At 38.5% G+C, this 288,358-nt stretch overlaps 6 protein-coding genes and 1 non-coding gene across 24 annotated transcripts in view; 6 read left to right on the top strand and 1 right to left on the bottom strand.

Moving 5' to 3' along the window:
• The window catches only part of LOC131364875 (hepatic triacylglycerol lipase), an 8,608-nt gene extending 2,260 nt beyond the window's left edge, over positions 1-6,348 (top strand). Inside the window, exons 4-9 of the mRNA XM_058408308.1 lie at positions 331-448; positions 1,574-1,807; positions 1,896-2,141; positions 3,495-3,609; positions 5,306-5,524; positions 5,752-6,348. Coding sequence (XP_058264291.1) covers positions 331-448; positions 1,574-1,807; positions 1,896-2,141; positions 3,495-3,609; positions 5,306-5,524; positions 5,752-5,938 — 1,119 coding nt within the window. The 3' untranslated portion in view covers positions 5,939-6,348. The remainder of the gene's footprint in view (positions 1-330; positions 449-1,573; positions 1,808-1,895; positions 2,142-3,494; positions 3,610-5,305; positions 5,525-5,751) is intronic.
• A 1,512-nt stretch (positions 6,349-7,860) lies between these two features.
• Positions 7,861-22,651, bottom strand: LOC131364874 (disintegrin and metalloproteinase domain-containing protein 10-like). 2 transcript variants are annotated; one of them, XR_009206537.1, is made up of 17 exons: positions 22,489-22,651; positions 17,367-17,517; positions 16,709-16,827; positions 16,335-16,493; positions 16,147-16,247; positions 15,688-15,846; positions 14,681-14,773; positions 14,350-14,533; positions 13,887-14,050; positions 11,919-12,102; positions 11,332-11,482; positions 10,970-11,153; positions 10,747-10,855; positions 10,289-10,509; positions 9,890-10,016; positions 8,104-9,445; positions 7,861-7,906 (listed from the first exon to the last, which is right to left on the bottom strand). XR_009206537.1 is itself a non-coding variant. In XM_058408306.1 (16 exons), exons 1-16 carry the CDS (start codon positions 22,553-22,555, stop codon positions 9,246-9,248), a joined length of 2,373 nt encoding a protein of 790 aa, XP_058264289.1. In that variant the 5' UTR covers positions 22,556-22,651; the 3' UTR covers positions 7,861-9,245. The 2 variants fall into 2 exon arrangements, 1 of the variants encoding a protein (XP_058264289.1); XM_058408306.1 differs by having other exon boundaries at positions 7,861-9,445.
• A 4,707-nt stretch (positions 22,652-27,358) lies between these two features.
• LOC131365100 (galectin-2-like) lies at positions 27,359-28,781 on the top strand. Its single transcript, XM_058408721.1, has 4 exons — positions 27,359-27,364; positions 27,483-27,562; positions 28,081-28,252; positions 28,635-28,781. The coding sequence occupies exons 1-4, from the start codon at positions 27,359-27,361 to the stop codon at positions 28,779-28,781; spliced, it is 405 nt and encodes a 134-aa protein (XP_058264704.1).
• Positions 28,782-31,874: 3,093 nt separating this feature from the next.
• pnpla8 (patatin-like phospholipase domain containing 8) lies at positions 31,875-57,477 on the top strand. 3 transcript variants are annotated; one of them, XM_058408327.1, is made up of 11 exons: positions 31,875-32,004; positions 32,437-32,587; positions 33,093-34,334; positions 36,470-36,619; positions 38,770-38,921; positions 39,888-39,982; positions 40,983-41,154; positions 41,504-41,561; positions 41,657-41,851; positions 53,281-53,476; positions 55,156-57,477. In XM_058408327.1, the coding sequence occupies exons 3-11, from the start codon at positions 33,150-33,152 to the stop codon at positions 55,428-55,430; spliced, it is 2,478 nt and encodes an 825-aa protein (XP_058264310.1). In that variant the 5' UTR covers positions 31,875-32,004; positions 32,437-32,587; positions 33,093-33,149; the 3' UTR covers positions 55,431-57,477. The 3 variants fall into 3 exon arrangements, with proteins under 3 accessions (XP_058264310.1, XP_058264311.1, XP_058264312.1); XM_058408328.1 differs by having other exon boundaries at positions 31,900-32,004; positions 32,441-32,587; XM_058408329.1 differs by lacking the exon at positions 32,437-32,587 and having other exon boundaries at positions 31,912-32,004.
• Positions 57,478-63,490: 6,013 nt separating this feature from the next.
• nrcama (neuronal cell adhesion molecule a) lies at positions 63,491-147,726 on the top strand. 13 transcript variants are annotated; one of them, XM_058407919.1, is made up of 32 exons: positions 63,491-63,649; positions 97,405-97,444; positions 115,469-115,607; positions 117,454-117,471; positions 117,925-118,030; positions 119,431-119,627; positions 120,001-120,123; positions 121,393-121,563; positions 122,006-122,062; positions 122,953-123,064; positions 123,346-123,530; positions 123,960-124,091; positions 125,082-125,225; positions 128,749-128,860; positions 130,108-130,274; positions 131,021-131,168; positions 132,143-132,267; positions 132,476-132,505; positions 133,603-133,704; positions 134,522-134,719; positions 134,832-134,902; positions 135,510-135,732; positions 136,766-136,881; positions 137,665-137,881; positions 138,544-138,666; positions 138,846-139,022; positions 140,021-140,086; positions 140,434-140,556; positions 141,948-142,103; positions 142,651-142,782; positions 142,863-142,941; positions 145,400-147,726. In XM_058407919.1, exons 3-32 carry the CDS (start codon positions 115,514-115,516, stop codon positions 145,632-145,634), a joined length of 3,939 nt encoding a protein of 1,312 aa, XP_058263902.1. In that variant the 5' UTR covers positions 63,491-63,649; positions 97,405-97,444; positions 115,469-115,513; the 3' UTR covers positions 145,635-147,726. The 13 variants fall into 13 exon arrangements, with proteins under 13 accessions (XP_058263902.1, XP_058263904.1, XP_058263907.1 ...); XM_058407920.1 differs by lacking the exon at positions 63,491-63,649 and adding an exon at positions 95,027-95,173; XM_058407921.1 differs by lacking the exon at positions 117,454-117,471.
• A 4,787-nt stretch (positions 147,727-152,513) lies between these two features.
• On the top strand, positions 152,514-223,814 carry cntn1a (contactin 1a). Of its 3 annotated transcripts, none has more exons than XM_058408676.1 (24): positions 152,514-152,665; positions 188,417-188,546; positions 190,135-190,164; positions 199,704-199,830; positions 200,670-200,851; positions 201,282-201,377; positions 201,491-201,697; positions 203,532-203,634; positions 203,755-203,936; positions 204,954-205,078; positions 205,596-205,713; positions 206,398-206,548; positions 208,105-208,232; positions 209,084-209,256; positions 209,938-210,070; positions 215,521-215,682; positions 215,931-216,080; positions 217,032-217,102; positions 217,226-217,460; positions 219,105-219,208; positions 219,395-219,578; positions 220,075-220,193; positions 220,353-220,509; positions 221,496-223,814. In XM_058408676.1, the coding sequence occupies exons 2-24, from the start codon at positions 188,492-188,494 to the stop codon at positions 221,570-221,572; spliced, it is 3,069 nt and encodes a 1,022-aa protein (XP_058264659.1). In that variant the 5' UTR covers positions 152,514-152,665; positions 188,417-188,491; the 3' UTR covers positions 221,573-223,814. The 3 variants fall into 3 exon arrangements, with proteins under 3 accessions (XP_058264659.1, XP_058264660.1, XP_058264661.1); XM_058408677.1 differs by lacking the exon at positions 152,514-152,665 and adding an exon at positions 155,466-155,607; XM_058408678.1 differs by lacking the exon at positions 152,514-152,665 and adding an exon at positions 174,945-175,087.
• A 39,666-nt stretch (positions 223,815-263,480) lies between these two features.
• On the top strand, positions 263,481-263,645 carry LOC131365356 (U1 spliceosomal RNA). The gene has a single exon (XR_009206656.1). It is a non-coding gene; the product is annotated as a U1 spliceosomal RNA (small nuclear RNA).
• Positions 263,646-288,358: the final 24,713 nt, after the last annotated feature.

Genomic DNA, 288,358 nt, shown 5'->3' with positions numbered 1-288,358 from the left:
AAAAAAGAAAGATTTTGAGTAATCACATTCCTCTTTAATAAGGCAAATGAAATATCAGTATCTCTTTGTCAAGTACAAAATAAGTTTAATCGATATACAAAGAATAAAAAGAACAATTCTTAGCTACTGTGTCATATTTGGAGTTATTTATTAAATATTCAGTGGCATTAAAACCTTCGTCTCAGTGATGCAAGTCTATAGCATTAATCAGTCTCGTACTGCCCACACTGAAAAAGCATCTCCATAAAGAACACACACACACACACACATTAAATGACTGATACATCACAGTACTACCCTTAAGCAAGACTTCCCTTCTCTTCTCAACAGGAAACCATGCAGCTCTCCATGGATAAGGTGCACCTGATTGGTTACAGTTTAGGAGCACATGCGGCTGGATTTGCAGGAAGCCATTTTCCAAAAGCTAAAAAGCTGGGCCGCATAACAGGTAGCGTTCTTTTTTTCAGCTTAGGCTGCTTTCATTTCGGATCACAGACGAGGAAGCTTCATTTAAATGTAAGCGAAAAAACGGTGTGGAGTAATCTAGGTTAGTGAGGTATCAACGTGGAACTATTATTTCCACATGAAAGCTCTACCAAATCCAGACAAGTCTGTAAACCACATGATGGCAGGCAGTGCATGAGAAGAGTATCTCCACCCTGAATGTACAGATTTCCTTCACAAATGAAAGCTCCTGAATAATGGTCATGCATTTCGGCCTTTTTCTTTTTTTTGGCAAGAAATTACTATGACGTTCCTAAATTGTCTTGAGGTTGAGGAAACAAGGCTCCCAGATGCTCCTCTTTAAACACTGTCCAACATTATGGAGGACAACAATGGTCTTATTAAAAAAAAAAAAAAAAAAAAGGAAGAAAGAAAGAACGAATGAAAGAGAACCTCCCCCCACTTTCCCACACACGAGTGAAGCAGCTGAATAAAGGAGCTGAATAAAGACGGGGGTGAAAAGCAAACTGAAAACACATTACCTTCAATCATTTACAAAAGAGATGGCAGAATCGTCTCTTTGGGAACATGTAGTACTGTATGTTTACAAAGCGCACTTGGATGAAAAAGCACAAATTACACTTGTCTTTTTTTTTATTGTGGGATGTGTATGAGTGACTAATTAAAGGTTTCACTGAATTAGATTCATGTGCAGAGAGAGAAGCTTTTTCTATAATTGTTTAGTGTCCAGACTGCTCAGAGAATGACAGAAGATTCAACCGAGACATCATGTTCTCTCCTGCTAATTATATCAAAAGAAAGGGAACAAATGTTATGACTCACCTTTGCTATAAACATGTTGTTTATAAAAGCTAAAACATCGTATATTTAAAGCGTTCAGCGTAGCAGAGGCCTTGCATCTACCATTTATACAACTGAACAGTTAAGGGTTAAAGGTCTTGCTCAAGAGGGGAAAGCATTGGCAGCCCTGGGATTTAACTCGCATCCTTTCAGTTACTAGTCTAATGTCTCGACCACTGAGTGTCCACTGCTCTGGCTTTAATTACGAAAACTGATATCACTGTGACCTGATAAAGCCTGTACTATCTAACTGCGTCCTTTTGTGCAGGTCTGGATCCTGCAGGTCCCAATTTTGAGGGAGTTCCTGCGCCTGACAGGTTGTCTCCTGACGATGCCAAGTTTGTAGATGCCATCCACACCTTTGCGAAGTCCAGCATTGGGATAGCAGTGGGAATCCGGCAGACTGTTGGACATGCCGACTTCTATCCAAACGGAGGCTACTTCCAGCCTGGCTGTCACATGACAGATATATATAACAATGTTTACCAGTATGGCCTGGAAGGTACAGCAGATCACTGGGTCATGCATACAGTTAGTAGAGGATGTACAACAGTGTATTGGATTTTAACTGTATTATCTCTTTTCATCAGGTGTACCGAAGACTATCAAATGTGCTCACCAGCGAGCTATCCACCTCTTCATTGACTCACTGTTGAAACAGGACCAAGAGATGATAGCTTATCGCTGTCGAGATGACCGTGCATTTGACCAAGGCTTGTGTCTGGACTGCAGAAAGGATCGATGTAATACTTTGGGCTATGATGTTAGAAAGGTGCACACTGGAGGGAATAGCAAAGGCCTTTATCTGAAGACTGGTCCTCAAACACCATTTAAGGGTCAGTGTGTTAAGTCAATATTATTTTTGCTCTAGATTTCTTCCTGTTAATGATTTAGTCTTGGGCAAGGTTCAGAAATTTTCACAGTAATCTCTACTCTCTCAAAAATAAATAGTTTTAAACTATAAAGTACCTTTACCTGTCAGTGGGGTATAACCCTTAAGTGTACATCTTTTGTACCTTTACTGTCTATGTTAAACTTTTCAAATCCATCAATTCATTCTCTACATCCTATGGGATCATGAGAACCTGGAGCCAATCCCAGGAGACTCAGGGCACAAGACAGGATACACCCTAGACAGAATGCCAGTCTATCACAGGGCACACACACTCACTACAAACTATTTAGAAATTTACATTTCTGGCATTTGGCAGACGCTCTAATCCAGAGCGATATACAAAAGTGCTTTAAGTCTCTGTCACTGAAAACATTAACACTGGTTCAATCGGTTACAGACTTAGGATACCATTAGCCTAAAATTGGATGTTTTTTTATTTTTTATTTTTTATTAAACATATAACAAAACATAAACAGGGAAAGATAAGAGCTAGTTTAAGTGCTTCAGGAAAAGGTAGGTCTTAAGACACCGTTTGAAGATAGTCAGAGACTCTGCTGTACGGACATCTAGGGAAAGTTCATTCCACCACCTCGGTGCCAGAACAGAGAAGAGTCTAGATGAATACCTACCTTTTGCCCTGAGAGATGGTGGGACCAGTCGGGCAGTGCTAGCCTTTTAGTCACCATAAAATGCATGTCTGGAAAGAAAGAGAACCTGAAGGAAACCCTGAGGCATAGAGAGAACCCTCAACACAGGTGGTGTGAGGCAAATGTGCTGAACACCAAACAAACTTTCCCCTTACCTTAAAAATATTACTGTAAAACACAATTAAAGGTCCAAAAAGGGTCAGTTATGTAACAGTACACTATATACACGCTAAATGTATAAAAATTGTTGATGGTACGACCCCAGTGATAAAAAGTAAAGTACAATTTAGTGCTTCTTTTTTGAGAGTATCTACATCTGCATTTGTGGTGCACACCTAGTTACCATTATGATTTCTAACATGTTTTAACACGATACTCACAACTCACTTTTTGTTTTGGAAGCCAGAGGGCTGTAGTTAAACCTTCTTAATAAACACTTACATCAAAAGCCTTTTTTTTGTGGAACATCTCTGAAAAACCTTAAGCCTCAGTTATCAGTCCTATAATTGGTTTCAGTTTAATTTTCATGTTTGAAGATAAAACTAAAACGAGCAAGCCTTCCATAAAGCCGGGTTGGTTGGTATTTTAGGTTTTTCCCCCGTGTTTTTGCATTTATGACACCTTTCTGCTTTTCTTCCACCCCACAGTCTATCACTACCAGATTAAGATCCTGGTGATGAACCTGATCGAGCGAGTCAAAGACTCCGTCTCCATCGCTCTTACTGGAAGTGAAGGAGAGAGTCAGTATTTCCCTATTACTCTGTAAGTACATTTCAAGTCACCTTCTGTAACCTGTACATTTGATTCGAATTGGTTGATTGAAAGATTCACTTAATGTCTAGCCTGGTCATGTATTTTGTATGATCGTCCAGTCAGATCAACACCTACTGAATTGCAGTATTTCACTGGTCACTATTCTCAAATGAGTCAACATGCTTCGCTTCAGGCAGCCTGCATTCCTGACTCCAGCTCCACAACTTATAACACAAGACACATCAAACTCATTTATAGAGTTTATATAAGACACAGTTATATAACATAAGACACATCAAACTCATCCACACTGACCGGAGCAATGAGACTGGATTACAGATCTGTGGCATGTGTCAGTACTGCCTTTCATATGAAGGAGCGTCTGCACGTGTCGGGGCATGTGGATATGCTGCCTGACTGATTTGATTCTTCACAAAGATATATATCATTTATTGAAAGTAGTACATTCATTTAAAGCAGTAATAACTCTACATCTGATTAACTATCTACTCTCACTGGCCACTTTATGATGAACCTCTGCACCCCTTCATTCACGTAACATCAGCACAGTGCATAAAATCTTGCAGCTACAGGTCAGAACGGAGGAAAGATGTGGAAAAGATGTGATTTCAGTGAGTTTGACCGTGCCATGATTGTAAATGCCAGGCTGGTATTTCCGAGTATTTGAAAACAGGAAATAGCTTGTTGACAGAGGTCAGAGGAGAACGGCCAGACAGAGTCGAACTGACAGGAAGGATAAAGAATCTCTATTTTCTCCCTTCCTACTGCGATGAGGGGAAAAAAAGTATGAGGCAAAGGGGATACAACAACAACAGATGATCTCATCAGGTTCCTCTCCTCCAGCCAGGAACAGGAATCCGATGCTATAGTAGGCGCAGGCTCATCCATACTGATCTCAGTTACTGCTGTAACATGCAGATGTTAGGGTGATATCTTGGCATCAATAGCACAAATCCACGGAAAGTTGCCATGTGTCAGCAGCCTAGGCTTGTGGTGGGGGTGTAATGGTGTGGCAAATGATTTCTCTGCCCACTTTAGGCACCATAATACCAATCGTATATCATTTGAATGCCATACCTCTTTAAGTAATACTATTGGCCTCTCTTTATGGCCACAGTTTACCATCCTATAATAGGTACTTCCTAGCAGGATAATGCGAGTTCACTGGCGTCTCGAGTCACAAGATCTGCATCCAAAAGGACACCTTTGCGATGTGGTTGAAAGGAAGATCGCTGTGCGAACGTAGAGCTCGTGGCAATCATGTCAATAAATTCCAACACTAAGAATTGAGGCTGAGAGTAAATAAAGATGTGGAGTCATAACCTGTATTAATGTTGTGTTCCTAATAATGTGGCTGATAATATTTAATTATCAGGGTATACAATACCTTCTTTATTGCACCACTATAATCATTTGCACTCATTGCATTTACCTCCCACTGTATACTGTTTATATATGCAAATTATTTATATATTTTTGTATATTGTTTATATATTCACAAATTATTTATTGTTATATACTTATTATATATGCTAATTATTTGCACTGCGAAAATGCACTTCTGGTTAGATGCTAACTGTATTTTCGTTGCCTTGCACCCACATGTGCAGTGACAAGGTTGAATCTAATCTAGTGCATATACATGGTATATGGAGTATTTTGAATTTTTGATACTTGTGCACAGGTCTCTGGAGCATCCTGAGAACAAGACGTATTCATCTTTGGTTGCAGTTGGCTCAATGCTGGGGGAGCTGCGAGCAGTGCGTCTGCGCTGGACAGGAAAGGAGGACTGGAGCAGCTGGTGGAGACGAGTCACGACCATGATGAGCCGCGGCGGTGGCGCTAACGAAACGGAGCTCATCGTGTCCAAAATACGACTCAAATGCGGCGAGAGCCAAGAGAAGTGAGTGAAATGTTGTCGGAGTGCGAAAAAGGATGAATCACAAGTTGCACACCTTTTTCTGTCTGCCCTGAAAAAGATACGTGTTATGTTACTCCCCCTAGTGGCATGTTGTGCTCACTACAATGTTTAAATCTGCTGCTTTTAAGATTCGAAGCACCGGCTTGGAAAGAAAAATGTTCAGGAATTGTTACTACAGATTTCATACTACACCTTTATTCTAATTTCAGGAAATGGTTCTGTGGTCAGACAGCAGCGGTCACACACCTCAAACCCTCACAAGAGCACGAGTTTGCCCGTTGTCAGCATGCTAGCAAAAAGAAGAGGAGCAGCAGGCATCTTCAAGAGACCATACGTGGACAGCAACTCGCCAAGCCTTCACACCGAATTAAAACAGATCAATTTGAAACAGATTAAAAAGAAATGCTTGCATGTTACATGTCGTCATTTCGATTGACCATTTTTATTAATGCATTTCAAGTACTCAAAATTACATCTCTTTGCACAATACGTTTTGAAATGTTAAGTAAAAATGTTCAAAGTGAACAAAAATTTAGGTACTGTATAAAACACAGTTAACATTAACAGACAGTAGTATTTTTTTTTTGTTTGCTTCTAACTTTTGTGATCTTTCTGCCTATACCACCTACAAATAATTTTTCGACTCGATTCAGACAATTTCAGTGCATTTTTTTTTCCCTATAAAGTTTCACCAAGACTACACAAAATAAAAAAACCAGTAAAAGAAATGTCAGACACAGGCAGATAATTCCTCCTCTATCCAATGTCACACCACATGAGAAACAGACAAAAAAAAAAAAAAAGAAGGAAGATAAACTATGCACTTCATTGTATTTTAAATATTCCGATCGCTGCCATAAAGAAAAAGTAGTGTTCTAATATGCAAGCCTATTTTGATGAATGTAGTGAAAAAATTAAAGAAAAGAAAAAAGGAATCAAGAGAAAATAATCACTTATATTGTCACATTTAAATTTTCGAAAAGGAAAATAAAAAGGAGGGGAAAATAGACAGACAAGTATCAAAATCTCATATTTATCTTCAAATTTTAAAAGAAATGCTCCAGGAACTGTACATAGTATACACAACAGTTTACAATGTTGTCCACAGAACAGCTTTGCTGATGGCATCCAAGCTGCTCTGTGACCCTTTAAAAGACAGAGGTCTCACATCGGCGGCTCTCACAAGATGCAGCCCGGTCACTCCATGTAGCACAATTTCTGTTTAATGCATTTAAAAAGACGAAGGAAAAAAAAAAAGAAAAAAAAAAGGGTGACCTAAGGTGAGGTGTGGACCTTCGTATACCTATAAAAAAAAAAAAAAATCCTTACTGATGGAAGCAAACACAATGAATGAGCAACTCAAACGATTCTGTTTGGATGAGACTCTCATTGTGAAAGTGAGAGGTGACCTGAGGTCAAACGTCGCCATCTCTGCGATCGATCGGTCTCTGAAACTCCCTGGTCCACTTTACAGCATGGCTTCAGAAACGCGGTGCACCTTTATGTCGGGGTGACGGAGGCCCTGACATCTCACCTCACCGTTGGCATTTCAGAACTAAATCATTTAGTTTGGGTTAATCAGAAATGCTACAGTATAAACTAGAGTCAGATTGAATAGTAAAGGGAAAATGTTTGCTTGATTAATTTAAACCGTCTTTATTTCGTTGCACAACTTGAAGTTAAAAGTATAACACGTATAAACCAATTACGGCAAGGCGAACATTTCCCACAAACAATTTCATTAGACTAAAAAACAAAACTTACAGTATAAGTAAATTGTGCTATGAACATCAGTGTTAGCTCTAGACTTTTGAATAATGCTTATATATATATCATATAGTTAGACAATCGGATCATCAAATTGATGCTGATTTAAGCACTCGTCTAATAAGTACAGACAATTTGGAATGTTTTCATCTTGTTTGTTTCTTGTAGACTAAAGTACTGAGTTCCTGCTTCTTCAATTGTAATACTAACAGTGGATATGCTTTAATCTGGCAAGTGAAATGTAGCATGGTTTAAGCAAGGCTAATGGCAATTGCAAGTTCAACATGACTACCTGTCGCTGCTGGTATTTCATAAAGACACTGGTTAATCCAGAGGCTTGACGAGTGTCTTCATTAGCAAAAGATTTGACCACCTGTAAACGCAGTTGTCCTTCCTAATGAATGAGCTATTTGTGGTCCTTACATGTAAACGGTAAACGGATAATAAAATCCTAACCACATACCTTTCATGTCACCGTACACATTTAGCTTAGATGGATCGAGGTCTCTCCTCGAGCATTTGCAGCATGCACGTTCAAATACGCATAATCACTAGCTGTGTAGATTCATCTTCTGGAACATGACACCAAGTGGAAATCTGAGGTGACGAGAGGCGAGAAAATAGTGGAACCGTGAGGATGAGGATGAAGTTTCTTCACACTAGAGTTTCGTTGTGGATATGTGTACCGCTTCACCGAACACACCCGGGATAAATGAATTAAACGGGAAAAAAAAAAGAAAAAAAAAAAAAAAGTACAAAGCCAAATAGAACCATCAGCTCAACTCCATGTGTACCTGCTCTTATCCTCCTTCAAATGGCAATTCCCTCCATCCTCAATCATCTGTACAGTCCCTTTATTTCTGTCCAAGTCCTGAGAAATATTGATCAAAGCGACAAACGTATTTCTGTTCTGAGAAGTAGAAGAAATATTTCTCACATATAATACAAATCTCTTTTCTCTATACAGTTGTAATCTGTACAACGGTTGCAGTATGTATTTTGCTGCATGGAGAAAATAACAGCCTTGATCTTTTGCTTGATAAGAATAAATAGATGCTTTCATCTCAAACCATGTTATCTGAGGGTTTGAAACAGAAACACAACTGAAAGGACCGAAAGTGGATGCTGAATCTACGCCTGGTCTCTTAAACCTTGGCACTCCTTCGATTTACCAACTGAGAAGGGAATGGGGAAAAGGGAGAAAAAGAGAGAAAAATATATATAATATATAACTTCCAAACTGAAAAGTCTTGATTTTTGTCTGCTGTTTATGGTACTCTTTCAAGGGAATGAAGCAAACGTTCGAGATGATTTTCATTGTCTTCCTGTGCTGTGATTGGACAAAGAGAGACCCGAAATGTCCATGCGGTTTGAGCTCGCTTCTGCTAAACGGAGCAGAGATGTTCTCCACCATGTTCGAGTGGCTCAGTTATAAAGACTGGAATGAACGGAAGCATAATGGACTAGCCCAGATATCCTTTATGGAGAGCTGGACGCATTATTGTAAACGATTCCTGTTTTAGTGTATGACTTTTGACAAAGGCTGCTTTAAAAAACCTGCTCATGTTGTCACATACTGCACATTTTATAGTGTAGCTGTTAAAATTGGTCCTGTTTGATGCAGTGAAAAACTGGGCGGTGGTATGAGGATTTCATGTGCTGGTCCAGTCGGACTCTTTGGAGTAATGCCTTGTTCTACGGACACACAAGTCCTGATTAAACCAAACTGGAGTTGGAGAACAGCACATGGTTAAGAATTTTTGAATTCTTGACAGCTGGAAATTATTTAAGTGTTTTCCAGGTAAGCTGAGATTAGAATCCTCTGCATCTGGCTGTGAAGCAGTGTGTAGTGTAGTGGCTGTAGTGACCGTTATCCCAATGTAGGCAGGCACTGGCAGGGTGTGGTAGTGGTGCTTATGGGGGGACGTCGGGGCTCTCAGCGTCTCATCTGACCCATCTGGTAATTCTCGCGCGGCTGGCGGTGGTGGCGTGGGGGCTGAGGTTGGCGCTGGGATGGACGCTGGTTCTGATGGCCATGTGCATGAGGGTGCTGGTTCTGGTTGTGGTGGTGATGGTGATGATGCTGATGTTGCTGCTGCTGGTTAGCATGTTGGGCTCGTCTTCTCTTTAGAGTACCTGTGGATAGAGGACGCAGAGAGCTGGTATTCAATAAGGAATAGGAGTTCCTTATAGGTTACATTTGAAGTTTTGGGTGATAATGGCGCTTTAAGGAATAAACTTTTCGTAGACCCATGCAACCAGAAAAATTCCATCGACCCCTCTGAAAATAATCCATTTAAATACTATATTTGTATTTTATATACTCATTATATAAATGCGCACAGTAACATACTGACAATTTCCTGGAGTTGTACATTTATTTAGTTAAGATGATGTTTTTTTGTTGTTGTTTACTCTTTGAGCCCACCATTTACAGTTTACATGCAAGGACCTTAAAAGAGTAGGTTGGCAGCATATTTGTAAACAATAAAGAAAGATAGTTTATTATACATTTATAGAACTTAACATACGCAATCATTAAAGTGTACACAGGCGCTAGAAAGTGATTGCAGCTTTTACCTGGAAGAGGTTTAGGTGGTGGTAGTTTGGGGTTACTACTGGGTGTGTGCACACTGCAAATCTTGATGAACCCAGCCATGAGCATAATCAAAGCAATACCCATCAGCAGCACTGCCCACCAGTAAACCTGGGGATATAGAAATATATACACATTAACACAAAGCCATACATAAAACATGAAAATCTTTATTAATATAGTGCATATTAAATGCACTGATATTTCTTTTATAGCTTATAACATTGCGTCTGCGTTTTTGTTATTATTTGCAGGCTAATTTAATAATTATAGTAAAACTTTGAGCTGAAAGAGATGTACAGTATTACTACTACATTGAGTAGAATGCTAGTTCTGGTTGGTTTTTAAAGAAAGACACATCTGGATAAAGTCAAGACACTTGCCACTATCCATTCAGCAATGTTCTCATAGAGTTTGGGGTTGAAGATGGCTTTCTTCAGTCTGGCCAGTGGCCCATCGGCATCCACCAGCCTGCACTTCATGAACACGTCACAGTAGCCTTTGAAGTCGTTGCAGGGAGAGCCAGCCTGCAGCGTGGTCACCTTCCTATTGAAGAACTGGGCCAAGCGCTCAGACCCGGTACTGCTGCATGTGCTGGGGTTCACTGTGGGAGGACACGAGAACATGGAGCAATTCCCAGGATGATGGCACTACATTATCTACTCTCGAGCATGGCATCACATGACTACCGCTGAGCTATGTTAGAACACTGTGTGGGTGGGTTGCAATTAACATGGTAGAAAACCCACTCCAGGGAAAAAGGAAGATTTAACACCAAAGATACACTGCATTGTCAAAACAGATTTAAAAAAAATAAAATGAACACATTCAGTGTACTGACTTTTCTCCATGCAGCAAACATGACAGAGCTCAGTCTCATCCTTGCCATCCCCGCTAGCACAGGTACACACCTCCAGCCCGTACTTCTCACAGATGGAGCCAGAACAGCCCTGTGAAAATATCAGTTAGAAGCTATTCTTCTTTCTGAAAATGACAAATTCCACATTGATTCTTGAAACTCAGTGTTTAGCTTTTATAATCCACAGCTTGCTACATGCCATTACCCCGTTAAGGCAGACTTGAGTTTCTCCATGGCAGGCAGTGAAGTTGGCTTTGGGCTCAGAGGTGGGGCACTGGGCTGACGCTCCATTACACATGCCCTGATGGGCGCACTCTGACTCCTCACGACACTTCTCGTTTCGGCTCTTATATGTGCACTCGGAGGTGCAACACGGACCTTGGCTAGGACTGCAGACACGACATGAGGTTCAGAGTGAAGTGTAGGATTGTTACAGGCACATACACACAAAACACCCTTAGTACAGTCTCAAGGCTCGCTCTTTGATATATTATGTCGTAAGGTGACGTTAAATTACAAGTATGCACATTCCTAATCTTAAAAGAAATACAAAAACGCAGAGTGTACCTGCAGACTTTGTTAGGTTTGAGTTTGCACTTCTTATTGTCTGGCTGGTTAGCATCATAGCAGCACTGATCTCTGCATTGATCATTATATCCACAGTCACACTCCTCTCCCGGCTCTACCAAGCCGTTACCACAGATTGGTTGGCCAGACTCTGTTGTAGTGTACGTGACACACACACAGACACAAACGTACACACACGAGGAGAACAGACAATCTGTTCAATCACAATTGCATATTTTTTTGGGTCTTGAATGTTCTGCAATTGAAAATCTTATTGGAAGTTTGGTTGATGTGACAAAAATCTCAGCATTACAAATGGCATCAAGTGGTCTGTAAAAATAAATTCGATGTTGCTAGGTAATAGAAAACGGCAAATTCCCAACACATCTTGCTGAACTGAAGACTTTTTTGAATACTGATCCTGTCACACTGTCAATGACAACAGATTTATTAAACGCTGCCTATGACATCTGACATTTGAGTATAACAAAGTGTGAAAGCTGGTCGCCCTGTCCACCAAAATCTGAAACCTTGTTGAAGGACTCAATCTGTAACAGTGATAAAGTAATAATACGCTCAAGACCTACCCACAAAGCAGTTGCCCCTTTTCTTCTCCAGCACTTGGCTGATGTTGCGAATACTGCACACTGAGAACTTGTTGTTGTTAAGCTTGTCTCCTGATGTGGCTCTAGCATACATTATGTAGTTGCCTTTCTCCTTCTTATCCTGGCTCTTTGACTCGCCTGGTGTGCATTCAGAGCCTGAATCATGCTAATAATAAAAATGAAATAAATGTGAATCAGTCACGGTCTTTGATTTACATGTTTCCATTTTTACATACAGTTGTGTTCAAAACAATAGCAGTCCAACATCACTAACCAGATCAATGACTGTTTTTGATATGAGGTGTTTCAACAAGACGATGACCCCAAACACACCAGTAAGCGAGCAGCATCATGGTTCCGGACCAACAAGATTAACATTATGGATTGGCCAGCCCAATCCCTGGACCTAAATCCGATAGAAAACTTGTGGGGTGGCCTCAAAAATGCTGTTTCTGAGGCAAAACCAAGAAATGCAGAGGAATTGTGGTCCGTAATGCAGTCGCCCTGGGCTGGAATACCTGTGCCAGAAGTTGGTCGACTCCATGCAACATGGACGTGAAGCAGTTCTCAGACATCACGGTCATACAACTAAATATCAGTTCAGTGATTCACAAGAAAGCTAAATCTTCAAGCATTTTTCAGATTATACAGTAAATGTTTGACTTTGTAAAGAAACATGCAGACGCTGCTATTTTTTTGAACAGCCTAATATTTTTTTCTTTAGTTACTGTAAAGTAATAAATTTGATGAATTTTTCATGTTTTGATTTAGAATTGAATGTGCAGTGTTCCCAATGCATTTGCGTGTAGTGAAATAAAAAGTTATTATAAGGATTTTGAGCTTTACTCAATAACACACTGCTATTATTTTGAACACAACTGTATGTACCAGAATACAACACTTTACAAACTAGTAGAACTGGTTAACAGAATACTGTTTCAAGCTCAAATAGCATCGTGTACATGTACAGAATGTGCTGTCAGCACAGGCAGCATCCCAAGTCACCATGCTATTTCCACCCGCAATGTAGCAGAAATAAGGTCAGGTGGTTTTGATGGTTAAAACTGTAAGCTGGATTAAAAATTAGAAACCCTGGCACCCTTGAAGCCTTTAGCTTAAGTGCTTTGCTTCCTTAGTACAGTGCATGTGTACATACTCTTGAACTACACAAGCCATACTGTGCATACACATTATTTAGCCTTAGACTGCTTGTGTGTAAAATCAGCTGTTTATGACTATTTGACTATTTTTTTTCCTTCACCATAGAATTTTATGTAATTAACTACGTTTGAATATAAGCTGTCAGCTGAGTGGATGGACGGAGCAAACGTATATATATATATAAATTCATTAATAGAGAATTAATTATGCTTATGATATAAAAATATACACTTTTCAGGCATAACATTATGACCACCTGCCTAATATTGTGGTTGTCCCCCTTTTGCTGCCAAAACAGCCCTGAACCCATCGAGGCATGGACTCCACTAGATGCCTGAAGGTGTGCTGAGGTATCTGGCACCAAGATGTTAGTAGCAGATCTTTAAGATCCTCCATGGGCCCCAGATCACAACTTAAAGGATACTTTTGATAGTAACTGACCACTGCAGACCGGCAATTTGGCCCTTGCTCAAATCCTTACACTTGCCCATTTTTCCTGATTCTAACACATCAACTTTGACGACAAAATGTTCATTTGCTGCCTAATATATCCCACCCACTAACAGGTGCCATGATGAGATCAGTCTAGATCATGTTATGCCTGATCCGTGAATCTGCAAACTAAATAAACAATGTTGCTTTAATGTGTTTGCATCAATGTGTGAAATCTTGTTAATGGAGATATAAAAGATGATCACAGTGACTTTGTTTGAAAAGTGAAATCAACGCGGCATGAAAGTCTCCCCAAACTGGTTTGCTTATCTAAACCCAGGTGCAGGTGAAACTTACTGGAGAGCCGAAGTTGTGTCCGACTTCATGAGCGAAGGTGATATGGGAGACCTTCGGAGGCACGTGGGATGCATAGTTCTGCACTGTTATAATCCCAGTGTTCAGTGACTTCCTTTTCCCATCAGAATACAGCTTGCTCTTTTCACAGATACCACCAGAGCTCCCTGAGAGAATGACCAGAATACTTGTTAAACAACATGCAATGCAACTGGGAAAAAGACATTAACATACACGCGCACACACACACATTATAAAAGGTCAAGGAGCTTGTATTATTCACTAATAAAGAATTATTGCTTAGTTAGTTAGTCAATAAAAACCTCTATTCCATTACAATATTGTGTATTATAAAAATGGCTTTGAGAATCATATATTTTTGTCATACGGCCCACCCGTAGCACCATTATATTATTAGAATCTGTGGACTGGTTTTTTAAAGTTGAACAGATTTGCACACGTGTACCTGAGGGTGCTCCGACCCAGGCCAGTCCCAATACACCGTCATCAAAATCTCTATCGGTGAAGACATAGGCTAGACAATAATCATCATGGTTCTGCTCAGAGTTTAGCTCCAGAAACTTCTCCACACCGATGTTAGCAAAACGGAAAGGGTTGGATCTGTCCCGCTCATCACTTGTCGTGTTGATCTAAGAAAAATCCATATAACAACATCCATAATGCTGTGCATGTTAAGAATACATGGTATGCACATGGAATTAAATTTCAATAACCTGGATATTAAAACTAATTGGAGTAGAGAAAAGGGTTTCTTTTTCAAACTACATTGTACTCACCCTAATTCTCTTCACCATGAAACTAATGTTGCGGATACCCAGGAAATCGGTGCCCTGGTAAATTGCATCAATCGCCTTAACATGGCTTGAGATCTGAGAAATAAATAGAATTTTAGAACGACATTAAAAATATTAATCTACATAGATTTCAGACTTACAGTCAGGTTTACAAAATTCAAAATGAGGCAATCAAATACATGACTGACTTTTCAGTCAAGGGGTATATAATATAATAATAATGCATTATCTGTTTAGGACTTATAGCCATTTTTACATAGTCATGGGGTCAAACGAAACTGGATAGGCTAACAAAATTCTAAATATAAGCATTACTGTTAGTAACTGGCTACAAATACTTTTCAAAGAACAAATGTCTGAAGTCTAGACCGCATGGACATGACCAAATGCTGACTGCACCTTTGATTTGCTGTTCTTTCTGCTTTCAGTTTTGTCTTCAGTAAGGGTTGAGGTCAGATGACTAACTTGACCATTTTAAGGACATTCCATTTCTTTGTCTTAAGAAGCTCTTGGGTTGCTTTCGCTGTATGTTCACATCATTTATCCGTCTCTACTGTAAGGGCCACACTAGCAGTTTTGTAGCATTTCACTGAATCTGAGCAGAAAGCATGCTTCTATACATGTGTACTCAACGTAGCAACCGCAAGCCAATATTCATGGTGTTAATTAAAATTTCTGTGCTTGCTGGTAAGACAAGAAGCTCTGCCTACGCTCAGCTGAGTGGGAGATGGCAGTCCTTAATCCAGCCTGAGAGGTCTACGAGCCAAGTAAACATGTGACTGGATGAATGAGCCCAGTGGTGTACAATGGGGAAAGGAACAAATACATGGACAACCTGGACGACTTGTCCCTCCATGACTGAATAAAAAGACTCTTAAGACATAAAACTCAAACTATCTATTAATACCTGCACATTACATATGAAAAAAATTTATATGCATTTATATTGCATGCACAGGAATAGTGTCTTGAACCTTAACAGTTCTTACCTGAGCAATGACAGCCTCTCTTGATTTGTAGTATTTGAAGAAGAGGTGATCAGTCTGGATGAAGAGCTGGCAGGTATTTTTTTCCACTTGTGCCATCCTCTTTTTCCTTTGTAACACAGTATCATCAGGAGACTCCTTCTCAGGTCCCACTTTATCATCCTGTAAGGGGAAAAAAAACCTTGATACCTTGACTAGTATTATGTTAAATATTCAAACAACCAAAGCGTTATGAAAAACAAGAAACATAAAAAACAGAGAAACAAAAATGCCTATATAACTTGATAGAAGCTATAAAAAAAAAACAGTCAAACATTGTAATTAGGACATTGAGTTTCAGCTCATTTAGTAGTTAAACGAGGCAGTCTTTTCTAAGCATTTTTGTGTGCTTTCCACACAAGTTTCGAGCTCAAAAACTGGACTGTGCGAAGATGTACCAAGAGATACGAGAGCTTAACTGACCTTGACGACCTCTTCCACAGCAGAAGCCTGATATTTCTTCATCCTCTCAAACACTGAGTGGTCTGCACAGCCACCCTGAGGCCCATACTTATGAGGATAATCTAAAAAGTAAAAATGGGAAATATATATAGCCACTCTGACTCATTCTGAATTTAGTGTTCTTATGAAAACAGCCAAATAATGCTCACCAATGTCATCTCCGTGGTAGATGACGGAGTGGAACGGCACATTTTTGTCCCCCAAGTAGCGCTCAACAGGCTCGACATAATAAGTCCCGTGGTGCGTATTAATAAAGCCCTCAAACTTACCATCGATGACAGAACCGTGAGTTAGGCTGCCCTGCTCGCCTGAAGGTGAGAAGAGATTAACAGACTGCCGGATTAGAAACTGCAAACTATAAAGATGTAAATGAGTAAAACACCTTGTAAAAAAATCCTTCACTCAATCGATTTGCTCTTAATGTCTCACAATTTTATTAGGATACTCACACAAGTTTAACCACCATAAAATGCTGCAATGTATAAAAAAAAAAGGGGGGGGGGCAGGCCCTAATGTCTCTCACCATAGAGCTCTCCAGTATAGATATGTGAGGTGTCATAGTCCATTTCCTCTCCAGACACGTCCAGCTTAAAATCCTCAGAGAAAAGTTTTGTATCCCTTCTCATCCTTAAGTTAAAATGCCTGTAAGGGAAGTGGCAAAAGATAGATTAGTGTTTGTAATCTTTCACAAAAATCATCATCCAGCATCATGCCGATTTCCTTGTTAAAGAAGAGACGGTTATTTACAATATCTCCTTCTCCTGTGCTGTCCTGAGATGAGCATTTACGATCATATTGTGGCTCAAGACAGGTGAAAGAAGGACCTGACATATGATCTCTGAGACAGTGCTTTCAGAAGACACTCTTACTGGTTAACCGGTTTGGGTGACAGGTTTGTAAGATTTCAGGAACATTGTAGGAGACTAAGAGATCATTACTTACATTAGGCACTAAATGATTATATATTTTCTGCAAGGTGATTAAATGCTTGCTAAAGATGTTATTCTTCTCAGGAGTACCTGAACTCTAAAATCCCAGTTTTGCAAAACACTACTGTTATGCAGAGGAAATGTGCATGTGACTTCAGAGGAGAATCATCTGTAGGGTACAGGGTGCTTGCATGGATCTAAGCTGTATTACGTTACCTAGCTATGGAATGTGGCACATAAAGGAAAACGAACCTTCCGTGAGCGTGGAACTCCAGGTGAAGGAAGCGGTCCTCGTGCGAGATCGCTCGCTTAGCTCTCTGATGTCTGTGGTGCACCAAGTCTGTGTCATAGGACAGTCCTTCATAGTGCCTGATGTATTTGTTCAGAGGGTTGCCATAGTAACCTGTGTAAGGCACAATGTTGGATTGGGTGTCAGCATTTGACCCAAAAAGCATTACACAAAGTACTGCAGAAGAATTGGAAGTGTATTTAGCTGATAGTGAGATGATCAGTGCAGAGCCTATGCAACATATAACACCTTATCTTGCAAGGGTTGAAATTTGGCATGTGACGACCGAGTGATTTTAAAGGAATCAAATGAAATGAATCGTTGGAACACACATAAGTCGACTGTTAGATTATAACCGCTTTATAAAGGAGCTAGTGTGGTAATTTTGCCTATAACTAAACGAGAAGCTTGAGGTTTTACAACCCTAATTGAAATATTGGTCTCGACAAGGCTTTGTGAAGAAAAATACTGTAGGTTTTCAGCACACAAACTATACTGATGCACACAGCAAACAATGTAGTATGTTGCTGTGCATGTTCGATGCGCTGGTCAAATTAAATTAGATGACTTTCCATGAATAAATAAAAAGCTCATTTATTATATTGAGGCAAATCACATCCAGAGGAAGGGGGGAAAGACAACCAACATGGCCACCACAATGACTCTATTCAACTGCGTACATGCGTCAGAAATGCCCCTTGACATTTCTTTTCACGTCCATGTAAATCCTAAATTAAATCCTAAACACAGCTTCCCAGATCAGATGAGTAAACATCTGATCTGGGAAGCTGTGTTTAGGATTTAATATCTCCAAAAATAATAATCCCAGCCTCATAATATTTGCCAAAGACAAAATGCTTTTTTTTTTTTTTTTTTTTTTTTAACACCACACTTTTACTATAAGTCACAGTTTGTGCGTAAACTACTAGCCTACACCTATCAGGCATAACATTATCATCTCCTCCCGGTTAGTGGCTAGACCACTGGATCATCTCCAAAACTGCAGCTCTTGTGGGGTGTTCCCGGTCTGCAGTGGTCAGTATCTATCAAAAGTGGTCCAAGGAAGAAACAGTGGTGAACCGGGGACAGGATCATGGGCGGTCAAGGTTCACTGATGCACGTGGGGAGCGAAGGCTGACCCGTGTGATCCGATCCGACAGACGAGCTACTGTTGCTCAGATTGCTGAAGATGTTAATGCTGGTTCTGACAGAAAGGTGTCAGAATACACAGTGCATGACGGGTCAGGGCTGTGAAAGGGGAACCAACGCAATATTAGGCAGGTGGTCATAATGTTATGCCTGCTCAGTGTATATTCCTCTGACTTTGTGTCAAAATCTGAGGTCTGAACAACCAACCAAATGTCATTCCGCATTGTCTTCATATTCAAACTCATCCAGATATCAGCCCGTGTTTTGCATAGAGTCGACTGTACCCATTTCCATTCGACGAGACAGAATACGCCCGACTTCATCAAGTGTTACACAAATTAAATCAACACATTTACATGGGTTACATGTCAGTGAGCTTCCTTTATTTGAATTTCTAAGAACTCAGCCATGTAGACAGACAGAGACAAACTTGCTTTCTATGTCGGCCTCATTTTATGTGGCTGCGAACAATATTTCTGAAGATAACAAATCCTAAAATAGCTTCCCAAACGTGACTTTTTAAATTTAGAAAATATTACATTTTCAGGGGAGTGAAAATAATGTGATGTTGGAATTTATCCAAGCTACAACAAAAAGGTACACAAAATCCGAGACGTGTAGCGGCGAACCTATATGAATAGACAAAGAATAACAATACGCTTAATCTATTGTACTATTACTAAACAAGGTCAACACTTTCTCAATCACAAGCAGCTTATAGATCAGGTGTGTGTTAATAGGTCTCTGCTGCCGAGTTCTGTAAGGATTAACATTTTAATTCAATTATTAGCATGGGCTTGAGACACAGCCACCAACAGTGTACCTATAAGAGTTTTGTTAGACTACTGACCATACATTTTTTTCAACCCTTTCCCCTCTCATACAGGCTGTTGTAGACCGAACTGTGCTACAGGATGTTTGTTAAGAGCCGAGGATGAGTGGACGAGTCTCAAAATATAAACAACTTTCATCAGACGCAGATGCTGTGCGAGACATGCCAAAAGTCATGAGGCAAAACCGCAAACATCTACAAACCTCTAAAAGAGCCAAGACATATCTATGATGAGCGCAGGCCTAAATGGTCTACCGATGAAGCCACACATCAGTCTAATTCCTAATGTAAAAAGCCGGCCAAGCCTCAGTTACTTAGAAATATATCAGCACGCGTGAGATGCAACAGACGCTAGGGGTTGTTGAATGTTTTCCAAATCCCAAACATACTCTGTGTGCATGAATCACTCACATATTATTTCAGAGATATATAAATCAGATATTCCAAATGATATTCAGTGTTGCGTAGTAACAGACTACATGCAATCTGGATTATGTAATATGATTACAAAAATGAGGTAGTGGTCAGAATAGGATACCTTCCAGTGGAATCCAGATAATCAGTCAACAGTTACATTTCATGGATTAGCTACAACGGGAATGAATCGGTCAGTTCTTAATTTACAGAGTGTCCATCAACTGCTTTAGGCTACGTCTACACTAATCCGGATAAATCCGAAAACGACATTTTCTTCCAAAAACACTCCGCATCCACATTATCGTTTTCAATCGTTTCCCGAAAGTCGGTCATCTGCACCGAAACCTCTGAAAAGGCTTACGTCTCTGTACTGCGCATGAGTGACGCGTAAAACGCTTCGACCTGCGCCATTTCCGACTGCCGTTTTTTACTTTCTGGCTCTTTGAAACGTCGCCACGATATGTCATGGAAATTACCTGACGTGTTGTGGGAAAATTAATTCATGTATACTTCAAGATATAATATAATACACCGATCAGGCATAACATTATGATCACTGACAGGTGACGTGAATAACACTGATGATCTCATCATGGCACCTGTTAGTGGGTGGGATATATTAGGCAGCAAGTGAACATTTTGTCCTCAAAGTTGATGTGTTAGAAGCAGGAAAAATGGGCAAGAGTAAGGATTTGAGTAAGTTTGACAAAAGGGCCAAATTGTGATGGCTAGACCACTGGATCTGAGCATCTCCAAAACTGCAGCTCTTGTGGGGTGTTCCCGGTCTGCAGTGGTCAGTATCTATCAAAAGTTGTCCAAGGAAGGAACAGTGGTTTACCGTTTACAGGGTCATAGGCGGTCAAGGCCAATGATGGCCCGTGTGGTCCGATCCAACAGACGAGCTACTGTTGCTCAAATTGCTGAAGAAGTTAATGCAGGTTCTGATAAAAAGGTGTCAGAATAAACAGTGCATGATGGGTCAGGGTAGCAAAAGTGGGACCAACACAATGATAGGCAGGTGGTCATAATGTTATGTCTGGTCGGTGTATATACAGATATTTCTTCTTCTTTTTCCTTAATCATGCTAAAGAAAAGCCAAGGTTTAAGTCTTGTGTCCAACAGACACAAAGCCTGGTGTCTAGGGCAAAAAGCAATGAATATACAATCAAACCGGATCAAAACGCCAAACTGTGTGGGATTTCGAACCCAGATGGTGCATAGATGTTCGTAGAAAATTCACCAAAGCACAGCGTCTGCCACACAGACGAGTAGAAATCTTACAGAGAATCCAATTCATGTGTGTCTGATTACTGAACCCTTTGAAACGGGTTGAATAATCATGAAATTATCCGTCCACACTTTTTTTTTGTTTTTAATCTTTGTCTATAAAGCCAGAACGTTTGTCACTATTGACTAACAAATCTTGATAATGCTTCTGACCAAACATACTCCTGAGCAGCAATAATAATAACAGGAATTTTGAACAAAATCTCATGCTTTATGGACCAAACCTGAATTTCTGTAGCAGCAAAAAAAAAAAAAATTGATTTTAGATGTCAATAATTCATAGAAAAAAAACAAGCTTTTGAATCAAGCCCATATGGTCATTCATTATTTAACATCCCAACAGAGCAGCAGAGAAAAGACAGCAAGTGATGATTATTTTCTTCTTCTTCCAAAGGCGAGGCTGTTATTTAAAGCCTGCTGGCGGAATGATTCATTACGCTTACAAAACTGACATGTCGATTTCTACACATTGTAAAACCTGTAAAATGTTAACTCTCGGCGCATTTAATAGAAAACAATAGAAATGTTTTGCCTTGAAAGACAGACCGGTTGCTCACACCGCACTTCTTCAGCCTTTAGCCGAAACAAACAATAAAATAACGGAACGGCGTTAGCTTTTAGCGTCCGGGAAAAATAAACAAGCCCCAAAATAATCGCGACGTGTTTTATGACATCGATTATGAATCAATGCATAATAAACACTCGAAGTGCAAAGGTCTTGATATTGGAGGTCATAAAAAGAAAGGATTGTGTTGTTGTTGTTTTTTTGTCTGTGTCTAAACCCTACATTATGGAACCGATTTCTAAGATCCGCTACATTAGCTAGCTCGGTAATATCGTCTTATTTTGCCAACAATACTCTTCATTCTAGACAGTATATTCATTCCTTAACTTTAGAACAGTAATTACAGTCTCGATTGACATTAGTGACTAGTGTTATTTTATATTTTTATAACACCAACCCCCGTAACACCGACATTACAGTGACGGCTCTAGCGGCCAAGCTTGTCATGTATGTAATTGACTAGCCGTAGCCGGCTACCTCTTCTGTTTCCATCTTGGACAATGCTAGCAAGCGGCTAATAATGCGCCTCAGTTGAGGTGCCGTTAGCTTGTCAGGGAGGCAGGCTGCGCTTGATGAAGCATTAACAGTCTATTTCTTTTTAATCCTAGACTAGTTTCCATGTCTGTTTCTGTTGCACAATGGCGAAAGCGGACATGTTGTAGCTCTAAAAAAAAAAACCTTTAACTTTACGACAAAGGGCCTGTGTTTTTCGGCATTTAGCAGTTAGCAACGCTGCGCGCGCTAGCCGTGTCCCCTCATTTGCCCCTGTTTTATTTCGTGCAACAAAAAATAATAAAAAAGGTTCGTCCTGAGACACTGCGCTGTTCACACTCACCTTGACTGGATTTCAGGGCGCACAATAGGCAAAGCAGTTTTATCACAGTCATATCGCGTAAGTTCATGTTTAGTGCATTGATACAGAAAGCGCTTTTATTGTCCCAGTCGAACGTAAGACGCCCCCTGTGTTTACAGCTCGCTCGCTCGCTCGCTCTCTCTCTCTCTCTCTCTTTCCCTCTTTCCCTCTTTCTCCCTCCCTTCACACGTTCACTCTCTGAACGTCATGACGTCAGACGCAGGGGGGGAAGGGAAAAGTTATCTTGGCCCCGCCCCTCATGAAAACAGGCCTCCATGGGTGAAAATATTTTTTTTCCAACCACTGAAAAGCAATTTTATTTTTTCTTTTATTGGACCAAATACTCAAAAGGTATTTAGAAATACAAATTAGTAATACAGTTATGAACAGCAGAAGGAAGAAATACGTTTTTTTTTTTTTTAAGAAAAAGAAGACACTAACACAACCCACAGATAAAAAAATATAAATAAATAAATAAATGAATAAGAATTTCCCTCATGGGATCAATAAAGTCTATCTATCTATCTATCTATCTATCTATCTATCTATCTATCTATCTATCTATCTATCTGTCTGTCTGTCTGTCTGTCTGTCTGTCTGTCTGTCTATCTATCTATCTATCTATCTATCTATCTATCTATCTGTCTGTCTGTCTGTCTGTCTGTCTGTCTGTCTCTTTGTCTATCTATCTATCTATCTATCTATCTATCTATCTATCTATCTATCTATCTATCTATCTATCTATCTATCTATCTGTCTGTCTGTCTGTCTGTCTCTTTGTCTATCTATCTATCTATCTATCTATCTATCTATCTATCTATCTATCTATCTATCTATCTATCTGTCTGTCTGTCTGTCTGTCTGTCTATCTGTCTGTCTGTCTGTCTCTTTGTCTGCCTATCTATCTATCTATCTATCTATCTATCTATCTATCTATCTATCTATCTATCTATCTATCTATCTATCTGTCTGTCTGTCTGTCTGTCTGTCTGTCTGTCTGTCTATCTATCTATCTATCTATCTATCTATCTATCTATCTATCTGTCTGTCTCTTTGTCTATCTATCTATCTATCTATCTATCTATCTATCTATCTATCTATCTATCTATCTATCTATCTATCTATCTATCTATCTGTCTGTCTGTCTGTCTGTCTGTCTGTCTGTCTGTCTGTCTCTTTGTCTATCTATCTATCTATCTATCTATCTATCTATCTATCTATCTATCTATCTATCTATCTAGAAATAAATAGACAAGCGTCCAAAAAAACAAGAAAGAAGTAAAAGATGCGAAAAGGATATAGATTATTAAATTCACACCAGGCCAAGATTGATTAAGAAAATTTGCCCTTCAATAATTAACAAAGATAACTACTGAGGTTACACAACACTTACCAACAGACAAGTATATAACATATGTAGCTATAACTAGCTATAACTATAACCGATGAACACCATCAACATAGCTGTAATGTGAATCGTACTGATTCACACAATAATGAATTTATGTCACTAGTACCAATCCAGACTGTCACAAAATTCACGAAAACGAAAGATGCCAACCCTATGTGGACTTTAAGGATGACAACAACCTCCAAATTAATACACACAACATTCTACATACGGTGTATCAGCATCACACAACTCCACCTGACTGTATAAGGACATTGTACATAATCACACTCTCCGGTGTTTAGAATAATTTATAATCACACTCTCCGGTGTTTAGAATAATTTATAATCACACTCTCCCAAATGCCCAAAATTTGTAATTGTAATTTGATTAGCTTCGACTTTACAGCTGGATCATCCGATAGACTTTATAGTCATGTGGGCATTTGAGCCAAATTTATTAAAACTCTTTTGAAAAGTGTAGTCGTTTGGTTCTTCTTCTTCTGCTTTCAGCTTTTTCCTTCAGGCCTGGCCACAGTGAATCATCTCTCTCCCCCTATCCCTATCTTCTGCATCCTCAACACTTGCACCCACTAGCTTCATATCCTCATTTATTACATCCATATACCTCCTCTTTGGCCTTCCTCTTTGCTTCCTGCCTGGCAGTTCCATGTCCAACATTCTCCTACCAATATACTCACTCTGACGATTCACATGTTTAAATTTGACAATGTTTTATGCCGGATGCCCTTCCTGATGCAACCCTCTATTTATCCTGGCTTGGGACCGTCACAGAAGTCACTGGACTGTGACCCCCATGGCTAGACAAAAAAGTTTTTCTGTTAATTGTAAAAAGTTACCCTTTTTGTTATACAATAAGCTAATAAATTGCTATAGCTGTGGGGAGATACAACCATTTGAAAGTGTATCTACCGACATTTTGTGAATCATGACAGAGCAAGCATACAGTTAGTCCTGGCTCCAATACCGACGTGATATAAAACGTTTTCAGAAGAATGATGCAAACGAGGAAAATGGATATGGTTCAGGTCTTATATACGGTATATTTAAAGCAATGGGGTGACAGCAATTTGATATCAGTGCTGCTGTAACTGGATGCATTTGTGCGAGATGTTGGTGTAGGCTGCTAAATCCTCAGCAGGGAGGAGATTGGAACTGCTGTAAAAATAGGCTACAGGAGGTATAAAAATAGCCCTTGTGATACCAGTTAGTATGTAATCATGGTTTCACTTGGATGCCTTTGCATTCGGTTTGAAAAATTTAATCCTCTTTGCTCATGCAGCACTCGTGAATGAGAGTATTTTTTTTATTGCAGTTTATTTAAATATACTATATACCAGACCGATCATTTTCTTACAGGGAACTGCATTCTGGTAAAGAAGAACAATGTAATAGTGCTGCTGCTATATTTTAGATAAAATCGATTCAACATTACCCCTTTTAAGATACTTGTACTGCAGTCAAATAGGAATTTCTATCATATTTTCTTCAAGATTCCTATAGGAACTGATTTAATATAAATATTGTATAGAAGCACTTCTTTTCTTATTTATTAAGGGATCCATTCGGGTTCCTATTCAGGTCTATATGGGAATTCAATGTGATAATTTTAAGACTCCTAAAGTTGTACTGTCATTTTTTAACTAAACAAATAGCTGTTTTTTTTTTTTACTTTGTCTTATAAATTCATCTATCTCACCTCAGTGTAGAGAATAGTTCTGTTGTTTTAGGTGTTGATAGGAAAACATATAAGAAAAAGCCAGCAAAAACCAAGCTATGTAATTACATATGTTATGTTATCACAGAACTACTCTTAACATTTACTTTCATACACTATATTGGCAAACATTTTGGGACACCCCTCCAAATCATTGAATTCAGGTGTTGTCTTTTGAGGGTTAGGCCTTAGCCTTTTCCAGTGAAAGGAACTCTTAATGCTTCAGAATACCAAGACTTTTTGGACAATGTCTTGCTTCCAACTTTATGGGAACAGTTTGGGGATGACCCCTTCCTGTTCCAATATGACTGCGCACCAGTGCATAAAGCAAGGTCCATAAAGACACGAATGACTGAGTTTAGTGTGGAGGAACTTGACTGGCCTGCACAGAGTCCTGACCTCAACCTGATAAAACATCTTTGGGATGAATTCGAGCGGAGACTGTGAGCCAGGCCTTCTCGTCCAACATCAGTGCCTGACCTCACAAATGTGCTTCTAGAGGAATGGTCAAAGATTCCCATAAACACACTCCTAAACCTTGTGGAAAGCCTTCCCCAGAGGAGTTTGGAGCTGTTATAGCTGCAAAGGGTGGGCCAACTTCATATTACATTCATATGCATGTAAAGGCAGACATCCCAGTTTTGGCCTAGCTCTCAGTCTCTGCTTTAATTCATCCCAAGATGTTCCCCTACACCAAACCCACTCATCCATGTCTTTATGATCCTTGCTTTGTGCACTGGTGTGCCGTCATGTTGGAACAGGAAGGGGTCATCCCCAAACTGTTCCACAAAGTTGGGAGCATGAAATTGTCCAAAATGTCTTGGTATGCTGAAGCATTAAGAGTTCCTTTCACTGGAACTAAGAGGTCGAGCCCAACCCCTGAAAAACAAATATTTTGTGAGAAAATTGAATCACATGTTTGTTCTTGCTCATCATCTATTCATCCATCCATTTTTTATACCCGCTTTATTCCTAATTAGGGTCACGGGGGTCTGCTGGAGCCTATCCCAGCACACATTGGGCGAAAGGCAGGGGTACACCCTGGACAGGTCACCAGTCCATCGCAGGGCCACATTTAGACAGACAACCACACACACTCACACACACACTCCTATGGGCCATTTAGAATTACCAATCAACCTAATGTTCATGTTTTTGGACAGTGGGAGGAAACCGGAGTACCCGGAGTAAACCCATGCAGGCATAGGGAGAACATGCAAACTCCACACAGAAAGGCCTCTGCCTGTTCGAAACCAGGATTCGAACTCAGGACCTTCTTGCTGTGAGGTAACAATGCTAACCACTAAGCTTATATGTGTATATAAAAACAATGTACTCAAGACCTTGTTACTGGGCCATCCACTATTCTTACAGCAATGTTAAAACTAATGTGTAAGTAGAAAACTACGAAAATAGGATTAATGCCCTTGTTTGAATAGAATGGATTAACATTTGAGTAATAGATTAGTTTAACTGAGTGCAGCAAGGACAATAGAATGATTAAAAATCAATGAATCCACACCTTTAGTTCGGTTTGAATCAGTTTCATTGTGTGCATTAATTTGCATTTAATGTTGAGTACTGATACTGAGTGCTGATTGTACCAAAGGACCCAAGGATTCAGTGCTATATAAATGTATTAAGCTTATAGTTGTAGTTATATAGTGAAAGAGGTTCTGCTCACTTGCACAGACGCCCAAACAGTGGATCAGTGGATTTAGAAAATGGTAGTAGGTGCTATAATACGTGATGCTGTTTTCCTTCACACTTCAAGCTGGGGCTGCAGTGAGAACATGACACGTATTTTTAAATAACCTGACTAATTAACCGTAATTATTTTCTTTGCAGGAGGCTGAGCTGAACAATGTTCTTTTCAGAGCTGGAGATCGGTTGAAAGTCCAAGGGAGGATTCATTTGGATGCTAAAAGGTAAGCTAAGACTAAAAGCCTGCTTACAAAGTTTAAACACTTTAACCTTAATAGTATCTACTTAATAATAACATAATCATAAATGGTGTATTGTACATACTGTGCTAAAAATAAAGTAGAAGTACAGCAATGTGGGATTTTTATCACAAAATGTTTAACAGAAACTAGGTGACCGTCATTGAATTAGCTGAAACTGTTTAGTAATAAGTACTGCCTTTATAAATTTCATAAATTATAATCTAACACTTTTATCACTTTTAATAATGCTCATATTAATTGACCTATTTTATAGATTAAAATAAAATTTCCTACTATACCCCTGGCTGTATTCTAAAAAAACGTTGGCTAAATATGAAACTACTTTATGGAGAAAGCTGTGCTGCCCGCTAGCTAGAAATGAAAGCATGTAAACTAGCATGGCTTATAACATTTATACACTATAGATACATACTGTAGTTACAGATAGTATAATCACATCTCTATTAATCATATCCCTATTTATTTATGTTTTTCGGAAGATTCCAAGTTGACCTCGGCTCCGGGTCCAGTGAACTAGCTCTACACTTTAATCCTCGTTTTCATGACGGTGATGACAAGAAGCCAGTGTTGGTGTGTAATTCAAAGTGGGATGGCATCTGGAACCAGGAGCAAAGAGAAACACACACTTTCCAGCCAGGCTCCACTTTTAAGGTACAGCAGTGGTCAGTGGACCAGATAGTACATATGATTATTCACAAAAAATCAACGGGCTGAATGAAATGCTGATGATTTGTAACAGACACGTTTAAACCAGTGCACTATTCTATCATATATGTTTTAATTTGTTATATTTAATACTATAATTATCCTGTATTGCATACATTCATTCAGCATCCTTATGAGATTCCAGAATGTATCTGGTTTACGTCATTACTATCGTTCAGTCTAGTCCGAAGGCTTATAAGCAAAGAAATGTAGACTATATTATCTTTTTTTCTTTACACCAGTCACTACTGATATATTTCACACAAAGGCAGCTACATGTCTTAATGAAGCAGTTTTAATCTTCCCAGCATTCCTCTCTCCTTCCCAGGTTGTAGTGAAGCACGCAGGAGGACAGTTTGAGGTGATGCTACCGGATGGGCATATGATCGAGTTCCCAAATCGGCATGGGGTGGATGACATCACTTATATTTGTGTCAAGGGTGACATTAGCCTCACTTCTTTTAAGATGAAGTGAGAAAAGGGTTCTACTGAGAAAAGCCGGCCCTCTGCTGTTTACAATGTAAAGTGCTGCCCAAAAAAAAGTGTTGTGCTTCTGGATAATTGTGAAACTAACAAACAAATATATACAATATGTACAGTGGAGGCTTGTATCAATGGGATGTCAACAATAAAAAGGTCTCTTTTTTGACATCCAAATTTTCTTAATTACATTAAACATACATTTAAAACAAAATGAAAATGTTCACCCTGTTTGCTATTTCTTTTCCCATATCTGTGCACAAAGATGGTGACAATATGAAAGTGAAATGAAATAATGTCATATGAAATTAAATGATCTATGCTTAACTGAACAGATCTATATTTAACTGAACAGAAGGCTTGAGTTTTGTCACATATACTGTACATTACAGCACAGTGAAATTCTTTCTTCACATATCCCAGCTTTGGGGTCAGAGTGTAGGGTTAGCCATGATACTGCACCCATGGAGCAGAGAGGGTTAAGGGCTTGGCAGGGCTGGACCTTTAACCCCAATCTTCTAATCAATAACCCAGAGCCAGTGTGGATACAGGTCAAGAGCTTCAGTTAATGTTCACATCAACCATCAGAATTTAGAAACAAATGTGATCAAGTGTTTTTAATCGTGCCATGGATCTTGGTATCAGATAGGCTGCTTAGAAATGGCTGTTCTCCTGGGATTTTCACACACATCAGTCTATAGTTGTTTAAACAGAATTGATTCTAAAATGGATGGTGAGTGAATATGGTTGCCTATCCTTTGCCTTTTGTGTATGATTCAGGGATAAAATAAAATAGGAATAAAATAATTTTACAATTTAATTTAATAATTTTTATTTATTTATTTATTTATTTATTTATTTATTTATTTATTTATTTATTTATTTATTTATTTATTATTTTTCCTCTCCTTTCTCTGTTTCTCTTCTTTTGTAAAGCTACTTTGATACAATGTCCATTGTAAAAGGCGCTATACAAATAAATTCAATTGAATTGAATTGAAAATTCAATTTATGAAAGCCTAGTATGATGGTATTTTACTGTCCTCACACCAACTCGGTTAACACACCCAGGTTTGTTATACCACAAAGCAGGAGACATGGATTCAATAAATGGGGGTAATCATTTCTTGAAAATATCTGTCAAAACTGTAGGCAGACAAAGGGCATCAAAAGAGGCATGAAACATAAAATAGACACTGATAAGGCTAAAATAGAATCAAACACAAGCCAATACTCAAATACAATCACACTGAGGAAAACAAATTACTTTTTAACACATAACCATACTCACCAGAATGAACTTTTCAGCTCAGAAACACCCTCTAATTGACATTTAAGTGTGTTTGTCAGAACAGTAAAAATGTGCCCTGAGGGTCTACAGAAACGGGACTGAGAGGCGCTGAGGACTGAAATGGAACTCAATTTATTCACCAAGGTTTGCTAATCAGAGCTGACCTCAATCATCTGTGCACACAAATGACCTCGCATGTCAGCATCACAATCCTGCTGGGGAAAATAATCAGTTCTGTGTATAAAGCAAATATGTACCTGTTGAATGGCGTGTAATGAGAAAGTATTTATTTAGCCTGAAAATGAGTTTTGTTTCTGTCTGGTGTTTTGAAGAAACCTGACCTTACATTCCAAAATATTAAAAAATCTAGAATATCAAGTCTGGTGCATAAAGCAGATCTGTCAGTGGGTTTGAAAGCTACATAAAAAACTTTAAATTTAAACACTAACTGTAATAGCTCATTTTTTTATTACTATGACAGTGCAGCATGTCAGGGTCACAGTGACTGTATCTCTATCTATCTATCTATCTATCTATCTATCTATCTATCTATCTATCTATCTATCTATCTATCTATCTATCTATCTATCTATCTATCTATCTATCTAGCTATCTATCTATCTATCTATCTATCTATCTATCTAGCTATCTATCTATCTATCTATCTATCTATCTATCTATCTATCTAGCTATCTATCTATCTGCACCATAGAGAGCATCCTGACAGGAAACATCACAATCTGGTTCGGGAACAGCACCATGCAGGACAGACGAGCTCTTCAGAGGGTGGTGCAATCAGCTGAGCGCATCAAACGTACCAAGCTCCCTGACCTGCACTCAATCTACAACAAGCGGTGCTGGACCAAGGCCAGGAAGATCGTGAAGGACCTCAGCCACCCCAACAATGGACTTTTCTCATTGTTGAGGTCAGGGAAGCGCTTCCGCTCAGGCCAACACAGAGAGACTGAGGAGAAGCTTCTTCCCGCAGGCTATACGGTCTCTCAACCAGAACTCCACATAGGACTCGACTGATTGGACTTGCAATGCTTCCTACACACGTGTTGGAAAACACCAAACCGTACTGTACATTTGCACATTACAGGACTGTGACACACAACATAAACATATATGGCACATATATGGGACATTCTGGTCCCGTTTATACACAAAGAGGACTTGTGCATATCTGCGCTTTAAGATGGACAATACCACTGCTCTCATCATCTCATCACCTTATATCACTAAATGACCACGCCGTACTGCTGCTGTATCTATCTACACACACACATACACACACGTGTGTGTGTGTGTGTGTGTCTCCATATTTTAATAGTAAATGGACTTCAGCCTCGTCTAACTAACTATGCATAAATTTGCATATATTATAACATTATAAAACAAAAAAAGGCTTTGGAAATGTTAGAATTAAAACTCACTTCTAAGGGAAAGCCATTTACAAAGCATTTGCTGAAAAATCATTTATTATTATGGGCATTCCCATTACAGACAGAGAGAGAGAGAGAGAGAGAGAGAGAGGTACTTCTATATAATATACAGTATGGTTTCTATTCTATATGCTATTTAAATATGTATATATATATACTATATATACTATATACTATATACTATATACTATATATACTTCTATATAATATACAGTATGCTTTCAGTTCGTGTACACAATTGGTCCAGCCCGTGTAGAATGACATGTATATAGGTGTATTTATTGTAGCCAATCAGCGTTCGATCCTGAAGTCAGGCTCCGCCATGAGCCAATCACATTCGCGATAACGAATCACATGATCAATGTTTTCCCCCCTCTCTCTCCCCTAGATGTTATTTTTCCGCAGAGAAACTGTCAGCTCGAATGACCTCAATACAGCAAAGTTCGCTTTTTAACGCTTTCTGATCGCAGTTACTTACACAGGTATTTATCTTCAGATTGTTCTTCAGTTATTTTATATAGAGATCATTGCGATTAATACACATATTTAAACAGAAACTAGTGTCCTGTTCTCTTTAGCTTAGCAACGTTGTCAGTGTTAGCCAGTTAGAATCTGACCGGATTGCTAATTTAGTTAAATGAACCCAGATTTCATATTATTTTAGGCGAACTACTTTGTAGATAATATAGATCTGGTGACTAACTAAGTCAGTAGTGTGCTATTTAACTAGCTTTCTATCTACAATGTGTCTAGTCAATAATACAATGCTGCTGTATAACATTATGTTACTTAATGGTCCACAATGTACAAAGTTAATGCCTGCCTAGTGATGGTTAAGGGAAAACACATGCAACATGTCCATGCTGAACTATTTGAGATAATGTCTTTGTGTGTTTTGTTATTCCTTTTTAAAGTTAGGTTGTGAGGCACCACATAGTTACATCCACTTTATACTGGTGGACCCAGAGCCTGTACTGGAAAAACTGGACTTGAGACGAGAATACACCCTGTACGAGACGTCGGTCTGTCGAAGGGCATCGTGCGCACACATTTCCACACCTAGAGGTAATTTTAACATGGCCAGAAGTAGGAAGAACCTGAGAAGCCGGTCAAGCCAGGTATCCTTGAAGTTATCCTGAGGTCAAGATCAAACCTGGGATAGTAGATTTGGGTTCTTGTGCATTTAGGGATAGGGATAATGGTCAGAATTTGCTGTTCAAGAACAAAAGAGTAAGAGCTTCTTTTCACACTGATCATTTCCCAGCGAGGTTCATGGCCCGGACTAAAGTGCTGCTGTATCACCCTCTTTAGGTAGAGATCAGAGTTGATTCACCTTCACGCAAATTATCAGGATCCCAGAATTCGTTTACAAAATAAAAGCTAATAAGCAAGTCATAGTACTGAATTTCTAAGCTGAACAAAATTTTAAAATCTCATGAAACACTCGTTTTTTAATTTCAGCTCCTTCTAGAGACTTACTGATCGTATCAGTATGAAATGAAGACATGCTGCATACTTATGTCTGTATGATCAGGGTTAAGAACTGAAAAAGTATTTCTTTTCCTCACAGGTATCTCGGCAACATAAGGATGTGTTACCTGATTGTTAACTTCACTGAACTGAAGGCATGACTATTATATGGGTTTCAGATTCATATTTGCTGTCTCTGAATAAGGCAATACATTTGTGGTACACACGAAGCCAGAGGTTTGTGACTCTCTCGGTCTCACCTTTGTCTCAAAATCCGTCTGGTCATCTTCATTTCAAGAGACATCTGAGCTACCGAATCAGAGATATCCATCATAACTGGAAGCACAGTATCCGGAGATTATGTCCCTGCCGAGTTAATTCCCTCAAGAACAAGGTTTTGCTGTACACCAGCGTTTCCAGTTTCAGCACCTCAAGCTGCCTTGGTTCCAGCGACCAGAGCTATCGCATGTCACGCCTCAAGAACACGTTGGAATCTGTATCAAAAGCTGTGAGTGGGACCCAAGCAGAGATTTTCTCCAAGATAGCACGGCTCAAACCCAGTGCCAGAGACAGCGGTGTCCGTGCTGAGACAGCACCTCTTCAAGATCAGAGGAATGGATCAGCTTTGGCTACATCTACGCCAGCACTTGTATCTCATCCTCCATCATCGCCTGCAACCACAACACAAAGCCCAAGCCTTCCTGAAACCTCCTCTGCCCCAGTTCAGTATTTCCAAGCGGAAGTAAAATCCAAAAAATCTCAATCTCAGACCTCTAAAACAAACGGACCAGGTACATTCACAGCATCGACATCAGCTACATCAACTCCGCTCGCCGGCTTCACATCCTCCAGATCGACTACACATCTCTTTCACCCAGGTTCTTTCAGTGTCAACTTAGATGAGACTTATAATTCCCTGGCGCACCACGTAAACTCTTATTTTAGCAGCTACACTATGGATCAGGAAAAAAAGAAAGATTGTTCTGACCAATCGTCTAATTCCAGCCACCAGAGCTCTGAAACCACTCCCAGTGATGTGCGTGTAAAGGAACAGACACCAACTGAAGTACCTGCTCCTGTATCAGACCCTGGTTCTGCCTTATCACCCAAAAAAGGCCTGGGACATTACCTGACATACAAGCCTACCGTCCAGGCATTTGTAGGGAACTACATTGCCCCATTAGTTCCAAGGTTTAGGACAGAACCAAAGCGTGCGCTACCAGAAACGGATAAATCTCTACCTCCTGAAGACACTGCTCCAAAACCGAAGGATATGATCGAGAGTAAAGAGCAGAAAGCAGCCGAGGAAAAGGCCAGGAGACTACTGCTTCAAAGAGAGAAGGTACTCAATGGCACAATAATAATAATAATAATAATAACAATAATAATAATATTTTCTGATAAGAATAGTGTTTTAGCAGTTTTAAAGTTATGGAACAACACGTCCTACTTTTAATTTGTTTATAATTTACATTTAATGTTGTTGAACTGGTTTAATGTCGTCAGTACCAGTTAGTTCCTCTTCCTGTAATCACTTTCCCTCACCACCTATTCTATTTCCTCTCTCATGAAGTTATTACGCAGCTTGTCTTTGTTGTTGCAAAAAAAGCTCTCTGTCCTGAAAACTATTGTGCATTGGAAAATTTGAAGTTCCAGCCTTATCTCTGACTGTTACCGAGCGCTGACACAGGAGACTCCTTCCAAATAACTTTAAATATAAGAAAGCTGCACCGGATCATTCTTTTGATATCATGAGATTTAAAACTTCATGTTTAAGAGGTTAGTGTAAAAAGGGCAACGTGAAACAAACACATTAATGGAAACCTTGCAGCTGGAACTATTGTCAGAGCCGTTAATGGAATAAAAATTCATTTAAAACTAACCAATCAGATTTGAATATATTCTTCTTATTATTATTTGTTGTCATTATTACCTTTAGTTCCTAGAGTAAATAGGATAGTAGGTTATATTCTGGTGTTTATAACCCACTGGTTCCTGATTGTATCTGAACGTTCACACCAGTCGCTGTACTTTAAAATCACCAGTAGGTGTTTCTACTAATAGTTGCCATAGTAACAGTGTTTGTCAGTGGGTTTTCTTGCCACTAAAGTGAAACATTCTGGACAGAGAGTGTTTGTATATAAAACTGACCAGTGTGTACATATATACATCATATCATACGAGATGAAAGAGAGACGCAGTGTGTGCTCTTTGCTATTGTGTTTTGTCTATCTGTCTGCTGCGAATGTTTAAGTGCTGGACCATCTGGGTCAATGAAACAGTTCGGACTCACGGACAGCATGGCTATTTTTTATTTCATACATGGTCAACATGGCTATTATGTCGCTGGACACGTATACATCTAGTCACCAACGGTCTCTGACGTTCATGTCGCCCGAATTCGCCAGCTCTGGTTGAAAATGACAGACTCCGGTGTCTTTGTTGCTGTGATGCTGTATGTGTGAACACACCTTAAGCCAGCTTTTAATACTTGATAAAGGAATACACACACCTAGACTGTGATATCTTCTGAGAAGCAGAACAAATGTTGGTGTATTTTGGTGTTGGAGTTAAAAAGCCTTGTGCTTTTCCTTTGTTTAATCCTTTCTTTAGTAGAAAATGCAGTATTATAATTCAGCATGAAGTGTTTATCTATAAACAGACATGCTCTTATTCAAATACATAAAAAGTCCCGAGTCACGGCCATAAATAAAAATGATCTCTGTTCTTTTTGACCATGTGACCTCTATAAATATCAGTGCGTTGTGAAATATTTGGATTTGGTTGAATGAAGTACAGAGGTGAAACCTCATAACACGAAGCACCTCAACAACATGTAGCTTTTCATTCCAGTGCTCAATATAGACTTAGCAATGTGTGTATATCAGCACACGAGAGTCGTAAAGATTATGCTTCACATATAGCTTTATAATGGATGACGGTTTAAATGTGATGTGATGTTTAAAAGAAAGACAGGAAGATTTCCTTAGCTATTAAAGTAGAAGCTAAACATGAATGTTTGGTAGTGGCTCAGCGGTCAGTGTGCTGGGTCAGCAATCAGAAGATCAGGGTTCAAACCTCCAAACTGCCAAGCACCACACCATGGCTTGACCCTGTGCTCTGACGCCAGCTTATATGCAAAAACCCAGGGCAGTTGTTAATGCTCTGGGTTGTTGACTGGAGGATTGGGGTTCAAGCCCCAGCACCACCAAGCCCTGCTGTTGGGCAATTAAGCAAGGCCCTTAACCCTCCCTGCTCTGGGTGTGCTGTATCATAGCTGCCCCTGCGCTCTGATCCCAACTTCCTTAGCTGGGATATGCAAAGAAAAGAATTCCACTCTGCTGTAACGAATGTGTGGCGATAATATAGGCTTTGTGCCGTCATTTCTCCTAATCCAGCAACGCATTAAAGAAACTATAATTTGACTGTAATTGATTTCTCTCGCTCTCTCTTTCTCTCTCTCTCACTCTATCTCAGATCATTGCCAGAGTGAGTGTGGATAATCGGACCCGAGCGCTGGTCCAGGCTCTGCGCAGAGCATCAGATGTGAGGCTTTATATCAGCAGGGTGGAGGAGCTGAGCTACCATCTGCTGGAGTTCCCTGAAACCACGGTAGCAGCTGTCAAGGTAAAACAATGAAAAAGAATGAAATTACTGCATGGAAAACTTTTTTGTTGTTGTGTGTAACTGTTTTCATAAGCAAAACTTCCACATATGCTGATGTGTGCCAGTTACCCATAAAATGCAATTATTATATTACTTTAACTATTTAGTTCCGCCCACTAAACTCCAATAAGGTAAAGCTCAAAGAAACTGAAAGCACAACATGACAATTCAGTGGTTAAAGTAAAGGAATGTCTCGGAGGCAGAAGGACGTTATGAACTCTAAAGTGTTACACAGTATTAAAATGAAGATTAAATAAAATGCTAGATATTTTTTTTATTAGCTTTCTTTTTTTTTTTGTTATGAATACATTTGTTTGTATTCAGCTTGATAAATGAGGGACATTATTATCATTAAGTATTAGCTAGTCTGATATACTACTTTTTTTTTTTTTTTTTTTTATCTGTAATGAGCTTGCTTTAATTAAAGGTCTATACACATACCCAGTCCAGTAAAATGTGTAGAATGCATGTGTGTATAACTTTAACTACATCACTGTTCTGCTAGCTGCTATTATTGTTACCTGCAATAATATTAGCTAAACAGAAACGTAGCTTTGACTATTGTAACTAGTTTGTTAACATCCTCTGTATTTTAAACATATTTAAAAATGCTTCACTAGAAATGGAAAATGTTTATACTGTCATCTTAATGAAAATGTAGCCACATACGCTATATTGCCAGAAGTTTTGGGATGCCCCTTCAAATCATTGAATTCAGGGGTTGGGCTCGACCCCTTAGTTCCGGTGAAAGGAACTCTTAATGCTTCAGCTTCATACCAAGACATTTTGGACAATTTCATGCTCCAAACTTTGTGGGAACAGTTTGGGGATGACCGCTTCCTGTTCCAACATGACTGCACACCAGTGCGCAAAGCAAGGTCCATAAAGACATGGATGAGCGAGTTTGGTGTGGAGGAACTTCACAGACTCCTGACTTCAACCTGATAGAACACCTTTGGGATGAATTAGAGCGGAGACTGCGAGCCAGGCCTTCTCGTCCAACATCAGTGGCTGACCTCACAAATGTGCTTCTAGAATAATGGTCAAAAATTCCCATAAACACACTCCTAAACCTTGTGGAAAGCCTTCTGAGAAGATTGAAGCTGGTATAACTGCAAAGGGTGGGACAACTCCATATTACATTCATGTGCATGTAAAGGCAGACGTCCCAAAACTTTTGGCAATATAGAGTAGGTGTACAGTTTTCATTCAATTCCTGTATCGTGTACCAACTCAAGTAGTGGACTAATATACTGATATACTATACATCCTTTCCAAAGTCATTACTGTGCAAAAACAACCTTCTAGCTGGTGCTGTATTTTGTGAAAGTGAAAACTACCTAGAATGACTAAAGCCTCACTAAGACTAATCTCATTGGCTGCTTTATGTAGATGTCAGCATGTGTTCTGTCAAAAGATCACACTGGTACATGTTTCAGCAGAGTGAAATGAATGCTAGTTCTGAGTAGTGTTAGCCCTTGTGAATGTGGCCTAAAGTTCATGTGGTTGTTGAGATAATTCTCTTGTCAGTTCAGTTGAGTTACTAATTTAAATACATTTTGTATTGTTTAGGTTTGTGTTGCTTATACATAATAATGTATGAGTGTCCCCCGGTGGTATCCCAAGCTCTCATTGCCGTGGCCCGGTCAGGGAGCTAACCCAGCCACTTAAGAGTTAATTCTGTGCCGGTCCCAAGTCTGGATAAAAAATTGGAGGGTTGTGTCAGGAAGCGCATCCGGCATAAATCCTGTGCCAAATCAGATATGCAGACCAGATGATCCGCTGTGGCGGTCCAGACAGGGAGCAGCTGAAAAAACAACATACATACATACATAACAATGTATGAGTAGTTGTTCAATAGGTGCTAAGACCTTACCTCACCTGACTTTGAATAAAGTTGTAGATCAAAAGTAAAATGCTTGTCTTCATTGTCTAGAAATTTGTATGAAGCATGGTGGTGGCAGTATCATAGTAAGGTGCAGGCACTATAAGTCTAGTCATTCCATTATCCATTTGTTTTGGCACAAAAAGATGTACCTTCTGGTATGAAATTTGCATTACCTTTGAATACATTGCCTCTGACATGTTTGAGATGTATTTGTTCTCACTAGGAGAAGGTGATTCCATGCTTGCTGCGCCTGAGGCAGGCTAATGATCCATCTCTAAAGGCAGCAGTCAGAGAGGCCCTCACTCTGGTGGGCTACGTTGACCCGGTGAAGGGCAGAGGGATTCGCATTCTATCTATCGATGGTGGAGGCACAAGGTATGCCCCTGAACCTCACCAGTTAACTCGCAACAACTGTTCAAATAAACTACACTATATTGCCAAAAGTTTTTGGACACCCCTCCAAGTCATTGAATTCAGGTTTTTCAGGGATTGGGCTCAGCCCCTAAGTTCCCCTCTTAATGCTTCAGCATACCAAGACATTTTGGACAATTTCATGCTCCCAACTTTGTGGGAACAGTTTGGGGATGACCCCTTCCTGTTCCAACATGACTGCACACCAGTGCACAAAGCAAGGTTCATAAAGACATGGATAAGTGAGTTGTAGAGGAACTTGACTGGCCTGCACAAAGTCCTGTCCTCAACCCAATACAACACCTTTGGGATGAATTAGAGCGGAGACTGCGAGCCAGGCCAAAACTGGGACGTCTGCATGTACATGAATGTAATATGGAGTTGGCCTGCCCTTTGCAGCTATAACAGCTTCAACTCTTCTGGGAAGGCTTTCCACAAGGTTTAGGAGTGTGTTTAAAAGGAATTTTTGACCATTCCTCTAGAAGCACATTTGTGAGGTCAGGCAATGATGTTGGACATGAAGGCCTGGCTCACAGTCTTCACTCTGATTCATCCCAAATATTTTATATTGGGTTGAGGTCAGGAGTCTGTGAAGTTCCTCCACACCAAACTCGCTCGTCCATGTCTTTATGGACCTTGCTTTGTGCACTGGTGCGTAGTCATGTTGCAACAGTAAGGGATCATCCCAAACTGTTCCCACAAAGTTGGGAGCATGAAATTGTCCAAAATGTCTTGGTATGCTGAAGTATTAAGAGTTCACTGGAACTAAGGGGCCGAGCCCAACCTTTGAAAAACAACACCTGAATTCAATGATTGCTATGGCTGTCCCAAAACTTTTGGCATTATAGTTTAGACCAAAATACAGCATCAAGATCTGCTCTGCACTGCATTTTAACAGTACAATTTGTGTGTGTGTGTTTTTTCTTTTAGAGGACTAGTGGCCCTTCAGACTTTACAAAAGCTGGAAGAGATGTCAGGAAAACCAATTTACCAGCTTTTTGATTACATCTGTGGTGTGAGCACGGGTGAAGAGAGCATCTTCTTGCATCTCTGTATCAGTGTGAAAACGCCCCTGTGAATGATAATAATGCACAGTGTTTAATATTTGAGCACATTGTACTTACAAGAGAAAGCGACTCCCCCTTATCTGAAAAATAACAAACACTGTATAATGGGGGTAGCAGTTTCATAACCTTTCATTCTTTCCTAAGAGATCGGTCGCAGTTCATCTTCTGAACACCAGGCGGAGCTCTTAGCATTATTCAGGTCATATTCGGCTTTCCCAGATGATCCTGTCTCTATCCTCCGAAGTGAAATGTGCAATATCCAGATCTCAAGTGTATTTTGTAGTGCATTCAGCATCTATTTTAATACTCTGTTCATCCGTTTTCGAAATCATGGATGCTTCCAAATCCTGTATAATCTCCTGTGAAAGTACAGGATGCAGACATATTAGGGATTTTCTGTGCACATTCAACCACACTGGCAGAGCACCAGTACCATGATGTGTGTGTGTGTGTGTGTGTGTGTGTGTGGGTGGGTGCTTAAGATGTACATACACTTAATGCTGCACAAAGTCTGCTTCTCATGAAAGCTACTCCTCCAGGGGTGCTGGCATCATGCCTCAGGGAAGCAGCTGGTCACATGAGGGGTTTATTTGGCTCAAAAGACAACCTGGTGTGTTTAAATTACTTAAAACCTACTGGATACAAGCAAGCAGCTCCATTCGGTTCACAGCCTGGACCCATTTTTTCCATTAACAAGTATTTCAGAATCATGCTTTATGGACAGATTAAACTAGCGTATAAAGGAATTTTGACTAGGTTGTTGAGCTGTCAATGTGCTTAGATATTACAGCTTAGAATAAAATCGAAAGGACATAGACAACAATGGGAATATGTTATATTCTTCATATGCTAGTTTCTGTCCAGACAATGTATTTTTTTGCCATAGTGATTCATTTAGAAATGATTCAGTTTTCTAGATCAGGTATGGACACTGATGCTTGTGTGTGTTTCTCTTTAGGTGCAATATTAGGCTTCATGCTGGGTGTATATCATATTTCCCTGAGTGAGTGTGAGGAGTTGTACAGAAAGCTGGGCTCTGATGTCTTCAGGCAGAATGTCATTGTGGGTACCGTGAAGATGGGCTGGAATCACGCCTTCTATGACAGTGAAGTCTGGGAGAAAGTTCTGAAGTGAGTGGGGAAAAAAATGAAAAAACTCTAGTGACTGGGACAGACATTCATGTTTGCAAAATATTGATTTTTAATTTAGCGGACATTGATCCTCTGGTTTTAATTTGGATATTTGGGGTCATTGTGTTTGTTGAAAGATCATAGATGGTCATGTGTTAACTTCCTGACGCAAAATTCTTAACAAAATGTGAAATAAAACAAATTATTTTCATGCCCAAAAAGCAGGGATATGGATGGATAGAGAGATATGGATAGATAGATGAAGGATATAATTCCAATTATAGTTCAAGTGATGCTTGACGTGTGGACTGCTGTTTGCTTTAGTGAGCAATTTTTCATCATCATACAGGGAAAGAATGGGCTCCGACCTTTTGGTTGAAACCTCAAGAAACCCTGATTGTCCTAAGGTTAGTATACGAAAGCTGAATTATCGGGTTACAGTGATTTAATGATTCAGATTTGTTTTGTTTGTGACATGATGTTATTGTATCCTCTCTAACAGGTGGCAGCAGTGAGTACGGTAGTAAATAAGGGCACGCCGTTAAAGGCATACGTGTTCAGGAACTACAACTTGCCAGTAGGCGTGCGCTCCCACTACAGAGGCGGCTGCCAGCACAAGCTCTGGGAGGCCATCCGAGCTTCATCAGCTGCTCCTGGATACTTCCAGGAGTTTGCACTGGGCACAGATTTGCACCAGGTATGATCCAGCATCTCATTTAAGATTCCTAACCCCCTATTTCTTTATATTATTGTCATTGTTCTTATTTTTGCCTTATGAATATATAATTTTTTTCATTTAAATTTTCTTTTGGCCCACTCAGTTTTCTTTTGGCAGCACCTAGTGCAATGAAATGTCGTGTTTTCTTTGAGAGTACATCAAGCTCACCCAGGATTCATCCAAAAACATAATATTAGAGGCAACAAATCCCAAATTGAGTCATTCCTCCTTACTAAGAAGCGTCTTAGGTGTCAGGTGTTAGACCCATGAATAAATCTTACAGCATTTTAATAGAGATAAATCCTAGAGATAAATAGATCACATCAGTAAAGTTTATTACATTGCCCTGCCCATCCACTGTGACTACAGTCTACAGTCACTCACTGTACAATGTCTCATTAAAACGAGTGACCAACACCTGCTTTGTTTTATCGGTGGTCCAGTCCCGAATGCTTTACCATCAGCTTGGTAAATTTATAGGTTGTGGATTATTAGGTGATTTTACACTTCTGGCATATCCAGAGCAACATTTACATTTTATCTCATTTTATTCAACTGCAGTTGAGGGTTAAGGGCCTTGCTCAGGGGTCCAGCAGCGACAGCTTCGTGGACCAGGGGATTTCAACTCACAACCTTCTGATCAGTAGTCCAACACCTTCGGTTGTGTATTTCCGGTTGTAGTGACATTTACATTGTCAGTCGTAGCAAGCTAGTGGAATTGTGTTGTTACAGAATGTACAGTGTGCTGATGTATGTATGTTATATACCCTACATATACACCGATCAGGCATAACATTATGAGCACTGAAAGGTGAAGTGAATAACACTGATGATCTCCTCATCGTGGCACCTGTTAGTGGGTGGGATATATTAGGCAGCAAGTGAACATTTTGTCCTCAATGTTGATGTGTTAGAAACAGGAAAAATGGACAAGCGTAAGTATTTGAGTGAGTTTGACAAGGGCTGAATTGTGATGGCTGGACCACTGGATCAGAGCATCTCCAAAACTGCAGCTCTTGTGGGGTGTTCCCGGTCTGCAGTGGTCAGTATCTATCAAAAGTGGACCAAGGAAGGAACAACCAGTGACAGGGTCATGGGCGGCCAAGTCTCACTGATGCACATGGGGAGCAAAGGCTGGTCGATGAGCTACTGTTGGTCAAATTGCTGAAGAAGTTAATGCTGGTTCTAAGAAAATGGTATCAGAATACACAGTGCAGGACAGATCAGGGCTGTTTTGGCAGCAAAAGGGGGACCAACACTATATTAGGCAGGTGGTCAATGTATATACACAATATATTGCCATTTTCATTTTCAGTGAATATTATCTCACACCAGATTTCATACCATCTGCAATTTTTGGTTTAGCTAAAAACATTCTCTCTGCAGCTTTGTGATGAGTAAAATTCGGACGAATGTTTTTATATAAAATTGGAGGGCAAATGTCCCCTGTGTTATTGATACATGGCGCTGATATTCATAATAAATGCCACCAGTTTTACTGTCCAGGGCATCTCTGGATTAATGGGAGAGCTGTAAATGAAATTCTGTGGTAAAGTTTCTGTAATAACTAATAGAATAACACTAAATTGTGTATCCAGTCAGTGTAGTATTGTACAATTAACAACACAACAAATAAAATCAATTGCACGTCCCAGCCATGCTTTAAATTAAACTGCTATTATTGTTATTTATTACTTTTTCTCAATGGATTAATTTATGTTTACCTTAAAATCTAAAACTTTCAGTAATGAAAATTGTTGGTGTGGAAGCATTAATGATGCTAATGCGTTATAACTTGTGACAAAAGTCCTCCACTGTGTCCTAAGATGACTACTTGTTGTTGTTGTTGTTGTTCTTTCGGCTGCTCCCTGTTCGGGGTCGCCACATCGGATCATCTGGTCCGCATATTTGATTTGGCACAGATTTTACCCCGGATGCCTTTCCTGACGCAACCCTTCCGGCACTGAGATTTAACCCCCTCAGTAACTGGGAGTTGAATCACACTACATGTAAGGAAATAAATGAATGTTAACAAGCATTACTGGCAATGCTATAAATGTTCTACCCTCAAGAGACCCTCCTGAAAGCCATACCAGTACTCACTCATCATATATGATGAACATGGCTTGTGTTTACTGTTACAGCTGCCCTTTACTAATGTGCATCATTTGGTGCTGGTCATAATTGCACTGTTTGCACCTACAGGGAATGGTTAAGACATGACCGTGTAAGGGTGATAGATAGATAGAGAGAAAGATACTCACAGACATGACGTCCGTCATGAATTAACCAAAACAGCGGACCACTTAAGCACCGTTACTAGCACTACTTTAAGTCCATTAGGAGTTAAGATAAAACTGACTGGACAGAAAAGCTCCCTGGGCTTGTTTTAAGACATGTGCTGGCACTGACAAGCAGAATTTTAGTGTGAGCTTGGCTTACAGGACACGATCTATGTGTTTATGTAGAAACTCTATTACTCCAACTTACTCTTTTTTATATTCACCATCCGATTTTTACTCCTCTGTCTGCTCTTGGAGGAACTCGTCACAGAGCAGGTGTTAAAGCTGAGCACTGTGTGTCTAATTGGAACATGTGGGACTTATGAGGAGGAATGAAAGAGAATTGCTGATGGGTCCCTGCAGAGCAGGGGTTTCCTCCGTACATGATATAGATATATGACCTTATTATGCACAAATACACACACTGACTTTGAGAAAGTGGAGCATGTTGTGTTTTTTTTACCCCCCTGTACCTGACATTTATCCAAGCTGAGCTTGAGCCACAGAGCAAACCAAGATTTATTAAAGTGGCAGTTAACGCAAGAAGTATTTTTGGTCAAGGTTTCTACTATAGATGTTGTTCTTTCGCCTGCTCCCAGTTTTTTGGGGTCACCACAGCAGATCGTTTGGTCCGCATGTATCAGACTTGTTTATTTATTATTCAGAGCTGCATTAAACATGCATAATGTGGATTTGATATTAAAATTGTGCACACCGATGTTCAGATCTCTGGTGTGTAGAAGCTGAGGCTGGGGCGGAGTTTGAGTAAACCAGAAACATGTCTCATTTATGTGTGATTCTGTATTTAAACTTTAATGTAGACTCGGATGAGAAGTCCTGGTCCACTGTTTGACACTTTGATATAAGCACAGTATGTCACAATGAAATTTATTATTTATTTTCTTCTGTGGATACTATAAAAATAACCCATGGTTATAATGACTGGTTTTGTAGGTAATATTCAACATAAACATGATGCTGTTAATTAATTACATTTTTCCCCCCAACACAGAGCACAGTGGACTTTATTTATTTATTTTTAATTAGAAATTATTATTTTATTCTTTTTTTATTATTATTTTTAAATTAAAAAAAAAAAAAAAAAAAAATATATATATATATATATAGTGTGTGTATATATATATATATATATATATATATATATATATATATATATATATATATATATATATATATATATATATATATATATATATAGTGTATATATAAGTGTAGCTTGGTCAGCTTATCCTTTATCCTTAAACCATGCATGTTTTCAATTAACAAAATTAATTCTAAAAAGTGACTTTTATGTGTGCTGAATTAGATTATATCCGTGTACACATTACAATTTCATGGTCTCTATTTAATACATCATTTGCCTCAGTTCATTTCATTTAACAGTGATCTAATATTATACATTATTATGCATGATAAAAGTGGCAGCCATATGCTTAAATTAAACCAAACGTGTTGTGATTAACGTGATCATTATAACTAGGACCACTCATGAATCAGTATATAGGAATATATAAGATTTATTTTATTATTTATTTTAATGTTGCATTGTATTACATTTGACTGCAAAGGAGAAAAAAACCCTCTTGTTTCCTTATTCCATCTGAATTTTCTGTGCCTTTTTTCCTATGCTGAAATACAAGCCATTGTGTTACAAGCCAGAGGCAGCACTCTGTCTCAAAATCTGGCAACCCAAGAGGCATGAAATCCATGTAAGTGCTTTGCATAATCTTAAAGCGGCGCTCAGACAATCGACTCAAACGTGCGAGAATGTGTAACTTTCTCCTGGTAAATATTCTGCCAAACTTTCAGACTTAAGTCAACAATTCTGAACACAGCCCTAGCAGATTAATAAATAAATGATTAAATGAATATCTGTTTGGATTACAGTGCATATTTTTTGGGTTAAAAAAAAATCTAATCCTGACAGTACAAAAACAGACAGAATCTTTATAGGTTTGCTATTGATGAGCCATGCTTAATAATTATCCACCAAACCACGTGTTTTAAATGCCACCATCCCATAATTCCCAGAATACGTGCGTACACACAATGCTCCTTTTTGCTCTTGCTAGTATTGCTGGTGCCAGGGCCCTCCCAAGCTGCTTTAGATGGTAAGTCAGATGGTATTGAGTGCCCTATTATTCCAATGACGGCCTACTTCTTAAACCAGAAGTTTAGCTCCGAGGTGCAGACACTGTCGAACCCTGCTGTTCTCAGTTTGCTGCTTTTAGAAAGCATCCGACTGGTTTTCAGCTCGGCGAAAGCTCTGAGGTAACGCTGTGTTTCTTACACGGTGTCCTCTTTATTTTTTCCACTCACGCCCACAGAGCGGTCAGCTTCCTTCCAGTCAGGTCACAATAAGACATTTGTGTTGCCATTACTGCCCATGTTATATGTACATGTGGAGTTTTATTTTATTATTTTATATTTGTTATGTTATGCAGGTTTATTTACACCACAGTCTAAATCGAAATAGATAGAAACCTACTGTTTATTATTAATGCACTTATTATTGTTGCTATGGTAATACGTCATAAACAGGAAGAAGTTGTGAGTGCGAACAGTCTTTCCCAGCACAAGAATGTCTTCAGAACAGAGGAGTTTCTCTGTAAAAGAGAGAGACAGAGAGAGAGAGACAGAGAGTAAAGGGCATGATAGTGATGGAACGACTGTTTATCACAGCTATTATGTAAGTGATGACATGATCAAACTTAATTAACCATTAAACTATAACCAATTGCAAATTGTTGTGTTAAAAGTGTAATAAAACACTTTAGATCGTGTGATTTATATGGAAATAATTGTCTCTATGGTTGTAACAGCACTCTGCTTTGCATCTTGCCATATCACACCACCCCAGCACGTATTATTATTATTATAATAATAATAATAATAATAACAGCACAATCTATCATGTGTTATTCCTTACACAGTTAAGCATCTTGCAATGACAGTTGCAATGTAATGGAGTTAACACTGAGCCCACTTCCTTGTAAGCTGTCCTAGAAATCAAAGAATGAAAGACTCATCACCTTTCAAGCAGACTGACACTGGCAAGCTGTCATCGTCCCCAACAATTCTGCATCATTTACATATGCAAGCTTTACACCATGGCAGACCCAGAGGCAGGAAGTCGGTTCTGAATGCCCAAGCATGGCATCTTTTCAGCAGTTGCCATGGACTCTGCCATGGCGGCATCCAGGCATGAAGGCTGTTAGCTTGTTTGTGAGCAGCCTCGCACAGCTGAAAGACAGAATTTGGAGAGCAGAAGCACCCAGGCGATGCGGAAATTGAGTCTTACCTCTGTTTTCAAAACCTGTGACTTATAGACTAAAAGGAGGTCGAAGGAATGGAAGACTCTGTCCCAGTTCAACTGTTTTTTGAGTGATTATCTGCTTAGCTGTTAAAGCGTGTGCATCATGTGATTGCTCTTCCTTTAGATACTCATTGAACACCGAATGCTGGAAGGCTCATGGCTGCCATGTGATTGTTTACTAGGCTAAAACACACCCACGGTGCAGCTTGATTGCTCTGGTACGAGGCCCGTAGAGATTAGACGTGTTTGTTGATTATATTGACTGCCTAAGGGCATCGTGAAAACTTATAACCCAGCTGGTTCCTTTCACACACAAAATGATTTATTCAAGACAGCTGTATTTTTTTTACATGTCTCATGTATTCTTGTTCTTGATGCTTCCTTCATCCACATTTATTAGTGCATGAATCTCGAAGGAAGGTCTGCTTCACAGTTTATTTTGGGTTGTGGTTTATGGTGTGCAGTTATACATATAGAGAGAGTTAATGGGTTATTTGCAATTTGATGTGTGAAATGAATCTTTTCTTTAATCTAAATGCATTTTATAGCATCATTTACAAATTTACAAATTAAATCAAGCTTAGCTTAAGCATGTATACAGGTTTATGTCTTCCATAGTGTAGCTTTATTTCCTGGTGTGGTCTTTAGCCTGAGGATAAGGTCTTGTCTTGGCCAGATGGGACCTTCTGGTCTGACGTTTTTGACGACAACTTGAACCTCATTTGAAGCGTCCGCCTCCTCAAGTCAAAGGTCACTATAGAGAACTAGTCAGAGTAATTGCATAATGTTGCGTGGAATGACCTTTGGCTCCAAGCAATCAAGTGAGAGTCATGGCTGTCCATCATTGTAAAGCATTAGTGCTTTATTTGCTAGTGGCGATGGAAGCTGGAAGGCGATGATGTTGACCCTTCGCCTAAATTTCGAGCAAACATATACCAATTTGTGTCATATCTCATTACTGAACCATTCTAGATTCTACACTAGAGGAGCAGGGGAATGAAGATGACTTTTATAACCCATCAGTAATGGATTTGTTTATATAATTTGTGTTTAATGGTAAGGAATCCTAGGAATGTAAGGTCACCCGGATATAGAGGAGCATTTCTATTGTAATAGGCCTGAGGTCTCTTTCTTTAGCTTGAAGAAATGTCTTTTGGTCTATAGACTTTAAAGAAAGCAAAAATCTGCATCTAATCTTCCTTCTGCTTGACTCTTTTATAAAAGTAAACTACTTTTACTTAAATCTATAGCTATGGATCATCAGAGAATAGCAGCATTTCGCTTAGTGTTTCTGCCAAGTCACTAGGAGATCTTTTGTTAATTCCTGTTGTTGTTGACAGAGAGGGTATAAATTTATGCCTGGTGCTCTGTGCTGGTGTGGGTGAAGAGAGGACATCTGCATTTGTTTTGCTCTCCTTCAAAGAGCCTTCTGTGTATATAGAAGAGACAGAACTCAATCAGACACTGGTCCTGGAGGAACGTTGTTTTATTTTGCTGTGTACTGAACCTACTGGTTATGGTTGAAAGCTTCCTGACTTCAAAATAGAAGCATGTTTAAGAATGTTTGATTATTTACTTTTAAAGTAGGATAGACAGCAAATCGGTGTTAAAATCTAGCAGAGGTCAAGAGAAATTATCGAGAAGTGGAAGTAGCTAGAAAAGAGGAGTGTTTTTAGGGGAAGTGATGATAGACATGCATAGTTTAAAGTGTGCTTGCATTTGTTGTATTGTCTGAGAAAACATCTCATAGGCATCATAATAGCTGGAGCAATAAAATATACATTAAAGAATATAAAACTGCCGCTTACAGCACCACAGCAGGGTAGAACACAACGTTCTACACAATGATATAATGCAGTGATTCAGTAGTGAATCGTTATCATTCAATGCGATTCGATTTAGTTTACCTCCATTCAGTCGAGATTTATGACTTGATTCCTTTTTCGATCGTCTTAAATTGTCTGATCGTTACACCCCTACGACCCAAACACACATCATTAAATGCTAATCCAACTATTATTACATGCTTTCAGGTAAATCACTGACCACATACCATCCTGCTCAGTATACATTCAACGTTCTTGGTTTATTTAATGTTAGCTGTTTTATGACGTAGCTTCCTATCTATTTATTTATTTATTTAAACCTTTTATTAAACATCAAGATGATAAACGAATAATATTGTTAAATCCCCAGTTGTGTAAAATTACAATTAATTATTGCAATTTATAAAAAAAATAAAACAAATAAATAAATATCCAGCATTAGGTTTTCAATTTAAACCAAGAGTTTTTGTTTTGGTGCCTCCTGAAATACTAAATGCTTGAATTTAATGCTTTTGCTACTAAAACATTCCCAAAATTAATAAGCTTCCACGGTAATAGTTAGAATCAAGCAGTAAATAAAATGTGGATATAATTTTGTAATGAAATCTCTTCAATTAATATGTGGCCCATTATCGAACATTTAGTCCTGTCCACTAATCTGATGGGTTCGAGCAAATTTCCAATAGTGTTTATATTCCCTAAACATGCACCGGCACTTTTTTTTTTTTATTGTGAAGTCACACATAGTGTCTAGTAAAACTTCCTGCCACTTCCAAATGAAACTCCACTTCCTAGTTCAAAATCATCTTCTCACTATCAAGTGATCTGATGCTGGAAGTAGTTCTTTGTAGGTTCTTGTGTTGTGTCAAATTATTATTGCATCAAATGAAGTCGCCCACCCAGGTTTGTGTATGTTGTGTAACAAATTAGCTCCAAAGCCCATCAGAGAATTAGGAATGTAACCTGACCTCTCACTCGGCTTGATTTAAGAAAGAGTAAAATTAGTCGTCCAATTCCTGAAAGTGAAAACCGACCTTTCCCCTGCCACATGCTGGCTCTTTGACCGACAGCCTTGTTTTGTTTTTTTTTGTGCAGTGATTTAGTCCAGCATTCAGAGTGCATAGTGCCCTTAAGCACACTATTGTTTCAAACCTCAGTCCACTTGGATTTAAATATACCTCCATTAGAGTGAGAACATGGCGCGGGTCCAGATATGGATCTCTAAAGGCGAAAAAGCTTCAAAGGAAACAAGAAGCTCTAATGCCCATTGCCAGCAAGTGTGACAACCTTGTTTATCTCTCACTCTGTCTGTCTCTCTGTCTGTTTCTCTTCATCTCCTTCACCGCTCTGCTCTCTCTCAAGTCTCTGTTAACACATAGATCAATTTGTTCTCCAATTGTCTTCTGTCCTGGGCACGCATTTGTGAATTTCTCGCAGTACTTTTGTAAATTAACTATTGATTCTTTCAGAGGTGTAACCCACCTTACAGGGATTAAACTTCTATGGAGAGGCTTGCGTGTTCCAGACAGCCTGGCCAAATATTAAAACAAGCCTAGTTTTTTATTAGATGTGAAAACATTGGACCCACATGAATTAAACTAATAAGTAGTTCTGACAAAGTAATTACTGTGCTAATGATCTGATATTGTTCGAAGCAGTAGCTTTATAGTAGGGAAAGAAAACAGGAACAAAGCATACACAGATCAGGCATAACATCATGAGCACTGATATGTGAGGTGAATAAATCTGATGATCTCCTCATCATGGCACCTGTTAGTGGGTGGGATATATTAGGCAACAAGTGAACATTTTGTCCTCAAAGTTGATGTGTTAGAAGCAGGAAGAATGGGCAAGTGTAAGGATTGTGCGAGTTTGATGAAGGGCCAAACTGTGATGGATCAGAGCATCTCCAAAACTGCAGCTCCTGTGGGGTGTTCCCGGTCTGCAGTGGTCAGTATCTATCAAAAGTGGTCTAAGGAAGGAGCAGTGATGACAGGGTCATGGCCGGAAAGCCTTCCCATAAGCTGTTATAGCTGCAAAGGGCAGGGAACTCCATATTACATTCATGTGCGTGTGAGGGCAGGCGTCCCAATGCTTTTGGAAATATAGTGTACAGACCAGTATAGTATACCAGTATAAAATACCAGTATTATATGGTTCTAAACATTGTTAGTCGGTGTTGACTCACAGCTCCTTGGTTTAATCCTGAGCTGGAATCATGATCGGTGCATGCTCTCCTTGTGTTTACATGGACTTTCTCCTTGCTCTCTGGTTTCCTCCCACATCCCTGAAACATGACAGTAGGTGGATTGGCTGTGATAAATTGCCCCCATTTGTGAATGAGCAAGCGCGTGTGTGTGTTTGGTGCCAGCTGTGATGGACTGGATTTCCATCTATGGTGTGTTTCTGCATCACTGCCTCAGTGTTCCCAGGACAGGCTCCAGACCCTGTGACCAGGATAAATCTCTTACTCAAGATGCATAAATAATGAATTCATAAACATTATAAATAAAAAAAGAGATCAAGTCTGTTGGTCTTTGCTTTGTCTCACCACTTTCAGTTGGTTGTCCAGTTCACGGCACCTTTGCTGTCAGATTGTTCTTTTTGCTTTCGGAGATCACTGGGCTTTCTCCAGTTTTTATTGCCTAGCCCTGAACCCCATCCCTCGTCCGTTTTCAATTCTGCCGGCCAATTTACTTTCTCTGAAAAACCTTGTAGCACTGACACATTTTCCCAGTTCTTGGGATGAAAGATGCCGTTGTCTTGTGTGCACTCTTCATATTGAGTGCCAAACCCCCTTCCAGGGGAACATTGATCTTAGCTTGGCGAGCAAACTCATTATGCCCAGCCTGGAGTGGCAGGGGTAAAAGACAGCAGCGAGACTCCAGAGGCCCAAAACTTCTCTAAAACAGATGCCTCAAGAAAGCACCAAGACTCAGGAGGCTGTGTGTCTGACCTTCAGTCCACTAATGAGGGACCTTGCCTTGCCATTTGAAGCTGTCCCTAAACTCCTCGTTTTATGTTCTCCTGGCTGCCATGTGGGATTCTACAAAAACCTGCTGGTGGATTAGCTACTCAGAGTTGCCCTTAGGGGTGAATGAGTTTACAAAAATGTGTGTGCATGTTGGCCTCAGAGGGATGGATGGATGAATAGGAAGGAAGGAAGAAGAATGGAAGATAGAACAAAAGGAAGAACAAAAGGAGGAAAGAACGCACTAAGAAAGGAAGAAAGAAAGAACGAATTAAGAAAAGGAGAAAGAAAGAACAAATTACGAAAGGAAGAACGAAAGGAGGAAAGAAAAAATTAACTAAGAACGAAAGAACGGACTAAGAAAGAAAGGAAGAACGAAAAGAAGAAAGAAAGAACGAACTAAGAAAAGGAAAAAGAAAGAACGAACTAAGAAAGGAAGAATGAAAGGAAGAATAAACTAAAAGGAAGAACGAAAGGAAGAAAGAAAGAATGAACTAAGAAAGGAAGAATGAAAGAATGAAACTAAGAAAGCAAGAATGAACTAAGAAAGAAAGAATGAACTAAGATAGGAAGAATGAAAGGAAGATCAAAAGAACGAACAACGAAAGGAAAGAAGGAAGGAAGGAAGGATGGAGAAAAGAAAGAATGACCTAAAGAATGGGCACAAGCGAATGAAAGAACTAGTGAACGAATGAAGAAAGGGGTGAAGAAAGAACAAACGAACTAAAGAACGGAAGAAAGAAAGGATGAATAAACAAATGAAAGAACGAACAAATGAAAGAACAATTGAATAAATGAAGGAATGAATGAATGATATTGGAGTTGTTTTAAAAAGCCAAACCATTTGGTTTTGTCACTTTACCTGTCGGTAAACGTTTTGTAAATCCGTGTACAGTATTGGATTTTATGGAGAAAAGTTGTGTTAAGATGTCAGTAGCTGGTAATAAGACTCACCTGTCTCTCTCTCTCTCTCTCTCTCTCTCTTTTTGTAGGATGGTGGTTTGCTAATAAACAATCCGACAGCTTTGGCCATCCATGAGTGCCAGTGTCTGTGGCCGGGCACCCCTCTGCAGTGTGTGGTTTCTTTGGGCACAGGACGCTTCGAATCGTCCAGCAAGAACACTGCCACTTATACAAGCCTGAAAACCAAACTGACCCACGTCATCAGCAGTGCAACGGATACAGAGGGTGGGTGTGAATAAGTTTTACTGTATGTTTGTTTTGTTTTTTTTAAAAAGGTTAGGATTGTGGGTGATCTGATCTTTTTTTAGTTTTGCTTTTTGAACCGTGACTTGGGAGAAACTAAGCAGCTAGAACAGTTGCTTTTCAGTGCAGAATAGTCTACATACTGTACTACAGAGTTATTAATGATAGAATGTGTTTGAGTTGTAAAGATTTGATGACTGATGATATACACCAATTGGTCCAAGGAAGGAACAGTGGTGAACCGGTGACAGGGTCATGGGCGACCTAGGCTCATTTATGCAAGGCTGGGCCGTGTGATCCGATCCAACGGACGAGCTACTGTTGCTCAAATTGCTGAAGAAGTTAATGTTGGTTCAAATAGAAAGGTGTCAGAATACACAGTGCATCACAGTTTGTTGCGTATGAGGATACATAGCCGCATATGCTCACCTCTGTGCACCAACGAAAGCGGCAACAATGGGCACATGAGCATCAGAACTGGACCACACAGCAATGGAAGAAGGTGGCCTGGTCTGATGAATCACGTTTTCTTTTACATCACGTGGATAGACAGGTGCGTGTGGGTTGCTTCCCTGGGGAACACGTAGCACCAGGATGCACTATGGGAAGAAGACAAGCCGGCGGAGGCAGTGTCATGCTTTAGGCAATGTTCCGGTGGGAATCCTTGGGTCCTGCCGTCCATGTGGATGTTACTTTGACACGTACCACCTACCTAAGCACTGTTGCAGACCATGTACACCCTTTCATGGAAATGGTATTCCTTGATAGCTGTAGCCTCTTTCAGCAGGATAATGCGCCATGCCACAAAGTACAAATGGTCCGGGAATGGTTTGATGAGCACAACAGGTTTAAGGTGTTGACTTGGCCTCCAAATTCCCCAGATCTCGGTCCAACCGAGCATCTGTGGGATGTGCTGGACAAACAAGTCTGATCTATTGAGGCCCCACCTCGCAACTTAGAGGACTTAAAGGAACTGCTGCTAACCTCTTGATGCCAGCGAGAGAGGGACAAGCACAATATTAGGCAGGTCATAATGTTATGCCTGGTCAGTGTATAACCACTGGTCATTTATTATACCTTTAAATCATGCACCAGTTTTGCTTAACCGAGCACATGACTGAGCAGTAATGCCTTTTAGACAGCGCTGCTGGTTCACAAGTTAAGTCATCGCCCTGTCATGCTCGGCCTGTCTGTAAGGAGATCGCTGATCCCAAATGTAAAGTGAGAAAGGTTGAGAAGGCTATTTAACTTGGGATGACTTTCCGGACTGTTATGCTGAAAATAACATTAATGCTGTGGTGAAAAAACCTATTTGGTATGCTGGACCATGAGGGTAGTGAATCTAGTGTGTCAGCATTCAGGGGTATGTCTAAGTACTGGCTATTAGACAGGGATGCTATTATTATTTAATATGATTTAGACCAGTTTGAGATGGATGGCTGTCAGGAGAGAATGCCAACTGAAAACTGACAGAACAGGCTTGAATAAGATGATGTATAAATCATGAAATAGGGTAAGGAATGAAGATTGGACGATTGATTGTCCGGTTTATTTCAATTTGTCGATCATGTTATTTTGAAATGGGTTGACTCCATTTCTCTAACCATTTTTTCCCTCTTTTGTCTCTTATGTCTCTCTCTCTCTCTCTCTCTCTCTCTCAGAGGTGCACACCATGCTGGATGCCCTCCTGCCTCCCAACACCTATTTCCGATTTAACCCGTACATGACCGAGGACGTCGCTCTGGACGAGAGCCGCAGCGAGAAACTGAACCAGCTGCAGGCCGAGGGAGTGAGATACCTGGAGCGCAACGAGGAGAAGTTAAAGCAAGCCGTGCGCACGCTCACGCAGGAGAAGAGCTCGGCTCAGGGGCTGCTCGAATGGCTCCGGCTCAAATCGCACATGTACGGCGACCTTCCGGTCATTTCAAAACTTTAGATGTCACCGATTAACTCGATACCACTTCCCGTGTATAAATTTAGCGCAGGATTATGGGCACAAATGCTGAAATTACTTTGAAACTTCTAGTATGAAAAACACATTTGCTAAAAATGATGGCAGTATATCTAAACATATGCATTATGTATAATGATAAAAGCGCTTACTGAGAAGATGTGCTGATATTTTCCAAAAAAAAAAAAATCTGTAGCACAGCTGCTATATAACAGGTTTGTCATAATTCAGAGAATATTGTATACTAAACAAACAAATTATACATTTACTTTCAAATCTAGAAATATATCAATAATTCAGTTCATATAGTTGGCAACGGGTAGGAATTTAACATAAATGTGCTATATTTGCAAATTGAAGTTTTTGCACAGATCTGGTTTATGTTCTATATAAACGTACATAATGCTTTAAATATTTTAATCAGATAGCATTGATACTCGTGCTGTATAGTTAAATCCGGGGAATTCAGTCTCCATGGACTGAGCCTAGCCAATTTTATCCTTTTACACAACCAGAACAACCTCATACACTAACATTTGTATTTCTTCATAAAGAGGTTAACGAGTCGTGGTGTTTTTGTTGTTGTTTTTTTAACTGATCACTGTGTCATTTTGTGCCTCAGCAACTGTTGTAATCCGTACATGTGTTCTCACAAGCATTTAAAGTATTCTGTTCTTTCACCTCACTGAGTCTTATTATGAGTTTTATTGTATAGTTACTTCTTGTACTTCACTAAAAGGCAATTGTGCAATTGGGATGTTAGATATCTTCCACCAGGACTAATGGAGTTGATGAGTATTATGTTTTAAAATGATTATCGACGTTTCAATGGAAATTTCTTGTTATAATTTTGTTAGCATTATGGCATATGGTGGCTTAGTGCCTCACACCTCTGGGGTTGGGGGTTAGAGTTCCACCTGTGCAGGTTGCATGTTCTTTATGTGTTTTGGGGTTTCCTCTAGGTACTCCAGTCCACAGCAAGTGTTGTAGGCTGATCGTGTAGGCTAAAGTGTCTGGGGTGTGTGTGTGTGTGTGTGTGTGTGTGTGTGTGTGTGTGTGTGATTGAACCCTGTGATGAGTTTCTACTTTCCACTGCCTGAATACCCTGGGATAGTCTCCAGGTTCCTAGTGACCCTGTGTAGGATAAAAGTCACAGATGTTGTTGACCGTAACTTAATTATTCCACTGGTTTGTAAGTTAAAGTGTGTGTAATCTGATCTCATGGATAAACCGAATGATGGCATGACTGACGGCTGATAATAGTGCTAAATGTTAAAGCTAACGGAAGGAACAAGAAAGTGTGCAGTGTTCAGTGTGAAATTTGAAAGCATTGAAACAAAACCTAACCCGCTTGGTTATTACAAATCATTTACAGCGACGACGATATTTATTTGCACCAAAAGCGTCTTGAGATTTCTCAGTTTGGGGGAACAAATTAAAGACTTGAGTACCTGATAAAGGAATATACCTTACCATACCATACATGAAGGACTGTACCCGTGGATTGTAAAACCTCACTGTATGTCTTGTTTAAAGTAATAACGCTCACTCATCGAATCACGCTTCTGTAAATCCTTGCTAAAATCTCCTTTGTTGTTAAGCCTCAACCTTTCTGAACACTTTTCCACTTCTCTTGTGTGCCATAGTTCTTGTCATGTGCCCTGATGTGTGCAAGTTGTGCTGTATATGTTAGTTATAGAGCCTGACTGAAGAAGATCAAAACCCGCTACACAGCTCCGACTGCAGCCGTGTTGACTGACAGGTTATTCCTTCTGACCATACTGACCCAGTGATGCTTGTACCTGTGCTTGTACCCATAAACCCCGAGTTGCCATGTAAATAACATTCAGTGGTTAAATCAAGGAATTAAAATAGATGAAAAGTGCACTCTGTTATGCAAGTGATCTCACGGGGTCTAAAGGGAAGTGATGAATATGGAAGAAAAAATTTTTTTCGATGTAACTTGATTGCCTATGTTGTTTATCCTGCATCCTTTTGCTCACAAGGAATGAATGATGTAATAAAAAATAACAGTACAAAACTACCCTCTGCTTTGCATTTTCATGTCAAAATATTAGCTACTGAACAGTTCAATAACAGAAAAATGTTTTCTTTCATCCGAAGATCGAATGCTAAGAAATGGGTGTTAATCATATTATGTAATCTTGTAATTGAGTGTGCGTATGTGAGAGAGAGAGAGAGAGAGAGAGAGGCAGAAAAAAAAGATACAAACAGAGGAGAGGCTAGTCAAGAGAGAAATGCAGAGAGAGTTATAGAGACAGTGAAAGGTTTTCAGTGAGAATGACAGACAGAAAGACAGAGATGTAGAGAGAAAGACACGTTGTGAGAGAAACTAATAAAAAGAGAAAGGTAGCGGCAGGCAGACGGATATATAGCTATACCTAGAGAGAGAGATACCTATATGAAGAGAGAAAATGATGGACAGACCAGGCAGATGGTAGAGAGATGTAAAGATGGAGTGATATTTAATTTAACGAGAGAGAAAGAGACAGTGAGATATAGACAGAAAGAGAGAGAGAAGGATAGGGGAAATTTGAGACAGACATACAGCAAGGTTTCTCTATATTGGTTTTTTGCTCCGCTTCGAAATGTGAGGTTCCCATGTTCCTAGGATAGCTTGCATCACGAGTGCAAACACAGCTGTCTGCACTGTAATCCTGCAAGCAACTCTATTTGCCTTGTGGCAATTGTCCTCCATCACTGCAATTTGGCTTCAATATCCTGTGAGAAGATGAGTGGAGCTTTCTGTAATTAAACAGTGTGACACTGGTTTTATTTACCTTTACCTCAGCTCTTCAGCTTGTACCACTTTCTTGGAGCACAGTCATGGCGACGTTTATTGTCTCAGCAAGAAAATGATGAGTGTCACAGGTACCGTTATAGTCCAGGAGAAAACAGCACCAAGCAGCAGGACAAACCGTAATTGATAACACTAACGTTAATAAATGTCCTCAGGGAGCTGTGTGTCTATCAGGTAACATAGACACAACAAAACCTGAAACTCTAGCAGGTACTTACTTGTAATTGCTGCATCTGAAATCTGAGAGCTGTTAAACTATCAGACTTTCCTAAATTAAATGGGAGTTTAATCACATTCATGTTAAACCATTTTGTATGGAATAGCAGTATAAAATTACTTGGGGTTGGTACAGACACAGCTCCAGAGTCTCCCATTTCAACTGGAGCTCAGGTTACTGTGTTGCACATGTTCCCACCGTGTCCGCATTGGTGTCCTGGGCTCCACCTCCCAAAAACATGCCGAAAAACGTCGGCTAAGAACTCAGAGATCGGTGTTGTGTCCAGGGTGGTGTTTATGAGATCCACCAGAAACCTACCAGTGATAAAGTGGGCACTATATAATCACTCCACACACCAAAAGGCACTTAAGGGTTCTAATTTCCTAAAATTAATTCAGTTAAACTTTTCTCCTACAAACATTTGCAGATACAGTTGCACCTACTTCAAGCCAAGCCTATTTCCTTCTATTGTAATTTTGCTGACTGTCATTTAATATATTTCTGTGCATTAATGCTCTAGTGTTAGTTGAACTAATGGAAAACTAATTTCTTAAAACCTAAGGCAAAATTTAATAGAGAATTCCAGACAAGAAATCATTAGAGTTTCTTGATCCCTAATAAGGAATGTATAGGGGTTTGAGGAAGTGACAGAACAAGCTATTGATGGAAAATAATAAGTTCTGTCTGCTTCCAATTTGCTTCATGTTAGTTCACATAGTGTTTAATTCAGCGCACATCACTGCAATTTGCTAACATTAATGTAAGGCATTTATTAGAGAGTGACATTACATTTTTATTCAATTGTAATGTTGTAGAAGGTTTGCAAAGCAAGTTACTTCTTGTTATCATTCAGCAGGCTCTCTTTCTGTCTCTCTCTAGAAGGTAATCAGGCAAAAAAAAGAAAAAGAAATCATGCAATCTGCCATTTTACAACTGGAGAGCACACTGTACATCATCGTGAAGACTTTCACATGGCGGAAAACAGCTTTGCATATAACTGTTACAAAGCACTGACACTTTTTCGTCCTGTAATGAATACATTTTGCCTTACAGAAAACATCTCTGTAGGAATTATTTGGGTAAATAACAGTACATTTTACTAAAAGAATCTGTTTATCATTAGGCTTAGATTACATGGAACCCCCACCACATGAACTAGTATCTACAATAGAAATTCTGACATAATAAATCAAGTGCATTAATATAAACCTGTGATCGCTATGTCAAGCTACTTTAATGAAATTTAACAAGCAATTTTATCAAAATGATCAGAATGAAGAATTTAACAACACTGTGGTCCTCATTAGAATGTCTTCCAAGGACATAATTTGCAGCTTCAGGAGAGACAGACAGAAGCTCATTCAGCATGCATAAAGTGTGAGGTGTGAGGGAGATTGAACGAGATTGAAAGATAGCTCAGATGATGATAAGAGAAAAACGACTGGAAAGTTCTTATAAACAGTCTTAAATATTGACCTTATTTAGCTCTAAGATGAAATGATTAAAAATATGTCATTCATTTTTTGTTAATTCTGATATTCTCCTATCTTTCTTGTCTTTAAAATGCTTGGTGCGCCATCAGCAAATGTGATTATATTCACTCAGAACATAGGGCTAAATCCATGCGTTGGTTGGATGTAGATAGCATGAAGACATATATGTATGTAAGAAGTGTGACATGAAAGGCAGGAATAATTAGAATACTTTCTTTTGTCAGCAGTGGTGCTGGTATAGGCACACGTCCCATGAGCCCTTGCAGCTGATAATGAGAGGTGCCTGAGGGGTTGGTGGTGAAAATAAGACAGAGTGAAAGAGGGGGAATAAGGATTTTTATGAAATATTGGAGAGGTGGTGATTTGGGCCATGTGAACAGTGAGATCCTTTTAGTTGTTGAATACTCTGCCGTTTTGGATGATTATTTCTCCTTTTGTCCTGGTCTCGGCTGTCACTGGTGGTGGTAGATTTGAGAGAAAGATTTCATTTTGGTAAAAAAAAAAAAAGTATCTGTATCACTGTAAAAGGCCTGAGGCGGGACACATGAAAATCCCCAGTGCAAAAAAAAAATGACCAGTTTTGCATTGGTAATTTAACTCTTTTTACCAGTACAGTGGTGTTTCATTCCGCCAATGTAATGGAAATCAACTCATCAGACTATTTCAAACTGTATAAACAAATGAATTATTTTATCAACATAGAGTCTGATATAATCTCAGTCAATACAATGTTGGCTTTCAGTGTGAGATGTTTTCTCCTCTGTTTGGATAACCTTATACAGAATTTTAGTGGTTGAACATAAACATCTTCAAATTTTAGCAGCTTATGAACAAGCACTTGGCGCATCTCAGAGAGCAGAAATGGATTTGATATCAACATTTACTTTGAAGACATTTGTGTGGATAAAAACCAACATCAAACCATTTGGGGGGTTTTTATTGGGAACTTTTTGCCCCTAGTAAACTACAGACTTTTTTTTTAACCCTGAGTGTTTACTTTAATATGAGCCATTAACCTCCACTTTGGAGTGTGACATGGCAAAGAAATTCAATGCCGAACCTGGACCCCAAAAACCATGTTCTGTTTATTGGCCTCTGGTATAAAGAGTTAAATTAAAGTAAATTGTTGCCATGAAGGGTCAGCAACAATACTCAAATGGGCTGTGACATTCAAGGGAATATTGATTGACGTTAACAGGCTGCCAAGAAAACATTCCCCACACCATTACACCACCTCCACCAGCCTGGACTGCTGACACAAGGCAGATTGAGTCCATGGATTCATGCAGGTGGCACCAAATTCTGACCTTACCATCTACGTTCCTCAGCAGAAACCAAGATTATGAGACCAGACCATTTTTCCAGTCTTTAACTATCCAGTTTTGGTGAGTCTGTGCCCACTACAGCCTCAGCTTTCTGTTCTTGGTTGAGAGAAGTGGAAACCGAGCTGGTCTTCTGCTGTTGAAATCCATCTGCCTCAAGGGTTCAGCATTCTGAGATGCTTTTCTGCTCACCACAGTTGTACAAAGTACTTATCAGAGTTGCTTTAGCCTTTCTGTCAGCTGGAATCAGGCTGGCCATTCTCATACACAGAACTGCTGCTAACTGGATGTTTTTTCTTTATTGCCCCATTCTTAGTAAACTCAAGAGTCTTGTGTGTAAAAATCCCAGGAGATCAGCAGTTACATTATACACTCAAACCAGCCTGTCTGGCATGAACAAGCATGCTGCAGTTTAAATCACTGTGATCACATTTTCCCCATTCTGATGGTTGATGTACATGATTTTATGCATTGAACTGCTGCCACATGATCGGCTGATTAGATCACTGCATGAATAATAGATGCATAGGTGCTCCTAATAAAGTGCTTATGGAGTGTAGATCACTAAAAGGCAGAGATCTGGAGTGACTTACTGTTTCCTGCATCTGAAGTACAAAAATATAGATAATACACACCAAGCTGACCATGAGCTAAAACTAATTGAGTAATAAAACAGAGTTCCACAACTTGGATAAGACAGATGACTAGCCAGCCACCATACAACAAAATATTTAAAAAAACCTTGAAATTTATTTTTCCTAGTATTATTGTATTTGCTTGATCCCATCCTCACTCTCCTGTTTGAATCTGAATATACGTGCTGTCTGTCACCTCTGGGACTGTGAAGCCAGAGATTTTTTCATGCCTAAAGTAGATGTGATATAATATGACATATCTGAGATAGCGTATGTGTCTTTGGCCAAATCCAACCTGACAGCTCTGACTGAATTACTGTTACTACAGGCTTCATACGGATGAGTCTTAGCAACTCCGGAACACTATGTTCTATAGTAAATTCTACTTTAACTCAAAAATTATTATTTCTTTTTAAATATTTTTTTATTTTTAATGAGGGTGGTATAGTGGAGCAGGTAGCTTTGTCTCTTTCCAGCTTCAGGCTCTGTTCCATCCTGATCTCAGGTTACTGTCTCGGTGGAGTTTCTGGCAAATGTTTCTTATTGTGTCCATGTGGGATTCCTCTGGTTTCTCGCACTATCCAAAAACATTCCATAAGTGGATTGGCTGGCACTGAAATGCCCAAGGTATGAGGAATTGTGTGAAAATCTTGTATGTATGAAGCCTTGCAATTTGACAGCCTCCCTTCCAGGATGTTTTTGCGCCTTGGGCCCAGTGTTCCTGAGATCAACCACAAGTGAATAAAATGTATGAATGAATATACACAGATCAGGCATACTACCTGCCTAATATTGTGTTGGTCCCCCTTTTGTTGCCAAAACATCCCTGACCCGTCATGCACTGTGTATTCTGACGCCTTTCTATCAGAACCAGCATTAACTTCTTCAGCAATCTTCAGCAACAGTAGCTCGTCTGTCGGATCGGATCACACGGGCCAGCCTTCGCTCCCCACGTGCATCAGTGAGCCTTGGCCTCCCATGACCGTGTCGCTGGTTCACCACTGTTCCTTCTTTGGACAACTTTTAATAGATACTGACCACTGCAGACCGGGAACACCCCACAAGAGCTGCAGTTTTGGAGATGCTCTGATCCAGTCGTCTAGCCATCACAATTTGGCCCTTTCGTCAAACTCGCTCAAATCCTTACGCTTGTCCATTTTTCCTGCTTCTAACACATCAACTTTGAGGACAAAATGTTCACTTGCTGCCTAATATATCCCACCCACTAACAGGTGCCATGATGAGGAGATCATCAGTGTATGTTGTGCCTGACCGGTGTAAATAACATCTTAAATTACTGTATTTGTTTCAACAGAGTGAGCATCACTTTTGTTTCAGGAGAGAACCTACAGCACCTAGGGCAGAGTGTGTGTGTGTGTATGAGAGAGAGAGAGAGAGAGAGAGAGAGAGAGAGAAAGAGAGAGAGAGATAGATAGATAAAGAAATAGAGATGCACAATTTCTGGTCAGCGTGCGGCATCCTTTTAATATGCGGAATCCTTTCGGCAAGGCAGCCGGCTCTAATTTGAGTCTGTGGTCTGAGACACATCTCATCAACATCGCTGCAGTCGGGCGGTGAAGTGCGCATGCGCGTAGAAACGCCGCTTGGTGTTGGAATCGTTAACGGTGATCCAGGAGAAGCAGGATCAGACATCCAAGCTCAGCTATAGCGGGAACATATAGGAGCAGGAGCAAAGGACAACGAACGTGCTTTGTGGTAGGCAGCGTGTGTTTGCTCTTATTGTTTATATTAGTACTGTGCGCAGATATTTCCGTTATGTTGTTATTACAGAGCAGGTGGCAACAGCGTTAATGCGCAGGCCAGTAGTAAGCGGAGCTGTCGCTGCGTAGCTATTTAACCACAAATATATGGTTATATGTATATATTTTATATACACTTAATGCTATATGATAGTTTTGTTTTAATCAACGCTTTAACGGGGATCTATCTCTGCACTGAGTAACCATTCGTTTTTATTTATTTGTTTGGTTTTTTCTCATCCATACTCATCCGCTTTGTCGGTGTCAGCCCTGACCTGTCATGATAAACGGCCCACAATTAGACCATTAGTCTTAGTATGTCAAAAATGTAGCCCATTATATATTTTTTTGCAACAATAGGACTATTAAAATAATAATAATGGTTATATTGCACAAATCGTGCTTTACATATATGATAAGCTCTGGGCTGCTGAATACTGAATACAGGTGCACGCGGATGTGTAGCGCGCGCCACCGCTCTTTATTATTATGGTCTTTAAAAATGTCCCATTATTAACCAGCATAACTGCAGTGTTTATTTATTACGATTACAAATCTCTGTGGCTTTTTATTCCTTACAGTCTACAAATATCCAAGAAGGATTAAAATCAAATGAGTGGATTAAGCCCAGGCCTCAGATATAGCAAATGTGAATTAAGTCACTGAGAAAAAAAAAAAAAAACGTTTCCGGGCCGGAAAGCTTGTTTGTGTTTGGATGTGCATCCTGTCAGTCATTTTATAGTGTTTTCTGTTACTCACAATAGTGGATAGGTCACCAAGTTGCAGCAGAATAAGACAGCAGAGTGAGACCTGCAACGTGGTTAGTATTCCTCAGGTGTTGATTTGTTTACGATTCCCCATAGATTTCATCAAGATCGTTATTGGTCTCTGTTAAATACAGGTAATATATTATATGCACACCTTGTGGCCCACTACAAAAACAGACAAACAAAGCATGTCAGCCCACCTGAAAGAAGAAAAAAAAAGAGATAACAAGGTGTCATTAATAAGGAAGCAATGAATCTACTTGTTACAATAGATATTATACTGTACTGGTCCTTATATTTCCTGTGGGCGGAGCTTTGTTAACATAGGCGAGAACATTTCAAATGTCAAACCCACCTCAGAAAAAACAAAAACTATTTGCACTTTTAGTTATTACACTCCACATGTTTTACAAGCTCGTGATTTATTATGACTCATTGGTCAATATTGATTGGGTTTAATATCGGAGCGAATGCATCTTTGTCCCTAGATCTTGAAACACTGCTTGACCAACACTGAGGAAAAATCCTTGGACACGAACATCAAATAAAATTCATAGAAAATTATCTATATAAAATATTTCATGTGAAGTAGGTTATTTTATTTTTTTATGTTTTAGATAGATAGATAGATAGATACTTTATTCATCCCAGTGGGAAATTTACAACTTTCAGAAGTATCCACAAACATAGGTAATAAGGTAATAAATAAAAAAATTATTTAAATAATAATTAAATTTATAAAATTATTTAAAAGCTCAATATATAAAAACACCTTTAGTCTAGAGAGATGTAGAAAGGTAGGACATGTACCAGCTTTATGCATGTATCCTAAATAATACCAGCTCTAAACACAAAATCTATGCATTAAAGCCATATTATATACCCTAGCTGTTTTTAATTCTTGAATTCGATTAGCCACATCTTGTTCTTGTTCTTATTTATGTTATTTATATTATATTATTTATAATTATATAAATTATTTTGAGCATTATTATATTATTTATGATCTTATTTATGCTTGTTCTTATTTATTTGTCAATGTTTCTAAAGACATGATCATTATGGGAGTCTGGGTTGTCAGGGCATTGTAATGGTCTGCCAACATGGGAGAGTTTTCAGGGACAGGATTGTTATCTATCTATCTATCTATCTATCTATCTATCTATCTATCTATCTATCTATCTATCTATCTGTCTATCTGTCTATCTATCTTGTAAACAAAGTCTTAAACAATAACGACAGGTGTCATAAATATCTCGTGCTTCATTGGCTTTTTTACGCTAAGCGGTTCACGTCAAAGCCTTGGTATTTTTCTCAGACGATAATTCTTCAGCCGAACAATCACTACTCTGAAAAAAAACCTTCTTCCCCTCCTCCTATTTGTCTTCTTGAGTCAGTTTTTTATTCACAGAGGGACCCCTGAGACACACTCTGCCCACCCAAACACACTCCACACACTCACCACACTGCATTCCATGACTGGGTCAAATCATCCAATTAATACAGTGTAAATGATGAGCGACATGCTTTTGTGGCTTCTGGCTTTCAGCAGAGACACAGGGCTTTTTCATCAGCTGCTTTTTAAATGTTTTGGACAAGTGTGACTTCGGTTAACTTCAGCTGTCGCAAAAATGAAGAAAGACTTGCTTAGATGTAAATGTTTTTCGTGCGAAAGAATTGTGAGTGTGAATTGATTTGTTGAATTTGTATGTCACTGATATCCTTAAAGACCTTCAATAGACTGTAGGATAGACTAAATGGATAAAGATGTGTAAGGATGTGTAAGTTTAGTAAGGAATGCACTAATCGTTTGCAGTTCTTCACTCAGAGATGCTGATGGCAAAGGCAACACTGTCTGAAGGGTGTGAGATCTTGCAGATCCACCCTGAACATGGCTCAGAGCCCATGGGAAAGAACCATGGCGTAGGAGGAAGAGCCACTGTGCTAGCTAGATCTGAATGTCACTTATTCCACTCTGTGGGCTGGCGAGGCATGCTGGTTATTCTGCCGCCAAGCAGAGCGAATCATCAGCGCCTTGTGCCGTCTGCCAGTCACCGGCTGTAGAGTGTCTGCTCCTCGAAAGAGAACAATGCACCTCATACAAACCGCACACCATAAAGCATAGTCTGTTGGCTTGAGTGATATCATAATGAAGTCCTCTGAGGAATTAAACAAATTGCGTCATATTACTTCTTAACGGCCTCTCTCACTTTGACTCACTGAAGCAGAATTTGTCATGATGCTGTAGAGAGACTTGTTTTTTAACAAAAAAAGGTTTTTTTAGGACATGAATCATGTCTAATCAATTAGGACAACTGTAGCACTGATGGACAATAGAGAGAAAATAATTCTCCAAACCCCCAGTGTTACAGTAATGACAATAAAGACAATAACGACAATATGACAAGAGGTCAGGGCCAGGATCAGGGTGGATGTGGGAACACTGGGCGTGAGGCAGGAATACATACATACACACACATTTACACACCCATCACATCTCGGGGAATTTTAGCATGGATACCTGCTGCTGTATTTTTTGGGAGACTGGCAGAAACCCTTGCAGACAGATAGACAGACAAACACACACACACACAACCTGGATGTCTATATAAAATAATAAAGAAAGAATTAACAGCTCCCTGTTTATCTTGGTAAAAATCTGAGATAAGTTTTGAGACTCTCAGGTGATATTGCCTCATATGTTAGTTAACAAATCCTTTTTGTCCCTCAACTTGAATTCCCACATTGCTGCTTTTCACAGGAGTTTTGCATTGCTCTACAACAAACAGAGGCTTGTTCTCCTCCCTAAGAGTTCTCTTAAAAGGTCTGCAAAGGAAGCTCTTCACTTGAAGTGAGACATGTGGTGCTAAAGTGTACAAGACACATGGATATCTTGCTCTTTCCCACTTTTTTACAGCTATAAAAGTTAACTCTTGATTCCTGGGTTTATAAGCAATGGGCCCTCTGAAAGTCATTCATTTCTGTGCTCCTAATTTCAGAAAAGGAAATTCAGAGAAACTCAAATCTTGCACTATGAACTCAAATCTATGTCCATTAAAATTTCTATCTCTCTATTATTTCTATTGAAATATTCAATGGCTCAGATAATGGTGAAGGCCAAAAAGCTGAACTCACAGTTTTCTCCATAGGCTCATTGCATGGTTTCATGTAATTTTAAAGAGTTTTCATCTTGTGCTTTTAATTACACTTGTTTCTCAACTAGTCCTGTCTTTGCCGTGCCCTTGTCTAGTCATAGGTTGATTAACCCAATGCGTAACCTTGTTCTGTGCCTCACCTTTGCTAAGTTTGCTTATTTCTGCCTTGTTATTTCTGTTACTTTTTGTCTCTCCATGCATTTATTGTCTGAATCCTCTGTCCATAATGCCTTATTTTGTAGTTTTGTGTTTTATGCTTAGGACCAAGGATTATCCTAGTTTGCCCTGCTATGGACTCTGATTATCAGATTCACCTTAATAAAGCAAGCGCTGAGTTACCACCCATCCTGCTATTCACTAATCGGACATTATGTGAGATATTGGTTTTTAAGGTGAAGGATGCTGTGTTGGTTGTGCCCTAAGTAAGTCACTCTGCCACCCAGAGAAAGCAGATTTTAAGTCTTTAGGGTGTCGATTTGAGGATGGGGGTGATCAGCAGTGGAGAAAAGTGTAAGGATCATGTACCTCAATAGGACATTGAAAAGGGCAAAAGGGAAGCCATGGACAAAGGAGTTCTGTTTTCTCAGGCTCCTCTGGCAGGCCTCTTGTTCTTGCCTCTTTCTTGTAAAGAGGGGCTAATAAGGGAGGGGGGAAGAGTGGACTGAGGCACATCACAAAACCACTCCTGAGCTTCCCAGGCTGCCTGGCTGCACTCTAGACAACCTCTGGGTGACAGATGTTTGAGAAAAGCTGACCAGTGTTGGAGGTCAGGGAGGCGAAGGTGTTCTTTACTTACTTTACAACAGCGAATGGAGGAAGAATGGATAAGGATGAAGAGAAAAAAAACCCCACAGTGACATGGTTCGGGTTAATGTCAGGCAACATTTTTTTTGTTCACATTATCAAATGCACAGCATGGAATCTTGCTGTTTTGAAGGTAGAGAGAGAGAGAGAGAGAGAGAGAGACAAATGACTACCTGAGGGCCATTCTCATACATCTTCCCATTTGCATAATCTTAAGTACATCCACCACTTTTTACTCAAGCACATCTCTCTCTCTCTCTCTCTCTCTCTCTCTCTCTCTCTCTCTCACACACACACACACACACACACACAAACACAATATCCCTTTGCCAATGTTGAAGCCTGACCCACTTGGGTTGTTTAATTGCTCAGCAAATACTGCAGCTCACTTTTTATGCTGCTTTTTAAACAGGAGATTTAAACAGCAGCTCTATTTAAGTCTCAGACGGAAAAAACCCCAGCCTCATTAAACACAACGGCTCTAAATGCTTAAGGACTACAACAGCACTTCCTGCAGGGTTGATTCTTTTGTTATATATATTGTTATACTTTATAGACATTTAACTCAACAAGCTTATAAAGATTTGGCTCAGGATCAGCTCTAAAAGTAGGAGACCTGTTTCTGGGTCAAGTTTTAAGGGTGTGGTTTATTCATGGTTTGTCCTTTATGGTTGTGCATTTCTTTTAGGGTCTGATGTATGCATTACGTGCACCTATGCTGTCAGATATGAAATAATAACGTGGCTTTAAAGCACTCATGCTGTGCACAGATTGAAGCAGGAGGGAGGTTCGCATATTACAGATGGTACGAGATGGCATGGGGTGATGTCCTGGAGTCCTGTCTGTTAGTGAGAGTTGTACATTTACATGCTGTATGTAATCTATGTATGTCTGTGTATGTGTCTGGGGGCATGTTTGAAATATTGATGCGGATTTAATCCATCTTGAATTACAGTTTGGATTGTAAATTATAGTCGGGATGCACTCTAGCCTACCAGCACTATCAAGGGAGTATAGCGGCACAGACTAAGCAATAAACATAGCATAGATTTCTTTTGCCATCAGAGATTAAAGTTTAGTAGAAATATGCCTCTTGTTAGGTAACGGAAGACAGTACAGATTCCGGCTGACCTACTGATGCCACTGAACTGTATGTTGTTTAAAAGCATAATCCACATCCCCATAATCTTTCTCTCAGCTTACAAATGATTAGAAAAGATTGAGGTCAAAAACCTATTAGAATCATATAATTAACACAGCACAAAAAAAATTCTCTCTGTTTATCCATCACCCTTAAGGGGTAGAGGGAGTATGTCACGTGGGAAGAGACATTCAAACGGTCCAATCAGTGAGCGTGTCAGGACAATAAAGCCTCGGAATGTAAGCTGGATCCTAATTCAGGCTGGCAGCTATGACAATTGCAGCTTTTTTTGTCAGCAAGTGTTTGAGACCCATATTTGTGGTATTGGAAGAGGCTTCCATTTTCACCGGGCTGCATTTATCCTAATTCCAATTGTGTATGCTGTAAGGGTCAATACAATAACAAAGGACACTTTAAAAAACAAAGGACAACCGTTAAGAATTCCTCATTATCTAAAACAATACTGAAAGTTTCTTTCTTTCTAAGCTTTTCTACAATTGGGGCATGAGGAGCAAAGACTGTAAAATATTTTGACCCCCATTTAATATATACATACTTATATACATACAGTCACAGCTTTTAATAAAATGGAGAACAAAGATCCATTTGAAGTTGGCCCAGTCTTTCGTTATTTATAGCTATTTGGCAACCATGGCTCTACTGCTACTCAGTATACTCCCCTAAGATGCAGGCATCACTGTTGATACCTCCTTTCTTTCTTTCTTTCTTTCTTTCTTTCTTTCTTTCTTTCTTTCTTTCTTTCTTTCTTTCTTTCTTTCTTTCTTTCTTTCTTTCTTTCTTTCTCTCTCTCTCTCTCTCTCTCTCTCTCTCTCTCTCTCTCTCTCTCTTTCCTTTCCTTTCCTTTCCTTTCCTTCCCTTCTCTTCCCTTCCATTACAGTGTTATATAGAGACTATAGTATCACAAAGAGACGCTATATTCACTTTATGTATTTTCTGTACATTTGTGATATTAACAGATTAATCAGTACACCTGGAAGTTTAATTATTCATCATAACGTTTGCAACTGAGTAATGAATCAGATAAAAAAAAAAAAAAAATCTTCATAGCAAGTGTTTACTGTTGATCTTTGAGTAAAATAACTCATCTCACCCTGCCATAGCTTTCTGTCAGTTAAAGAGTTCATCGATTGTTGTAAGAGTGAGTGATTTAATACACTATAATAACTTAGCCTTTTTAGATTTTGACATCAAATGGATTCAGATTGTTTCCAGTTTGTTCCATAAGCTAGGTTTTAATGTGTATTTAGAGGCTTGGCTAAAGGCTAAAAATCCTCAGCAAGGTCAGCTTAGTCTCAGGGGGCTTTCTCTTAGCTCTTTTTTATTACAGCTCATAAAGGATTATTTATTGTATCTAGGCCAACAGGTATTAGCATATATTATTCAGATTTTTCTGTTAGTATTTTCTTTAACTTCACTCCTAAACATTGAACTGGTTGAACTATACAGGCAAAACAAATCTCAGGTCATCAACTGAGCTAACAGCTATTTTTATCAACACCGCTTGGTGCTCCACAGACTGGTGTACGCTTTATTACAGAAGACACTTAAAGTTAGTTCTGTGAACATTTCTGGCAAAGTGAGCCTCATGGGAAAGGAGGATGTTGTAATTGTAATTTAAGGTTCATTTATTTATGGAATATCTGATTTTGACTCTGAAATGGATTTGGAGGTTTGAAGATTTGAGCTATAGATGGCGCTTCTTATTGTCTGAATTAACCATAACAGCTTGCTCATTATTACACAGAGGTATCAGCTTCTATCAAAAACATTAGCCTGTATGATTTGTCATGGACCAGTTGGATCATATATTAGAAAATATTGGCTTGGCAGGTAGGATGTTACACTCTGTAGGGATAAAAGTTTGTGGATACTTGACCATCACACCTATGTACATGGTTCTTCCTAATGTTTGAAGCACACACGTGTTTTAATAGAATTTATTTATATAATATAGTGCAACAGTTTTCCCTCACTGGATTAAAGAGGCCCCACTGAACACCATTGCCTGTGTTGAATTGGAATGGTGACTGTGCCTCAGGCCTGCCTAACATCAGTGCCTGACCTCGCTAATGCTCTTGTGGTTGAATGATCACAAATCCCTACAGCCACGCTCCACAGTCTAGTGAAAAGCCTTCACAGATGGGTGGAGGATATTATGACAGCAAATGGGGAATAAATCTGCAATGGGATGTTCAACAAGACCATATCTGTGTTATGGCTAAGAGTCTACGTTGTTACTGTACTTTAGCATAGTTTCTACTTGTTTTTATTTGACCTAAAGGTTAAGACCTTCACATGATACACTGTACAAAATATTTCTTTAGTTTTTGCTCAATACATTTCATTTCTGATTGCTTACTTTTTGATTTTTATAAATCATAAGGGGACTTTTTTTTTTTTAACAAGACAGCTTTAAGCAGTTAGTTAAAGTTCCTAATCTAATAGATGTGACATTGAAAAATCCCATAATGCAGTGAAATTTGTGAAATTGTTTAACTTTGTATTAATTGATAGATTGTATATGTTCTACAAATTTGAGGGGCCCAGCTACTAGATTTTAACATTTTTAGCCTATTATAGTAAAACTAGTATTGTAATGCTTTTAGTTCTCATGCTAATGTTTAAACTATAAGGGGTTTCAGCTGTCAGCTAGTTTTAGTTAGCATATGTTCCTTGGGACAGGAGATAAGGACATGTGTGATTCTTATTTATACTGTATTTTTTATATTTTTATATCCAATTACTTTCATACTTTTGTGGTTTAACTAAACGGAAAAACTTGAAGCTACTTTCACTTAGGTAGAGTATTTGCATTTTCACTCATGGAAAACATTTGTGCATTTCTACCTGCCTTATCATGTTGTTCAAGTAAAATTACACCAAATTACATCAAACTCATGATGGCTCATGATGCCAGACCAAAATGTTGTGGTTAAAATCAAAGGCTGTTTATACCATTTGCAAACGAGAACTATCTTCAAGTTATTATCTGACTTCTCTTCAGATTTAATGACCACTATGTGTGTAAATAACCTCAGTTAATTGCAGAAAATGATGAGGAGCTAATTAAAATAATAGAAAATATACAGCAGCTTGAATAATGTTTTTAATTGCGGAGACATAATGTGATGTGCTTTGCTTGTTAACTAAACTCCAAAACTGAATCCTAAATTTAGTCAACGAGTCACAATTCAGCATAACGCAATATAATTATTTCTAAATGCTTTGTGCACATTCCCCCAATGATGTTAGTTTATTACGGATGATTAAAGTGCTGCTTTCTAATATCTAAGTCACAGCTTGAGGACAGAGCCGGTATACAGTGGAGGACACTATGTTATGTGTCTCTGGGAAATGGAAAGGACATTTGTCTTCCAGCATACTGATTATCCACATTTCAGCTCCCGTCTCCTGAATAAAAATAGTCTCTCTGCCTCTAGGGAAACAGCCCTGGTCAGTGCACTAGTGTGTTGTTAGATTGCACTTTTGCTTTCAGACTGGAAATCATTCACAATATCGATCAAATTTCCATTAAGCTAGTGTCTGGATCCTTTATAGACTATGGGATTTTGCTGAAAGGTTTTTACAATACAGATAAAATAAAGAGTTCGTATAAGGTTATTACTTGAAATGGCTGCAATCCACTGGTCCAGAAAACTATCAGAAAACAGAAAGAGGGATGCAGATGCGGACGCTTTATCAGAGAGAACAGGGCAAAAAGCCGGCTGTGGTCAGTCAAGACACGAACAGAGCAACAAAGGCTAGGCAAAGACAAAATACTAAACAGGTTGACTTACAAAACAGAAAAGCTCAGACATGAAAGCAAAAACTTTTACCATACAGTAGTAAATGAAAGCAGGTGAACATAATCAAATTGACGGTCAGCGTAGGAGTGCAGGTTGTGGTGTTTGAGTCTGGTGGCCATGCATTAAAGCCACGGTGCACTGTGGGAAGTGGAGTCTGTGATGATAGCATATTTATTCACAAGAGGATTTTTACAAGAAATGTGGTATTAAATATTTGTAAAGTTTCATTTGTGCTCAGGAAATTAGTGAAGATGTAATGAGACTTGTTTCATTTTAATGAAGTGATGGAAAGCAATCCAAAATCAATCCATAAACAAAGACAAACAAGACTAACCATTCAACTAGGACAAAAGAATTGGCACCCTATAAATAGGAAGAAGATTTATTGTGTCTTGCCGGTTCCGACACGCTGCAGTGGCTGAGCTGCATTACTGCACCATCCGTTATCAGGTCCCCTTTCACTGTTTTACTCATCATTTTGTCATTCTCAAGCTCCCTGTGAGCTTTGCTTTCTATGGAGTTTTGCAAATGCAAATTAACTGTGCCGTGGGTGATTTATAGCATTTATCTACATATGCATATGAGTAGAAATCTGGCATGAGCTTTTAGCATGGTTTGACCTACAGAAACATTTAAACACAACTTTAGTAAAAGATTAATCAATGAGGCCCACTGATTGCTAAGTTTAGTCTAAGTTTAGTCTTCTTGTGCAAATTCTGCGTGTTCTTTTAGACTCGTAGCATAAAGCGGCTCACTCTAGCTTTGTATCTGTTCTGAATGAATTTCTCTGATAACCATTAATGTGGAAAATGACTCATCAAGCCAAGAACAGACACCGCACATAGGAGGGTTCCTTTCTGGTTTTGCTCACAAAATGTTCTCCAGCTGGATGGTTTAAAAGAAAAGACATTTTGAAACGTCTCTCTCTTGTCAGGCCTGAATACACAGTAATAGGGGCTCAGCGACATGTGAGCTATATGCTCAATGATCCACAACTCTTAGCTTTCTTCTCCACTCTCTTTTCCATCTGCAGTGAGGGAACTCGAAATACAACTAACATGTCTGAGACCTTCCTTTATTTATTATTAAAACGTCCCGGATCAGATAACCTCCGTACGTTTAAGACGGGTTGTGGAGAAGAAATACAAATATGATTAGGAGATGAATAAAAAGATGTATGGGCAGTTTTCTGTTTTTTTTGTGCATATTGTTTTATTAGTTTTATAACAAGAAAATACCAAAATAAGTAAATACATTTAAAAAAAATAAATAAATAAGTGCATAAAGAAAGTACAAAAGAGAAGGATTAATCAAAAAGAGGAGGATAGAAATCAGCATAGAAATCATAGTATCACAAATATGTCGAAATCTTTCAATTCTAATGTCATGTAAATGTTGGAGGTATAAGTTATATTTTCTCAAAATGTAAGACAGAACTAGCCATCTCAGTGAACCGTCTATGAAAACATGGAGGAGCAGCAGATTTCCACTCCCTCACTATAATTCTCTTGGCTCACATGATGTAATTTATTTTAAAACCCATAAAACACAGTGTAACAATATTGCAATACATGAATTTATTTACTTGGATGCTAAAATTTATTGGCGATTTTATCAGCTCCAGCTGCTCCAGACAACTAGCAAATTCCTTTCCATCCAAGCAGGTGGCTAAAACGTTTGCCATTGTACAACAAAATAATTCCTCTCCAGCTAGGACCCGATAATAAAAATCTCCAAACTTCTCAAACGGCCATCACAGCTCTTTTGACCCTAAGTGCATTAGTAAAGACAAATCTGGCATTTTGAACAGCAGCATTGCCACTAAGACCTCTTGATAGAATTGATCAGCTGCTGAGAAGAAAGAGGAACTCATCCAGGCCAGACTGACCCCACATCCTGTTTCAGACGAAAAGTCAAACATGGAGAGGGCTCGTGCAGTCAAACCGACTGGCCTAAAAGCTCTGTAGCCTCCAGCTAGACTTTAGAAGATAATGAAAGAACAAGGGGGCCCAAGCCTTTGGGTAAACTAATTTAGGTGGTAAGCAGTTGTTCTTGAATGAAAGTTGTTCTTGAGTTTGGGCTTTGCTAAAGAGAAAGAAGGTTAATCAGTACACGCTCAACCCTTACCCCGGTTTGACTGGTGATAAGTACTGCTACAAGGGTGCTTGTGTACCGACTTGCTTAAACCATTTAACTATTCAAACGTCCGAATTATGTGATTTGTGCATCAGTCATTCCGTTGCCGCTTTTTATTCTAATAATCCAAATGTTTTCTTGTTAAGCTGAACCACATAAACATAAGGCACTAAATTGTCTGCTGCTTCAGTATATTAAATTTGAATTCTCTCGATTTAATAAGACCTACATTTTATAAATTTATTATGAACAAGCTTTTCTCCTTCTTTGAATACATTGAAGCATGGAATTTAGCTTCAGGTAGTGGTGAATTTCATGTAATGTTACGTGTTCATTTCATTGTTGGTCTTTATGACAGGCTCTTGTTGGACGTTCTTTCGTACCGGATTTTCAGCATTCAGACAAGTCTGAGCGATTCTTTGTGGAGCAGCTGCGCTTCTTTAGAAATACAGTAGACCTTAAGTAAGAACAAACAAACCATTTATCGCTTTTATGTTTTCAATAGTTGCACTTTCTTTCCTCAACTTTGATAGAGGAAAAAGGAAGTGTCTTGTCCTCAACATCATCTGCCGGCAACATTCAAGGCTGTAAGAATTCCAGTGTTGATTACTTTACAGTAATCTCTCAGGCTGCTTTCAGAGAAAACTTTCCCCACTTCACAGTAAATCCCAACTTCCTTTTATTCACAATACCTGTCTATGTTGATCACTCATCAAAAGGGAGCACAATAACTTTTAAATTGAGCCAGCTATTGAGGGGGAGGAAAACAGTGCATTTCCAAGCCCCTGCAATCGAGAGGTCAAAACACTTGTGTGAGAGTTGTGGGAAGGCCCACACAGCGTCAGGCATGCACAGGCCTAGCACCTTTTCTTATGGTAAATTTTTCATTGACATGCCCTTATGCTGAGGTGCCATGAGGAAGTCTGATTTATGGCATGGTAGAGCTGCATTGTGCTTTGGAGCAGTGAAAATAAAAGAGAAGGGGGATGTGAAGGCAAGACTTTGGCCATGACATGCAACCCTGAACCACACTTGGGACCTACAGGCCACATATACTTCTTTTTACTTGGAGGTTTATACAATAGGGCCACAGTCTTCTGACCACAGCATGACGCCTATTCAAGAGTCACAGCTAAGTTAGTTTACTATAATAGTATACTAAACTATTTACTTTTATCGTTATGTTATAGTAACAGGGCTCATACTGGTGGTATTTTATTTATATATATATATGTACGTTATTTAAGTATTTATTTACTCGACAAAAGATATACCGTAATTCATATGTAAAGAAATTGTACAGTGTGTTTTCAGTAAATTTATAATCAGTCTAATTACCTTCCCCTATCAAATAAATAAATAAATAAATAAATAAATAAATAAATAAATAAATAAATAAATAAATGACCCAGTAATGGAACGAATACTGCAATTAAAGGGTTATTTTTATTGCCTGTATTAGGTCTTATGCTGAGTGATGTGTTTTATTTTGGTAGTGGATGGCAGTAATGGGCATGAGAGGAATAAACAGGATCAGACATTAAGCCACTTAACTTTATCCTCGGTCCTCTGCTTAACAAAACTAATGTACTCAATCTGCCCCATGTTGTCTCAAGTGATGACCTCCACAAAGAACCAAAGAACAAACACAATAAAACTCTGGATAAACAGTCCAATTATTCTACACAGACTCCTCAGGCCTATTGTTATAAGTCTGATTATTATACCGTAGCACTTGATGATAATTAATGACAATTGTGTATACACAGTGTTTATTTAACAGATAGTAGACATACTATACATCAACTTTAAGGTAATGCTGTTACTTGAAGTTTTACGCTAGGAAGAGGGCTTTTCTGGTTTATCAGTTAACATAACACTAACATTACTACACTGTCTGCCTTATTAACTTTAAACGATAGAGAGAAAAAAGAGAGGCAGATGAAGGAACGATAGTTGTGGGATAGCAGCCTTCTGTACGCTATATTAGCATTTTCGTCAGATCAGTACGTATTATGAGAATACATTATTTGTTTGTGATGGTTGGTTAGGCTAAATCTAATTAACAGTTAAGCTGAAAGATCTTTATAACCCAAGGGTGTCTAATCTTATCCGGAAAGTGCCAATGTGACCCAGGTTTTCATTCCAACCGAGAAGGCCACATCTGAATATAGTGAAAGCCAAGATCAGTTGATTAAACAGGTTGGACTCAGATGTGGCTCCTGCTTGATTGGTATGAAAACCTGCACCTTTGCGAATAAGATTGGACACCCCTATTGTAACTTAAGTTATAGCACTATAAACACATGAAATTTGACTTACGGGGATGGTCAAGAGTGCTTTCACTGTTCTTCTAGAAAGTTCAGCTGCACCACAATTGAGTCAAATAAAGCAAAGCTGTACAGTAACTGCATTTATATACCTATATCTAGGAGCAACAAAGCTAATTCTGCATCCAGCTTTCTTGGGTGTCACCCAAATGAGGATGAGGTGTCAACTTTTGAGTCTGGTTCCTCTCAAGGTTTCTCCTTATACCAACTAAGGGAGTTTTTCCTTGCCACAGTCACCTCAGGCTTGCTCATTAGGGAGGATTTTGTTTAACATTTAGGACTTTTTTGTTTCTTATGTTCTGTAAAGCTACTTTGAGACAATGTCCATTGTTAAAACCGCTATACAAATAAAATTGAATTGATATGAATTTAATTGAATTTCACCAGTAAATCCTCCAACTTGGAAAGCCAATGTTGGCTGCAGTTTTTATTGACTTGCTGGGATCTTAGTGTGATTTTTTAAATAGTCTGAATTATCCGGCTGTGCTGAGTGGTTGCCGATTGCAAAATGACTTACAGAAATGACTTAAAGAAACAGTTTTCCAAACTGGTATCCTCAGCTGCATATAACACATGATCTGAGGTCATGTCTAAAGCCATTATTTTTATTTTGTCATACATTTTTCTAGGTCATTTGTAGTGGTAAAAAAAATATTGCACCATTTTCTGAAGAAAATAGGGGAAATAGCATCAGAATAATGTATTCCTAGGACCTCAGTTTAATATCCAACTAAACGTTTCAAATCAATTTCATATTAGTAATGAATTTTGTGGTCATTTGAATTAATAAACCACTGTTTCTCACAAACCACGGAAGCCATTGTTATTAATGAGGCTCTTGTTATTCAATAAATATACCACAATCAAGACTGGCTGTTTTGCAGATGGGGAAAGATAAGATCGTTCTGAAGATGCTTCAGTGGTATACTGAATTACTTTATGTTTTAAAGAAATTCCAAGACAGTCATCACTACATGAAGCATTCGACAGCAAAGAAATGTACTAGCTGTACACTTCAAAAGTTGTAATATAAATAAAAGTGTCAGCATGTCAATCACACAGTTACTTCCATACAATCTCTATGAAGAAGAAAGACATTCCTTATTTTGTGCACTGTATTTTACACGCCTTATGAATCAATACTTTTAGAAAAGGCCAACCAGACTATTGGTACTAGGAGAACAATCTTTTAAGATATGCTTAGCACAAATATTTATCCAAGACTATAGAATTCCATATTCCAGGCTATCATGCACTCTGTGATGCTCTACTTTTCTCCTGGAGCTGTTAATCCTCCACGTGAATATGTAAAGATTTGTAATTTAGCACATGGTCAGATCTATGTGACTTGAGCCAATATGACGTAAATAAAAATGTGTTGCAGTGGATACAGAAGTCTAATTGCAATAAGTCCAATGAACATCTTAGAGAATGGGAAAATCTTAATATTAAAGCTGCACTCTTAAAAAACGTTCCTGGGGTTCTATATAGAAACCTCGGATTCGTTACTTGACCAAAAAAAACTTTTCCCCCACAAAAACTATTCTATGTGGAATTCTTTGAGATCAGTGAAGCTTTTTACTTCTTGGAATGTTATCTGTATGTCAATAATGCCAGATATTTTCAAATAACATGTTTGGGAATGACAAATTTTAGAAAATATCAGTTTGTTAAATTTGCAGAATAATTAAAACTGATAGAAATGATATGAAAAATAGAAGCACATATAAGAGGTAGGAGTTTTGCTGTTATCAGTATTGTATCAATTAGATTTTTTTAAGTAACAAATGTTTTTAAAATAGATTTTTAATACTGAATTTGATTTGCATTTGCTAAGTTTAATTATTGTATTTGTTTATTTATTAATTATATAATATTGTATAATAATAAATAATCAATTTATTATTATTATTATTATTATTATTATTATTATTATTATTTGAAACATCAAATTTAGATTCAGTTAACCCCATCTGCCTCTCTTCTATAAGATCTATAAAATTGTATAGAAAATTGTTTCTGAATAAAACTGGTTCTTTATAAAGAACCATTTTGGGATTCCATGCATGAAGTGACAAACATTTTAGGTTCTTTATACAACCATTTGTGCAGAACATACAACCTGCATTGAAAATCCTGAAACAAACAAAAGATGAGGAGCAAGATTTCAAATCTTTAATCTTTTCAAAGCTTAAGTGCATGCTCATGAAAAACAATTTTTGAGTACAGCAGTGCTTTCACTGGGACAAGGCAGACTGCAGCTATAAGGCGTCTGAATTAAAGATCAGTATCTAAATATTTTATTTGCAGATGACGAGAGATTTGGCTTATGGATATTTTGGATATTAAAACAGGATACTTGAAGGTGCTTAGCTTTAGAACGTGTTTATATGTATAGCTATGGCTCAAAGATTAGTGTTTAGGTTAGGGTCAACAGGAACCATCATCCACATGTGTCATGTCTATTGTCACATTTTATGGGTTTTTACACATTTTACAACAATAGTATGACAAAACTTGCTCTCAGCCTTTTGTTGTTGTTGTAGTCTTGCTTGCATCATTAAAGAGAGAGCCATATTTCACTGTCAGCAGGCCAAGTGTGGCTCAGCATGTCTCCCTAAGACTAAAGGCATAGCTTTTCTTCAACTCTAACCTGAACCTTTGTCTACATATTAGATTAACAGCACCATTAAACTGTGGCTAAAGGCTACATCATAGGGAGCCAGGATCTCAGAAGAAAGACAGAAAAGGAAAACAAATGCCTGCATGTGCACTTCCATTTATTGTTCCTAGGATTAAAGTTTCTCGCAGGGTATGCGGTGTACAAAGCCAAAAGTCATTAAAAGGCTGTTTAATAAAACATGTTCTTTTAATGGTATATTTTAAAGTCTTCAAAATAAATGATATTCATATTGAATTTCATTATTGAACCAAAATTTACTGCTTAAATGTAGGCAGTAAATTTTGTTTTGCTAATACAGACCTGAAAACCTTAATCTCTGGGTCTGGGGCTCTGGGTCGTTGACCGGAAGATCGGGGTTCAAGCCCCAGCACTGCCAAGCTGCCTCCATTGGGCCCTTGACATCACGTCCCCCAACCCACCCTGCTCCAGGGGCGGTGTATGATAGCTGACTCTGTGCTCTGACCCCAACCCTCAAGGATGTGATATGCGAAGAAAGAATTTCACAATGCAGTAATGTATATGTGACAAATAAAGACAACTTAATCTCAGCAGAACTCTTTAATCTCAGTTGAAATAAAAAATTATGCAAGAAGAGCAGTCTTCTTTTTCCGCCAGTAAAAACAGCAGATTAGCAGATCGACATGTGAATCTGGAGCAGATTAACTGACCTCCTGGAAGCCCCACTTTCCCTTCCTCCATCTCACATTAGTGATGTCCTGTGTGGAATTTACCCACAAGTCCTCGCTTTCTGTCAATATAAATGTAACATGGAAATCTATCAATATGTGCTTGATTTACTGCAGTCAGTATCAGTTAACTTTATTAGGGATGTCACTGAAAAATATCAGCCAAAAATTAAAAAAAAAAAAAATAAATAGATATGGCACTTTCCTGGCTGAAGGGAAAATACACTTAAACAGGCCTGCAATGAAGAGTCATATCTGATACTTTACAAGTCATTTTAATGGTACTGATAAATAGAAAGCCATAGTTAGAAAGTTTGCTTTACAATTAAAATGTTTGGGTTTTTTTTTTTTTGTTTTCCATAAAAAATCCAGAACATACGGTGGCTGAGACGTGCAAAGCAAAATAACAAATCCCAAAACACAACAACAATTTAGACGGAAGAGACATCTGTCACTCAGGATATACAGGAAGTCCAGCAAGCTGCGACAGCAGAAATTTGATTTGGGTGTTTATGAACACATCTCTGCTCTTAAAACGCCCCTTACATCCTGTAATCTGGAATAGTTTTGTTTTCAAAGCATACCTGCGTTCTTTAGGTATGTTTTTAGAGATCGTAAACTAACCTTTATGGCATGATACACTATCAGTATATACAAAATCGCGGCATATGAACGTCCCTCCTCGAAAGTAGCGTCGAATGAATTCCATTTTCTTTTAAATACACACACACACACACATATATATATATATATATATATATATATATATATATATATATATATATGTATATATATATGTATATATATATATATATATATATATATATATATATATATGTATATGTATATGTTTGTTATTTTCTTCAAAAGATTTAAGGTTGCACTATTGAAAATGATTTAAAGTGAATGTAGAACTCCACACATGTACAAGAAATAAAGTTAGATACACAATTTCCTACTTCTTGTATATCCTGAGTGACAGGTGTCTTGTCCAATCAGAGGCAAGAATTCCATTCGCAAACTATAGCTACCTTTTCCAGTTTGTCTGAATTGTCTTTGTGTTTTTGGATTTATTATTTTGTTTTAGGTTTTGTTTTTGGATTTGTTATTTTATTTTATGATTTGTTATTTTGTTTTCTGATTTGTTATTGTGTTTTTGGATTTGTTTTTTTATTTTCTGATTTGTAATTTTGTTTTTGGATTTATTATTTTGTTTGTGGATTTGTTATTTTGTTTTGCACTTCTCGGGCTCCCGTAAGTAAGAACATGTACACACACTACAGTTTTTATTTTAGGCAAGGCCAGTGATTTGTCAAATCCCTTCTAGTACTGTACTGTTTCTTTCAGGGGTCGGGTTGGCCTGCTAATGCTTATGTGTGTAATGTATAGATTATTTTCAGAAATGGCCCATTTCATTTTACAACAGCAATCACGTCCCAGTGTACTTCTCTCAAAAATTGTGCAGAATGTCAAGTATACTGCATTGTTCACACATACAAATCATCTTTGTTCACATTTTACAAATATTCATTAGTGTGAGCTTTACTGACACCAGCAATAAACTACTGCCCTCATTGATCTCAATGTGTTGCCCTTTTCTATTCCACTCAAAGTCACATCAGAGAGACTGCAGCATTAATCTCCAGCTTGTCTGAAGCCTCTTGATGTAGAAGCTTTGAAATATTCGTAGGTAGCAGAAGCAGGAGCCAGAGAATAGTGGGCTGAGGTTAATATCAGAGGTCTAGACTGTGGGAGAATGTTCCGTCTTGATCAAAGGGAAGTATATCCCAAACCTAAACCCTATTCACAGTACAAGACAGTCATTTCAGTCACCTCTTATAAAAAGGAAGTGAGCAGTATGTGACTCCTGTGGGTAGGAAGCAAGACGGGTGAATCTATAGTGTTTCACAATTCACAGTATTCAGTCCTCAAGTGAAAGGGTTCAAATGACAATAGAAAAATCATCACAAACACCAAACTGGTCTAACATGCCAAGTATTAGCCTCAAAAACATGTTTTGACTATGGGAGCAGTTCTAGACCAGGATTTAAGCCAAATATGACTGAACAGAATGGTTTTATACCTTTTAGGGTGTTTCTAGTCTATACATGGTAAATTAGGTTATCACACTAAAAAATTTCACTCAAAATGTGAAATTAGCTGTGCAGGTCCACAACCAACTCCTAAGGACAATTAGCACCGAACCCATCCACCAGTTTGGCATTTAAGTAATAAAGGCAGCAGGTAAAGAAAACAGCCATATTTGTATCACTAATAATATTTATCTTGCTCTTGCAGCTCAGACTTTAGAATTTTGGGGGGATGTGTAATCCTAATGAGTCTGACTCAAGGCGCCAAACTCCTAATTGGATTTATTTTTGCCATGGAGAATCCAATAAGTGTCAGCTCCTTTTGGTTTAACCAAACTGTTTTTCAAAACATGCTAAGGTGCTTGAATGATTTATTGACAGTGTTTTCTAGTTTCCCATCAGATCTCCATTTTATTGTTACACATCCTTTTCATAGGCAGATCAAAAGTTTTCAGGACTATCAGAACTATCGACAAATACATGAAATAACATGAAGGTAAAAATGACAAGTTTTAGTGTGAAAAAGTATTTAAGTATTAAGTATTTAACTCATTTGGCATAATTTGATGTAGGGTTCATTGTTTATTTTTAAATGTATTTCCTTTTTCATTTTGGTTTGTTGGACAAATTGCACAGCTAATATTTGATGTACGAAATCTTACCTAATGTACCTAATCTTCATTCATTGTGTGATGAACTTTTAACCTCCCAGGGCTTATACTTGAGGGCCTACACTTACAGTCTTTCTACACACGTCTGTAGAATTGTAGAATAACTGTAAAATATTTCAAAATACTAAATGGCCTCCTGGTGGCCCAGCGGCAAGATCTTGCACTCTCATTGCCATGGCATGGGTTCGAGCTAACTCAGCCACCGAAAAGTTAACTCTCAGTGCCAGTCCCAAACTTGGATAAAATGGGAGGGTTGTGTCAGGAAGGGCATCTGGTGTAAAACCTGTGGACCAAATGATCCACTGTGGATGGAGCAGCTGAAAGAGCAATATTCCAAAATACTAAATAATAAGGTGGGAAGGAGACTGCATACTTCTTTTTCCCTGATTTTCCACAGAATTCTTTAGAGCAGAATTGTGGACACTTCTGATCATGATATCTGATAAAGCTTTCTTATTGGACAGTAGTTACTGACTGATCTACATTCTAAATGCTGTTTAACTGAAAGTCTAACAGGTCCTAGCATCCAGAACATCAGCCATCATTACCTGAAATCATCTTACTGTGTTCCTGCTGAAACAACTCTTCTTCTGAATGATTGAGAACCCTGGTGTGTGTTGGATATGTTCACAGAAACACAGAGACATACATAACTAGCAATGTAATGAGGGAACCAATTGGCTGGCTAGAAAGGTGTTTACAATTCACTCTTACCACTGGGAGTGGTGAAGCTCTAGGGTCTGGAGGATGTGCATGGTGACGCCAAGGTTGCAGCAACCTAGGCATCCTGAAATGAGGCACATTTTGGTGTTGTCCATATGGAGAATACAGTCCTTATAGAGCGGTGTGTCACAGTATTGGCTGGACACTCAGCTAACCTATGGGCCATGGTGATGACGTGCATCTCCCAGTGGCCCAGCCAGTGTCCAGATAGCGGACCTCCCTGGGTTTTTTTTCCTCCATGAAAGATGAACAGTTCCTTTGAGAATTGAATAGACACCATTCAGTTCCATAAAGTGCTACAATACTGTATGCTATAAGAAAATGTCTGCAGGTTCACCTTCTTGGAAGTGCAGCAAGGTCAATTGATTGGCTACAAAAGCAGGTGATATGACCTTGAGCATCAACCCTGGGTTTATGTTTGTAGAGATAGATAACAAAACTATTGAGGGGATTCTTAAAAGAAGGATGAAAGGTACACTGGCTAGAAAAAAATGACAGGGAAGGAAAGAACTCTCTCACCAGCTTTGAAAAACAGAGAACCATCACTAAAAGCTGTATGTGCACGTGCTAATTGCAAATACTGTTGTATGTACACTATCTCTTTGTGATTTTTTTTTTAAGGAAGGGCTTGATATGAAGGTATGTATGCATAGAAAGGTGATATTCACTGCCCCTGGAAGTAGAACAATTTAGAGCTGTTGTCTGCCACTGCATGGGTGCTAATATTTGCTCGCATTCTACTCTTAAAAGCATGCCACACCTCCTTGCATTATTCAACACGCATTACAACCTAGAGCTCCAGCTCTCCAGCTTTCTTTTGACCCATTCCCGTTTCCCATCGAAATGTATTCCTTACTACACACATCATTTTTATTTTTATCTCGTTACTTTTATTGTTTATGCCTCTACAGACAAGAAGTGGTGAAAAGCCTAGCCAGAACAGGACATGTACTGCATAATACATCAGCTCTGGACCTAAACATTCATTCCCACCCACTCAAGCACTTTCAGAGAAGTATAAGACAGATGAAAAGTTTCTTTTCCAAATCATAGTTCCAGGATATAGTACTTTTCATTTTAAACCATGTTTTTTATATATATTTAGAATGAACCTATTACATCTGAGGGGGGAATAGGCATGACATTATCGTTTCTATTATTATTCCATTGAATACAGCAATAAAAGGTGAGACCAATGATAGAGACCAACTCTATCATTATGTGAGCCGGAACAGGGATGTGTATACTGCTTATTATGTCCTTATATGTCATCCTTGGCTCAGAGGTGTGTTGCCAAGGAGGCTGCCAGGGAAATAGTTGGTATGAGAGTTAAACTCTTGACCTGGTTGTAGAATGTGGCGCATGGAGCCTCATACTGATGAATGTGTGTATTTGTATTCTTATGTGTGCACTTAAATGTGTTAAACATACTAATGAAATGCATCAAATGCATTAGATTTACATATCTAAACAATTAACAGCAATTGTATGTAGGTTTTTGGGTCTGCTTAGCAAGTGTCATTCAGCCTAGTAGATTTCTGTCATGGATTGTTCAACATGCTATTGCTACATGCTATACATTTTGTTTGCTTCATTCCACCTGCAAAAATTTTTATGTACATTGCAGTGTGCAGGTACAGGACATACGTACTTGCTTAAAGCTCATATCTATAGTTCATGTTTGAATTCACATGGTTATAACTCCAGCCATCTATAATGTATCAATGATCAGCATCCTCAGTGGTCCCCTAACTTGTGGATCTCAAAGTTGCACAAACAAAATGGAGCCAGTACTTGCAGTGATATTGCATAGCTTAAGGCAAGGATTACACTAGGCTCCAGAGTAGGCCTTAGGAGAAAAAAGAGATTGGGAAGGTGAATTTAAACCAAGGCAGACAAGACCAAGGGCAGAGATGAGGACAAACACAGAAGACGGAAGCTAGGCTGACGCAGAGACTGGGGATGGTCAAGATAAAGAGAAAACATGGAATAGAGACAGAGATAATGGACTGAACAGAGGCCAAAATTTAGTCGTGAATAGACAGACTAGATGCCTGAACAGATTACAGGCAGAGTCAGTGTTATAGGGGGAGAGTCAATAACAGAAGCCATAGTGTGTGCTGAGGCATTTAAAACAGTGAGTCCCAGCTAATAGCATTCACTGTGTCTGGGTCTATAACCAGACAAAGGTTAGTAGGTCTGTGAAGTTAGGAGACATGTGCATAAGTAGATCTAAAGCCTCCACCAAGTTTGCCTTGGTGTTCATTAGCCAAGTATACCGCAAACATGTCTGATTAGCAGAGTGAGCGAAGTTGGTCCAGGGCTTTACTGCATGTAGGAAGACCCTGGATCTGTTCTGCTTCAGAAAAGTCACAAGTTGCTGTTCAGGAAGAAGTGTTTATTTAAGAATATTTCAGGAATAATCCATGAATAGGGTTCGAATCTAAACAGACTGATCAGAATCAGACATAGATTTCAAAAACAGGAACAAAACACAAGAGTAAGAACTATACCAGACATCTTGGAAGTAGAAAACAGAAATGAAATCTAAGAACAAGCTGTTACACCTTACATGATGCCAAATAGACAGGACAACCAAGAAGAATAGAATAGTTAAACTAGTGAGAAAAGATATTGTGACCATGTATGAATAATGATATCCAGCTGTATGTAGTGTATAAAAGGCTTCTTCTTCTTCTCCTTCTTCTTCTTCTTCTTTTTACATTTCCCAGCCTACATACTACTCCTGAGAATTCTGAGTCTTCTCCTAGACTTTTGTAAGCTAGACTTTTGTGACTAGTTTAGGGGTCTTTAGATATATCTACAAAAGGCTGCAGGTTTTCATTCTAATCAAACAGGAGACACACCTAATAGCTGTTTGAAGATCAAAATTAGTTAAACCAAGTTAAATCAATTGTTCTGGTTTGTTCTGGGTTGACAACCTGCAGCCACAACAGGCCTTTTGTAGATAAGATTGAAGACCGCTTCGCTTGTAAAGAATCAGCTCATCTACTTGTGGGAGCTGTGCAGGAACTCAGGCTCACAGGAATAATGAACAGTGTGGGTGAAAACCAGCTGGCATTGAGCTCAAAGAAAGAGAAAAGAAAGGTGAGAGGAATGTTTATATTAAGGCTCTGGGTGTGTTTGAAATTGCTGTGAGCCTGCAGGTGTGCTTTCTGTCTCTGTGTCCGTGTATGGGTTTGTGTGTGTGTGTTTTATGTCTGTGCTTTTGTATAAGCCATATTATTTGCTGTGAATAGATCCGTTGCACTGTGATTTTTTGCTACACCAACAAAAGCTGACCCAGTCACAGTTTTCCTGCAGCTAGAGCATCTGTGCTATTGAGATTATTCTTTGGTGGAAAAACAACTTACAGTACTTCTGAATTGCGCTTGTGCTCAATGTGTGTGTGTGTGTGTGGGAAGCTACAGAAATGACCAGACAGTCACCGGTCCACAGCTCTGACCGAGCACGAGATGGAATGTAATGCCCATAATCACGAGATCCACAGATCGCCCCTTCTCACACTCTCGTTAGATTTGACGTTGAGTGAGTGTAACTGGGTCGTTAATGATTCAGAGTCTCCCACTTGATGACATTTTGTTCTCTCTCTGCTGCTGCCATGGTAATGATGTGTTAGCAGCTACAAACACCTCGTTATGAATGTACTTTCCAGGTCACCAACAAGTGTGTTGTATCCGCAAATCACATTTTTGCCCCTCTTTACAATTTAATGTAAGGGTTTATTTATTATTTTTATGCAATTGTCAACACCGGGTTGTTACTTGAATTGAATCACAATCAAATCCACAGTAAAATTCTTTGTCTTTGTGGACAAAAAAGCCCTAAATTTTAGAGCGATTTGTCAAATGTGCATGCTTACATGCGATCTGTGGACTGCTGTCCTACTCAGATAACACTGCCTAAAGCAGTCACATGTAACTCAATGCCATTGTTTTATATTTTTATTTGAAAGAATTAATAAGGGTGTAGAGATCAAGAAAAGTGCATGCTGTTTGTCTCAGCTTCGTTAATCTGACTAATGCAGCTTCTCCAAAGTGTTTTTTTCCTCTCCTCTGTAAGGCCTCCTGGCTCTTCCCAGTGTGCCTCGAGTCGTCTCTGTTTGCCTGCACACGGCTTGTCCGTGGTGAGGCTTATTAAATCACTGTTCTTGTCAGACAGGTCTTTCAAGGGCTGAGGAGAATTGTGCTGTGTGTTTGCCCCTTCACGTAAATCCAATAAAGATCATTCTGTTTGTACTAATCTTTGACGTTCAATTCATGCACATGCATAAATGAGCGTCTGCCTTGTGGCACAGAGAAAAAACACTTTATTTAAAAAAGCTCAAGCTTGGGCATGGAAGATATCCTAGTTGTCTTTTTTCTTTTAATACAAGGAAGCAATTAATGCACCGATTTGTTCTGAATGGTGTTTGAAAGGAATATCACATTTCACCTCCTGCATTCTTTTCAATATATTTTCCTGATACCACGTCTGTCCCCGCCCCGTCCCATCCCACTTCTCCTCCCGTTTACTAAGCAGTTCATAGAGAAAGAGAATTCAGAGCCTGCAGCTACTCTTAACAAACAATGTTTTTTGATAATAATAAGAAGAAGAATCTATAAAAATTTAACTTCCTGTTGAAGAATGCAGGGCCGTCTGACCTTTTGGCAAAAGGTTGTAATATAATATAATAAAATAAAAGGCTGCATTTTGTTAATGGTATTTTCGGAGGCGCAAACAGTGATCCTAAATGATAATTTTGTAACGTATTAAAAAAATCATATAATGGATATGCTCATACTTTCACATAAAATCAAATGTAGCGCATAGCGAATTAAGTTAAATGTACTGTGGTAAATATGCTGTAATAAGTTATATGTACTATGATGCTGTGATACATCACAATATACAGTATGTTTTGCTTACATTTCACTTACCAGAGTATCACACTACATTGAAATCCACACTGTGATACACTCTTACTTAAGTACGTACTTAAGCTAAGATATTTTAGTAGACTGACGCACCAAAACACTGAGAAGAATCTTTAACACGTACATATTCAGCATTACATAAGTGCTGACGGTGAACAAAAAAAACCCCATAAAAGCAGCAGGACAATCAGTATCAGCACCGTATGCCTTATTTCAGATAAATAAACACTAAATACAACTTATGAAACTAGCTAGCTGCTGTTTTGTTGCTCCCAATCCGTTAGCATGTTCATAGACGATTTCCTCAGGCTGAGCTGAACCATGTTTATCGTGCACATGTACAAATAACATTCCTGGCATTAATTTACACATTTATTATTTGTTATTATATTTATATAAGTTATTATTTAGCAGGAGTTTTGTTTATCCGTAGGCTAAAAGCAGTTTGAAGAAAATAGCAAAGGCTAGAAGACTTTAAACTTCTTCTTCTTCTTCTTCTTTGAAGTTTTCAAAGCTAGAAAATGAATTTTAGAGTAATGTAGAATAATTCATGCACCAGGACCTTTTGCTATCGTAATGCTAATGAAAAGAAGAGTCTGCGAAGGGAACCGAAGACAAAATGGCAGACGCATGGTACAAAAAGAGTAGAATATGTATATATTTGTTATTAAGATAAAAAAAAAAAAATAGTGTCTTTGTGTAGTAGACTCCCACACACTGTGCTTTTACAGCCAATGTTTTGGACCACTTGTCCAATTATGCCTTTAGCACATAAATTAGTAGAGAATAAAATTCTCACTCTACAGCAGGGACAGATCAAAGAGCATGACTTAGGCCCTGAAGAGGCTCCTCATGCCATTGAATTGTCCCATTGCATTACCATTTGAATACACATCTGACATTTTCTGGAATGGCACCAAGTTTCTGTGGCATTGGGCTGTTTGTAAACCACATAAAAGCCCTTGGAACCTACTCACTGATGTGGTGGTATGTATGTATAGATGTATATATGTATGTTACAGATCTAGTGAGAGTGCATATGTGCATATTCTCCTGTCCTTATCAAATCAACTAATAGATCGTTTAATTTTCATTTATTTTTAACATGCCATACACCTGTTAAAGATAAACAAGAATAGCATTTTCTAGGTGATTTCTTAATTCCTTTGGGTTTTGTGTGAAATATAATACAGCTTAACCCTATGAAAGACTATACTGTGGGTGGTAAAGCAGAGGACATACAATCTATGGTAAAACTATGCCCCCTCTTTCTCACTCTGTCACTTAAATCCTCAGATTTGGTAAATGACCCACTCATAGTCATGGAAACCAGTTCTTCTTCTTCTTCTTCTTCTTCTTCTTCTTCTTCTTGTGTGTCTTACATTGATGTGTGTTAGCGAAGCAAAGAGGAGAAGAGGGTGGGTAAAATCTAGTGTTTACACTTAAAGGGCAAAATGAGCTGGGATGACCTCTCTGTCCTTTCTGTGAGATTTGGGTAGTAATTCCCTTAAGAACTCTTCACCTGGTTTTGTATACTAGGTGGTCTGGATAAATACCATGTTTGTACCATGAGATGTAATATAAAATGTGTCACTATTTCTCCACTGTGCCAAAAGCTGCTCTAGTTTATTATAACATGTTTGAACTAGAATTATCATGAACAGGGGAGTGTTTGATATGATCTCCCAAAATCCCTTTTAAATTAACCTACATTATTCAGCTTGCAGCCAATTTTCATAGGCGGTTTGTGAGCTGAAACATTTGTATGAAATACTGCCATGTGACACCAATAATGTTGGTGTGATATGGTTTAAAATGGTTAACAGATAGGTGTTAGATGTGTAAACAGTCAGCACACTCAAATTAATAAGACATCAATAACACATACATTACAAGGTATACCGAAAGACTTTAACTGACGCTGAGGAAATAATTAACAGACTTCTTTTGAGCTGACATAGGAAGAGCAATGAGCAGTGGAAATTAAATAGATATTAGCCATGTTTGCTCAATCCATGGGCTGTTTGTATGCTGTGACAACCAGATTAAAAAACTGTGCTGTTGTGACCAGAGCTGCTTTTGTAGGCAACGAAGGCTGGGAGTAAAGCTTGTGAGAGATATGGCCCCCTTCCATAAACCACTCCAGCACACTTGAGAGCATTCAGAGTCTTGTTCTGTCTCTCAGCCAATCAACAGCCTGGTCTATTTAGAAGGCTGAATAGGAACCAACTATCAGAGCAGCACCTCTGAACCAGAAAAAAATGTAGCATACTCAAACACACACAAACAAGGCAAGGACACATCAATTCAGCCCAACACTCTCCATCAATCTCACATAGTCCTGTCCTCACACACAACACACACAAACACACACTGTAACTGCATGTCATCCAGCCTTGTGTCTTTCTCAGTGTGTGTGTGTCACAGGAGGAGGAATGAACCTCAGCAGATCTTTGTGCCGCAATAATGACTTCAGGCATGCTCAATCATACCAACTCTGTCCGTGCTCACACTGTTCAATACTGCATCCACAGCTCACACACACACTATCAATCATCTCACCACCATGGCTGTCAAAAACGCTTTTACTGAATTATTGTTTCACAAATAAAAAGCGCCCATGAAGTTTAATGAGGCGTGAGCTAAAGCCTTGAGTGGAATCATTGTTACCTGATTTAATCTGGTTTATTTGTTTGTTTTGTTTGGGTAATTGTGTTCACTGAACTGGTTTTGTATCACTGAACTGCAATCTGATAAATGCAATCAGTGGTCCAGAGTTAGACAACACAGCTGCTTAGCTTTGCTGCCATTGTGATGTGGTCTAGTGTCTGTGTAGCTGAAGGGAAGTGTGAGGGTATGTAGTTTACTGGCATTTGTTATCCGTCTGTGCTGTTCTGACATCAGCTTTTAAAGATACTTACAGATTAAGAAAACAAGTCCACCTAGGACAGCAATGACACTGCGAAGCTAAACCATCAGACATTTTGGTGTAACCATTACAGACCCGGGATGAAAGCCGGAAAAGACTGAAAAAAACCCATCTTTACAGGATCTGGTTATTTAGAGCTTTGCTCATTGTGCTAGACCATGTACACTGTGCTTTGAACAGGATTATGTTTCAGGTTTGTGCGCATTTGTAAAGGGCAGTATTATCCTGGGCCAGGCGGGAAGAATAGAGACACTTTCAAAGGGAAATCGCCCACCATTGTTGCTCCGTGCAACCATAGCTAACGGACGTCAAAAGCCTTTTTCAAATCAGTCCTCTTAACGGCGGCAATAATACCGCAGAGGAATCAGGCTTCCCATAAAGCCTTCCTGACCAGCTAATCAGTAGGGCAGGATTCCCCACAACATCTGCTGTGTGCTCAGATATGGGCGGGGTCTGCTTGTGGTGGCAAGTGGCAACCCCAGTGGGAAAGGAAGTCTAGATCCGAGCCCAAGGCATTTTTTCTCACACTAACAGCAAGTGTCCTGTTGGTGACTTTCACTGGCTTGTTACAGTGATGATGGTCACTGGATGTAATGGTATTTAAAGTGGGCTCATTTGCATTTAAATAAATGGAATGCTTGCACCTTGTACCTTCAGCTTTTGTACCTGCTTTTCTTGGGTTATTATAAGAATCCATCAGAATGGTTCTATTCTTGGTTAGTCTTAGCAATCTGAAATAACCACTACTACTAATATTACTATTATGAAAATTACTACTACTTCTAATAATAACAACAACAAGGCAGCTATCAGCTCCAGAGTTCCCAGTTTGATTGAGTTACTGTTTATGTGGAGTAAATATAAACTATTTATTCATAAAAATATACAAATCATCACATAATGATCTTAAAGATAAGATAATCTAAAATCTGTGTCTAACACACTGAGGAAAGCACCACGGTCTCAGACAAATAAAGAAAGAACCTACAAAATCATCAGATGTAACTGTAAATGTTGTTCATTTCTAGAAATTAAACTAGATACAGTTAAATTTTTAGGCAGTCATTAAATATAATATATAATTAATATATAATAATATAATATAAATATAATAAATATAATAATATAATAATATAATATAATAAATATAATAAATTTAGATAGCTGATAAGATGTTTGGAAAATAACTCTAAGCAACCTTCTGGGAAAAGCCAAGTGTCTGGTCATTTGTCAGTCAAAAAGGCCTGTTTCTGTGCAAGTGAACATACACTATATTGCCAAAAGTTTTGGGACATCTGCCTTTACCTGCACATGAATGTTAAATAGAGGTGACCAGCTTTTTGCAGCTATAACAGCTTCAACTCTTCTGGGAAGGCTTTCCACAAGGTTTAGGTGTGTGTTTATGACCGTTCCTCTAGAAGCACATTTGTGAGGTCAGGCACTGATGTTGGACAAGAAGGCCTGCCTCGGCCTGCCTCTAATTCATCACAAAGGTGTTCTGTCAGGTTGAGGTCAGGCCAATCAAGTTCCTTCACACCAAACTCACTCATTCATGTCTTTATGGACGTTGCTTTGTGCACTGGTGTGCAGTCATGTTGGAACAGGAATCCCCAAACTGTTCCCACAAAGTTGGGAGCATGAAATTGTCCAAAATCTCTTGGTATGCTTTCACTGGAACTAATGTGCCAATTCAGAGATTTGGAGGGGTGTCCAAACACTTTTTGTAATATAGTGTATCTTGGCAAGATTTTGTCATAATAATAGAAATATAGTATAGTTTGTGAGACTCTTATGCCATTCACAGGTTCATAATTGTGTTCTTCCTGCTTTAACACACACACTTCAGCTCAGGAAAGGGCTGTTAATCAGGCAATTACATAAATATTAAAATGAGCAGGACATGGTGTACTCTTTGGGATTGGGAAATTTGTGAAATAAACATGCTATTTAGCTTGTACTGGTCTTGAAGCGCTGCTAGCTAATCCCTGACTGTCGACTTCGCCAAAAAAAAAAAAAAAAAAGCCATGGGAATTATAGTTATAAAAGGAAGTGAAACACACATTTTTTCTCTCTCAAATGTACAATACATAATGATTTATGTTTTAAAATGAACGAAAAACACTAATTTAATAGGTTTTCTCACACTCCCAACTCTCTACTTTCACCGTTACGTCTTAATGCATTTTTGCGCACGAGATACATAAACCTGTAACGGAGCGAGTGTTAAAAAATAGCTTAGAAAATTAAATATTTTCTTGGTTATCCAAAATACTGTGTAGATTGAGAGATAATTAAGTATATAACACGGAAAATAACATGGTATTTCAGAGTATTTTGTTTAATACGGCTGGATTTAGGATGTAGTCGGATTTAGTGAGAAAAAGGGAGGGTCCGGGTGGCGCACGGGCTGAATGGGGAATGTGTGTGTGTGTGTGTGTGAGTGAGTGTGTGTGTGTGTGAGTGAGTGTGTGTGTGTGTGTGTGTGTGTGAGTGAGTGAGTGAGACACTGCTCACACGCACTGAGGAAAGGGCAGAGCAGGACGCACATTTAAACCAGTGGATTAATTATGCGCAGTTTGTCGCGACGACGCTAAAATAAAGGTCAGTATAACATCACGGGATTTTTTTCTTATTCATTTTGATGTAGAAAAGAAGCCGTAATACTTTTCAGTGCACTTTCTGGATACACTTTCTGACGCGCCACACAACTTCTACCGCGTACAGGTTTATTATGGCTTTCTGATAATCACTGTAGGATGCTGATGCGGATGCGTGCGCGCGCACCTTTCACCGATGGAAATGACCAGCGCTGAGATTGCTCACTCTTGTGCCGCACTGTAGTTACCTGTAGTAACTTTATCCTGTTGAAATCAGCAGAAGTGATACTGATTGCTCAGGTGACGGTCTGCATTTTCATGACGACAAAAAAAAAAAAGCAGTGTTGTGAAAATGTTTGCCTTCCTCCTGTATCCACTTCCCCACCTTCTATTCAGTTATGTTTGTATGGCACAAAAGAAGCTGTGCTTGTGTGTAGTTTTATTCGTGTGACACAATAGACTGTTTTATTTGTATGGCACGAATGAAGTTGTGTGTTTGTATATAGATTTATTTGTTTGGAAGAGTAGAAGGTGTGTTTGTCTGTAGTTCCGTTTGTGCGGTACAAGAGAGTTGTGTTTGTCTGTAGTTTTGTTTGTGTATAGATTTATTTGTTTGGAAGAGCAGAAGTTGTGTTTGTGTAGAAGTTGTGTTAGTTTTGTATGTACGGCACAAAAGAGTTGTGTTTGTATGTAGTTCTTTTTGTATGGTGCACTAGAGTTGTGTTTGTCTGTAGTTTTGTTTGTATGGAAGAGTAAAGTTGTGTTTGTCTGTAGTTCTGTTTGGATATAAATTTATTTGTATGGCACAATAGAGTTGTGTTTGTCTGTAGTTTTGTTTGTATGGTACAAAAGAGTTGTGTTTGTATGGAAGAGTTGAAATTGTATTTGTCTGTAGTTTTATTCATATGACAGTCAAAGTTGTGTTTGTCTGTAGTTTTGTTTGTACAGAGGAGTAGAAGTTGTGTTTGTCTGTAGTTTTGTTTGTATAGAGGAGTAGAAGTTGTGTTTGTCTGTAGTTTTGTTTGTATAGAGGAGTAGAAGTTGTGTTTGTCTGTAGTTTTGTTTGTATAGAGGAGTAGAAGTTGTGTTTGTCTGTAGTTTTGTTTGTACAGAGGAGTAGAAGTTGTGTTTGTCTGTAGTTTTGTTTGTATAGAGGATTAGAAGTTGTGTTTGTCTGTAGTTTTGTTTGGATGGTATAACAGTGTTGTGTTTGTTTGTATGGAAGAGTTGAAATTGTATTTGTAGTTTTATTCGTATCACACGGTCAGAGTTGTGTTTGTCTGTAGTTTTGTTTGTATGGCACAATCACAATAGAGTTGTGTTTGTCTGTACCTCAGTTTCCTCCTCTAGTCAAAAAACAGTTTTGTTGTAGGCTGATTGGAAGTGTGTGTGTGTGTGTGTGTTTGTGCGAGAGAGTGTGCCCTGTGATAGACAGGCACCCTATCCAGGGTGTCCCCTTCCTCGAACCCTGCGCCTAATGAGATAGGCCTCAGGCCTATAATAACCCTGCGTATAATAAAGATCATTATGTTTCTACCTTTGTATATTATGAAGCCACTCATTATTAACTAGGGCTGTTTCTCAACATCTTGGAATCTTAAGCAACAACTTCACTGCTTCATTATATCAAGAAATCACCCTGGTGTTAAATTTGTTGAATCGATGTACAGTCTGAGTCCTTCGATGAGCAAAGGTCAAAGGCAACAATTCTTGAGCCCAAAGCTCTTGTATTCAGGCAAGATTATTAATAAAGAAATGGTGAGAGTTTGGCATAAACTGGCTTTGAGAAGTGCAATTTTTTAGGGTATCCATGTGGAACAATCCCCAGAAGTCTTCAGGATATCCATATGGGACCATCCCCAAGAGCAGAGACATCACATCAGGGAGCAGGATAGAGACAGCGAGAGCTCTTTTCTTACAATGGTTTACAGCTAGGCTTCTAGGATGCTTCATCTCTGGTCTCTACATCTTGCGTGATTTAGACAGGATTGTATGCTTCAATCATCTTCTGTATTGCTCTGGGTGTTTCATGCTAAGGCACAGTTCGCACATTTTCATAATGGATAGCTGAGTGTGAACCATAACAGGGAATGAAACCTCTCTGCTGCTGTTCATCCATTTCACATTGTCACCAGGCCAGCATCTCTGTCATGGAGCTCATTATTATTACAGCTGTCTTCTAACAAGTTCATCAGAGTCAACATTTATTCAGAATGTCTTTTCCTGTGATTTCAGGTTGGCTTCAAGCTCTGAAAACGAGGAGAAGAGGAGAGAGGTGAGTTATTTGGGATTGTGTCACATCCATTTGCTTTGACGTTGACTTACATCATGGCTGATGTGTGAGACTGTCGTTTCGGAAAAAATGTCGGCTACTTGGCGTGTTTGAGACGTCTTATCATCTCATACTTGGCACAAATTCTTTCCGGGTCCTGAATGGGCTTCACTGTCTGTCCGTTTAAGTGCGTGCGGAAGCAAGAACGTGGCAACATCCACACTATATATTTGTGTTAATTATAATTTTCCAAGAGCCACAGTGTAGGCTATATGTCTGGGGTTTTGTGATTCTGCTAGCATAATTTTCTTTATATAACATATTGATTAGCCGTACCTTTTATCTGCTCAGTGACCTTCTCTTGCTCTGACTGTTTTTAAGCAGGAGAGTCAATAGTCACGCTGCATTCGAATTAAAGACTCATTTCGTTCATCAGTAAAGTCAACAAAACATAGAAAAGAGACAGTGAATGTCTGTATCCGTGTCTGTATCTATATTCAGTAGTTTCCTACCCCTAGGGCTACTGGCTTTGTTTAGTCCAGCGTTCAGAATAAAAGCTTCTGAAGTTTCTGTTTGTCTAGTGTCTTACTTTTTCTGACGTCTTTTCAGTTGTGGTTTTCTCTTTGTGTGCATCGCTAACAACAGGGGGCGAGAATAAGAGAGCGCTGTTTACTCTGATGTCAAATATACGTGACTGCTTAGCATTTTAATTAGTAATTGTGTCATTGAGGAGCACGGAAGAGTATACTTGTTACTATTAGAAGTCTCACGGTGGTAGATGTTGCCAGCAAAGAGTCGAACGTGACTTGACAGCCTTTGCTGAAAATCAGTAATTCATATTCTTTGGTAGATGTTATGATGCTATTCATATGCCAATCGACTGGCTGGACTGGACATGCAGTGATGCATTTTAATCTGAAACGTGTGTGGTTAATGTCGAAGAAGCCCGCGTTAACGTTGTCCTGCAAGTACAGGTTATAGGTGAGGCGACAGATTGGTCTCTGCAGGTGGAAAGCCAATACGATTAACCAGCAGGATCAAGATCTGTCATGAGCACAGAGCGTGAGGAGTAGACTGAGAGGAGTCAGGAGCCAGCTGGGTGCTGTGTGGAGTTATCAAATCTCAGTGAAAAGCGTTAAATAGAGTTAGAAGGGGGAAAAAGCTCTCACAGAGAGAGAAGGCCAGACCTATGCAGACAGAGGGATAAAGAGAGACACAGAACCAGAGAGGTTGAGACATATATAGAAACAGCTTCATCTTCTTTATATGCTTACTTAGCAGTTTATTAGGAACACCTGTACACCTACTCATGCATGCAATCAGCCAATCGTGTGGCAGCAGTACAGTGCATTAAACCATGCAGAAAAAATTCAGTAGGCTTTACATCAACTATCAGAATGATTTAAGGTAATTTATTCATGAACAACAGTTTTTAGAGTTTACTTTGGTTGAATAAAGTGAAAACCAGAGAAAAAGGTCAACAGAGGATGACCCACTTTGGGCTTGTTAATACTAATCAATCATCGCTTGAATGCCACAGCCTGTTTGAGTATTGCTGCTCACTATGTACATCCCTTTATGGTCACAATTTATCTTCTACTGGCCACTCCCAGCATGATGATGCACCATGTCGTCTCAGACTGGTTCCATGAGTTCTTCGTCGTTCTTGCCAGTCACCTTTGCGATGTGGTGGAACAGGAAATTCTCAGTATGAAACTTCACCTGAAAATTCTGCAGGAAATGTGTGATGCAACCATTTCAACATGGAGAAGAATCTCAAATGAATGTTTTCAACATCTTATGCCATGAAAAATTGAGAGCAAAGGGAGGCTCTAGCCACTGTTAGTGTAGTGTTCCTGATAGCGCTCAGTGAGGATATGTTCAGACTCTTTATATTGTAAGCTCAGGTCTCATTGTCATACAACACGCATTTTATTCCTAGATATTATCTTATAAAGTGTACTCTTTATTTGTAATGAGAATATATAGAAGATATTTCAATCCAAATTCCTGATATTCTATCAAGCTGTCTGATTAAACATAGTGACACGGTGCAATTGGATCATCGCTAGTTATTCCTGATGTATCTTAAAAAGCTGTAAACTGGGAGCTAATTTAATAGAACAGCAGACGTCATCATTACAGCTATGCAGCAGTGACTGTTTATGTTTAAAATAATTAGCATTTAGCAGCAGTTTACAAACGTTCCATATGCTTTAGGCTTTATGCATATTCAGCATGCTGCAAAACACATAGGAACAGCTCATACACAGGGACTACTGTATAGAACGTCCACATAATTCAAGGCCAATAATAAACAGATTAAAGGGGTGCTGTTACTTAACCAAGAAAAATATATCTTTATCGATATGGTGAAGCTTTCTGTAAGACGTTTATGGATGGAATTTTCACCGTCAGCGATTTGTAAATAGGTTTACAGCCGTGGGAGAGACTTCAGAGCTTTGTGCTTTCTAGTCTCTCAGTAAATGTATTTTTGTCTTATTAAATTGAAGACAAACAAAAGAGAGCATTTATAGCTGCTTTTGTATTTGTATCTTGTAAGAGATACCAGGAACTTGTTACAGGAACAGGAACTAACTTTGTGTTATTCTTTACTTAATGTAAAATATGCAGTAAATTCCTATTTTTTCCAAATATCATTCTTTACCAGGGATGGGTACCATTCATATTTTTACCTTTTTCGGTACTTTACACTCTGTGTGACGCTGCAATATTTACCCATAAATAGTAGGCTACTAATAGTGGTTTCATACCAAAACAAGGTTTCGGACATCTATTTGTTTAACATAAATAGCATGGTACGGAATATAGTTCCGTTAATTGACGCTAGAAACTGATGCTGTGTTAACTGATGCTATATTAACTGACACTAGAAACTGATGCTATGTTAACTGACGCTATGTTAACTGACGCTATGTTGACTGATGCTATGTTAACTGATGCTATGTTAACTGACGCTATGTTAACTGATGCTATATTAACTGACACTAGAAACTGACACTATGTTAACTGATGCTATTTTAATGGCAACCATCACCGTGAAAATGTCATTTTCGCCAACAACAACTTATCAGATTAGCTACTAAATTTATTACCTGAAGATGTGAAAGTTGTTGTTGATGCCTCACCTAATGTTTCGTCCTCTTCCTCCAGGTGCAGGTGTGTTAGCTGCAGCTACATTTGCTATTTTGCTACGGGAGATCAAGCTGCCAAATACAGCACACTCCTGAGCTTTTCAATACTTGAATTGTGTTTGAATAGGTGCTTCCTGAGGTTAGATGTGTTGCCATGGACAGCCTTGCATCTAGAATTACAAATATTGCAAATTGTGTTGTCTGCATCTATTTTTGCAACCACACTTGCGAACGTTTTTGGTTAGCCATTGTTGTGTTAGAACAAGCTGCATGGGTGACATCGCATCACGTGGTCTCTCTTTTGCACGGTGACCAGATGCGTTCTCAGGCACCGACTGATTTAATGTGTACTCTGTAATACCGATGTAATTCGGTCAGTACCCTTAAAAGCACATGGCTTGCTACCCAACCCCTATTCCTACCCATGATGCCTGGTTTCTCCTGTTTTACTTGTCTGTCACTATAATATAGCTATTTTGTGGTGTGCTTCTATGAACAATTCATACAGCTCACTGTTTAAAAGTCTGTAAGGTTTTGCAGCTCTTTTCTTATCAATTTTCAGCACTTAGTTGATGTTTGTTGATGGTTTGAACCTTCTAACAGCTATTATCCATTCACGTTTTGATTGTTAAACATCATCTAACACTGCATCTGTACCATGTGTGAACAATCTGTGAGCGGTTCCACAAGCATGACCTAAAAAAACAAGCTACTGATGGACATATACTTGTGGAGTGTCAATCAATATCCAGTGGGCAGTGACTGAACCCACAGCCATTGAAATGTCCATTAAGTGCCCTGGCTGCGTGAACGGTTCATTGGCTAATAGATGCACATTAGACAAGGTCACTCAACTGACCAGTGCACATCAACAAAGCCTCGGGATCAGCGGTCTGTTAACTTCAGCTTTAAATTAGGAAACGTGTATATCCTGCATATTTGAAACTCAAAGAGGTCAATAGCTTGTAGATTGCATAGGACAGTTAAAACTTGATTGCACTGAGGAATAAGGATTGCTACTCTCTTTAGGCTGTGCGGAAATGTTTTGCATACGAATGATTGTGCTTTCCTGCAATCAGTAATGAGTGTTAAATGTGGAGCATTGTTAGACTTGTTGCTAGACAAAAAAAAGCAAGGAAATATTCCTGAACTAAAGTGTTCCTCAAAGTTGCCAGAGGCAATTTCCAAAAATAGTAATTATGGATTTTAATTAGTTAAGGATTTGAGGCAAATGAGGTCTCACTCTACTTAACCTTCTAAGATTCAACATCATGCTCACAATTTCAAGAAGTTTCCGCACAATAACGGAAGCGCTGTGATTGGGAAAAGATTCGCCATTAATTGCATTGCTAATCCAGTATGTTTGATTAGGTGTTGCCACTGGGAGGTGAACTGATTCTCCCACACACTTGCGGGATGCAGAAAGCACTGATTTCATTTTCTCACAGTTTGAAAGAGGAACTGAATAAGATTAAGGAGTGGCTGGACTTGCCCTGTGCCATGACCTTTACTAATTCTTATGCTGGATACTGGATTATTTCATTACAAACACAGTGACACTTCAGGCTCCCGGTGTGATTGATCACTTGTGTGACGTGTGCTTGGGTTTTTTAGCGTCTTTTTTTCTACGACAGACGCGATATCACTTGAGCTTAGACATAGTTACATACATTTAAAGAACTCGAAACGGTACATATCCTTTCACTCTCCCTCTTACTATAATGAATTTCTCTGTCACTCGTGCTCTCGATCATGCAGTTCTCACAGCCTTTTCTTCTCCTCTTCATCAGGGAGTCCGGTTTGTGCAAGCGAGGCACAATGGAGACAGGGATGAAATGGGGAGAAGCTAATGAGTGAACGCCGCCTTCCACTGTTACATATAGCTCTACCCTGTGTGGCAGAGAGCTCTCGCGCACAATAGAGGGGTTTCAGAGGTCTTCACTCCATTTGATTGTATTTCCTGCCACTGGGAATATACTGTTTGACTGTTAAGTGGGAGCAAAGGACGTAGACCACCTCTAGCGCAACCTTTCAGAAGAACAGGTGGGAACGAGTCCATAAAAAAAGGGGAGTCTTTTGAGATTGAGAAGAATGACTGCGTGGTGAAAAACCGAGTTAAAGTACATCCTCATGTACACGCAATTTTATTTTAGGGACTATGACTGCACCAGATGGCCATTTACATTCTCTCAAGTTTTTTTTGTTGCCATGGTTACGTGCACTTTTCGAGGGAAGAAGATGGCTAAGAGGATCTGTTTAAGTGAGCAGGTGCAGCCGCTCCCGTATGGCTGATTTTTCGTATGCACCAGCTAAATGATATACTGGTATAGAAAAACCAACAGGTGGAACATTAAATTGCATATTTTTCATCGAAGAGGTTTGTTGACGTAAATGCTGTAAATCATAATTTATTGTTTCAAACCCACAATTTCTACTTTCGACTAGGACGCTTTTTACTACTGAGTTATCACTTATCCAGTCCCTTTGATTCGTGATATGTTGAGAATAGACGGGTAATTGCATTTCACAACAATGGAGCAGCAGGCCTGAAAGCGCCGGCAATGCTGTTAGTCAGCAGATCCTAAAGCTCAGGAGGAAAAAGGGCCTATTGATTACGGATTGTGCTGGAATGACACATGCAGTGAATAGGCTCTGCTAAAAGGCCTGAGGTCACTGATTTTAGCAGAGATTCACTGTATGACACATCCCCCCCCCACATTAACATCACAATCTGTTATGTTCTATGTTACTTCTATGTTGCTTTTATACTCATTAGGACAGTGTTTTAAAAGCATATTGAAGGAGCTGAACGTAAGTGTAACAGGTTACAATGCAGTTTCTGAGAAGTCTCTGATCATACACACACACACACACACACATACACACACACACACTGAATGGACATGAAGATACAGAGAAATCTCTGAACAGACACACACACTTCATGCACATGTAGTCCATTAAGTTTGTGTGTGTGTGTGTGTGTGTGTGTGTGTGTGTGTGAGCGCACAGCGATTTCCCGGTAACTTTAATCTGTTACATCTGAGCCTTTTTTCTCATGAGCTTTAGGATCTGCTGACTAACAGCTTTGCCAGTGCTTTCGGTCTGCTGATGCTCCATTGTTGGGGAATGCAGTTAGCCACACTGTTCATTAGAAAAATGAGATCTACTGTATATTTATTTACATTTTATTTCGAAGGATTTTCTTTCTCAGTCTCAATTTCTGCCTTCTCTATTTTTCGAATGGTTGTCACTTTGCGCTTAACATTTTCTGTTGCTGCTAAGATTTCGAATGCAGCCTAAACTAGAACCCTATCAAATGACACCTACCAAACATGTGCATCCTACCAAACTAGGTGCTTCCTCCAAGACACTGCTGAGTGCATATTTATGACCTGACACTCATGCCATGTAACAGAACTTTCTGCTGTCTTCCAAATACATGAACTCACAGATGCCCATGGCTAGTGTTGACAGGGATGGAGTATGCCATTCTTCCCACAGCCAGTGTTTGCAAGACTTGTAATCATTTTTTTGCACCACTTTAGAGGCCACCTGGAAGTATATTTTGCCTCAAGAACCATAAATTTAAAGACAGAGCTGGAAGGATAGAAACATCTCCAATATCTCCAATTAACTCTCCATATGTACAGTTAGAATGTCAGCATCATATTTGGTTGAATATCTTTCTAGAAAGTTTTCTTTCATCTAACCACAAGAAGAAGAATTATTCCCTGTCGTTTAGTATGATGGAGGATCTGTCATGTTTGGAGCTGATTTTCTTCAAAGGATCCTGGCAACCTTGTTAGGATAAACATGAACATTCCATGAACTACCAGGAGATGAAATTAAATTATAGTTGTGTTTGGCAAGAAGGTAAAACTGTGTGGTTGGATCTTCTAAAATATATATACAAATTGACATGGTCAGACACCAGTACCCTGACCTAAACCACTGGTTGATTAATTAATAGATTGATTGATTAATTGATTGTACCATGTGTACATGTTTCTCTGACAGCATTTTGATTTGATCCAACATGTGGGTATTTGAACATAGTGTGTATTTAACACACAAGTGTTGAGGCATATAAAATTACTGTACAACAGTACCGATCTCTTTCTTATCCACTTGTTTACATATGCAAATGTAGAGCCCTATTATCTTCACTGGAATATGCTTGCATTAGCGTGCTCCTGTAGACTCCTGGCTCGTGTTTGTGTATAACCCCTGGCTCACTGACGATCTGAGCATCCCGTGGTCCCATTGGCCAAAAGTAAAAATAAATGCTCAGGGCTTTCTAAGGACAATTTCAGTGGCGCGGTTCTCTCTCAGCTCCCCGCCTGTCCTTGATCTCATTTTAATGACTTCCAAAATGATTTAGGAGCCATAATCCTGCATTTGATGTGCTGCTTTAAAGGTCAGGGGACACAGCGGTGGTAGTGTTTCTACTTGCATGCTGTAGTATAGCAAAGTCTAATGAGCTTGCCTTTGAACACTAGGCATGTAACTAATGTCTGTTTACATTATAATTACTCCTGTGCAGTCTTCGGTGTAGCGTCACGGCTTCTTCAACTGTAGAATTTAGAGTGTAAAGTGGATTTGATTGTGGGAACATAATGTAAAGCCTAGATCTTGTGTTTTGTATTGCTGCAATTTATCTGATTAGGCAGCATACAGTCACACAGTCCGGATGCAGAATTACTGCTTTGTTTTGCATGCGAACAAGGCCTTTTGTTAATACAGTTCCAGCGATTAGGATTCTAACAAACAGCAATCTGCAATCTGAGAGATGTTGTGAACAGAGCCAGAGAGAGTTTGGGGAATATCAATGAGTTTTACGTAGCGTAGTGAATACCCCCCCCCTGAGAAAACATTTAGAAAAAGCCGTAGTTGTAAAACGACATGTCTTGGCATTGTCTTTCAGGCTTTCTGGAGGCTGTTTTATGAACAGTTCTTTAAATTAATACAACCACAGATTATATGAGCCTGATATGACAGTATGTATTTCAGACAGATCCTTTTTTAGAAAGCGCTGGAAATTATTTCATGCATCATGCTGAATCATAATCACAGTTTAATGTAAATGACGTAAGCTCTGATGGTGAATCGTGTTTTCACGAAACCAGCGTGACCTTCACCGAGTTCAAAAGCTGCCGGGAAAACAACACTACAAACAACACCAAACACCAATGCTGATCATTGTTCATTAGTATAATATGGATTTTTTGTGTGTTGTTGTGCCCATGAAAAGGAGACCAGCTTGTTTTTACCCAAGTGCATTCCATGAACTACAGGACCCCGATTCATATGTTAACCATCTCTCTGATTTGCATACCCCCTCTGCAATTATAAAATCTAATGAGAGGCTTATGAGAGACGTACGCTGGGCCTGCGCTCGATGGAATGCTTTTGTACAGCCGTCTGTGTAGATAAGAGGAGTAGCAGGGAAGATTGCACTAATAGAATCTTCAAACAGACCAACTATAATCTTCAAAAAAGAGGAAAACTCCCGATATGCTTGATTCACCAGGAAGATGGTTAATAATTTAAAGAGTTTAATGCTTGAAAGATTTTAAATAATTGAAGATATGCAGGTCTGTATTGGCTTTCGAAAATCAGTGTAGAATTTTTTAAGCCTCTCTAGTGAGAATATGTTTCGATTAAAATAATATACAACAAAGAAATTTTGATTTAAAAAAATCACATTTATTTAATATTATTCTGGAAGGAATGATATTAAATATTCTTTCTGTAACATTGGATGTTTAGAATTGGGAACCTGAAATCTACAAGTTTCTCAGGAAGCAGACAGAAGAAAGGAAAATGAAGAATTTTTCTATGTTGATGACACGCAATAACTAGTTGCAATAAATAACATAGAATTATTTAACAGGTAATCCTTTTGTAATTTTCATAAAACTTTTTTTGTTGATATTCACAATGCCTTTTTGGATGCAAGTATAGTAAACAGAAACTATAATGTTTTATCTGGTCGTGAAAGTTGCATGTGCTTTTTTTCCCCCAGTAAATTCCCAGTATTGTGTGGGTCTGATGATAAAACTGTTGTTGTATGGCTGTAGAAAATCTAGAAATATATGATTCTGTATAAGGGACATTTGAAATGAGGAGGTTATCCATTTGACTGGGTTTGTTACACTCACATATTAGAATAAGGCTTGTTGATTGGATGTAGTACAACCTACTAAAGCCAAGAGACCAATATTCACTATATGGCCAAAGGTATGTGGACACCTGTCCTTTACTCACTTTGTGTCCATTCCAAAACCAAAAACAATGCTGTTACAAGGCTCTCTTCTAGATGTTGGAGCGTGGCTGTGGTGATTTGTGATCATTCAGCTACAAGCGCATTAGAAATATCAGACACTGATGTTGTGAGGAGTAAAGAGGTCTGGGGTGCAGTCAGTGTTCCAGTTCATCATTCTGTTAAGTTGAGGTCAGGGGTCTCAAGTTCTTCCACTTCAGCTGGAACATGTTTGGTCTGCTTAGTTGCAGTGAAGGAAAATTGTAAAGTACAGCAGTATGGGAAGGAACACAGGAAGGGTGTTATGCTTAAGTGTGTATATAGTTTTGTTTGTATAGTGCATACCCTAATACTAGACTATACGGTATCTTATTAACACAGCGATGTATCTACAGAGCAAGGGAATTAGCAGCCTTCTGGTCAAACTATCTGCTCTTTACTTTTTAATTCAGTGGTTTGAAGATTGAAGGACTGAAAATGCATGAATCTGCAGACTGGAAACTTTCAGTGTGCTTCTGCTGTGTCAGGGCCACACCTTATTTGCTCTACTCTGGTAATGCAGTGCTGTTATATAAGGTGTACTATGCTGTGGCTACGCTGATGGGTGAAAAGAGGTTTTACTCACCAAAACTGGAGAAATGTTCATGTTTCAGAATTCAAAATTTACTTCAACTTTAGAAACTACTGTGACCCCAGCCAGGATGAATCCCCGCATCATGTCCAGTGTTTCCTAGTATAGGCTCCACATCCACCATATCCACTGAGTTCTTGCTGCTACTTTACAACTGGACTGTATTGAACAGTAGGTTATGGTAGCACACATCTAGCTAGGTAACTATGGATGCTGTAATGTCATCTCTTCAATCAGTGATCACAGGCTAGTTTGCTCACAGATCCACCTGTCAGCGGATTGCTTTGGTAAAGGACCATTTTTCCAAATTGCAACCTGCGCTCATAGGTAACCAGTCCCTTCTCTCCAATCAATACAAATTATCCACTTACCTTAGACGTTTGTGGTAACATTTGAGCCAAATCTTTATAAGCACAACCATCCAGGATTAAATACATTTTTGATAGGAGTCCATCTTGAAGAAAAGTGTCACATTTTTTACAGAGCAGTAAAATGTCAGTATGATGCTGGTAATGAGAGTCAGTCTCATTCTGTGCGTGTGTGTGTGTGTGTGTGTGTGCGCGCGTGTGACAGCGTTTTTGATTGCACTTCTGATTGAACATGACTCCCTGCTGATTTGGGCACTGGAGGACTTTCCCCTAATGACTCTCTGCTTCAGTGAATGTGGAGAGCCATGTGTCCCTGACATGTGCATTCATTTAAATAATGTACAGATGCACAGAGAGCCAGTATGGGGAAATGACAATGGGTTAACGATTTCACGAGCAGAACAGCGTTGTACATGGAAGTAAATAGAATGCACAGTTTCATAGAACGCTAAACAAAGCATGATACGAGGCACAAAGTAATCAAACTCTCATCTCCTCGCTTTTTCAGACCTTTTCGATATACATGACAAGCCTGATTGAACTGATTTATAACTGCATTGCCAGAGAGCTTTGATGTGAATTACATGTGCAGGATTTAGATGGAAGAAGTGCCACATACACTGACTGCAGCTCTTCCCTGAGCATCGCTCAGTGCACACGCTCATTTCTATAATGAAATATTGGATTTTTTGTTAAGTCTGAACACGTTCCTGTTATCCTGCTGGTCAATAATTCAGCATTTCTTTTTCAAGGACAGAGGATTGTATGTCAGGAGTTCTGTCTGTGATATTTGATATTATGCATTATTTTTGCATTTAATGCAGTAAATTAAAACCACACACATTGTGACACGTTGTGATTCTCGTTCTTTTACACTACCTTTAATGCCATTCTTGGCTGCAGACAGCAGGAGACTCATGTTTATGCACTGATTAAGAGAATAAATATTGAATTATTGCGCTTGTTTTCTCTAGGAGATGAAAGATGAGCATATCTTTCATATTTTCGATATGGATGAAAATGTGAGTTTGTGCATGTGATCCCCCTCCCCCTCTGATTCAGTGCCTGAGGCAAATGAAATTTCCACATTGTGACTCCATGCCTCCAGCTTTGCTTTTAGGGTTAGCACTAAATTAGCCAGCACCAAACAAATACATAAAGTCCCAGAGGATACCACTGAATGTACGATGCCCTGCAGTGATAAGAGAACATGGGGACATGCATGCCGGCTGAACTGCCTCTTGCCGTATCAGACGCCGCATATTGAGACTCGCTATTATAGCACACAATATAATAGAATCGCAGAGCATGAACAGGTCTGTCTGTGCCGATGCAGTTCACGGTTATGGCATGTCTCTCTTTCACGGCATGCGGCGAAGACGGCTCTGATATTTTAATGTCGCAAGATGAACAGATTGGCTTCAGCCAGCACATCTGCTAGAAACAAAGTCATGTTGTTTTATGCAGATGGCTTCATATTAGCATAATACAAATCGAATTAGCTTCTGCACTGTTTAGGCTTGATCACTCAATGTGATGTGTCGATGCTGGTCTAGCACAAGGACCTATTCCTGCTGCAGCCTAATTGTTTCCTGAAATGTGTGAAGATTTCATTCTGCGCCTTTGTGCTTTGCTGCGTAATGAATGTGTCACTGAAAATTTGTAAGCTGATGAACTGGGGGAATGAAATTTACCATGAGGAGCTCGGTGAGCCTGTTAGTGCTGTGTACATCCAGCTGGCGAGGCAAATGCTACATCTGATAAAGACTACGATCTTCTTGTCGGTGTAGCAGTGGGGCAGTCTCAGTCAGCTCCCTAGCTCCCTAGGACATTAACCTGTATATCATGTACATAATTTTGGGCAGTGGTAAGGACCCTAGCTCACTACATATTAGGACACTGATGACTCAGTATGATTAATGACTCTATAATGGCTTTTAATATTTATGTTTTGTATGTAATAAAAATTTGTTAGCTTAATCACAATGCGCTTTTGTCATGGTGCTTCAAGAAGGATCGTAGGCTAGCTAGTGGATTTTTAAAAAAAATATAAAAACACTTCATTCAGCTCAAACAAACTGCAATTAAAGATAAAAAATCACAAATGAAAGTAATCATTTGAGATTTACGATAAACGTTACCTGGTACATTTATAGACGAAGTTGGCTGAGGGTTTGTCCGCCGTTTTTTCGAGCTGAAACGCTTCAGGAAATATGACCTCATTTCCAGTCACGGAATATAGTGAGCATCTATTCTTCCTATTTTTTTTTTTACTGTGCATTGTGGGTTTAGTTTTGTTTTGTTTTTTTCCCTTAAAATGGCCGACTCCCTGACCAATGCCCTGACTAGTGAACTAGGGAGCTAATTGAGATGCAATAAGTCTGTATTCATCACGACTGGAAAGCCAGCCCAATTTAACGCCATTACAGACAAGACTCTTTATCTGCTGTATTATTCATCCATTATTATATTGCTCTTAGAATTCAGGAGACATTGTAGAAAGGTAGAAAGCTCTACCTTCTCCATCTAATTCTTAACATTAACTGGAAGTTGCAAACACCATCAAGCTAAAGTAGAGCTAATAAATAACCCGCGAGCGGAACAGTAGCTAATGGAGGTGCGAGTGCTGTGAACCTTTTTCCTTCATTACATCACTGACGCACACTCTTCATATTTCTCTCTCGTCTTGTTTTGACATTTGCACACTTTGAATCCTCCAGACATCGTGAATAGGCAGTGTCAGGTGGGTTTGGTGAGTCTGAATTTGCTTGCTTTCTCTTGATTAACGGCGTAATGGGACATTCACACTGCCTGGCAACAATGAAGCCCTTTATGTGATTGGCAGCTGCATTCTGCTCTCTATTTGACTTTGAAGAGCAAAGTTTTTCTCGCAGGAGAATGTGGTTTCTGGAATCCATGGTAACCAGGAACAAGTGATTGCAGCAACTGCTTCTCTTCTTTTTTTAGGTTACACTAGTGATGGCTTTTTCAGTTCCATCATGCTGAATGGACTTGAAATGCTGATATCCAGCTTGAAAATTTTTACTTCAATAATTTGTTTTCGTTGTTGATATTTTGCCGTTGTGTCGAATGGTGAAACATGAAACAGCCTTTATTTGTAGGCTTGTGTGATATAGTGATTTTATCAGCGCTACATGATATCACACTGCAGACATACACAGTGCCGTTTATTTAAGGAATAACGGACAACAGGCTGTGGAATTATTAGAAAAGTTAAGCACAACTGAAGTGCTAATGCCCCTGTGATGACCGAATGATTATGATGATTATATTTTTCCACTTATACTACAATTACCACAGTTGTGTAGATTGTGCAAATGTTTTATTACAAGATTGTCCTTTAAACATATTTTTTTGTGTAGAATTCATTTCTTACTCATCTCACCACAAGCCACCGGTGCTAATTCCTAAATGTCATTTTTGAACCAGTAACAGAGGCTTGAGCTGTTGATCTGCAGTTATTGGGGAGTGAGTGAGTGAGAGAAGGAGAGAGAGAGAAAGGGAGGAAGGAAGGAAGGATGATAAGAAAGAGGGAAGAAAAGAATGAAAGAAAAAAGGAAGGAAGGAGGAAGGAAGGAAGGAAAGAAAGATGGATGGAAGGAAGGGAGGAATGAAGGAAGGAAAATAAGAAAGAAAGAAAAAAGAAGGAAAGAAAGAAGGAAGGAAAGAAAAAAGAAGGAAAGAAAGAAAGAAGGAAAGAAAGATGGAAGGAAGGAAGGAAGGAAGGAAGGAAGGAAGGAAGGTAAGAAAGAAAGAAAAAAGAAGGAAAGAAAGAAGGAAGGAAGGAAGATAAGGAAAAAATAAGTAAAAAGAAAGAAAGAAGGAAGGAAGGAAGGAAGGAAGGAAGGAAGGAAGGATAGAAAGAAAGAAAGAAAGAAAGAAAGAAAGAAGGAAGGAAGGAAGGAAGGAAGGAAGGACGGAAGGAAGGAAGGACGGAAGGAAGGTAAGAAAGAAAGAAAAAAGAGGAAGGAAGGAAGGAAGGAAGGAAGGAAGGAAGGAAGGAAGGAAGATAAGGAAAAAAGAAGGAAAAGAAAGAAGGAAGGAAGATAAGGAAAAAATAAGTAAAAAGAAAGAAAGAAGGAAGGAAGGATAGAAAGAAAGAAAGAAAGAAAGAAAGAAAGAAAGAAAGAAAGAAAGAAAGAAAGAAGGAAGGAAGGAAGGAAGGAAGGAAGGAAGGATGATAAGAAAGAGGGAAGAAAAGAATGAAAGAAAAAAGGAAGGAAGGAGGAAGGAAGGAAAGAAAGATGGATGGAAGGAAGGAAGGAATGAAGGAAGGAAGATAAGAAAGAAAGAAAAAAGAAGGAAGGAAGGAAAGAAAGAAAAAAGAAGGAAGGAAGGAAAGAAAGAAAAAAGAAGGAAAGAAAAAAAGAAGGAAAGAAAGATGGAAGGAAGGAAGGAAGGAAGGAAGGTAAGAAAGAAAGAAAAAAGAAGGAAAGAAAGAAGGAAGGAAGATAAGGAAAAAATAAGTAAAAAGAAAGAAAGAAGGAAGGAAGGATAGAAAGAAAGAAAGAAAGAAAGAAAGAAAGAAAGAAAGAAAGAAAGAAAGAAAGAAAGAAAGAAAGAAGGAAGGAAGGAAGGACGGAAGGTAAGAAAGAAAGAAAAAAGAGGAAGGAAGGAAGGAAGGAAGATAAGGAAAAAATAAGGAAAAGAAAGAAAGAAAGAAAGAAAGAAAGAAAGAAGGTCTCCACAGTGATGTTTGCATCCTAGGAGTTTATAGTGAGTAGCAGAAGAGCCTATGGTTGCCAAATAGCTATAAATAAGGAGAGACTGGATCCAGCTTCAAATGGCTCTTTGATAAGATAAGAAAGAGTATGAGAGCCTGTGAGATTGCATTAATGAGACAGAAAAGCCTGTGAATACTCTTTTTTTGTTATCTGCAATAATAAACTAGAAATTGTCTGTCAGTTTGTTGTTAGAGCTGTGTGCTGTGGTGGAAAGTCAGCTAACTTTTTACTTAAAGTGATAAGGAGCTGTAATGTGGTCCATACCTGCCTGGAACTACCTGCTGTTCCTTAAATGTGCACCTTTTATATTACCAGCGCTGATAACTTACACACTTTTTCCGTTGGAGTTCAGAGTAAACTATTGTGTATTATCGTTGAAAAATACACCAAGGACAGCCTTAATTTTGTTCCCAGTAAAACAAGAGACGAGGAAATAGATAGACAAATCTGGAATAGATCATTTAGGTGTTTTGATCTCTCCAAGATGACCTTAAAAACTCATTCCCTTCTCCCAACCTCACATCCTCTCCACTTCATTTAGACTTGAGGCAAAGGTAAATGAAGGGGTTTTTTTTTTTTTGAGTTCATTTGAGTGAAATAAAATGTATGCTTGGCTTAGCTTACATTAGCTAAGTATATATTTAACACGTTATTTAACTGTATTTATCAGGAATGCCCAACATCTATAGTAAATAATAATAAAAGTGGAAATGGTGGAAATTTGCTTGTATTCCTGCCTTTTTTTCAAGTAGTATATCTGAACAGTTGTTAGCAAATGAGAAGAAAAAAGCTTAGAAATTTTTTTCAGGTTGAGGATAATTGCATGTGTATGAACTGCTGGCTTTCCAGTTAAACATACCTGCTTACTAATTACACAGAAACTATGACAGATGCATAGAATTGTATACATAGTTACATGGTACACTTATATATACTAAGTTTTGGGACACCCCTCCAAATCATTGAATTCAGGTGTTGTTTTTCAGGGGTTGGGCTTGACCCCTTAGTTCCAGTGAAAAGAACTCTTAGTGCTTCGGTATACCAAGACATTTTGGACAATTCCATGCTCTCAAAGTTGTGGGAACAGTTTGGGGATGACCCCTTCCTGTTCCAACATGACTGTACACCGGTACACAAAGCAAGGTCCATAAAGAGATGGATGAGTGAGTTTGGTGTGGAGGAACTTGACTGGCCTGCACAGAGCCCTGATCTCAACCGGATAGAACAACTTTGGGATGAATTAGTGCAGAGACTGCAAGCCAGACCTTCTTGGCCAACATCAGTGCCTGACCTCACAAATGCTCTTCTAGAGAAATGGTCAAATATTCCCATAAACACACTCCTAAACCTTGTGGAAAGCCTTTCCAGAAGAGTTGAAGTTGTTATATCTGCAAATGGCGGGACAACTCCATATTACATTCATGTGCATGTACAGGCAGACGTCCCAAAACTTTTGACAATATAGTGTATTTAGAAGAAATATCAATATCTGTAGTAAAAGAGTACCTGCGAACCAACAGCTACACATCTGTTTCTAAGTTTAACAGTACAATATTTGTTGTACAATGACAACTCAGAGGAAAGGCTGGAGTGTAATTAAAAAAATACCTTCAAACTGGACAGTCCCTCTGCTGTTGCTGTGTACACACTGTTTAATTACAGATTGATTGAAAGCCTGGACTTTAAGTTGGTTACCAGGCTACACAAGCAGCACAGCTCTGTAAATATTAGGTAAGCTCCATTTCTGGCTAGTTGCAGTGTAGATGATTACATGCCTGTGAGGAAAAGTTCAATTCAGTTCCATTTTATTTGTATAGCACTTTCAACAGTGGACATTGTCACAAAGCAGCTTTACAGGAATATAAAGATGTAGGATAAAAATATGATATGGGAAAGAAACCTTGAGAGGAACCAGACTCATCATCATCTGGGGGAAATGTCTTTCATATGAACATAACCTTCAGCTTATTACCTGTTACATCTGTCTTACTTAAGCTAGACTTAAATCTGTACAGTACTGTGCAAGTCTATGAAACACTTAAAACAACAACATTGTTTTAAAGGACCACATCTTAGTTTTCCAGAATTCCAGAATAGTTTGTGTGTTGTTCAGGCACCATGTTAGACCAGTAGACCAAATGTCAGGTGAAAGCTTGAGCAGAACTCTGTACATGGTTAAATGCGAATAAGAAGAACCAGTTGTTTGACCGATGCTGTTTTTTTTGAGAAGTCTGTCTTAGAAGTATTAGAAGTATTGTGTTTACATATAAAAGTGCCTTAATACATTTTTGACATTTGACAGACATCCTTATTCAGAGCGATGTACATTTTATCTCATTTTATGCAACTGAGGGTTAAGGTCCTTCCTTGCTCAAGGGCCCAGCAGTGGCAGCTTGATGGACCTTAGATTCAAACTCACAACCTTCCAATTAGTAGTAGAACACCTTAACCACTAAGCTCCCACATCCCCATAATACATCCTCAGTACTTACATATATGGTTTATTTGTAGCTACACAGGTGTTACAGACAGTGGGACTCAATTTTTCCCTCAAAGTAACAGACACATGGAGTGATCGATAAAGGGCTTTAATGGCATTGCCATGCTGCAAGTCTGAAGCAATTGAGCTTGGGCAGTGAGGTTATGGGTGTAGTAATGGATTCGGTTGTAGGCGTCTACTTCTTTTATCCTTCTTTCTAAAAGTCTATAATATTTCTATATCAGTTGATGCATACTGTCTCTTTGCTTCTTTGGCATTCAGTCTCTTTCCCTCCACCCATACTGCTTCACATGTCTTCTTTTTACTTTCTTTCCGCAATACTGACTCCTTGTTAACATTCTCCCACCTTGTTTTTCATTGCAGTGGTGGATGTTCTTGAGGAAATTGTGGCCCTGATAGCGGTGTCCCATGCTCATGATGGACAGGTCGAGAGACTGTCATACGGTGCTGCTGGTGCTCTTCTTGGGTCATGTGATCACAGCACTAGAGGTCCCTCTCGATCGTAAGTACACATGCATACTGTACATACACAAAAACATTCACAGCAGTGTCCCAAAATCTGCTTCTTACACTTTAAGCACAAGTATTTCTCTAAAATAGAGTAGGGGGTGTGATGATACATTACAACACGGTGCATCATGATGTAAAAAAAATTATGCGATGAACATCCTGCAAATCGACATCCTGTTTAATTATTCATGTAATGCAGTTGCAAACATCAGAGGTCCTAATCTGTGTATAAATATATACACAACGTCTGGTCACAATCTGGTCACATGATCACGTTCTTTCATGGAGAGATTAAATTAATTGAATTAAATTCAATTCAAATTCAAATTTTATTTGTCACATACATATACATACACAGTACGACATGCAGTGAAATGTTTTTTCACGACTGTCCGGCATGTAAACATTTATAAAAAGTATGGGAGAAAGAGATCCATAAAAAATAAAGATAAAAATAAAACTAGTGTATCTTAAAAGTATAAAAATAGAAAATAAAGTAAAATAAAATATAATATAGATAAATAAAAATAAAATAAAATATGAAAATATAGGTATAAATAAAAATATAATATAAATAAAAAATAAAATATGAAAATAGGTGTAAAAATATGAAAATATAGGTGCAAGTAGATAATATATATATATATATATATGTATATATATATATGTACACTAACAAAGTGGTATATACACACATATATACACATAAATGCAGACATGAACATGAAGGGATGTATGTGTATATGGGATATATTGAGGTGATCCAGTGTCCATGTGCTGGAATAATTGTATAAAGTGACTTGTGCCAGTCCAGTGTCAAAGTGTCAGTTTGTGCAAATGGCATGCGAGATGTGTTCTTGAGAAGTCCACTAGCCCAATAGCTCTAGATTATAACAACCAGTATGCATTATATGTTACATGGTTTCACAACCAGGGTTAAAAAGAGCTTTTTAGAAGCTTTCAAACAACTCGAGAGGCCTCAGAAACCAGCCATTTTAGCCGACTTTGGAGCTCTGTGTCTTCTAACAAGTTGATTATGCCTCAGTCGATCATTATACACATTTCAGACACTTTTCTAAAAAATTTTTGAAGAACTTACTAATTTATTTTTTATTTTTTGGTGGACCTGCAGTACGTTGGTTCAACGCAATTTATTTAGTTTTATACAAACAAAAATGCACATTGTTTAGAATTTTTTATGATTCAGAAATAAAACATGATTTTTTTAATTTAAATTTTGTACAAAATATTCTGAGAAAAGATTTTAACTGAAATTGTGTAGCTGGTATCGTGCTTCAAATACAGATGAATCATGACACGCCTAAGGAGTGTATCCTTACACCCCTAATGTGGAATTTAATCAAAAATATTTAAAAATTAGCCTTTTTTGCTGTCACTACTTTGCTATTTATTTATTTATTTGTTTGTTTGTTTGTTTGTAGATGCATTTTAGCTTTATTTTTATCATCTACCGCTAGTTAGGATCAGCTCATTTTATTCATAATACATATAAATATTTAAAATGACTTGGTCTTCACCCCATCTGGTTGAGAAGCAGTTACAGTAATAGGGTCCAGTGGGCTTCATTAAAACCTTGTGATTATTGTGTACATTAACAGTGTTTTCAAGCACGACCGCTGATATCCCGATAGCATATAGTCGTTATATTAAATTATGACCATCAGTTAATGCACCCAGATACAAAGCAGGAGCTTAGCATGTTTCGATCAAGAGTGCTTATGTATGTAATAGAAATACATAGCTCTTTAAAACTACACTAATATGTGATCTTCTTCTATACTTGTCATTATTTTTCTCTCTCCTGTTGGGGAATAAAGCTAAAGTTCTGGAAGGATGTAAGTCACGAATTTGTTTTGCTGTTGGAATTTCTGTTTGCTGTTGTGTTGCGTATGGCTTAGTGGCATTACGTGGACTACATTCCTATTCATGTGTGGATGTTTGGGGAGAAACCATTGAGCCAATACAGTGCAAGCAAGAGTTGCTCTTCTGCATTTCATACTGCATGAAGTTCATCTCTGAATACAAAAAAAAAAAAATGTTTGTACTGTTCAGAGGACATTTATATGTTGCATGTTAGCCTTGCGTGCTGTGATCCGGTCTAATTTGCTTGCTTTTGTTTTTGCCTAAATAGATGTATGAATGCATGACATCCTGTGTTCCGGTTTGCGTGTGAATGCGTGATGTAGGGTTTGAAGGCGAGTGCTGGTGTCATTGCAGTGTATTGGTAAACGGTCAGTCAGAGTAAGTAATGGCCGTCAGAGTTTATTCAATTTTATGTGTGACCACAGTGCCGCAGCCTCCAACCATAACCCACCAGTCTCCTAAAGATTACATTGTCGATCCCCGGGAAAACATCGTCATCCACTGTGAGGCTAAAGGAAAACCTCATCCAAGGTGAGAGATTTATGTTGTTGCTAGTTCTACATAATTGACTTGAATTTCTTATTATTTTTCTATGAACTGTTACTGGAATCAAAAAGCATTTTATTAAATTACTTCTTAGAGCTGTCATCAAAGAGCATAACAAAATGGATGTGTGGCATGAAGATAAGCAAGTAGCAGTTAACGAAAGGATAGAGTTTAATTGTGATATGAATAGCCTTTGGTTTGCTATCTCCAAATTGCACAAAGAGAGAAACATCAGTCAGAGTGTATTCCTTATATTTTATCTTTTTGCTTTGTTCTGATGGGTAAGCGATTAATTAGGCTGATTGTTACAAACATTACTGTTCCTTTAGTATTTTCTGATGTTTATAAGTACACTAAATACTGATGATTATACACTGACCAGGCATAACATTATGACCACCTGTCATATATTGTGCTGGTCCCCCTTTTGCTGCCAAAGCACAATAAACTGTGATGCACTGTGTATTCTGACACCTTTCTATCAGAACCAGCATTAACTTCTTCAGCAATTTGAGCAACAGTAGCTCGTCTGTTGGATCGGATCACACGGGCCAGCCTTCACTCCCCACGTACATCAATGGGCCTTGGCTGCCCATGACCGTGTCGTCGGTTCACCACTGTTCATTCCTTGATACTGACCACTGCAGACCGGGAACACCCCACAAGAGCTTAGGAGCTCAAATCCTTAGACTTGCCCATTTTTCCTGCTTCTAACAACGTGATGAGGACATAATCAGTGCTATTGACTTCACCTGTCAGTGGTCAGTATGTTATGCCTAATCAGTGTATATCCACGATGGCCAAAAGTATGTGGACACCTGACCATCAGAGCCGTATGTTCTTGTTGACCATCCCATTTCAGATTTAGTCACTTCTTTGAGTTATAATAACCTCCAGTCTTCTAAGAAGGCTTTCCAGTAGATTTTTAGGTGTTCATTCAGCAACAAGAACATTAGTGATGCCAGGTACTGATGTTGGGTGAGGAGGTCTTGGGTTTCAGTTCCTCCCAAAGAGGCTCTGTGCAGGAGACTTGAGTTCTTCCATTCCATCTTTGGCAATGTCTTCATGGAGATTACACAGAGACATTGTCATGCTGGAACCTGTTTGGGGCTCTTAGTTCCAGAAAAGAGAAATTCTAATGTAATCTGTTGGGGAAGACCCATGTTTGAGTATGGTCAGGTTTTGCACATACATCTGGCATTTTAGTATATATTGAATAGATACATGCTGTGTAATCTGATAGTTAACATCCAGTGGGCTTGATTTTGTTTGGTATGGTATGATAATGACTGCGTGGTTATATTAATCAGGTAACATACATAAAGGCCGCGCATGAAACAGCACATTGTTATTATGCTTTGCTAACATGTTTTGTAATTGACCAGCTTCTCCTGGACCAAGAACGGCATACATTTCGATGTTGACAAAGACTCTAAAGTGACTATGAAGCCTCATTCAGGGACTCTGGTGATTGACATCAGTGGAGGAGAGAGGGCAGAGGATTATGAAGGTGTTTACCAGTGCACTGCCCGCAACGAACACGGGACAGCTATCTCGAACAACATCGTCATCCGCCAGTCGAGTACGGTTTAATTATATGTTTATAACTCTTGCTGTACTCTTGGCTCGTTCTTTCACTTCTTATGCTTCTTTTTTTGAATGTATAATTTTATGCTTTATTTAACTTGCTTTTTGTTATTCATGTGTAAAAAAGGCATGTCTGCCATCATCAAAGCACTTATATTGGAAGGTACATGCATTTAAACACAGAGCATGCAACATTTCCTCAATATCCCTCATCATATTGTCCTCACGTTGAAATTTTTAGCTTCAAATCAGCTTCTTCCTATTCGCTCTTTCCTTCATCACTCCAGTGTCTATTTTGCATGGTGGACCATGGCATAAAAATGTGTAGAAGACCTGTAAGCAGATGTGTCGTGTGTTGTGTCGTGTAGAATCGCCTCTGTGGTCAAAGGAGAGAATCAAACCAATCATCATCCAGGAAGGCAGGTCTCTTGTGCTGCAGTGCAGACCTCCGGCAGGACTCCCTCCTCCTATCGTCTTCTGGATGGACAACAGTAAGCCTTTCACTGCATCTCAACAGCGCTAATCCACAGCTTTACTTTTGTGATGATGACTGGAATATATTCTGTAATGTAAATAATAATGATTGGTGTGAGAAAAGCTTTTGCGCTGTCATCTGTGTCCATGGTGTCTAGGTGGAGGGTGGATAAAGTTACTCTCTCCCATTTCAATCACAGCAACACTAGACAAACATGGGCGCTGTGACCTTATTTATGAGGAACAGGGAAGATCAGCGCTTTCCTTTCGGTGTATTCCGTTACTCTGTAATGTTATGGGGGCTTACATGCTAGCCTTCACCTTCTATGTTTGCTAGCTCTCATGTGATACAGAAGATCTGATTAGCTGGTGGCTGAGGACCAAATTGGAAGAAAATCCAATTTAATTAAAAAAAAAAAATTCATTTGTAAAATAGCACTTAAGTAATATATTTGTGAAAAAAAGCCCTTAATAAGCATATTCAAGTTGTAGATAAGAAGTTAAAATTATTAAACATCATCGCAATAGATTTGTGTGATCAGTGTGTCCACTTTCCTTAGTTCCCCTGAACAGAACAGAGCCACTCTTACAATAACCTACTTCACTCTATGAGTACTAGAAGGTATTTCTGATTTTATGAAGCTGTCATGTTTTATTGCCACACACACTTCAGTGTTAGGGTTTAAGCAGTGGGCTGTTTCTGTTCCACTGTTCGTTTTTTTCTTTTTCTGCTTCTTCACTCCATATTGCTCGTACCTGATCAAGCGTGTAGCTGTCATCCTGGCCCTATTTGCAGCCTTTAATAGCCTCACCTGCCGGTATCTGCTTGTAACTCTCTCTCTCTCTCTCTCTCTCTCTCAAACACACACTCTTTCTCTCCATTCCCCTGTCTCTCCTCTCTTCATCTCTCTCCACCTCTCTCCCTCCCACTTCATCTCTCTCCCTCCCACTTCTCTCCACCTCTCTCTCTCTCTCTCTCTCTCTCTCTCTCTCTTTCTCTCTCTACCTCTCTCTCTCCTCTCTCCATCCCCTTTCTCTCCTCTCTTCATCTCTCTCTCTCTCTCTCTCTCTCTCTCTCTCTCTGTCCCCATCTCCCTTTCTCTCCTCTTTCTCCCTCTTCTCTCCACCTTTCTCTATCTATCTATCCCTCTCACTCCTCTCTCCACCCCCCCCAAACACACACACTCACACACACACACACACTCTCTCCCTCTCTCTCTCTCTCTCTCTCTCTCTCTCTCTCCATCTCACTCTCCCTGTCTTTTCAAATTTTTTCACATCCCCAGATTTCCAGAGGCTTCCACAGAGCAACCGTGTCTCTCTGGGCCTGAACGGTGACCTCTACTTCTCCAACGTGATTCTGGAAGATTCCAGAAGTGACTACATTTGTTACGCACGATTCCCCCACACACAGACCATTCAGCAAAAGCAGCCCATCAGCGTCCATGTCCTCAACAGTGAGTCCCTTATGAGTACTGCGTACATCTGTAGGAGCAAAGCTGGGGGTAGTTTCCTGCACTAGTTTATGATTACGATAACCACAATTGTGATACCACCCGCTCTGAATGGGTGGCCTTGTCTGGAGTCCCATAGGTTTCTGTTTGAGAAGGCTGTAGTAAAGCCTCCAAACCGCAATTCATCACGGTAATGTACCGTCCTGTCTTACTGAGGGACAAAGAGAACTCTTCAGGCATGTTTTTGTGAAATGTCACACACAGAACAACTCTGTAACCCTTTCATTAATCATGTTTTTATTTATCCACAGCTTTCATTGTATGGCCACAGACATTTTTTTTTGTTATTTTCAGCCATTTTTTTTACTTTTTATTTTGTAAAAAATAATTGTTTCATTTTTTTTTATCATGATTTACATGCATTTGAATTTCTGTTGTGTTACAGTGGATGCAATCAATGAGACAATGGCAGCTTATTTGAATGAGACTGATTTGTTTGGTGGTGAGTGATGCCGCCCCCTAGTGATTGCCCCTCTGTACTTTAATCACCCCTAGACATTAACCCCTCTATTAGTTTCACCAACCACAAATCACTCACTAACTCACAACTTCAAATCAACCTTTCCTAACCTTTTCAAAAACAAACGTGGGTTCTCACATTCTCATAGGCCCTGTTTCTTCTGTCTTAATATTAATATTTCCATATTTTCTGTATGATCACTTTACCTGATCCAATCAGAAAGACAACTTTGGCATGGGGGTATTTCTTCTTGCTTTCCAGACTTCTTCAGCTAATCCACACAACTCTTATAAAATGATTGTTGTTATCTGAAGTACTTACATGTTATAGTGCAAAATGAGAAGCTTGATAAATGATCTCAAGATTTTCGGTCATTGTGATCGTCTTACAAGCTCCATATTCCTTTTTTTTTTACCACATTCATGTTGACTCATTAGTATCTAGTATCTTAAAGCTAATGAATTATCTTCTCTTATTACATGCCTGTAGATTTTCTGATGAATATCGTAGCCAAACCATCCAATAACTTCCAATACTATCCATTGTCCACTCTCATTCAAACGATTCCGAGACTCACCCGCAGTTTGCTCATTTCTCATTGATGGTGCTGCCTCGTATTCACTCTTGGCCTTATATACAAAAGGGTTTAAAATACAGTACTTTGCTTCTCATGTCTCTGGTTAATGTCTGATTTTATATGCCCAGTGGTTACAGGCCTGAATGAAGGTAAAAATTTTTTTTATAGTTTTATCTTTAACAGCGATCAGAATTAGATCAGAATGTGGTGCCCAGATCAGCAAAGATTTTTAATATGACTGACCAAGGTGTTTACCTGCTCAAACCTGCTCTTACTGTGAGTATTCTCACTTCAGATGACGCAGTAGAGGAGATACAACCTTCATTTTTGGTTCCGACTGGTTCCACCAGCTCAACAATGGTCCTCAGTGGACAGGTTCTGGAGCTGGAGTGCATTGCTGCAGGACTGTAAGCCAACCCTTACTTTTGATTTTGTTTGTCTGTGTTATTGTATAATAAACAAACATCTCACACTCATTTTATGAGACTTATATACATTTTATATCCTGACTCATTTTATATCAGACTTAATATCAGTAATAAAGTAATTCATATACTGATTGAGAATGTTCCTATAGCCGATTTCCATTTCTCTGGCGAACGCTACAGGTAAAATGGGTTAAGTCAGAGCAATGAAACGGCATCCAATTCTCTCATGTCGTTTTGTTGTTCTTTTCTCTTTTCTCCAGCCCCACTCCAGAGATCTCTTGGAGCAAGGTGAGCCGTGAGCTCCCCACAGCAAGAACCGAGTTCTTAAACTTTCAGAAAACGCTCAAGATCAAGGATGTCACCGAGGCAGATGCTGGAGATTACCGCTGCACTGCGAAGAACCACCTGGGCTCTGTTCACCACACTATCCAAGTTACTGTGAAAAGTGAGATGGATAGCATTCTCCATCACTTCACTCCACATTTGCTCCACTCTACATTTCCTGTTATTGATTTTTTTAAATGCTATGCAGGACTTTATCATCAGGGGAACTGATGCTCTGTCAGTAAACAGCATTGAATATTGAGAAACTTTATTCGATTGTCTCGTGAAAAGTGCAGTACAGGAAAAAGGTTTCGAGCATTAAGAGCTTGTATGTATTGTGTACTGTAAACAAATGGTGTCAGATCGAAAACGTTATGCATAATGCAAGCCTCTATCTTATGAGCGCTATGAATTAGTTATTTTGTTTGTGCATGCTTGTAAATCTCATGGTTGGTCTCAGAATGGCAACGGAAATCCATAAGAACAGATTCATTTTGTGAAAATATTTCTTAATCCAGTTGTTATATTCTGTTGGTTTGTTGATATCCAGCTGCTCCATACTGGATCAGCGCACCGCGTAATCTGGTCTTGGCTCCGATGGAGAATGGCGTGATAACCTGCCGAGCAAGAGGGGAACCCAAACCCACCATCGCCTGGTTCATGAACGGAGTACCCATCGAGAGTCAGCTTCTTTCCTTATTACGCATGCTTATGATGTTGCAGTGTTCATTATGAGCCACATTCAGAGTCAGAAATCACCTCAGTGTTTATTTAAAGTTACGCATGTTCAGAGTCAGGTTACGTAGTCCATTTTTAGGATGCAGAATATTCAGATTGTGAATAAAAGACCTGTGTGTAGCTCATGCCTCCGAAGCTGTCAGATTTCCATTAATAACATTATCAATCTGATAAAAATTAATTGCACTATAAGGGGGTTAAAGGATAAGACAACCAAACACTTATCTTCTGTGTTTATAGCTTATTTTTGTGATCAAGACTAGTGTCCTCCAGTGTCCTCCATGTGAAACAAACACTGTGGACTATAAGGGAGGATACACTTAAATAACTAATTAAATAATTTGATAATTGATACACACAAACCCAGATATAATTCACATGTAACTTCTGAGTAATGTTTCAGTCTCTCAAGAATTTTATGGAGGTTTGCTTTTTTTTCTCCAAAATTTAGCAATGCACAGTATTCTCCTATCACTGAAGACACGTGTTTCTCTGATAACCGTCCTTATGACTGACACGCACGTGAATTGAACAGGCTTTCAGCTGAAAGTGTGCTGTGGTGATGTCACACACCAAGTCCTGGCCCAAATCTGCAGAAAAATCTGTCTTACTTAAAGCTCCTCTAAATATTCATTCCTGTAATCACAAAATGGCAAAATCCTGGAGGGTCTGACATTTAAGTGTGTGTCTATGTCTGTGGTCTGAATACTGATGTGTATTAAATCTTATGCACACATGGCCCTTATGCACACATGGCACTTATGGCCCTTTGTGTGAGACCTTTAACTACCAAAAGTAAATAGCAAGCAATTAGAATGTGCAGGAATCTACAAATATAACCCTTATAGATCTGCAGCTGTTTTCACTTTTCAAGTAATTTCTGTAAAAATCCATTTCTATCCAAGAAATCTCATGATTTTATGTCTTCTAATAGATTCTCCTGCAGACGCGAGCAGGAAGGTGGAGGATGATACTATTACTTTCACTGGGGTTCAGACCGGCTCCAGTGCTGTGTACCAGTGTAATGTCTCTAATGAATATGGATATCTGCTTGCCAATGCCTTCGTCAATGTACTAGGTAATACGCCTCTTTTAAATAATGTTCGATGAATGAGTCATTTTAATATTATATACACCGATCAGGCATAATATTATGACCACCTGCTTAAAATAGAGTCTGTCCCCCTTTTGCTGCCAAAACAGCCCTGACCTGTCATGCACTGTGTATTCTGACACCTTTCTATCAGAACCAGCATTAACTTCTTCAGCAATTTGAGCAACAGTAGCTCGTCTGTTGGATCGGATCAAACGGACCAGCCTTCACTCCCCACATGCATCAGTGAGCCTTGGTCGCCCATGACCCTGTCACCGGTTCACCACTGTTCCTTCCTTGGACCACTTTTGATAGATACTGACCACTGCAGACCGGGAACACCCCACAAGAGCTGTAGTTTTGGAGATGCTCTGATCCAGTGGTCTAGCCATCACAATTTGGCCCTTCGTCAAACTCGCTCAAATCTTTACGCTTGCCCATTTTTCCTGCTTCTAACACATCAACTTTGAGGACAAAATGTTCACTTGCTGCCTAATATATCCCATCCACTAACAGGTGCCACGATGAGGAGATCATCAGTCTTATTCACTTCACCTCTCAGTGCTCATAATGTTATGCCTGATCGGTGTACTTGTCATGTTGCTCTTGCTTCATTGTTTCATTATTACATTTCCACTACTGCACTCTAAAATCTAATAGCTTGACTCCAAATGCATGCAAACTGATATTTAAAATTAAAATTAAAAGTAAGGTCTAAGTACAGTAACATCTATGTTTACTTAGATTTAAAAAGAGAACATATTTATGTAATCATCAGTGATGTAGCTGCAGTGTTAAATATGTATATAAATTAACAAAAAAAAATAAACATCTATACTTCACTTAGCCTGAAAACCAGAGTCAATGCCAAAGTCAAAGCCCGGGGAATAGTTTCGAAGTTTATTTTTGCCTTATTAAATTGTTCTCCCATTCCAAATGTTATCTAATTGGGAAAGTTTCAATAATTTTTCATTTCAAATTTGTTTTAAAAGTCTGTTATTTCGCTAGTTAGAGGTAATGTGATGTAATATGTAAATAGTGTGCAAACAAAATGCACTGTATTTTAGCACCACAATAGACTTGCATTTACTGAAGGTAGATTCTAGCATTGTAAGATTTGAACTTCTTTGATAAATACAGTGCTAAACGGACGAATGATACGAATACAATATGAACAGTAAATAGGAGATTTCTTTTAGTGGGTGCAGTTTTGATGAAAGCCTATTCTGTACCAAGGAGCATGACTTTATGAACAAGGTGTTTTTATGGGCTTGGGGGTACTCTAAGTGGGAGGAAAAAAATAAAAATGAAAACCTAACTCAGAGATAAAGTGGTTGTCGTAGGCTCTGGAGATTGTCTCCTATAATGTCTCCCTCGACAGTGAGACTGCAGCAAGGTTGGAAAGCACCGAGGCGTGTCTTCACTAATTACAGATATCTGAGCCCAGGCCTCAGCGCTGTCTGAATCCTGCAAAGTGAAAAACAAACACATTCAGAAAAGCACCAGGATTATAATGTGATTATGCAGGGCTTGGCAACAATATACTAAAATATGATGCCCTGTTAATTAGGTTTGTTTTCAATTTTCGGAAATTTCACCCCATTGCTACTCTCCCTCCACTGGCTTCCGGGTAGCTGCCTTATCACATTTAAAACATTGGTGAATGGCTACAAAGCCAAAAACAAGCCAGCATACTCATACCTCAAAGCTCTTATCACTCCACGTACTGCTGCACGCTCCCTCAGATGCTCTAATTATCTCTCAGGGTACAAGGAAGGTACACATCAAGACTCTTCCCTGTTCTGGCAGCTGGGTGGTGGAATGAACCTCCACTAGATATAAGAACAGCTGAGTCACTGACCGTCTTTAAACAGTGTGTGAAGACATCTTCCTGAAATGCTTGAACTAGCTTAAAAAAGGTGCCTCTTCTTGCTGTATTACCTCCCAGTAGAGTTTTTTTTGGACTGATGGCATTCTAAGGCTGTGACCTAGTGAACCAGTATCAATGTATTCATTGGTAGAACCTTCAAAAGCACTTCTGTAAGCCACTCTGGAAAAGGGCATCTGTCAAATGCAGTAAATGTAAACGTTGAGACAAAATGACCGTTATAGTTATTTAGTTTTTTATATTATTCTGTGTGGTTTCAGTCAGAAAGTATCAGTGTCAGAGCTGATTCAACGGCTCCTGCCGAGTGTGCTTCATCTAATGCTTTCCTACTTTAGAAAAGTAACGGCATCAAAATGCACTTAAGGAAATCGTTTCACTTCGGTTCCTCTAATGTCTTCTGCCTCTCTATCTCTATTCACGGACACTCACTTTCTCGTTGCGCACCAGAAAAAAAAAGTAGATTGAATCGACTTAATTCAAGCGCGTACATCGGTTTCACAGGAATGAATTAAGTTACATTAACGCAGTTTGTTTTCATACATCCAACACGATTCGCTTAATTTAACGCGATGGTTATTTTTTTCCCAACAGCGCCAACCGTCTACAGCATTATTGGATCACGTTCATCTTACATTAATTGATTACACTCGCTCTAAAAAATTCAAACTAGTAATTAGAAACTTTAAAATTCATTATCAGCAATTTTAAGTGAAACTTCTTTTTAAAAAATGTAAACTATATGATATATTTGCTTATAAATCTGACCAAAACTGTTTTGAAGTTTTGAAGGAAGCAAGTTTTTGCACTTTGAAGGAAGTCACATCAATATTTCACCACATTTTCTCCACACAATTGGTTACATGTCTTAAGAGATAATACACTTGTGTGCCTCCTTTCAAATGTGATCAGATTTATACACACAGTACATTGTTAACAAACGTTAAATATTTTAATGAGACGAGGACTGAAAAAAACAAAACTATCCTTTAAGTTTGGCGCTAATTACACATCTACACAACACGACACACTATATTGCCAAATGTTTTGGGACACCCCTCCAAATCATTGAATTCAGGTGTAGTTTTTAAGGGGTTTGGCTTGGCCCCTTAAAAAGGGAGAGTGAATATATTGGTAGGAGAATGTTGGACATGGAGCTGCCAGGCAGGAGGCAAAGAGGAGGTATGTGGATGTAATAAATGAGGATATAAAGCTAGCGGGTGCAAGTGTTGAGGATGCAGAAGATAAGGATAGGTGGAGAGAGATGATTCACTGTGGCCAGGCCTGAAGGGAAAAGCCGAAGAAGAAGAAGAGAATAATTGATTGTGACAGTGTTTGTTTTATCCATTTAGACACCTAGCCACGTATAACAATATAGAAGCTGTGCAGTAGAATATAATAAAATTAATATAGCGAAGCTTTCACTGGTGTGACTCCCAAGGTTTATTAGAATGAGTGAAAAAGGCATTAAAAAGAAAAATGAAAAGTCAACTGATTTGATTCATTTGAGACAGCTATTAGTTTTTACAGTTTATTTTTAATCATTCATTATTCTCATCAAGTAACGTAACTTGTAAACATATTAAAATATATTTAATATCTAATTTGTGCTCGTCGTTACAGCCGAGCCTCCCAGAGTGCTCACTCCCAATAATAAAGTCTACCAGGTCACCATGAACACGCCTGCTCTTCTGGATTGTGCGTCCTTTGGCTCCCCTATTCCCAGAGTATCATGGTATGTGTCTCTGTGTGTGTGTGTGTATTTATTTGCACTTCTATGTTGACAAGCATGTGTTTGAATCTGGTTGTCAGTATATTAACAGACCTACAATGGCTCTGCAGTCATGGACAGTGTGTTAACCAGTTACACCCGATTCTGATATTTCTGCACTTAAGTTAATTATGCAGCTTAGGTTTTACTGTGAAATCTCAAGCCACACTGTCTCCAACACAGAATATCCGCAACAGCAACTTTGGCAGCTTTGTCACAGCTACATAATTAGAGCCAGAACAGTTGGCTTATTTAGAGGATGTTTTTTCCACTTTTAATGGAGCATCTGTGACAGTATATCAGTGTATTTTTTCTTCTAGTAGTACTAATATATTCTAAAGTCTTTTTCCATGGAAAATCTTAGCTTAGAAAGATTCTGAAAAGGCAGATAATGGAAAGACTGTGTCGCCTCTTATGTTCAAACTTCGCTTGTTTCAATAGTTCAGGGACTCTGATATCTGATTATCTCACAGAATATCTCAGACATCCGTATTATTTTTCTTCTTCTTTAGTGCTTTCAAGGAAAGACTCAGTGTCTCTCTTATTATATTATAAGCTATTATGGCCTTAGAGTTCTCTTTTAATGCAGAACACACAGTTCTACAATCAGCACCACTTCTAATATAGCCTTGTCACCAATATTTGCTTTGCATTCAATAATATTATGCACTGCATGCATACTGTTGTACTTAAACTGAGATGATTGTCCCAGTATACTGTTTACTGGTTTGAACTACAGCTTTATGAACTACACATTAGGCCCTCTGCTTTGAAATTGACCGGGATGAACCATTCACATCCTAGGCGTTAAATTCTGAAGTTATTCCTGAACATTCTGTTGTAAAAGATTTTTCATTTATTTATTTAATAAGTATTAGAAGATACAAAACATTTTTCTCCTCCAGCTCACTATAACAAGGCTTCAAGTCTGTACTCTAATGTCAAAGTTTAAATAGAACTTGGATATTGATCAGTCATGGATTGGTATGTTGGTCATTCTTGATGATGACGGTTGCCAGATTTATGATTCCTGTTAACCTTCTATGTATGATTATTGTTTTGGCATCATTTTTATTTTTTTTGTCTGATTTTTTCAAGCAATCTCAGGAAAGTTATTAAAATTTTTAAGGCACTAATAAAATATCATGTCCTAGGCAAGGAAACATATAAGCTACTCACCTTAATGCAAACTGATGGCTTTCTTTCTTCAGGTTCAAGGACAGTCGTTCCGGTGTTTTGGTGGGAGACCCATACGTGTTCCATGAAAATGGAACTCTTGAGGTCCCTGTGGCACAGACGCTAAACACTGGCAAATACACCTGCGTGGCCACAAACTCTCTCGGCATCTCTGAGAATCACGTCTACCTGGAGGTCAAAGGTGAGTTTTGTAGAATTTGAAGCACTAATTGAATTTGAGAAAAGATTGCCTGAGATAGATCAGTAACTGGCACATTTCCTAGTTTATTTATTTATTTATTTATTTATTTATTTTGTGTGTAACCTTGCTGTCAGTATCCCTGTAATGGTTTAATGCCCTCTAACCTCATATTAGGCATTAGGCCAAAAGGTTTAGCCCTTAGCTTGCATGTTGTCCATTTTCCTAATGAAGGGAAATGATGTTAAGTGCTTTTCCGAAGAGCAAAACAGGAAACTGGTATGTTACATGTCCATTAAGCCTGAAGAACTTTCCACACTGTCATTTGCCTGCAGACACTTTGGCACCTTTACTGTAACTGAAAACTTGCAGGTGCAACCCAGTTGTAAAGGATAAGAGACTATGTCTGTTGAAAATTGTATTTTGAGAACCAACTTTTTATTCGTTTTGGTTTTTCTGAGTGATTTTAGAAATTCAGAAGCATCCATGTTTAAAAAAAGTTAACGAATGTTGAATAAATTATCCTTTAGGCTCTTTTTGGATTCATGTTGATCATAGCCTTATTACATTCCTCAGTCTTATAACTACGTTCCTTTCCTATTAATGTTACAAAATGTACTGGGGAAAAAAAATCATAGTAATTACTGAATAATTGGATTTAAGATGAATAACTGACTCATTAGCTGGTACTTTAAGGATTAAACTCTGTCCCCAATTAGTGTAAATCTTGTGTTGTTCTCTGTGCTCAGAGCCCACACGGATCTTGAAGCAGCCTAATTACAAAGTCGCCCAGAGGAACCAAGACGTGGTATTTGAGTGTAAAGTGAAGCATGACCCGTCTCTCATTCCCACCATGATCTGGCTCAAGGACAACGGAGAGCTTCCTGATGACGAAAGGTGAATATTTACATGTATTTATTTGTTTCATGATGAATATTGGTTTAATCTGAACTAAAAGGTGTATAAATGTACAGTTTTGGCCATAAACTGTGTAAACACAGTTTTGGACACTGTGGAATCGTTAAGATGGTCAGCGGTTTTTAAAAGTCTTGAGAGTCTCAAAAGTAACTCTGCTTCACATCAGGCTTTGTCAGGCCCTGTTCATCCTGTTGTTGATTAATTTACTTTAAAATCTCCTCATCATGGCACCTGTTAGTGGGTGGGATATATTAGGCAGCAAGTGAACATTTTCTCCATAAAGTTGATGTGTTAGAAGCAGGAAAAATGGGCAAGCATAAGGATTTGAGCAAGGGCCAAATTGTGATGGCTAGACGACTGGATCAGAGCATCTCCAAAACTGGAGCTCTTATGGGGTGTTCCCGGTCTGCAGTGGTCAGTATCTATCAAAAGTATAGTTCTTTAAGTCCTGTAAGTATCCTTTAAGTGGCCCCACCTCGCAGCTTACAGGACTTAAAGGATCTGCTGCTAAAACCATGGTGTTTGGAGTCCATGCCCCCACGGGTCAGGGCTGTTTTGGCAGCGAAAGGGAGACCAGCACAATATTAGGCAGGTGGTCATAATGTTATGCCTGATTGGTGTATGTGTGCTCATTATTTACTGTTGTATTTAAAGTAATGTAACCATTTGTTGTTCTTATTTGTTCTCTCTTTTAGCATCTAGAGATATAGTGATATCACTCTCTATGCTTTTTTATTACTAGAACAGAGTATTTATAAAGTGCCTCTGAGGCTTTATATTAATGACTACTCATCTTTTCTGGCACACTATTTATTAGTTTTTAAACACACAGTATAATGGATCATTACAATGTGCCTGTTGGGACTGGCTCAATTAGTGGGTCAAAATAAATCCGTGGGATTTTGTCCTGCTGGCTCACTTGGGACACGTGTGACATTTTGTTATAATTGCAGATTTGTCGTGGGTGCAGACAGCCTTACCATCCTCAAAGTAACAGAGAATGATGAAGGGACATACACCTGCATCATGAATACCACTTTAGACCAAGACTCAGCCAGCGCCCAGCTCACTGTTGTCGGTAAGGATACGTTGTTTTCTTCCTTGTGTAGAAAAATCTATTGTAAATAGAAAAGGACCATTTGTTATTAATTACTTATGCAAGATCTCTCTTGCTAATGATCGCCTAAGACCAGATATGCTCTTCATTCTAAAGAAATACGTATCCTGTAAGAAATGTAAACTAATCGCTCCTAACTACTAACTCAATCCTATTCTGCCGATCTCAGAGGCTACCCCAACACCGGCAGTTGTTTACGGTAAAAACAGCCACACAGCCCTTATTTAACATCCCATACTGCCCTTGGTTGGTGTATGTGTGTGTGTAGAGGGTGCAGTCAATCACTATGTGCTTTATTTCATACTGTGTTTGCTGCTTTATTATAGCCGTGCTTGAATTATGTATTGAACGTTTTTTTAATTTCTTGTATTATATATTTATCTGTGTTTTATATTTCTGTTTATTGAAAATTACATTATTGTATTCAGATTATTTATAGTGAATTTAGTGGCAGAAACCCCTTATGTGATATTATTTAAGGCAGTTGGTCGTAAGCTTATTCATTTCACCCAGTACCTTTCTTAAAACATCCGCGATAATCTCATTAATTATTTTTTGTATCTGTAAAGGTCCCCAGTTTACATTATGTCCCTAATTTCCGAAGAAGCTACACAGAAACTACACAGAAGAATGAAGATGTTCAGTGTTTCACATGGATTAGCTTCCTTTTTTAAATGAATATGTAAATGAACTTGATTAATAGCTGTAACAGGACATTGTCTGTCATTGTACTTATCTTCCAATAACATTTTCTTTTTTATTACATATTAACTACGCAGAAACTGTCTGCTATGCAGTTTATATATAGAAACTGTCAAATTAGACCAATGTTGGTGTAAATGTATCTGAGTCATACAACACAAATATTATACAAATGTATAATACATAAAATAAAAAGTTTTACTTGAAAAAGGTCAGGGTAATTTGTGTAATTAGAAAAGCTGAATTAGTAATGCAGATGGTCTGGATAAAAATACGCCCCTGTAATCCATCTGGAACAGTGAATACATCGTCAGCATTATATTTAACATGCCTGTGTAGTTTAAGTGTAATTATACAGATATTAGAGAACCTTTGCTTGCAGAATGTGTAAATTGTGCATTTTGAGATATGCATTTTTACATATGCATGACTTATTTTGCATGTCTTTTGCATTTTACAGCACTTAAAGAATCTATCACTTTATTGTTGTTGCTGTTGTTGCATTGTGCCTGTAGCTAGCATTACAGGTCGCACCTCAGGAGTGCTGTCTTCATCACTTGCTATATTTAAGCCCTTTTCTTTGTCCATCTGCAGAGCAACCAGATCCTCCTACAGATCTGGAGTTAACAGATCTAAATGCACGGAGCGTCCAGCTCACCTGGGTCCCTGGAGACGAGCACAACAGTCCTATCAAGAGTATGCATCATTTCTTTTCGGTCTTGAAAGTTCTAGCCTCAGGGAATTTAGCTCTCTTTTGATTGGGAGAGCATTAACAGGGCGCTTCTGTGGTCCTGATGATGGGATATTAGGTAGTGCAGTTATGAGATGACGCTGTTAATACTTGGGGTGTAATGATTTTATTTGATTAGTCTGCTTTAGAAACAATGCGAAATCCAGCCTAGATTTATAGATTGTAATGAATTAGACTGTCAAGTAATATTTAACAAATTTAACAAAGTCGAGGCAAGATTCAAGTCAGACTACACTAGAGCATTTTGACAGCTGATTTGATTAGAAATTGATTTGATTACAAACTGAATTAGATTTACGTTTGTTTCTCTGAAGCCACTGTACTCAAAATGGGGTCTGGGGATCCCAGAGCTCCAGGAATATTGGCCAGGGGGTTGACAATTTCCGAATCTTGTTACAATGGTGGAAACAGTCGATCTTTCACTCACAGTTACACAGTTATGTGTCTAATTCTTTATGTAAAAATAAATTTGTACTAAAAGGAACACTGACTGTGACTCTGTGTGTGAGAAAGCCACACGTAGCTAGTCATTTGCGGAAATGCATTCATGGTTTCTTGAAGAAGAGTATGTTATAGGTATAAAAACCTTATTTTGGTCAAAACCTGCCTTTGCTGTCGTGACAGAATTCAGCCACAGAGACCTTTATATTTAAGCATTCATAGTCTATGAAACTGATGACATATTTTTGAGAATCACTTGATTGGTCAGCTGTTGTTCTTGGTTTGTTTTGATATATAGTATGTCATCTTCTCTTTTTCCAGAGTTCCATATTCAGTATGAAGACATTCTTCATGACAGTGGCAAATGGCATAACCTGACAGAGGTACCTGGCACTAAAACCACAGCTCACCTCAAGCTGTCCCCATATGTGCACTACAAGTTCAGAGTCATAGCTCGCAATGAAGTTGGCTTTAGCCAGCCAAGCCAGCCTTCCATCTTGTACAAAACAAGCCCTGCAGGTAACTCATATTTCTGTGCTAGTGCGTTCAGTCAGTCTGGAATGAGTCTTCTGTGCCAGCTTCAAAATCAGTGTTTTATATATAATTGGCTCCCTCTGTCTGTCTCTCTCAGCTCCTGATGAGAATCCCAGTGAAGTGAAAGCCATGGGCACAGAGCATAATAATTTAGTCATATCATGGAAGGTAACAGTATCACATAAATAGCTATAGAAATTAGGATAATGTTTTAAAATGTGTTGATTTTTACGAAGCAATTCACAACATACACCGATCAGGCATAACATTATCACCACCTGCCTAATATTGTGTTGGTCCCCTTTTGCTGCCAAAACAGCCCTGACCCGTCATGCACTGTGTATTCTGACACCTTTCTATCAGAACCAGCATTAACTTCTTCAGCAATTTGAGCAACAGTAGCTCGTCTGTTGGATCGGATCACACGGGCCAGCCTTCGCTCCCCACTTGCATCAGTGAGCCTTGGCCGCCCATGACCCTGTCGCAGATTCACCACTGTTCCTTCCTTGGACCACTTTTGATAGATACTGACCACTGCAGACCGGGAACACCCCACAAGAGCTGCAGTTTTGGAGATGCTCTGATCCAGTGGTCTAAGCCATCACAACCTTATCAAACTCACTCAAATCCTTACACTTGCCCATTTTTCCTGCTTCTAACACATCAACTCTGATGTTTAATGTTATGCCTGATCGGTGTATGTAAACTGTCAGATTTTGAATTTTGTTATATTCAATCCGACTGATCAAGGCTAAACCTTTTTTTTGTTTTAAAGCAACTGGATGGTCTTCAGTCAAATGGTCCTGGCCTAAAGTACATAGTCAAGTGGAAACAGGATTCAGAAACACAATGGTCTTCTGTCACTGTGGCCAATGTTTCTAAGTTTGTGGTATCTGGGACACCCACCTTCAAGCCTTACAAGGTGAAAGTTCAAGCATCAAATAAATACGGCGATGGACCAGAGCCGGAAGTCGTCACTGGTTACTCAGGAGAGGATTGTTAGTAACTTTTGTATTCTGCATGATACAAGCGTTTGTGTATAACAGATATGTTATTTGTCAGCTTAATAGAAACAGCAATTTGTTTTTTCATGTATGCAACACCGAGTTGTGATTTCAGAAACAAAGGCAGTCATGTTTAACCTAATATTTCTTCTAAATGATTTTCGTTGGACCAAAACTATGAAGCACATGGTCCTACATTCCCCCAAGTTTAATTCCTAAAATTCAAATGCAAATTATTTGTAACATACACAACCATACACAGTATGACATGTAGTGAAATGTTTTACAACGTAAATCTAGAATATAAAATATAAGAAATACAGTTTAAATAAAAATGTAAAGCTAGAATATAAAATATAAGAAATACAGTTTAAATAAAAATGTAAAGCTAGAATATATAAATATAAGGAATACAGTTTAAATACAAATGTCAAACTAGAATATAAAAATATAAGAAATACGCTAGATAAAAAGAAGAATCTAAAATAAAAAGAATATCAAGTATAAAAAGAGCATCAGAATATTACACAAAATATGATAAAATAGACTATCAATTATACAATATATGAAAATAAAAATAGAATGAAAATGAACAACAATAAAATAGATAGGAATAGAATAAGCAGAATGGAATCTGTAATTAGTACGGTTTAATATGAAAAATGCAAGAAAACCAAGAAAACCTATATTGCCATGTCATTAAATGTTTCATTAAAATAAACCTCTCAATGAATATCTCATAGAGACTACAAGTAAAGAAGTAAGACCATGAAGTAAAATAAAGCTTGAAAGGACAGCTTGGTGGAGCATCTTGGGATGGCACATAGATAATACAGTTACCTTGTTTCCCTAAAAATCTAAAAACAAAGCTGAAAAATGAAAATGTTGACCAGTATGTGTCCAGAAGTAACAACAGTTGCATGACTTGTTGCTTGCTCGTGTGAATGCAGGGTAACACGTCTGATAAATCTGTGTTGACATGATTTTTAAATCCTAATAAGCAATATTTATTTTCTTTATCCCGCAGTACCCGTGGCAGCTCCGGAAAATGTACGTGTTCTGGTGCAGAACAGCACTCTGGCAGAAGTCCACTGGGATCCAGTATCACCAGAATTGGTGCGTGGAAGACTACAAGGCTACAGGGTATGTGTTTCATACATTTCTGATATCAATTAGCTGTTCATGCTAAGTTTATTGTGTTTAAAACAGTTTTTTTTATTGAAGGCTCTGCTTATTATGTATACATACAGTATGTGTAGTTATAAATTGTGACAGCTAATAAGAAAAAATGCAGCATACTTGACATAATGAAGCATGGTCAAATCTAAGTGTTTTTTTTATATTCATCTTCCTTTCATAGACACCGTGAAGATGTAATATGCACACTACTCATATTTCATATTCTCTTTGCAGTTAGCATTGTCTCATTATGTGGAATCATTAGTGTGATGCTGTGTCTTTGAGACTTGCTGGTATTCATAACCACACTGTGGTCTTGCGGGATGTGGTAGCTTAATGGGTAAGGAGTTGAACTACTGATAGGAAGGTTGTGAGTTTGAATCCCAGGTCCACCAACCTGGGCCCTCGAGCAAGACCCTCAATTGCTCAGTTGTATAAAATATAAGTCGCTCTGGATAAGGGCGTCTGCCAAATGCCAGAAAAGCAAATCCTCCATTATGTGCTACACTCTGACAGAACCAACACTGACTTACCCTATCATTTCCTGGTTATGCAATTGCTTTTAGAAGTGAAATTATTTATAATGCACTATCTGGTGTCACCCAGATGAGCATGGGTTCTATTTTGAGTCTAGTTTCTAGCAAGATTTCTTTCCTCAAATCATCATAGGGGTATTTAACTTTCCACTGTCACCACTGGCTTGCTCATTTGGGACCATTTTAACCAATGCTTCTCTGTTCACCTCAGGTGTATTATTGGAAAGAAAGAAGCCTGCACAAGCACAATACCCATGTTCACTCTCACCACATGGAACAGCAAACACTGACCTTCAGTGGGAACAGGAGCCATGGCAAGCTTCCTGCCCTGCAGCCCTACAGCGCCTACACACTCCACATCAAAGTTGTTAACGGGCGGGGAGAAGGGCCTGCCAGTGCCAACCAACTGTTTGAAACTCCTGAGGGAGGTAAGCTTTAGGATTGCGTGCTTTTGAAACATGAGATTCAGATTCATATTCAGCTTAATTAGAAGCAGTTCTTCATTAATTATCAAAGCTCTTTGCATTTTAGTCGTCTCTTAGGTTTTAGGGTAAAATGAGTAGGAGAAGATTTCCTGTCTGTTAAACCCGATAAACCATCGTTAATCACAATCTGGACTCTGGTATAACGGTTCCACATTTTCGCATGCTTTCACACTTGGATTTTTTTTCTACAGCAAGTGCTGTCTGGAGAACCTTTTTTCTTGGGGAAAAAAAACATCGGTAGTTCACGTGATGAACTCACCGTAACCTTGTAAAGACAGTCCTACCTCATAGCTGCTAGCTAATTAGCTAGGCTCGGTATTGATTATTTTTAAGACTGAACATGAGGAAGTTTGTGTAGCTTCAGAAATTAAAGAGAACCTCTTATTGACCTGTTTGCAGCCACAGTTACATTTGGACGTCACATCGACTTACCCATGAATGTCCCCAAAATAAACATAATGTTTGAATATTGGCAATATTGGAATATTGGATTGAACTGTTGGTTCAACTGTATGGGCTGTATGGGGACAGTTTATGTTTTAGGAACATATTTATCACTCTTTTTAGATGTATTCCTTGAACCTGCATGCATTATTTTTTCCCAGTTCCTGGTAGGCTGGCATATCTCAGGATGGTTGACAGTAATCCAGACTCCCTAACTCTGGAATGGGGGCCGCCTCATGAGCGAAATGGACGTCTCACAGAATACACCCTTAAATATCAGTCAGGTACGTGTCCAAGTAATCCATCACAGTGGGTCAGGAGAAGAGGTCACATGGGATTTATCAGTAGCCACTTCCTTCTACGTAATCAGTATTCTTTAAATATTGTTTATTGGAATATACAATGTATTTATGCCATCTCATTCTCCTTTCCTTTCTCCACCAATCCCTTTCCTGGTCTCTAGTCAATAACACCAATGAACTTGGGCAGTTAGAGGAAATAACTGTGCCTGCTAATGAAACTGGCATCACTCTGCATGACCTCAAGTACAGTACACGCTACAAGTTTTATATTAATGCCAGAACTAGGACAGGACCAGGCCCAAGCATTACTGGGGAGTTTGCAACAGTAACGGATGCAGGTAAGTTCCATCTTCTGTTGCATGGACATAGGATCTTTTCACCGGTCTGCTGCTTGTGATTTGTCCTTTAATTCAATCACGAATAAGGACTGCATCACGATTTAACGTGAATAGTTTACAGCTGTCTGTTTTGCATAGAATTTGGTACACGAAAGTCTTTAGTATAAATATTTGCTGCTCAAGACCAATACCCTTTGGTTTGTCATTTATTTATTGTGTGTTTAAGACAAACAAAACCATGCTTGATGAATGAATAAAGAAATAGCAATGAGGTCTTGATCACCTTGGATAACCTCTGTTTCCCTGCACACCAGTCCCATTGCAGACCTTTATTTTTTATTTTTATTTATTTATTTATTTTTTTTATTTTAGTAAGTATTAGTGGTATTAGGAGTATTTTCTCCCACTGTCTGCCCTGAGACTCAATTCTAGCACATCCGCTCAGTGTGAACCAGGAGGGAAATGCATACCGGTTGTGTCTAATCAGCACACTGAAGCCTTAATTGGATTGTACACTTCCAATATTCATGGAGAGGAAAGAACACAGCCATCCGAATGAAAGAATGGCCAACTGTATTCTTCTATATCCTGACCACATGACTTAGTTTCAGTTGCTAAATGGCAGATCTTTGAAAATATGATGGTGGTGTGTATCTGTGATAAAGGTTTGAGGTCAGTGCCTCAGCTGTAGCACTGAACTCTTCAGGGAGCTTGTGCTTGTTATTTTCTCTGAGTAGGTGCATGTCCTTATTGTGATAGGACATGTGATCTTCTGTTTAGTTGTGAAATGAACAACCTTATTATCTTCCAACTTCCTTTCAAATGATCTCCTCTACTTCCTACCCTGCTAAATGCTTAGCACCGCCAGCTTATTGGGCATGCATGTGGCACCCGATCTTATCCTACCTCTGCTCTGACTGTGAACTGTGTGTTCTATGTCTTTTATTCTCTTTGTGTGTGTATGTGTGTGTGTTTATGTCTCTTCACCTTTCTTCTAGGGATTCCAGCTTCTCCCCCACCAGTCTCCCCAACCTCCCAGTCTCTACGTCCCCCTCTTCACAAGGGTACATCTGATTTAGAGGCACCTGTAGCTGCTAACATGTCTAACATTAACTTAATTATCCAAGCTCAAGCTCGTTGCTAACGCCCCTGGGGCATCTGACCCTTAACTTTTTCTTACTAAATACTTTTGCAAAACATTTCATTCTGTAAATGTTTGAAGTACACCGATATTGGACGTTTTCTTCCAATTTTGTTCATTCACGTAAAAACTCTTTAGAGCTCCAGGTCAGTGCTTATCACTTTGATTCCAGTGGCTCTGAAGTGACTGAATTTGAACAGTAATAAAGAGGTTCCTGTTTATAATCCCTGCAGAGGTACCTCACTCTTTTCTTCTTTCCTGTTTGCCCAGCTGTTCCTTCTCCTGCAGTGTTTGGGAACGTTAACTCATCCGTGGGCGAGGATGGAGCGCTAATCAGTTGGGAGTACTGGGGACCAGAAAAACACGTTTATGTTGAATATATTGTAGTGAACAGTAAGACATGTTTCTGACCTTAATGCTGTAGAATCAGATAGTAGGTGCACAGGGACTGCTGAGCAGAAATATTCTATTCTATTCTATTCTATTCTATTTTATTTTATTTTATTTTATTTTATTTTATTTTTTTATTTATTTTACTTTCTATTGTATTCTATTCTTTTCTAATTATTTTATCTTTTTTTCTCCTATTCACTTCTGCTCTGTTCTATTCTATTCTATCCAGATTTCTTCTAAAAAGTTTTATTTTTATATTTATTCTATTGTTTTGTTTCATCTGTTTTATTTCATTGTCTTCTCCTCTGATTCATTTTATTCTATTCTACTCAGTTTTCTTCTGCTGTTTGTGATTCTATTTATTCTATTCTATTTATCTTCTCTTGTTTTCTATTATTTTCTAATTATTTTATCTCTTTTCTTCTATTCCCGTCTGCTCTGTTCTATTCAATCTATTTTTATATTTATTCTATTCTGTTTTTTTCTGTTCTATTCTGTTTTCTTCTTTTCTATTCTATTCAGCTCTTTTCTGTTGTAATTCTGCTGTATTTTGATTTATTCTATTCTATTCTATTCTATTCTATTCTATTCTATTCTATTCTATTCTATTCCTATGTTCTTCACTTCAGAATTTAGTTTTTTTTTTTGCCCTATTCTTTTTTGCTTTATTCTATTCTATTCTGCTTTATTCTATTCAGTTCTCTTCTTTTGTAATTCTGCGGTATTTTGAGTCATTCTTTTCTATTCTATTCTGTTTTCTTCTCTCCAGTTTTCTTTTTTCTTTTCTTTTTTCTGCTGTGTTCTGTTCTATTCTGATTCTAGCCTTATTCTATTCTGTTCTGTATTGTTGTAGTCTAGTGTGATAAAATAGCCATAGAGAGATATAAAGCAGAGAGAGAGATGTAATATTTTAGTATATTTTATTCAGTAGTTAGAATTTTTAATATCTGTCCATTTATTTAAAAGCAATTTATTATGTCATTTAAAAAAATCCAATAGAAATTAGAAATAGAAGTACAGATATTGTCATTTGCTGAATTCTGGACCTTAGGCACTGTAACAATCTGACATATATGATATGCCGAAACAGATTAATCCAACATTCTAAGTTCACTCTCATTTTACATTATATTTAATATCACAAGTATTTAATTCCTTAACTTTCTATAAGACAAACCCACTCCATACTAATACACAACCATTGCTATTGATATTTCATTGAGTTTAATAAAAATACGCCATGTACACTTAATATAGATTTACTGTAAGATAGATAGACAGATTTAGAGATTGTAGTACACTTACCCCCTGCATGATGTATGTAGAATGTAGTTATTTGCAACACCAGAGAGTGTGGGTTTGATCTGTCCCTCTCACTGGAACCCCCTCAGGCGATGAAGACTGGCAAAAAGAGATGGTAAATGGATCACAGTCCCATGTGCTTAAGGGTTTAAAGGAAGGGCTGGCATACAAAGTGCGTGTGGTGGCTCAAAGCCACATCGACCAAACAATCCACCGTTCTGCAGAGCTGGTGGTTACGGTACCAGGTGAGGCCCCTGTTTGGCCTTAAACCCCTGAAAATGTAGTTGATTGTTTGCAGACCTGCATGGGTTTTGCCATCCTGCCTCTCATTCGTGATTCATATGGAGTGTTGATTAGTTGTGTAGCATGTTCACAGTTATTTCCAAGCCATTCAGTAAAAATCTACAAATGAAAAGAGCTGTGTTTTTTCCCCGCATGATTTGCTGTCTACATCATTCATAATGCTCTGGACATATTACTGACCTTTGTGTCAGATGTCATTCGTTGTTGCTTTTTGTGTTACTATTGCCATTCATTTGGTGTAAAATGTCTGATTTGAAATACTTCGATGCCGGTGCTGTGCACATCATAAAACATGCATCAGTGAAGACAGCTGTAATTATTTTGATCGTTTTCTTTTGTATGGAATGCATCCGTTCTTAATTTTCCAAGTGTTTCCCCCCAAAACCATTTGATGACGTTAGAGGATCAGCAGATTCCTTATGTATGTGTTCTGAGGGCTGTATATCATCTTTTGTGTCTAACTGCCCAACCATATGCTTCCATTCCCAGCTATGGCCAGCAGGCAGGTGGACATCGCTACCCAGGGCTGGTTTATTGGCCTCATGTGTGCCATTGCCCTGCTTATTTTGGTTCTCCTTATTGCCTGCTTCATCAGGAGGAACAAAGGGGGCAAATACCCAGGTGAGAGAGCCACCAGAAATCACTTTAAATTCTATGTTCCTACCTGCGAGCGTGTACTAAAATTGTGCTCGTTTTGCTAGTGAAAGAGAAGGAGGACGCACACACTGACCCCGAGGTCCAGCCTATGAAGGATGATGATATTATTTTTGGAGAGTACAGGTGAGAGAACAATGAGCAGGCCTCTGGGGAGTCTTTTCCTTATTCCTATATCTTCACAGCCCTCTGGAGAAAGTCTTTTCCCAAACAACGTGAACTTTTACGCCTGCTTCACCTACGCAGGACACGGGACTACAACTAGCAGAAAAGCTTCATCTGTAAAGTTAAAGCACAGCTGTGGCTCTCTCTTGTTTTTGTTTTTTTCTGGGCAGGCTGGATATAATTATCTCGTGCTATATTTGTGGTAATGGTTTTTCCACCAACTGTATATGATGGTGTAACAATCAGTGTTCAGGACATTAGATCAGGTACTCCCATTTGCTAGGTTTTTTAACCTTCACTTTATCTATATTAGAAGCAAGATTTTGTCAAATCGTGTTCCTCTTACTCTCTTGCTGTCTGTTATTTTTCAGTCTTAGTCAGAGCTTTATTTGCCTCTTAGATTTGAATTCATTCAGATCAATTGGCTGAATAATTATGCAAACATAACACTTAATATAATAATAAAATATCAGTATCTTAGGTTATTAGATGCGAATAGCACAGAGACGATTTTCCTAATAGTATTGAAAGCAATTTTAATGTGAAGCTAGCTATCGCGCTCTTTCTGGTCCATTGCTGCTCATCAAGTCACACGACCATAACAATATAAGCTATAAGATTCAAGCACTTTACTTTATATAGTATAGTTATTTTCTTTTGTATTTCATTTTTTTTTACATGGTCTTTATTTTCTACCTAAAATGCTTAGACATATATGCATATAATCCTTATATTAAATAAGTATACATATTTTACTCTATGCATGGCTGTACATACAATTGCATTTCCAGCAGATAAATATTTTAATTAAGTGACGTGTCAGATTATCAGATTGTGACAGTGTATAGCATGCACAGAATAGAAAGCCATAGAATTTTTTGCTAATGAGAGGTTTGGATTTTTTTTTTTTTAATGTTTGCACTCACATTCATCATGTCAGCCTGTTGAAGTGTGATTATTAATGACGTGAGACATTTCTTAATGAGACGGTGAGGATGGTCTTTCCGACATTTCTTCTCCTGCTGCTTGCGGTTACACTGTTGCTTGCTAATTTCCTCCGATCGAGATCAGGCCACTACGGCAAAACGATTTAGTGACAGACATAATCCATCATCCCCGAGAAGCCCGTGCCTTTTCTGACATCGCAACAGATTATCAGCAGTATAGAGTTAATGTTAGCTCATAGTATCAGCTCTAAAAATTCTATCCCCACTTATTCTCTCTTTGATTTGTTGGAAGTAAGTGTGTGGGAAGGTAAGAAAGACAGTGTGATCCTTCCATATGCAGAGCTGATTGAGATTAGAACCGCCACTGGGAGAAAAAAAAAACAAAAAACAACCCCTTCTGTGCCATTTTGTAGGATTACATTTTACTGATGCTCCCCAGCCATAAAGCTCGATGCTATCATAGACTACAGAGCCTGTAGTCGAGTTCAGATTAACTAACATTAAATATCACACTTCCTCTACTGCCAAACCTGCGCACTAGAACGGTGCTATTATTGTGATTATTTAACGTTTATGATAGCATTCTTCTGCTTTCTTATGGCGAAGGGTTGAAATGACCTGTATGTCTATAACATTTACATGAATTATCATTCACATCTTTATGTTAAGTCAAATGAATTGATTTGACTTCGTTTACCTCAATGCTTTCCTCAATTTCTTATTTATTTATTTATTTATTTTTCGGGGGCTGTTGGATTTTTACTTCCTTGAACACATTATTGGTTTTGTGACATACAGTTAGTGAATGGTTACAATGGCTGTGGAGTTTAGGATTATTATTATTATTATTATTATTATTGTTATTATTGTTATATCTAAAATGATAGCAGATGTTAGTGTTATGCGAATGCAGAGATCTTCCCAGCATGTAAATATTACTGATTGCAAACAGTTTCCATTAAAGAAAAATGTGTTATTGATAAAGTAATCTAGTTTAAAATGACTAATGATGGACCAGTCTGTGGTATGAGGTCTCGATTTTACTAAATTATTAGCAGCTCCAGTAATTAGACATTTCAGTGCCACTGTTGGATGTTACGGTATTTTTATTTCATGTCCCGAAAGTTTCTGGAACGATTTGCAGTATTTGTGCCTGTTGTTCTGTTTTGTTTTGAATCAATCGCTACGTGTATTGAAATCTTCTGCTTAGCACTGATGAGTGAAATACATGTATAACTTTGGATGCACGTACCAGAAGGTACAGTGACCAGATGAATTTGTGTGTCAACGCTAATGGAACTATTCCCCCAGTTTGTCCTACGATGAGACTATGTGTGGAATGTCTTGTATTTCTTATACCCAGCATGTTGTTTACATCAGTGTTCCATCTTTTGTCATGAAGAGCCAAGCTAATGTCTGTGTGACATCTCTCATTATTCCACCTGTAACACCTGCATGTTATTTTCTCCTAGTGACAATGAGGACCATAAACCGTTAAAAGGGAGCCGCACGCCGTCCAGTGGCACCGTAAAGCGAGACGAAAGTGACGACAGTTTAGTTGACTACGGGGAAGGTGGAGATGTACAGTTCAACGAGGACGGCTCTTTTATTGGCCAGTATAGTGGAAAGACAGAAAGGGACACCGTGCAGGGTCACGAGAGCTCAGAGGCCCCCTCACCTGTAAACGCCATGAACTCTTTTGTTTAAGCACAGGGGAAAAGTAGGACTTTTTATGAATGCAGATTTTCAGCATGATTACAGCTCTAATTAGTTACCTGTTTACATAAAGTGAAGGAAAACAAAAAAATATATTAGGGAGTACATTTAAGTTTTAAAAGGATTAAACCTATTTGTCTGGAGAGATACATGTCGAGCAGGGTGACTCGCACAGGATCCACTTAACCTGGCATGATGATTGGAATACAGATGTGGCAATGTTACAACTTCATCACTGTTGCATTCATGATTAAGAGTGATCTCAGTTACACCATGACCTTTCTAGCTAACATTAAGTGACCTTCGGGTTACTTCTAAAACTCAGTATGTCAGTGCTGCATGCATAATATGCTACTATTACTCGTAACATACGGTTGCAACTAAAGAGACCTACAGTATATGAAAGAAGTAGCTAATTTATGAGGATTATGTGGTGCTGCTTTGAAATAATGGGTATGCCTTGATTATGTTTTGAGTATTATATGAGAATTGTACAGAAAAATAAAATGAACCGGTGGAGACACTGGATTTAAGGCACTGCTATAAAATATTTGATCAAATGTATACTTATTATAATTCCATTGTCTGAAAGTGTGTGTAAATAGCTGTAGAAAGAAAAAAAAAGAAAGAAAGACTTTATCCTGTATAATAGATTGGAATGAAATGTGTGCAGAAATCTGATCTGAAAGCTTCTAGATTAGACCAGATATTTCAAATAAAACACACAGATATATTCCACAGGTGCCATTGTCCCAACACTATGCCACCTTTACTTTTGATTTTTTGATTTGATTTGATTTTTTTGGTTCTATTTTTATTTCTAATTCGTCACGCCTGAGACATTCATGTTGCATCTCAAACCATACGAGATCCCGCTGTCACTACCTTGACCTGCATGCGAACCCTTGTGGTTCCCATGGCAACTAAAACCATAGCGACCCGAAAAAAAAACTGCTCTTGATATGTAGTTTCCTCTGTTTGTAATATTGGAGCAGTTCCATGCATGTGTCTTTTCATAACACAAACTGTATATGGATGTAATAATGGGTGCTGGGTGGCCTTTACAGCATAGTGCCTTTATTCAGAAACGAGCCTCTGGGTCAATTTACAGGACTAATGCATGTTAATGGGGATGCAGGCATTTGGGTGTAGAAAAAGGAGCAGGAAGATGTTTATATGAAATAGAAATGATGTTTGTAAGGTACCAGAAAAGAGGACATGGTTCTCTGAGCAACACAATGAACACTGTAGGATTTGCTCTTTGCCTCATTCAGTTTCATTACACTGGTTTGTTGTGTAGCACTCAGTGTTTGTGCTTGTGTTTGTGTGTGTGTGTGTAGGTGGGTGGGTTGGGAATGGGTGTGGGCGTGTGCATGTGTGTTTGTACCGTGTGTAAAAAAACAATGCATTCATATTACTTTGTAAAAAAAATGTCACTTGTCCATTGTTCAGCGTTAAGACCCTCGCAAGTTGGACGGATTTTCACGAATTTTTGGTTTCAGATAACTTGCATCAAGTTTTAGTTTCAAGTGTATGTTTCTTTTTATGTAGATATATTGCCGAATTTGTAAATAATAAGACGTTTGGCTAAACGGAAATCAAGTAGAAATCAAGTCAGTGAAGCACTGCTGAAATCTGGGGCATGAAGGCTTTGTCGAGTGTGTTGTATATTCAGCATCATCCTCCTCTTTTGCTGTGAACACTGTACATTTTAACACAAAGTGGAGTGTGTCTTCTTACTTATTCAGAAGTAAAAGCTTTTAATCCAGCAAACCGAATCGCACTGCACATTCCAAGCACAACTGTAATTTATGCAAGTGGTGATTCATCATATTACTGAAATGGCTAGATTTCAGTATGTAATTGTCATTATTCATCACCATCATCTGCATCTCTGATTTCTCTGCATATTAGAAGTGTACATGTTTGTTTTTTTATTATTCTGAAAATCACAATCGTGTTAGTTTCAGAGCTTTACTAACAATTTGACATTTCTTTTATTTAAGTCTCCCCACTTGAGAGTTCACGAATGAAAATTTCAACGACTCTAAATGTGATGAATAAATAAATATTACTATATTAATTTGTTGTGTCCCTGCGTCTTCATTTTGTTCTATACACTACGGTTTCTGCATGGATGATGTCATGAATTAGCATTGTGTCCGTGATCGATCGAGGTTTATGCATAATCTCGAACCGTGACTATTTACAGTATTCTGAGACATCTGTGACATCCAGTGCGACACATCGCAACGCTGTTTATTTTTCTGTAATAGTGTCAGGGGTAAAACTGACCTCCTTTACAGAAAGAGTCAGTGTGTGAGATTGACTGTGTGTGTGTGTGTGATGATCTTTCCACTTTCCCCTGCTGTTAAAATTTGAGCTATTTTAAGCAGTGGGTGATTTCTGGAAGAAACAAAATCCACAGCTTCACTCATGGCAAGGGCATTCATGGCTATAATGAGATCAGGTCAACAACAAAAGAGAGACAAAGCCCATGTGCGTGGTTGGTGAACCTTGAAGATATGTTTATTTCTGTTATTGTTACATTTTTTTTGGTGGTAATTGAAGCTGAGAGAGCAAGACTTGGGCCATCTGTCATGTGTTTACAGAGTGACTGTGTCAGGAAGCACAGACGTCTGGTGGGTGGCTCTTGGACTCTCTTTAACTGCTTGGCATGAGTTCTATGCCTTCTGTTCCTAAACATGAATAAATGGATCATGGATTAATATATGGATCTGGGATTTCAAAATGCATTTTCTTGGAGTCAGATCACAGCTAAGCTTTTAAGCAGAAAGCTATGAGAGATTTAAACTCGCTTTTTTGAGGTTCAACAGCCACAAAATGTAGGCAGAGAAAACGGCAGAAGGTAAAACACTCCAGCTGATACAGCTTTAAATATAAATCTATTTATTTATTAATTATTATACACATATTATGGGTGGGAACCCTACTTCTTTTTTATTTTTAATCAGTGTTTAAAGAGGAATTTCTGAGAGAAATGTATTTTTTTATCTTCAGGAACTAGCAACATACTGTACATTACAATACATATATCCCAATAATTGCTAAGTGATTAATTATAACTAAGATTGCAGTAAGGCTTTAGTAATAAAGTATTGGATATGATGAAGCATCTGATTAGGATTCTCTGGAGCCCTTTTCTCTAATGCCATCTAGTGTAGGGGTGAGAACATAAGCAGTGAGATTTAATGTGTGTATTTGGACAGGCTTTCATTCTTGACTCATGTTGCTCATATTAATTCCCCGTCGTCTTTTTTTTTTTTTTTGTCCCCTCCGAATATTAACTAAATATGTGCTAAATAACGAATCCTGATCACTGATCACAATTCCATACAGCATATAATGTTAAAGCTACTCCACTCAAATTTGTCTACATTAGCATTTCCCTGAATGATACACTTCATATGTTAAGTATTAAGTATGGAAATTCTCGGAAGGCTGTATTGCTGCCACTTCATTAAAATAATTGTCTCATTGTGTTTAATTAAGCTTATAGCAATCCAATTTCCATTCATCAGCATAGCCAAATGCACATGTTAATCTTATTTGAAATGCTATTGCAGTAAAGCCCGGCTCTCTCCTCTGTATTTCTACCACGGGGGCTTCTGCTCACATCGCCGTGTCTTAGCAACATCAAATCAGAGGTCAGCTCGTATGCCAGCCAATCAGTCCACACTGCAAACGAACTGCAAAGCCCCAGTATGTTCTCTTTTCAAGCCGGAACTTATACCCCTCACAAACGCTCAGTTGTTTTTTTTTCTGAATGGATAGACAGGATTGTGAAATCACATCGTACCAGTGTTGATTGCTGGTTATTGTCGCCATGCCAACATCACCCCACCCCTCCTCAAATCCAGACCCCAGACACAAGCCCAATTACCCATGTCTTCTCTCCTGGGGCTGTGTACTCTTAAAAATGTGTATACAACATGCCCCTATATACAGGTGTTTATTTAATATGAAAGAAATGCATCATCTGATGAAGCCATACATTATATTCATGCATGATTGGAAATTTAGTATTTCTTAAAAAATGATGCATCATAGTGATCTTACTTCTATTTTTTTTTTTTAGGATTCACACTGAAAAGAGTGCTTGGGTGACAGAAGTGGGAATCTTTCCTTTTGTATCCTTATGCAAATCTGGCCTTTCACTTTGGTGGCTGTGAAAGATGAATCTCATAATTGTTTATGATTGCTCACTGGCGTTTCCATATGGAAGACAAATGGTTGTGGCCACATCTGCTGAAATCGCCCGCCATTTTGGTCTATTATAAATTCTGTGTCTTAGAATGAATTAAAAATTTGCTGCAATAATCCTGAATAATAAAGGCCAATAATAAAGCCGATCTGTCCCACACGCTGAGCTGAAATACTAGCTGACCCGCTGTCACTAATCACTGGCTGATAGACGAACATTCTCTATATTTATTGCTATTGTGTTGCCGCTGGGAAACGTGTTTCTGACACCTACACGAGGACAGGAGAGAGGTGATGTATTTATCCTCTCTTTTAATTCCTCAACCCCTCCTCCGAGGGTCTGCACCTGTAGGTGGGTGATCCGCAGCATGAGCACTTTGTTCTACTGATCTGACGCTAATGTCTGCTCTGCTTCTTTGCTCTTTCCATCTCTCCATCTTTCCATCCCCCATTCCTCCACCACCCCCTTCAGCCTGCGATGACAGGAATGGGATTACTGCTCCCAAATCATGTCCCCTATGGGATTTAGGGACAAAGAGGGGGATGAGAAGGAGGTGGTATATGTGTGAATGTAGGGAGGGGTTCCCTTTTGATGGAGGGCCCCCTGATATGTGAAGACCACACTAAGGATCATGGTCTTTATCCTTTTCTATCTCCCTTCCCCCATTTCTGACCTCAGAAAAGCCCACAGCCTTTATTAATACAAATGAACAAATATTAAACTGCGGTATTTTCTTGTTAGTCTAAGTGCTTTAAAATCCCCAGATGAATGATCTGAAAACATTATCACACCAAAATAAAATGCAGCATTACAGAAATACAGTAACTGTTACTCTATGGGTTTGCAGCTAACTTTATAATGTTATGTTGCAATTTTAACTTATAAATCTTATATAACTAGAGGTCACAGAGTGACCATGATCATTAATAGATCTCCATCTTCATTCATATTCATCTTTAGCCTGGTCAGGGTGGCCCTGGAGCCTGTCACTGGGTGCAAGACAGGAATTAAATCCTGGGTAGGTGATTTCCATTTTGGAGGCTATGTATTGAAGCCAATTCACCTACCAGCATTTTTTAAGGTGGAAACAGAGGAAGGACCCTACATGGATGCAGGGAGAATATTTGAAACCCTATACAGACAGTAACCCAAGCTCAAGATTGGAGATATGAATCAGGGGCACGACCCCTGCACTACCAGTGCACCCTGATAATGTTCATAATATTCAGTGACAATGAATTCAACACAAAAACAGATAGACTAAGTTCATTAACAGAGAAATGCTTTGCTAGTAAAATACAGTCAACGCAAATATAAACCATTTGGGATGGTTTGGTTGTAAATGTAAACATTAAATAAACCAAATTGACCATGCATTTTGAATATCCCATTCCAGATTTCGTCCAAGTTTTGGGTCAGCCTCTGAGTTCCATTGAAGGGAAATTTTAATGCTACAGTATACAAAGACATGCTATACAGTTGTGTGCTTCTAACTTTGTGGCGAAACCCTGGGTGTCCACAATCCAAGTCCACAAACTTTTGGCTATATAGTGTACACTTACACTCAGCCTTTTGTCTACATTATGGGTGCTATTGCTCATGTGTATGGAACAAGTGTATCAGACAAAGTAGCAATGGCAAAGCTACAGAGGAACACCTACTGTAGACTGTATTAGACTGTAACTGTCTTTGTCTCTGGGTGGATACCACCAAAAGTGTATTTTTGTTCCTTAAGTGTATCTTTAATATATGAAATATTTGTGTTATGAATGGAGTGTGATTTTAAACTGAATTAAGCCACAATATTGAATCACAGTGATCAGTCTTGTCCTTGACTTTTGGCTTTACCTGCACATAGGTACTAAAAATTCACCCTTGTTGGTACCTCCCCATTTTTAAGAGTATACTTAATGGTAATACGCTGGCTAGAGTTATCTAATTTTCCCATTGAGAATTTGTTTATTTGTTAGTCATCCCCTGGTTTTTACTCTGTTGCAAGTTTTATTGCTTTTCTCAACAATGACACTGCTGAAGTTTGTAAAACCTTTGCAACATTATTGCACACATTATTGGTCAGTGGTAGCTCAGTTGGTTAAGGCTCTGGGTTGTTGACTGGAAGATCAAGGTTCAAGCCCCATACACTGCCATGCTGCCACTGTTGGGCCCTTGACCAAGGCCCCCAACCCACCGTGCTCCAGGGATGCTGCATAATGACTGACCCTGTGCTCTGACCCCAACATGGGATATGTGAAGAAAGAATTTTACTGTGCAGTAATGTATGTGTGACAAATAAAGACTAATAATAAAGACACAGAAACTTAAATAATGTGTTTAAGCGGTGGTCCTGCCCCATGTTAGGGATGGAGTACCTGACCTGATCGTTCGTTGGCATGTGCGCATGCCCAATAGAATCTAATCCATCAAAGTGCATGAAATTTGGGGCTCTGTTTTTTTTTTAACGCATTAATGCTTTAATTAGCATGCTCATGCATAGCAAAGCAACTTGTGCAGTCGATTCAGGCGCGAGGTTTAGTTCTAAATATCAGACGCGTGATGTTAATGATGCAGCAGCTGACTGCCATTGCAGCTGACTCTCAATCAGAACGAGCCGGAAGCTTTAGCGCCCCCTATAGACTGACGAAAGCTCCTCCAATCAGAGCGCGCCTGAGACACACACGCGTGCGCTGCGTGATGGGCCGTGCGTGTGCGCGCGCGCGCGTCCGTTCGGCGCTGCGGAGCTGCGCTGCTTCAGGTGCGGCTCGTGAAGGTTACGGGGACGCGCTGTCGGCTCTCACAGGTAAGGATGCTCTCCACACATGGCTGTTTTGATGACACCACACGGACACGGAGAATATCGTGCGCGCACCAGAGAAGCTCTACGGTGTGTGTGTGTGTGTGAGAGAGAGAGAGAGGAAATGTACCGCAATGCAGAACAAGTGCAAGCTTGTTTTCATCTCTAGCTGTGATTTCCTTCTGTGGGCTATGTCAGAGGTCAGTCGTGTTACTGTAATCGGTTTGTGCTTCACGCGTGTGGGTGTGCGTCGTTAACGCAGGTTATAACGCGGATTATGTAGGCTGCGTGTCGGCATCTCTGTGAACGCGCGCGCGGGCTGATATGAGCAACCTCATGTGTGATTGCTTTTTAAACACACTTGCTTTCCTGTGCAGGCATGCAATTAAACATGCATTAGCCTGTTGATTTCGAAATGAAGCAACACAAATAATAATAATAATAATAATAATAATAATAATAATAATAAAAATGTACTGAATTGATCACTGTAAACAAAACATTGTTTACGGCTATAATAACAAAGTTGCGTACCTATGCTTTTAAAATGGACAACATGTCACCTTTGTTAAAATGCCATATCCTAAATGAGGTGTCTCAGTCCAGGTCCATATGTACACAGAGACAGCTCTGTACACGTCACACGCAGACATACTACACAGCACACGTCCTACATACAGTATGCCATGGAAGCAGACGCTCCTATCGCAATGACAATAACAATTCTTCTGTGTGACTAAAAATGCTAAAATCGTTCAGTGGTGTTTTGGAGGCTGTTAACCCTCCTATATACGTTGTGTAACCTGTGGCTTCGTGGACATTACATCAGCTTACACTGCTGGAGAGGGAAAAAAAAAAATCCACGTTTTTAAAATCCTCTTCAGTGGCACCTAAGATGTATTTCGTAGTGAAATTCTGTGTTTGAGCTTAAACTTCCTTCACTGACATATGAGTCTGTTTTCACTTTAGTTAACAGTTTCCGATATTACCCACAGTGCCATCTGACAACCTGCTGATAGCGCAGTGGGAATTCATCTGTACCTAAAGAAGCAGATGCTGCAGCGCTTTAGTCTTTTAGTCTGTCTGGCTCTTTCACGTCCTCATCTCTTTATCTAGAGTCATGCACAACAGGTTCACCTTTAATATTGAAACATGTTGTAAGTCACAGACTAGTCGAGCCATGATTCAGTGTAACTTGAAATCCAACATTTGCTGTCTTCACTGCATCTAAACTAGATTTCTCATTCATTTTATGATACTTTAACTGGAAAATGTCTTTGTGTGACTGACAGTGTTAAATGTTTTATTGTAATGAATTTTTTACAATAATGAACACTACTAACTCGCAGAAACATTTAAACACAGTACAAAATAAACGCTGGAAAACATATCAGAACCAGCACTCATATTTTTATATTCCTGGACAAGCTTTTCCTTGAAATAATGCTGTGAATGACTTCGCAGAATTGTCATAGCTGCTTCTCATTTACAAAATACTTTTTCCTTCGTTCTGTGTGATGGACGAAATATTGTTTACCATCCTTACAGACTGCTAGCATAACATTAAATGAGAAAGTCAATCCAATCAGTGTCAGAACTCCAGTCTACTGAAGCATATCTCTGTCTACGGTATAATATGTAGCTCGGTTGACTGTAGAGTCCCCTGTCCTGTTCCGCATAGGAATTCTTGTGGTCTATATATAAATCAGGCTGTTTGCACTGTGAAAAAATATCAGTCTGTGTTTATTAGTCATTTATGAATCAATCAGTCAGCAAACATGTTGTGAAAGAATGCCTAAAAAACACCGTGTTTAGATTAATATATACTAATACCATGTAATACACCGATCAGGCATAACATTCTGACCAGACATGACAGGTGAAGTGAATAAGACTGATTGTCTCCTCATCATGGCAGCTCTTAGTGGGTGGGATGTATTAGGCAGCAAGTGAACATTTTTCCTGGTTCAGAGCATCTCCAAAACTCCAGCTCTTGTGGGGTGTTCCCGGTCTGCAGTGGTCAGTATCTATCCAAAGTGGACCAAGGAAGGAACAGTGGTGAACCGGTGGCAGGGTCATGGGTGGCCAAGGCTCATTGATGCACATGGGGAGAGAAGGCTGGCCCGTGTGATCCGATCCAACAGACGATGCTGAAGAAGTTAATTCTTACAGAAAGGTGTCAGAATACACAGTGCATGAGGGCTGTTTTAGCAGAAAACACCAACACTAATATTAGGCAGGTGGTCATAATATTATGCCTGATTGGTGTATACCAATACTGTATACAAACACTAGATTAGTGCTCAGTAATTAGTACACTGGTATTGTTATCAGTTAGTCTACAATGAATGTAAGTGTCAAGTAGTTATAAAAACACTACTGATAGCTTCTGTCTTTTTATGATAGTTTAGCCCTTTATTAAATGGCTAAGTTGCATCATGACATAGAATTCAGAATGAAGCTATGACTCTTGCAGGGAGGGTTTACGCCTTGAACAGCTCATATGGGAGAAGACCTCCCTCCATCAGACCATACTTGCCTCCTCTATAAATATGACCATCATGCCATCCACCTCTGCTTACTGCATTGACTGTGTTATAAAGCCTGGATGTAACACTAGGTAGTTTTCACATCAGTTGCGACCTGTAGGGCTTCTGTAATAAGTAAGTGTGACCAGAAGCGAGTCCTTGTTCCACTTCTCACATCCAGACTCTAATAATCACCATGACCCTTTAGTTCTAAAGTTCACTACTCCATCACTGTGACAGTGAAGATCATTTCATCGCATTCCACCAGCTGTATCTTTTGCGTTCTTCGCTCGGTTTAATCGTGTCACTATCGCCATTTTATTTTAAATGATCGGTCTAAGTGATGATGCCAGTCATCACACGCTTTCGATCTCCAACAGGAAATTTCCGTCAGCCTTAAGACCAGTATGTGACAGGCAGGTGAGTGTATTATCAATCATATTTATCACAGGACACCTTCTATTATGTTTATGACTCCAGCAGGGAGAATGTTGCATTATTACTGCTATATGCTTGAGTGCCAGTGTTATCATCTCAGAACCACTGACATTAACCGTCTTCTCATCACATCACAGATAATAGAATTACGCAAAAAGTTATTGAGCTAATGGCCAAAGCTGCAATATAAAACTTTATTTTTCTGGTCCATTTACATTCTCAGTGGGTCTTTTTAGACCTCTAATGCTGCAGTGTAGCTCTGCTTGGAGTAATGACTTACTTATACATGACTTTTCTTTTTTAATGTATTCCATTTGATTGTTTTATGCCTTGTTTTTTGAATTGTCAAGAGACATTGCTTGTGACAGGCCTTAATCAATTGTTTATGAATTTTAAAATCGTTTTACATTTTCATTTATACTTAAAATTGCATGGATTCTGTTCAAAATTCAGGTCTAAAATATATAATTTTGATGCCATATGAAATTTTTAGAAAGTATTTCTGATTATCCAAAATTTATACATTTTAGGACTGTTGAGGTAAAAAGAGCAAAATAGTTTTAAAATATTTTTTGCCATTTATTTTTAAACACAGACAAAGCTTCATAAGGTTATGTTAATTTACAGTAATGTTTTTAAGACATTTTGAGATTATTCTAACTGTAAATGTGGACTCTATGCATTAAAACATTAATTATTTGTTAATGAATATAGCAATAATTGTTCATAAATATAGCTACAAGTAGCTACTTCACACTAGGAAGAGACAAGTCTTATCTTTTAGCTGTGTTTCTAGCGAGAGTGTGTAGCGACTGCTTCTGTTTTTCCTGTGAGGAAAAGATAGCAGATATATAACTTCTAAAGCTTAGTAGATAAACACAGATTTAATAACGCATCAATTATTATGAAATTTGTTTGTGAAATTTGTTTGTTTTTTTACATCTACATGTGCTAAGACTCATGCTAGCTTTGGTGGTTAAAAAAGTAAGCTACATGCTCTCACCAGAGGCAACCAGTGATTTCGGATACTTCCTTCTAAGAATGATTATTTCTAGAATTGTCTCCAAATGTGTTTAATAAGATGTCGAATATGACAGGATCTGTGTACATAGAATTTAGAAAATCTTAACTTGCCTTTGTTGCTCAAACACCATGTTGTCCAAATGTATTAAATATGAAGGATCACCTGTCAGATTGGATTTAGCTCATACTTTCATCCAATCCATTGACGTCTGGTGCACGCTTGTTTACCACCATCACTGCTCATACGGCTGATATCCGTGCTAATTTAAGCCGCAGTCTGCAAACATGATTACGACTTCTAACACGCCACATGCATAGAGCCGGGAATAAAAATTCCTTTTAATAGCAAGTGGTAAATTTATTGTGTCATTCGTGAAGGTTTTTGGTTCAAAGATCAGAACCCTGAGAATTTGTGAGATTGCTGTGCTACTGCTGGCTCTCAGGAAATGCTCATTTATCTGTCTGCTGGACAGTGACAGCTTGAGTGGCTGTCTGTTCCTTGTAAGCACCTAAACACTAAATGTGTGAACCTGGTGTCTTGATGGCATCCATTGATCGGTCAGATTCAGTATCTGGGATCAATAGTCTAATGAAATGGTTCCGAAAGAAATGCTCACTCTCATTGACATTCATGTTTGCTTTGAAGCTAGGGTAAGAGAGGGTAAGTGGGGATTTTGTGTCATCTTAGCTTATGAGACAGTGTGTGTGTGTGTGTGTGCATTATATGAATATATTCATAGGACATGCTCCCTCGGATATAAGCATTGGTGTCTTGGCAAAAATGTACAAATGAGTGTTCTGGAAATCCTTTATGCTTTATCCATATAGAGTTTTAACACATTCTCCATATTCTCTCTGCCCACGCTGTCATGCATTTCAGTCCGATTCTGCTCGTCCCTCTGAGTGCCTGAGACTAATATTCTAAAGCCGCACTGCTGTGTCTTGTCTCTTCTCTCCTCCCAACCTGAGCATAGTGCAGCTGTCTCTTTTACAGCGACCATGCCATGCTACAGTTCACCTGACTCAGAAGGAAAGAGGACCTACTTATTTTTTTTTCTTTCTTTCTTTCTTTCTTTCTTTCTTTCTTTCTTTCTTTCTTTCTTTCTTTCTTTCTTTCTTTCTTTCTTTCTTTCTTTCTCTTTTTAAAATGGCTTATCTTAGATTGCTCTTTTTCAAACCGTATATTCTGTATCCCTCTCCTTCTGTATTCCCTCTCAGGAACATGTCACTCATTGAGCTCTCTAGGTTATAATTTAACACCATTTGTATCTTCCTGCTGAGAAGAAAAGCTTCACGGATGCTTAACTCATAAATATCTCATTTAGCGCATCTGCTGAAATTCCTTTTAGAAGAAAAAAAAAAAACCCACAACAACCTACTATTATAACCTACTCTACAATGAATAAGATCAAGAATGTGAAGAAATAATAACACAATTAGAGTTTTCAAATGTCAGATATGCTTATGCTGGAGCGTCTGGACACCGTCACGGTGATTGTTATCCATGTGATGATCCTCTCTGATAAAAGCACTGGTTCTCTTTAGACACATAGCACTTTTTTGTGCTTATCTGGGCACATCAACAATCAGATTACTGTACCCCTGGTAAGGATAATGCAGTTAAGAATAAGACTCTGGGCTAATTCGTTTACTGAAGTAAACTTTACTTATTCCTTATATTAGATTTGCAGCCCTTAAGACTAATAAGAAGTGACTGTTCAGGTGTACAGACTATATTCGGACACTGTGGTCATGATTCCTGCGAGAGTGCTCTTTTGCAGACCCCTGACAGAATTTGATCTGGTATCGAAGAAGCCAAAAGGCTCATCCTTGCTGCAGGAAGTGATTTTAGTATTTTTAGCTCAAATGGAGGTCTTAAGGGAACAACGTGACTGATTTAGAAGTCATTACTTCTAAAGGATTTGCACTCCACTGAGCTCATTTCACTCTGAAGATCTTTCACTTTAAAGTTTATCGTTTAACTACAATTAGACTGTTAATATACATAGATTTTCAGTGATCATCTGAGTTAGGGTGTGTTCGGGTTCTTTTTTCTTTATACAGTTACATGGCTTTCTTTAGATCCTCTTCTTTCAGGTCATATAGTTTAGGCCATTTATAATGCATTGCCTCTGTAGACAAATGATGGCCCAGTGTGGACAGAAGTCAATATATGGCCCAGCAATTGGAAGCTCCAGTGTTCTGCCTGTTCCTGTGTTTTAGTTGCCCAGAGATCTAATTGCTGAGGCTAAAAAGTAGTAGCTAATGCGATTTAATTATATATTGGGGGCTAGTTAGCAAAGCTAAGTGCATCATTAGAGACTAAGGGAAACAAATGAGTTGTAATGACCCTTAACATCATCAGTCATCTTCCAGTAAAGATTTCAAGTTTGCGTCCTTGACAAAAAGTTAGAAGGTCTTCAGCGTTTTTATGTTCTCTCAGCGTTTAACTGCAGTGAGCCTGTGTAATTATAAGATGGCTCTGGATCAAATTTTGTCAGTGTTTCCAAATACCCGCCAGCTCCTGATTCAGTAGTCTTTGTGCATGCTAAACAATCTATCAAGCAGATCATCTCTCATAATATAGTAGTGGGATCTGGAGCAAGTAGAGTGCACTATATTTACAGCATTGAGGTTTGTTGCACCGTCAGTCCCATTAAGGTTAAACAAAACTACCTTCTACCGGAATTATAATATAATTAATAAAAAAAGCCAGAACACATTGAACCTCGAGGCGGATGAGCTACAACAGCAGAAGACCGAGTCGTGTTCTAGTTCTGTCAGCCAAGAACAGAAAGCTGAGGCTGCAGGGAGCACAGACTCACCAAAACTGGACAGCTGAAGACTGAAAAAAATGTAGCCTGGTTTGAGAAATATTGAGTTCTGTTGGGTCTCATGGATAGCAGGGTCAAAATGTGGCACAACAGGCATGAATCCATTGACCCAACCTGCCTTGTATCAGCAGTGGTGGTGGTCTAATGGTGTGGGGAATGTTTTCTCGGCTCACCTTGGGCCTGTTAATATTAATCAATCATTGCTTGAATGGCAAATCCTATTTGAGTGTTGTTGCTAACCATGTGCAACCCTTCAAAGCCACAATTTATCTTCTTATGGCTATTTCCAGCATGATACAGCAAAAGTCATCTCAAACTGGCTTTATGAACATTTTTGGTATATGCCCTTTTCCAGAGCATCTTACATTTTATACAACTGAGTAGTTGAGGGTTAAAGGCCTTGCTCAAGGGCCCACCCGGGGCAGCTTGTTGGACCTGGGATTCAAACTCACAACCTTCCAATCAGTAGTCCGATATCTTTGCCACTGAGCTACCACATCCCTGAACATGGCAATGAGTTCTTCATTGTTCTTCCCAGTCACTGGATCTAAATCAACATGTAGCAGAATCTCAGGGGAATGTTTCCAACATCTTGTGGAATCCATGGCATGAAGAACTTAGAGCTCTAACCAGTGTTAGTATTGTGTTCCTAATAAAAATAACAAGCTGTCACTAAGTGTATATTAGAATTCATTTCTCATTAACATACTCATCCATTGACACCAATCAGGCATAACCTTATGAGCAGTGACAGATGAAGTGAATAACACTGATGATCTCCTCATCATGGCACCTATGGGTGGGATATATTAGGCATCAAGAGAACATTTTGTCCTCAAAGTTGATGTGTTAGAACCAGGAAAAATGGGCAAGCCTAAGGATTTGAGCGAGTTTGACAAGTTTAAGTTTAGCATTGTCTTTTTTTATTATGAGACACTGATAAAGGTCTTGCATAAAGGTAATACAGTAAGTAATGCTGATTTCTTCCTTTTCCATTCGCCTAAAGGTTTAAATTTCAACTCAGTCAAATTCACATCACTAAGTCTCTTACAGTTATTCTACTGAATGATTCTATCGGGCACACACGTGACACAGTTTAATACTGAGGCAATCAGGGTATGTGTCATGGGACTTGTAAGTAACAATTTGCTGATAAATAACAGGATTCATGTTAATGAACGAAATCTGACAATAATAACTGATAAGGCTAGTCAGCAAACCCGGTCAATTAAATTAATTATCTCCACTCCACAATTAACTTGCAGCTTATGTGAATTCAAAATTATATAGTGCAAAATATGACTGTTTGATATTGAATTTTTTTTCTTCATTTTGTCAAAGTAGCTCTCAGAGGACAAAAGGTTGGAGACCCCTGCTGTAGATTATAGTGTTTGCAAGCATTTGGACATGTGCAAATTATACCAATACAGGTACTACTGATATTCAGATATATACTTTTTAAATTTAAGCAAAATCAGTCATTTATGTTTTTGTTACTGCATTTTACTGTGTATTGTACCAGATACGATGAATTGCAGCTGCTTGTTTATAAAGCCTTTAGTGCTTAATATATCCATGATACACACTAATAAGCAGCCTTTATTTGTCACATATACGTTGATGCAGCGCCCATGGAGCTGTAAGGGTTAAGGGCCTTGCTCAACAGTGGCAGCTTGGTTGTGTTGGGGATTGAACACTCATCATCCAGTCAACAACCCAGAGCCTTGACCAGCTGAGCTACCACCACTCCCATAATGAATAATAAACTGTGTTTAAACAGTATTGGGAATAGGATAAGTTAGTTTGATTTTAGCCCCAGTGCATTTCAAGTTAATCGTTCCTACCTCTAGATGTTTTTTTTTTTAAATTAAGTAATAATATAATCATTTAACAATAATATAGGTAAAGCTTTTTTCCAAGTCTACCAAGAGACCCAAGGCATCACATATCTCTTAAAAAGACGTCATTATACATTTAGGGCATGCTACTCTCCACTTACTGGCCTTGCATGGCTAAAATTGTGGATCAATAGTTTTCTCAAACCCGTGGCTCTGGCGCTGAATGGAAGTACATTTAAGCCGAGAAATCCCATTACTGGTGAAAGAGCGAGGAAAGCAGCACTAGCATAGCACTCAGGGATCCATCCCATCCGCATACTCAGCCTTATTCAATTCATCCTCATTTTGTGGTGTTGTTTTCACAACTGGTGTGTGTATACACCTCCGTAATTCCCTCCGAGCGTTAAATATCCACGCCTGTGCTGTAAGTGGGGAATTTCTGCACGGCGTTTTCTCTGCCGCTGTGTTATTTGATTTGCGATGGACATGTTCCTCTTCCCCTGACGGGAAAGCCTCATCACTCTTTCTCTCCTGAGTTGGTCTTCTGTTTATTCATGTCATTTTCAATAATGGTCTTGATGCCTTGAGTTCTGACTGATATTAATGTATTATTATTATTATTATTATTATTATTATTATTATTATTACTGAAGTTGCTGCAGCTCCTGGAAACTTACTCTTTACTTACTCTTAGTTTATTAATGATGTACAGCATTACTAGAAACAAAACACAAGTTTTCAGTGTTAGAAAGTGGACACTAAATGGACACTTTTTATAATACATTTATAAAATAACCTGCCTAATAACATGCCTTAATGACTAAACACGAATGACTAAACAGCTAGCTAGTTATTTAAGTACAGATTAACGAAAATGAGCACGTATATGGTTATTATGCTCTTCGTGTAAATAAAAAAGAATTAAGAAATTATTAGGCAGTGTTTTGGGTATAAGATGCTCTGTGGTCTGTCTTCTGTAATAGATTATTCAGTTCTGGCTCGCATCCTCATTTCCTGTTTACATGTTTAAGCACGATGTTAGGCAGTGCTGTGAGTATTGTAGGAGAGTCACAAGCTTTATTTTAGTGTTTTTTTCCCACATACCTGTGTGTTCCTTATTCTGCAAAAAAAATCTGTAATCTGTGCATCTGTAGTTAATTAGTAAAAATCGCTGTAGTGTCAGATTGCAGTGTTGCGCAACAGGTGCCGGTGTTATATATTTCTATAGTTAGAATCAAGTACTGCGAAGCACATTGAGTTTAATCATGCATACCAATGTCAGCAACTTTTTTTTTCTTGTCCACCGGGCAAATATGATAAAAAACTAATCTCCTGGACACAAAATGTGCTTGTCCTGCACACTCTGTCTCCTATATTTGTCCACCTCTGTAAATGTTTGTGTGTGTGTTTTTGTGAGGTTTTTAGTTTGGTCCTTTTGGGGTTCTTGGCTGCAGTCTTGACAGAATGTGCCTTTAAGCGCTGTACTGATGTGGGAACATTGGCGTTCGTGGTGAGCATGCACAAAAAACAGGTGGCTTTGCTGTACTATGGCATGCAGCTCCACACTTTCTCTGTACACGACCGAATACTGAATCACGGCAAGATAAAGGATGCTGTGTTACCTCCTACTCATAAACACACACACACACACATCATATACCATCAGTTAACCTGGTTTAACTATGTGGTGTTGAACCTACAGGACAAAACAGATGTTACAGTATATTTATCTATGCAGTATATTTCCAGTTATAAAAGCTGTCTTGAAACTGATCTTGTTGTCTTTCCTTCATTTGCAGAAAGGTTAATGAAGGTAATCAGCCGAAAGAGCTTCATGTGCTTGGAAACGCTTTTTAAAATTCTGCTCATTCATCGCGGCTTCATTCATCACTTTAATTTACTCGGCTGCGGTAGACGCACAAGGAAGGAGTTTTAAAATCAGACCATACAAAAGCACTGCATTGATCTGATTCTACAGTTTTTAGCTTCATCTATTCCCATGAACTGAATTGAACCAAAATAGATCCTGGAGCCGGGAAATCTTTCTAAAAAGGTGTCCTATATTTCTTTAAAAACAAAAAAAAGGATATCTCTCTGCGGGTTAAAATGATAACGGTGACTCTTTGAAATGAACAGAGAATCACGTTTCATTTCTTTGTGGCTATTGAGATGTGTTCGGGGCAGAATGTGAGGGTGGAGAGTGTGAGCTACATTAATTAATGCCTAAAAGTGTGAAAGCTTAACCACTAAAGTGCATCCAGTTGTGACTGACCTGAACTAAATTCTAGGAAAAAAATGTGTTGAACTGTAAGATACGATATGATGCACTTAAACATAGAATTATTACATTTTGGCTGCTTTTGATTCAAGCTATTGTGCTTCATTTGCCTTTTTGTTTATTCTCTAATTATTCTTATAACTGTGTAAAAATGTACAATCCAAAATATTAATTACAAAACATGACAAAAGATAGTTGTTGTACAAGACAATTTAGTTACAAACCTGAGAATAATGATTATAATAATGAGCATCAACCGTTAGAACAAGACTAGCTCAAGTCTGCAGAAAAAACTTTTCTGCAAGTTCCCTAAAAAACAGAAGAAAAGGAAAAGAAAATGCTAAATTAAAAACGTCTGATTTTAACTTAATGCATACTGCAATTAGCCTAAGGATAGTGTTATTACATGAATCCAAAAGCAGGATAAGTTTTGTTCATTAATTCTTACAAAACAGAAGATTTTTTACCTATTACAAGACTCTATTTCAAGGTTAAAAATAGTCCCGTTTTTCTCATTTATTTTGCATTTATTTCTAGAAAGAATTGTATAATTTTATATATACATATATATACATATATATATATATATATATATATATATATATATATATATATATATATATATATAAAAATATATATATATATATATATATATATATATATATATATATATATATATATATATATATATATATATATATATATATATATATATATATATATATATATATATGTATGGAAAGCTTATAAAAGGAAATGCTAAATAGGATAAAAAGGATATTCAGAATATATGTTGATTATATGCCATTTTCTGGCAGTGTGTTTAGCACTGTACAACATGTACAACATGTTATGTACAACAATGAATGTACAACAACAACAATCACATACCGACAAGTAAGGTATTTTTAGCAGACCTGGCAGTATTACGACATCAGCATCCAGAAAGCAACTGTACCAAAATCCTGCACTTCCGAGCAGCTCATCCATAATGGATTGGCTACTGATTGTTGCATCGGAGAAGGTCAGGGAACGGACCTGCTTTCTGCTTGCTGTAGGAGGAGACGAGCAGAAAAGGATAATTTCACATGCTGGAATATTTATGTAGGGTCTATAATGGCGTTATAAGAGGAAGAGGGCAGTGGGAGTGAGGCATAGAAAGCCTTATCTCTCAAACACAGCTTCAAGTGAGCGCAGGAGGGATCAGGGCTAGGAGAGTGCATGCTACACTCCACTGTGACTGAAACGTTATATTTAAAAGCATCCCACACAATTGGACCGAGAGAGCCGGTTACGCTGAAACGAATCCAGGATTTAAGAACTTTTAGACAGGTTTTTGATTTTTCTTGGCAAAAACCCATGCAAAGAAAATTGTTCTGCTTGCATGCTCTGTTTTTTTTGCCTAACGAGAAGTAAGACTGGGAGTATAAAAGCCTCTCAGGCTATTAAGGATGTGCTATTAAGGAGTAGGATAGTGATGATGTTCCTTTTAAGATGCTTAAGAAAGACGCTCAAGTCGTGCCTGTCAGGAGTGTTTCAGGCTGTTGGTCTCCTTCCGCTGCCTGTTTTGGAAAGTCAATACTAATCAATAGTCTTGTATAATACGAACAAAGACACTGTTGTTGAATTCTATTAGCCTGAAGTTGTTGATTACTGTTATTATTTTCGACAAAAGCACTTAATTATTGTGTGTCCGTGACGATTAGTTCGGCTACACGGTTTTAAATAAAAGCAAAATTAGGATTTCTATAGTAACAACTTACAAAAGGAATTGTAGGGCCATATAAATAAATATAACAAGACATGGTGAGGTTTTTCCGTAAGAAGACGTTCTTTTAGCCTTTATGGAAGGAGGCTCCAGTTTCAGAGATTGAGACTGAACTTTTTTTGCTGTTTCCTCCACAGGCAAGTCTTCCGGCAGAGGAGGTTCTCATTAACATGACAAGCTACATTTTTTTTTATCTCATTCACTTCACAGATAAAAAATATTAAAAGGCTTATGTGAACACGGCTGTTTATAGTGATAACAGGAACTCATTTACTATAATGAGATTTTGAAACTATAAATGGATAAAAAGAGCAAAAACTTTGCTTACTAAATGGACAGTTTGAATCATTGTGAAGTTGCTGTGGACTTCAGGATGAGGTGAAAGGGACCATCTCCGTGATTTAGCTGATATGAAAATATCGGTTGATGAAAGTTGGTGTATATATTCAGATTGGTTTCATTCAAGAGTATTCACACACCTGGCTGATCTTTACTGAAGATTATTACATTTTTGATAGCATCTTTTTTGCCACAGGCTATGTGCAGCTTACGCTAAATCACTTTCAGCTTTATTATAATTAAAACCCAGAGTAGCATGAAGCCCTTTACCTATGATATATTGAGTGGGCTGTTAGAGTGGGTTTATTTTCCAGTAAGTATGGAAGAGACCTGCACCTCCTCCACTTTCTCTTTCTCCACCTCCTCCTCTTGCTTCTCCATCTCGTCCTCTTCTTTCTCTTCCTCCTCCTCCTTCACTCCTCTTCCTTCACTCCTCTACCTCCACCTCTACCTCCTCCTCTTCCTCCTTCTCTTCTTCCTTCACCTCCTCTTCCTCCTCCACCTCCTTCTCCAACTCCTCCTCCTCCACTTCCTCCTCCTCCACCTCCTCCTCTTCCTTCTCTCCCTCCACCTCCTCCTCCTCCCTCTTTATGGTGATTTACATGTTACATTACACCTTTAAAGCCTGGGTTTTTATATCCAAGGTTAGCACAGGATGCCCAGTCATACTCATAACTATTGCCTGTCAGGTCTGTGAAATATGGGTGTGTTCCCGAGATGCAGGAGATGCTTCTTTTATGGCGGAATGCTTTACAGCAAGAATTAAAGTGATTTTAAAAGTAGCAGATCAATACAGCATCCACTGCTCTGTTATTATCAGCACTTTCATAAGGGTTCAACAGACATTTTCGGTTGACAGAGATAATGATTTTAATGCACTGAGTATGAAACAGTAACTCCACCGGCCTGCAAAACTTTCTTCGTTCCAGAGGATGGAATTTGCACCTTTTTCAGATGACTGCATTCAGCATCGGACGTCTTACTCATGTCACACTGGTGGGTTATGGATTATATGATAGTATAATTGTAGTTCATAAGCATATCTGTTTTTACCTAGCTTAGTAGGGGCAATATTTTCATAGAAAAGTGAAAAGAAAAAAAAATGGTTAGTTTTATTTTCACACAAATTTTAAAAGTAAATGCTGACCAATTTCTGATCTCTGAGACACCACAAGTGCTTGTTCATACGTAAGTCTCTAAAATTTGAAGGCGTTATCTTCAACTACTAAAATCCTGTGTAAGTCAAAACTCATTTTTGCAGTGATAAAATAATTCATTTGTTTATACTGATTTAAAAAATATTCGATAAGATTTCCTTGTTTTTCCTGAGGCTTCTGTTTTGCTCATTAGGGATAAATACAAATAAATATAATAATTAAAAATACAAAATAAATGAATACAAATAAATATAATACATAATAAGTCTAATCTTAATCTTGCACTTTTTGTTAAAAGTGCTATACCAATAAAATTGAAATTAAAAATTGATTTCACCAGTATAGATAGATAGTTTAGATAGTAGCAGAACAGATACTATCACTAACATGACGCAGTACAACGCTTACAAAGCATCATTTCTGCTTAGTTCAATTTAAAATAGATTTGATTTGGCTTAATATTTTATAAAAGTCATTATTTTCAGATATTAGTGTCACAATGAAGAAAAGTTGGAATGCTTATGGAGAAATATCAACTTGTGACACTTACAAAAAGCTGTCAATCAGACGACATAAAATTAGAAACAGCCCAGAGAAATGTATTTTTTCTAGTTGTTGGTTTTCTTTTGTATCCGTGAGACTGGATATTGTTTAATGAAGGAAAATGTCTGGGGTGAAGAGTGTGGTTCATTAGATGCAAGTAAACAACTCACAGAAATGGGAGATGAACTATTAGGGTGTCATGTGGCCCAGATGTGCACGGTCACAGGATGAGTCTTCCCATGCCTTTTTTTCCCCCAGTCTGTTTTTCTACGAATAAGCGCAGGTGTGATAACACCATTGTTTTTTATGGTGCTCAGAGATTTCTGCTTGCTCATCGTATATCTATCCGGAGCGTCGGTTGCCCGACGGAGTGCCACACTGACCTGCAAGCGAGCTGAGCTACAGTGCATGCTAATGAGTGCAAGCAATTATAAATGCCACGGTGAAACTTACTCAACATTCTTAACCACATTCTAGTTGTTTTTGCATTCAGCCTGCGCTCCGGTAGTGTTCACAAATCTCTCTTTCTGCACCGTCAGAGCGTAGGTGAGACATGGGAGCTGCTGTTTCACAGCCTTGCCCTCAGATCACCGTCCTGAATGCAGACAGTACACCATGTGTCATGTCACGATTCCCATGGAAGCTAAAACTGTACAACGGGAATCCGCTGGGAGATTTGTAATTTGAGGCCCATTGTGTGTCAGAATTGCAGTCCTGGCTTCATCCCTGCGATTTTCCTAGGGTAGTTTTTTAATAGTACACATTCTGTTTCTGACTCAATTACACATAGATTATTATCTTCTGACATGCTAAGGTGCAGAGGGATCATTAGCAGAGGTATATCTAGGCCACAGAAGGTCATACTCTGGGAACAATGATTGACTATTTTGCACTGGATATAGTCCAGAGATACAGTAGCTTCCACAAAGCCAGCTCTGTGTTACTTCTCAGAGGCCAGTACCAGTCACGACTGCGCCTGACAAACGAGAAGCAGCCTATTATTCTGGTTTTAGGCAGTATATTTCCACTGTATGCCGCTGAGTGCCTTTTCAAATGCCACTACTCTATTTAGGACTGAGGAGATGTCTGCTGTTGACAAACACTCAGCAACAAAGCACAAGAGATATAAAGTGGACTATGGGGAGATTGTGGGTGATAAGTGGCACCTTTGGGCTTTCCAGAAACAGTAGTGGTGTACACTGCAAGACCCACATCTCAAAGTCTGTAGTAAATAATGCATTAGACATTTTTTCTCCACATGCATTTATTTGTGTGTGGTTATATGAATACTCTCCAGGTTTATGTTTCTTATATTCATTGCAGAATAGTTTTTAGGACTGTCCTTTATATTATTTAGTACCATGTGTCCATATTTATATATTTTGCCCTGCTGGGTTACTTACTGTGGCCGAGAAGTGCAAAACAAAATAAAAAATCCGAAAACAAAATAACAAATCCCCAAACCAAAATTCGTCCAAATTGTTGTGTTTTTGGATTTGTTATTGTATTTTTTTTTAATTTGTTTTTGTGTTTTTAGAATTGTTATTGTATTTTTTTTATTTGTTTTTGTGTTTTTAGAATTGTTATTGGATTTTGGAATTTGGTATTGTATTTTTTTATTTGTTTTTGTGTTTTTAGAATTGTTATTGTGTTTTCAGATTTGTTATTGTATTTTTTTATTTGTTTTTGTGTTCTTAGATTTGTTATTGTCTTTTCGCATTTGTTATTTTGTTTTGCACTTCTCAGCCACCGTAGGTACTGATATGTAGCTGATTTATAATCAAACGGTGGTGCTTCAGAGCACAATCTGTAACCTGCAGACTGAGGTGCGGTGAACATATTCGCTATTTGTCAAGTGTAATTTTACACTTTGTGCCTAAGAACATGAGAGGGTAATTATACATGCAGAACTGTTACTAGTCTTTGTTGTTTATGCAAATAGGTGTGTTTGATTCATGCAGCCATCTGATATAGGAACAAAAACAGATCCCAAAGTTCTGCTATTAAATACTTGTTACTAATCTGAATACAGTCTAAAGTACAAACTCTCACCAAGGCAGGATACACCCTGGACAGAGTTTGTAGGACATAATAATAATTAAAAAAATAAAAAAAACACTGTATGGCTAAAGGTATCTGGACACCTGACCGTCACACTTGTACACGGTTCTTCCCCAGAATGTCTTTGTATGCTTTCCCAGAAGATTGTAGGTTATTATAACGGAAAAAAGAGTGGAATAAATCAATAATGGGATGTTTAAGAAACACACACGGAGGCGATTGCATATTTCTATATTTTCTGCAGTACACTGAATAGTCCAGTGTAGAAATTGTCCAATTGTTCAATTGTCAGGTGAGTTTAATGCCACTCATCTACTTCTAAACAATATGTTTGTTGATGTTTAACAGATATTATATTCAAACTAGTTCCTTTTTATTTTTACTTTAGCTCCACCCACATTAATTTAGATCAGTGGTTTTCAATTTTTTTTTAATCGCGACCCTTTTTAAATTGATGCGACCCACATATATACAACCACATTTTACAAATTTACATACAATCAGGTCACACACACATATATATATATATATATATATATATATATATATATATATATATATATATATATATATATATATATATATATATATCTATATATCTATATATATAAGCATGTGTGTGGGCGTTCATAACTTACTTTAATGGGAAGGGTGGGCCTGCTTATTCTGCATAATCTGGTCCCAAGCCAGTTCGCAGGATGACCAGGCAACACGAATGTCCGGAGAAGCATTCAACTTTTGTTCTTTCGTCTTCATATTGGTTAAAACGGAGAATCTAGCTTCAAACATATTGGTAGTTGAAAAAGGCAGGAGCAATGAAATGCTTCATTGGCTACTCAGTGGAGAGGCTAATCCAGAACAAAGATAATTTACTTTTGTAAAAAAAATCATAAATGGTACTTTTTGACTTCCGTCTCCTCATATTCAGCATAAAATAAATGAAAGACGGGCGACTAATATAACTCTACTAAAGCCTGAGCATCATCACAGTGGTTTTTAAGCATGTTTCTATTTAAAGTTATTATTATTCTCGTTGTTTTATTATTATTAAAATTGCATTAATTAATTTTAGAACTTTTTCTTTAATCATATTGGCGACCCATTGTTTAAGCCTCGCAACCCATCCGAGAGTCCTGACCCAGAATTTGAAAACCTTTCTAACTCTAGATAGATATGAAATTATGCATAGATTGATGATAGATATGCATTTCTACCCCTGCCTTTCACCCAATGTGTGCTGGGATAGGCTCCAGGAGATCCCCGTGACCCTAATTAGGGAAAAAGTGGGTATAGAAAATGGAATGGATGAAACTGCATATTCTTATTTTTCCCCCAAAATTTCTCATCCACACTGAAAAGTGTAAAAAACATTTACATTCCATATACATATTGAACACGCTTTGACCATCAGCTGTTTATGTACTGTCTGGCTGGGAAAAGCAATCGTGAGTAAACATTCTGTTCCCTTTGACGAAATGCAATCTGAAGGTTGTACACATCGGCATTAATCTTTAACCACGCTATAAAACTGGATAGCAGACACCACAACTGCAGTTCAGCGTCTACCGTCGTGTTTGTTTTGAGCTGAATGGGTCACACGACTAAAATGACACCACTTTTTTGGAATATCTCCATTTGCTCTGTTTACACTACCATACCAAAATGGCGTTTTTAGATTTATCCACTTAAAATAGTGCAGGTTTTGTTGGACAAAAGCAGCATCTCGGAACAAAACAGAAAGAAAAAATGCTGGTCCAGTTTTTAGCTCTTGCTTATGAAGGTGATCTATAGAATGTCACCCTTGTCTCTGGTCCTATTACAGTTTCAAATTCAGTACATGTGTAATTTATGTATGAATTTTATGACATACTATTGATAGATAGACACTGACATAGATAGATCCATTAAGATCTGTTGATCTGATGTGTTGTTGAGAAGCAGCTTTTTAACAAGCTACAGATGATTTGCAAAATATATAAATCAAATGAAGTGATATTTACATAGCAGTTTTTCGAGAATATTAGGGAATGCGTGATCGCATTCTGAAATCTGATGCTAAACATAAAAATCATGGTTCTTGTGCAGATCTAAAGAGAGAATTCCACAGAGAATATTTTAGGTGAAATTTGGAATTTAAGATTTTCAAACCTTTTTCTGAGCTAGTTTATTAGAAGAATATTGATAATGGCTGGCAAAATAAAATCGAATGTTTTGTTCTCAAAATATTTACCTGCTTGAGACATTACTACTGAAATATTCAATAAGGAGACCTAAAGCTTGAAATTTATTATTTATTAAAGGACAAAAAAACACAACTGGACTTTACAGAAAAATAATCTACAATATGGTTCCATCCATCCAAGTAGATTTTTTTTCATTATTTTTTAAATAGCAATTGTTCAACAATTACAATTCTGCATTTATTAATGGACAAGAAGTCATATGTTTAACATTTATAGTTATTTTCAATGTTGTGGAACGTCCTACTGTCACTTTTCTTGTGATAGAGTATGATTCGGATTAAAGTCATGTCCTGTTTTAGGCTAAGCCATGACTGATTACAAAACTCACTGTAATCCTTGCTGATGTCACCTGAGATTGACTGATTGATTGATTGATTGGATATAATCAGCTTATTTTGAACAAAATATATGCTATTCTTCTTTCCAATAAAGTTTCCAGTAAAAAAAAAACAGTAAAAATAATCAACATTCGGGATCAAGTTCTCGGGAAGTAATAAACACTATATTTTAAAGTCTGCCATATTACCCTAAATGTTAACAGCTGCTTTATGTTTTTAAAAAATATGTGCGATGCTTTTGCATAAAACAGAACATAATCAACTCCTAACTATGCCATCTAATGGACTCAAGGACAATATGTAGAGCAGCCCTTAGTTTGTAGCCATAACTACTCCATTACTACAGCAATATACTTCTATTATGCAAATCTTAAAAGCGTGTCCATTTTCCAGCACTGGCAATATGAATCATGTTTAAGAAACACAAAGAAGTATGTCACAACAGCAATCATGAGTTCTGCCAACAAATGTACCCCTTTCCAGCCACTGCTCAGGTTTAAGCAGTAAGATACACAACAAAACCCCTAGTGTTGACTTAATACCCACAAACTCTTTCAGAGCTCATTTGTGTCCAATTGGATGTATACAGTATATAACACTTCAGTGTTAATTAACACTGGGGATTGTGTTGTGTATGTTCTCAGGTGGTTTTTGGTGTTGAGGCCAGTAACACCAGCAACTTTAATTGTGTGAAATATGCCATCATGCATTTGTGCACCACTGATGTGTGCCTCATACATGGTATGTCATTTAAGCATAAAACCTAAAGCTGGTCACAGGTTGGCATAAAATTTCATAAAATTTTTTCAGTGTTTTGTGTTAAACTGCCCCAGAGGTGCTTAATTGTTGTATAGTGGAGTAGGCCTGATAAAACCCCGATAGATTAAAACCCTGTTTATATTTCACTATATGAGCGAACACTTTCACTGCTTTATCTTTTTTTCAAGCAAGGACAAACGCAGCTAAGATGCATGAGAGAAAGATTTCTTCCCCGTCTGCTCTGAAGACAAACAGCATTTAAACAAGCTTTTGATTAAGGTTTGTTTATGACAGAATAGCCTGAAAGGAAGGATACATATTATGATTAAAACAAAACAATTTATTTTTGCCCGTCTTTACGCTGCAGGCATTACGTTTTCCAGCTTGATGGCATCGGCAAATCCTGGCAAATTTTCTTTTAAGCTTCTAGATGGATGGAATTTTGGCCAGATTGAGCAGTGAGCAATATGTGCCGCATCTCAAAGCTTAACCCAACTGAATATGTTTATGGAAATTATGTATTATTAGATACAGATTATTTGATATGGATTATTCTAGATAAAGGAAAACAAGATTGAGCATGAGTTCAGTCTCTCCAGGATTTTGCTTTGATTGTTGCAGCCCCCAAAGATTTTAGTGCTTTTTTATCTGGAAAAATACTTGAATTGGCGATAACACAAGCACAGGATTTTGCTTTCTTAACTACTACCAATGAAGACACATGAAACACGCGCATGATAGCTGTGCTCATGTTAGACACACATGACACTGCACCTCAGATCTACTAGCACTGCTCGGCTGCTCCCACCATCTCTCAGGGTAAGAGGTAGGTATTCATCTTGACTCTTCTGGCACCGAGGCGGTGAAATGATTTTCCCCTAGATGTCCGAACAGCTGAGTCACCGTTCGTCTTCAAATGACAGATGAAGACCTACCTCTTCCTGAAAACTAGCTCTTATTTCTTCTGTTTGTTTTATATATTATTGTATGTTTAGATTGATGGTATTCTAATTCTGTGACCTATTGAACCAATGTTAATTGACTCATTGATAGAGACTTCAAAGCACTTTTGTACCCCGCTCTGGATAAGTGCCAGAAATGTAAATGTACATGAAACAAAGAGGGCTTTGCACTTTGTGGTGATGTCACATTGACACGCTTTGCCCCTAATCTGCGGAAAAATTGAGCTCCTCCAAGTATTACGAATTTTCCTTGATTTTGAGTTCATTTCTGTGATTGAAAAATGATGAAATCCTAGAGGGACTTTCTGTGCAGAGCTGCTGCCATACATCCGTATGTCTATCTTAATAAAAGAAGCCAGTTTTGATCGTAAACCAGTCAGTGGAGAGATCGTCTGCCTTGCTAAAACGCTCAAACTGTTTCAATATAAATACACATTAAATGAATTTTCTGGAAAACACCATCATACATATGCTAATTGTACAACTGGACAAAAATAACCATAGACAAAATAGTTAAGACTTTTAGTAAGTATTTTTCACCAGTTGAAATCAAGCTCAATTAGATATTATATAAATAATGAATGAGTTCATGGTGGGGTTGATAGTTTTAAGTTTCCCTAAATGAGCGTCATGATTACTGGTCACCAGTTGCAACATGACATCAGCTCCATTTTTATTCAGGTAACTGATGCACAGATGTATAGCTGTGTGATACATGGCAGATGGGGACAGCTGAAGCTGGCTGTAATTACAATACTGCTCGATTAAAATGTAACACGAGACAGTGGGACAGTGAACAGCACATGTGTCACTTTTGTGGTTATACAAGAGTATCATTACCATGCATACACAGGTTGCACAGTCATGATATCATGATGATAACTCTAGTTCAGCAGCTGTTGGTCTTAAATGTGCATTAGCTTTCAACCTTTCAGTAATGTCTGATAGGAAGCAAGACATATAAAAACATGAAAAGCAAGTCTCCCAAATGAACAGTGATAACAAGAGCAGGGTGAAAAGCGGGCTTGGCTCTGTTTGTACTGGGAAACATGCTTTAAATGTAGCCTAGGGTGACCTGAACATCTTAATCTACCACTGAATGCACTACATGCAATTTTAAGAAAGAGTTCCTTTGGGACATTTTTAAATCTCTGTCTCTCCTGCCGCCGTACAATAGACTGTGGAAGGAACCCACAATCCTCTTGAAAAGTTGCCATGGTAACAGCTGCACAGGTCTTGACAGTTGACTTCTGGGATTTGATAATGGATTTACACCCACATACTACTGGAGAGTCCTAACCTTGTCCCAATGAGTCCCGGTAGGCTGTCAGCATTTCTTAAAACTTGTTTTCCTTTTTTTGATTATACTTGGGATAATAACATGAAATTATGCAGTCATAGTGGTTACTAAAACTTGTATAGACAAGAATAAAACTATACAGATTTATTTCATGTCATTCTTGGTGGTGTAGCTTAATTGTGTGTTTACCTGGAATCAGTTTAGCCTTGGCAGAAGAAGGCAGATATCTTGCTAATGATCTGCAGTGTGCTCTCAACTCATTTGCTTTTTTATACCGCCTCCACATCTTCATATACCCTAGATTATATACAGCGGGTAAAATAACATGTCACCATTTTTCCCAGTAAATATATTTCTAAAGGTGCTATTGAATTAAATTTGCTACCAGATGTTGGGAACAACCCATGCAATCCACACATGCTAAGGAATCAAACCATAGATGTTCATAAATTAAGTTATGCGTAATAATATGAAATGACACAGGGAAAAAGTATTGAACATATGAAGAAAGGGAGGTGCAAAAAGGCATGGAAAGCCAAGACACCAAACAGTAATTAGAAAGCAATCCTGCCCCTTGTCAGTGCAAATTAATATCAGCTGATTCAGTCCCAACTGATGGCCTATAAAAAGGTGGCTCTTTACCAAGGTGTCACACAAGAAACGTCTCATGATGGATAAAAGCAAAGATCTCTCTCAAGACCTTCACAACCTTATTGTTGCAAAATATACTGATGACATTGGCCTTTTTGCACCTCCCATTCTTCATGTATCCGAAACTGTTTCCCTCTGTCATTTCACATTATTACACATAACTTAATTTATGGACATCTGTGGTTCTTTGCATAGTTGGATTGAATGGGCTGTTACCAACATCTGGTGAAAATTTCATGTCAATAGAACCTTTAAAAATATATTTACTGAGAAAAATGCTGACGTGTTCAGTACTACAGTACAATACGCTGTAGAGTATATAGTGCAACATCATGCTGGAAGAAAGCATTAGAAGATTAATTGTGGCTGTGAAGGGACATGGTCAGCAACAGTACTCAAAAAGCCATTCAAGCAATTATTGATTGGTATTAATGGGGCCAAATTGTGCAAAGAAAACATTCCCCACACCATTACACCACCTCCACCAGCCTGGACTGCTGACACAAGGCAGGTTGGGCCCATGGATTCATGCTCTTAGTGCCAAATTCTGATCCTACCATATATGTGCTTCAGCAGAAATAAAGATTCATCAGAGCAGGCCACATTTTTTCAGTCTTTCAGAGAGTCTGTGCTTCCTGCAGCCTCAGAACAGGAACCTGACGTGGTCTTCTGCTGTTCCACCTCAAGTTGTCTACATCCACCTCAAGGTTCTGGGATGCTTTTCTGCTGCCCCAATAGTGCAGCATGGCTGTCTGAGCTTTCTGTTTTTCTGTCAGCTTGAATCATTCTGGCCATTTTTGTTGACCTCCATCCGAACTGACACTCACTGAATATTTTTCTTAATTGCACAAAACTCTATAGACGGTTGTTTGAGAAAATCCCAGGAAATCAGCTATATTCAAACCAGCCTATTTTGACGCCAACAGTCATGCCATGGTTAAAATCACAGGGATCACTTTTTTCCCCATTCTGATGTTTGCTGTGAACATTAAGGCATGATTTTTTCACTGCTGCCATACGATTGGCTGGTTAGATAATTGCACAAATGAGTAGGCATACAGATGAGTATTTATAGCTCAATGCCCTTGTCTAAACCAGTTCTGAAGCAGTTAACGAATTCACTTCACTCCTGGAGGTTTCCTGCTCTATTAAAGCATGCTGTAGACTCTGACACACATTCGTCAGTCTGATTCAAGTCGTGACCTACATCTAGAGCCTCTTTATCAGAGCCAGTTATAACTCAGTATAACTAAGTCGTTGGAGCAGGCCGAAACAATCGCTAAAACCTAAAGCCCCGTTTTGGAAAGAATATATGGGCCATAGCACAAGAGCAAAGAGTAATGGTTTGCAGGTTAGGTTTCTATCTGATGTAATAAGAAGAAATTTTCAGGCAGTGGAATATCTACTATGGAAGAAACAATGTAAGGTCAGTTTTTGTAGTTCTTTATCCTTAACTCTCCTTCTGTTTCTAACTCCCTTTTACACAAATGCACACAAGGCCACAGACGATACTCTGGGGAAGAGATGCAGTAGTGAGGGCATTAGGCTTCTCACAGGAAGATGGGGTGAGGACGGGGGCACAGATTGGCATTTAGCAAACGAATCAGTGAAGGAGAACTATACTGAGAAGCCCACAACAACCAACACACCAACGCACACACATATCAATGCCTCTTGATATCTCGATAGCTACTGCCTCTTTCACACACAGTATACTGGCTGTATATTGTGTGAATCATAATACAGCAGCAGCAGGGCCAACACATCTTTATTATCACTGTCAGTGTAACACTTATTTCTGCCTATGTTTCCACAAATTGTAGCAAATTCAGACTGGCACACACACAGCCAAACATAAACCAAAACTAAAGGTCAAGAGATGTAATTATATTTAATGTCATTTGAAAATGTGCCCACTAAAGTGCCTCGTGATGCCGCCTCCACGTATCTCTTCTTCCCTGTCCACACACTGATCTATCACACGTATCATGATCTGCGGTGGTGTTTAAAAGGCTGGTAGCTCTGATCTGGGTGTTTATTTTTACCCGTGGTTTGCCTCAGCTTTAATACCCTGCTTCGTATCCACCCTCAACTGGAACACCGGGTCTGCCTTCAAGGTCAAAGGAGATGATTTCAAATACTTGATTTCAGGATCCTTGTAATAAATCATATCGCTGCTGTGACAGAATTGATGACCTGCTGAAATTCAGGCTTCTTACTTCCCTGAGAGCGAACTCCAACCAAGTAAACCTCTCTATTTGCTGTTATGGCGAATGTAGACTAAAATCAGTGCAGAGCTGTGGTGGCTCAAGCTGGCTCTGACTGTGAGATGAATTTGCCTGTATGAGCAAGAAGATATCCCTGCTCCTGGAATGTCAGGATCAATAGGCTTTGGCTGGGATCAGCAGAGCTGTGTGGTTTCTCTGCACTGTATTAATCATGCATGTTGGGTTACGGCATCTGAGAGAAAACTGCAGCTCATTAGGATGTAAAGCAGTTGGCGCTGGGGTTGGTATTAGGTCTAGTAGGTGCTTATGCTAAGAGGAAGATGTGAGAGCATTAAATCGAATGCCTTTGTTATTTAATTTGGACTAGATTTCTTTCTTACAAAGATTTCATTTACTTTTAAGGTTTTGATTTTGTACCACTGGCATATGGTGGACTTTTAACAAACTAAACCAAACCTGGCAAATTTTGTGTCTGTCGTTTTTTCTGTCTCTTGTGCTTGTTTTCTCTCTCTCACTCTCTCTTTCTTTCTGTGTATGTGGCCTCATGGTGAGGCGTGACTTAGCGCCTCCGTTAGATTCTTAGATTTAGTGTGAGAAGCTAAAGATGCTGACTGAGAAAGCTAAGCCAAAAGAAGTCCCTGCTTTAACATTATCCCCGTTTGCGACTAACTAAAGCAGTAGTCACAGCATGAATAAACCCTGCAAGGTGGAAAAAGCCTGCTTACCTCAGTGGATGAGTATGATAATCAGCATACATCAAGAACTGTTTAGCTAAACACTATCATGGAAATGTGGCCTGAACAGATAATGAAAGCATGGTGATGGGGTCATCCCTTTCTGAAATGATTACATAAAAGAAAGTACATATGAAATTTCTCCTAGCAAGATAAAGCTAGCTGTTTAATATTTTTCATCAAGAAACACGGCATGCAATTTGTGTTTCTGTAGTCGCACATCGTGTCCTTTCCTTGCTTCCATTTCGCATGTTGTAGCAACTCCCTCCATAAATGTGATAAAAAATATGCAAGGAGAAAAGGAAAGGAGGACAATTGCATTTACCAAATAAGATAATCCCTGCTTACTGCAGTGCAAACAAGCAGGCAAGCCACTGCCATAAATAGACTGAGAGTAAACAGTGACTCAGGGCAATCAGAAATCAGAGTGGCTTTGCACCGTGGGACTATGTGCCCATGTGCACTTTATATAACACATGAACAGGAAGTGACTTTGAGAACTGAGAGGAAGTTCAAGGAATTCAGAGTAGAAGGACAGTGATCCAGTGCCCTTTAAAGGTGATGGTACAAGCAAAACAAAACAAAACAAAACAAAATAAAATAAAATAAAATAAAATAAAATAAAATAAAATAAAATAAAATAAAATAAAATAAAATTTATGAGATAAAATAAAATTTATGAGATAATAATGATAAGTAAAATAAAATAAAATGGGGGAAAAAATAAAAATATAATAATAAAATATAATAAAATAATGAAAATAATAAAAATAAAAAGGTCTGTTTTGTCCTTTGGGATCCCAGTTCTAATGTTCACACCTAGAAAGAGAGAGAGAAAGAGAGAGAGAGAGAGAGAGAGCGAGAGAAGAGAAAGAAAGAAAGAAAGAAAGAAAGAAAGAAAGAAAGAAAGAAAGAAAGAAAGACTCATGTTTGTACCTGTATTTTTTATTCATGGCACATTATTTGTTGAGTCCAAATAATGAATTCATATTCGGTTACATCTCTGTTCAAATAAAGCTACTCATCTAAACAGTAGAGCCTTACTATTACTATTCATCACCTCACTGCGACTTCTTTCTATCGGCTCTGCCTGCATGAGTAAAGCAGGTTTAGTCTAAAACGGGAGCTAGGCACTGCTATCGAGGGACTAGCAGCTTCAGTTGTGTTAGCGATGCTGTTGTTTACACTTACGGGATTAGCCTTCTGTTCCACTAAACATCACATGTATTTCCCCAAACATCAAATATCTGCTTCAGATAATTGTACAGTTGATGTTTATTACAGCCATTACGCATTTCCTGATGAGTGTAATGCTCCGTTGAACCTGTTACTTCTGTAAGGTGTGTACTTAAAGTCACAAGATTTTTGTAAACTCGAGATTTTTCTTTTAATTCGAAAGTTGTCGTAATTTCTTGACTTCTGTGACACACCGATTTTCTCTAAGGCTTCTAATCCGATTATTCCGTCCTGCCTTTGCCTCAGACTTTGCAGTTAATTAAATGTTGAAGGGCTGATTTGTTTTGCTCTAAACAAACACAAGAGCCTTATGAGGCAGCCTCAGGTTTAACTCTTCTACTCTTCCTTCTTCTCTCTTACAGACAAAAAATACAATTCTAATAGCTTTGCTAACCAGAAAGGGTCATTGATCTTAATGGAAAGGAGCATTTAGGTAAATAAAGTCGTGTTATTTTGTCTTTGTTGTTAGGGTGTCTGGTCAGTGGAATAATTAATGTTCTTAAAAGCCAAACCCTGGAAGCAGAGAAAATGAGTGCAATTATGTTCAATTTATTACATTTAAAGCGAAGGCTTTTACCATTTTAAAGTAAACAGGATTGACTAATGTTGAGCCATGGAGCTTTAATGTTTAATTAAGCCATTAGTTCATAAAAACAGCCTGATTTTTTTGCTATGTGTCTTTTCTTGAGAACATCTTGCAACTTTCACAGGAAATGCTTGATTAAAGGAGCCTCAATAGCAATGCAAAGCAGCAATTATTTCATTCTATCCCAGCCTAACAATTCCTTGAAGAATTTTGCTTAGTCAGAAGACTCCACACTCTCTTATTTCTCTCCCAGCATTTTGTAGATCTAAAAGAGCTAGAACCCATAATCTGTTGCTTAAAAGCTAAACAACTGTACACTTAATAGTCTATATGCACAGTTCAAGGCATATAAATGCTGACTTTTTTTATTCGAAGATTATATTAAAATGTGGATTTCGTACACAAGCAAATTCTATCCTCAGGAGCCAAAGAAGATGCTGTTCCGTTAAATGAAAACGTATTTCCTTCTTCAGTGCACCTGAGTTGCTTCAGTAAGATAGATTGTAATGAGCAAGGAGACGATACAGTGTTATGGGATAGTCAGTGAACAGGACATGATTACACCCACTCAAATCCAATAATCCTTATCAATCTCCAGAACTATTTATTTTCTCCTGACATCCTCACATTTTATCTCAGGGCATAAGCCAGTCTCTCTCTCTCTCTCTCTCTCTCCCTCTCTGCAATCAGTATTTCAAACTCTCTCTTCATCTCTCTCTCTCTATCTTTCTCCATCTCTATCTTGAAATGATGGGTTGTAGTAAGTAATAATAAAGTTCGCTGAGATGCAGCCAACTGTAAACATAATCTATGGCTTAGTGACATTTAAAAAAGAGACATGAAAGCAACAACAACAGTAATAATAATAATAATAATAATAATAATAATAATAATAATAATAATAATAATAAGGCATCAGCATAACAGTGTACCCAATTTGCACTGTTCATTTAATTGAATACACCAATCAGGCATAAGATTATGACCACAGGTAAAGTGAGTAACACTGATTATCTCCTCATCATGGCACCTGTTAGTGGGTGGGATATATTAGGCAGCAAGTGAACATTTTGTCCTCAGAGTTGATGTGTTAGAAGCAGGAAAAATGCAATGTCATTCTTTGGGTAATGTTCTGCTGAGAAACCTTGTGTCCTGCCACCTACCTAAGCATTGTTGCAGACCATGTACACCCTTTCATGGAAACGGTATTCCCTAAGGCTGTGGCTTCTTTCAGCAGGATAATATTCCAAGGAAGGAACAGTGGTGAACCTCCTGATCTTTAATCAGGATAATGCATCATGCCACAAAGCAAAAATGGTTCAGGAATGGTTTGATGAGCACAACAATGAGTTTGAGGTGGTGACTTGGCCTCCAAATTCCCCCTGAATCCAGTCGAGCATCTGTGGGATGTTCTAGACAAAGTCCGATCCATGGCGACAAAATCAAAGGATCTGCTGTTAACATCTTAGTGCCAGATACCACATCACACCTTCAGGGATCTAGTGGAGTCCATGCCTCGGCGGGTCAGGACTGTTTTGAAAGCAAAAGGAGGACAAACACTATATTAGGCAGGTGGTCATAATGTTATGCCTGGTCAGTGTATGTACCACATGCAGATACAGTATTTTGATTAAGGAACATAAAGCAAATGAATAAAAATGTATTTTAATAAATAAGTTAATAGTTGGCATATTTTAGAATTTTATCTTATTATCTTATTCTGCTTATTGCCAGGAGAATAAAATTCGCAAAATAATCTGCCAGTAGATCAAGAAAATGTTAAAAATAGAAGATTCAAGATATTTAACTTTTTGCAGTGCATGGATCACTACTAAGGAGATGATGTGAGAAGCTTGGGAGATTATATTTACAATTATATTTAGCAGACACACTTATCCAGAGCAACATACATTTATCTCATTGTATAGAACAGAGCCATTGAAGGTTAAAGGCCTTGCTCAAGAGCCCAGCAGTTGCAGCTTGATGATACTGGGATTTGTACTCATGACCTTCTGAGCAGTAGTCCAACATTTAATCACTTAGCTACCACTTTTCCTTTAGATTAGACATTCCCTCTCTACCGTGAGAGTAGTTGCTTATAAAGCTGAGTAGCTTTCTTCTCTCCTGGGATTTCTTAGCTTGGGTTGTATTTCCATCCTGCATTGCTTGTTTGTGTGAGACACAATGGAGCTGGAGGATTTAGGGCAGTTGGCAGCTCACACATTTCTAGGAGGTGTAAGAGCTCTGAGCTTCCTCTGTTCACTCTACCTGTGTGAGTGTTATAAATAAAACAAGGCTATATAAGAAAACACTGTCATAATAAAGCGCTGTTTGGCGTTAGCGGTGGATTCGTTCTCTAATCCCGAAGTGTAGTGCATGATATGAATGAAGTGAGGCATGAAATGAAGAGGAACATTATGAAGCTTCTGTCAAATTGTCATGGGGGATAGTTAGTGCTACTGATGGGCACTACAGTTATATCCCTGTGGTAAAAAATACAAGACTGTATAATTTTATATATTGCATAAAATAGTGCTATTTTATACAGGGCTGCAAAACAGTAGCACATAGCGCTGTATCCAGGGTCCATGGCCTGATTCTGAGATCTGTGTGGAGTTTTTCATTTTGTCTCTGAGTTATAGGATTTCCTTCCATCTTCCAAAAACAGGCAGGTAGATGGATTGGTGATTGGTGGAGTCTCTGTGTGTGTGTGTGTGTGTGTGTGTGTGTGTGTGTGGTGCCATATGATAGATTGTCATCCATTTATCCAGGGTGAATTCTCTTGAATTTTCCTGAATTCAACCCGCGACCATGACCATGAATACACAACACTATAATGTACAGTATGAATTAATTAACTAACCTGCAGAAAAAAATGATTATTTGTAAGATATTCTTTGTAGATTTGTCTGAGGTTAATGTTATTAAAGTAGATTTTTTCAGTTTTTTACATAGGGGGTTAGGTGTCCGACAGATTTTTAAAAAAAATTGGGGGAAGGGCATTTGCTACTGATTTTAGCAAGAAGGCCAAACACACAGACACACACACACACTCACACACACACACACACACACACACACACACACACACACACACACACTTATCTTTGCAGTTCAGAAAACAGCTTTTGTATAAGACTGCTCTACATTCTGCCAGGAAGGTGATTAGAATATCACAATTTTGTTACTTCCCTTTTTTATTTTTTAGTAAAGGGATAAAAGTTATAGCTCTGAGATTTATGTCAGATTTCACTCAAATGTAGTGTTTATATATATATATATATATATATATATATATATATATATATATATATATATATATAATGTATTTTGTTGTGTTTGCTTGTTGCACAGATTTTCTGTCTGCTTCATGACAGGTCTATCTATCTATCTATCTATCTATCTATCTATCTATCTATCTATCTATCTATCTATCTATCTATCTATCTATCTATCTATCTATCTATCTATCTATCTATCTATCTATCTATCTATCTATCTCTTAAATAGTTTAGATAAATGGCATGGCAAATGCATGCTGATGTTGAGATAATGGCATCCATCACCCTATCGCTATTGTCATGTCTAGAGGCCCATGCAGAATGAATAATGGACGTCAGAATGACATACAGCACTGTCAGTCCTCATTAAAAAAAAGTGCTTAGTGCTCCTGTCCGAACGGACACTTCATCATGAATGGGTGCCTTTATTTGTGGCTGTACCGATAGTGACGTGGTCTGCTTTCCAATGCCATCACGTAAAGTGTCTCTTGTTTATGGTCAGTGCTGGCAGTTATTGTGATGGTGGATTTATGAGTTTCTCCAGGACCTTGGCTGCTAGCTGTGCAATTGAATATCGAGGATATCGAGGTTGTTGAGCACCTCAGCTTTTCGTCCACTCAATAACCAGCACCCGGCATTTTTAGTAACGCTTCAGTTAACTGCCACCTGCCTATCTTGCAGTTAAAACAGCGTCGCTGGTCGAACTGAAATTGGTTTATTCTGTAGTCGTAGCACAATAAGAGTCGAGTCAGTGCTGAAATCGTAGGATGTCCTGACGCTATGAAAATCTGCTCAAAATAAAAGTGTATTTTGGTTTAAATGTAATAAAAAGCCCTTCTTACTTATTCAGCATTTTACCTATTGCTTAACATTGTGTATTTATTGTTAGAGTGTTTTAAAGAAAGATTTAACAGATAAATCCAGACCAATTACAGTGTGCTTTTATGATTATAGGCTGAATATGACCCAGTTTTTTTTCCAGCTCTTTTGTAAACAAATATCAGCAAGCCCTCAAATCATTAATAGCTCCTCTATCTCATTCACACAATTCTGCAAAAAAGCTCAAGGTTTCAGAGCGATCACTGTTGCTTGCTTGGTTTTGCTTTTTATTTCTGTTTCTGAAGGCTTTCTCGAGTACAGCATTAGCATTTTTTGTATTGCAGGTGTTGCGTTCCCTCTGGGCCGTCTTCACTCTAATAGAGTCAGATCTACGAGGTCCAGGCGCTCTTCTGTAATGGAATCATTTAGTAGCTCTGTTGGGATGCTAACCTTCCCCAATTGTATGGAAATCCATTTATTTAGACGAAGATACAGCACAGCAGTACAACCAGCACATCCTCTACAACAGAATGGAAGCTGTTCTAAATAGATAATAAGGACAATCATGTATGAGTCTGCTCTGACCATCACTACTGATCAGTGTTTTATTTTTGCAGGGTTGGAGATAAACTGTACTTCATTGCAATATTTGGTATAATTTAGTATTGTTCAGATTGAACGCCTTACGCCAACTTAATTACATGTCCAAGAGAAATAACATATTTTTACTCCGTTTTATTTTTTCAGTAGACCTTCGAAGGTCTCTTCTTTTCTCGTCTAGCCACTGACACATCAGACATCAGAATTGGGACAAAATCAGTCTGATATCAGTGACATGGACCATGGCATGGTGGAAGCTGTTTTTCCCTCAGAATTGTACTGAAGCAAGCAGTAAATTTTAGATGGAGACCGAGCAGCTAGTTCTGGCTTACTGTTCTACTAACGTGATGTTACTTCATTATGTATCTGTACTATAATGCATAATGCGAGTGAGGCAATCCATTAGTTCTGGTGTAATATTGAATGATCTACAGCTAAGGGACAATTGGCCATAGGCTTGCTGGTGATACGGTTACTGAGTCTGCTGGTAAAATGTGATAAAGGCTATTTTCTTGGCTCTGTGGCTCAGAGATAGGCGCCATGGTCCATAACCACTCATTGTGACAAGAGTATTCACTGGTACTTAAGCTTTATAGCTGCTTTATTTCCAGGAAAACTGCTATTTAAATGGAAGTAGCCCTGAATGGCTGCCATGAATGCAGACGATTCTCCGGGATAGTCAGAAAGATTTGATTTTTAATGCACTTTTATCATGTGTCCATATGGAAATGTAAGGCAGGGATGTGTGTATGTCATTGTCACCGTTTCATGACTGCATGCTGGTGTATATTGTTTGCTTTAGTCAAACTGTTAAATAGATGACTGTAGCTCCCTGTGGATCGTGGTGTCAGTGGGCAGCCAGATGCAAATTTGTATAGACTAATTCAATGACACTAAAAGAGGACTAGCAAATACAACTGCTCCTTTTGAGGGGTGTTGCTAGGAAACCATCAGTGTGAAGATGAAATCCCTACTGTGTGTCTTGGTCCAGCTGCATAGCTAAGCCATTACTGTGTGTGTGTGTGTGTGTGAGTGTGTGTGTGTAATGCCATGACACAGTCCAACAGCTGTAAACAAATGCTTCTAATCTTGTTAAATAGGCCTCATGACCATCCCGCTTCTAAAAGAAATCCATTTAAAGCCCTTTTAAATATAATACAGAGAGAAAGAAGAATATATCATAATTATAGTACTTGCTTTTATGGTCATTTCTTTGATGTTAATACTAGCGACCTTATTTCTTCAGTCACTACCGACACCTCGTAACTGTAGGTCAGGACAGTGATGTTGATTGGCCGTTAAACAGAGAGATTTGTCTGCAATCTGATTCACCACTGCAGAACGGTACAGCCACGGTGACACTGCTGCTGATCAATCATCCGCCATTCTCAAGCTCTGGTTTCCATCACACACGAGTGAGATCCCAAAATCCTACAGGGATAAAGTCTTTTCCTCTCAGCTGAAGGGAACATTCCACACTTTTTCCGAGAGAGAATTATGGAAGCTTCTTCACACTCAGCAGCAAAACATTTGAATGCATGTCAGAGGTGTACTTTGGATGGTGTCAAGAGATCACCTGCAAATAACAGGGTTGTTATCTCTACACCCTCATACTGGACACCAAGAATGTGGCTGCAACCCAGTGTAGTACCGCCCACACTAAATGTTGAGACACAGATAATAAGCATTTTCCAGAATGGAAAAGTGTATTTCCATGTCCCGTCACAAAGCTGTAATAAAGTTAACTGTTCCACTGCCTGGGTGGAACCCACACAGTTCCTCTGGAATCCTGTCATATATCTACAGGAAGTGCGATGATGAACTGATTCAACTGGAATACATATTCTGGTTTACTTTTTTCAGTACAAAAAGTCACTGCGCCAGATCCCCATGTGAAATTGGAAGTCACACTACCCCAACCTTGTCTAGTGCATTCAGCATCAGATTCTTCCCCCTCTGAAGCCACCATAAAGATTTCTAACCACCACAGTAGTCTCAGCCACAGAGGTAGACTCCAGAAACACTAGAGCTTCCTGCTACCTGCATCTCAAAATGGAGGGCATATCTATTGGGTTAAGGAGTTGCTCAGAAGTGCTCATTAAGTTTAACACTATCCAACACTTGCTCTACCTTTCCTCTCCTGAAGCATCAACTGGTTTGTCAGAAGATCTTTGGGGCTACTCAGTTTTTTTTTCCATGGCCTCTCCAAACTTTTCCCACACCCGAGCTTTCACTTCTGCAACTGCATGGCACTGGTTAAGGCTCTGGGTTGTTGCTTGGAGGGTTGGGGTTCAAGCCCAAGCTGCCACTGTTGGGCCCTTGAGCAAGGCCCTTGACCCTTCCTGCTCCAGGGGTGCTGTATCATAGCTGTCCCTGTTCAACTGCTTCAGCTGGGATATGCAAAGAAAAGTGTTCCACTGTGCTGGGATGAATGTGTGGTGATAATAAAGGCTTCGTACCCTTAGTTCTTCTTTTGTCTCCTATGCCTCTCAGCTGAATCAGAAGAACCCAAGGATCTCTGGTGGTTATGCGCAACCTTGTGTTCAAACATAGTCTTTGTTTCATTTCTTTAGTATTGTATTATATAATAAATGGTGATATATATTTATACAGTATATTCACATAGTCAAATGGCTAACCAGGTAAACAATGTCTGTTTCTTCTGTTGTTTTCTGACTCACTTGCTTTGCTATTTTAAATCATACGGTGCTTGTCACCCTGACTCCCTCCATGCCTCCAGAGCGTGTCAGTTTCAGTTTGTGACTCAGGAGAATTTATTTCCCCATACGTTACCTATAGAATGTGTTGCCAAAAAATCTGTGACTATTGCCTCAGCATGCCACTCACCTGTGTGTCAAAATGTCTGTTTTGATTTCGAAACATTTGTTTTGCTGGAGTTTGCTGAAGGTCTGTGCACATCTTGGGAATACAGGAAACTCTTGTTTCCTGCTCTTGTGTTTAATTACCTGCTGAATATCAAATCTTTTAACTAAAGCAAAAGAATATAGAAGCATTTTATGATCATAAGAATAAGTTTCATTGCAATGTACTAAATATGATGGATATGAGAAATGAGAAAAGAACCACTAGCAATGTGGGCTTAATGCTTTGAGCACTTCATGGTGCATTAGTTCAGAATTTCACATTTGTCTCAAGTATATCTCTGGTTTGCTTTTTGGATATAAAAATATGTTTTTTTCCCTTTGCTTTTAGGAACTCTGCTAATGTCACAACAGCTTCCACAGTAAGCTTTCACTCCTTGTCTTGGAGTGCCTTCACCCGAGAACCATGCATCATCTCACGCCTCTCCTGCTCGCTCTGTCCCTCGTACTCTCCTCCAGTCGTGAGTATCCTGCACAGTGTTGCTCGTTCTTCATTTCCCCTTCCCTCTAGCTCCGGTTCCTTACTCCTTTCCTAGTTCTCCATCTATATGCATCACAACGATGGGATCCTAGTCCGCTAGCTGTGGTTAATTGCATTGAGATTAGAATGTGGCTGTCTTCTCACATTAGGCCATCAAAAGACGATCTCACTGATTAGGAGCAGCAATTTCATATCCGGCCAGAAGATAGCTGTGCACACTGGGTCAAAGCCAGAGGATGAGAGAGAATGCCAAGCAGAGGGCATCTCCCAGGCCCATGAGATACAGCTGCAGCTTATTACAGACTGTCTGTATTTTTGATGAAACTGGCTGATTTCTGGTGCGCTACGGGTTTAATATAGCAAATACAGCATCTGTGTCCTTGTATTTGAATTTGGTATCCAGAATAATGCTTTCAGCGAGGAAAATGTCTAGCATCAAACTGTGCACAGAAAATTGATTCATTTTTCTTTTGGGGGGATTTCCCCCGTTTTGCTCCCTCATTTGGCCACCTGCCGATTCCCTCCCACCAACCAGCTCTCCTGCTGTCATACAATAGCTACGGTTAGGAGTAAGGATAACGCACGCTTCAGCGAAGACACATGAAGCCAGCTATCCATATCTTTTGAAAATGCTTCTCATGCTGGGCAGCGCATCACAGGACAGCATTCAGAGGAAAGCACTATCTGTGCTTTTCTGCAGAAATTAACACAATTGGCTAGTGCCACATCAACACAAGAGAGAGAGAGAAACAGAGAGACAGAGATTATCCCATGCCTATGGCACTTATGCCAAAACTAGAATAATGCTGGGAACTCATGTCATGTCAGACTGACATGCTGGGATCAAAGGAGGCCAATTTTATATTATATTAAGTTATACGACTGTTCCCGATCTTCAAATCCTTAACAGATAGGGACAGAGAGAGAGATGTACCCACACAAAAAGCCAAAAATAAATCTAAGGACTTAACAGCCATAAGCCTAAACTGATCAGCTTACTGTGAGTTGCTTCGAATGAACTTATTGACTGAATAAATGCATTTAAGAATAGCTATCGTTACGTAATAAGCAGGAACCCATTAGTGAAGCTGTTTCCAGATTTAAGACAGTAATAATAAGTGATTAGCTTATAGGCTTACAGTTCTTATTGAATACTTCATATATTTACAGTGTGGATTTTTGCAAAGAAAATGTGCAATTTTTCAAAATGACCACAGATTTTTCCATTGATTTGGGCCTAGACGTGCCATGTGACAAAATTACAACATGCATTCAGCCAAAGCTCTGTGTGGAGCATGGGTAAAGCTATTCTTAAATTTATTTTATAGTAAGTAATTACACGTATCTTCACTGGTAGAAGTGAATGTGATTGCAGTTTTGCCAAGTAGAAAAATGCTGCAGCAAAATTAAACCTTTTTTGGCTGCAACAATCATGAAAAATCTTTCCTTGAAGAACTGTGTTTTATATAAACAGTATATGACATAAGCACTATCTTTTAGTCCCTTAAAATGATAATGAGCTTTAATTAATATAAAATCAGCAATTTGTTGTGTTTTTTCCCCTCCAGCTACGTGTGGTGAAACTGCTGGCATCTTTGGTGAGTATAATCAATATTTTTTCTTAGTGACTGTTTACTGTGTCTGATATCCACACAGTTGTTTGTCACTGATTGCCATCAACCATCTTGTGTTTACTTGAGTATCAGTTTAATGCAGTCCCAGTGCACAAGGCAAATACAGTGAAATGAGCATGAGCAATGAATATGAGACTGTGAGTGCCTGAAACATTACTGCTGCTTTTCTTGAACAATCAGACCAAACAAGGAATTCAAGGTTTTAAAGATTCTAGGACAATCCAGTAAGAGGCAGAGGCAAGAAGGAAGCTTGCTGGTTGTCAGGGATTTGTTTCACAGCAATCTCAGTTCACATAAAAATACACCGATCAGGCATAACATTATGAGCACCTGCCTAATATTGTGTTGGTTTTGCTGCCAAAACAGCCCTGACTCGTCAAGGCATGGACCTGAAGGTGCTGTTAGCAGCAGATCCTTTAAGTCCTGTAAGTAGTGAGGTGGTGCCTCAGTGGGCCCCACCTCACAACTTACAGAACTTAATGGTTACTTACAAGACTTACAAGACTTAAAGGATACTTTTGGCCCTTCATCAAACTCGCTCAAATCCTTACGCTTGTCCATTTTTCCTGCTTCTAACACATCAAATTTGAGGACAAAATGTTCACTTGCTGCCTAATATATCCCACCCACTAACAGGTGCCATGATGAGGAGATCATCAGTGTTGTTCACTGGCACTGCTCATAATGTTTTGCCTGATTGGTGCATATAATAATAATGAGGCAAATGATTTAAGATGCTTAAACCTAGGTCTGTGCTAATTAAATATTCAGAAGAATAAATTCCTGAATGTGAGAGTACTCTTCAAGGATATGAAAAGCTCGAGAATAAACGTATCTTAATGATTTTATAAAAGAAACCCAGCAAGAGAATTAGGCGGTAGATAATAATATCAACCTTCTAATATCTGTCTAGGGTTTTACTTTGCATGTTTTTTCCGCATGTTACTTACATTTTTATTAAGGTTGTTGTTATTGGAACGATAAATGATCCTATTTGCACTACTAAAAGCAGCAAGGAGTGTAAAAAAAGGCAGGGTTTCCTACAGCTCCAGAGAGAGAGAGTGCCCTGTTAGTTACTGCCATTCAATTTCAGCCTCTCGGCAATGCTAGTTAACAGACTGGAAGTACAGGAAGCATGAATATTTGTTGCAGCCCTATTTACCATTTTTTCTTGGATTGGGATAGTCCGTCAATCACGCCAACACACCCGCAAACGCACACCCCTCTATTTCTCCATCAAAGCTTTGACAGAGTTGTGTGTTCTCTGGCAGCCAGACATTTTGCTTTTGATCCCTTTTGTGCATTTGACTCTTGCGCCTTGCCCGAGGAGCTGGTGTGATATCTGTCTTCTTATGGGCTTGGTATTGCTCGCATTTCTTTCATGCACACTCTGTGTAAAGGAACAGGGACGTTTCTTTGAGATATAAATATAGAACATTGGCACATCAAGCACTTGGAATATTTTGTGTCGTAATGAGTTAAGATGGGAGACTAGGTGAAGAGAGTTCAGTCTAGAGCTAGAGTCAACATCCTGCTCACACATGATGGGGTCTAAAAGAGTTTTAGTCAGAGAGTAGTGCTCTTATTATGGTTTCAACAAATCTAAGTGAACTACAGTTTCAGCATCGCAGTCAGGTTTCATTCTGAATGTGCACATGAAGTCTTTTCTTTATCAGTGTGAGTCGTTAGCTGCTTTAAGTACAGAGGTGGCTAGTAACGAATTACATTTACTTCGTTACATTTACTTGAGTAAGTTTTTTGGGTAACTTGTACTTTTAGAGTATATTTAAATATGTGTACTTTTACTCAAGTACATATTTAGTGAAAAAATTTTACTTTTACTTCGTTACATTTGGCAGCGTTCCTCCGTTACTGTCAAATGTTAATAATTAATATGAGATTTTTAAAATCATTAGTTTATATGGCTTTATAAGTCTCGCGAGTCGTTGGAGAGGCTGCTTCGCGAGAGGCTGCTACGGATCTCCCGCTTACATTTAGCTCGTTTAGAGGAAGATGATAAAGCTGAAGCAGAGGCAGACGTGTGCAAGTTGTCAGGGGCAGGTCACCCATGGCCTCAAGTTCAGTCTATGTTTTCACTCCAAGATGTCAAAAATAATAGTTTCATAATGCGATGCATGCTGTGTTCACCAAAATGAACAGACATCGCAGCGTACAAGAATTCCAGCTCCAACCTGAAAAAACAGGGAGCAGTAAGTGTCACAGGTATGTCTATTTGAACTCTATTAATGGTCATTTGGTAACCATGGGGACATTGACCTTATTTTAATACCAGATTTCTCACACTGTCCTAATGTTTTTCTTCATATGCCCTCATGTGCAAGCAATGACCAATATCTTGTGAACCCTACAAACAACACAAGTTCATGAAAAAATGTTCATTCTAAACGTCTGGACAATTTCACACCCATTATCCACAAAACTACATCAGCTGAACAGCATACTGTGACGTCATGCATTCATACACAAATACGGACACCTCAACAAAGTGTAGAACATACATACACAATAAAATGGATTTGTATTTTATTTTATTCCTAGCTAAAGAATGCATGTATTTATAAAATGCATATATTATTATTTCATCAGAGGATTCACCAAACAAGCTTAAGGTTTATGCAGAACCAATCAAGTCATGAAAACGAGGATCAGTCCACAGTAAAATCCAGTAAAACGGATTGTTCAAGACAGAACATATAAAAAAATAAACATTCACATACTGAAGGGCAAACACACATAAACAAGTTCATACACAAACATAATAACAAACACACTCTGCACACACACACACCTTCTCTTTTGTTCTATATTAGCTTGTTTAAATGCAGATGCTGACAAGTTTGTGTTGTGAATGTGAAAATAAAGACAGTTATTTTCAGGTCATGAGTTATGACAGGTCATGTAAAGTTAATGTGCCCATCACTGGACTGAGATGTGGCCTTCACTGGACTGGACTGCTACTTTACTTCAACCTGTGTTTTATATAACAAAGAGACTTTCAAGGAGAGGTGTGTGAAAGCTCTCCAAGTAGTTTGAAATTCTGGGTTTTTCGCTTCATATCAGTCAGATCAGAAGTAACCAGTAACTAGCTACTTGAATAGTTTTTTCATTGGATACTTTTTTACTCTTACTCAAGTAACTATTAAGATTGTTACTTTTACTTGAGTAAATATTTCTATAAGTACTTGTATTTTTACATGAGTACAGATTTTGGATACTCTACCCACCTCTGTTTAAGTATTAATAGTTACACTAACCTGCAGCTATATGATTTATTTGACAGTTCCAATCAGAGTAAAACACATCTGGAATCGAATAAGACTATATAAATTTAATCAAAAGAAGCCAATCTTTTGTTTTGTCTTTTTGCACAGTACATGATGACCAGCATGGCTGATTTCTGAGGAGTTCATATTACAAATATGTCTGAAATATGAAAAAGATGCATTGTACGAAATATTTTTTATATTATTACATAAGAGAATACATTCAGATTTACTGTTCAAAATACTCAATCGTACACAATATAAGTGGACTACATTTAAAATATTCTTTAACCAGGGTTTGGGTCGTCGAGGCCCCCGCCCATGACTGCTACCCAAATCACATAGCACCAGCCCCTTATGCTCCTTACTGCGGGTGGTGGGCCTATGGGCGTGGCGTGCCCCAGCCCCAGGCCTGGCTCCAGGGTGGGGCCCCGGTAACGCCAATCTGGGCGACGTAATGGTCCTTGGTTTTTTTGTTTCTCATGAGGGGAATGTGAACTGCTCTTAGTCTGACCCGTCACCTAGGATCCCTTTGCCTTGGGAGATCCTACCAGGAGCACTTGGCCCCCAACAACATGGCTCCTAGGCTCATTCGGGTACTCAAACCCCTCCACCACAATAAGGTGGCGGTTCAGGGAGGGGTGGTTGTGGGAGTAGGTGGTTTGTCCCCTCCAGGTTGGAGGGGTGTTCCTCCCTCAAGTGGAGGAGCTTAAGTATCTCAGGGTTTTGTTTACGAGTGAGGGAAGGATGGAGCGTGAGATTGACAGATGGATTGGTGCAGTGGCAGCAGCAATGCAGTCTATGTACTGGTTTGTTGTGGTGAAGAAAAAGCTGAGCTGAAAGGCGAAGCTCTCGATTTACGAGTCAATCTATGTTCCTACTCTCACTTATGGTCATGAGCTTTGGGTCATGACCGAAAGGACAAGATCCTGGATACAGGCGGCCGAAATGAGTAAGGTGGTGGGGCGCTCACTTAGAGATAGGGTAAGGAGCTCTGTCACCTGGGAGGAGCTCGGAGTAGAGCCGCTGCTCCTCCACATCGAAAGGGGCCAGTTGAGGTGGCTTGGGCATCTGTTTCGGACGCCTCCTGGACATCTCCCAGGGAGGTGTTCTGGGAATGCCCCACCGGGAAGAGACCCCGGGGATGACCCAGGACACGCTGGAGGGACTATGTCTCTCGGCTAACCTGGGAACGCCTTGGAATTCCCCCGGAAGAGTTGGAGGAAGTGGCTAGGGAGAGGGAAGTCTGGGCATGTCTGCTTAGACTGCTGCCCCCGCGACCCGGCTACGGATAAGCGGGAGACAATGACATGACATTTAAAATAGACTTATACAATAGGATTACAGTAAAAATAGAATTTTACTGTACAGGTATGAAAGGGTGAAAAATAAATATAACATAACAAATGTTATATTTAACAAATAAATATAACAAATATAGCATGTATACAGATACAGTATGACTGATATAAATATGATGATACTGTGCAGATGCATGTAACTATATGCTATTTTGAACAAGGAAAAGACAGTAACACAGCATGAGCAATGAATATGAGACTGTGAGTGCCTGAAACACATTACTGCTGCTTCCCTTGAGCAATCAAACCAAACAAGTTCAGATCAGCTTGTTGGTTTGGGGTGGAGATAAAAAAGAAATTCAAGGTTTCAAAGACCCAAGGTCAATTCAGCAGGAAACAGAGACAAGAATGATGCTTGCTGTTTGACCAGGATTTGTTCAGAACAATCTCAGTTCAAATGTAGAAATGAAAAGATAGTAATATAGAGGCAAATGATTTAAGATGCTTGGCGTTAGGGCTGTCGTAAATGAATATTTAAAAAAGTATTTGCTTTTTTACTACATATATGCTGTCCTGGTTGAGGTTGGGGCTGATTAGCTTCCTGTAAGAAGCTCCTAGAATCTGTATATTATAAGTCCACTTCTCATAATACACACTGTTCCTTTTTCATTCTGTGGTGATTTGTATCATAGTTTATTGCGATATATATTGTGCTCTGCTTGGTACAAGTCTGCCTTTTTGTCATTGTGATTTAGTCAAACTTGGCACTGAGAGAGCCTGACATAAATATACCTTGACCTAATGCTTCCAGAAAAGCAGTTTTCATCAGATTGACTCATGGGATTGAAACCTGATTCGGGAACGATTATTAGATTTCGCTGTTTATTGCTAGCTTTGCAAAAACAATAGATTTGTTTACCTTTACATTTACTGGATTTTCATCACCTAATTCTCAGCAGTTTCTGGTCTTCCTGGTTGTTACAACAATCCTTTTACACTGCTGATATCTGAGGCTTGTCAGTGACCCAATGCATGGGTGAAGGCTTGTGCTATGCTCATATTTGTCTCACACAGGCTCATTATTTGTCTGTCATTTAATAGAGAACTAAGCTACATAGTGAATTGGACTATTCATACGCAGAACTACATTTTTTGGCATCAGTTAAAACTTAAAATTCCTCAAAAATAAGTTGCTAATAATAATGATAATGATAACGATGAAGCATACATTCAATCTGAAAACCAAATTTTAGTCTTGTTTGTATGTGCTTCCTAAATTAGCACCAAGTGTGAATCACAGAGGAATAATTTTCCATTTCATTATATAATTCACCTCTGGCACATATTTAGTAGTTTGATTAATGAACTTTCCATGAACTGTAATGCTGTATGTTTTGTCAAATATGAAAACACACTACAGAACAGTCTTAGCATGTGTTGGCAGATCAGAGCTCTGTATAGAGCTATATATATGTTTTAATGAGACATTCAGTGCATCCAGTGGTAGAATATAAAATATCTAGTGTGATGTGTGAATATACATAAGCAGAAGAAAGAAGCTTTGATGTTAGAGTCTATGTAATATCCTGGACTCAGCTGAGGAGTGAGGATGTTCAAAAAGGTTTATTTTGCAAAGTTAAATTCTAATCCATGTCTAAATCAATAAAAACAAAAGTCAAAAGATGATCTGAATCAGTAAACACAGCCGAAGGATAACCCAAAAGAGTCATCCAAAATAAACAAGATAACATACGAATCCCATCTCATCCACACTTCTAGACACAGGTGGGAGGAAACCCAAAAACCTGGAGTAAATTGCAGTAGCAAACGTTTTTATTTATCTTTTTTGCACTGTACACCGATTTCTGAGGAGCTTTAAATGAACAATTTCATATTACAATTTCAGAAGTATATCAAATTAGTTACGATGATATTTTGAAAAATATGCATTGTACAAAATATTTTTTATATTATTGAAATATTCTAATTCAATTTCAGAATTAAAAAATACATTGCATAAATACCCAATCATGCACAGTATAAGTGGATTAAATTAAAAATATAATCTGTATAGAAAATGTATATACTGTATAATAGGATTACAATAAAAATAGAATTTAACTATACAGGTAAGTAAGGGTGAAATACACCGCTCAGCCATACCATCAGTATTTGGTGGAATAACCCCGATTCTCCACCAGTTTTTCACATTGCTGTTGGGTAACTTTATACCACTCTTTTTGCAAAAAAGCAAACAGCTCAGCTTTGCTTGATGGTTGACCGCAGACAGGGAACACCCCACAAGAGCTGCTATGTGACTGTTATGCGCACCGTGCAGATGCGTGCAATTATATGCACTTTCATGCGAGGGAAAAACAGTAACACAGCATGAGCAATGAATATGAGACTGTGAGTGCCTGAAACACATTACTGCTGTTTCCCTTGAGCAATCAAACCAAACAAGTTTAGATCAGCTTGTTGATTTGGGGGTGGGGATATAAAAGAAATTCGAGGTTTCAAAGATCCGAGGTCAATCCAGCAGGAGGCAGAGACAAGATAACGATTCCACAACTTGCTGTGTGACAAGGATTTGACCAACAGTCTCAGTTCAAATGTAGAAATTAGAAAGAAAAAGGACACAGGGTAAATTGTGTACACAGTGAACACAGAGATACAATAATACAAGGAATAACAGGCATAGACACAGTAATACAGGTCAATACGGCTCAAATCTCGGACGCAGGTTGAGGCAGCTAATCGACCTGCTGAACCATTGTTCATACAGTCAGCGGTTTTTACCTGAGATTAATGATTTTATGAACAATATACAGTAAATATAAACAAAGAGAGTGGTTTGAATTTGACTTGAATAGGATCTTGTTGATTTAAATATCAAAAGAGCGCATTTTGTGTTGTTTTTGTGTCGAATTGGCTGCAGGTCTCTAGATTGAGACAGTTGACACACTTTCCGAAGATGACAATGCGGGTCTCCTTCACGTGGCTCCCTGCTGTATTCACTCCGTGTAGCAGTGCAGCCGTGATGGGCAGAACTACATTTAATGGTTACTGAAATTAGTTAGTTTCTTTCTATTCCTTTTTCTTTTCCGAACAATTTAAATGGCAGCTAACAAAAAATCTGAGAAAAAGAAAAGAGAGAAAAGTAGGAGGGCAGAAGTCGCCTGCTATTCATGCTCTCTGCTCTCTGCGCCCTGCCACACACTACTCCCTTGCCATCTGTCTCGTTTTTTTCTCCTCTCGAATCATTATTATTTCTCTCTATGAAACAAGATCTCTTCACTACACTTCACTTCAGTTCTGCTGCCTCCTCAGCTGTGTTGTTTCACTGAAGCACCATTCGGCACGCTCGTTCTCAGTACAGAGACCGAATTTCTGCTATTGTGCCACGTGTCAGTGCCTAATGCCCATTTAACCACAATTTCCCCCATTTCTCTGAACATTATTTTTATTATACTTGAATTAGCTAATATAAAACAGGGATTTATGTATTTTTGTGATGCGCAGATGTACTGCTCTGATCTTTTATAAATCTTTATGAAGAAGCATTCTGACACACTTTTGAACACACATCTACACACAGTCTGGATGTAAGGATTTGCACGCGCTCCGTTTGACTCATTAGTTATTCGTCTTCATGTCTGACTCGGAGTAGACTGGCGTTTGATGTTTTCCTTGCTAATGACTGGCTGAGGCTAATTACCCTGAGATGTTGCTAATGCAGTCAGCAGGTTGATTTGAAGTCAGTGTTTCAAGACAGTAGGTTTTTATTTTTTTTTTCTAAACGATGCTAGCTGTCTCGATTACTAATGAACTTTGTAGTGTATTAGTGAACGTGAATGATGGAAGAAGACATTGAAAGCTTTACTGTGCACTTCAGGGTCTTCTGAATTTGTTTTATACTAATAAACAAGCTGTGTCGTGTGCTGTATTTGTAGCAGTTGGTTTCTTATTGCACTGCCCATAGGATATGTAAACTGTAAATGTATATCAGACAAGACAGGTGCTAACTGTTTAAAATACTCCCCAGCTTTAAGAAACGTGTTGAAGTGTTGAAGATGTGTGAATTCAGTGTTATTACATAAAAGTTCAAACCCATGATGGATCCGACAATTATTTGCTATCACTTGCAATTACTTAAAAATACAGAACTTATTATGACTAATATATCTAAAGATTATTTTATCATTATTTTATCTAGTATTTATTCCTATTTATTAAAAGAAGCAAAAAAAAAACATTCTTCCTGAACAGTACATTATCGTATCAATTTTCATTTCAATCTAGTAATTGATTATATTAAAATGATCGCTATATTCTGTAAAGGCAACATTATAGTAGTTTTAGACTGAGTAATTAATTTTAATGACAGATGTTAAAGATTAAATGTTGTTCCTTGGTTAGAGATGGTTTTATTTATTTATTTATTTATTTATTTATTTATTTATTTATTTATTCTTTTGTTTGTTTGTTTGTTTGTTTGTAGTATTTTATTGTTTTTTTGCAGTGTATAATTACAATATGCATTTCTGAATTCATTTTTTGTAAATTCCAATCTGGAGGGGGAAAAATAAGGGATTATTCGCTTCAGTCCTAAGGCATGAATAATACACACATGAATACTAATGTATAATTTTGCGTGATTACTGGAAAGGAGGAAAGGATATTTGTGGTGTCTAGGGATCTGGATTTATATTTTATTTATTTGTTTTTATTTTTATTAAACTGTTTAAATGTTTGTTTACTTATGTGAATATTAGTCATGTGAGCTACTGTGGTGCCGTGAACATCAAAAAATCCTTTTTTTGTAGGAAGTCTTTATGAATAATCTCGCTAACAGGTTTTAGACATTTTTCCAATTTTTTCCCCCCAAATTTATCATTTGATTCTGTGTGTATCTCAGACGAATCCTCAGGCTATGGACCCGTGTTTGAGGAGCAGCCAGTTGACACCATCTACCCCGAGGAGTCTCAAGAAGACAAGATAATCATGAGTTGCCGAGCACGAGCCAGCCCACCTGCCATATACAAGTAACATATGCTTCTAACTGGTCATGCTGGGTTTTGCTTTTACTGTGCACCTCTTATTGCTCATTTAAAGGATTCATAAAATACTGCTACTGCTGTATGGCACGTCATTACGTAGGTGTGAGATCATTAATCGTGTCTGTGTGATGCTCGTCTTCTGTTTCACTCAGCTGGTCTCGTGGCACTTGGAAGCCTGAGCCCTTGACCCCACCAGTTTTACCCACTTCATTTCCATCAGGAGTTTGACCCTTTTTACACCTCAGATTAATCCACTGCTGTAACCCCGTCCCCCTCGGCACCCATCCCCCCCAATTCAATTTTCTCCTCCATCTCCTCTCTGTTACATTCGTTCCATCCTGACCTGCCCTAAAAGTCAGAGGCCGTTTGGAGAAGGAGATTTAGCATCTCTCAGCTCATTTCCTGTTGAGCTGGCATCACTTCAAGAGCACCCACAGGGTTGGCAGCCAAAACAGATGGAGAGATATGAAAAATATTTGTACAAAAAGCCTCAGCGCAGCATATGTATGGATAGATTACTACAAATTCAGATCAACTCAGATCAGATTCAGCTTTATTGTTATTGTGCAGTGTAGACGTACAAAGGCAATGAAATGCAGGTAGCAATAATAATAAAAAAAAAAGACAGTAAGTGAAATACGTTACTGTGTTAATGTAAAGTCTGTCTTGGGGGTGTGTAGGTTCAGACATTTGACAGCTGAGGGAAGGAAGGAAGCTATATCTAAAGCGTATCTAGATAAATTACTAGCGTGTTGTATTTAATTTCAATATAAAGTACTTAATATGGAGAGATATGTCATGTATCTTCTTCTCCCCGTTTGCAGTTGGAGGCTGAACAACATGGACATCGACATCTCGGACCAGGCTAACGTCCATTACAGCCTGATGGGGGGAAATCTGGTCATCAACAGACCTGATAAGAGCATTCATGTTGGCAACTACTCCTGCCTGGCAACGAACAAGTTCGGCACCGTCATCAGTCGAGAGGCGTCCGTCCAGTTTGGATGTGAGTGATGGTGGCGGCGCCAAGAAACGCCATTATGTAATGCTTCTTTTGTTCTGCTCAATCCACCTTGGACTTTTTGTCCTTTATTCAGCTTTACATAACCACTTAGGTAGCGTTTCTAAAAAAAACAAATAATAAAAATAAATAAATAAATAAAAAAAACCTATGCTTATGCCTTTTAGCCCTAGACAACCTCCGTTGAGGAGAGCTGGGAATTCATTTCTGGTGTCAACGTTTTTAAATGCCTGTGTTGGTTCTGCTGAATCATGGCTTCCAGTGATGAAGGAAATGAGATGATGATGATGCACATTATGGGAAATTGCTTTTTTAGTCCTTTTGTTTGTAGAAAGTGAGATTCTTTTTTATAAAGGTCATCTTGGCAGATTTTTTATAAAGGGGCTTAAATGAATTTCATTCTGTTTACCCGTAGATTTAGACATGTTTTCAACAGAGGAAAGAGAAGCTGTGCGTGTGAAGGAGGGTCAGGGAGTGGTGCTCTTATGTGCTCCTCCTCCACATTACCCAGGTTAGTTCAATTCCTTGTGTATAATATCTTCATAATCATCTTCTCACAGATAGACATAAATCATTATCTTACTAAATTCCTGGCATTCTAACAGTGTTTTCTCGTTCGTTTAGATGATCTTACTTTCCGCTGGATGCTAAACGAATTTCCCATCTTCATCCCGCTGGATAAGAGACGCTTCGTCTCTCAGACCACAGGAAATCTCTATATCGCTAAAGTGGAGGCTTCCGACAGTGGGAACTACTCCTGCTTCGTCTCCAGCTTATCCATCACGAAGAGTGTCTTCAGCAAGTTTATCCCTTTAGTCCCACAGACTGAGAGTATGACTTTATTTCCTTTTTTAGTTAGAATTTCCAAATGTTACAGTGGCTTGCATAAGTATTCATCCTCCATGAACTTTCTGACATTATAAGCAGTGTTCAAATCTAGGACTTAAATAGACTAAATATGGACTATGCAGTGTCTCCTTCAGCTGCTCTATTTATTGCTTAAATATTCAACACTATTGCTGTCAAACACCTTAACTGGTTTCAGAGGTCGCATACTGGAATGGTCACATGGTTCTCATTATGAATACGCCTGTTCCTTACATTTGTTAGAGAACATACTTAGACATACAGCGTCCTGAAGCCCAAGTAGCTATAAAAAACAAGTCCAGAAAAACATAAAACCAAACAGGGAAAACAACTCTAATCAAACTGCCAGAGCGAGACTGCAATGGGTCAAAACCAGAAACCTGACTTTATCAGTGACCCAGACCTCAATCTGATGGTGAGACATGAAGAGTTTAATTCAAGATGAGAGGGCAAAAGTATCCAGAAAGCTAATGGGGCACACATGTCAGAAACCTTCAGCTGTAATTACAGCCAACCCGGGGAAGTGAATTAAGGTCAAATAAAATCTAATATAAATCAAATCAAATCATTTCCATTTCCACTCTGTAAACAAAAGTTAGAGGAAATAAAGTTAAGGGTAAAAATTCGGTGTGTGATTACTTGTGCAAGGCAGTGATGTCAGGAAATGTGTGTCACTGGATGTAAATACCTAGTAAATACAAGAAAACTATCAAAGTCCTTGAGATAAATATGTTTCTTATTGTCGAGAAAGTCAGCATCAAAAAAACAAAATTATCCACTGACAACACAACACAGAACGACAGCACAGATTCATATTCATCATCACTATGACCAGTTCTGTCTGTCTAAAACTTTCAGTTCAGAAGCACAAAACGTTCCATAGTGTTTTTAAAAACGACGTGCTGTATGATATCGCATTTAAAAGCGTGTGACAGTGTGGCTATGGCCTATTTAAATCACTAAGCTGTCATTGCAGTGCTACGCTGGTCGGGCAACGCAGCCTGGATGGAAATGGTGATTGATTATGCTTTTGCCACTGAGGCAAAAACAACAGCTTAAGCAGTCAAGAGTCTTTTGTGTGTCTGTTTGTATAAAGCTGGAAGGAGAAGAATCAAGGCAAGACATTTGGAAGCAGTCCTTTCTCTTCCCCGGAGGTCTTTTTTGTGGGGCCATCAATTATTCTCTATTTGTGTTCTGACACTGGGCTTGCATGAGTAAGCAGAAACATTTTTCCCAAAAACAGTTGGAATGCTTTTAGTTTTCGTAACCTGATTCGTTTAGCTCCATATAATATCTTTATATACCTTCCTGTTGGTTATATTTAATCATTTCTTTTCTTTACAGTTAAACACTGGAAGCAAGCTTCTTAAGTATTTGGTTATTTTCATCTCCCACAGGATCCAATGACCAAAGATACAGTGCAAAGCAGATGATCTGCTTTTGTCAACACAACTCCTAACACTTCCTACTCCTTTGTGCATTTCCTCACCTATGACTCCATTACTGCAGACCGGCATAAGCCTAAGGCTGCATTTTGCCCCACATTTACAGTCATTTTTTGAATGTGCGTTTTCATGTGTGTGTTTGCACAGCATGCCTCAGCTGCCATCTCATAGCCAAATATTTTGAGTTGAAATGCCTGAACCAGGCTGGCTATTTAGACTGATACAAAACAACAGAGTGTGTCGTGCATTTCAATATAACAACAACGATATGCATTTGGTGCCAGAGGCTGATGCAGGAAATGGCCTCTAAAAACCAGATGATTCAGCACACCGATACTGTTTACTGTCTCCAGGAGGTATTCTTCGGAAGTACGCGGCCGATATAAAAGTGAAGTTTCCAGACACGTACGCTCTCGTTGGCCAGAACATCACCCTGGAGTGTTTCGCATTAGGAAAGTGAGTGCATCTACTTTATGATGATGCGAGAGTGTAGGAGCATGACATTTAGTAAGTTATGCCAATGGAGTTGATACTGCTTTTTTTTTTCCAACTAATGTGTGTAACTGTTTGGCTCAGTCCCATTCCCCAGATCAGATGGAGGAAGGTGGACGGAGTGCTGCCAGTCCATCATGAGAACAGCATGACAGGTGGACATTTGCACCTCTATAACGTGCAGTACGAGGATGAGGGGGTATACGAGTGTGAGGCGGTCAACTCTAAAGGCAAAGACTGGCACAAAGCAAACCTTTATGTTGAAGGTAGGACGGCTGTGAGGGGAAGGCTCTCTGGACCAAAGATTGCTCTAGATCAAAGATTGCAGCATTTTTGTGAAAATTGTAGACTGAAAAAAAAAAAGAATATTAATTATGCATGTAGCACTTTTACCTCGCACTTTCTGACCTCCTACCTGTGTGTGAGGAGTTTACATGTTCTCCCTGTGCTTCTTGGGTTTTCTCCAGGTTCTCCGGTTTCCTCCTGAAGTCCAAAGACATGAGTTGTAGGCTAAATTGGCTACAATAGGCTAAATAACTCTAAATTGTCCACAGTGTGTGAATGAGTACGTGTGGTCACGCCCTATGATGGGTTGATGGGCACCTTGTCCAGGTTATCCTACGCTCTGTGCCCCAAGTCCCCCTGGGATAGACTGTAGGTTTCCTGTGACCCTGTGTAGGATAAGCGGTCCAGAACATGGATGAATGAATGATGAGTAGGACTTTTTCCTTAAAGAACAGGGTAATATCCGGCGCTAAGTAATAATAAGTTTTACACTATGACAGAGTGAATACTGGGGTTCAAAGGGGTACTGCATCCAATTAAAATGAAATTGACATTAAAAAGTGAATGCAATACTTTTCACATACACATCAATATATGAGCATTGAATACAGTTATTACAGAATTCATAAATTATACTATCTATAGTTGTTCCCTTTGCTGAAGAGAAGATAATTCATCTCAAAACACAATGCTGTTAATACCAATTTCGCCAAACCTCTAGCAAATTCAGTATGACGTGGCTTGACACGACATGATCTCAGGAGCATGTGGGGGATTGATAGGAGAAAATGTGTAATACCTTAATAATCTTAATTTAGAACTATACATATTTAAATGTATAATGAACATTTATACATTTTGAGCTTCTGTATATTTTAGTGAAGTATAATAGACTAAGCATCAGAAGAGTCGCAGTGTTTAATGTTATAAATGCCATATTTGGTCATTTTTGCATTCGCTTTGGTTATAGCTGCTGATCTTAGCTTTTTCTCCTGCAGCTGCTCCGGAGTGGGTGGAGCACATCAGCAGCAGCGAGAGGGACATCGGCAGTGACTACACCATGTCCTGTGTAGCCAGCGGGAAACCCAAGCCTCACGTATACTTCTTGAAAAACGGCCAAAAGGTTTGGCCCTTAACCCTCTCCTCATTCTAAGTTTATTAGTATAAAGGCTTTGAGTGGCTTATCCTTGGCCATCCATCAAGTCCATGCTACATCAATGCACTCCAACTTTCCACAGCAATATTTGGCGGAGTGTGTTTGGAAAGTGTAGCATCATCACAAACTTGCACAAACGCATCACAATCTCTCTGTTGATTAGCATCTGACAAGGAAATGTTTTCTTTAGAGCGGCTCTCTAAATTAGGGCAGACTGTCAATGAGGCAAGCTCTAGGCTCTATCTCCATGCTAAACGGGTGCCGACACTATTGCACAGACACCCATGGCAACAGTCAGTTCTGCTCCAGAAGCCTGAGAGTGTATGCAGGGGGCATAACACAGCAGGAGCTACCCGCTGAACAGACTGCATGCAAATCAGCTTCACTATGAGTAAAACTTTCGAACAGTGCCGTCTTTCTACAGGGGTTCACCGAGTTCACTGATCAGAATGGTCATGTAATGATTGTGTATTTGCTTCAACAGCTTGGCAGGCATGAGTCTCACTTTAAAGACCTGACATCTGATGACTCAGGGATGTACCAGTGCATCGCTGAGAACCGGCATGGAGTGATCCAGGCCAACGCTGAGTTGCGAGTCTTCGGTAAGCTCCTGCACGATAGGCGCGACTGAAAGGGTGACGACCCTATACTTTTTTCTAAATCAGCAGTGCATAATGATTTCAAGCCAGATGACCCCCAGATATATCATATTGCTCTGCATGAGTATCGCCCCCCAGGAAACTGCACAAAATATCCCATAAATGGAAAGCGGTGATGGCATAATATTCATCTCAAGTCGCGTGAAACCCCTAAATGAATTAACTTGTGTGTTATTGTATCTCTTTACAAATACTGAAAGTGAGTACAACTCTGGAAAAAAAAATTCAGGAATATTGAAACCCTGAATCTGTCAGGGTTTGGGTAAAAAAAAGTCCCAAACATTGTCCATCAATCAGCGCACCATTAAATCCATTATTAAAAGTGTAAAGATTATGATAAAGCTAAGACATTGACAATAGGAATTCATCCACTAGAAATCAGTGACTGGATACAGAGGGATTTAGTCAGAGAAGGAACCAAGTGTCAGATTGTAACACAAGGAAAAAATCAAGGGGGGTGAATATTTATGCAAGTCACAGCACTTACACTGATGCATGTTGTTCTTCTTTGCTGATAGCTTGCCCATGTTAGAATCTAGGATATAGGTCGATGTAGTAAGTTTGCCCTTGAAGATATTGGAGGAAACCCATGGTCTGTGACAACATGCTGATGTTTTCTCCTGGCAGTGGGTGCTCCTTCGTTCGAGTTCAACCCAGTTAAGCAGAGGCTGCTGGGAGCAAAGAATGGGCATGTGGTGATTGAGTGCAAACCAAAAGCAGCACCCAGACCTACGCTTTCCTGGAGCAAAGGCACAGAACTGCTTTCCAATTCCAGCAGGTAGGAGATAAGCTTCACTGTAATCATGCCATTCGTCTCTTTTCAAGATTTGATCTGTCAGTTTGCGGAGATTGTGGAAATGTTCAGTCGAACAGCACAGTGTGAAAAGATCTTTTTACATTTAAAAAAATATATAAATAAATAAAGCTGGTGCTATATTTTCAAACAATGAACAACAACCTCCGGCAAATATGCTGAAAAGAATTAAGTGCACATCTTCCAGAACACTGCACTTTCAGGGAGCAAAGAAAGGCTTGGAGATTGCTCCGAGCTGAGGCGAATTCACAACATTGCAGTGTTACTGGATCGGTTTTGTGGTTTCGTAGTGCATTACTATCGATGCAGATAGTTGCTGCTGCAAGAAATTATTGTTAACGCTGCTTTGTTAAAATATATTATCAAAATTATCCAGAGATTTTGAAACAACTGTGTTCAAATGAACTAAACAAAAGACATGAGAAAAGCAGAACTGCTACGATAAATTCTGGTCAAAATTTGATTTGTATCTCATGGCTGGCTCCATGATTCGATTCTCAGAATACTTTGAAAACAATTTTACAGAATTAAAACGATGTATTTCTCCGTCACTGTAGATTGTAATCGTTCAGGTGCTGGCATCGTTTGAAAGCTAATGATAAGTGATTGTTTTGATTATTATGTAAACATATTTGTGATACGCTTTGTCATGAGCCAGAGCTATTGGTCACTTCACAAATGTCTAATTGTTCTAGCTCTCCAAAAAAATCATTTGATCACGTGATCAGTGTGAGCTCGATATATTTTGACTCTATTTGACGCGCAGATTGAGACCTCTGGTGTTCAACCTGTGCAGTTGCATCAGATGCATAATGAATAGAATGCTGTGAAATGTAAATAGCACATTTTCACATTTCCACAATGTACAATGTGACATTTTTGTCAGTGGTGAATGAACCACAAACCCAGATGAGAGAGATTTTGAGTTGTCTCAATGCTGGTTTATTTCATAAAGCTAAACAACTGATGAACGATGTAACAGATTTGAGTTTTTCCTCGAATATTTGTGGCGCTGCTTCCATGACCAAATACTTGGGCAAACATTGGACCTGAAAATTAAACTCATGCTCCATGCAATGACCTGAGCAGCCATGTGATATTTGGATCAATCCCAGACAGGGGCAAATATCAGAATTAACACCATGATGGATAATGTAAAACACATAGCTTTATATATGCACACCATGGCGCATAAACTCAAACCACTGCATCGTTCTCGATCAGAACTTAAGTATTCCACCAGCTTTAGGGTATTGTCTCTATAATAAAATTATTGGCACCCCTAAATAATATTGCACACAAATTGCCATCTTGATGATATAGAATGATATAGATGATATGATATAAAATGATATAGATTGATTTTGAATCATGATTTTTGCTTAGAAACCAGGATATTTTGGAAAAACTACTGTGTATTAAATATCATCATACATTTAATATCAAAATGTTCAATAATTCTGGAGTCGTGTATGTGTTAGTGTTTTTTTTTAAACTGAAAACCAATGTAATGGTGTCAGGATTTTCATTTGGGAGGATGGGAGTCTGGAGATCCGCAACGTTACCAAGTCAGACGAGGGGAAGTACACATGCTTTGCTGAGAACGACAGAGGCAAAGCCAACAGCACTGGATCTCTGTCAGTTACAGGTAAGAGGCTGAAATTCAAAGGTATATGAGTTATGGAAATGTGGTCTTGCTTAGTGCATTGCTTATTGGAGCAATTATATTTCCAATCATTTATGCAGTGATGAACACAGTAGCCTGAGGCTGTTGGAGAAGATTTTTGAAATGATATGTTATGCTTGGTCAACACCCAAGATGCTGATTGAGCTGTAACTCTTTTCTGCCCTCTGCTGGTCACAATGACTTAATACAGGGAGCAGAAATGGCAGCTGTTGACTGGCCTTGTTGCTTTTTTGCTCATACTTAAATTTTAGAGGAAAATGACAAAGGATTGTTTTAAGGCTTTAAAATATATATATATATATATATATATATATATATATATATATATATATATATATATATATATATATATTATAGAAAGACTTGAAAAGACTTAAATAAGAAAATGACAAAGTATACAAAGCATATAAATGTACAGTTGTAATACTAATAAAAATAATTTTTAATCTGTTATAAAGATACATAAAAGGTATAAAATGTACAAAAGACAATAGTAAAAATATATATATTTTTATTGTATATTATTAAACATACAGAAAACAATAATAATAATAGTTATTATTATTATTATTATTATTATTATTATTATTATATGTGTAATTTTTTTTGTTAAGTCTTTTTAAGTGTCTCTATAATATCTTTTATAATTCACCTTGCCTTGATGCTTTCCCTTTGCCGCTGTAACTTTTTTAATTTCCCCGCTGTGGGACGAATAAAGGATTATCTCATCTTATCTTATCTTATCTTATCTTATCTTATCTTATCTTATCTTATCTTATCTTATCTTATCTTATCTTATCTTATCATTTTAGATGCCACTAAGATCACGCTGGCTCCCTCTAACACCGACGTGAGCGTGGGCGAAAACACTAGGATGCAGTGTGCTGCGTCACACGACTCGAGCCTCGACATCACCTTCATCTGGTCACTTAACGGCCATGCCATTGACTTTGACAAGGAGGCAGAGTACTACCTGCACACTGTTGTAAGAGAACGAAGCCAACAGATCAATGGCAGCATCAACAGTGTTTGAAGTATTTAGGTTTAGTCTGCACCAACATCGCTTATTATTTATCACAATGGTTGGTGTAGTTTTGTACTGTGTGTTCTCAAGGTCACAGAATCACACTGACTTGAACTATTATTAATGAAAACAGTGGTTCAGGCTGCCTAGAGGCTTTTTACTGGGTTTGAGCAGTAAATTCTTAACTTGGAAAAACAGTTCAACCCCGCCTGCCTGTACTCATCTCCCATTTATACTTCTCAGTGAGAGAAAATATAGACTACAGAGGGTTCATTTAGTGATACCTTTTTCTAATTTCCAAAATTTGGTAGATTTTCATAAAATGCATGACTTTTCAGTACCCTATACAGTTTTAATAACGATGAACTAATTTACTTGATTTATTTTCTAACCATGATTGCTGATAGTGGCATTATAATGAACTGTTTATAATTAATGTGTAGTTCAGTTAAATAGGAACAAGCTAAAATATAAATCATTTATGTTAATAATACCAGCAACATTTCTGCAGTGTGTGTGTGTGTGTTTATGGGGGCGGGGTACTTTTGCTTACTGAGGTTAAGATTAGAGTTAGATTAATGTGTAGGCATAGTATTAATAAGATGCATTAATGTGTGTGTGTGTGTGTGTGTGTGTGTGTAGGATAGTCAGGCAGGTATATCTAGCTGTGAGCTGCTGATTAAGAACACTCAGCTGAAGCATGCAGGCCTCTACACCTGCACAGCCCAGACACCTGTGGACAATGTCACTGGCTCTGCTGAGCTGGTAGTAAGAGGTACTTCAAACATTTCACACACACACACGTGCACACACACTTTTACATATTATATACACTGATCAGGCATAACATTCTGAGCACTGAGAGGTGAAGTGATAATCTCCTCATCATGGCACCTGTTAGTGGGTGGGATATATTAGGCAGCAAGTGAACATTTTGTCCTCAAAGTTGATGTGTTAGAAGCAGGAAAAATGGGCAAGTGTAAGGATTTGCGCAAGATTGATGAAGGGCCAAATTGTGATGGCTAGACCACTGCATCAGAGCATCTCCAAAACTGCAGCTCTTGTGGGGTGTTCCCGGTCTGCAGTGGTCAGTATCTATCAAAAGTATCCTTTAAGTCCTGTAACTTACACGACTTAAAAGATCTGCTGCTAACATCACCTTCAGGGATCAAGTGGAGTCTATGCCTGGATGGGTCAGGGCTGTTTTGGCAGCAAAAGCGGGATCAACACAATATTAGGCAGGTGGTCTTAATGTTGTGCATGATTGGTGTACACTCTGTGCCTTGAGTTTGAAAGTAATAACAGCTTTATTTTAGATCTGCCCCAAAGGCAGGCTACTTTTCTGCAGTCGGCTTTGCAGTTAGACATATTTATGTTTAGCATTTGACAGACACCTTTACACAGAGCGACTTCTAAAAGTGCTTTGTAGTCTCTTAAAAAAATCCTTATGCTAGTTCACTTGGTCAGGGACAAAAAGTACCATCAGTGTAAAAAAAGCCCCTTTGGGGAGGTTACAACAGTATGAAAAAAAACCCCACAAGACTGAAAAAAAGTGCTGATTTGGGTGATTGTTGAAGAGGTAGGTCTTTAATCTTTGTCTGAGGACAGCCTCGGGAAGTTTGTACCATCACCTAGGTGCCAGGACAGAGAAGAGACATGATGCCTGTAGACAAAAGCGTAAAGGTCTAGCAGCAGTAGATTGGTGTTAATAGACTAATTTGCTTTATATCCTGGAATTAAAAGTTACAGCAGAAAGTTGTGTTCAGTTTTAAATTACTCTGTCCCATTCTGCTGACATTGTGTCTACTGTAGTGTGGAATGCAGTAAAACAAGAGCAATGTTTCTGTCTGGGTTCAGTGGCTGGCTGCAGTGCTGGAGGAGGAGGTGAATAATGAGGTGTAAGTAAAATCAGTGACTCAGATAGATCTGTGAGCCTGGAAACCCAATAAGACCACGAAAAATACACACACAAGCCTCTTGTTTTGGACTGGTGCTGTAAGTCAGAATTACAGCCAGTCAAATGTAAAGCTTGGGAAATGGCAGGTTTGAATCCCAGGAGCTGAGCTAGCAGATTAGCAGGAGGAATAGTGTTACTCTCTTTCCACTGTCAATCACAGTGACACTAGTCCGTCACAGGCATCTGGGCTCATGTATGTGAAAAAGGGCAGATAGACTTTTCTTTAGAGTGTGTTACACTGCAATGTGACACAGCTTGATCCAGTAATTCAGAAGGATGGGTTTGGCTTCTGCTAGCCTTCACCATATCTAGTTGGTAGCTGTTGTATGATAATAAAGAGTTGCCAGGTGACAAGACTGTGGAAACAATCAGAGGGAAAAAAGAATGCTTCTGTGGTTTAGTGTATACAGTAGAACTTCAGCATACTAATTTAATTCATTCTGGAGGTAAGTTCTTAAGACGAAAATTTGTATTACGATATGAATTTTCCCATAAGAAATTATGTAAATGCAGATAATCCATTCCAGTCACCCAGAAATATCACCAATATCACCAATTTCCAAGGGTCCTCAAAGGAAGTCATGCCACCAAACTTGGGCTAAAAATAGAACAGACCACCCACGCCACCAATCTGTCAACAAAAAAATGTACGAAAAATCAACTAGCATGCTGAAGGCAACGTTGGTATCATGGATTGACTTTTTAGAAAAAACTGTCTTCGGTTGGCTTTGCTTGGCTTTCCGCTGACGCAAACAAGTGTTGAACGGCTCCTGGACATACGCACAGCTTAGCCTGCGTTCCATTCGGTTCGTTCGTATGCTAAAAATGCTTCGTATGCGGATGCAAATTTCTTGCAAAATTTCAATTCTTAAAGCGAAAATCCGTAATGGAGGTTCCACCATATATGATAATATACTGAATGTACATAGATTGCAATGTCACAACAAAGCATTCCAGGTTTTGCCTGTAAAATAATATTACGAACTCGTTTCAAACAATATAGCAATTTCTAAAGAAAATCAATGTAATAATGTCATTTAATTCCATTTATAGTGTTGCATTGTTGAATTAATGAATTTGATTGGTCTTAAATGACAGAAGCCCACAAAGAAAGGGTTACATGAAAGAAAACATATATTCATTGTTATGATGAGGAGAGCTGTTTATATCTTTTATAATAGAAGTGATAACAGGAGCTAATTATGTAACTAAAAATGGACTAAACAAATGCATTTGAAATCTTAAAATCTTCAAAAAATTGATTGAAATAAATAAATACTTGCATCATGGCTAAATCACAACACCCTGTTTATTTTATTTCTATAACCCAATAATGTTTTATTCTTTACATACATTATATGGCTAAATGTATGTGGACACCTATTATTCATATATCAGTAATAGCAAAAATAATAATCACTTCTGGTGCAATAGAGAATGCTTTTGTCAGACATGGCAATTTATTACTGGTGTCTACATTATTATTTTTTCTGGATGAGCAACGAATATCGGTGTCTGAGTCAGTTCCTGCTCTTCTCTTTATTCTTACACTTATACATTCGATGTTGCCAGGCAGTAAACTTTCCACAGACATTAACGATAATGAGACAAGCCTCAGTAGTGTGCCAGAGACCATAATGTCTTGAGGTTGGAGCTATTTGCAAGATCAGCTCCACTAAAGGCAGAGGCAGTTTTTTGGGAACGAAGAATAGAGGAATCTGATTTTCAAATTTGTTTGGACTCACCAGAGTTCCATCCACTTCCTTTCCTCATCTTTAATCTCTCTTACAATCTTATACCACTCAGGTCAGGCGCTTAGAACGGCATGTGCTGTTTTGGTGTGAGGGTTGGACAGATATAATGAAATGTTCCGTCGAAATCTTTCAGCGATTAGGAAGAAGGACGAAACTGAACAATTTATTTTACTGGGTAAACAATCCAGCAGAGATTAATGAACACGTCAGTTGTATTTGTAAACATATTACTCATGCTGTTTTGCTTGGTGAAAATTTTTATCAGTGTATTATTCTTTGACATGCTTATATGCCTTCATCAATAAAAGATATCACCTTCTTGCTATTAGCATGCTTTAATGTAAAAAACTGCTGCTTTAACGTTCATTTAATTCTGTATGTTCTTCACAAATAACTAATTAAACAAATAACACATTCTGCCCTCAGTTTGAGTTCCAGAATATTCCACTGTATGACCCTTTTCTTCACTTTGGTGAAAATATGTTAAAATATATATATATATATATATATATATATATATATATATATATATATATATATATATATATATATATATATATATACACTATATTGCCAAAAGTATTCGCTCACCCATCCAAATAATCAGAATCAGATGTTCCAATCACTTCCATGGCCACAGGTGTATAAAATCAAGCACCTAGGCATGCAGACTGTTTTTACAAACATTTGTGAAAGAATGGGTCGCTCTCAGGAGCTTAGTGAATTCCAGCGTGGAACTGTGATAGGATGCCACCTGTGCAACAAATCCAGTCGTGAAATTTCCTCGCTCCTAAATATTCCACAGTCAACTGTCAGCTGTATTATAAGAACGTGGAAGTGTTTGGGAACGACAGCAACTCAGCCACGAAGTGGTAGGCCACGTAAACTGACGGAGCGGGGTCAGCGGATGCTGAGGCGCATAGTGCGAAGAGGTCGCCAACTTTCTGCAGAGTCAATCGCTACAGACCTCCAAACTTCATGTGGCCTTCAGATTAGCTCAAGAACAGTGCGCAGAGAGCTTCATGGAATGGGTTTCCATGGCCGAGCAGCTGCATCCAAGCCATACATCACCAAGTGCAATGCAAAGCGTCGGATGCAGTGGTGTAAATCACGCCGCCACTGGACTCTAGAGCAGTGGAGACGCGTTCTCTGGAGTGACGAATCACTCTTCTCCATCTGGCAATCTGATGGACGAGTCTGGGTTTGGCGGTTGCCAGGAGAACGGTACTTGTCTGACTGCATTGTGCCAAGTGTAAATTTTGGAGGAGGGGGGATTATGGTGTAGGGTTGTTTTTCAGGAGATGGGCTTGTCCCCTTAGTTCCAGTGAAAGGAACTCTGAATGCTTCAGCATACCAAGACATTTTGGACAATTCCATGCTCCCAACTTTGTGGGAACAGTTTGGAGCTGGCCCCTTCCTCTTCCAACATGACTGTGCACCAGTGCACAAAGCAAGGTCCACAAAGACATGGATGACAGAGTCTGGTGTGGATGAACTTGACTGTCCTGCACAGAGTCCTGACCTCAACCCGATAGAACACCTTTGGGATGAATTAGAGCGGAGACTGAGAGCCAGGCCTTCTCGTCCAACATCAGTGTGTGACCTCACAAATGCGCTTCTGGAAGAATGGTCAAAAATTCCCATAAACACACTCCTAAACCTTGTGGACAGCCTTCCCAGAAGAGTTGAAGCTGTTATAGCTGCAAAGGGTGGACCGACGTCATATTGAACCCTATGGATTAGGAATGGGATGTCACTTAAGTTCATATGCGAGTCAAGGCAGGTGAGCGAATACTTTTGGCAATATAGTGTATATATATATATACATAGAAATGTAGCTTTTTGGGTTTATTTATAAATTGTTACTTGCTGTTGAGTCTGAAAGGCTGATGTACTGTATAAATGTATTGAATATGAAATATATTTTAAGTTTGAGTAGGAGGTACTCCAGAGAGTTAGATATTTCTATTCCCTCCTCAATAGAAGAAGAAGCAGCCTTTATTTGTCACATATACATTACAGCACAGTGAAATTCTTTCTTTGTATATCCCAGCTGTAGAAGTTGGGGTCAGTGCTCAGGTCAGCCATGATACATGCCTGGAGCAGGGGGGACTAAGGGCCTTGCTCAAGGGCCCAATAGAGGCAGCTTGGCACTGCTGGAGCTTGAACACCAACTTTCTGATCAGTGGTGTCTCAAATGGTTAAGGCTCGGGTTGTCGATTGGCGGACCAGGGTTCAAACTGCCACTGTGCCCTTAACCCTCACTGCTGTATCATGGCTGACTCTGCTCTCTGACCCCAACTCCTATAGTTGGGATATGCAAAGAAAGATTTTCACTTTGCTGAATTGTATATGTGACAAATAATGGCTTCTATCTATCTATTAACCACTTTAAAGGTTTCCCATGCCCAAAACTTTAATATCCTTTTATACCCACAGCGTTAATACAGATATATATTTTCGAAGATATAAGATGTAAATTGTGCTGAGCAGTGTTTGTTTTTTCTCCTTCAGGGCCTCCAGGAGCTCCTGGAGGAGTACGTGTGGAGGAGGTTGGGGTAAGATCTGTGAAGCTTCTTTGGAGTCATGGAACAGATAATCACAGCCCCATATCCAAATATACCATCCAATACAGAGAGACTAAAACTGAAGAGGAATGGAAAGATGCTGTAACCTGTGAGTACTGCAGCAAGTCCTGACATTTTACAATCTTTTAACACTTTTGCCATTTTAAAAATGTGGTTGTCGTTTTAAAAAGGGATGTGGCTAATCTATAAAAAGGCCTGCTAGGTTCAACAAGTGTTCATTAAAAAAAGGATGGATTTGATCCATTAAGTTTGGACTTAAATTATACTGTATGTATAGCATGTAATATTTAAACAGCATGAAGTGACCAGTAGCTGCGATGTGTGTGTGTTTTTTAGCTCCTCACAATGTGGAAGGAAATGCAGAGATGGCCACAGTAGTTGATCTGTTTCCTTGGACTGAATATGAGTTTCGGGTCATCGCTACAAACACTCTGGGTACAGGAGAACCGAGTGAGCCATCAAGCAAATCCACCACAGTGGAAGCGGGTATGTCTCTGGATTTCATCATTGTTTACTTATTTAAGTTATTTAGATATGCTGAATTATTGGTGAAACAAATTTAAGCAGCCTTGATTCGTCACATATACATTACTGCACAGTGAAATTCTTTCTTTACATATCCCATTCTTGGAGGGTTGGGGTCAGAGTGCAGGGTCAGCCGTGATGCATCACCCTAGAGCTGGGGGGGTTGGAATAGAGGCCGTGCTTAGCAGTTAGCAGCTTAGCAGTGCTGGGGCTTGAACCCTGATCTTCCGATCAACAACCCAGAGCTTTAACCACATGAGCTACCAGCTCACATTTAAATTTACCTCAGCTAGTGACCCCTAGTGTAAAGGGGATTTTATAGAGTTCCTTTTCACTGTATATAAACTTGAATTAGATGTTCTGAGGTTCTGTTCTTGGCAGCATTGCTGTAGAAGATCTTAACTCAGAAATTAACATTTTTATTTCTATTTGTCTCATACACTGTTATATACAGTATACAACCTGAAACAATGAAAACCTGATCACTCGTAAACTGTGCATTTAAATAAACTACATTTAAGAACTGTTAAAAAAGAGTTAAAAAAGAAGAGTTAAAAAAGAAGGAATGGAGATAATAAGAGTTAATAGAATGTTATGTGAAGTGGTTACATGTTGTATGTAATAGCATGATGTGCGATTATGTTACTGTCCAGAATGGGCAAACATTACTGACTGGAAAGTGATATATTTACATGTAGATACAGTAAAGTGCAGTGTACAGAAATCCAAAGAAGTAAATGAGTCTTTATTGAATAGTAAAAGATTTGTAAGATGGACATTTCTGTATTGAGGAGTCTGAGGGAAGAAGCTCCTTCTGAAATACCCTTATAAATACAACACTGGTTAAAAAAACAAATTTATGTGGTTTGTCACTGATTGCAGAGTTTGTCTCATATTCCTCTCTTATTTTAGCTCCTATGGTGGCACCCTCGGATGTAGGAGGAGGTGGGGGAACGGGTAGAGAGCTCACCATCACATGGACGGTATTTTATTTTATTTAACTTATTTTTTTGCTTTTTTATGTGAATGTCCAGCGTTACATATATGTCACTAGAGGAAATCTCACATTAGTTTGTATGACTTTTTTCTGTTCTGTTTGTTCTCAGCCTGTTCAGCCACAATACTACTACGGAAGTAACTTTGGCTACATTATCGCATTTAAGCCTCACGATAGCAATCAGTGGCATAGAGTGACCATAGCTGACCCTCGTGCAAATCGCTACATCCACAAAGACCCATCTATTCCCCCAGCCACAAAGTTTGATGTGAAAATAAAGGCCTTCAACAGTATAGGAGAGGGACCCTACAGCCTCACTGCTGTTATATACTCTGCTCAGGATGGTGAGTATCAGAGGCAAAGTTTATTTATTCACGTTTTAGATTCTGCTGTGTGTTTTCCGAAGCCTTAAATTGTGTTAGACAGTCCCTCTTACAAATCAAATGATCTCGTTTGATAATTCTCAGAGAGTGTATTAAGTATGTGACAGTACAACGCATCATATCGCATTGTTTGAGATGAAACAGACTGCGTATTTAGGAAGGCTGTTTGTCATAGCATACCACTTATGTTACATAAATTGGAATAAATATGTAATCTCAATCAAGCCACACTCAATCTTCTGAAGGAGTAGCTTCCTTTTTTGTAAAATGAAAATCAGGACAGGCTACCAGGGTTCGAAAAAAACCCACTTCTCATAAACTGGCTGATTAACATCATGCTAGCTCGGGAAAAAAACAGAAGAGGTTAGCAACCAAAAGGAACTGGAAGATTCTTGGTGTTCCTGGAAAGTTTGGTGTATGGAAGGACTTTCACTTTCTAGTACACCAACATGGTGCGGTATTAACAGCCGACAAAACGTGAAAACGTCACAATGGGTCAAATCTGCCAATAAGAGGACCGCACATCTGCTCTGACATCATCATTTTGTATCAGTCCATGAAACTGGATGAAAACACAAAGCAACATCTGTAGCAACATTTATCTGAAAAGGAACATTTCCCTGAATGGCAGGCAAAACTACACTAAACAATTATGGTACTGTTATAAAAATCAAATGAAAATTAAAACCTCGAGGCACATATTCATGCAATGTTCATTTTGTCTGCATTGTATTAAACAAATCGAGTTGCAAAATGCATAAAGATGGAGAAGTGTTGTCATATGAAACTATTCCTGCCTTTATTCCTTACAAGTCTATACTGTACACTTTGACTCTATGGCTGCAGATGTCAAACATTTATAGTACTAAGTAAAAAGCTGCAGTGAAACCAATATATAAATACAGGACTTGGGGTAGTTGACTATATCATTACACTCCCTAAGGCATTTTACCTACATATAGGTGTAAACTGGCCATTCTATTAATTCAAATACTAGAAAATTGGAATATATACAGTGAGATCCAAAATCTGAGACCACACTGTAAATCTGTGTTTTTTTTTTTCATTTAAAAAAGAGGAATAAAATAAACAGAATTTTTAGAAGGTTGAATAAATGAAAACAAAGAAAGGAAATATTAAATAGGTTTTCCAATAGTAATAATTTTGCACTACTTCACAGTCATGGCTTCTTTACCAAAAATGTCAGATTTTTTTATTGAGTATTATTTTATTATTTTTTATTTGAGTTTATTATAATTTTTTATTTTATTTATTTTTTTATTATTCTTTCCACGAGATGGCATTATGATGGCAGGTTGCCATTAAATCAAAAGACAGACATACAAAGAAATTCTGAAATTCATGTTAATATTTTTCTTTTCCTCAGAGTTGTTTTGGATAATGTCATTATAAAAAAATGCCACAAATTTCCACTAGATGCAATGCAGAAACATAAGGCTCGTGGATAATTTGCTTAACTATACAGCAGCTTAGCTGTGCTTTCGGGATGTGTGACCCAAAGGCCTTCAATTTATCCTGTACACCCAGTGTGTGGATGGTCTTATTTTGATTGATGTGTCGCTCTAAAACACTGTATATTCTCAGCCCCCTCAGCAGCTCCCACCATTGTAGATGCCAGAACCCTGTCAGCGACGGAGGCCATTGTGTGGTGGCGTCCACTCACGCAACAGACAGTTGAAGGCTATCAGGTTAGTCTGACAATGCTGCAGGTGCACTAACTGTACAGTGAGCGATGATTTGCCCTTCACACAGCTTTAGTTGTGCATTCATTATAATAATTACCATTTGGTGAAGTGGTGGTGGAATGATGTGTTAAAACACTGTAAGGATATTACAGTAACAGATTAACGTGTGGCCTGTGTAATGTGTGACAGGTGAGGTACTGGAGGAAATCCTTGGAGAACGAGGCGTCAGCACAGCGCATCTCCAGCAGAGAGAATCAGACACGCCTGGACAACATGAAGCCGAACTCCCGTTATGTTATAGAAGTGCGTGCATTCAACGGTGCAGGTTACGGACCTGCGAGCAACAGATACGAGATCTATACAAAGAAAGCACGTAAGGATCATGCTGACGTTTTGCACAACTAAACCTCAGAGACTGATACATGCTTTGTAGCCTAGTTTCCAGCAGGATCCGGCACTGTTATTGCCACAGCCTGGGTTCTATTCCTGGTCAGGGAGCTAACCCAGCCTCTGAAGGGTTAACTCTCAGTGGCGGTCCCAAGCCCAGATAAAATGGGAGGGTTGCTTCAGGAAGGGCATCCGGCATAAAACCTGCGCGAAAATCGAAACATTCTGGTTCAAGCCAAGCCCAATACAAACTCTAATCTTTACAGAAAAGAGAAGTATAGACACTAAACAAATGCAGATAGTCTCATTTCGTTACAACCCTATAGTATATAAAGTTTTTTTCCATCCAATTGAAGTGTCAGTGACACAAAGAAAATAACATCAATATAGTTCAAGTTTAAATTTTGTTCAGGAGATCCAGATCATGTTCTTGTGATTTTATGAGGCCACACATATACTGTACATTTGGCTTTCTTTTTCAGCTCCAAGTCGACCACCAAAAATAATCGGCACAAGGGTAAATTCCAGCGGAACCTTGGTCAACGTTGCCTGGCAGCGTGTGGAGGCTTTAGCCAATGAGTCTTCTGTGGATAGCTACAAGGTATAGACCATTTGGCTGGGTCTAGTCTAAAATAATTCCATGTCTTTAAATAATTGCACATGTGAACTGTAGTTTCTGTCCCAGACTGTGTAAGTGAATAAGTGAATTTGTCTTAAAACCAAAATGGTCTAAAGCTGTACCTGAAAATATATTTTAAAGGTCCTGTATAGACAGGAGGGTCAAAGCACCGGGACACTGTACACTACAAATAAGGAGTCCATAGACCTGCCCGTTCCCAAAGATGGAGATTATCTAGTGGAGGTGAGGGCACAGAGCAAGGGAGGAGATGGAGCTGTGGCTCAAGTGCGCATCTCAGGTAAGCTTTCTGTCACATCACACGTTCATTAATGTGCCATATGTGCTCTGTGGTCTTAACTTAATGTTAATAAGTCCTAGAACATGTTAACACATGTTTGTTTATGCAGTCCTAATTTTGCTGAAAATGCTAATGAAATTCAGCATCATTTCTGATGACAACTCAAATTGCGTGAAGTGGGAAAATGAATTAGAAATTACTCTACTTTAGACCAGATCAATGTGAGGCAAAATTAATTACTATTTAAAGTCACGCTTTCTCTCATTCTGAGGTTTGAGCGCTGTGATTTGTCAGTGTCATGCACCTTTGTGGGTGAACAGCTGCTGCTACAGTAAGCTGAAGGAGGAGATAATCGAGAGAGAGAGAGAGAGAGAGAGAGAGAGAAAGACCCTGTAATGATGAATGACCCTTACATTGAATGCAGTTTTTTTTCTCTTAGAGTATTACACTCAGAACCATACCTGCTGAAAGAGAAATTCTGTCATTTTACAAGTTGAACTCTACTGCCAAGTGCTACAGTTTGTATGATAACACTGTTTATGTGTGTGTGTGTATTTTGAAAGTAGACATGCCTTGAGTGACTACAAGTCATTATGCCAATAAAATTCCAATTAAATGTAGAGTTATTTGCATTCTTCTGGGAAGGCTTTCCACTAGATGTTGGAGCATGGCTGTGGAGATTTGTGACAGTAGGGAGATCAGACACTGATGTTGGGTGAAGAGGTCTGGGGTACAGTCAGTGTTCCAGTTCATCCCAAAGGTGTTCAGTGGGGTTGAGGTTGTCATGCTGGAACAGGTTTGGGCCTGTGAAGGGATATTGTAATGCTCAAGTGTACAAGATCTTAAAACTGTGTGTTTCTATTAGTATAATTCTGGCCATATAGTGTACGTAATATAATCTGGCACTATATGTAATATAATCTGGCACTATACTGTATTTTTCTATCATCTTTGTCTTATTACTTTGTGTTTGTGTGTGTGTATAGCCGGAGGAGTCTTGTTAGCTCCATCTCTGAGCCTATGTGTCCTACTCCTGGTGGCATTGCTCAGCCTGACTCTCTGAATGTAGCGCCGTCTCTCCTCTGCCTTCACTCCACACAGTGAAGAGGACTCTCACTGGATGACGCCTTACAGGACTCTAATTCTACAAATTCCTATGCTCAACAATGAATATTCCCAACCTGGACTGAGCTACGTTGGAAGAAAAGACAATGCGGAAATATAGAAAGGACGAGGATGTAAAGGATTGTCTTATTCAGTATCGACTTAACCACGAAGCAGCGTCATAAGAGTTCTCTCTTGTTCAGTATGCCTTATAATATCTCTTACCCTGCTCATGGCTGCTTGTGGGTAGAGTGACATCTGTATTTCACAATTTACAGCACACACATCGAAAAGGCTCTTTCAGCTTTAATTTGATTTAAATTGGCTGCTCTTTCGGTAGCATCAAGATTCCTCTCAATTGAATTCATAATTTTGTTTCTGCAGTGTGCTCCGTACCCGCAAGTGACATTTGATGAGAGATCGGCTATAAGAGTGTCTGATAGTTAGTTTGCAATTCAGTGGATCTCCTTTTTCTTTTCGTTTTCGAGCTAAAATGCTTTTCTTGGTGGATACAGTCAAAGCAAACTCCTCTGCTACTCCTCTGACTCAACACGAACTAAACAAGCTTACACAGAATAGAAAATATAGCAATTTATTTCAAGCTAGTATATGTATATGCAATAATTTATAAGCTATCTATAAGCTTTCTTAATATATTTCAATATTTCTTTGGTCATATTAACATATCATTAATAGAAAGATTATTTTACTTTAAATATATGATTTCAAAGCCCTTAAATAAAGAAAACGAACATCGTGAAGTAAGAGAGATGTGCGCTTATAGCCTCTGTGGACTGAACGAGGATCATCAGGGGTTTTAAAAAAATGTAAATATATATCTTAATTGCTGAAATTCTGTGCTGAGGAGTTATTGTGTTTGTATGTGAACTGTATGTGTAGGATACATATCCAAACCACAGTTTTAACCCCAAACCAGATGAGTATCGGGTGTGTGTGTGTGTGTGTGTGTGTACATGTGCTTGTGAGTGAACTGTGGCATGAAAATCCACGTCATGGGCCATAATCTGGATCAGGGCTGTTGATTCAGTAAAATAATCTCTGATCATCACTCATAATTCAAGGAACTTCATTAGTGCTCCAACCAAAATGCGCTGCAGCATAAGGAAAACTTTTTGTTTTGACTGTATCTTGGAATTCTTTGCCGTTTAGAATGGGGTTTGTGGGTTAAAGAAATGAGAGAATTTTATTTTTATTTTTCATGTTCCAAGTAACAGTTGTATGGCAGGTGTAAGGTGCAGACTGACTGAACAGGCTTAATGCTATTAACTTAACATTAAAAAAAAAAAGAAACAAGCATTTCGTTCTGAACTGAGGAATGCAGAAACATTATAAACACTATTTTGACTGTCATATGATTCATATCATTTCTGTGTGACACTGATCGTATTGGACGTGCAAACAATTTATTGCTAAATGCTTTTGTAACCCATTGTCTTTTCACATAGAAACCGATACCGACCTGTCCAGCATAACTGCATTTATTTGTTATTAAGAAGTGTTAAGATTTGTTGCTTGTTTGGTAGATCCTTTAACTAAAAAAAACATTAAAAAAATCCATATGACGATATTTTCTGAGAACAAAATACGTTCAATGTTCATGCCATATCACCACAAATAGACCCTTTGTACTTCTGTAAGAACAGGATATCTCCTTTTTTTATGTCCCAGGCTAATTTAATGTAATTTCTTGCTTTTGTTTTATTATGTGGAACGTATATTGGATGTTGACCTCTCAGATGGACTGTCTGTGTGCATTTAAGCATTTGCTTCATCATTTTTTTTTTTTTTTTAATATTCAGAGACCACCACAAAGTGCTTTCTCTTTCCCTGTTTACTTCAGGCAACAGCATCATCAATGTAGAAAAAAAAAAAAAGCCAAATGCATGAAAGCCTTTAACTTAATTATTGCAATCAGCAATTATTTGGAGTGCTATGGTACGCCCTCAGAAGCATGATCTGGAAATGAATGGTTCATTCCAGTTGCATTAGAACGCCATACTCATTTGCGATGAAGGTGACTCATGTAACTCAGCTTCTTCTGATCTGCCTCTGTCACTCAATAAAAAAAAAAGTGTGTTCAGGCTGAATGACAGGTTGTGTAGATGAACTGTAACCCGTGAGTCATTATCTGCTTCATTGAAGCCAGTCTTCTCAATTAAAGTTTATAAAGACAAACCCAACATGACTCTTATTGAACATGGTGTCATTGAACTCTGGACAGTAACAGGTAAAGATTTAATACTAATCAGTATATACAACGATATGATCACTATCAGTAAATTCTAAGATGTTTAACTTGACATTGGTTGACGTTGGTGTTATTTTTCTCTTCTTCACTGTGCAAAATGACAAAATGAGTCAATATCACAGGAAAAGTGATGTATAGACTTTTCCTCAAGTGAAATGTGACGAGTCTACAGACTTTTCCTCACAGGAAAATTGATTAGTCTATAGACTTTTCCTCACAGGAAAAGTGATGTATAGACTTTTCCTCACATGAAAAGGGGAATTTTTGCACATATTCTATGACACTTTAGGCGATTTACACAGAAGTGGGTCATAATTTTGTTAGAGTAGCTCTCAGAGGAAGAAAGGCTGGAGACCCCTGGCCTAATCAGTGACATGTTCCTTCAAAACATTCACTGGAAATTTGACAGGATAAAACATGGAAAAACAATTTATTAAGTAAAACCTACTAAATTACCCCTGCCTTTCGCCCTATGTGCGCTGGGATAGGCTCCAGCAGACCCCCGTGACCCTAGGAGTCCTAGGAATAAGCGGGTATAGACAATGAATGAATGAATGAATGAACCTACTAAATTTTGAGTCATCACTAATTAAAAAAAAAAAATATATATATATATATATATATATATATATATATATATATATACATATAAAACACATCATATGTAATCAGTTGCGGCCTATACTACAGAGAAGAATGGGAAATGAGAAGAAATTACTCGTTAGCTTCATCCAATAAAACAACAAACACATTCGGGATAAAATTGGATATGCAAATCCATTTATTGTCCATTTGGCATTGCAAACAAAACAGGCAACATTCCAGTACTTAAGTCCAACTTTCAACTAACAAACAAATGTTTTATTCAACACAACATGTAACACTCCTACACTCAACCCTTCATCACCTTACTTAAATACACTCAAAACCTCAAAACCCTCTAGTGTCCGGAACAAAATAAAACTCAATATAATAGCTCTAACAGCTACTTTAATTAATCCTTCAGACTAAATTACTGTTATATTTATAGCGATTTTTGAATGTTTGAGAGCCTGCTTAGCTATAACAATATCCACCTCCTCGTTACCCTCTACTCCAACATGAGCTGGTCCCTATTAGTATTATTTCTGTTAAAATGTTTTTCCATGATGATTTTCCACTCAATAACAGTGCTGAGTATGAATCAGAACAACACTTAGTGGTGGGAATTCTTTGCAGTTTAGTCTGCAATTAATATAAGCAACTTATTGTCTTATTAACATCCACTCAAGATTCTGTTCAGCAAAGACATAGACATCCTGGTGAAAAGGTGAAAAAAAATGGAGATTGTAACAGTACCTTTAGACTTGGGAATGTTTTCATTATGAGATTCACCTTACAGTACTTCAACTTAAATACTCAGAAACTAAATTCACCTGAAAGTGAAGTTCTGTTTATTTTTTATCACAACATCAGCAATACAGCTCACAATATCCAAGCAAGCCCTAGCCGCTTCTTAGACTCCTGAGTGTCAGTAAGTCTCTTTTCTCTTTCAGCTTCCTTATGCCCCGAGTTGTACCTGACGCAGCTGAACTCCTGGTTCATCCTGAACTTGGTAACTTGGTCTAAACCCTCCAAACACAGGTCCATGTCCTCAGCCAATGACCACCTTTGAGTCCTTGTGCAGAAGGGAAATGTTTCCCCAAGCCTTGCTAGCTCTCTGAATCACATCCTTGGCATAATTCTGAAACTGAGTCTCTTCCTCTGCAATAAGCTGTGCATTCCTCATCTTAGATTCCTGCTCTTGGATTTTCATGAGCTGCTTTTTTACATGCTTCTCACACTAGATGAAAACAAAAGAGACTCCAATCAGCCTAGAAGCATGTCTTTGGACTATGGGAGGAAACCAGAGCACCCAGAGGAAACCCACCAAGAACGGGGAGAACATGCAAACTCCACACACACAGTGAGTGGGAGCGGGACTTGAACCCAGGAGGTGTGCTAACCACTAAACCACCATGCCGCCTTTTAAAGAAATGTAGTAATGTTAAATAAAGTCTTTATATAAAACTAAAGCAAAAAAGAAAAATTGAGCTGACTCACCATAAGAGTCTTGTAGCACTTTGGCTGCCTCTTTCTTTTTCTGGGTCTTGATTTTCTGCTTTTGAAAGAAGAGGAATTTAACAAGTCAGCAAGCCATGCTAGCATGTGTCTATTCACTTAGCAATGCTAACGTGTCTATTCACTTAGCAATGCTAACATGTTTCTATTCCCTTAGCCGTGCTAAGATGTATCTATTCACTTAGCAATGCTAAAATGTTTTTATTCACCTAGCCATGCTAACATGTTTCTATTCACTTAGCAATGCTGACATGTTTCTATTCACTTAGCCACACTAGCATGTGTCCATTCACTCACCTTTTCTAATTGACCCTTTTCTCCGGCCATACTGCACAACAGACACAGAAGCCAAGTTTCTTTCCTCGGACATACTGCTTTTTAGCGATGTGTATTTCAAGACTGACACTTTGATGCTCATGGTGAAAAAACGATCAATTAAAAAAACGAACATCTATCGATGTCCGGCTCGTTTTATCAGGTGGAAAACTCATGATCTACAACGTCCAAATATTTTGACGTATTCTGATCTATTCTAAACAAAAAAAACAATTAAACCACAATAGTATAAATCCATTGGGTTTTGAGTGTCATTCGCTTTGTCAAAAGCATCGTCAGGGTATGTGCCAGAAGACTTGTAGGTAACAATAATAACTGATTTTTTTTTTATTCACACACACAAAAAAATGCTGATTCAGCTGGTTTTATTTACAGCAAAAAGCTATGTAAATAAATGTTACTAATAATATAACATAAGTAGCTCTTGGTTCCCTTAATTTTGTCAAAGTAACTCTCAGAGGAAAACAGTTTGGAGACCCCTGGTGTACATAATCATTACTAATGCAAAATAATTAACACAAGAAACCTAACCTTTAACTAGAGATTTGTATTGATTTTGAATTTTTAATCTGATACATTGTGTAATGCTGCACCTCACAGCTCCTGGATCCTTGGTTAGATCTTTCTGTCTCTGTGGATTTTCTGTTCATATTTTTCCTGCAGCTTCTCTGGTTTTGTTCCATTGTCCAAAATAAATGAACTAAATTGCCTGTAGGTGTGAGCATAGAAGTGGTTTAGTGTTCCAACTGGGGTGAATTCTCCAGCTGTGACCCCTGTGTTCTTCACCCTTATCAACTTCTCCACTTGACCAGGAAGTATGTCATATGAATGTAGAGGAGTGTAGAGTAACTTTTATACACTTAAAATGCACTTGAGAACAATGAAATGAATTGTTGCTGAATTGTCCAGTCTAGCGAAGTGTGTAGAGATAAATCAGTTTGCCAACTATGAATAAACTTGAAATAAGTAATAAACATTAACTAAACTTTTTGCTACTAAAAATAGAAAGTAATTGAAAAATCATCATTATTATTATTATTATTATTATTATTATTATTATTATTATTATTAATTCATTAATTAATTTAAATATTCTTTGGGCACTCAGTCAAAACTAAGAAACCATCTTCTGATGACATATTAAATGTCCTTATTCAGCTAATGCATAGAGTCATGAGATAAATTGTGCATAATATTAATTTTTTTAAACGATAATGTATCCTGTCATTTATAGAAATAAATAAAAATAAAAGAGTGTTCTTTTTCTTTAGTATCCAACCATCCAGTGAACCTGGAAAGAGTACATCTGTATCACTGAGAAGAGCAAGATGAGGCAAAGTCACAAATTAACCCTTAATTGACTGTAAAACAACTATGAAGGCACATACTAATTAGCAGGTAAACTGAGACAAGCAACAGGATTCATATTTGTAGCTGGACAGATCAAATTAATGTGACTATTTGTGTCAACTGTAGTTAGATTTTCAACATAAACCTGATTAAGTGACCTGTATTTCCATTAAACAATGTGCAAAATGGGTTCGTTTAGTGTTTGTCCAGAATGACGTGGATCTAAACTGATTTTCAGGTGGAGAAGAAATGCTACTGAAGTGCTGAGGATGTGAAGCAAAGCCTGGGAACATTTGGAGGAACAAGCACTCTTAACACTGTTAACATGTTTGCAGTGTCAAACCCGGACACAAGGAGAGGCAGAAGCAATTTAGAGCAACAAGAAAACACTGTGAGGTGTGGAGGTCTCTGTTCAGTCTAACCAAAAGGAATCAACTGGTAGAAGCTTATTTTGAGAGAAGTGTACTTTCATAGAGGTTGTGGTATCAACTGAAGGTTTTTTTTCCCCACACAGCTTGGTCAATGTTACTCCACTGAGAAAACTTTTGGTTTTAGAAATGTATGTACAGAAGTATAAATAACCAGGATCGGGACATATTTATATATCTATGCACCGCTGTATCAAACTGCAATCTGTGTCCATTTATAAAGCAAGCCATTTTAAAAATCCCCCACATTTTTTGTGCATTATGTCTATTTTCTGAGGATGGACCAGTGTGTCAGGAGTTCCCAGCATGACCGCTTCTTCTCTCTGGACCTGCCTGATCCAGCCCAACACTCTACCCCTGGTTCGAGTCTCATTGCTTGGTGGTGCTCACTGCTGCTGGGGATAGATCTGCGTGTACAACGCAGGGGACTGCTGTGGATAGACTACTTTGAACTGCTGTAGTGTCGTTTGTGCTCAGGTCTTCATCATTGAACTATTGAAGACTTTGGCAGGAAGGACTTAGTGTAAAGTCTATACTGAACTCAGAAACTACACTGACCTGTTAGGAGCCCTTGGTTGCACATGACTATAAACAGTTGAAGAAAGGACATTGTTTGCATTTACTGTCCATTGTCACCCAAATGACGATGAGGTTCCCTTCTGAGGCTGGTTCCTCTCAAGATTTCTTCCTCATATCATCTCAGACCGTTTTTCCTTTGCCACCTTCGCCTCAGGAATGCTTATTTGGGTTAAATGTTAGGGATAATTATTAATTTGTCATTTTTATTTTTCGTTAAAGCTGCTTTGAGACAACTTCTATTGTTAATAGCGCTATTCAAATAAATTGAATTAATTCAGGAGAGATTACTGGAGTTAAACCATAATGTTCACTGATCACAGAATTCATGCTGCATCTCCAGCACTATACACTATATGGCCAAAAGTGGACACCTGACCATTACACCCATATGTGTTCCTGTAATCTGCCTTGTGGCTAGCTCTACTGAGCGATATAACAAATCTGCTTAGTTTTTCTGAGCTGGTTGGTTGCTGGAGTTCACTTCCCTGTCCACCCCACTCTTGCAGATGGCTCCCTTAATCACATATTGTCTTTTTTATTTATTTATTTATTTTTAAACAAAATTTACTAATGATAGAAGGCCAGAGGGAAAAAAAAAAATTACTACAATATGTACAGCAACATTACACAAATATACAATATTATATTGAATATATAGCATAGCCTGATATTTTTTTTGACCAAATTTCCCTTTAAGGGTGTACACAAACAAGCGTGACTCCATTAAAAACGATACTGATCTCACAGACCTCATTTCTCAGCACAGATGCTGTCTTTAGCACTGCTCCATCTCCCTTTGTGTTGTGCCCTTCAGCAAGGAAAAGGTTTCAAGGAGCTGCAGGATCACAAAATACAATCTTAATCTCTAAAGATCATAGCTACCTTGTTTTCAGCTCCTAACACAGTATACGACAGGAGAAGAGTGTGCCATGACAGAAATAAAATAAGATTTATGACCCTTGATCTCTGGCAGGATAATGTGATTTCTGAAGCATGGGTGAAAAAAAGTGAATGCTGATAAAACAGGCTGTGGATTTTGGCAGCCACGTTTTTGTCAAATTACGGCTTCACATTCTTTTTCCATCAGGTTGCAAAGAGCTTTTCTGCCCTGACACACAAACACACACACACACACACACATACACACACAAACACACACACACACACACACACACACACACACACATGATTCCAATGCATGCACTGGTTTATCAAAGCAAATATTCCGCAAAAAATGAATGAGAAATAAGTTCAGCTCTTTTATTAAATTTTAACTTGTTCTTTAGTCTACACAAGCTTCACATTAAATAGACAATTCGCACATCTTGTCATGTGAAATATATGTTATACACATATTATCATGATGGTGTATCAGTTTGAACAAACAGAAAGGTTTGGACTTGTACATTAGTCTACATTTGGATGTGATTGTTGGGCATGAATTCCAGTTCTCACAAAAGCCACAACCACTTCCTCCACTCTTTTTCCTCCATTCACCCATCCCACTTTCCCAATTACACACCTTCCCATTTACCTTAATCACTCTGTGTATAAATGTGACTTATTCAGTATGATTAAGTCCTACAGGTAATGTTTGTGTTAATGTCTCATGGCTTTTCCATACAGTATATGACAATTGCCTGGCTTTTTTGAAAGACAAGTTTTGATAGCTAATGTTTTGTTTTTGCCACCCAGCAGAGTTAAATCATCGATTATTCACACATTTTTCTTGTTTAAACTGATAACAGATCTTGCGGAAACATGTATTGTTTACATTTGTTGTGTGCAGGCTTTAATGCATTAATCGGTATTAGTACATATATTAATGCAGTAATGCATTAATCAGTAATCAATAAAAGTGACTTATCTTATAAAACCAGAAATGAGGCTGAAGCAAAGATCAGTCCTTTGACGTTCGTAGGAGCCCCTATTAGTTCAATAGACCTCAGAAAAAGTCAGAAATTCTACCAGTATTTCTCTTAAATAGTTCTTAAGTAGTTGTAGAATCTGAGGGGGCAGATGGACTTTCTTCAGTGTCCTCCTTGGAGTAGGCAAGCTTTATTGTAAGTCACCAATTTCTCAAAACACCTCAAAGGATGGAAATCATTTAGATCTGTACCTGCACAATGGTTTTAAGGTAGATCGTATGACTGAAAGGCTGAAAACCCCAGTAAAGACCTCACTCAGCTGCTCAACACAAGGCCAGACCATGCAGCAAAATTGCCATTGGGTCCTCCTTGGGTTCATCCTAATAAACACTAATATTAAAATGATGGTCTTGTTGGGTCTATAGCCTGGAAGTGTTTCTCAATTATGGTCATGTTTACCGTTTTAAATCTTCAAGGTTTATTCTTTAGGCTCTCACTAGATGAGCTATAGTCCTATGAGTAACTAGATCATTAATGGTGGGTTCACATGCTTCACTTCTACCAAGTTAGTTCAAACAGTTTTGAACATCAGAAACATTACTGGATCAGATTTGACAACATCTGTTACTGGTCAAACATTTTAGGCCAGTATTGTTAGTGGTATTGGTAATTGTACCCTACTTTTGTAATCTGCCTGAGTTTGTACACAGAGCCCATGCTCACATTTAAATGTTAAAGATTGGGATAAGCAGTTTAGATATGGCAGGTGCTTAAGGATATTACGGGGAAAATGTGGTCTCCTCCTCCAGCTTAGCCATGTTCTGCAGATCAAATAGAACTAAACCAGAGGATTAGCTTCCATTCTGCTGATTGCATATTGAGGAGTATCATTAAAATGCACTTAGCAGAGCAAAAATGTTTCAGACAAGATAAGAGACACCTTGACTCCCTTCCAGACAGGCATGCCTGGTTCACACTTTCACAATGTTTATGTGCAGAGCTAGATATACAGAACCAATGTTTGGTTATTTGCAGGATCAATATTTTTTTTGGCGAATATGCAATTGTGTGTATCTATCCATCCATCCATCCATCCATCCATTTTCTATACGCGCTTTATTCCTAATTAGGGTCACGGGGATCTGCTGGAGCCTATACCAGCACACACTGGGAAAAAAGCAGCCTGGACAGGTCACCAGTCCATCACAGGGCCACATAGACAGACTACCACACACTCACTCTTATGGGCATGTTTGTACAACCTAATGTACATGTTTTTGGACTGTGGGAGGAAACCGGAGTACCCGGAGTAAACCCACACAGGCACAGGGAGAACATGCAAACTCCACACAGAAAGGTCCCTGCCTGTTCGAACCCAGGACCTTCTTGCTGTGAGGCAACAGTGCTAACCACTAAGCCAGCATGCTGCCCCGATTGTGTGCATGTGTAAGTAATTTCTGCCTGGAATTAGTTGACCTATATGAAATACACACCGATGTGCTAACTGTAAAGATAAGCGGCTATAAGATTTTATAGTTAGATCTTTCAATCAACATTAAGGATAGTGGCCTTATTTATAAAGACTCATTTTTGACTACATGAGAAAGCCTGTGTGCTGAAGGGATAACTTGTTTGTTTTCTGTTTAGTTGGTATGCATGATGGTCTGATTTATTTATTTATTTTTAGCTTCGCTAATTAACTACAGCTAATTAACAGCGAGTGTGCTGATTACAATCTGCTTGTTATCACACACAGACATTCTTGCAGCCACACATGCATTACATCTGCATTTACACACCATTAGCAATGCTGCTCTCAGTTTCATCATTAATCATATCACACACACACACATAACACATAGCTAATACCTAACTCCAGTGAAGATTTATTGATACAGTGAACAACTCAGTGGAGACGGAAATCTCATTTCCACTGTCATCCACAACGCCCTGGAAAAAAACAAAAAAACAAAAAAAAAAAGCACGAAAATTGCTAATAGAGGAAAAAAAAAGAAAGAAAGAAAAAGTGATGAATATAGAAAGTGATATACATTCCTCAGTGAGCCGGAACATCCAGTAAATGCTCTCAATTGACTCATTGCCACATAGGAATGCAAATGTCAAAAATTATTCAAGGGAAAAGTGTATTAAAGCAATCTGGTCTTTCAGCAGTGGAAGGAATTATGGGGCAGTGTGGAAAGGAGTAACTCATGAGCATTACTAAAAAACGTAGACATTTATAATGTGAGCACTTTCCTATGCACTTTGCATAGGAAAACACACAGCCAGCTTCCAGAGTAATATTTCTTCACGAGCAATGAATTTTCAACTGCTCTGTTTTCACACTTTAGTCTGAATGTGGTGGTGTTTTTTTTAAGGAATAATGTGTCTTCCACTGATATCCCTGTGGAAATGAAATGCTTTTCTCTGTAGAGCCGTGATCCGTGATGCTTTGAAATGTTTATGATTGTGTGTGGATGCGTACACACACACACACACACACACAGAGAGAGAGAGAGAGAGAGAGAGAGAGACAGAGAAAAAGAATAAGAAAAATCTAAATCTAATCAATTTTTGCTGTGACTACCCTTTGGCTTCACACCGGCATCTGGCACACTTTGTACACTTGCACAAAGTCAGAGATTTTGTCAGTTTAGAGTCAGGTGAATGAATAACCAATTATATCAGCATATATAGGTTGAAACAAAATCATTAACTGTGTTTGTGTGTATATACAGTATATGTACATATGTAGCATATATATATATTTAACACAGAGGCTAAGAAACTGGTGTGTTATTTCATCAGGACAGTAGGAGTGTGTGTGCCGCTGTAGCCGTGACAGCAGATGGAGGTATTTAGCTATTCTCTATACTCAGAGGTACACCGTCAAGCTTTCTTAGACTCTTCTTTTTCATCCTCGATAACCCACTAGAATCTAAAAGCAGTAAAACATTTTTCATTTTCTCTATGATTTAGGAAGCTGAAGACGTATTCAGCATTAAATATGCACAGGTTTGCACACTGGACAAAAGGAGGGAAAAGGTGTTAATTGGATGCTGACAGATCCTGAGGCACTGTAGCAGGTGCTTGTTTTTCTTCACACTACATCACAGCGTGCATATTCCTCCAAGCACTTCCTCAAAGGTGTAGGAAGCTTATTTTATTTGTTCTGTGCAACAGTGTATGTGAGAGAGCATGTATGTGACAAAAGCGTCTTGACTATAGAGGTAAGGAATAAAACAAGACAGGTCATCATCAGTGTTTGGATGGTGTTATTTCTGTTTTATCTGCTTATTGTTACAGATAACGTTGTGGAACATCATTAGTTATCACTTACATTACACATTTTCCTGAAGCTTATAAGAAAGAAATGCAGCAGAATATGAAGCCATGGCTGCTGTTCTGAAGACTATTACTTAGTGGAAAATGCACAAGTGTTGATTTAACAACCGGGCAGAAACACTCTATGTAAGGGGCAGTGGTAGCTCAGTGGTTAAGCTGATCGGAAGGATGTGAGTTCCCAGGTCCACCAAGCTGCCACTGCTGGGCCCCTGAGCAAGGTCCTTAACCCTCAGTTGCTCAGTTGTATAATATTAGATATAATGTACACCAATCAGGCATAACATTATGACCACTGACAGGTGACATGAATAACACTGATGATCTCCTCATCATGGCACCTGTTAGTGGGTGGGATATATTAGGCAAGTGAACATTTTGTCCTCAAAGTTGATGTGTTAGAAGCAGGAAAAATGGACAAGCGTAAGAATTTGAGCGAGTTTGACGAAGGGCCAAATTGTGATGGCTAGACCACTGGATCAGAGCATCTCCAAAACTGCAGCTCTTGTGGGGTGTTGCAGCTATAAGAAATTAATCAACACCTCCTGAGCAGTCAAACAGAAGAATTCAACAGTGCTGTAGTATAAAGAAGTGTAACGTGATGACAAGCTGTAAGTCATGTTCAGGAGCATATTCTAATTAAAAGTTCATTTGTTATTGGTATTCAACAACAAATGGCAAAACTTTAAAAACTTTTGGGATTTCCGACCAGTCAAATTATAAATGCGAGTGCTGTAACTGCACCGATTAACTAGTTGGAACAGATTACAAAGAATATTCAAATAGCATCAGGGATATTTCCACTAGACCAGAGATGTCTTGTCTTATCAGGAAAGGGCTGTTGTGGGTGCAGGTTTTCATCCCAGCCAAACAGAAGCCACACCTGAGTCTACTGAAAGCAAAGCTCAACTGATTAAACAGGTGGAATCAGATGTATGATTGGAATGAAAACCAGCACCCATTTCGGACCATTGTAGATAAGATTGGACACCTCTGAGCTAAAGTGTCAAACTCTGACCAAGCTCTGCTGACCGAACCTGCCCCTCTGCCTTGTTTCATTCGACATGTATGGGCTTGACGAAAAATAATATAGAAACTGCAACTTCACCACCTTAACATTTGACACTACCCGGAATTCACACCAGACCCATAGTGTGGCGATGGCCTGCACCGTCTTTACAGCATGTGAGCTCAAAATCAGTGATGCCCTTGGTGTAAATCAGACTCATGACTAAAAGAAGATTCAGAAACGGTTAGGACAATGTTTCAGTAATTCAATCCTAATACTGGACTCAGCCAGGGTCAAGACCTGCAAATGTGATGAAACAGCACAGTTTGGAGTGTCTAAGATGAGAGAAATGGAAAATCATGGCAGTGGTGATCCTTCTTAAACATATTTCACATGTTGCATAGTTTTAATATTTGGAAAAGGTGCATATTTTAAAAAAGATCATCTAATAGCGCATTAAGTTGAATAATTTGTTAGACCTTTTTTTGTCTTAGAAATGTCCTCTTCTACTTTCAAAACCTAGGTTAAGATATTAATCTGTAGAATAGATGATGTTAAAATGAACAGTTTTACATTAGTGCCTAAAATAGTGACATGGCCTGGTCAGAATATGAGTTCGATACCCCTGCTGTAGACAATGTTACGGTAAGCTGAGAAATTCGAGCAATTATTACACTTGACTGTGTATGCTCTACTGTTAGGAAGGTATTAACACTTGGAAGGTTGTGAGTTTGCCATTAGCACATATAGTACTGACTAGATTTCTTAATACATAATGATTCATTTCGCTTTCTAATTCTCTTTCTAATTCTAACTCTCTCTCTCTCTCTCTCTCTAACACACACACACACACACACACTCCAAGCTCCCTCTTCTCTGGTAACAATGGACATGATGAACTGTATAAGGCTACAGAAATATTGGAGTTAGGAATGCCTTCCCACTAATAGCCAGCATGTTGCATTCAACAGCAGAGAAAGAGCAGCTCACGCCAACATGTCAGATTTTTAGCTGAAGCAAAATGGAGGGTGCACTTCATGCCCAATTTATGCCAAGTGTTGAAGCAACGCTTCCACTTTACCCAGTGACAGTGTTTGTCATCTTTAACAGGAATGTGAATTCTCCTTAATGACCCTTATTTCATTGCAATACTTTGACAATTACAAGCCAGACTATTAAATCCCTTTATCACTAGCACGAGATCCAGGAATAAACAGTGGATTCTTCCACAGAACCAACACATTAATCTTCTCTTGATGAGAATAAATATTTGGTCCCTGGGGTTACTACCTTGAAAATCTGTTCTGTTTTATATATATATATATATATATATATATATATATATATATATATTTATATTTTTTTTATTTGGGTATAAGGTGTCTCTGTTTTTCTCATGCAGATTCAACCATCATTAATTGCGTGAGTCTCTTTTAATATTTAGTGTTGTATGAACATCTGGACCCATGAATCTTCCACTGTTTTATCATGCAGACTTGTAAATCTGTTTTCAGGTTCCATCATGAAAGCACTCAGGTTTGGTTGGTGAGAGGAATGGGATGTGGGGTAGATGATTTGCTGCTATGTTACAATCCTCCACCTGTTCAGACTTGGAGACTGAAGGGGATAGCTGTGAGCCGGCCAGTCTGTTGCTCTTGTGATGGATGGGCGCTGTCTCAGACAATTTCTGCCCACCTTAGACATTTATATTCGTATGCAGAGGGGATTTGTTGGCATTTAGGGAACTCGGAGAGAAAAAAGGAAATCCTGCTTTAGTTTTGTACTCATGACATTCTGTACATACTTTAATAAAGGAGTGTAAAACCTCAGGCCTCCACACAATAAAATACCATCTTGATTCATAAGGCAACAAATTGATATTTGACAACGCTACTGAATCTGCTGTGATGTGTATGATTCATTACGATTTTGATTCCCAAAGCATCGCTGAGATATTTGATGATACCTGTGAATCGGATTCAGTTCAATCCAATTTTGATTGATAAGCCATATGTTAAATATCTGATATCTCTCTTAGCAATTTCTATTCAATGTCATTTCTATTCATTGATTGGATGTTGGACCATACACGCTAATTTTGCCATGATATGATGATTTTGCTTTCAGTTATAGCAGTTCAGTTCATCTATTTGTTCAGCTTTTTTTGAATATCTGAATAATTCTGCTAACTATTTATTTACCAATCAATTCCATCCATCCATTTTCTGAACAGCTTATCCTACAAAGAGTCACAAAGAAGCCTGGAGCCACAATCTCAGGGGACCAGGGGCACAAATTGGGGGACACCCTGGAAAAGGTCAATTCAGAAATCTGACCTTTTTTTTAAATTATTATTTTATAATCAATTTATGATCATTGCATCGCTTCAGTTCAATTGTTACCTTTAACACTGATTCATCAACAAATATATTTACTATTCAGCTGTTATTTTATGAAAATATGGTGGACTGGGAAAACCTTTCATATGATGAACTTTGATATTTTATACTAATATAGTCTATAATTCAGTGAAAACACTGAAATTAAAGCAGTGTCTCCAATCTTATCCGCAAACGGCCGGTGTGGGTGCAGGTTTTTATTCCATCCCAGCCGAAGCTACACCTGATTCCACATGTTTAATCAAATGATCTTGTCTTTCAGTAGACTCTGGTGTGGTTTCTGCTTGGTTGGAATAAAAAAACCTGCAACCACACCGGCCCTTTCTGGATAAGTCTGGACTTAAAGATTCACTTACATCTCTATCCAGCAGCTTAATCAAAGCCGGTGTGACATTTATTGTAACTCAGACTTAGCTAACACGTTGTTAGATATCGCTGTATCTAATGCACATTATGTTAAACCGGCCAATGAGAAAGCAGCAGGAAGATGACCAAGGCAAATTGCCACAGGGACATCTGACAGGTTTTCCCAGAGAGCCTCATATACTGTACGTACGTTGTCCGCATTGGATGTTTCGACCGCATAACTTTTCCCTGATTCATTCCCTGACCCGTTTAGTAGCAGTAATAATCTCTAAAACAAATATTAAAATTAAAGTGTTCTTACACTTTGGTAATATTAGACTAATCTTCCGGTGTTTATGCACTGAATGATCTGTACAAGTAGAGAAAGGCTCTTGTAAGTGGCCTCAAGCTAACCATGGAGGAGTGAGTGGGCGAGAAAAGACACACACGCATGCAAGATCATCCACGCTTTCTTATTTTGTTTTCCAATATTTTTAAATATCTTCCCTCTTTTCTCACATTACTCATACTCTCATTGTCAATCAGCTGGCCTTCCCTCTATCTTTTCCTGTTACTTTAAATAATTCTGGGTTTCTACTGAGTCTGGATCCGGAAACAGGCACAACACTTTATGACAACCTGCTGTTTTTTTGAAGTTGGGCCAAAATATGTGAATGTACATTTGTTCTTTTTTCAGTAGAGGTTTTAAATAATTCATATTCATGGCACAGGAGGTCTGGTGGGAGGAGGTGTTGGATGGTAGTGTTGTCCTTTATGTTCTGTGGGTGACAGGAAAAGTGGTAAGGGTGGGCTCAACTGTGCAATGCTGGCAAGGGTGTGTGTGTGTGTGTGTGTGTGTGTGAGAGAGAGAGAGAGAGAGAGAGAGCACTTAAATGTGTTTTTCTGGGAGGGAGGTACCTCTGGGACTACTATGAGACAGGTGACGGGAGGAAGACTACGGTGCTCCACAGGTAGCCGTCTGGCAGATGAATGTTGGAGTGTGTGCAGGTGTGTGTCTCAGTGTCTGTATCTCTTGGCATCTGAAACAGATACAGCCCCATCTTCTGCATGCTGTCATACCGATCCTCCACACGTAAAGGAAGGATATTTGCTGCTTTAATTTTTTTCGTATTCCATGCAGCTCCATGTTGTTATGTCCCAGTGTGTGATTTCATGGGCCATTTTATCTGTGTATGCTTGCTTCGAGTGTTTGTAGTGTCACACACAGAACACTGCCATAATCCGATCTGTTTCAAGGGTGTACAGACCAGTGGCTTTGAGCACACACCCACCACTCACTCACTCACTCACTCACTCTGTACAACTCCATAACTTTGAGGTTAAGCCCATGCTGAATAATTAAACAGTGCTGAAACCGCACAGTAACACCTGCATCCTTCATCGAGACAAAACCAAAAATATTCAAATAGGCACTATGTACAGCATGAATTTTTAACAACTAATGACTGTGACACTGTGATCCTGAACATCCTTTCTTCACACTTAATACTTTATAGTATACAGTTGTACTTAGGTAATAATTTGTAATCTCAGTATCTGGTGTGTGGAAGAACATACCCAGTCCACCGCCCACCCCCGTTTGAGTCTGGTTTCTATCCTCTTGGAGTTTTTATCTCACCACTGTCACCTCTGGCTTTCTCATTAAGGATCTAAATCCATATCCGGATTTCTGTAAAGCTGCTTTGTGTGTTGTCATAATCGCTATACAAATAAAATTGAATTTAATTGCGGAGGCTAATGGGATGCTGGCATGTTAATACGTTTTTGTTTGTATGTTTGTTTCGTATTTCACACGACCCGACTTCGGAGCTCATGCCGCCCTTCTGTTGTGATATAAGCAGCACGTGTTGGTTGATATAAGAGCCATCTAATGGAGGACCAGCTGTAATATTACACTGCACTGCAGTAGCTGTTGTGCTGTTATTGTGCTTTTTCACATTGGAGGGGGCTTTTATCTTTAAGCCATTGTGTCATTAGTGAGCCAGAAGCCTCTCTTTATGACCGGCATGTTGTAAAAGCGTCCAGTGCGAGCCCTAATCAGAGCCCATAAACTCCAGCTCTGTCAGCAAAGTTTGGTCATTAAGAGACATTTGAATGTAATTATTTATTGATGGCTCTTATGATTTACTCTCTGAGCTGCACACGTCTGGATTTTTATGCCTTATGTCTGCACTGTGAGATGCGGGTTAACAGTCGTTTAAAGACCACAGCGCTCGTGGGGCTCCATATTAGCCTCTGCTCTGAGCATCATGAAAGATAAAGGGAACAGGCGTGTACATCTCGTCTATAGGAAGCATGCATGCTGATGCAGATTGAAACATGAATATGTGAGCATATAGTCAATTTAGTAGCAGCATTTGCATTTTATTAGCATCGGCTATCTTTGTATTTTAGCAAAGGCCCTGAATTAAATTAGCAATGCAACAAAGTCCATCAAGTGCACTTTAAGCCAAGTTTAATATAAGAGCAGGTGTTATAGTAAGTAGGTTTTAGTCAATAATAAATGATAATGTATGCTGCAGATCCAAGATTTCTATGCTTGGCTGTATTTTAATATTAGGACCTCAGCCTGTTATATTAAACGTTACCTTGTTTTATTTAAGACGCGATCGTTATATTGAGGTCAGTAATAAACCACACTTTGTCAAACCTATGTTGCGGGCAATTAAAAGAAATTTCATGGGCAGAATAACATTTTATTGAGCATTTTACATGTGTGTTTGATAGATCCCTGGCCAATTTTTTTTTGTTCCACTGACATTTAGTGATGCGCCGAAGATTAAACAGTTGAGGCCATGCATTTTATTTTATGATGGATGGTTTAAGTTTTAATTATGTAGCACATCACCACTGAGAGGCTGCTTGTTGTGGCAAATTGCTGGAAATACCGTCAAAATAATGTGAGCTCCAGTCAGTCCAACAAGGCTTAATTCGTGGAAAAAACGTCTTGGGCTTTTTTTATTCTTGCCTTGAAATAAGTAGAATGAGATTCAGTTAAGCTGCTGCACATCATCTTAACAGTAAGGCACAGCGGTAAGGCTCATCACCAATTATAGGCTCTGTAGGCGCTGATTAGCATACCACATTAGCATATTGGAGGAAATGACATGCATAAACACCATCGTCTCACCACTACCCTGACCAAAAAAAAGAAGAAATCACATTAGATTTACCTCATCACAACAACTTAGTAAACAAATCACGAGAAAATCTTTAATAATAAAAAATTCAGAGGACTGTTTAATCCTTTTTTTCCCCCTTGCACCAGCAGAATGAAAATCGACTTTTTCAGACATTTTCAATCAGTATAAACAGATGAATTATTTCAGTAGCACAGGTCTGATAATATAAAATGAGTCAGGACTCTGCTGGCTTTTGGTGTGAGACTTGCGTTTTTCCCTCTGTTGGATAACCTTACACAGAATTTTAGTGGTTAAAGATAACACCTTCAGTTTTGAGATGCGTACGAACAAGCACTTGGGGCATCTCAGAGAACGGAAATGGGTTTGATATCAACATTTTTTGGCCTCTGGTAAAGAGTTTTACACAATTGACATTTGCAAAGGAAAATTATTCCCTTTTCATACAGCCTCCAAGCCAATGCTCCAACATAAATGTGTGAAATATCTCCTTCGGTGTATGTGCATACTAATGTTTTAGATTGTAAGATGTTTCTTTGCTACCTTGGTGCTCCATTTGTAATCTCACACACATGATTTACATTGGAAAGACTCCATTATACAGCGTTGTACCACTTCTACTAAAGGTCTGTACTAGAAAAAGTCAAATCTACACAAAAAAACAATTCAGTTCAATTCTATTTATTTGTATAGCACTATTAACAATGGACATCATCTCAAAGCAGCTTTTACAGAAGTATAGAAACCTAGAATATATGTATATGCAATTATTAAGTTTAAAGTTACTATTTATCTCTAACATTTATTCCTAATGAACAAGCCTGAGGTAACGCTGGCAAGGAAAAACTCCCTGAGATGATATGAGGAAGAAATCTTGAGAGGAACCAGGTTCAGAAGGGAATCCATCCTCATTTGGGTGACACTGGACCGTAAATAATGTAAATGTAACTAATGTCCTTTCTACAACTGTTTATAATCATGTGGAATTGTGCAACCAAGAGCTCCTGAGCAACTAACAGGTCAGAGTAGTTTCTGAGTTCATTATAGACTTAACACTAATTCCTTCCTGACGATGTCTTTAAATGTTCACTGATGAATACCTGAGCACAAACAACACAACGGCTGTTCAAAGACGACACAATAGTCTCCAAGTGATTCTATCCATGGTAGTCCCCTGAGTCATGGGCTGTCCACGCAGATCTATGGACAGCAGTGAGCGCCACCAAGCGATGAGACTCCAACCAGGTGTAGAGCCTCAAGATGGATCAGGCAGGTCCAGAAACAGATTTTTTTTGTTAAGAGAAATGGCAATTACAAAGAAAAATCTACCCTGAAACACATTTAATACGTTTATTCTGAAATGTTTGTGAAATATGAGGTTCTGGTGCTAATTTGTTATTTTTGTGAGAAGGTAGTTGTTGTGGGCTGAAATTCTAAGGGGGAACCTCGCTAGCACAGATAACTTAGCCTTCACCAGGAGTAAAAAAAATAAAAGCTTCTTTTCTCATTTACCATTTTCCAGAAATGTTCATAGTCATAATAATGAGAATTTCAGCGTATGAGGATTGTAGACATTAACCACCGGACTCACAGTTCCACAGCACAATGCAGCTACATCGAGTTACAACAAAACATTCAGCTTGGCTAGTCAGTGATCTATGAGCTGAGGTATTAGCATATTAGAAACTGAAGCTTTGGAAACTGGTCTGTTTGAACAGCATGTACAGCTGGTGAGAGAGAAGTGAGGGAGATGGACACACTAAAGGGCTAAAGCATTACTGCATCGCCTTCTTTAGGGCAAAATCCCAGTGGCACCGTTAACGGCAAGTAGTCCCATGGCATTTTGAGCAATAAAGGAAACCTGATGGAAGAATTTAAACCCAAAACATCAAATACATTTTGGATGCCATTAAAGATAACATGTTAAATCTAAAAGATTGATATGGTGGCTCCAGGGTTTTTAGATAAATATAATTGCAGTGAAAATCAGAGGATCTAGAAGTTTTGGAAACGTGATTAGATCATTTGATTCGTGATTAGCCTTTAGTCAGACATTGATGTCTGATCATAGCTAGAAGGTCTTTGTTTACTCCTTTCTATAGTGTATTTTTTCATTAATAGATAGCAAAGAAAAATCCAAATGCATCTTTCTAGTGTATGTCTATTCTCTGTTCTGGAGAAAGAAAAGTATTTTGTTGGATAAATATAATTGCACTGGTAATCATAGAGCATCATAATGTTAACTTTGGCATTATTGCGCATACACAGTGGTGTAGTTTTGGTTTCAGAACTGCAAATGGCTGATTCATGTACTGGTGCTGTAATTTCCACAACAGGGATTTGTATACAGATGACAACAGCTCATCAGCTAAAATACATGATCTCTGTTTAGAGATCACTAATATAATCACGAAAGCCATAAAGCTTGTCGCATAGTTTTTAACAGTGTTCCGAGTTATGCACTTTTCTCTAATAAAAAGTGACTTTTCTCTATGAAGCTTATGTGTATTCTCATTCAGAGCAACTATAGCATGTCGCCATAGCACGGTGAACCCACGGGTCTGTCCTTTTCAAGGTTAACAAAGCAATCAAATCAATCACAAACCCCATAAAAGAGAAACCTTCTCTTTACCGAGCTGTCGTTTTTCATACCTAGTACAGTATGGTATCCTGGTACCGTTTCTTATTAGTGTCACAGCATCAACGTGGTCGCAGTGAATCAACAGGGATCATGACCTGATTGCTAAAAGAACAATGTGATCACATTGCCACTTTCACTTTAAAATGGGGGGGACGGGCATTTATACTCATCGTACATCAATCCAGGACTCTAAAGGAGAAGTGTCAGCCTTCTCCTTTTAGATATGATAGTGAGCAATGACTGATGGTCCTGTCAGAAAAAAAGACATGGAGCAGGAGAGAAAGTGCTTTTTTTTTACAGGGTTACTAGAAAACATTCAGGGGCATATCAAGATCAGAATCAATGCTTACAGCATGGCAGGCGAGGCGTACCGGCCTCTTTTTAGTTTAGTATGAGCTGCCACATTCTTCTGCCACCCATTACAAATTCCCACTTATTAAGAAGAGAAGTCAACGCTGACACTATGCCTGTTTTTACCCTATTAGATGGCTTGCCTCCCTCTCTGGGTTGGTGACCCCTTCACATAGCCTGGGCATTAATGAGTTTTATAGCAACGACCCACAATCCCAACATGACCTGAATTGACTGTATGGCCCAACTCTCGCCTCAGGACATATCCTCCTTCCTATTTTTCTCTCAGTTAGAAAGCCACCCATAAATACTTTTGAGAAAGCATGGACATCAGTAGTGTTGGAGAGGTTATTTATAGATGAGGCTTTACTGATGCTCTTTACGCACACAAAAAAATTAAAAGTGCCAGGGTGGGAGAACGGCGTTGTTTTTATTCTTTAATTATTCCATCAGCGCTAAGAGCCTACACATTCGCCATCTGTGGCATGAACACATCATTAGGTTGCTATGCCAGGTTTTTCTGTGTGTCAGAGGCTTGGATAGAGAGAGGGAGCTTCTGAAATACCTCATCTGGGATATTGTTAATGCATCACCTAATTGAGATGGATTCATTTTTAATGACTTGTACTGTCTTGCCGGTAAATGGTAGGAGTTAATGAATGCAGAGAGAGAAGGAAAGAGATACTCTAATAGGCTTCCTCTGGCCGAAGGTTACATTATATGCTCATATTTGTATTTCATTTGGCTTTTGCAGCAATCATGGATTTTTTCCTTCTCTGCACTGCTAATAGTGGAGGTGTGGGTTTGGATATGGAAAGGTACCTTGTAATGAAGTGATGCACTGGTATAATGCAGGACTGATAATGCATTTCCCTTTCTTTCAAGTAGCCTCAGAGTTTCTTCAGGATATTTCCAGAGTTTATCTCCAGTCCTTATCTGATCCTGAACCAGATCCTGATCCAGTTAAGTGAGGCATTCAGTAGAAACTAAGACAAATGTGTTAGCACTAAATGAAGTATTTAGCTCGAAATTGACTTATGAGACATTTTCAATCAGGATAAACAAATGAATTATTTTATTGCTGCAAGTCTGATAGAAGATGAGTCAGGATACAGTCAGTTGGCTTTTTTTTTTTTTTTTTTACCTCTGTTGGGTAACCTTCCACAGAGTTTTAGTGGGTGAAGATAACACCATCAAAGTTTAGATGCTTATGAATAAGTACTTGGGGCATCTCAGAGAGCAGAAATGGGTTTGATATCACCATTTACTCTGAGGAGATAAACATTTGTGTGAAACTTTTTTTTTACTTTATGAATATATTGCCCCTAAGGGCAACAGAAATACTTAAGAAAAAGTAAAAATTCCTAGAGCACTGATTGTCTACTTTTATATGAGCCATTAAGCACCACTGTGGAGTGTGGCATGACAAAAAAATTCAATGCTGAACCTCAAAACAGGCAAAAATTCATTTTTATTACTTCTGGTAAAAAGAGTTAAGCATTATTACATAATATGGTAAAATGGTATTTTCTCAGCAAATCTCAGTGTACTATTCGGGCATATATTTCCAGCTTTCTCAAGTATAATTATTTTAAACAGATTATTATTATTATTATTATTATTATTATTATTATTATTATTATTATTATTAATTTTTATTTATTTATTTATTTATCTATCTATCTATCTATCTATCTATCTATCTATCTATCTATCTATCTATCTATTTATTTATTTATTTATTTATTTATTTATCTATCTATCTATCTATTTATTTATTTGTTTGTTTGTTTATTTTTAAACAAGAGTCAAACTCATCTCCTTGGCCTGTGTCAGTATTTTAATGTGATTAATCATAGAGTATAATTATGACTGTCTGTCTGTACCCTTTATTTTGCCCCACATGTAGATAGATAGATAGATAGATAGATAGATAGATAGATAGATAGATAGATAGATAGATAGACAAATAGACCTATATACCTACTGTATATGAATCTTGTATGTCCACACAATAAAAAGTACTCTGATTATAAATAAATCTAATATTAATAGATTTATTTATAAATATTTTTCAATATTTATATTTTTTTATATAAATGTATACATATTTTATTTAATATTTAATATATAATGAATACAGTTTTGCATAATCCTGTCCTTTTCCTTTGTTTCCTTCCTCCTTGTATGACCTAGTTGTAATTAGAATGCTAACTACAGAGCATTTTCTTTATTCTGTGTGAATCTAGTATGAGGTCCTTGTTCAAAAAAAAAAAAACTTTGCTCTTTAACCTACGTTAAATGACTGGGTCATGACCGGGTAAGCCTTAAGGGTCACCTCTAGTATTTACTCGCTTAGTTTTCCCAGCAATAAACCAGAAGAGTATGTGTATGTCCACATGCACTCAAATTCACAATGGCAGTTTACCTACAGTATCTGAAACCTGCAGATAGCAGCATGACTACTGGTGTGATAACGTCCTACTTTCAATCACCACAGATTTGCATAGAGCTTCATATGAAAAGGATTTTATGACCTGGCATAGCGATCACCATATTTGTGAGATAAGCTCCAATATTGGGATTAAAGGGGTGTTAAAGCCAGGGAGTGGGAGGATATCTGGGTGGTAAGGGCAGACGCTATGAATTTAATTACGTTTAGTTGCCATGGTGTAAACTCCAGACCAACACAAAGTTAGAACCAGAATGGACGGGGTGGGCGGATGAAGGGAATTGGATACGCTTTCTTTGCTTTTGGTTGCTATGGATGAAAAGTCCCCTATGCCATTTATATCCATTCATGTCCCCTACATCATGAATGTCTACAACAGGTCAGAGTTGGTTGTCTTATGCTGCTGGTTTGCTCATCTGACATAACATAATCTTTATAACTTCCAACCTGGGATTCTAACCTTTTCATAAATTGTTCATAGTAAATGAAAATAACCTAACATTTCAAACCATTTTTTCCTCAATGTTTAAATGTAGACTAACTGCTAGATGCAAGCATCTCAATCTATTTTACCTGCCGATTTGCTTCCTCCCATGTTGTTGATGATGAGGTGTTCTTGATTGCCTTGTGTCTGTCATCAGTGTTGGCGCACATCCAAGCTCAAAGCAGTGTGACTCGAGATAACCCCCACACCGCATCCATTTTACCCCCATCCCCTCCACCACCACCACCACAGCAATCTCTCTGCGCCTCTTTATTCATTGCACAGGTTTCTGTCAATCTTGAGAAAACCCAAATGGAAAAAATCGGCTCTTCCAAAAGCTCCATTCACACATTAAATCAAATTCAATTTTATATATGCCTATTTTTGTGCATTATTTTGCTGGCTAAGCCCATTCACCATAGCGATCCAGCACTTTCAGCATTTTAGGAGGTTTATGTATTACTATTTGACTAAACTGAGGAACCAAAGCTGTCAACCCCTTTTCTATTTATGTGCTAGAATGAATTATAATTGGCGAAGATGTGCTTAAATGGAATTCGGCCAGGTTGGGTGAGATATGTTAAGGACAGTCAGACTTTTTATTCCACCACATCTCACTGATGATGCTTCTTTATAACAATGAGATGGATCGAGATGAGAGGATTTCATTTCCCTACAGCGATGAGAGGGAAAAATGAGGTAAACATCACCGGCTTATTAGATCTTCACACACCTTCTTGACTGACACAAAACCATGTCACATCTAAATAGAATTTGCATTTGCGGGCAAAGGGAAATCATTTGCATGAAAAAGAGCATCTTGTATTGTTGCATTTAATTGAAGCTAATCAGTGAGCGTGTTTCTATGAGGCATAAGGGTGGAGTGGCTTTGTTCATTAAGAACACCTCTATGCTTACTAATTAGTTACTCTGCCAGGCTCCTCTGTGAATTTGGTTTAATTGCGAAGTCTAGAGTCTCATGGAGCAGTGCTTCATGTACAAGTTGCACAGATGCTTCCAAATGAGTATTTGTTTTTATTCTTTATGCAGAAGGCCATGTTCTTGCTAACTTTTGACTGATAAAGTGTAATTAGCTGAGAAACTACTTGTGTATCCCAGAATTTACTCTGAAAGTTTCGTTTAATCCTTTTTTTTTTTCCCAGCTCAGAAATGGTCATTCATTACCTTCCACTGGTACAAACACTGTGTCTGTAATTAAAAACAAAAAAAAACAAAAAACTAAACAAAAAATATGAATATGTTTTTTGTTTAATCCGAGATGAGATTTAGAATTTTTTTTTTTACTAAAATTAACCTAATCTAACAAAATTATTGAAATTAATGGATGCTTAAAGTTTTATTTTAAATAGTTACAAGGTGATCTATTAACTAATTACTCCAAGTCCAAATCTCAGGAGTAATATGTGTCATGTCATGTTTGTGCTGCTTTATGGCTTTTAAATTGTAGTTGAGTTGTAAATCAGGCCTTTACAGTCAGGGACACTGCTGTATCCTTTGAGAGAATGATTTACGTCCTCCATCCATCGCTGTTGTCTCCTCATCCACGCTTCTTTAGTGATTACCTTTCCTGGGCTATCAGTGGCGACCTTGCGGTGCCACAGTCACCAGGTGGAAATGATAGATACTCACAGTAACACTAAGACCCCTTTCTCCTCCACCAAAAGCCTCATTGATTCATTAACCAATAAATACAGATGCAAGCCTGTTCGACTGGCCTCTCCCAGTGTGCTAGCATGTTATTCAGCCTACTGATGATGTCCTTATCGGCGGATCAACCCTGTGCCAGTCATGATTGGAGAAACAATGCATGCTGCACCCAGTGTGCTGCCTTATCACTTCGCCGACTGTCAGCTGCCGCCAATCAGGTGTTTCTCAGGCAGCTGGAGTAATGAGTGAATCTGGCCTTGCTTTCTGGAGATAACCAAGCAGCTTGGCGGCTTCTCCTGAAAACCTGTCGCTCCTGAATGGATTATGTATCGATTGTAACAATCCTGAAATTGAGGGGTTTTTCTTCTTTGTCATAAACATTATATTCAAATGATGGATATGTCGTCATCTTGACAGGGGCTGTGGTGTGGTGTCAGCATCTGGTACTGTATATTCTCAGATTCAAAGAATTGCAGCACAAAATGTCAAGTTTTTTAAGAACGGAGAGAGAGAGAGAGAGAGAGAGAGAGGATTTTTCACAAAGAGAGAGAAATTTATTGACATTTATATTCACATCTGAACCAAAAAAACAGAGAGAAACAAATCTGGTCAAACATGAGGTCAGACTTTTGACCCTTGAAAAATGGATTTAGCTCTGTAGTGTTAGTCTCTTTGATGTGCATAGAAGTGCATGAAGGAATCAATCCCTCTGGGATTTCGCGATTTTGCAATCACAGAAGTGAATGCAAAAATCAAACAAACTCTGGAGCTTCAAAATTACTGGAGATTTTCTGAGATTCTGGCCAAGACAGGTCACATGACCTCACAACACACGTTCTGTCAAAGCCCTCTTTGATTCATGTGCATCAAACATGAGCACAGCCATCAGAAGTAATTACATATATGTCTTCGCTGGCAGTCATTTAAAAGGAGAGCTTGCGTTGCCACCAATTCAAGTAGTTTTCTGCAAAAAAGCACAAAATCTCTACAAATTGCATGACAGATTTTAATAATCATAAACAATAGACAAAAATCTACAGCAAAATCAAGCATTTTTTGGCCACAACAAACAAACAAACAAAAAAACCACTGGAGGTACTGAGGAATAATGCCCTTCATTTAAACTAAAACACTTTCTTCCATGATCAGAGCTATCCAAATGCCTGGAGACTGCCGTGTTGTTTTACAGATCCTAAAGTGCTCAGATATGAGGATATAAATGTGTGCTACTACTGTTTAATGTGCCTTGTGAATTACACTGGCTCATTATATTCCACTATCTTCAACTTGGTTGACTTTGAGATGAACCCAAATAGGTGTAAATAGATGTATTTGCTTTTGGATATTTGAAGATAATTATAGATCTACTAGTATCTGTTTGTACAGTTCAGTTAAGTAACAGTGAGAACTCAGCACTCGGATTGGGCGATCGGTTTAAATTCTCGGGCCTTTATATTTATTCTTATTGAAGCATATGGAAAATAGACCCTTCTATGTACCCTTTATTTCATGTTATTGGATATATATTTAATTTAATATTAAATACACTTAGTGTCATGTTTAGTTTGTTCACTAATCCTAGATATTTTCTTTAGTTACATACACCGATCAATCATAACATTATGAGCACTGAGGGGTGAAGTGAATAACACTGATGATCTCCTCATCATGGCACCTGTTAGTGGGTGGGATATATTAGGCAGCAAGTGAACATTTTGTCCTCAAAGTTGATGTGTTAGAAGCAGGAAAAATGGGCAAGCCTAAGGATTTGAGCGAGTTTGACAAGGACCAAGAAGAAGCTTCTGATGGAAAGGTGTCAGTACACACAGTGCATGATGGGTCATCAAGGGAATTTAAATTAATCTAAAGATTTTGGTTTGTTGCTTGATTTCTTTTTTTCAAGGGCCAAATTGTGATGGCTAGACCACTGGATCAGAGCATCTCCAAAACTGCAGCTCTTGTGGGGGGTTCCCGGTCTGCAGTGGTCAGTATCTATGGAAAGTGGTCCAAGTAAGAAACAGTCATGGGCGACCAAGGCTCATTGATGCATGTGGCAAGTAAAGGCTGGCCTGTGTGATCCGATCCAACAGACGAGCTACTGTTGCAAACTGCTGAAGAAGTTAATGCTGGTTCTGATAGAAAGGTGTCAGAATACACAGTGCATTGCAGTTGCATATGGGGCTGCATAGCCACAGACCAGTCAGGGTGCCCATGTTGACCCCTGTGCACCGCAGAAAGCGCCAACAATGGGCACATAAGCATCAGAACTGTGGAAGAAGGTAACCTGGTCTGATGAATCACATTTTCTTTTACTTCATGTGGATGGCCGGGTGCGTGTGCGTCGCTTACCAGGGAAACACATGGCACCAGGATGCACTATGGGAAGAAGGCAAGCAGGCCGAGGCAGTGTCATGCTTTGGGCAATGTTCTGCTGGGAAACCTTGGGTCCTGCCATCCATGTGGATGTTACTTTGACACGTAGCACCTACCTAAGAATTGTTTCAGACCATGTACACCCTTTCATGGAAACAGTATTCCCTGAAGGCTGTGGCCTCTTTCAGCAGGATAATGGTTTGATGAGCACAACATCGAGTTTGAGGTGTTTGTTGACTCGGCCTCCAAATTCCCCAGATCTCAATCCAATCGAGCATCTGTGGGATGTGCTGAACAAACAAGTCTGATCCATGGAGGCCCCACCTCGCAACTTACAGGACTTAAAGGATCGGCTGCTAACATCTTTGTGCCAGATACCACAGCACACCTTCAGGGGTCTAGTGGAGCTCATGCCTTGACGGATCAGGGCTGGTGGCAACAAAAGGGGGACCAACACAATATTAGGCAGGTGGTCATAATGTTGTGACTGATCGGTGTATGTCCTATGACATCACTGGATATTGGTATCATAGATGGTGATATTGTGCCTGGGCTAGTGAACTACTGCAGTGTTACATATGATAATGTTACGAGAAATAGCAGGCGATTAGATCTAAAATCAGCTGTGGAGCATTTGTTAAATCTGTGTGCCACTTGCATCTTTTCAAAAGATCCCAATTATTTTTATTTCTCTAAGATGGTGAGATTTATAATTTCTACATGGCTCCCATTATGTGAATGTATATAATTTAAAAGTAACATGAAATAAATGTTAAAGGTTAAATAAACTTCAGTTTGCATCACTAATATTCTATTCTCTAATAAAAGAAGAAAATTAGCAAGAACGATCAAATATTTAAGGATTTTTAATTAATTATTCCTATTTCTTGGGTCAGTTTCTTTATTATTCAGTGAGGAGAATAATGTGGTGGAATTGTCGTGTTTGATATACAGTATTTCTAGTTATGAAATCCTGCTGCTTTGGAAACCAGAACAGTGGAAGACAAACTACTTTGTGTGAAAAGTTTTAAAACAGAACCTAACAGAGGCGAAAATTAACAAAGTACTGCATGTAACTTTATAATAGGGAAAGAAGAGAAATATGAAAGCATAGCAGGAGTGCAGTCACCCCTATCATCTAACTGTAAACGCCTGGTGTGGGAGAATAAAAGTAAGTAATACTTAATATAATGTGGTAAAAAAAAGAATTCTTCAATAAAGAAACTAAAATTCTTGAGTTTTTCTTTCAGCTGAGGCTAAAGGTTACTATTTATTTTCAAACCTCTACCCTCTGAAATAGTAGGATAAGTGTGTCAACTAAATTTTTAGACACTAATTTTATTTGTCACATACACAATCATACACAATATGACATGCAGTGAAATACTTTTTATGACTGTCCTTTATATAATAAAACTAACACTAAGAGCCAATTATAACAATAAAGGTAAAATGAATAAAAATAAGGTAAAGGAATAAAAATAAGACACAAATAATATACAATAAGTAGAAATAGAACATATAGGGGATATAGGGAAAATATGGTGGAAAACTGCAATAGAAACATGATTGGACACAGTGATGTGTATGAATTAGATCATACTTTGTTTATTCTAAATGCTCAGACCTAGAAAGTGAGAAGTGCAGCAGAAAATGTTACCATGGTCTTTAATGCGTTTAGTTGTTGCTGAGAGAGAGAGAGAGAGAGAGAGAGAGAGAGAGAGACTGAGGCAAAATAAGAAGTGTTTTGCTATTTTTTTTTGTATTTTATTAATTTCACATTCATTCACAGATTTCTTTCTCAAATGCATATCTGGTCATAACATGAGGTCAGACTATCTCCGTAGTGTCAGTCTTATTGATGTCCATATCCTTTCTATCATGATCACAACTGAGACTGCCATGCTGTTTTAGATATGAGGATGTGAATGTGTGCTGCTACTGTTTAATGTGCCAAATAGGTATGTGACCCGTCATCAGCCTTCTCAAGTAGCAGTAAAGGTTTATGGTACAGTTTATTTTCATGTTTCTACATCGTTCTGACAGATAGAAGGATCAGCATGTAGTGCAGTTTAGTTCCAATCCTCTTCAGTCACCAGATCTGGATCCAGGAGATCACCTTTAGGATATTGTAGACATGCAATTAGCAGCATGAGTGTGCAGATGACAAATCTGCAGCAATGATATGATATATGATATGATCATGTCAAACATGGTCCAGAATCTTAAATGAATGTTTCCAATATCTGTTGAGAGTGGAGACTGTTCTGAAAGAAAGCCAATATTAATAAAGTGAGTAGTATAGTTGTAGATGTTGGCTACATTTTGCATTCATTGAACCAGGTGGTCTGTCCAGGGTGTACCCCTGCCTTTCGCCCTATGTGTGCTGGGAGAGGCTCCAGCAGACCCCCGTGACCCTAGGAGTCCTAGGAATAAGCGGGTATAGACAATGAATGAATGAATGAACCAGATGGTAATGCAACAGTTAACAGCTAATAGCTTGCTAACTACTTGATGTTGTTAGCATTTGTCATGTGTTTGACAGACTAATTTATCATCAGTAATGTTTTGGTTTGTGACTTATTTTACATTGAAAGAAATTCCCTTTTCTCCTACTTGAATAAAGCTGTACTGTATTTCCATGCTTATTTGCACTTTTTGTGTTGTGTAGTTGTGTACTTGTACCATCTCGGAGCACTTTCAAATTACTTATAATGTATATGGATAATAAGGTCCTTATAGTGTTTATAGCCCTTATGATACATGCTTATTAGCTAAACTATGGCCTATCTAATATGTAATGCAATGCAGTAATAAGCAGTTTATGCCACTTTATGATCCTCTGAAAGCAACACATTATAATGTGAATGTAATTTTCACAAAATATGATAATCAATATTTTTTGGGTCTGCTTACTCAATTCTCCGGCTGCACACCACATTTAATATGAAATGGTTGTTTATGAAAAATACAGAATCTACAGCCCGGCACAGTGGCCATACTAATATATTCATATATTCTATTAAAAGAGACAGGACTCTTTTGCGCTGTATAAAATCAAATTATGGCTTAACTGTGCTAAGCAGGGGCCACAGGAAGCGTTGCAAATCACATTTGTGTGTGGACTAAATGAGATGCATGTGCTATTCAATTACATCTCAGCATAAAAGGATTGCTAATCCCCAATACCGCAAGAAATCTGCTAATGAATTTTCCCCACCCTCAGAAATCTTATTGTATGGACTGCTTTGAATCTGTGGTTTCTGATTGCATTATCCTGCACGCTCCTGTGGTTAGACAGTAAATGCTGCAATGTTAACAGGATAAAGTATAATATTTATTTACTGGACTATATAGAAGCCAGGGCATACAGTAATACCCATTCTCTTGTGCATATGCAAATGCACAGACACACGCACACACACAGGAATGCTGACAGAAGCCAGCTGTAGGCATAGACCGCAGCCGAATATTCCCATTAGGTCCTGGAAGACTATTAAGTTCATGATGGATGAGGAATTAATGCTGAGCACCAGGTCCCTTGTTTTGGTAGGGTGCATTAACCAAATTAGGTGGAGCAAATCTCTCCCCCACATAGACTCCAAATCCCAAACCTTGATTGCCAAAATGGAGCTTATGTGACTCGGCCACCTCCTGGTTAATTCAGCTAATAGAGCTCATTTGAATTGGGATGGATGTTGGGGAAGAGTTTGGGCTGCTTTCTTATCGAGAGGAACAATCATTGGCTATGCATTCAAGGAAACCCTAGTGATACATCAATGCTGCTGCAGAGAAAAGCGACAGTTCTTCCTTGCCTGCCGATGACAAATGGCTTTTTAATGCCCTCTTACGCTTTCACCGAGGGTCTCGCCCCATCCCTCCCTCCTTCCCTCCCTCCCTGCCTCCCAAACTGCATGTTCTTCCTATCATTTTTTTTTTTTTTTTTTTTACAATTTTAATAAGGCTGAATTTATCTTTCGCAGTCTCTCGAACCAAGATTTCAAATTAGTTGGATTCCTGATTGACGACAAAGGACAAAGCCTAATATTTTCGTCTCGGTTATGAGAACAGTACTTTCAGGCACTATTCAAATGTATGTTCTTCAGCATGTATTGTGATCCTTCAACTTCAGTGTGGAAAGCCTGCACTGAAATTTATTTATTATTTAGCTGAGATGGAGAGAGGGTGCAAAAACACAGCAACATTCTCAATTTGTTTTCACTTTCTCATACAGCCTTGACCCTGGACATGTAGCGGCAAATTGATCATGTAAAAATGATGAGTAAAATACATTCAGACATACTAGATATAAAATCCATTACATAAAAACAAGGAGACTGTATGTGGAGTATATTTCTTGGGGCATCGAGTTCAGGGTGATGCTGTTTTTTTTATTTTTTTGTAATTACAAATGGATTACTCTATGGGTCCTTGTTGGGGTCAGTTAAATTAGGTACAAACCAGTCAAGCAGTATACATGACCAGATCAGCTTCAGTTGCAAGGGTTTAAGAAAAGAATGTTGAGCTGATGCTAACAAGACTAATGAAAGCTGTACTTTCAGGAGATGTGTTCTACTCCCTTGTGATTGTGTATAATACATGAGTCAAAGACATTACAGGTTGCATTACCAAAGATTAAGCTTAGCCCTCAGTAATAAAATGCACTTCCTCTAGGGAGACTCCATTAAAAATCTTAAATGGTGATTTGCCTTGATCGCTACATCAAAACACAATCCATGTTGTAATATGCGTATAATAAAGGAGTTGTAAATAGAAGATTCTGAGTTCAATCAGTAATTAAAGTGTTCTTCAGCTCTCTGATTCAAACTAGCCTGGTGTTAAAGGATGTAAATGAGTGATGAGTTGCATCTCTTTAGCACTTCATGACCCCTAACCTCACATACTGACCTGGTGACAGCAAACATTTGATTTACTCCCTTTACCCGAAAAGGAATCAAAGAGAGGGATGTGGCAAAATCATCTCCCTGGAGAGAGCGCATCTGTTGTACATGCATGAGCTAACATTGCGGTTCTAAGCCTGTTTTTCTCAGCACACAGTGTGTATCTGATCTCCCAATCCAATCTCAGATTCCCAACTGAAAACTCATAACACTTAGCTTGAGCCAGCTTGAGGGTTAGGTTTAATCAAACTTCACTTTTCTAAAGAGATTTCCGGGAAAATCCAACGAAACCTCTTTCCAGTTATACATTCTTAAATCAAATTCCAAATCAAATTCCTCATTAACTTTGGATTTAAAATAAAAAGTTAATTGTTATATCTTTTGCTGCTTTCTTGTAATAGAAATCTTGAATTTCTTTCTGGATCAATAAAGCATCTATCTATCTATCTATCTATCTATCTATCTATCTATCTATCTATCTATCTATCTATCTATCTATCTATCTATCTATCTATCTATCCATCCATCCATCCATCCATCTGTCTATCTGTCAATCAACCAGTCTATCTATCTATCTATCTATCTATCTATCTATCTATCTATCTATCTATCTATCTATCTATCTATCTATCTATCTATCTATCTATCTATCTATCCATCCATCCATCCATCCATCCATCCATCTGTCTATCTGTCAATCAACCAGTCTATCTATCTATCTATCTATCTATCTATCTATCTATCTATCTATCTATCTATCTATCTATCTATCTATCTATCTATCTATCTATCTATCTATCCATCCATCCATCCATCCATCCATCCATCTGTCTATCTGTCAATCAACCAGTCTATCTATCTATCTATCTATCTATCTATCTATCTATCTATCTATCTATCTATCTATCTATCTATCTATCTATCTATCTATCTATCTATCTGTATGTCTGTCTGTCTGTCTGTCTATCAACCTACTGAGAAACAATCCTAGTTAAATAAATGTTACTATCTAACTAATTAACTAACTGACCTAACCATGTGATTAACATTTGCACCAAGTTATCTTAAGCAAAGACAACCTAACTTTCTGTATCTTATTTGTGTAGATTTGCAATTTTGTATATACTTTGTGTTGAATACTGTAGCCTAGTGGGGTTTGAGACCTACCAGCAGTTTGTGGAACACAGCCAGAAGGTGTATATATATTTAAAATTTTGTAACAAGTCAAGTCAAGAAACTTTTATTGTTATTTCATCCATAAATAGCTGATGCACTACATCCAGGACCATGGTGCTACATAAAACAACACAGGGCTACATAAAACAAAAAAACAACACAGGGCTAAGGACTAAAGAGTAAGTTGTGCTAGCCACATAAAGTGTATAGTGTGCAACCTAGTGCCAACAGAGGAAGACTGTCTGTCACAATGGTAGAATTTACGACCCACCCATGTGTATGTATAAAAAAAAATCCAGTTCTATCTATTTATTTCTTAATGCAATTTGCTTATTTTGACTTCTCATTGGAAGTGAATGGGATTAATGTAAACCTCTATACAGTGGAATCTCGGCATACTAATTCATAATTCGTTCTGGAGGCGAATTCTGAAGGCGAAAAATTCGTATTGCGATATACAAAATTTTCACATAAGAAATCATGTAAATGCAGATAATCCATTCCAGTCACCCAAAATATGACCAATGTGACCAATATGTATGACGTATGTAAACTGTATGGCTGCTTACAAAGAACTGACCCAAGCCAAGCATTCCATGTCAAGGGTCCTCACAGGAAGTCGTGCACAAATCTTGGGCTAAAATTAGAACAGACACCGATCTGTCAACAAAAAATGGGCAACGTTGGTATCGTGGGTTGACTCTTTCAAAACAGCTTTCACTGACTTAAAAAAAAATTGTGAAACTTGCTTCAATTGGCTCTCCACTGATGTTTTGAATGGCTCCTGGATGTATGCGCTATTCATATCATTTGTTCATATGCTGAAAATGCTTCAAATGCCAATGCAGATTTCAATTCTTAAGGCAAAAATTCGTAAGGGAGGGCATTTGTATACTGAGGTTCCACTGCAGCTGTAATAATTATGCTTAATAATGTCGACTTGTACTTAATGTGTCAGTGGAAAGTTCAGGAATTTCAGGAACAAGCTCTTTAGCTTCAATTTGTACTAGCCAGAATATGATCGTATAGAAAATAAGTCTAACTGAATAGGTTATTGTCGATAAAAAAAAAGCCTAGATGTTTGTAGGAAATAGTGCTGTATTTCTGGCATAAGGATATTCTAATCTCTCATATGCTCTCCTGAACAGCTGCATTGGGTTTTACCCTGTAAAGTGTGACGTCCATGTGGAATATTTGTGAAAGTGGTTTGTAGCAGGCATATAAAAGTTTGCTACCTTTTTATTTTTAATACGTTATGATGTTCTAATACAGATTCATGTTTCCAAAACACATTTTCATCATTCACCATTCAAGTAAGTGAGTTGTCATTGATTGAAAGCAGGAAGGATTTAGCACTAATTAATATCAGATAGCAGTTAAGAGGCAACAGCAATAAAAAAGCCGACGCGTACCTGTGTTATCACATGAAATACGTGTTTAATTACATGTTTTTTTCCTCCCCAATGATTGTATTAGCTTTTGATAAACAATGTTGTACAGCCACTTCTTGCTAATGCATTGATGTAGTAATTTTGATGTTTAGACCTTATTACAGTCATTAATCCAAATTTCATGCTTTCTAATCAGCTGGGGAAAAAAATCTTCCATCCATTTTGAATGTTTATAGTCAGATAAGTTCTTTTTGCACTGTTGGATGAATTAATGAACCTTTGTATCCTTATTGTGTGTTTTAACATTTGGTTTGTCTTGAGCCATAACTCCTAGAGTTCACAATAATCATTCACTGTCACCTTCAGAATTATTGGCACCCCTCACAATGATGACCAGTAATTCATATAAACAGTGAATAATTATGTGATATTTTGAGCTGAAACACATAAGAAGACTGTATAGGATTTCCACAATGTGGACACCCTCTAAAATTCAGACCACAGGGATTTTACTATGGGTCAAATCTGAAGACTAAGAAGATAAATATTGATTTTGTGTCCCGCAACAATTTCTGTGTTAATTTGGATATATGTTTGTCATTATCTTGAACAAAAACCCATCTATGGCTAAGAGATAACCAACTGGCAGAGGCAACCTTTTTTTGGCTACAAGCTGCAAAACAACCACAAAACATTAATGATTCTCCAGCATATTGCATTATGGGTATATGGATTTTCCTTGTATGGGGTCTGCTTTTCTTTAATTTCGCACAAATTCTATTTTGCTTTCATTTTACCACAACAATTCTATGACATATATCAATATTTCTATAGCATACAGTACACACTACAGACTAACTAACTAAATAAATACCCTAAAAAGTGCTTTACATACAAACTATAGTACGAAAAATTCATAAATAAAGATAAGTAAGTCATTTTTGAATTTGGATTAAACATGATTCCCAATGTTCGCCAAAATGCAGCTTCAGAGTTTAGGGGCTAGCTGTAAAAAAAAAACATGTTCTATTTGCTGAGCTGCAACTGATCCTCAGGACTAACAGTCTGTCTGCCACAGCTCAGTGAAGTGCTATACTGCTTCAGGAGATCAGTGAGAAACACAGGAGCTAAACCATTCATAGCTTTAAATGTAATGAGCAAGACATTGTGGTCAATTCAAAACTTAACAGGCAACCAGTGAAGCTTGAATACACTGCGGTAATGTGCTCTGACTTTCTATTCCTGGTATAAGGACACGTTCTGAAGTAGCTGCTGCTTCCCTACAGAGGCAGCAGGGCAGCCAGCCAGCCAGCAAAATATTCCATTAGTCCAATCCAGAGGTTAGGAGTGCATGCACCAGTTTCTCAACATCATGTAGGGTTAGCATAGTTTTTACACTATTTCTTGAATGATAATACGTCGTTTTACAGACATTAGTTACGTGAAAATCAAATAAACAATATTCAATTTTTACAACTGTAGCTTTTGGTTTTGTAAGCCATTAAGCTACAGGATGAAATCATAAATAATCATTTATTGTAGAATGCATTATAAAATAAAATCGAAACCAAGCAAGGACAAAAAAATTATGATCCAGACTATACTTCATATTATATTTGTACTGCTGTGTTATTATTTTTGCGATTTTATAAAAATCCATTAAGTGCATGTCAACAATTTTCCCTCTCTTCTAGCTGGAAAGCAGATCCTGAAGGTTAGAGCAGATTATTTATTTATTTATTTATTTATTTATTTATTTATTTATTTATTTATTTATTAATTAATTAATTATAAAAAAGCTCATTTGTTTGCATTTACAGGCTGATGCAATAAATGTTTCTTCTTATAGTAGAAATGTGAATCATTGTGTGAAGTTTTTGTACAATTTCCTACCCAGAGTAACAGAGATAGTTGCACTGCAATTCATTGCTTATTGTTCTCTATATAACTGTTTGTTGCTGCTACTTTCAGGTCATCCTGCAGCTCTTTTTTTTACTGCTGGGGTCAGCCTTACCTTAACTCATTACTATTACTCTGAGAGCATGAGCGATATCTCGCTTGGCACACATGTTCAAGGATGATAAGTTGAGTTTCTGTGAACTTTCCACCTGCAAATTATTGAACCAATTTTATTGAAAGGGATGTTTAAAGTTTTTGCTGTAGCTCTGTAGATTTTTTAGTTCAGGTGAAATCTTTAGGAAGCTGTTTTGCCTTCACCATGAAATTCACTGTATAATGACACCGTGTGCAATATGCATGGCCATATATCATATATTTTGCAGCTTTTGTACTGTCTAGAACAGGGTGTAACCAAGCTCAGGTGTTGGGTGGCTTGATTTACAAATATGGGTGCAAGAGAAAATTTGTTTACATGCTGATACAAAAAATAAAATAAAATTAAAATAAAAAAAAACTTCCAACATCCAAGAGAATGATTTTTCTTCATTTCTTCTTTTATTATTGTACAAAAATCTCTTGAATACTGTAGAAAATGTGTGTAAAATTTCTTTTGTACAATGCATATTTTGTCCAATTATTTTTAAGCACCCTAATGTGCATTTATTAAATATTTTAATTGGTTTGTTTGTTTGTACCCAGGGATTAATCAGCCTGTGTGATGAGTCTCTCCAGAAAATGCTCATTTTTAGTTGGAAACCTGAATACTGTGTTAACCTTACCCATAATTCTCTCCTGACCCTGCTGTTTCCTACTGCCCCCCACCCCCCACCCCCAACCCCCAAATTACACTATTCACCACTCCTATCAAGGCCAGCTGGGAGGGATTGCAGTTTTTGTAATATAGCGGACCAGAAGCTGTCTAAGGGAATCACACACACCATGGGGCCAAAGAACTCATTTGACCAGGGTGCCAGGGTGTAAGCAGCCTAATCAATGTCCACATTGACTTTCTATAATTCTGTAGGTTTAAAGATGCCACTGGAGATAGTAAACATCTTAAAATTCTAGATGTAGTGTGCAGTAAATGTGTAAAACTATTAAATTAACGGTGGCTAAATTAAAACATTTATTCACAAAAAGAGTTCTCGCTCTAGACATTTAAAGCTTTGCTAACTCCGTAAGTGGACCAGCACCCCATCATGCACAGCTGAAGCAGACTTACTGCTGATCCCTGTGATTGCTTACATTGCACCCGGTGGCAGCTCATTTTCTAACATAGTGCAAAAGTGTTCAAGAGAAATAAGCAAGGCACGTTCACTTAAATAATATATTTCATACACAAAGGCGATTCCAGCTGTTTTACACAAATTATAGTGAGTAAAATAACAGTTATAAAAAATATTATTGTTATTAATTATTTATTATTAATAAATATTTTTTGTAATAAAACACATTCATTTTTTTAAATTTAACACCCTTTCAGGGCATATATCCACATTACATTTCAAAATTCCTTTTTTTTAGTCTATACTTATAAATTTAACCAAAAAAATGTATATCTATAAACAGCGTTTTTATTTTCATCGAATTGTTAATGAAAAAGTATTCAGACACCACAAATTATCAACATTTCTTTCTTTGTGTTACAAAGCTGCTGGCAATTTGAGAGATAGCTTTGAAATATTTACGGTAAAATGTAATCAGGATTTTTTTTTTTTTACAGCATTGTGGTTCAATTTTGGCCCAGTCCTGTTGCCAAATTGTCACTTCCCCAAGGTTATGGAGGGTCCCGCTGACGGACTCGCAATTTCAAAATCCTCCATAAATTTTCAGTGGTATTCAAGTCAGGAGATTGAAGAGGCCATTCACAATCTCCTCAAGTTATTTTGTCCTGTTGAAACGTCCGTCTTGTCCCAAGATTCAGTCTTTTGGCCGATGAGATTAAATTCTCCTCTAATATTATAATCTCCTTCCCCGTGTTAACGGATGATTGTGGTTCAGTTCATTGCTCTGTGTAACGGTTCTTCCTGCTTTCAGGTCATCCTGCAAGACGATGAGTTGTGGTTTCATGAACTTTCCACCAGTGAATTATTGAACCAATTGTACTTCTTGTTGTACTTCATGTTGTTTGTTTAAGGTCTTTGCTGTGGCTTTGTAGATTTCTGCATTCGGCTGCTGTTGTCTCTGAAAACTTTAGGACGCTCTTTGACCTTCACCATGATTGGATTTTGTGTGAAATCCTTTCATTCAGTGATTAATGACACCAGGTGCAATTTGCATGGGAATATTTTTGCAGCATTTGTACTGTACTTCCCAAATTAGGGGTGACCCCCAGTTTTTAAATGGGGTTGCAAGAGGAGGGGGCATAGTGTCTTAATGGTTAGCATGGTTACTTCGCACCTGTCAGGTTAGGGTTCAATGCCCAAGAGTAGGAATTTAACAACAAGAACAAACAAATTTCCTAATCCATCTACAGTTATATGTATATTGATGGTATAATATAATGTTAAAATGTTATATAACCTGCCTAAGAATCCTTGAGGAATCTTTTTTCTCTACGAGTGTAAAGTGAAATTAAAATGATGCCCATGTAAACCTGGTAGTGTGCAGGTGTTGCTTCGTCTGGAACAATACAAACGCTCAAGCTGTGTTTTTCATCAAAATGCTCATTTGTAAAACGGGCCCTTATAATTTTTTATACTCCTCTCTCTCCACTGTTGAAGTACTTCTACTGAGAGCTCTTGATCTCTGCTGTCATCATGAATGTGTTACATTTATAACATTATGCAGAGTGTTTGGCATTGGCCATTTCGCAAATTCTGCCAATGAAAAGTCATTAGATAATGGTGATATCAAGAGCCGTCAATTATTTAGCTGAAGTGTGGGGCATTGGAAGTGGAATATTGATTAAAAAGGTTGGAGTCCTTTGAGCTGTATCTATAGTGGACATGCAGAGATGTGAAAAGGAATGTGGAGCATGGAAGACATTTGTGTAGTCTCTAAAGAGCAATGTATGTGTTTATAGTTTCTTTTAGTAAATTCCTGTTAGAATGGAGCATTTTGTGTTATTACAGGATCTTAATGTTATGTGTAAAGATTTTGTATGTGTAGATTTAGCACTGATTTCCTGTCCCACTGGCATTGCGTATGATATCTGAGACATTATACCAAAGGGCTGTTGGCTTCTCGATTCTGACTGGTCAGAAGGTTTCTCTAACAGCAACTTTGACAGTAGTTCCACCTCCAAAGGCTATCACAAGGTTTATATTAATGAACTTGTTCTAAAATAACTTTGTGTATTGTTGATATGTAAAGTTTTCTTTGAGGTACAATTAACAACAATTTTTACTTATTTCTCAGGGGCAACACCATGATCAAGCAGGTGGTTTGCCCTAAGCGAGGCTCAGCTATTGCACTCGGGGCTGTGCTGACCTTTGTGAATTCCCTAAATGCAGTAATTTCAACTGCATAATTTCTGATAGTGGGGGGCCGCGTTCACGCTCTCCCCTTTTTCATGGGGTGGTGGTAGCACAAGTGGTTAAGGCTCTGGGTTGTTGATCAGAAGGTCGGGGTTCAAGCCCCAGCTGCCCACTGCTGGGCAATTGAGCAAGGCCTTTAACCTTCTCTGCTCCAGGGGCAGTGCATCATAGCTGCCCCTGTGCTCTGACCCCAATTTCTCGGCCGGGATATTCGAAGAAAGGAATTCCACTGTAATGTATGTGTGGTGATAATAATAAAAGCTTAAAGATATATAGTGTCAGAGTTCTGTGACAGTGAGAGCTAAGGTATAATTGTTTTATAAAAGTTTTCCAACATAGGAGAATATTCAGGCTGTTAAATTGGACAAACTGCATTTGATTTATTCATATAAACTTCATGAGGGCAAGAAAAAAGTATAGAAAGGAAACAACTGTTTAGCACTGCTACAGTATATTGCAGTGGTGGGCCGTCAGTGCCAGCAAGGCCTTCTCTGCTGGCCTAAACATCAGTGATCTGAATCACTGACTTGCATTTTAATATATTTCATATATTTTTCCATGAATGTGTATTAAATTATTCCCAATAGTCTATTCTCTACATTTCATAGCTTTTCTCTTGGTTGCGCTGCTTCCAGTAGTGTATATTTATGATAAGAGTATTTATTCCATCATATTTCAGCCAGTGGCTGACATCATGTGTTGCCAGGCTGACAGAAATCTTCCTTAAAGCCTTCAGAATCAATAGTGCAGGCGTCTGTAGCTTAAAATAAGTGGCAATGAAATTGTTACATTAACCAATCAGATTTCGAGTTGGTGTCACTGGGGCCATCTAGCCCCCAGGCTAATTTATAGCCTGACGATTACGTCAGCAATTTCCCATCCTTTGATTGGATAATTGGAGTAGTCAGAGGCAGCAAACCACACAAACAAAATAAAATATATATATATTTTAACTCACAATGGCTGACAGAGGAGAAGAAATCGATTTGGTGAAGGCCAGTGAAGGCCTAGGTGTGAAATGCACAGCCCACCACTGGTATATTGTAAGCAATAAGAAGATCTTGGATGTTCCACATTCAATGATATTTGTTACTATGAACAGTTTATATGTAGGATTTTCCTTCTTAAAATAATCATTAATTGTAATTGTTGGAAGACAAGACAAATAAATCATTTCGGATCAGCTCTGGGGTGGTAAAAGTAAATCTTCAGTCCCTCCAGGATTTTGTGGACTTTTTTTGTGGTTGTTGTGGCCAAAATGCATGATTTTGCAGCATCTGTTTTTAAAATATGTAGAGAGCTACTTGAATTGGTGAAACTATTGAATTCTTTTAAACTATTACCAGAGAAGACACATGTTAGCTGTGCTCATGTTTGACACACATGAATTGAAGAGGGCTTGATTAAGCATTGTTATGATGCCACACGACACGTCTCTGGAAAATCTGCTGTAATTTTGAATAATTGCAATCACGTGTTAATTTTTCTGAAAAATTATGAAACCGGACTGGTCACACCAATGCTGTTCACTATATGACAGCATATATTTCCCTAATAATAATAATAATAATAATAATAATAATAATACTTCTAATTTGTTATAGCAGTTAGATCAAATCATGTTTGGTGTACAACCTGCAGTATATTTTGTTTACAATTTCATGCTTTCGTAACACTTCGCTCATATAACCCGATCAATGCATTCCGACTCCAAATTGCCTGTTTCAGCTTTATTTTTTAGTCATTACTCCAGTAGGTCATCTTTGGAAAAGACATTAGCAGCTTTTCCACACTGACATATAATGAGAATCCTCTATTGTTTACTGTATCACTGGGGTTAGCTGACCCCCAAAACAATCCATTGATGCGCAATAAACCTGCTCAAGCCCGTGAAAGAAGATTGATGCCAATCCAATAGTGATATATTACTTTTCAGTGTGACTTCCTGTGTACTAATTTTGTGAATGTGGAAAACAAAACAAAAGGGCAATTAGCGAGAGAGAGAGAGAGAGAGAGAGAGAGATTTGTAAGATTTTGGGATTTCAGTAGTTTTTAAACGTGTAATATCACACTTGGAGTGCATGAAGGTGTCTGTGAACTAAGAGGGATTGTATGAAGGTGTGACTGTATCATTCAAAGTTTTATTATTTTTTTGTCTTTATTCATTTTGCATTCTTGATTTTTCCATCTTGTAACATTTTCAGCTTCAGGATGATATGTGACTTTGAGCCTGTAGCACGGAAAAACATTTCATCAGGAAGAGGCTTTCCAGCCTCATGTAATTTTTGTTGGCAAAAATCTCACTAGGGTTAAAAGTACCTGCTAATCTAACATAATAACATATGATGAGTTAGACAGCTACTTAAGTGCACTATCTGTAATAATCTTCTTCAAATCATTTCAGCTATAAGCTATTATGTTCTGTTTTCACATTGCATCTAAAGCATGTTATTTGAGTCTGGCTAGCTTCTTCACATTCTGAAGATATATTTAACCTTGAGATGGCTGTGTGTTAGCCGGAGAGCTTTATTATGCTCTCTTTCATTAGTAGCTCCACAAGCTTGTGTGTTTCTGATCCAGAAAAGATCTTTTGATGTTAAATAATCACTCCATCAGCCAGCTCATGCCTCAGCTTATGTACGTAGTGCAGCAGGATTAGGAAGGGTGAGCTATATTTTCAGCAATCGGGATGCATGATACAACCCTGAAGTGCATGAAGCATCTGTGGCTTGAGGCCAGATATTTTGGCGGAGCAGGATGACATTAATAAATGATCTAGCCTCATCACACTTGACTTATGCAATAGGATACTGTGCAGTGAAATGAGTAACCACCATAATAGACAGATGAGAGTTGACACCATTCAGTCATTAAACATAAACTCTAGCAGCTCGAATTGAGACCACAAAAAGAGCTGAAAGTAGCCAAAAAAACATTGGAAAAAATGTTGGTGTCACCATGGTACACACACATTTCTGATCTGCTCCATATTCCTCTTTTCCATCATCTAATTTTTGCAGTATATCTTAGATTAGAAATGTTTCTGTACCTTTGTTTGTGGAAAATATTAGAATTAGCCAAAATTCATCTTGTTGACCAGAAAATGTTTTTAAACTAGCCTAATAAGGTGTAAAAACTGCAACACTGGCATCCTTGTCATCAGCATTCCTGTCCATTTCCCCATTTCCCACTGATAATATTCATAGAGCAAACATGGGGCAGTGTGAGTTTTGCCCAAATGGATTCGATTAGTGTTCCTAATCTGCAGTTCCCATTTTTGACCACTAGGTGCAGTAATAACGCTATTTGCAGTGAGCTTATTCTCTATTTTTATTTATTTTTTGATTATATTTTGTTTGATGAACCTACTTGCCTCTACAAATAAACAACTAGTAGCATGCATACTAATGCTCGACCCTGGAGTTTGGGATATTGATTTGTATACTACACTGCTATATAGAAATATTTACAACGTTCTGAATTTACTTTTGATGTGTTCTATTCAACCACAGAACAATTCATTCATTCATTCATTCATTCATTCATTCATCCAATCGATCATTCATTTATTTATCTTTAGTAAATGTCCTGGTAAGTTTGTGATTCCAGTTCCTCTTACAGGACTATTGTGAACAAGGCAGTCATGTTGTAAGGAAGCCCACATGTACAATTCAATTCAATTTTATTTGTACAGTACTTTTAAAAATGGACAATATCACAAAATTGCTTTGCTGAAATTCATTATGGTTTTAACACAAAGTTTATTTTGTTGATATTATCAACTATTCACTGCCAGAAATTTGAGTGTAAATCTGTTTGTGACAACTGCAGACCTTAAGCTGCATTTCAAATCATTGCGTCTTCAGTCCTAAGCCATCATAGCAAAACTGTTCTTATCAACTGCAGACCAAATTCATCTTCATGGTTCATAAGTGGTACCATTCACAATAATCTCATGTATCTCCAGGCTGTCCATGTGGCTTTTTTCCAACAGCAGTGAGTGATTTCCAAGTGATGAGACTTTATCCAGAAGTAGGGCATCAGGATTGCTCAGACATGTCCGGAGAGCAGGAGGGGTCAGGATCACTGGGATCTCAGGAGTAACTTCTATATGTATAGCTTGAGAGAAATAGATAGAGAGAGAGAGAGAGAGAGAGAGAAAGAGAGAGAAAACCATGTCTTCTGGACTATATGGACTATAACTGGAGCTTGTTCATACACCTACTGGAACATCAAGGCAGAAAGGCATTACAAAATTTATATATATATATATATATATATATATATATATATATATATATATATATATATATATATATATATATATATATATATGTGTGTGTGTGTGTGTGTGTGTGTGTGTAGAGGGGATGGTGGCTTAGTAGTTCACATGTTTGCCTCACAGCTCCAGGGTGGGGGTTCGATTCCCTCGGTTCTTCCTGTGCGTCAAGAGTTTCCTCTGTGTACTCCAGCTTCCTCCCCCAGTCCAAAGGCTGTTTGGCACCTTTAAATTGTCCATAGTGCATTAATGAGTGTGTGAGTGTGTGTGCCCTAGGATAGACTGGCACCCTTCCCGGGTGTATCCTGCCTTGTACCCCGAGTCTTCTGAGATCGGCATAACAATGGTATAGAGAATGAATAGATGAATGGATATACACTATATTGCCAAAAGTATTCGCTCACCTGCCTTAACTCGCATATGAACTTAAGTGACATCCCATTCCTAATCCATAGGGTTCAATATGACATCCGTCCACCCTTTGCAGCTATAACAGCTTCAACTCTTCTGGGAAGGCTTTCCACAAGGTTTAGGAGTGTGTTTATGGGAATTTTTGATCATTCTTCCAGAAGTGCATTTGTGAGGTCACACACTGATGTTGGACGAGAAGGCCTGGCTCTCAGTCTCCGCTCTAATTCATCCCAAAGGTGTTCTATGGGGTTGAGGTCAGGACTCTGTGCAGGCCAGTCAAGTTCATCCACACCAGACTCTGTCATCCATGTCTTTATGGACCTTGCTTTGGTCACTGGTGCACAGTCATGTTGGAAGAGGAAGGGGCCAGCTCCAAACTGTTCCCACAAAGTTGGGAGCATGGAATTGTCCAAAATGTCTTGGTATGCTGAAGCATTCAGAGTTCCTTTCACTGGAACTAAGGGGCCAAGCCCAGCTCCTGAAAAACAACCCCACACCATAATCCCCCCTCCACCAAACTTTACACTTGGCACAATGCAGTCAGACAAGTACCGTTCTCCTGGCAACCGCCAAACCCAGACTCGTCCATCAGATTGCCAGATGGAGAAGCGCGATTCGTCACTCCAGAGAACGCGTCTCCACTGCTCTAGAGTCCAGTGGCGGCGTGCTTTACACCACTGCATCCGACGCTTTGCATTGCACTTGGTGATGTACGGCTTGGATGCAGCTGCTCGGCCATGGAAACCCATTCCACGAAGCTCTCTGTGCACTGTTCTTGAGCTAATCTGAAGGCCACATGAAGTTTGGAGGTCTGTAGCGATTGACTCTGCAGAAAGTTGGCGACCTCTTCGCACTATGCGCCTCAGCATCCGCTGACCCCGCTCCGTCAGTTTACGTGGCCTACCACTTCGTGGCTGAGTTGCTGTCGTTCCCAAACACTTCCACGTTCTTATAATACAGCTGACAGTTGACTGTGGAATATTTAGGAGTGAGGAAATTTCACGACTGGATTTGTTGCACAGGTGGCATCCTATCACAGTTCCAGGCTGGAATTCACTGAGCTCCTGAGAGCGACCCATTCTTTCACAAATGTTTGTAAAAACAGTCTGCATGCCTAGGTGCTTGATTTTATACACCTGTGGCTGTGGAAGTGATTGGAACACCTGATTCTGATTATTTGGATGGGTGAGCGAATACTTTTGGCAATATAGTGTATAATCAATATTTCTGAAATGAAAGAAGGTAATATTATTCTAGTAATATTATCTACATGAGCTTCAAATAAAAGACTGGAGACAATAATCACACTAGCTGCTGCACATGATGAAACAGAAAGGCCATCCAGTGATACTTTGTAATCAGAATGATTACTTCTAACTGCATGTGGTCCTAGCACAAGTACTTCTCTCTTGTCAGAATTAAGTATAAAAGAATTTAAAAAGCATCCAGTGTATAATGGTTTTTACACATTCCTCAAATTTATTAAGCTGCTATCTCTCATCTGGCTTTGCTGAAGCATACAACTGTGTGTCATCAGTATAATAAAAGAAGCTAATACCTTGTTTTACCCAGACATAGTATACATAAGGAAAAAACACTGGGCCTAAAACCGAACCTTACTGAACACCAAAATGTAGCTTATTATGTCAAATAAGACCTGAGTGAGGAGAGGCCATTTCCATAACTCCAACAACATTTGCTTGTCTATCAAGGAGAAAAGCATGACCATTGGTGCCAGAAGCTGCACAACCACTTGATCTATCAAGTTAAGGCTCTGGGTTGTTGATTGGAAGATTGGAATTGGAAGAAAGAACTGCACACACTGTGCAGTAATGTATATGTGACAAATAAAGGCTACTAGTTGTAGCTGCCAGTTCACTTTCCAGTTCACTTAGATCAAGGAACACAAGTAAGGAGACACAACCCTGACCAGAGTTCAGTAGTAGGTTAAACAACTCCATACAATTCGATATTAAACCCAAGATCCTAGAACTGTGCAGTATCAACCCTGTCTGCTGCTCCACCATGCTGCTCTGACTTACACAGTGCACAGAGTGTGAAAGTAAATACATTTCTCAGTAGACATTACATGTAACTTTGGCCATTTTTTCAAATTATCGTTCGAACACCTGTAGACTCTCAGAACAGAGAAGAATTATGTTCTCTCCTCCCATGGGAACATGACCAAAAAATGGGCTTGTATACCGATCAGTATCAAGTCTACAAAACATATTTATAGTGTCCACTGACTCCCTTGTGAGTTATTGATTGAAGATACACACCAGGGTTTTCTTATGGTCACTCAGGACCCAATCAACATCAGGCTCACCAGGTGGGAGAAAATTGCCCCAAAATATCTAAAGCCAACAATCATCTGTATTAATCTCATCCTCCCATAGCGGTGCACTGAGAGAGCATGTCTGTCAGGGGTGAGTTATTGATTTCATAAGACCATTAGTGCAGTACTGTGGTGTAACGAGGCAACCTCGTGACCAGACCTCACATCAAGAGCGATGGCTAAGGGCTTTCAGCACTTCTCTAGCCCCTAATGTGACAGGAAAATCCAATTCCACACAGCTGTAATTGAAATTTATTTTGTCACCACAATGGCATGTCAGATTCGCTTATTGAACCCGCTGGTGCTTCAGGATATGTCCTAGCCTCTCTACAGCGTGTAGTGATCCTAAATGTGTTAATAAATGAATAAAGCCTAAGGATTTTATATCAATCCGGGAAACGACTGCTGAATAATTGAACTAACGATGTAGTTGTACTGTAATTGTGGTCAGTCTGAGATCACCTGTGGTTGGGGTGTGTGAAAGATACAGGCTGAATCAGAACAGGAGTTTTAGATCTGAACATCTCAAAGGAATATTGTCATTTCATGTTATCGGTACTGAAACGTCATGTTCATGAAATTCTTCAAAAAGTAGTTAGTAGAAAGTATTTTGGCCTTCTTATTCCCAGAACATGTGAAAAGAGCATACAAAATGGTTTTAAGAAACCTCTTTCACTTGATTAACCTTTTTTTAGACAATATAAGGCACATACACACATTGCAGCATTTAATTACAAAAAAGAGAAAAGAAAGCAATGTTTCTGAAGCTATTGAAGTGAAACACTCTGGTCCACCAAGCATTAGTGTTGTCCTTCACGCCTCTGAGCAGTTCTGTTAACACATTGTGCCAACTGCTTCATTACTCTGTACACTGCAGTAACACAGAGCAGACTGACACACAAAAATCTACAGCACTCAGGGTGAAAGCTCATGACACACAGCTCTACACTTTCATTTAGATTAAGATTAAGCAATTAAGGGAAGCAACTAGCAGAAACAAACACTGAGGGATGCACTGATATGATTCTGGGTATCAGTTACGGAGCTGATGTTGGATTGAAACACTGGATCGGTTTTGGGCTAGTCTAATCTGCTGGCATGCGGCTTTATGCCACGTTCACGGTCATGGTCTTGATGGACACGACTTTGCACATGACGGAAATTGAGATTTGGAAGATAAAGCTTCTATTATGGATGAATATACGGGAAAATTTAGTTACATTTATACATGATTATTATAGTGTTATTATATGGAACTTTTGATTTACTAAATATGTTTCTGCAGTTCCTCCATAAGTAGAAAAAATATGTGCAAGCCATAAGAGATCGTGGGAAGGAAATACTCTGAGAAAATATCATAAAGAAACTATCGTGATTATCAAACATCTGCTTTCTATAAGCATACACTATACAGCCTGGAAATTCATTCCAGTTATAAGATTGTCAGGAGTTACTGGGACAGTTCTTCGCCAGACCACCAGGGCGTCCTGGCAAGTGGTTTATTTATGTATCACTGTTTTATTCCCACGTGGGCGGTGCCACGCCCTTTCCTAATGTGTTTTCCCGATTGCTGACCTGTCCCTTGTTTTCCCTTGATGTGCTGCTCTATATATGTCTGTCTTGCTGTCTTGGTCATGGCCAGTCATTATATTTATATCTGTTGACTTTTTCAATGTAACGTTGTGTGTGTATGCGTGTAAGGCCATAGTCATGTTGTCATAGTTAAGGTTTGTTTCTGTTACATTTAATGTAAGTTGTGTTAGTCTTTGTTTTGTTAAATAAAAGCAGTGCACGTACTGGATTCCTGCTTTTGATCAAGCTTATGGCCGAGATCCGGGTTCGATCGGCGTCGTCTGTCCCCGATTGTTAAAAAAGATGAAGTCTATTTTGTTGAAGTTATCAACTGTTCACTGATGGAGACTTGAGTACAAAACTGTTTGTGGCAGCTGCAGTCCTAAAGCTATCATAGCAGTTGTAGTCTATTGTAGCAAAACTGTTTGCATCAGTTGCAGTCACAAAACCATCTTCATGGTCTGTAAGTGGTACCATCCACAGTAATCTTTAGGCTGACCATGTGGTTCATCCTCAGCAGCAGTGAGTGGTTTTCAAGTGATGAGACTCCGTCTAGAAGTAGTGCATCAGGATGTGAGAAGCAGGTCCGGGGAGTAGAAGGGATCACTGGAGTCTCAGGAATAGCGTGTGTGGGATATTAGATCCTGTGGGCTTCCCCCTTGTCTTACAGCACACCATAATCATAATGTCTCAGGTTTCACACAATATAAGAAGAGAAGCTCGCACAGACGCATCAGTTACTGTGAGGATGTCAGTATCTGATCAATACAGAGTCAGATCATATGCATATCTAGTGCATCTGTAGTTAAAATACCAGTATGAATTTAGATTTTATAAAATTGTCACAATATATACTGCACCTTAAAGCATGACAATGTCAGGGTCCACTGACTACAAACCTTTTTCTCAGTTCATTGTTTGCATGAGGTGCTTTATTTGTAATAACCCAATAATTTGGGGTTAATATTGTGTGTGTGTGTGTGTGTGTGTGTGCATTTGTGTGTTTGAATGCACAATTGTATTCAGGCCTGTCATGTGGATATCAATATCCACTGAACTGCATAATCACTCTCAATCATCAAGTGTCTCTCTCTTCTGGGTTCACAGTACCCCGGTGATTCATTAGAATCTAATTTCCTTGATCAACCTCAAACTCAGATGACTCCAAACTTCCAGATTCTCCTTGCTAATTGGCGTCGAAGCCCTGCATGCATAATCATGGGAGAGGTCTCATTGTGTGGAGTGTTTGGTGCGTATGATATTGTAAGCACGCGCTCATGTGTGTGAGATCGCAAGCTATTAACTTGCAGATAAGAGGTGATATTCTGGTGCTTACTCGAGTAGCATAAGGCATTAAATTTCCATTAAATTGTGTGACCGAATCCCTCACACTATTTCGGTTTAGTACAATGAAGAGGGCAGCAGCGGGTCAGGGCTGGCTGCTTGTTGCTTTTTTTTTATTTATTTTTGTCAACCAGGGTTTTGCATTAATTATGAAGTAATGGAGAGTAAAATGTTATGGGCGTCCAACTTAATAACATCACATCATGCATTTTAATATGAGTTGCAATGTAAAAAAAAAATGTATTTAAAAGTAATCTCATGTGAACTGGAGAACTGGGAGACGAAGTCTGCTTGCCTCAGCGTGATTCTACTCTCTCTGCTCTTTTATGACTTATAGCTTCCTGATATGGTCCTGCTAATAAACCACAGCTGGAGACAGCTACATAACTCACCTATATATGATCCGTCCAGGGTATTGTATCTTCCCAAGACTATATTCCCAGTCCATATTTGATTCCTTCCCCTCTCGCTGTGTAGCGCAGCTGGGCCTCCTGCATGAAGTGATGAACTGTCCACCTCCTCCTACACAGTTCTTGGGACGAGTCCACCTGCGTTCTGGTTAATAATGGGGTGGTTTGTTCAGATCCGTGCACCTGTTTGTAAAGTGTCCAGCATCCAACATAGTGCTAGTGCTCATTTTGAATTTGGCCAATGTCCACATCCTTATCTAGCAACTGATTGGCAAATTACTTCATGTTCAGATTGGGTGAAATGGTTAACATTTGGTTTATGTAGAAATTTAATGAAGACGGCTGATTATCGTTCTTTATTTTTTAAACCACTGGGTGTGGATGCATCCATGGCAGATGTGTAATCATTGAGTACACTAATAAAGAAAATTGCGTGTGTGTGTGTGTGTGGACATAAAGTGGTTTGGTAACATTATATGCGTGTGTATATGTGTGGGTGGGTGGATTGAGGGGGTTGTGTGTGTAGGAAGCATGTACACTATGCATCAACAGCATGATAGCAGTTGTATCAAGCTGTTACAGAACATCTGCCACTGAGAAGTGTGTGGTAGGATTAGGGTGTGCATGTGTGTGTGTATGAGTATCTCCACAGGTATTCTAAGCTGATAATAGCTTCCATAATATTTCACCTCAGTCATATTTACCCAAACGGTGAAACAGAGCTTGACGCAATCTCTCCCTGAACACTCATTGTTATTAAATTCTCTGAATGAACGCTTAGTATATGCACAACCCTACAGCCTGCAATTGTGAGTTGTGTGAGTTTTTCCTTAAGCATCAGGAATATTAGTGCTATTTTGTGTCGTTTTTCAGAAATCAGTTTTCCACATCCAGTGAATAATCCATCATAGCAACTCTACTGGAGCATGTATGTAAACATTTGAAGGCAGTAATGGGTGTAGATGTGCACTCGGCTAACCCGCAACAGATGAAATCTTTCATGTGTGCCCAAGACACAAGGCTCAGTTCATGTCTGTTTTAGCGACCTGCCAAACTGCCTTATTGTTTGCAAGAACGCAGTCCAAAAACAACAGCTGTGCAGTCAATGTGTGCTGTTTCTGCTGTGCCTGGGCAAAAAGATGAGTTACAGAATGCCTTGCTTCATTTACAAAGACTAAAATGAAATGGCTGAGAGCTTGTGGCCAGCAAACAGCTGGGAAGGTTTATATCCATCCTTGCATAGCTTTTGTGTGAGGTGTTGGTCAAAGCTTTTCAGGTCTTTGTCTTGTAGCTGGCAAGCATCACCAACCCCCAGTCTCTCTCTCTCTCTCTCTCGCTCTCTCTCTCTCTCTCTTTCTCTCTCTCTCTCTCACACACACACACACACACAAACACAAACACAAAGTAATGGATTAGCTATTGGGCGAGATGGGGGGCCTTGACAAAGTGCCTGTTCCAAGATGTAGTCGTGTCTTGTGGTGCCTTATAATAATTGATGGATGACTATAGCATTACACAATGACAGACTGGTTGCATGGCCTTTCGCCCCTGCTACTTCAACCCTTACATGTGTGAAATAGCCAATTACTGCCAGGCCTCGCCCCAGTAATAGGCCAATGAGCAAATGGCTACTGTGGGACTGACTGAGGTGGTACGTGTATTTCAGTGAAGGTTTTAGGAGATGGAAGAAAGGTAAAATAAAGTTCTTCTTTTCATGGCCCTGTTAAGGCCAATATTCCTAGAGTAATGTTGACAATATATTTGGATATTGATTGCAATGTTATGAGTGCTAAGTCTCACCTAATAGCATCACTATGCATAAAACACAGTTTAACTGGCCTCCGTGGTACAGAGTCATCCTAAAGCTGTTAAAAAATGAATAAAGCCTAAGGATTTTATATCACTCCAGGAAGTGACTGCTGAATAATTGAACTTATGATCTAGTTCGTAATTCTGAGAAATACATCAGAGATCACATGCTGTTTAGATACAAGCTCCTTAATGGAATATCATCATTTCACTTTGGCAGCACTGAACGTCATGATTAAGAGACGCATAAACGTGCTACTCCTCCTGTGGTCATTTTTAATGAAGATTCTTCAGACTGGACGTTATTTTTCGTATAATGAGTCTGAATATCGAGTTCAGCCGTTCACCCCACAGCATGACTACGCACAGAATGACTAGTTATTATTTTGTTCTTCTTTCATCATGTCTAGTTTAAAAAAAATGACTGCATTGCTTCAAAGGGATCTTTTCATTCATTATATTTACTCATTCATTTAATATAGCTCAAGCTACAACAGCCAAAATTCAAAGTTGTGAATAAACATCTTAAACAATTCATTGTTCTTATAATATTCTTTAGAAAATTTAATCATTTCCATGCCAAAAAAAAAGACATACTGTAGTGCTTTAATTGTTAGTGTCTTTGGTAACAGTCTGTTGTGTTGATTCAGATCTTTTTGATCATTACATTATGCATTTCATGACTAGTTCACTGGATTTTCTTTCTCAAAATTGCTCAAGCTAGAGCGATGAAAATCATCGGCATATTAGGGCTTTCGAAAAAATGAGCATCGCCTATCAAATACCACAGTAGTGCAATACTCCAGATGGTATACTGTATAAAGGCCTAATTTGGCAGGTCAGATTAGTATAGAGAGCTCGCTGTCTAATATTACAGACTAGATTGGATTTAGGAGATGATTCTAAGCAGTGCAGTTGTTCATGGTTCTGGTCAGGATAAGGATGTTGGTTGGATTGTGTCAGAAGATATAGAATTCTATGATAATTAATCGTTTAAAACTTCATTTGGCAAAATAGGATAAATAGGGTCTTGTATATTAAATATATAAAAGTATATTGTATGCTAAAGAAAAATGATGTGAGGTCTTATCCACTCAATCATTCTGATCTGTTTTGTATTTAAGAAATAATTGTATTACTTAAACAAATGATTATGCTTCTTCATTTACCTGCTTGCACACTGGAAAACAAAATAACACCACTATAGCACTTTAATTGTTAATGTATCTTTGGTATCAGCTGAAAAACAAATAATTATTGAACATGTTGTAAATGGTGCCTAAGTGAAGGAGGGTCAGGTGATTGTCTCTTTCTGTGGTCTGTCCTGCCTTGTATTGACTTAGATTTTATGATCCAGGGTACACGCCTGTTATACTCGGGCTAATTTAGAGAGATAAATCCTGCTTTTAGTGCCGTTAACAGGCTAATGGTCACAGCTCGGACCCATAGATTTGCTAGGAAGGGCATTGAATAGCATTTCAACCCAGGGTATAGAAAGTCATACACATTGTACAATGTTGCGCTCTAATGGAAGCTGTCCATTGGCTATTGACAGAACAATCCATCTTCATAAAGGACAGTGAGAAATTCCAATCTACTTTCTCAAATCACATTATCAGAGGTAATATACGAGTGCATCTAAATATAAACTGAGGATTCAGCAGATTATGGTATAGAATTTACTGTATGGGGGTTGTGGATTTCTTTGTGTGGAAGAATTGTTTCGAAGCTTCACAAGAATGTTTCTATACTGTAGAGTTTTATTCAAACGTATTATCATTTTTCCCTCACACACAGGAATTCTGCAGGAGCCTGCGGGATGTATATGAAAAATTAAAATAGTGGTGATAAATTAGGCATGGCAGACATTAGAATTAATTAGCAAATGAATAAAAAAGGGCAAATTAGCAAATTAATAAAGGGTGGATTTTAACTACTCAATTTTATAAATTCTTACTTCCTATTCCTGTTTGTTTCGCTGTAATTAAGGAATAATTCATAACCTGAATAATACGTTTTAAGACGAACAGCTAAAAAAAAATGAATATGAACCCCCGGTTTTAAGCTGCTTTTTGGTTGATGGATGGCTGCGGAACAATTCCAACTGAAATAAGATCTATAACGTAATATTCTCTGGCTCCCAAGTAGAAGCCATATTAAGCCACTCAATCCCGAGCATATATAGGGGTGAAAGTTAATGATCATTTCATTCTCTACACTAGAGCATGATCAGTGTCCAGAGGACGCGTACTCTGGCCCCCAGGATCATCAGCTAGTCTATTTATAGGATGGAGTATACACAGAGGGGCTGAGATCACCTCTGTAAAGACTGATATGAAGAGAGGAGGGTATGCTGTATGTCCGTTTTACACAGGCTGGTGTATCATGCATATCACATTTCAGCTTCCCATTGATGGGATTGTACTTTTCATTTAAACATGACAAACTGCTTTATCTCTAAAAGAGTTCCTGGGGGCTCTCTGCAGTCACGCAGCACAGCTTGAATCATTTCTTGAAAAATTCAGGTTGAAAGTGTTTAGAAACCACAAATACCCTTCAGTTTGTTTGAGTTTAAACTGTCACTTGGCTCGTTTCAGCCAATTTGCATGGACTCCCCATTGATTTTCCACAAAAAAGTGAACTGAGGTGGCCTGAGTACAGTTTCCTGTCTACTTTGTGGTTTTGTGCATTGAGGCATTGTGAATGCAAAATGTGCTTCTCAAAATAATTGCTTTTTTGTCAATACAGGTTTTGCCCTACATTGCTTATGTGATATTACTTTTACGTTTATGCCATTTGGCAGATGCCTTTTAAAAGTCTCTATCAATGAATACAGTGGAACCTTGCGATATGAATGTACTTGCAGATAATCCGGTCCAGCCACCCAAAAATATTACTAATATTACCAATTTCCAAGGGTTAAGGATCCTCACAGGAAGTCGTGCCACCAAGCATGGGCTAAAAATAGATCAGACCACCCACGCCACCAATCTGAAGTGTGAAAAAAGTGTGAAAAATCACGTAGCTTTTGAACGCATGCCAAAGGCAACGTAGGTATTGTGGGCTGACTCTTTTGAAAGAAAGTTGGCTTTCCACTGATGTTTAGAATGGCTCCCGGACATACACGCAACTTAGCCGCTGTTTGGTTTGGTTCAGCTTGTTCCTATGCCGAAAATGCTTCGTAAGCAATGGCAAATTTCTTGCAAAATTCCAATTCTTAAGGTGAAAATTCTTTAGGGAACACTGAGGTTCTGCTGTACATTGACACAGGTTCACTAAATCATCGACTAAGAATACCATCAGTCTAAAAATAATACAGCAAGAAGGGCACATTTTAAACAAGTGCTAGTTTAAGCATTTCAGGAACAGGTAGGTCTTTAGATGTCATCTGTAGACAGAAGAATATTATAGCTAAGCTTAGCTCAAAAATTTGTAACATGGCAGTCTGAGGAGTGGTGTGCTCAGAGGAGGATTCAGTGGCTTTTCTCGACGTTTATCCTATAAGGATTATATGGTATATATGGAGCCAGTTATTTACAACCAACAAGACACATTTATGATACAAGAAGAGGCTAAAGAAAATCAGACAAATGTCTTCTTTATTCTGTATTATTGTGTCATAATAGCATAATCCACAAAGGTACAAGTGCAGCCATTTTGTCCTAGATGAATTTATACCCAAATCTAATCTTATTGGTCTCAGTCCAACAGGAACGAGTGTGAAGGGCAAGGAAGTGGACTGAGCCGAGTGCGTACTTAAGGTCAGGGACAGTGTAAAAGTAAACAGAACTGAGTTCTCTTTCACTACGCTCAATTTTTGTTCCACACACACTAATATTACTTTCACATATTTTTCATTCAGGCTGGTTCAATCAAACTCTTGTGAGTTTCCTCCCTGGGTGGGCTTTGATTAAGCAGGTGTGAACACAGCAATCTCAATCAGGGTGCAGACCAAAACAACTGGCCCAAGACCGTGTGAGTGAGGCGGTCTCGGTCTGGTTCCATGTGAGCTCTATAGCACATTTTGATTGCAGTGACAAAGTGATTTGACACTGAATCAACTCAAATGCAGGAAGTGAACCAAAACTGCCATGGATTTTGGTTTGCGGTCAGCATTTTTTGTAGATACATGCTCATGGGGCACAAACCGAGCCATAGGGCTGAGCTGTAGCCTATAGAAATGCAGTGTTCTGGAGAATTGGACCACTGAACAAAAAGAAAAGATATGGATAGATACACCCATTGAAATAAATATTTATATAATCATATAATGTGAAGTGGATTTAGAACTTGTTTTTCATTTATTTAGTTATATCTTCTGAAAAATGAACAAATTTCAGTCAGAACTTTCATACACACTTCTCAGCCAATGTTTTTTTTTGTTGTTGTTATTTGCTTTACACTTTAATAATTGACAGTGTGAATCAATTCAGTTCAATTCAGTTCAATTCAATTCAATTCAATTTATTTGTATAGTGCATTTTACAATGGACATTGTCTCAAAGCAGCTTTACAAAAGAAGAGAAAAAAAAGAAAAATTATTAAATTAAATTATTAAACTATTTTATCCCTAATGAGCAAACCTGTGGTGATGGTGGCAAGGAAAAGTCCCTGAGATGATAAGAGGAAGAAACCTTGAGAGGAACCAGGTTTAGAAGGGATCCCATCCTCATTTGGGTGACACTGGACAGTAAATAATGTAACTGAACTAATTAATGTCCTTTCTACAACAGCAATCAAGGGCCCATGTGAAACTATTATATGAATCCAAACTAACTCGGGAAATGGACTATTATGTGTAAAAGTGTCCTAAGAGTTGTTTATTATTAAATCTTTTTGGGGAAAGTCTTATTTTTTTCAGAATATTTGCCATATAAAAAGCAAATAAAAATTTTAATTCGTTCATTTAGGAAAAATTTGGCTTCGCATAATTGCTATCATCTAGATATATATTAGCTAGATAAAAAGCCTTACTAGCCAGCTAACAATGTTTATTCAGCTAAATGTTTGTCCCACAAACAAATCTCCCAGAAGTTATAGATGTGCATCCCAATTAGATGTGATTACTCTAAATAATTTATTTATAGTTAAGTGCTTGCTGGATAAAGAGCAGTTCCTCTTTAGGTCAGTCTGTTATAATTTGCAGCGCTTAAACATTAATCCTCTTTGAGTATTGATATTGCCACACACAGGTTAGCATCCTCAACGCTGAACATGTACATTTGCAGCCATGGTTCTAAATCACTCAGTCAGTCAGAGACTGTAGACTTTACTAAGCCCACTTAGTGATGCAACTTAAAGAAAATGTCTTTCTTTTCTCCTTCACTGAGCATGTATTCGTCTTATATCTCTAATATAATTCCACTGTGGTTTTCTGTAAGGCAATTGAACTAAGTGCTCCTGACAACATGCTTGGAGATGACGGATCAGCTACAAGAACAGGGTTCATGTTAATGCTCATTTTTGTTTTTGTTTGCATCCTTTTTTTTTTTTTTTTTTTTTACAATCAGAGGGATTTGGCAAAGGAAGGTTGTTTCAGAGCAACATAACCAGTCCACATATACACACAGTCATTATGACTGCAGTGATTGGCAGAGGAAATGGAGCCTGGGATTAGCAGAAAGAAGAGGCCAGCTGTTGGAAGAGTTCTGCACCATTTGTTAGACAGTGACTGAGAAATGACCAAGGCAACCCTTGTGTGACCCCATAAACACATTTACACCAACAGGGGTTCACCGTTATATGGATGCTCATGACTAGTAGAGCGTGGGTCTTCTATTACCACCCACCTTATCAGTTACCTTCTCTCCCTATCGCATGAGCCCTGAACCTGATGGGATTTCACCAGGGAAAAATACTGTAAGGGTGTTAACGTGTAACCACACACTTCTGTGCATCAGGGTGTGAGGTATAGAGAAGTGTTTTCTCACTATAGCACCTCAATATATAACTCGCAGTTGAAACCGAAATTCTTGGGGTTATTTATTGGGGTTATGTACCCACGTATTTATTAATTAGTTAATTATTTAAAAAAAAAACTGTTCAGTATTGGTCATGCAGTTGCTTTATCATCATTATGATTTGAAATTTACAGCATTTCATTTCAGTTCTTGTCTATATTATTAATATCTGATTAAAAGAAGAGGACAACATATATATATATATATATATATATATATATATATATATATATATATATATATATATATAGCGCACATAATTATACCAAACTACAACCACATCTTTTCCATCATTTTGATGGTCTGAGTTAATATATATGATTCATAAAGCACTACTTGTTGAAATGATGGTCAATTTTCTATGCATCTATGACATGTCTTGTATTTTATTATTTATATCATATATATATATATATATATATATATATATATATATATATATATATATATATATATATATATATTATTTGCATGCTCATGAGCACTGAAGTATCTAATAATGATGGCTTGATCTAATAATGAAGCTCAAGTTCTATATTTCAATTTAGGTGTCATTATGACGTAATTTTATTTCAGAAACATTATAAATTTTATGTAAATATATATATATATATAATTTTTTCTCAGAATCGTAAATGTTTTTTAGATGACTTGCATTTATTTCTATTCCTATATATATTCTATATATATATTTTTTTTACTGTTGTTAGAATTATGTTAGATTTTTTTAAGGTGAAAAACTTGATTTGTAATACCAGTTCATTGTACTCCATTGATTAAACAATAAAGAAATGACATTGCACCAAAATGTTCTGTAGAATTTTCTCATTTTGAGCATTCCTTTATAATTCTAACAACTTCAAAATGATGATTTTTTTTGTTTCATGAAGTGTGCAAATGAGCTTAAATGAGCTTATTTAATTAGAATTAAAATTTGACAATTAGACAAAGCCTCATTTGCGTAAATAAACACAAAAAAGTCTCAGTGCAAAAAACCTGTAATCTTAAAAAAATTAGCAATCAAGAGGTGAAAGACTGATTGTGGTTATTTTGCCTGTAGTTTCCTGCCTTTAAGAAATCAGGTAAACATAAGTAAATGGACTAAACAATACATTTGGAATTATAACTGTAATATTCAGATGGCACTAACAGCTTTGATTAGCAGCATATAGTAGATGCATTTGTGAAGATTTTTCCTGCAATAGACACATTCCACAATCATCACAGAAGAGGACAATTCTGTTGCTGGAAATGGGAAATGTATTACTGGCTATTTTAGTCTTGCTTAGAATGAGGTCATCACTTTAGATATGAGAGATGAAGGTGAAAATGTCCAATTTTCAACAGAAAAAGCTAATTAACCCCCTGTCTCACATGTTCCTTCCCCTACTGCATGCTGTGTGCTTTTAAATAATTAACTTGTAAACATCAGTGAACACTTCTCTTTTATATTGTTTCCTGATTAATATGAAGACTACTGATGTAGGCACTTCAATCTAGCCATGGGGGTCACAGTCCAGAGACTTCTGTGCCGGTCCCAAGCCCGGATAAATAGAGAGGGTTGTGTCAGGAAGTGTATCCGGCGTAAAACATTGCCAAATTTAATCATGCGAATCGTCAGTACAAGACAGTGGTGAGACCAGCCATGCTGTATGGTTTAGAGCCAGTGTCACTGAGAAAGAGACAGGTGTCAGAGCTGGAGGTAGCAGAGCTGAAGATGTTGGGGTTCTCTTTGGGAGTGACACGATTAGGAACGAGTACATCAGAGGGACAGGTGATGTTGGATGTTTGGGGGACAAAGTTAGGGAGGCCAGATTAAGATGGTTTGGACATGTTCAGAGGAGGGAGAGTGAGTATATTGGTAGGAGAATGTTGGACATGGAGCTACCAGGCAGGAGGAAAAGAGGAAGGACAAAGAGGAGGTATATGGATGTAATAAATGAGGATCTGAAGCTAGCGGGTGCAAGTGTTGAGGATGCAGAAGATAGGGATAGGTGGAGAGAGACGATTCACTGTGGCCACCCCTGAAGGGAAAAGCTGAAAGAAGAAGAAGAAGACTGATGTAGGCACTTTATTCATCTGTCCATCTGTATCTATCAATCCATCCATCCATCCATCCATCCACCCACCCATCTGTATCTATCAATCCATCCATCTGTATCTATCAATCCATCCATCCATCCACCCATCTGTATCTATCAATCCATCCATCTGTATCTATCAATCCATCTGTATCTATCAATCAATCCATCCATCCATCCATCCATCCAACCACCCACCCATATCCATCCATTCATCCATCCATCTGTATCTATCTATCCATCCATCCACCCATTCATCCATTCATCCATTCATCCATCTATCCACCCATCCATATACGGTAACCACTTTATCCTTGTCAGGATTGTGGTGGATCTGGAGCCATACTGGGACAACACACACACACACACAAAGACTACTGATGTAGGCACTTTATTTATCCATCCATCTGTATATATCCATCCATCGATCCACCCATTCATCCATCTATCCATACATCTATCCATCCATACATCTTTATCTATCTATCTCTTTCCATCCATCCATCTGCCCATCCATTCATCCATCTGCCCATTCATCCATCCATCTGCCCATCCATTCATCCATCTGCCCATTCATCCATCCATCTGCCCATCCATTCATCCATCTGCCCATTCATCCATCCATCTGCCCATCCATCTGTACATTTATCCATCCATCCATCCATCCATCCATCCATCCATCTATCTGTACATTTATCCATCCATCCATCCATCCATCCATCCACGCTTCCTTCCATCCATCCATTCATTCATATTCAGTAACCACTTTATTCTTGTCAGGATTGTGGTGGATCTGGAACTGGGAAAACTGGGTGCCCAGATAAAAATACACACTGGGTGGGAAGCCAGTCCATTGTAGAGCGCCACACACACACACACACACACACACACACACACACACACACACACATACACACACACACACACACACCCCTAGGGGAAACATATTTCTGAGAGTTGGAAAGAAACCTGAAATCCTGGAAACCCTGAGAAACCCACATAGCCACCATATGAATACTATTTTATTGTGTAAGACGGGACATTACTTGGGCCTACTTCTGAGGATGCAGAAATTTCTGCTGTTGCAAGAAATAAAATCTAAAATTTCAAATGAATTCTGAAATAAATTATAACACTACTTACTGGCAGATTTCTACTGCGGTTTTTATTTAATCAGCTCTTACTAATGTTCAAGATTTTCTATAACCCTCTCAGTTATTAATGCTGTCATTTTTTCTGATGTGGATAGATACCAGAAATCCTGGAAACCCAGAGAAACCCAGATGGCCACCATATGAATATTCTATTGTTTAAGCAACTTTTAGTAATGATGATTTTGTCATGCTACATTTACAGAGAATTGTCAAAAAACAGTTCTATTGTAGACACATGCAGCACAGCCTGACAGTAAAGGTATAGTTAACAGATACAAAACATTTACATTTGAAAGGAAATAAATGCTGAATACATTTATATTTCTGCCATTTGGCAGACGCCCTTATCCAAAGTGACTCACAATTTATCTCATTTTTAAAATACAACTGAGTAATTGAGGGTTAAGGGCCTTGCTCAAGGGCTCAGCAGTGGTAGCTTGGTGGACCTGGGATTCAAACTCACAACCTTCTGACCCACTGCAAGCCAGCCATCTTCAATGGTTTATGTAATGATTTAGGTAATATATATTTAGAGTAACATATTTCATTTCATTTCATTTCATTTATCCTGATCCTTCTTGAACAAAGGTCTCAAGGAGGGAATTTACACAGGAATGGACACCGGTCCATCTCAGGGCATCATGCACATATAAATTCACCCACATCTATGGGCATTTAACATATTTAACATAGACTTTGGGAAAAAGGAAGAAACCTGAAGTGATCTTGGAGGTAACACATAAACACAGAAATATGAGTGAAGCACAGACCCTGGACCCTGTCACCATGCCAACCAGATTAAAATAATCTTACACAATGAAATGATGTATAAGCCGGTTATTCTAAACAAACTTATTTTGCTTAGTTCTTAGGACAAATCTGTCATCATTTCAACAAATCTTCAGATTTTCCCTGCTAATTTAAGCCCTCTGTCAGGTCTGCACTGCTGTTTTCAGTTCCTCGTTGTTTCTGATGCTGTTTAACTTCAGTCTTGTCCTCAGTAAGCGAAATCCATGCTCAGTAGCGAGCAGGTGATTGACTTAGCCAATCATGGTTGAAATCCACTACTGTAGTATTCCATGCTCTGCTGGGTTTTTATATTGTGTTGTTCATCAGTTCATTCAGGCATTTCAACAAAGTGCCAAACAATTGTTGCTGACAGATAAAATCTGAGATGGATTTATTTTGATTTCTCGCTTTCACGCTTTGCTTTTATTGCTACTGACGTTTCTTTATGATTTTCTGCTGTTTATGTTCAAAGCCAAAAAAAATAAAAAAATACAGCCTGTGGCTTTAAATAAATTTTGTTAGCTTTCTTGTGTGCGAACTGTTATCTGTCCAGTTACCTAACATGAGGAGATTATGTGTAGGAACTGAAGGTTTATGCTTAGGAAGATTCAGAATACGCATTTTCATTTCCAATCAGGAATTTCTGGAGTTTTCACTCTGGAATACAAAACTAGAACATTCAAACCCCCTTATTTCCATAATTAGCTTCTGACTGTTACTGGAAATTCTGGTTAATTGGGACAAAGGGGACCAGTGAGGGAATGTAATAAATGTATGAAATGATGCATGAAACACCCAACAACTATGTTTAATTGATGCATTGATGGATTGGGTGTGAAATGCTTGGTGTTGAGGCATAGGAATAAGACGGGACATAAAGAACATTACTTTCAAGGATGCAAAGATTTTTTTTTACTAATATATATTTTTTTAAATAAACTTCTGTGTTAAACTGCTAATGCAAGAAATATAATATATAAAATTTCAAATTAATTCTGAAATAAATTACAACACTGTTTAGTAGTATTTAGTTTTTTTAAAATGCATTTTCTAAATTTAATCTGTTCTTACTAATATTCAAGATTTTCTGTAAGCTTGTTATTGTTTTTAAATGCTAGTAGAAATGCATACAATGTTATATTTATACAGTATTAGAATATGGTAATGATGTATTTGGAAAAAAGATTATTTTAAGCCCTGTTCTTGACATACTGATATCACGTTTAAGCACGCTAAAGCTTTTAAAGATTCAAAAGTGTTATTGAAAATGGATGTAAAGGCCTAGCTAATGAAAATGTGTGTCCCAAATTACCAAACATGTTATTAAAATGGTTTTCACTCAGTGCTGACATAACGATAAGCCATGATTCTCCAGAATCTGATATAAACAGTTCTCTAAGTCAACATGTCAGTTATTCAGCGATATGAGGATTTCAGAAATGCATCATATTTTGAATATTTTGTGTTATTAATGGCAAGAAAGAAACTGAAAGAAATTCAACAAATGTCCCAAATATATCTGAGTTCACTATACACTGTCTAAGTGTGTAATAGTTTATGTGTTAATTATGATTACCACATCATTATCAGAAAATATAGAACTGGGTTTTCAATGTGCCCAGGTAATAAGTATTATAAAAGAGTTAAACCAAATCCCAATAATAGATAGATAGATAGATAGATAGATAGATAGATAGATAGATAGATAGATAGATAGATAGATAGATAGATAGATAGATAGATAGATAGATAGATAAAAACTTAATAGTAATAAATAAACAAACAAATAAATAATCACACAAAATAACCCAATAAAAAAAAAAAAAAAAAAAAAAAAATAAATAAATAAATAAATAAATAAATAAATAAATAAATAAATGTTTCCCAAGTCTATATTTTCTGGTAATGTTTGTCTTGTTTGCATAATAAAGACATCACAATGTTAAATGGAAAATAAATTATATAATGTACACTCAATTATACAAGCAAAACTCATGACCCTTAGCGATTAATAAGCTACTCACTGCAGCATAATAGCATGCAGGTAAATGCCAGGACAGTGAAGCTAAATTGAATTTATTTTATTAAGCTAGATGTGGTATGCGCAGCTCTTCTGCATTGCCATGCTCTGTTGATCACTGTAGCTTTTTTTTTTTTTAAATAGCTGGAAGGAAGAAGCAGCAGTGGTTTCACACAGACCCTAGTCTTATCTCATTTTGGTGTGTAGTACATTTTTTGTCATTTTTATATTTGTAATTAAATTGCAATAAGGATATACTGCGTATTTCTTGAACCGACCGTTGGTAAATGCTTATTCAGTGACATCTTCAGTATCAAAGGCTTTTTGATCTCATGCTGCCAGGGGCTTTAAATCTGACTCACTGTTCAGTCAGGCTGCATCGTATACACCCGCAGAAACAGTAGCTGCACTGTGAAAAAAAATTAATGATGGCAAATTGGTCTCTAAATCTCCAGGGATCAATGGTATTCCCCTTATCTAAGCGCAATGCACTTCTCATAAAGATGCAGCTGATACCGAGCAATAAACACGATAAAGTCTGCACTGCAAAGCCGGCTCCTGAACACACTCCACCCAT

This window comes from Hemibagrus wyckioides, linkage group LG14 (genome assembly GCF_019097595.1).
Source record: "Hemibagrus wyckioides isolate EC202008001 linkage group LG14, SWU_Hwy_1.0, whole genome shotgun sequence".
In the NCBI taxonomy this organism is placed as follows: Eukaryota; Metazoa; Chordata; class Actinopteri; order Siluriformes; family Bagridae; genus Hemibagrus; species Hemibagrus wyckioides.
Note: the sequence above shows the minus strand (reverse complement) of the source record. Positions and strands in the feature narration are given on the sequence as shown.

Excerpts from the sequence above, each read along its gene's own strand:
- LOC131364874 (XM_058408306.1), bottom strand. The coding sequence starts at position 22,555 with ATGAACTTACGCGATATGACTGTGATAAAACTGCTTTGCCTATTGTGC. Across the intron at positions 12,103-13,886 it reads GACACAACTTCGGCTCTCCA|CATGATTCAGGCTCTGAATG; the intron begins GTAAGTTTCACC and ends TTTTATTATTAG. Across the intron at positions 9,446-9,889 it reads ACCACCTAAACCTCTTCCAG|GTACTCTAAAGAGAAGACGA; the intron begins GTAAAAGCTGCA and ends CTCTATCCACAG.
- LOC131365100 (XM_058408721.1), top strand. Across the intron at positions 27,563-28,080 it reads ATTCATTTGGATGCTAAAAG|ATTCCAAGTTGACCTCGGCT; the intron begins GTAAGCTAAGAC and ends GTTTTTCGGAAG. Across the intron at positions 28,253-28,634 it reads AGCCAGGCTCCACTTTTAAG|GTTGTAGTGAAGCACGCAGG; the intron begins GTACAGCAGTGG and ends TCTCCTTCCCAG.
- pnpla8 (XM_058408327.1), top strand. The coding sequence starts at position 33,150 with ATGACTATTATATGGGTTTCAGATTCATATTTGCTGTCTCTGAATAAG. Across the intron at positions 38,922-39,887 it reads ATCGATGGTGGAGGCACAAG|AGGACTAGTGGCCCTTCAGA; the intron begins GTATGCCCCTGA and ends TTTTTCTTTTAG. Across the intron at positions 41,562-41,656 it reads GAAACCCTGATTGTCCTAAG|GTGGCAGCAGTGAGTACGGT; the intron begins GTTAGTATACGA and ends CCTCTCTAACAG.
- nrcama (XM_058407919.1), top strand. The coding sequence starts at position 115,514 with ATGCTCATGATGGACAGGTCGAGAGACTGTCATACGGTGCTGCTGGTG. Across the intron at positions 121,564-122,005 it reads CAGCGTCCATGTCCTCAACA|TGGATGCAATCAATGAGACA; the intron begins GTGAGTCCCTTA and ends GTTGTGTTACAG. Across the intron at positions 142,104-142,650 it reads GCTGGTGGTTACGGTACCAG|CTATGGCCAGCAGGCAGGTG; the intron begins GTGAGGCCCCTG and ends TTCCATTCCCAG.
- cntn1a (XM_058408676.1), top strand. The coding sequence starts at position 188,492 with ATGCATCATCTCACGCCTCTCCTGCTCGCTCTGTCCCTCGTACTCTCC. Across the intron at positions 205,714-206,397 it reads CGCTGAGTTGCGAGTCTTCG|TGGGTGCTCCTTCGTTCGAG; the intron begins GTAAGCTCCTGC and ends TTCTCCTGGCAG. Across the intron at positions 216,081-217,031 it reads ATCCACCACAGTGGAAGCGG|CTCCTATGGTGGCACCCTCG; the intron begins GTATGTCTCTGG and ends CTCTTATTTTAG.